The sequence below is a fragment of the Paroedura picta genome, chromosome 1, assembly GCF_049243985.1.
Source record: "Paroedura picta isolate Pp20150507F chromosome 1, Ppicta_v3.0, whole genome shotgun sequence".
NCBI classification, from domain to species: Eukaryota; Metazoa; Chordata; class Lepidosauria; order Squamata; family Gekkonidae; genus Paroedura; species Paroedura picta.
The window spans coordinates 72,320,723-72,565,414 of NC_135369.1; the positions used below are offsets into that span (position 1 = coordinate 72,320,723).

Sequence of the window (244,692 nt, forward strand, 5' to 3'; positions counted from 1 at the left end):
CGCAAAGAACAGGACCCTTTCCAGCTGCTAGTGCTTTAGAGCTTCTTGACCTGTGACATCTATGCAAGCGCCTAGAGCAGGCTTTCTCAGCCCAGGTTTCATGACACCCTGGGGTTTCTTGATGGCCCTGGAAGGGTTTCCCGAATGGGCAGGAGTTAATGATTATGTATGTATATATATATACAATTTGTTACACATTTATTGAGTGATATGACCATATATGGTCACATCGAGCACTCCCCAAAATGGACATTGGGAGTTGGGAAGGGGAGGGGCCCTGGGTGGGTGTGTACACAGCTATGCTTCCCAACCCATATTCTGCATGACTGCACTATTCTGGGGTTTCTCAAAGCCTGGAGAAGGTTTCAGGTAGGGTTATGCGCGGCGGCAGCCAAATCGGCTGTTCCAGGCCGATGCAGCCAGCGCCGCACAGCACGGGGGGAGGAGGCATGGGCTCTGGTGCGTCAGTCAGCACACACACAGAGGTGCAGAGCTGCGTGTGTGCGCCGAGTTGCACACCAGCGCCCGTGCTTCTCCTCCCCCCCGCTGCGCAGTGCTGGCTGCATCGGCCTGGAACGGCTGATTCGGATGCTGCTGTGCACAACCCTAGTTTCAGGGGGTTTTCAGCAGTAAAAAGCTTGAGAAAAGCTCACCTAGAAGAGGTCCAGCCCACTATTATACCATTTCAGGCTCCATTAACAGGAGCTTATAGTACTATATGTGGACATTTGGAATAAGATTGGCTCAGGATTAAAGGGTGACTCGGACGCTGCACATATCCCTTTAGTCTCTCCCTTGGGGTAGGGTAGATATCATGGGCTTTGTCCTAGGGGGGAAAATCCTGTCATGACATGCTGGGAGAGTATTAGCATTCTGCTTAAATGTGAGCTAACCATTTGAGAATACGATCGCCTCTACTAAAGACACTTGATGTCTCTTCATGCCCTTCTTTCCAGTTTGAAATCCATTTGATACAGTATTATGAAATCAACAGTCAATATAATCCATTAGTAAAGTAGCTAATTCTGGATTCTTCCATGGTAGTATAATGAAGCACACAGTACCATTCCTTGGTGGTGCACAACTTCTGAGAGGTAAAAAGATTAGACTAGCATGGGCCGTCCAGGTCAGGGCTTTTTACCCTTCACTTACGTGGGAGATGTGTGAATTTTAGTGTGGTGGAATGTCAGCCCATATTTAGATATGATGGCAACTCCCAAGCAGTCACCTGCTTTCTTTCAGACATAACGACATAATGATACAAGTAGCCCACACTCTTTTACATATGCCTACACATTGCTTTCAGGAAGGTCACATGCATCTATGCATCACCCTGTGGCGACAATGACAGAGGGAAAAGTTTGGTTCTTCAGCCATGCCTAGAAAGTCCAAAGCAGCAGGAGGAAGTTGTCCTTTCACCTGCACCAGCAACTGCCTCTTTGCAGTGTGGGTGGGAAAGCCCCAGTCAGATGCTGCAAATGCAGGCCTAGTATGCTCTCTCCTGGCAGCAGGCCCAGGCTTACAGATTCTGCTGACGCTAGAACCCAGTTAGAAGAGGCCCATAAATCTAGTTTATGCCTCCTTCAACGAGAGACAACTCTTAATACTCTGACACACTACAGTATAGTCTATGCAATCAGGCTATTGTGTGCCATAAACAAAGACCATACTAAAGTGCTGTGGCACAGAGAGCAAGTGAGCTAAGCCACCCATTATTGCAAAGCCTAGTGACTCGGATTAAAACAATAAAACAAAAACTTCTTTCTGACCCTAAAAGGGTATAAACCAAAAATGTGCCTATTGAATCTCAGCAAGGAAATGTTAAACAGAGTTGCTGAATAAATCATACTGAAACCCTAGAAAAAATGTTGTGTTGGTCAGGTTCCAGTTAGATGCCTTGGTCCATTTTAAAGCCACATGGCATTGATGCACAGCCAGTGTTTATCAGCTGGTAGGATGTTAAACTGGCATATTCAAAACCTGGCATTAACAGAATAATTTTCTGGGCCCAGCACCATTTAAAGTCATGCAGCTTCTAGACAAGGAGATTCTCTTTAGCTAACAGCCTATCATACCAAAATTTTTCAACACGGTTAAGGTAGTTTTGAAAGAAACATGGGCAGTGAGATTGAGAATTAAACATTTGCTTCTAGAGACAGATGGATAACTTCTTAGTTGGCTTTGGCCGGAGAACGTAGAGCTTACCTCATAATTTGGAAATATTTCAATATTTTTTTGTTGGTGCATCTTCGTTCACTCAAGAAAGCAGAGACGGATTGAAAATATGTATGGCTCTGGGAACGGACAGAAAGGGTTGTGGGGAAGGGGGAAATCACATTTATTTTACTTATGTTATTTATAGTCTGCCTTGTTCACTGGGACTCAAGGAAGGTTATGCAGAGTGAGTCAATCCAATGAACAGGATGGGGCATTCAAAAAACAATGCAGTAGGGCTATGGCTGTAGATCCAACCAGAACTCTAAAAGCAGGACTGAAGCAAAACTTAAGTATTAAATGACTCAGGATTTGCAAAGCGGGCAAATATTTTCCTCTTTTTCTCCCCTTTTGCACGGGGCACCACCTTGTCTAAGACAGACGCTACAGCAAACAAGCTAATTCTTAAACACAGAACTAACAAGTCGTGCTGATGAAGACTAGCTTGAAGTCTCCTCTCCTTTCACCAGCAGTGTGTGGAGGATAGCTGGCATGGTACTCCTGTTTGAGAAGGGATGGCCAAATGCACCATTTACTATGACTTATCACAGTTACATGAATGCCCCTCAACTCTGCACTGGGGCATCTCTGACCCAGCTCAGATAGGCTTCAGCCTATCTAGTGTTTCCCATATAGCTAGGAATGCCAACCTCCAGGTAGGGCCTGGGGACCCCCTAGAACTACACCTCATCTCCAGACTACAGAGATCAGTTTCCCTGGAGAAAATGGACAGTTTGGAGGGTGACCTCTGTGGCATAGTACCCCAACTGAGGTCCTTGTCCTCCCTCAAATCTCCAGAAGTTTCCCACCCTGGATCTGGCAACCCTACTCCTCCCTGCCCTGCCAGGAGGGACCTGGCATCCCCACGCATAGCCCCAGCACCGCACCGGTTTCCTGCTGGAGGCGGCTTCATGGACCAGAGCCTGCCCCCCCCACCCACCCCACCCCACCCCACCCCACCCCACCCCACTGCCAAAAGGCTGGGCTTCTCCGCAGCCGACTCCTTCGCTCGGAGCCTCCGGGCCGGCAGGGGGCGCTGTGGAGGCCATGAAGTCCCCGCTTGGCCGGGGCGAATGGCCAGTTCCTGGTCCTGCGGCGCCGGGAGGGAGGGAGGGAGGGAGGCGCGGCCGGCCTCCGAAGAGCAGCAGCCGCCGCCGCCGCCTCCGCCACGAGCACCGGCCCGGCCGGCATCATGGGCCGCAGGTGGGTCTCGCCGAGCGTCGGCGGCTGGGCTGGAGGAGGCTGGAGGAGGGCACAGGGAGGCGCCCGCGCACAACAGCTCCGGAGACGGGGCTTCGGATTGGCCCGGGAGAGGCGGCAAGCGGCAAGGGGCTCCCCCGAGGAGTTTCGGTGCCGCTGCGGGAAACGGGAGGAGGGAATCCAAAAGAGGAACCGCCTGGCCACAGGGCTTGAAATAGTATTTGCTGGACTCCGAGAGAGGAGGGGAAATGTACAAGGCAGCCTCAGAGAGAGAGAGAGAGAAATCTTATTCGGAGAACAAGCGTTCATAGGCAGGGAGCCTCTAATACTTCTTAAGGCAAGGTCACCATTCCTGTGTCGTTGGTTTTTCTTTAGCCAGTTTGAAACCAGAGAGGATGACTTGTCCAAGACCACTGGTAGGTTGGCATCAAGGTGTTGTCAGTGCAACCTGTTTTCTGGGGCTTCACACAATAATCTTCAGGATTAATTAATCTGAAACGATTATCCATCTGTCTGTTTCTAATATTTTAATACTACTTTTGCATTTCATCTGACATTATTCCCCTTATGACCACCCTGTGAGGTCAATAGTTTTCCTTCAGATGGAGCTAAATCAGAGAAAAGATCACTGGTCCAAACCCATCCAGATCCTCTGAAGCCCAGTTAAACAAAAAAGTTGCTTTCTTTCTAAAAATCTGCAATCATGTTTCAGAATCCTCTTTTGGGAGAAGATTCCGCAACCTGATGTCTGAAAAGGTCCCACTCCTAGCCTTTATGCATTTCATTTTCATAAGACGGAACAGAGACACATATGAAGATCTTCCGTGGAGGCTTGTGGGGAATGAGATGCTTACTTACCTTAGGTTTTACAGCTAATCAACAGCAGTGAAACTAGAAACCAACAACTAGTGCAACAACTGATGTGATTTCAGTGCCTTTCTCCGTTTAGAAGGGAGTGTGGTGAGTTTGTATTGCTGCTACCCAGATCCTTCTTGTAACATTCAGTCAATGCCTGCAACCTAAATCAGATTGACTGTTCCATAAATGTTCAGGAAGAAACCACTTAGTGTAACAATGGTGTTCTTGGTTTACATGTCACATCTGGTTTCAGTTTTCTGGGTAAAGGCAAGGTAGAAATCTAATGCAAAGTATGTAAAAAAACTGATTTTAGTCCAGTGGCACCTTTAAGACCTGTAACGTTTCATTCAAGATACAAGCTATTGTGCTCAAACACACTTCTTCTGATATCAAAGGAGCTGTTATTTATATTCCTCTTTTCACTACCCATAAGGTGCCCCAAAGCAGCTTACAAACACCTTACTCTTCCCTTCCTCCTCAGAAGATATCTGAAGAAGTGGGCTTGCACATGGAAGCTTGAACCCTGCATAAAACTTCATAGGTTTTAAAGGCACCACTGGGCTCGAACTTTGTTCTATGTCTAATATTGGAAGTGATGCTTATGTGAGGTGGAAAAAAATATGTGACAGCACCCTTACTGAATATCTCATGAAACTTCCTTCAAAAGTTTTTGAAACCTTTCAGGCTAGTACTGAGGGATGGGATATCAGATGCCCTCCCCCCCCCACCAGAAGATCTACCACTATACTGGTGACCAGTAGATGCTGTTACCCCTTGATGGCCGGCTGGCAGTCAGCCATGGTGGGGTGAGGGTTGATTTTTACTGCCATGGTTTATATATTTTTGTATGCTGTTTTAATATGATTTTATTGGGGGTTTTATTGTAATTGGGCAATCCCAATTAAGACTGCCAGTAAATAAAACAATTAGTCAAATGCAGTAATGTGATTCCAGACACATTCTGGTGTTTGCGTGTACACTCATGTGCATGCTAAGGAACTTTGTAAAACTGTTGTAGAAATTGCCTGTAGTGTTCATTACATAGTAAATGTTAAAAATGGTTAGATTTAAAAAATGTACTGTACCCCTTCATGAGCCCTCTACAAAATTGAATGTAAGAATGCTGTTATGTTTCCAGATATTGTTTAACACAGATTAACTGCCTTTATCCATTCTTTTGTTCACATGACCCATGTGGTCAAGGGTATTTTCATTCTTCTCATATGTCCTTATCTGTGAGATTTAATCTGGCCTTGTAAATGAGGGGGGGGGCTGACCTCCCACCCCTTGCTGCAGATATCCTTTCCCTCCAGATATTATAGCAGATATTATAGCAACTGTTGTGCCGCACTGTGTTTCTTTGGCCTGGAAGCCCATCTTGGGTATTGTGCCTGCTCTTGGATCTCAAGTTTCCTCTCTATTGCTGGGGCATGCAGTCGCCACATTGTCCTAGCTGGGGGAGAAGCATAGTTTCTGTGTCAGCAGTTGCTGTGTCCTGAGGACAATGCAGTGCAAATTCCTGGGGCTGGTAGTTAGTCTGGTTAATGGATCAGTATTAAAAACTAGTTTCAAAGCCCATTTCTAAAAATGGGCCTTGAAAGGGGAGAAGGGGGAAGGGGAAAGGAGAGAGGAGGGCCCCCGGCCACGGCAGCTTACCTGGTTGTCCAGGTGAGTCCGGAGCTTGCAGAGGCCTGGCTGTTGGGCAGGCGCGCAGGCCGCTCCGGACAGCGGCGGATGTTCGCGCAGCCTTCTTGCGGGGAGCCCTCTCATTAGCCTAACGACGGCGCGCTGCTCGCTCTGCAGCCGGGGGAGATTTCTGAATGGGCTGCCTGAGTCACCCGCCCGCCTGTTAACACAGCCCAGCCTCTCCGCGGCAGCTGCCAGCCGGGCCCGGCTTGGTCCGGCTGGGCCCAATTAGCTCCCCGGAGGCTCGGCTCATGCCCCTCGCTCGCCCTTGCCGCTTCCTGGCATCGGAGCGCCTTTGCAGAGGGGCAATTTTGTTAATGGAGTCCACCCCCGAGAAGCCCTTGCTCGGGCGGCAGCCTGACACGGCGAGAGGCGCTAGGCGCCTCTCGCCGCATCAGGCCACCGGGCAGGGAGACCCCGGCAGCCGTGCTCCGCGCGGCTGCCAGGGGCTCCCTTTGCGGCCGGCCTGACGCGTCAGAGCTGCTTCGCGCCTCCGACGCGCCAGGCCAGCGGCAAAGGGAGCAACTGCAAGCTGCGCGCAGCGCGGCTCGCAGTTGCTGGGAATCGGAGGGACCAATTTTCTGTCCGGAGGAAGGGTCCAATCCGGACCCTTCCTCATCACGGACACATCCCGCCCTAGAACCCCTTAGCCTTTTATTCAGTCCGTGGTGCCCGCGGCGCCACGGGCGGTTTAAAGATGTTCAGTGGAGAAACAAACAGCTTGATGTTGTAGCTTGGATCAGTTAGTGCACTGGTTTTATAGAACACTTTGCAGATTTTGTTGTGCATAGAGGAAGTCTTCTGTGGTAAGTGCATAAGGAGGGGCACCAGGGCAGACAAGCTTCTTAAATGAAGGCCATTTATATGTGAGTCTTTCCTAACCATTTGCCTATAGTAGATGTAAAAACAAGTGAGAGTTGTGTCAGAAAATCTGTCTGAATGCTTGACATATAGAATTCTTTATAATAAGGTACAATGAATAGATTTTCCCACACGCACCTTTATCCTTATCTTTATATCATCCACAGTTTGATGCTGTTCTCTTTCTGAAATGCATTCAAATAGCACTTGCTGTATCTTAGAATTGTTACAAAAGTCATGTTGGAGTTAAGGAGAAAGGGGGGATTTTTTTTTTTTGCTCTTGAATAAATAAATGGACACAGGGACCCCTAACTATATCCTGTGCATTCATAAAGTAGATCAGGTGTGGGAGTGTCCTCGTCTGCACACTCTTGAAGGATGGCTTGGTGGTAGCTTGCATTTTTTCATCCCTCCAACCTTTTCATCAACACCGAAGTCTATGTGGCCAAACCCCCTACTTATTTTTTGGCTGTGTGCACCAGGGGGGCCTTAGATTAGAGATGCAGCTAAATAATAAATGATAGTAAGCTTTATTTTTGTAGAACAAGTCAAGTTTTATAGCATTTCTCTGTAGCTGGCAACTAAGTTTTATTTATTTCTTTATTTTTACAATTTTTAAATCATTTGTTGTTGATGAGAGCTGATTGAAATCTGTTTAGTTAGTTGCCAGGTAATAAGTGTCAAATAGCAATTGCCCCATTAACTGGTAGTGAGCAGAGCCAGACAGAACATGCAGTGCCATATTGGCTGCGGTGAACACAGAAATGAAAGAGGAACTCATGCTTGCAGCTAGCATTGTCTGCTGGTCCCAGAAGAATATTTTTTAAAGTCTCCCAAACTAACGGGGCGTTTTGAGGCAGGGCACTCAAAGGATCTCCTGCCAAAGGAGAATACTTGTTTTCTCAGAGAGGGGCAAACTGGGAAGAGGAAAAGCAAAGGGAACCCTGGAGGGGCTGCGGAGACCTGCTGCTTCCTTAGCAGTTTGTCAAGGCAGGTAGGATTCCCACGTGAAGCAGCATGGCAGGAATTGGACTATCAGGCATGCCAGCATTGAGAATTAAGGGATAAGGAGGACTGACATAAGGTAAAACTCTCGTGTTATACGAGGGAAGTGCTGAGAGCAGTGCTAGGTGCCAAGTGCAGAGTTTCTTTCCAAGGCCAAAGCTATGCCCTCTGAGACCATAAAGACATCAGAGAGAGAGAGCAATACATAACTATCAGATTTAAAAATAAATGGTGTTTGTACATGTCTCTGTCTCCATCACCTGCACAATCTGTGAGATGTCAACAGTAGTAGGGGACCAGTCTCTGGATTTTTCCCCCCCTGCAGGTAGAAACATGCAGACGAAATATTCCTTTTATCAGACTTGGGAACTCCTTGGTCTAAGAGAGGATTGGGAGGGAGGTGAGAAACTGCCCCTTCAAGCCTCGTTTGAAAAGCTGAATCTGTTGTTCAGTGTAATTCATTGTTCAATGCAGTAGGTCCAAGATCTTACCCTTGCATCCGTCATGAAACAAGTTAGAGTAATTACACCTCTTGTTCTATACTTGCTGTCGCTGGTTCTGTGCATTAAAACAACACACTCACTTAGCATTCTTTTATTACCCTAATGATTAATAGTCTCGTGGGGGTAGCTGTGTTAGTCTGCAATAGAAGGGCAGTATTCCAGCACCTGAAAGACCAACCAGATTTTGGGGTGTGAGCTTTTAAATGTCAAAGCTGCCTTCTTGAGATGCAAGTAGGAATGGCAATTCTGGAATCCCGTATATCCTGTTCAGAAGGTGGGAGAGGAGTTATAAGGATTTGTTTATTCACCATATGACATGTGTGTAGCGTAGCCAGGGGATCCTAAGATTGTCTGGCTGCCAGGCAAGAGACATTTGGGTTTGCCATTTCTTGCTCCTACATCGTGACCTTACAGGTGCTAGCCAGGGCTGACCCTGCTTGGCTTCTGAAAACTGATGTGATTGGGCTTGCCTGGGCTATCCAGGTTAGGTCTGTTGTATGGAAGGGACTCAGGATGGCAAGCTACAATGCAAAATATAATCAGTTAGGGAAATGCTTAGGGGCAGAAAATTAGCATCTGTAATGAGATAACTAATTACTTACTCCTTCAGGGCTCTCCCTGCACCATAGATCCCAGGGGTGAAATATGTCGGTGGAATAAATCAATAAGAATGCAATGTCCATATTCAGCTGGAGGAAAGGTCCATTGTTCTGAAGTTGTGCTTGGATACGTTTGTCAATCTCGTAATCTCTCCTTGTTCTCCCACTGATATTGTGATTTTGAATTGTGAACATGACAGTATTGTTTAAATGTATTAGATCTTTCTAATACCCTAGAGAGAGGTGACATTTTGGGACTCAATATCCAAGCTTGAGGGTCTGCTTTCGATTATAGCTACTGGTGAACTGTGAATGAAGGATATTTTCTTCTCTTTTTTTCTTGTGCTTTCCTGTTGTTTTATTTTAATTAGCAGCCTAGAACTGATTCTTCTGCTTGAGACTCAGTTTTTGTGTTGCATCAAGGGCTTAAATCAAATGACCTGTCAAAGGAGTCTTTGTCTCAGATTCATCTTGTCCTAGCTGAGACCAAGTTCTCTACAGGGCTTTGAGAGTGTGTGAGTGAGTGTGTGTGTGTGCTTGTTTATACAAAAAAGGTATGCTTGTACAGAGTGACTGAGATGTGTATATATGAATTCTGGCCTCCTAGTTACTTTGTGGGTTTGAAATTATGAAAGCTTCTTTTCATGCCAGGACTGATGCTGGCGTTATTTGTCTGGCAGAAATGAGAGAGCCAAGTGTATCATGAGCTGCTCTGTCTGAAGGTAACTGAAAGGCTGAGATACAGCATACAAAGGAGCCTCATTGGCCAAGGAGCTGCTGACCCCAAATGGAGAGAGAAATGTTGTTTGGTTGTTCTGTTCCTAGACTGGGAAGACCAGGATAGCTACTTGAGCCCAGAGTAGTTTAAACACAGTCTTGGTGAAATAAGTCTCCATCATGTGGGCAATGCTATCCTAGGGGAGCTAATCCTGCTGAAATACCCCTGTGCAGTTTGTGCTCTCAGGAGCCACAGTTGCTTTAAAGATAATGTTTGAAATAATATTAATTGCAGTGTCAAGTCTCCAGGAACTCATGGTGATGCCAGGCCTTCAAGACAGGAGATGAGCCACTGCCTTCCTCTATAAAGCAACCCTACTCTTCCCTTCAATACTATGGTTGACCCGGCTTAGCTTCCAGGCTCTGACAAGATTAGGCTGGGCTGGGCTGCCAGGCTGCTAATGATGGTGGAAGGAAGACTTTGTTTTTGCTTGGGGAATAATACAGGCCGATTGTGATGGGTGCCTGTGTAAGCATCTTGGCAAAGAACACAAGGCCTGAAACAACCTTAGCCCAACAAAGAATTGTAGGTGGGATTTCAGGAACTTGTTGCTTTGTCACCAGTGGCAAAATCTCTGCCGCTAATATAGAAATGCTCTTAACTCAATTATCCCAAGTTGGTTAGTTGCTGTTTGTGTAACACTTCTGAGTTTACGGATTGCTTTGCACTTCTTTCCTGTTCTCACAACAACCCATACAAGGGTTGTGCAGGACCAGCAGGCAAGTCTCATGGCAGTACAGTGATTTGAACCTGAGTTTCATGCTTCCCAGTTCTACATCCTGTCCATGTACTGGAATGGTTCATAGCTGGGTAATCTAGAGATACCTCTTCAGCAGCATCAGGCCCCAGGCGTTGTAAAGTAAATCACAAACACCACACCGGCAACAGGCTGAAACAGCCTTAGTGCCAGCCTCTCCTGAAAGCCAAGGTTTTGAGTCTTGCCAGTTCCCGAAAATCTGATGGTATGGGACAAGGGAGGGTGAAACCATCACCCTTAAAGACCTAGCCCCTGCCGGGTTCTCTGTCCTCCACCAGTCTCAGAAAGCGGGGTGGGGAGGAGGAGTGGAAATCCTGACCCGAGAGGCTTTCTCCTTCAGAGCCCTTCCTGCGCCGTCAATACCAGGTATTGAATGTGTTGGTCTCGGATGGGGATCAATTGAGAGCATGGCTCTCTGGCTAGTGTACCGCGTGCCCAATGCACCGCCAGATGCCCTGCCAGCCCTGCTGGAGACGGTGGCGGCCTGGAGGCTACAGTTCCCAGACTAATAGTTCTGGGGGACTTTAACGTTCATGCTGAGCTGCCATCCTCCAGAAATGGGCAGGACCTGGTGTCAACCATGGCAACACTAGGGCTCTTGCAGTTTGTTGTTGGTCCCACCCATCAAGCAGGCCACACCCTGGATCTCATTTTTGGCACAGGTCTGGATGTGGATCTGGTCACAACAACTGCCGTGCCATGGTGAGACCACTATGCCCTAAAGGCTCGGCTAAGGCTACCACCCCCTCCTCAGTTGGGCACCGGGCAAATTTTAGCTCGCCCGCGGAGACGTATGGATCCAATTGGATTCCTGAATGCTCTGTGGGAGCCAAGGCCTCCCAGCACTTCTCTCAGTGGCCTAGTCAGCAATTGGCATGATAGGTTGCTGACGGCCATTGATGAGATAGCTCCCCAATGCCCTCTGCGCCCCCGTCTCAAGGGGGCTCCCTGGTACACTGAGGAGTTTCACAATAAGAAACGGGAACTGAGACGGCTAGAGCAAGTTTGGAGGAAGACTCACAACGAAGCCTTGAGAACATCTTACAGAATGCAGATGAAGGCCTATGAGATGGCGGTGAAGTCAGTAAAGTGTAATTTTTACTCAGCTACCATCACATCTGCGGACTCACGCCTGGCTCAGGTATTTAGGATAGTTTGATCTCTTACTGCCCTAGTAGAAGGGCAACTGACTCTCCCCCAGAAGCAGTGACAAGATGGCTCAAGCAGAGTCACCTGAAGCTCAGCCCTTCAAAGATGGAGGTCCTGTGGCTGGGTAAGAAGGGCCCATGTGAGGAAGCACGCCTGCCCACCCTGGATGGCGTAGAGCTCACTACGGCTCACTCCGCCAGGAACCTGGGTATGATCCTGGATGCTTCCCTCACAATGGAAGCCCAGATCACGAAGGTAGCACAGCTGGCATTCTTCCATCTCCACGAAACCAAGCTACTAGCCCCCTACCTGGCCCCAGAACACCTAGCCACAGTGATCCACGCGACGGTAACCTCCAGACTGGATTTCTGTAACTTGCTCTATGCAGGCCTGCCCTTAGCCTTGACCTGGAAACTACAGCTGGTCCAAAATGCAGTGGCCAGGATCCTCACAGCGACACCGTGGAGATCCCACATCCGGCACATACTACATCAACTGGTTGCCAGTTGAATTCCGGATCAGGTTAAAGGTTCTGGTAATTACCTTCAAGGCCATATGTGGTCAGGGCCCAGTGTACCTGAGGGACCGCCTCCCTGCCTATGCCCCCAACAGAGCTTTACGCTCCACCGCCACCAACCGGCTACTGGTCCCTGGCCCAAAAGAAGTTCGCCTGGCCTCGACCAGGGCCTGAGCATTCTCTGTCCTGGCCCCCACTTGGTAGAATGAGCTCCCAGAGGAGATCAGGGCCCTGACGGGACTGAAACAGTTCCAGAGGGCCTGCAAAAGGGAGCTCTTCCACCAGGCATTTGGCTGAGGCCAGGCCAACCAACCAACATCTGCAGGGCCCCTACCTCCCCCTCCCCCCCAGAAACCCACTGAGACTCCTGGACCTGTTTGAGTTACCACTGTTTATGTTATGATATACTGTTATATTATACTGTCACCCGGTTTATCAATTAATAATATTACTCTTTTTATATGTATAGTTTCAGTTATATGTAAACCGCTCTGAGCCTTCGGGAAGGGTGGTATATAAATATGAATAAATAAATAATGAATATTTCTGATAACAGAGTTAGCACTACAGTGTCTTTTACCTGTTTGACATCCCACCAAGGTATATATATTCTGAGCTGAAAACAAAAGGCTTGAAATTCCCACATGTCGTGATTTTTATGTAACAAGATGCGGGGAATTTTCCTGAAGTTATTTCTGTAACTTTGGTCACATTTACCATGGCATAAATAAGTAATCCGAGATGATGAGGCATTGAAAATGACTTCAGAATGAAATCGCTGTTCAAACTCCTCTTTCAGTCTTACCTAAAAAGAATTTTCTGTGGTTTTATATCTTGCAGAGAATCTTGCAAGATACGGCTGCTCAATGGGGTATCCCTGCCTGAGGCAGTTGGAAAGAAGGCGGTAGGAAGAACAGTTGAATGGCTTTGTTAAATATTAGCAATTTTTAATTAGATTCTCAGTTTTCTGGGAGCGCTCCTGGATTTTGTAGAAACCAACTTCTGAGTAATCATGCATAAAATAGGGCTGTTAGTATTAGTGACGTAAAACTACAGGAATGTTGAGGCCATGGTCAGGGAGGGAGGATGACATTTTGGCAAAAATTGAAATTATAAATTAGTATACATAGCATTGCATTCTTTCAAATATTTATGAAATGTAAAAGTCCAAATATCTTAGATTTAGGTGGGAAGGTATATTGGTCTGAAGCAATAGAACAGAGTTTGAGTTCAGTGGCATCTTAATTTAATTAAACTATGTTGGTCTTAAAGGTGTAACTAGAGTTCTATAGCTACCTTAGCCTTTTACAGACAAATTTTCAAATACACCTAATACTAAAATTGCAAACTGCAGCATCCTGTTCTGCCTTACTCACGTCTCAGTTCTATTGACAGGAAAAATAAAAGTTGAAAATACAGATTTTATAGTAAAAAGGAAAGTTTGTTGCTTGAACAGGAATAATTCCAGTTGGACAGCTGTAGGTTTGTAATAGCAAAATAGAACAGGAATCCAGTGCCACCCAAAAGACTAGCAAAACTTATTCCAGCATCATCTTTTGTTTCATATGGTTACAATGGGGTTAGCAGCGTATTTTTTTATGTTTGTTATTAAATGCATATACAAATATGCAAAATAAAGCATTGTATTTTAGCATGGTCAAACAATAACATAAAACTCAACTTCAGTATTTCCACTAATTAAGATAATGTTTTTTTTTTAAATATACATGATTGGAAGTTGTACTGATGACCAAGACAACTAATCTAAATGAAGATATGTGAAGACCATGGTTTTCTGTTTAGCAGTCAGTTTTATTTTTATATTTTTATCTTTTAATGATTCGATTTATATCTGTCTACTCCCGGGACCCAGCCACAGAAAGTAACTCAAATGTTTTCCGCAGCCATGTTGCACTAGGTTTTCAGTTTTAGCATAAACAAATAGCATTGCTATAACACATAACAATACTAAATCCTGTACTGGCTGTGAAACCATATCTGTGTTAAAAATTTAGAACGAAAATCTTAGAAGCAGAAGATCCCAAGGGTGAGCGGCTAATTTGGAAAATATGTTGATGTTGAGACTGTTCATTAGCGTATTCTTATACTTAATAGACATTTTAAAGAATAAACATATCCTTGCCAATCCTTGCCTTACTGTCATCATGGTGGGGAAATAAACTGCTCCTTTCTCAGTCTGTATCACGATCCTTGAAGAAGAAAGCTGCAAAGGATGAATACAGGAGACTGCGCTAGAAGAACTACAGATTTGGGATGCTAACTTCTAGTTTCTCTGTCAAGCTAGATCAAAGATTCAGGTGGATACCCGTGTTGGTCTGAAGCAACAGAAGCAGGTTGTAGCCCAGTCAGGCACTTTTAAGTCCAAGAAAGTTTTATTCGAGTTATAATATTTCATATGCACACACATTTCTTCAGATACAATGAAATAGAAGTTACAGTCTGTACATACAGGTAGAGAGTGAGCATTAAATTAGCATACAACATAATGAAGATGTATTATGTATTCAAGGACCAAACAGGAATAACAAGTTTAGTTTATTTGGTTACCATTTGTTTGGTTTAATTCTGTGGGAAAACATAGTAAAGGAAATAGATATGTCAAAATTAAAGGTTGATGGGTAGATGTAACCTTAATTGTGGGATGTTGAGAAATTAACTGAGACCCTGCCATTTCTTCTCAAGTATGGAAGTGACCTCACAACATCTTCTTTGAAGTGGGGTGATTGGCTATCTTCCCTGTCCCCATACCAGAGAAATACATTCCAGTCTACCATTCCAAATTACATTACATTCTAAGGTATTGGTACTTACCTTCAGGGTCATCCGCAGTCCTTCAAGTATGCCTCTCTACTTATGTCCCCCAAAGAGCATTCTGCTTTGCAGGTGACTTTCCTCCAGGCCAGGCTGGATTCTGGAGGGGGAAAAAATTGGGGGGGGGCAGATCATTGGGGCATGAAATTGGGGTCACTGTGGGTAAGCAGGTAGCTGTGAGTTCCTGTATTGTGCAGTGGATTGGACTAGATGACCCTGGAGGTCCCTTCCAACTCTATGATTCTAAGTTAGCATATGTATCGAGATAGGAAACCAATATCCCTGTAAAGTCCTTGGGATTCCATTGTTCTGAATGTTGTCATGCCTTGCAACTCTGCAATTCCCCTTTTTGTCTGTTCCTGTAATTCCTTTGCAATAAAACAGCTACTTGGGGTTACCCACTGAATGTCCTAGAATATTGAAGTGTTCCCCTACAGGTTTCTCAGTCATGTGATTCTTGATGCCAGATTAGGGTTTGATCTGTTTGCCCTATGTAGAGCACCGAAGGGCGTTGTTGCCATTTAATGGCATATGCAATATTAGAAGATGTGCAAGTGAATAAGCCTGAGTTGTTGTTGTTGATAGGTCCCGTGATTGAGTTATCTTGAGTTATCTTGACTTCATGACAATGAGTTATTGTCTTGACTTCATCCACCTAGGTGTATGGGCTGGTAATTCCCATTTCATTGTATCTGAGGAAGTGTGCATGCACTTGAAAACTTGCACGTTGAATAAAACATTGTTGATCTTAAAGGTGCCTGACTAGACTCAAGCTAGATCAATCATCCGAGGGAGGCAAGCAGTGGTTTGCAAGGAGAGAAGCCCTTGTTTACTCTTCTTTTGAAGCCTGCATTTTGTAGCAGAAATATATGGGTAGAAGCGCTCTGTGTGTGTCTATGGTACACACAGTCATTATTCTTGAATGCTATAGATCAGTGGTCCCCAACCACCGGGCTGAGAACGCCTCGGCACTGTGCCGCGGCTCCCTCTCCCTGCCCCCCCCCGTGAGAAACTGGCCAGGCCACGAGCAAAGCAGCCGCCAAAGCAGCTGATTAGCTTGCAGCCCAGCAAGCTTCTTTCTGCGGGGGGAGGGAAGCGTGGCCGGCGATGCAAACCCGCATGCGTTACATGTCCGCACATGCATGTTTGCGTCCAGTGGGGGCGCAAACCCGCATGTGCGGCAGTTTCGCGCATGTGCGGACCTGCCGCATGTGCTCATTTGCGGCCCCACCAGGAGCGCAAACGTGCAAGCGCGGCAGGTCAGCTGCCGCGCATGCGCACCGGCGCAAAAGTGCATGCGCGGACCTGCCGCGCATGTGGATTTGAGCAGGGTTGCCGCACATGCGCAGCGCCTGGCTTGCCCTCCCCCACACCGGTCCGCAACCCTAAAAAGGTTGCGGACCACTGCTATAGATGGTACACTATAAGAATCTTCATATGGTACATTAGCAGTGAATGACTTTAATGTAACCATAGATCATAACATAGATCATAGATCATAACAAGATAGACAGCAAATATTGACATACACAAGAACATAGCATTGAGTAAAAACATTTAAAAATACATAGAACATATGCAGCCTCTGCCACCAGGCCCACTGCAACTTCCTCTCTCTGCCTCCTGTTGCTGCCAGTGCTCCTTCTGGGCCTGACAAAATGTACAGGCTCTGCTCTTAGGCCCACTGCGGCTTCCATCCTGTCCGTGCCATCTCTGGGCCTGGTGCAGCCCATAGCTTCTGCTGCCAGGCCCAGTACCGCTTCCTCTCATCCCCCCATTGCTGCAGCTGCTGCCAGTAGGCCCAGTGTGGCTTGCCGCCTCTACTGCTGGTCCCCACTTTGGCTTCCTTTCCCCCCATATCAGTGCTGCCCCTGCTGGGTCTGACACAGCTTGTGGCCAGCAAGCCTGCTTTAGTTCCTGATCACTGATACTGCTGCCTAGGAGGAGGTCGATCGTTTTTCATTTGGGGGGGGGGAGGATTTAACCCTCCCGGTGTATTATTTTAAAGTTCTCAAGTTTTCCACAAACAGAGGCATGCAAGTTGGCCAGAAAATCTGTTTAGCATTGGCATGACCTCAATCCACAGATTTAGATACCTGCAGACAGGCAACATATCTTGCTAGTAGATACTCTTCTCCCCAGGTGGCAGAAGCCAGAGCGCCCTTCTCTTTCTCTTCCCCAGAGGCAGAGAACAGCTTGTAAATGTGTTGAGGACAGTAGTGACTTTTAGGCTCAAATAATCCGGTTGCAGTGCAGAGCAGCTGCTAAACTAGTCTGGCAGCCAGATTATGGATCTTCAAGGATCTGCCTCTGATGGCTGCAGTTCCCTCCCTCATTCCCCACCTCTTCAGTAGCGAGCTGCAGTTCTCTCAGCAAATGTGAGTGAAGTTTGAGGCAGGGAGGATTGCCGATCTGTTGATGGGATGGAGAGGCGATCATGTGGGCTGTCAGTCAATGATTTGCCTCCTTACTAAGGTGAGGCCATGCACTTTGGATTCCACTAGCTCCATAAGGAGATTTTAACCAGTTCCCTTATGGCTGTAGTGAATGTATGACCACCCAGCTGCTTATTGGCTCTTCTTCCTGTGTCCTTTTACCATTTCCTCTAGGCAGTAGTGAATGGTGCTGTTCTTCTGCTTTCTCTGCTCAGATTTGTTCCTTGGGAGTGGTCCTTGCCATGTAGCAGCCCTGTTTGTCTTGTGTTCAAATGTCCGTGGCAATTCACAGTAAAACCCACAATGGCTACAGTTGTTTGCTTTGTGGGAAGGCCACTCTGACTTTGCTGTAAAATGGGACCTGTGTCTGTTAGTTCCGGCTTTAGTGTCCTGTTTTATTTGTTTAATATGAACAGCTTGCTTGACACTACAAAAAAAGGATGATGATGTGAATTTGCTTTTGCATAGAAGTCCGAGGCCTTGATATATCAAAATCTGTGAAAGCCTCTGCTCTTAGGCCCACTGCGGCTTCCATCCTGTCCGTGCCATCTCTGGGCCTGGTGCAGCCCATAGCTTCTGCTGCCAGGCCCAGTACCGGTTCCTCTCATCCCCCCATTGCTGCAGCTGCTGCCAGTAGGCCCAGTGTGGCTTGCCGCCTCTACTGCTGGCTGTGAAACAAGCCATTGTTACTCTGGGGTGCTGGGTTGTAAAGAGGGGAGTGTTTTGCTCCCTGGTGAAACCATGACTTCTGGAGCGTTGTGTTTGAAAATCCTGTGAAAAGAGGTGTTACCATTTATTCCTTAGTGTTCTGATTTTGCAAGTTGTTTAAAGGGAAGTGAGGAAGGAATCACTGTTGGTGGATCTCCTGCACGTTCCCTTTGAGTCCTTGATTGCCTTCTGGTGACCCTCCGAATTCTCTCTTGCTAACCACCTGCTCTATTTTTTTATTTTAATTTTTTGGCAGATTGTGCCTGGCCCTTGTGCTGGCTGCTCTCCCCACAGTGGCTGCCAATGAAGAGGTACCTGTAGCTCACCAGGACTCCTGGGGAGACTTCTGGCTATTCCGTTTCTTGGTCAATGCTGCAGGCTATGCTAGCATTGTGGTACCAGGCTTCTTGCTGATTCAGTATTTCAAGAAGAAGAACTATCTTGAGACAGGTAAGAAGCTGTAATGAAAGGCCTCTGTTTGGATAGGTGCTGCTTTCCTGACTCCACTGATGAGGCTCCTTGTTCTCCCTCAGCTCTGCTTCAGCTGGAAACTCCCAGTTGAATTAATTCATTGCTGAAAACCCTGATGGGATTCACGTGGTGCCCAGCTTCATCATCACCTTAGCTAGCTCTGACTTTGCAGCTGGTCCCACTTAAGTAAATTTGGGGTGCTGAACTGTAACCTTGTAGACAAGCAGCAGAGCCTCTGCATTAGCATTTCTGTAACTTCTTGCATTGCCAACAGTTAAATGAGTCCACCTTTCCTCTGAGCTGCAGCATGCACTGGGCATGCAGTTATTATGGGCTAGACAAGAGGCAGTCAGAAGTACCTCGGATGGTCCAAGCTGGAATTATACCATTTGTGGCTTCTCTTAACAGATGCAACATTTCCTTGCTGCATTGGTGTGCTTCACTACAGTGCCTAACATTCTTTTCCTTCTACCTCTTAGGCCGAGGTGTTTGCTTTCCAGTAATCAAATCGTGTGTTTTTGGCAATGAGGCCAAGTCCGGAAACCAGGAGGATGCCTTGCTGGCAGCTCGGAATGAGACTGTAGAGTCCTCTACAGCCCGGCAGATTTTTAAGCTACTATTCTGTGCAGCAGGTCTACAGGTAAAGGAAAATTTTGTGGTGCCCAGTCTCCACAGTGACTATGAACAACTTCTGTGATAATGAGGAATTATTCCTCTGCTTTAATTGAGGGTGCCTGATCATGGTAGGAATTGTTGTTCACGTAACTCTTGAGTTGTATGAAGTGCTTTGCGATAATGAACTCATTAATCTTCACAATGATCATGTAGTCAAGTCGCTACATTCTTACACATGAGCAACAGAGAGTGAGAAAACACCTTGTTGACCCCCCCCCCTCTCTAAATAGATCATGCAGGTGGAAGTAAATTTTCTACCCTAGTTGTACTCTGTTTGAGGTGCTGGTTCCATTAGTCCGTGCTGCAAGATCGGGTCTGAAGTTTGCTGACTTAGAACCTAAGTGAAGGCTTTAGAATAGCGTGGCTTGATCTTTCACACCTATGCAGTAATTTCTGAATCGAGATCAGAACTTCAGGTTCAGTTAGATGAGAGTAAGAGATGTCTGATGCTTTAGAAAGATAAGTAGTGGCTGGTGCACTAGGAACTTTGTATGTGCCTTATCGCTCTCTTTCTGCAGGAGACTGATAAGAGTTTGCGTGATTTAGAAACAGTCTTTTAAAACAGATATTGCGTAGACATAGTTTAGCAAGTTTAGAATTGCTGCAGTCCTTGGGTTTTTTACCCCTTCTCCAGATTATTGGTAGACCCTAGTCCAGGGGTGTCCAAACTGTGAATCTCCAGATGCCCATGGACAACAGTTACCATGCTGGCAGGAGTTCATGGCAATTGTAGTCCATGGGCATTCTCCCCCCCCCCCCCCGGCCTAGTATATAAATTATTACATGTCTCTGAGATGAAATGTACTGGTTGGATCTGCCTCTTGATTACGTTATGGCAGGCCTTCTCAACCAGGGGTTTCTTGGCAGCCTTGGAAGGGTTTCCCAGGTGGGTGGGAGTTAAATTATTTTAAAGATATTTTTAAAATGTTTAAACATGTATTGGGTGATACAACCTTATCAACCCCCCACACCTCCCAAAATGGCCAGTGATGAGCCTGGATGGGTTGGGAAGGGGAGAGTCCCTGGGTGGGCATGCCCACAGTTATGCTTCCCAACCGTGTTTGTTCTGTATGATCATGCCACTTCTGGGGATTCTTGAAGCCTGAAGGATGTTTCAGGGGTTTCTCAATGGGGAAAAAACTGAGAAAAGCTGCCTTATAGATATGTATAGGAAAAGCTTTCACTCTACTTGCTTGTTTTACAGTTATCAGAAGAGCTAGAACATTCCTGCTGGTCAGGTTTTTAATCTTCTTATTTGTTGTGATTGTTTTGCTTTCCTAAACTCATTTTTTCCCTCTTTCCCTGCAGATCTCCTACTTGACATGGGGTGTCCTTCAGGAACGTGTGATGACCAGGACTTACGGAGCAACTGAGTCAGACTCCGGCGAGAAGTTCAAGGATTCCCAGTTCCTCGTCTTCATGAACCGGATCCTTGCCTGCACTGTCGCTGGCCTGTACTGTGCCCTGACCAAGCAGCCCCGCCACGGCGCCCCCATGTACAAGTATTCCTTTGCCTCCCTCTCCAACATCCTGAGCAGCTGGTGTCAGTATGAGGCCCTCAAGTACATCAGCTTCCCCACCCAGGTGCTGGCCAAAGCCTCCAAGGTGATTCCGGTCATGCTGATGGGGAAGTTGGTGTCACGGAAAAGCTACGAATATTGGGAGTACCTGACAGCAGCACTTATCTCAGTCGGGGTCAGCATGTTCTTGCTCTCCAGCACACACGACAAGCACCTCTCTACCGTCACCACCTTTTCTGGCGTCGTTCTCCTGGCGGGCTACATTGTCTTTGACAGCTTCACCTCTAACTGGCAGGATGCGCTCTTCACCTACAAGATGTCCTCTGTGCAAATGATGTTTGGAGTGAACGTGTTCTCGTGCCTCTTCACTGTGGGCTCACTGCTAGAGCAGGGTGCCTTGCTGGAGTCGGTGCGCTTCATGGCCCGCCACTCTGAGTTTGCTGCTCACGCCGTGCTTCTGTCCGTGTGCTCAGCCTTTGGGCAGCTGTTTATCTTCTATACTATCAACCAGTTTGGGGCAGCTGTTTTCACCATCATCATGACGTTGCGGCAAGCCTTCGCCATCCTCCTGTCCTGCCTCATCTACGGCCACGCGGTCACGGTGGTGGGCGGGCTAGGGGTAGCGGTGGTCTTCATCGCACTTTTCCTCCGCGTCTATGCCCGCAGCCGCATGAAGAAGCGAGCCAAGAAGCCGCCAGCTGAGCCAGCGGTGCAGAAAGTCTAGGGGGTGCAAGGCACCGATCGCTCCCTTCCCTCGAGGGCCATCACCAAACTCTTAAGCACTTGGAGGAAGCAAGGGGACCTTTCCTCCTGTGACCTTACTGTCTTGAGCATTTCAAGCCTTCCTTCTGGGGCACTGCCCCGCTACGCAAAATGAGAAGCTGAGGGTACTTTCGGTTTCTTCTGCAGCCCACCCCCTTTCTTTGGAGAAGGAAGCTTATTTATGAAGAACGTACATTGGAGCTTTCTTGCCCTTTGCTGCAGCGCCCCCTTTTGCTTATCATCCTGGAACTGCATATAACACTTTTAGATTTTATATTTTAAACCACCCCCACCCCCAGAAAAGACATCCCCTGGTTGTGGGAGGGGAAACGGGGATGGTGCTGCAAACTCCAGCCTCTTTTACAAGGAAAGAGCACTCCCTGGAGGCAACTGGGGGCTTCAGAATGGTGCTGTTGTGTAAGAGCCCCTCTCACACCTGAGCTTCCTCCTTGCAGGCTTAGAATGCCCCAGGTGTTCTTTTTGCCCCCCTGTGGAGCCTAAGCTGTGCATCATTCCCTCTTGGGTGCTTGCCTTTTTTTGTGTGTGGGGCTGGGTGTCTGGAATATCCTCCTTTCTCATTGAACTACAATCCCCCAACACTTTTGAGACTGTTCTCGGGACACCATGTACCTTCCCGGGATGCATAGTTGCTACGTACAGTTTAGAAAAGCACAATTAATAGCCTTCTTGACACATCCCATCAGAGCTAGCCCAAGGTACGCATTTGGTTTTTTGCTTTTGCTTTTAAACTGCTTCTGGGAGTGGAAGGCAGGCCCTCCCCACACAAAGACCAAGTGCTTCAGAAGGGACTACTCTGTGGCAAACACTTGGTTCACGCTGGGACAGATGGCAGCTGGAAGCAGCAGGGGCATCTAGGCTGGAATTCTAATTTCTGTACACCTAGTTTCCCCCCGCAAATGTTGCATGTACCGCAGGAACCCTTGCAGGGAGTTGTGGGGCACAGTTTGGAAGGGAAAGCAGCAAAGTGGAGCACGGGCTTGTCCTGGGCTGCCTGGACTCCTTAACATCGCCTAGTGTCCCTGCCCTGTTTCCAATAGGCATGGGGCAGTCCTTTGAGACGGCTTCTCTTTGCGATGCCGAAAGTAGACTGCCTCGTCCTCTTCCTGGAGGCAGGGCTGGAGCCAAAGCCACTGACTCCACCTGAGACACCTGGATTTTACCCGCTTAATGCTGAGCTGAACTATAAAGGGAATTTTTTTTATACTTTTGAAACACAACTTCTCGCTCCTTTTTATTAAATTTCCAGGAGGTTGCAGGCAGGCCACCCATTTTGTATCTTTCAATGGGTCCAAGAGGGAAGCTGCATAAAAAATCAGCCTCCAGGGTCTGTAGTTCATTTCATCTTTCAAGATGATGAGAAAGACTCTTACATGTGTCAACTTAGCACAGTATTTTACATCCTGACTTGTAAAAAAAGCAGAAAAGCAAGGCTGTCGTAGCCAAGTACTAATTAGGAGGATGTTGGTGTTCTCTAGCGCAGACTTAACCCAGTGGTGGGCATAGAGAAGTTTCCCCTGCTCAGAAGGCAGAACTTCCTTGTCCTGTGCAGCTGTCTGTACCTCTCCCACTGATTCCTATGCCTGGCCTTCGTATTCATCTGGTGGGTCTACCTTCTTACCGGTTGCCAAGATTTACAATCCTGGGGGTAAAACAAACTCCCTAAATTTGCAAATATATACCGATTGACTTACATTTTAACATGCAGTGCAGTTTGTTATTTCTACGTGCAATCGAGCTTTATTATTGTCCTTTGTGTCAGAAAGTTGGATTTATGGAGAACAAGTTTCTGCAGCCATAGGATATGGCAACTGGAAATGCTAGTAGAGGTTGTATTCTGACTGACTTGTCTTGGTATTGTGATTCACCCAGAGGTGAGTATGTGGGTTGAGTTTCTTGAAAGAAAAGCACCATTTCTGCACCAAGCCAAAAGGGGGAGTCTGTTATGCTTGCTATGTTCCAGGTTCTGTTCCCAGCATCTCCAGTTAAAAGTGAAAGATCTCCACCTGAGACCTGGAAAGCTACTGTCAGTCTGCGTCAACAACATTAACCTTGATGGACACCAAGGGTGTTCAAAGGACATGGTTTTGTTCAAGATCCTGCCATTCCATCTCCAGGTGCAAATCGGCCTTTGGGGCAGTTTTACAAATAACCGAGCATGTGGTTAAGAATATGGGAAAGACTTGTGAGCACAGAATTAGAAAGAAGCCTTGTGTCTGAAAAGTTCCTTATGGTAGTTTCTAAAAAGGGAAGACAAAAAGGGACTACAGACTACCCAAGGGAAACCCCCCCCCTTCCAGCATGTATGGCCATATGCTCTCCTTTGATTAGAAGAAGAGCTGGTTCTTATATGCCGCTTTACCTAAAGGAAAAGCAGCTTACATTTGCCTTCCCTCTCCCCACAACAGACACCCTGTGGGGTGGGTGAGGCTGAGAGAGCCCTGATATCACTGCTCGGTCAGAACAGTTTTATCAGTGCCGTGGCGAGCCCAAGGTCACCCAGCTGGCTGCATGTGGGGGAGTGCAGAATCAAACCCACCATGCCAGAAGTCCACACTCCTAACCACTACACCAAACTAGCTCTCACACTCATTATAAGGACACACTGCTGCTTAAACAAACCACCAAGGTATCACTTCATTGTAAACCACATTCTCTGTTATTTTAATTCCAGTCAAACAAAAACCAAATACAAACAGCCAACAAGATTACAAGTCCCTGCTCTCTGAATACAAAGGACAGCAGTGAGGGGCTAGATGCAAGGAGCCAACTCACTGCTCTGTGACTGGGAAGGACATTGACTCTGTTCATCTCAGGAAAGGGGGAGGGAGAGATGGACAACTAGGGGCCAGCAAAAAAAGGATAAGCCCACCATGGTGGAAAAACCCAGAGCCAGTGTGCCAGCCCCTTTCTTCCCCTGTTTCTGAACAAGCAGAAAGACAGGCCCGATGACCGATGAGGTCCCTTTGCCACACTGGCTACTGATGATAAAGGAAGTAAGAAGAAACCGCATTGAGGAGTGCCATCAGCATTACAAGAGCCAGGCCCCCTGAGCAAGGAGGCGGTGCAGGGGGAGGACGGGGCAGGACAGGAAGGAGAGCGGCATTCCCTTTAATCCACTTCCTCCATGCGGGACGCATCTTCATCTCCTTCTAGTGGAGGGATCTCTTCAGAGACAGCAGCGCTAGGCTCCTCAGCAGCCACTTCGTCTTCGTCAATACCTAGAGGTTGGGAGGAGGATTGAACCAAGGCATAGTTCGAATTAGAAACTGTGGTTAAAGAAAAGGTAAGCTTCTGGCCTAACAAAATGTTCCTGCAGAGGGCAGCACAAGGACAGATCTTCCATTTTTTGAAATGACAGGCAATACTCTGAAGGGCTTCATGTTGAATCCTACTGGAAGCTTAGCAGGCCCTACCACAGGTTAGTAAGATCCCTTAACTGTAAGGAGTGTTAAAATGGAACAGTAGATGGTCTAAGCGAACTGAGTTACTGTTTGAGACCACTTTGGATGAGACTTCCTAGCTCACTCTTTGAACCTGACAGCTGCTTTTCAGAACTTTGCCTGCTGATGAGATGGGCTAGGACCCCCTCCAGATACTCCTGGGCATCAGAAGACTGGCATCGGACAGGATGGTAGAGCCCTGCCTTCAGAGTGAGCTTCAAAGACAGGCTTCTGCCTCTGCTGATGGAGATGGAAGCAACTGAGGCTCTCCAGTTATCCATGGACTATGATTACCATGAGCTCCTTCCAGCATGGCCACTTGGCAGTGGCTCATTGTAATTGTAGTCCATAGGCCACAGTTTGGCTACCCCTGCTCTAGCATCTTAAATTGCTTTTTTGTAGCTGTGCTCCCCTACTCAGCTGTGAAGTCACAATGCCAAAGATGACTTGTGTTTTCTCCAAGGATGGGGCTCCACCTGTTGGTTAGTCTAGTAAGTGTACATTAAGTAGGACAGCTGGCTCTATACACCTAGCAGTGGACCTGCTCACAGACTGAACAGATCAGGACTAACCACAATGCCTGGAAAGCTCTTAATTAGCAGGATGCTGTCTCTTTAACGAAGAAGAAAGCAAGGTCATGCCCTGAAACTCACCCAACCCCAGCTTGATCATCCTATAAATACGGTTGGAGTGAGTCTGTGGATCCTCCAGGGAGAAGCCAGAGGAGAGCAGAGCCGTCTCAAAGAGAAGCACCACCAGGTCCTTGACAGCCTTGTCATTCTTGTCTGCCTCGGCCTTCTGCCGCAGGGTCTCCACAATGGGATGGTCAGGGTTGATCTCCAAATGCTTCTTGGCCATCATGTAGCCCATGGTGGAGTTGTCGCGCAAAGCCTGGGCCTTCATAATACGTTCCATGTTGGCTGTCCAGCCATAGGTGCTGGTGACAATACAGCAGGGGGAAGAGACCAGCCGGTTTGAAACGGTTACCTAGAGAAACATCATAGAGGGGGTTTGTTTTTAAAAACAAGCATGTGGGGCCCTGACAGTATATGGTAAAGCCAGAACCAATGGGATGAAATTAATTCAAAAGCAATTCTGTCTAAATATCCAGAAGAAGTTCCTGACAGTTAGAGCGGTTTCTCAGTAGAACAGGCTTCCTGGGGAGGTGGTGGGTTCTCCATCTTTGCAAATTTTAAAACAGAGGCTAGATAGCCATCTGACGGAGAGGCTGATTCTGTGAAGGCTCAAGAGGGTGGCAGGTTACAGTGGATGAGCGAGAGGGTTGTGAGTGTCCTGCATAGTGAAGGGGGTTGGACTAGATGACCCAGGAGGTCCCTTCCAACTCTATTATTCTATATAGGTACATGTCTTGAACTTGATGGCCCAGGCTAGCTTGATCTTGTCAAGCCTCAGAAGCTAAGCAGGAGCAGTCCTGGCTGGTACTCAGATGAGAGACCACCAAGCGAAGTCCAGAGTTGCCATGCAGAGGCAGGCAATGGCCAGCCACTTCTCTTGATATAAAATAATAAGCATGGGGGGTCACCATATGTTGGCTGTGACCTGATAGCACTTTCTACCACCAAAGACACTGAAGGCAACATCAGGAAAAATAATCATAAGTGGCTTACCTTCTCAACCTTCTTCTCTAAAATTTCCTTCATGAGTTTGCAAAGGTTCTCAAACTTGGCCTTGCTCTCCTCCATCTTCTTCTTCTCGTCCTCATCCTCTGGCAGTTCCAGTCCTTCCTTGGTGACAGATACCAGGGTCTTCCCATCAAATTCTTTAAGTTGCTGGACACTGTACTCATCAATGGGCTCTGTCATGTAGACCACCTCAAACCCACGTTTCCTCACTCGTTCTACAAAGGCAGAATTGGCCACCTGCTCTTTGCTCTCACCTGTGCCATAAAGAGGTAGCATTTTGTTCATTTAGAAAACCTGTATGCTGAACCTGCTCAAGACTGCTCATAATAAAGCATAATAAAAATCACACCCTACAATAAAATGGATCAGAACAGTCAAAAAGATAATGAAGCAATCTAGTCAAACAATCTAGTCACCTGGGTTTGCTGCTTCCATGATTAGCATGTCAAGCATTAAGTAACATAAAAAATGCCTAGACCTCCCTGATGAATGGATTCACGTTTACAGAACATTCAGACTGCTAGAGTGCGTACTTCTCTATGAGCTAGATCCCTTAAATTTGTTACAAGTGTACAATTAGTCTCTATAGCTAAAAAGCTTTCAATGAACCTGACAACACAAGCCATGATGTTAGAAGAATGATAAAATCATAACTGAAGTCAGGAACAAAAATTCTTTTAACTCCAGTACTGAATACCCAGTGAAGGAGCAGTCTGTGTAAACAAGTCTGTGTAAACAAGGGGAGAAATGCATGTTGGGAGTGGCAAATTCCAGTGTTGGGGGCACCCACTGAGAAGGCTCTGGCTGTTCCTGCCAAGATGACAGCCCTGTTTCCACTGGAGATGGAATTTTGATCAGGACCTAATCTACAGATCACTGTTCCAACTACCATGATTTTAATACTAACATGGAATATGGTATATTCATACCTTTCTCCTGCAACACAGGACTCAAAATGTTCCCCTAAAAGGGTCGAGGCTGAATGTATTCACTAATGGAAAGGTTTGAAAAGTGAGGTGTTTGAAAGTCTCTCAAGAGGAACTGAGCAAGGAAGGAGTATGCCTGCAAATTATTACAGTACTTCCAAGACCACCCAGACTGCTGAAATTTGGCACTCATGTAAACTGGTTACTGATTATTAGGGTTACAAAATGAGACACCTTTGTACCTGACTGACAAAACCTGGAATACTGTTCCTGCTTCTTGAGAGAGGGCAGAATTCCAGCACGGAACAAACATGCAAAACATGGGTGAAACAGCATGTCTGAAACAGATCTGGGCTTGCAGAATGCTTGCTTCATTTACTAGTATGCATATATAATATCAATATCTACATAACTTATGTGGATTAAGCTAGAGAGGAGACCTGAACAGTGAGTCAAATTTGTCATGAGCTTGAAAAATGAGGACTGAGACTCAAAAATTCAGAATGGGAGAGGGTGGCAGAGGTGTAGAAAGATGGAGACAAATACCTGAATACCCTAAAGTTCTGCCTTTTCAATACTCAGTTGAAATTGCTTATTTTCCACTTTGAACTCTTCAAGCACCAAGCTTGCTGTCTCTATCACTGCTAGGAAATGACCCAAGGACCATGCTGGTGAAGCTGGAGGACTATATGCTGAGGGATGTTGACCAGCTTCTAGGGAAGCCACTGTATCAGCTAAACACACAAGCATCAACCATTGTCAAGGTGACTGGAATAAATTTCAGATACCCAGCCTACTAAGACCTGTAAGCTTCCAGCTTCAAACAGTCCTCCAAGAGGCAACAGGATCTGATGGTCCTGTCAAGGAAGACTTAATCACCTGTAATGTAGTAGATGCTCTTCTGGTTGTCCTTCATGCGGGACACATACTCTGAGAGGGAGGTCATCTCATCGCCAGAGTGGGATGTGTGGTAGCGCAACAGCTCTGACAGGCGCTTCCTATTAGTTGAGTCCTCATGAATCCCCAGCTGAGGACAAAAGAGTTTTGAGAGGTATCTGCCAGGGCTCCAGTAGGATTAACAGCAACCATAAAGGGAAAAAACCCAACTCCCCAAAGGCTCACTTCCTTTTTTTGAAAGAAAGCACTGCACCTTGATTTCACAATTTGTGCCCAAGATCCTAGATAGAAGCATCAACCTTCCATACTAAGGGACTGGAATTTGGATTTACACCCCCACAACCCTTCCTCAAAAGGACATTACTTAAACTCCATCCCTGGAAATAAGATGGCCGAGGCTTATTCAACCATTCTTTAAATTTCTGAGTTAAATGCTACAGTGTGTAAGATTTCCACAATCATCAACTATTTTTGGAAGAGAAATAATGACTGACAGGATTTTGAAAAGGGCAAGACTGAGCAGATCTCACCTTGAGGTTTTTGGAGAAGGCCTCGTAGAATTTTTTGTAGTTTTCTTTGTCCTCTGCCAGCTCAGCAAAAAGCTCCAGACATTTCTTGACAATGTTTTTGCGAATCACTTTGAGAATCTTGCTTTGCTGCAGCATCTCACGGGAGATGTTCAGGGGGAGGTCCTCTGAATCCACAACACCCCGGATGAAGTCTACATTAAAATGAACAAAATCATTACATCAGAAAGTCACTCTAAATGCTGGTAAAATACGATGTCATATTCCAACACTCTTTTTTTACAGAGGCTAACCTGGAGATGTGTTTCTGTTCGTTTGGATACTTGGATTATAAAGACAGAGAAAACACCCAGGACTGATTTTTCCATGATGAACGTGAGGGTGAGGGGGTGGGGGTGCACACGGGCACATGTCTGTGAGTGCAGGGGGACAACTAACTGGATTTGGACAAGATGCTTACTCAGATACTCTGGGATGAGTTCATCACAGCTGTCCATAATGAAGACTCGGCGGACATAGAGCTTGATGTTATTCTTTTTCTTCTTGTTTTCAAAGAGGTCAAATGGCGCCCGGCGGGGGATGAAAAGAAGCGCCCGGAATTCCAGCTGTCCTTCCACAGAGAAGTGCTGTGAAGTTTGAAACAAGCAGAAGAAAAAGTGAGCAGCTGGCAGCCTTTTCTTTATCACTAAGTACTAAGCAAGGACTTCTGCAGGGACTGGAAGAACAGTCATGGCTGAGCTTTTAAAAAAGGAAACGTCAGAGTCTATATTGGGATTTTTGTACCTTACGAATAGTCCAACATCTTTCTACTCTTTTAAAAATCTCTGAAAGCCGCAAAACAATCCAAACTCCATAGGTAGTTCTTCGCATTAGTATTTCAATGGCAACAGAGCTCCACCCACCCAGGTTTCAGGTATGTGACAGGGTGAAGTGGTCAGATCAAGAGGGACCAAGATTTATACCAGCACAGAAGTGAGCAAACCAAACTGTTATTATTTCCACTCTCAAAGTACCTTTCTCCTCTACTCTAGCCTCTTTATAGCTTGACACAGTCAGCTTTAGACCTAGTGATTAGCAAACTGGTAGTGCTAAGCAAAGAGAAACACATCAGCTGCCCATACAATTTACTCATGAAGCATGTAATTAGCTTCGGTGCACACACAAGATCTGAAACTCACCTTGACAGCCAAGTGGTCTTCCCAGTCGTTGGTGAGGCTCTTGTAGAACTCGCCATACTCTTCCTGGGTGATGTCATCAGGGTTTCGAGTCCAGATGGGCTTGGTCTTGTTCAGTTCCTCCTGATCAATGTACTTCTCCTTGATTTTCTTGGTCTTCTTCTTGTTCTTGCCACTTTCCTCCTCCTCATCTGAACCCACATCCTCAATCTTGGGCTTCTCCTCATCCTTAGGGGTGCTCTCCTCCTCCTTCTCAGCTTTCTCCTCCTCTGCCTCATCATCGCTGATCTCCTTCTCACGCTCCTTCTCCACCTACAAGAAGGGAAACCTGTTACTGAACGTTTCTCAGCAGGGATGGATCCAAGGACTTGAATCACCTGGGTTGAGTTGGGCTGTACATTCAACTAACCTGAGTAAAAAAAATGCTCAGAAAAAATTTCATCAGATTGTTTTTTGTTATTTTTTGGCTATCCAAAATGGCCAAGCTTAAATAATCCCAGAAATGTCAGGGATTTTTCGGGGCCACAGTTGGTGCATTTAAAAGAGTCTTAAAATGTCCCTTAAAATGCGCCTTTGGACTGAACTTTCCACTTGGATAAAGCATTTAAAGGGACCCTGAGCCTTCCAAATGCCACCAGAACTCCACTGCTGCAGTTTGCAAAAGGCCTTTAAAATGTAAAGGGGCTGGAAAAAATAGGGAATGGGGGCACCTTCTTTAGGGGTTTACTGAATTGGACCCTCAGCCATGGCAAATTTGGTGCCTCTGCCTCAAAAAAACAGCCCCTCCTGATATTGATGGCTCAATATTCCATTCTAGCCTATGGGGATCATTATCTTTAAACCTCCCCCCCCCTCTCCAGAGGAGCGGGAGGAATAAAGGAGTAAGGGCAAGTAGGGAGGAGTTAGGGTGGGCCCTGTCCGTGATAAAAACTTGGAGGGCCCAATCATGAGCCGTGAAGCGGCTCCTGATTGGACCCTCTGAGTGCCACTCGGGGGCCAAGCAGCCAATGGGGACCCGCGCAAAGCACGGCTCCCCATTGGCTGGTTGGCCCAGCCTTGCCTGGCCCGGCCGCAGAGTCGCCGCTCAGAGGAAGAAGCCTTCCCGAGCGGTAAGTCCTCCGGCCGGCTTCCCCTCGCCCACGGAGCCTTCTGCCGGGCCATGGGGCAGGCTCGCCTGCCCTTGGGTCCGGCAGTAGGCTGCAGAAGCCACCTCCCCCATCCGGAGCCTTCTGCCAGCCCCTGGGGCAGCCGAGCCTGTCCCTGGGCCCAACAGAAGGTCCCAAAGGCCACCTACCTTACTCTGTTCCTCCCTTCCTCCCAGCATTCCCTTTATCCTTCCCTTCCTCCCAGCATTCCCTTTGTTTTTTCCCTTTCTCCCTTCCTCCCTCTCTTCCATCTGCCTCTTTCTGGCTACCTGTTTCTCCCCCTCTTCTTCTGTCTCTATCTTCCTCCCTTTCTTTCTGTCTTTCTGTCTCTCTTTCTCCTTTTCCTCCTTCCTTCGCCCCATCCCTCCACCCACCCATCAGGCTAGGGCCCGCTGTATTTTGGCCACAGCGGGCTTAATATCTAGTAGTCAATAATCCCCATAGGCTAGAATGGAGCCAAAAGAAATTGGCATTCCAGAATATTTACTGCAGCCTTTCTCAACTTCTTTACCATTGAGAAACCCCTGAAACATTCTTCAAGCTTTGAGAAATCCCAGAAGGGGCACCATCATGCAGAATATGGTTGGCAAGCATAGCTGTGTACATGCCTATCTGGAACCCCCCCACCCTACACACCCCCTCAAGCCCCATCACTGGCCATTTTGAGAAGTGGGGGAGATTGACATGACCATATATGGTCATATCACCTGATAACTGTTTAACACATTTTAAAAAAATATATACAAAATGAATTCTCACCCATTCAGGAAACCTTTCCAGGGCCATCAAAGAAACCACAGGGATCCACAAAACTGTGGCTGAGAAAGCCAGATTTACACAACTACCAACCAGTATTGGGATCCAGGAAAATGCCACTATTTTTCAGCATCAGTATACCCAAATGCAAAAAATACATTTTTGTATACCTCTAGTTTTGAACCATATTCTGCTCTCTTGCCCAGTCCCATGTGTACCCCCCTTCAGACAATATGGCAATTCTACTCTTGGTTCTAAGTAAGTTTGCAGTGACAAAAACTCCCTTACAATCTAAGATTTGGCTACTGCTCTCTGCCTTATGGAACGCTGGCAAGATTGCCATGCCTTGAGGTGTGGGGCCTCCCACAGGACACACAGATGCTGTGGGTCACACCACAGCACAGCATTTCCTCAAATTTCTGGCAGAAAAGACATGTCTTTTCCATCAGTTAAGAATGCAATGTATACTTTTACACCTAGAACACTTTAGAATGTCCAAGATAATAATTGTTCACCCTTAGGGAAACCCGGGATTTGTTTCAGCATGAGTCACTTCCTGGATGTGCCTTTGGACTGAAAAAAGAAAAATCAAGAGCAGTGACTCATGCTGGAACACCCAGGTAGCCTCTTTGGGGGGGGGGGGGGCAGAGGGGGTCACCTGAATGCACATGATGCAGGAACACAGTATCATCCAAAACCTCAGTGGAAGCTGATTGAACAGCCCAACAGATCCCTAAGAGATGCCTTAATTTTTATTGCTACTTTGGATAGTCCAGTCTCACAGCCAGCCCTGGCTAATATTTGGATGGGAGACTTCCAAGGAGTAACAGTGGCATGATGCAGAGGCAGGCAATGGCAAACCACCTCTGAATATCTCTTGCCTTGAAAACTCTACAGTAGCAGTAGAGAACTCATGGCACATGTGCCAGAGGTGGCACTCAGAGCCCTCTCTGTGGGCACATGTGCCATTGCCCCAGCAGAGTTCACTGAGTCAGCCTGCATGAGGTCGGGCTTCCCGGTGCCAGAGGACAGGGAGAACTCTTCCCATGTGTTCCCTGGCCCAGGAAGTGATTGGCTGGCCGGGCCGCTCAGCTGGGCTGGCGTCTGCAAGCGTCAGTGGGAGCAGGAAGACTGCACAGAATGGACCCTGGGGAGAGGAAGGCCAGGCCAGACCCTGCCGGAGATGGCACACTCCACTGCCCACATGCACACACGCATGCACGCACGTACGGCCTCATCACCTCCCCTCAACGGAGTGAAGGTGAAGAAGGGAGGGAAGAGAAAGGTGCAGGAAAAAAAGGGGGTGGGACAAAACCTAAAAATAAACATCCCAAAAACAAAGGGGCAAAATAAGGAGGATAGAGTCACAGGAGAAAAAGAGGGAGGGAACAAAAGAAGGGCAGTGTTCAGGTTAAACTGCTGTGTTGGCACTTTGTCTGGGGCTGCAGTTTGGGCACTCGGTCTCTGAAAGGTTTGCCCTACAGTCAAGTCAGCTGTGATTTGATGACACAAAAAACAAAAAAACTCAGGGCTCAAATGAGTCTCCCACTTGTTAAACTGATTTCTCATGGCATTCTGTGGGAACATCTACCAGACCTTCCCTATCAGAAAGATGCCCCAGACCCCCTCTAGTTCCTGACCAACAGGAGGCATACCGAGGTTGCTGATACTGTAATTCCATTGATATCAGATGGCAAATCAAACAGCCATTCAATTTTAAATTTACTTATTCTGATTTTGTGTTTCAACGACTGATGTGGAGATGTAATGTACACCACCTTGGGCCAGCTCACTGGGTAGGGCGGCAGATAATATAAATTAAGTAAATAAGAATGACTTTCTTGAAAAAGCAGCCTGGGTATCTTAGTAGCCAACAGTGTAAAAGATTAAGCGTTAGTAACACATCTGTGGATGGCAGAAAAGACAGGTCTCTGCCAGACACTGGAAATCTAACATTTCAGATTCAAAAATTTGGCATTCCATGACATTTTTTAAAAAAACTTAAAAGATGTATGTGCAAATGATGATTTGTCAATACTTGAAGAGAAAATATGAGTGAAAAGCCCTCAATCCTCAGAAATCATATAGTCTGGGCTCTACCAGACTCTGAAACGATTATCGCAAGGTTTCCAAAGAGGGAGCTGTAAGAATGAAAGTTGTGCTGAACTGGAACACCTCCTCTTGCATACATACATAGAGGGTGATGGGGTAGCCAATGAACTGGGAGTGCTTCTTGACCACTTCCTTAATACGGCGTTCCTCCAGGTACTCCGTCTGATCCTCCTTCAGGTACAAGATCACTTTGGTGCCACGGCCAATGGGCTCACCTACAATGCAGAGCAAGAGAAAGTAGTTATGCCAACTGCAGACGCTGCCTAGCGCTGGCTATGGACTCTCAATAAGGCCAGGATTGCTAGCTGAGTGATAGATCCACTGGGCCCAAATTCATCAACACAAGTCAGAGCTTGACTTTCAGCCTTCCACACCAGCTGGCTGTTTACACAGCACCTCTTCATGCCAGGCTGCAGAGAGTGACGACTGCCCAGTAACTGCTTACTATGGCTAACAGAAGCTTTCAACTCAGATGAACCTTTATATTAAGCCAACTGGAGCTAACAATGTCTTGTTATGTCAGCATTCCCAGACAATGCAAAGACAGAGAATTCCAACAAAGTGTCACTGATGGAGCACAGGGACTGAGGGGGGGGTATATGTTGACACCGCAATCCTTGCCACCTCAAACTCTGTGCCATTTGAGCACTTCTTGGAAAAGCTTCCAGGAATGGAGAGGAGGTGGCTGCCTATCACTGGTTATTCCCTCAACAAAAGTTACAGGTTGAAATGGGGATTACTACAGGTATTAAACTTTGGTAGTTCCATCTAGCTATGCCAGTCTTACCTACTACTAATGACCACCATGTATTAAATTTTATTAGTCATGTTTCAACTTTTTAAAACATTAACCCCACTTAAGACTACTACTTTGAACAGACGCATCTGGAATGGCTGGGTGTTGTTGAGCCAGGAAGCCCTCAACAGTACCCCCCTTGGACTGTGGATGACAGCAGATGGTACTGGAGGCATCACATACCATGATCAGCTCTAACGGTGAAAGAGCCCCCTGCGGAGGACTCCCAAGCATATTGTTCATCGTCATTGTGCTTGGTGATGACTACAACCTTCTCAGCCACAAGATAAGCAGAGTAAAAGCCAACTCCAAACTGCCCAATCATGGAGATGTCTGCACCAGCCTGTAGAAGGAAAAGAAGAGGTGAGACGTGTGGGAAGGAGGACAAGCAGCCTCTCCTGTATTACCACTGGAGTGCAAGCATCAAAGATTTCTGAATGGCCAGGAAAAGATGTTCTACTAGCAAAGAAAGGCCTTGGAAGAAGTTAGAAGGAAGGATCTAGCCACAGTAATCCATGCAACAGTCACCTCCAGATTGGCCTTCTGTAAATCGCTCTATGTGGGCCTACCCTTATCCCTGACCCGGAAATTCCAGCTGGTGCAGAGCGCAGCTGTTAGGGTCCTCACTGGTACGCCTGTGCTGAGGCAGCTGCATTGGTTGTCAGTACTGGCCCGGATCAGGTTTAAGATGTTGGTGCTGACCTTTAAGGCCATCTGTGGTTTGGGCCCTGCCTATCTGAGGGACTGCCTGTCTCCTTATGCCCACTGCAGGGCTCTCTGCTCTGAGGGTGCTAACCTACCAGAGGCCCCTGGCCCTAAGCTTATCCGCATCCTGTAGGGCCTGTAAGACAAGAGCTCTTCCACCAGGTCTTTGGCTGAGGTTAGGGCTAGGTACGATGAGGCCCCTCCGCAGGCTATGTGGTGACATCTACTGTACCCTGCCAGGGGGGTGGGTGGCTTCAGGAAATGGGGGTGGGGAAGTTACACTGCCATTCTTGTTTCAGGTTGTTTTTTTGTCATGGGACTAAATGGGGTTTTATATGTTTTATGGGGATTTTATATTGTAACCCTCCACAATCCTCTAGAGTAGCACGCTAAATGAATGAATGAATTAAGGCAACACACAGGAACAGAAATCCAATAATATACATGTCAATTTTGTCGAAAATTGTCACTTTTGTGACAAAACTGCAAAAGCATGTAAATACATACTGGATTCAGAATTCAGCATACTAATCCCTCAACCCAACCCCTAACAAAACAGATTCTCAGTCCTTAAGACTATGAAGAGCTAGATCTAAGTCAGGCAGCGTCTTAGAGATCAACAAGATGTATGAGCGTTTGAGAATCAAATCTGTTTGTCACATAACTAACTCTTGAAAGTTTATTCCATGAAAATGTGTTGTTCTGTAAGGTGGAGCTGGACTCTAATCTAGCTCTTCTACCAGAGGCCAACATGGCTCCTCCCTGAAGACTAGGAAGGGACACTTCCAAATTAATGGACAAGGCCTGGCTCACAGAATTGTGGAATGGGGGCTCAGCATAATTTCCAGGATGGTCCTATGTTTCACAGAATCCAGTGAGGGTTTTTTTAAAAAAGCACAATGCTTATAGAAACCACTCTATCTGCCACTTGGGGTCCCAGTGCACTATACTGAGAAAGAGCCCGCGCATTGGCCAATGTGTCAGCAGTGCCTAGGACACTCAGCTTCAAATCCCTACCTGGCCATTAAACTTACTGGGTGCCCTTTGGCCATTCACTCTTTCCCAGCCTAACCTTCCTCACAGGATTGTCGTGGGGATAAAAAGGGGAAGAGAGAGCAAACCACAGATACCACCCTGAGCTTCCTGGAGGAAAGATGTGATTAAAATCTACTGGCTAGATGGGAAAGACCTACAGGCAACAAGAGCATGAAATTATGGCATGTCTTGGAGATTGGTTTGCTATGCCACTAAACCAACATCGGACATTTTTACATCTCTGCCTTCTGTTTCCATTCCCTGCCTCTTGCAGCCATTCTTTCCTCAGGTCTGTATTTCTATGCCCATTGCCTTCTCTGTATCACTTTGCCTGAAATGCCAACCTCTGACATTTTCTTTTATGCTTTAGTTTTCCTGTCTCCCTAGATACTCATGCCCCTGACCCCGTCACTTCCTGCCAGTGGCATGAACAGCTGCATCTCAGAATTACCAAAGCAGCCCATCTGTTGCTGAGGAGCATTCACAAGGCTGTCATATTTCTGCCTCTGATTACAACAAGGGGTCTCATACTGGGAGGTGTTCTGCTTAATATAACCCCCTGTAGCTCAGAGGAGAATCCCAGGGCTCTGGGTGCTCAATGCCCACCTGCAGGGCCTCCATGAAGGCTTTAGTGCCAGACTTAGCAATGGTGCCCAGGTTGTTGACAAGATCTGCCTTTGTCATTCCAATGCCAGTGTCCACCAGAGTGAGGGTGCGGTCATGGGGGTTGGGGATGATATCGATCTTCAGCTCCTTGCCACTTTCCAGCTTTGATGGGTCTGTCAGACTCTCATAGCGGATCTTGTCCAGTGCCTAGAGGACAGAAAAGACAGGTAAGTGAAGGGTTCTCTTCTCAACTTTCATTTCCAGTCAGGGCAGTGTATTATTACTGTTTCTTCAGAAAGGTTCTTGAGGCAACAAAAGCAGCCCATAAAGACACAATGGCAAAGTTGTTCCAAAAGAAACCGCATCTTAGAGCAGGAGACATTTTTCCACTCTAGAGCTCAGGATCACCCACCGATATTTATTAGAAATAAAACTACAGCCAAACAAAATGATGTTCTTTACACATTGCATGCTTTTCTTGTGCCTCTTGCTTTCCAAAATTTGTGATAAAAACTTCAAATGGCTTTTAAAAGGGATTAAATAAAGCCACAGGAGATACTTCTATCAACAGCTATTAGTCACAAACCGAAGCTTCCAGTTCAGAGGCAGTATACCTTTGAACACCAGATGTTGGGAAAAGGATTGCCTTCATGGTGGGCATCCTGGAGGCATCAGGCCTAATGCAGTCAGAAATGGAGTTCTCGTCTTGTCTGACTGAAGTGCCTAGTGACAGACAAGCCCCCATCAGCACAACAGATTTCCTTGTTGAGTCTCAACATGATGGAGAACTTCCTTAAGCACTGAACGTCTCAGTGGAGGACGGAAAATTGGGTTCAAACCCTGTTATTACTAGCATTAGCTAGTTTTGCCAGGTAATTGCTATTCTGCTAGGAAGCTTACTGTAGGCATATCCCCCCGCCCGTCCCCAGACCTCCCCCCTCCCACTCACATCAGAAGCATTGGAAATTATCTCCCGCATAAAGATTTCCTTGTTGGAGTAGAATGTGTTGATTATCAGGGACATGAGCTGAGCAATCTCTGCCTGGAAGGCAAAGGTCTCCACGTCCTCTTCGCCATGCTGGATTTCTTCAGGCATCTAGAAGACAATTCAAGATGTTAATACCTTCCTAGCTTCTCTGGACTGATACAACAGTATCAACACTTTGCACATAGGCCATTCTAAACAGACATTTCCCAGTTCACTTTGTGGGAAAATCTAGGCATGGTACAGACACCAGACTCTTATGCAAACAGCTCCTGGAGGGGTGTAAGGATGCTCTTACAAGGCAATAGTTGGCATTATGACACTTATAACAATACAACAATTACTAATTTCAAAATAAACCATGTGGATAATCCAAATAAATCTACGCCAAACTTGACACTAGAACAGAGCATATCCTCTGTGTAGGAACAATCAGGAAACAATGATGGGGCTTAAGAGTGCCCACAGCACTCTCACCTGCATGGGGGGGGGGGGCAAAATGAACTGTGGGCTTCCTAATATCTTTAGAACAACCAATAAGGTAAATGGGTGATACCAAACCTGCTATAAAGATCAGTGTCAAGTCCCTCCCATTCATGGCTCAGTCACTAGTGCAATTTGTTACAGACTGTCGCTGGTGTAGACATGAAGCAGAATGAAGGAGTACTGAGATGGCAAAGTGTGACAGGGCTGGCACAAGGCTGGACTGCACTATTTCAATGTACAGGTGAGAGTTTACATTTTTCAAAGCTCCTAACCCTTCATAATATCCTGTACATGGAAAATTAACTCACTATGTGATTAGTTAGGATGCAGACCTTCTCCTTCATGTATGCATTTTTTATTTGCTAAAAGTTTGCATGGAGGGAGGGAATAAAATGCAATGGATGTTTCCTGCAGTCTGAGTAGTACAAGCCATTGCAGTACGTGACTGTGCTGCAGACTGTGCTCTGATAACGCTGGAGGTCTGAACTTCAGCCTGCCCGCTGGACACCTGAACTCACAAGGTGTCACTGGGCAAATCTGAGCTTCTGGGTTTTATCATAAGGATACAGCAAATCAGGGCTGCCGCATGTTAAGTCATCGGAGCAGGACGTTCGTTTTGTGATGCTAATAGTATTTTAAAGCTATCACGAAAAAGAGCAATACTGACTGCAAAGTGAGTCATGCTTTAAAAGGAAATGCCCACAAGAACTGGCGGCGCACTTTTGCACGATGCCAAAGCAAAGCTTTAAATATTTAGAAAATCGTCTGGGTAGTTCCGAACTAAAAGCCAGTGCGTTGCAGCCGCTCCTTTCCAGATTAAAGAAAGTCTCTTTCCCACGAGGATGTCGACACTCTGGCCCTCGGAGGCAGGCTCATTGTTCATGAGCGAGTCGCTTGCACAACACGCGCCCCGGCGCCCGGATCCGTCGCGAGCACAAAGCCAGCGGAAGGGAATCCCGCGCCAGGCCCCGCGACGCACGAGGAGGAGGAGGAAGCAAAGATGTCGGCGAGCAAAATGAAGGCGGCGACCGACCGCCTCTCGGCGCACCCTCGCTCGCGGGCGCTGAGGATCGACGGGGGACTCGGGCACGTGTGCGGCGCACAAGCTCTAGGCCCCACTAGGCCGGAATCCGAAGGGGCCCGAGCCCCGACGCCGCACACCAAGCCTGGGGGCTCCCCCGCGCGCCCCCCCCCCCACGCCCACGCGGGGCACATGGCCGCGGGGAGAAAGGCTGGGGCGCCTCCCCTCCTGCCTGCCCCCCCCCCCAAAAGCCCAGGACGGGCCCGACTCACTTTGATCGAAAGCGGGAGATTGGCCTGGAGCACGGCCCGGTCCTTGCGGCAAGAGATCGCGGCACAGGCAGGAGAGGAGCGGCGACCGCCTCCGCCAGCCCTATATAGTGCCTGCGCGCGGCCCACGCAGCCGCTCGGCTCCCTCCGCTTTAAAAGGGTCGGAGTGCCAATGCACCAGCCGCTGAGGCTGCTGTATCCCCGCTCTTATTTCATTCCTTGCCTTCTTCAAACCCACCGTTTGTCATGCCTTGATTCACAACCAGCAGCCTAGATTCCCCCCTTGGGGGAAAAACGTATTCGCGATCCACTACTAGTAACTAGAGACCAGTCACTGGAGAGAAACAAAATTATTTGGGACATATAGACCTCAACTAGGCCAGGTGTTACATCAAAAGATCACGCTTGGAAAGTGTTGGTTGCATTAAAAGAGCATAATGGCTGCTTTCCACTCCCATTGACAAAGGGTGCTGAAAACCCCACCGTGCACATGGCTCAAGTACAAAGGAAAAACACGGACACTTTCCATGGGTTGGGTGTCCAGCTCAGACCGCAGCCCCACCATGATGGCATTGTTCATTGCTGGCACTTAGAGTTTATTTTTTGAAATGTTTCTGTCATGGCTGCAGTGGGGGCCTGAGTTATGAGTCTGAAGGAGCACAAAGAAATTATGCTTGAGACAGTATACAAAAGGATACAATCTTAATCTTTAATAGCAAGATAAATAACAGGCTTATAATACATTGCTATGTGGTTGCTACTATTGAGCTAAAACATTAGGAGGTCCTGAAGATTATGAAAGACAGGAAACATTTACTATAGATCAACTTTTTGGGCTAGACAAAAGAGGGCTAGCGTCCATCAAAAATCTGTGGCATCAGAACTAGCCCTTAAACATAACAGGCAAAGCCCTGTTTAAAAATTGACAGTATGACTTTGCCTCCTTCGATCTTTTGTCAGCTTTCAGCACAATCAACTACTCAGTATTACTGAACAATTTACAACAGGTTGGTGGAATAAGAGGAAATACACTGAAGTGCTTTATAACTTTTCTTGCTTTGTTTAGGAGGATGGTAGCTGCAAGCCCTGCATCAACAAGGGAGTAAAACCCTTGGGGTTTTATTGCCCCCAATGCTTTTTGAGATCTGTTTCAAACCTTTGGGGAAGATCATCTGTAAGGGGCAACCCTAATTCCAGGACAGAGGCTATTTTGTAACAGCATCTCCTGTTTAAAAAGAATGAGGCAGTAGGTGATATAAAAGACCCAAGACTCTGGACAGCAGCCGCCAGTCTGAGCAGATGATACTGACATTGGTGGACAAATCATCTGATTCAGTATAAGGCAGCTTCAGGTGTATCATGTGAGGGGCTCAAACTGAAGAAGCCAAAAGACTGAGTGAGTCTGTGTGTGTAATGTAGGCAGGATGTCCTACGATTACATGGCACCCAAAATGTCCAGTTATTCAGTGTTCTCCTGGGTGCACCACCAGGAGGCAAACTAGAATTTCACTCAAGCTGGATTGGATTGAAAATTCAGATCAGTGGTTCTCAACCTTCAAATTGCCATAACCTTTTAATACAGTTCCTCATGTTGTGGTGACCGCCAACCATAAAATTATGCAAGTGTTCTTTCACAGAAATTAAACCGAAACTGGCCAATGGCGTGAAGATCCATTGTTCATGATTGCTTTTCTCAGGGTTTCTCAGTTCAGTTCTGCCTCATGTCCCGCTGAACTGTGCCACCACCCAGACCGCCTGGCAGGGGACTGCACTGCACTGGACGTGCTGCTGGAGCGGCTGGCAGCCAAGCATAGGCCCCCGGGGTCCGACTCCCAGTTTGAGAACCACTGATTTAATCTTAGTATTTCAGGGGATTGCACAATCTGACCGCATAACCATTGTACCTAACTGGCTACATACTGTGTATCATTCTATGCTGCATGTGATAAATTATAAAGGAAGACTCAAAAGATTATTGGGTTGGCCAATAGTAAACTAGTGCTAGGCGCTCTGGGAAGCAAGCACAGCTTGAAAAACATAGAGGCCGCTGGAGCTTATATTCAGGCTAACATACCCAGTGGGGCCTCAAACCTGTTTTGGGTGCTTCTGACAACCGCGACTGCAAACTAGGCTGCTCTGTGGGCAGCACAGAAGAGACCGCCCGACCTACTCCGCAGCTGCCTCCCGCTCTGCAGGACCCACAAGGGCTTTCCCGTTTAAGTGCGCGAAAAAGTCCCGGCTGAAGGGCGGGGAGATTCACCTCCCCCCTTCTTTTAATAGCCCTATTATAATTTCACGAAGGTGGGGCTGGCGGAGCAAGGTAAGGAAATCTTTTCGCCCTGCTTCCCAGCATGCACAGCTTCGGGCGAAGGGGGCCCTGGCCCTCTACGCATGTTCAAGGCTACCATTGCCCTTCCCGGCCTAAACCTTGGCGTGCCCTGGGTGTGCTGCGGCTGAGTCCGGAGGAAGCGGTCTCGTCGTAGAAGCCGCTTCTCTCCGGCTGGTTTGCACAAGTGGCGGGAAGGCGCTGCGGCCGCAACCGGCTTGCCTCGGCAAGGGGAGGAAGCGGCGGGGGGACTATTTCCTCCGATATTTTGCAGGGGGCGGAGGGAGACGGACCTCCCTGCTGATGCTGCGCCTCCCTGCGGCCGCCAGGGCCTCCCGCCGCTCTCCGACTTCCTGGCCTTCCTGGCGTCTCCCGCTCGCTTTGCCGCCCTGGTCGAGGGAACCTGAAGCCTCCGGTGCAGCGAGGCGGTGGCGGCGTGGAGCCGTCCTGGAGGCCGCCCTTCTGCTCACCGGGCGAGGTGTAAAAACTGCCTGTCAGGGGCCGGCCATGCAGCGCCCTTAAGAAACCCTCGGAGTTGTGTAGGGCGTGGCGGAGCAGCTGCCTCTTTCAGGCTTCGGCCGAGCTCGCTGGGGTGGGGACCTGCGCCTTCCCGCTCGCGACAAGGCCAAGCAGGCGAGGCGAGGCGCTCGTTTGCTCCGTCTTCGCCGTTCTTCCTCAGTTGAGCTTCCAGAAAGGATTCCTCCCATCTAGGCAGTGTCCTCTCCGGCCGTTCGTCCATCCTCACTTTTTGCAAATCTCCCCAGCCCTAAAGGGGTAATTGCTGCTTATATTGCCAGGGATTTGAGGGTTTGTGTGTGTCATAAGGAGTGATGGGTACTTGGTCCAACGGCGTTCAGAGACACATTTATGGGGAATAGCTCCAGCAATACTTGTTAGTAAAAAATAATCCAGGCTTGTCACTGGACCCCTGTTTTATTTTGCTGCTACAAAGTACCCTCTGTCCTGGAATTAGGGTTGCCTGCCCCCCCCCCCCCCCGGTGTGCGTGTAAGGTTGCCAGATCCCGGTTGGGAAACTCCTGGAGATTTTGAGGTAGAGCTAGGGGAGGACAGGGACCTCAGTGGGGTTCAGTGTGATAGGGGCCACCCTCCAAAGCCTCGGTTTTCTCCAGGGGAACTGATCTCTGTAGCCTGGAGATGTGTAGAACCAAGAGAATCCCCTGGTAGTGTCTGGCATCCCAATGCTAAATGGACCATCCAATGTTTAGAGGCAATATACTACTGAATGTTGGTTTCTGAAGGGCAACACTGAAGGAAAGCTTTGAACACTGCCTGCCTGCTGTCAGTATCTGGGTATGCAGTTTCAACCTTTTGACTGTGGAGGAGCCTCTGAACAATTTTTTTCAGGCTTTGAGGACCCCCAGAAGGGATGTCAGCTGGCCATGCCTCCCTGCCACGCCTCGGAAGTGGCATGACCATCGGCACCCTTTCACTCCCACCCCCCACCTTTACTACTACTGCGGTGGCTTTGGCTCATGTTGGGTGAGAAGAGAGCCCACTCACCCCCATACCATGCCACAACTGACTCACCACCTCTTTGATTTTTACACCCGTGGCCTACCCCCAAGCCCTCCAGCTGGAGGCAGCCAGTTCCCTAGCTTGAGGCCAAATCCAGTTAGGCAGGAGGGGATAGGCCATGGACCCCCTCTGGAGTTCCTGAAGACCCCCAGGGGTTCACAGACTTCTGGTTAGGAATCCCTGGGTTAGCAGAATGATGGACCTATGGCTTTGATCATGCATGGCTTATCTTTTATTAAGCATAGACGTGTGAAACATGCTGTAATCCTTTCTTAGGCACTCTTACTAATATCAGCTCTGTGAAACTCAGTGAGACTTTTTTCAGCTAAGCATTTGTACCTATGGGCTTTTTGATGGATATCTTCTAAATAATCTTCAAAATCACAATCGAAGAACAGTTGGTTCTTATATGCCGCATTTCTCTACAAGGAGTCTCAGTGGCTTACAATCATCTTCCCTTTCCTCTCCCCACAACAGATACTCTGTAAGGCAGGTGAGGTTGAGAGAGCCCTCATATTACAGCTTCGTCAGAACAGTGCTGTGACCAGCCCAAAGTCACCTAGCTGGCTGCATTTGGGGGAGCAGGGAATCAAACTTGGCTCATAGAAGCTGCCGTTCTTAACCACTACACTAAGCTGGCTTGGAGATTACTAGAAGAAACCTGTGGTTCGAGCACAAGTATTATGTTATGATTGTTATTTATTGCATTGTTATAATATTCTATGTAACCACTCTGCAACCTTTAATGTAAACTGACCAGAGCCGTATGGAAGGACAGTATAGAAATCTAAATAAATAAATATTGTCTTTATCAGAGAAGAATTCATCAGATGTAACCTTGAACACATGAAGCTGCCTTAAACTGAGTCAGGTTGTTGATCCCTCAAGGTATTGCCTGTCCTGACTGACAGCACCTGTATATGGGTTTCAGACAGAGGTCTTTCACATCACCTGCTGTGCCAGGGTATAAATCTGAGACCTGCATGCAAAGAAGATGGTATCTCATTGAGCTGCAGCCTCCCTTTTAACCAACACCAAGATGCCATGCTGGAAAAAAGGTTGTCAATTGAATTCCTGCCCACCAACCAAGGACAACAGGGTTTAGTTAAGAACTATTGCCTATCTTATGGCTGTCACAATGTGGCATGAGCTTTTGCAGGCAAGGCACAAGGCTGATGTTGGTTTCCGGCTCCCTGGTTGCCTTTCCTTACTCATGGGACTGTCCAGAGGTGCTTTTGTTTTAAATATCACTATTTGTGCTTGAATCAGAGAACCAGGAGCTACAGACAGGAAAGGAAGCAATCAGTGCCTAGAAAGGATTCAGAGGGGGGCTCATGATATTGACAGACCTGCTGCATGAAATCCAGACCTGGGTGAGGGAATGGTGATGAAACACAGTGCTTTGTAGAGGAGTGCTTGATGAGGCAGCATACACTAAAGAGAAGCAGGCAAGAGCATCCATTCTCTTCTGGACAATAATTCTTATTTTTATTCTGGCCAGTTAACAGGACCCAATTCCTGCAGACACTCTGCTCTTTAAGGAACTAGTGTTTCTGTCTCCAAAATGAGAGATGTTCAAATATGGGTTTGCTTGTGAGAGTGCTGGGAATTCTGCCTTTGTGGAGAAGTATTCAATCAGATTCTGAGCTGGTCTAATTAACTCTGCTTACTTAATAAGATGACCTGCTTTGGGTCTTGGAATATTGAGAGGGCTATTTTCCTTCCAGGCCCTTGTCACACATACATCCCTCCAGAATTCCCAAATACTCAGCCATTCTTATAAGTTCTAGCAGACCCGTACCCTTTGGGTTGGCTGCTTTTTGTTCCTCTGAGTAAGCTAGGGGTGACTAGGTACCTATACAACCTTCCTAATGCTGCAACCCTTTAATACAGTTCCTCATGTTGTGGTGACCCCCAAAGAGAAAATTATGCAATTGTTCTTCCACAGAAATTAAACTGAAACTGACCAATGGTGTGAAGATCCATGGTTCATGACTGTATATAAATTGTTCCCCCCCCAGGGTTCCATAGATTCATAGCTGAAATGAGCTAGTGTTGCTGCAATGATAAAAGGAAAGGACCACCTGGAGCAAGAGAGGAGACAGGAGAGGGTACAGCTTTGATAAGAACAGCATCAGTACATCTGTTTCACTAGCTGGCTTGTTGATATATGCAGGATTCTTTTCCTCAGAACAGGGACAGCCATTATACATGGGGCCCCTAGCCTTTTTAAATGAGAGCTGCTACTCCCTCCTTCCCCTGGCATATTACCCAGTTCTGTTTTGTCCTAGAAAGAGAACATGGTCTAAGACGGTTACTAGAAATTGAGCAGCATGGAGAAACTTTCTATGAAACAGAAGCTTGTGGAGGTGAGGGGGCAAATCGCTCTGCATTATTTTCCTGAGGCTGCATGAGCTACTTTGCAGTAATTAGTAAGCTACTGGTAGCTCATGAGACCCCTGCATTATAGATTGATGTGGTGAGCTGATAATATTTGTGGCCTATAGACCCATCACAGTCACAACCCACCACTAGCACTTTTCATAGCTCCCCTTTCTGTGATTTCTTCATCACTGAGATCCAAGTCTAAACTGCAGCAGTGTCTACTACAGATGTTGAGACCTCAAGTGAAGCCAATCATGAGAATATTTGCAATGAAGTTGAATCTGATGAAGAGAAGACTAAAATCAGAGCTGGAGGCATGGGAAGACAGAGCTCCACTGGCTGGAGGCCAGGGCAAACACAAGGCAAGTAGCTCCAGCTCTGGAAAAGACCAGTAAATCTGATCAAGGAAAATATCATATTGATGGAGTAACAGAGATACATATAGCTGGTATGAAGTGTTTCTATCGATCATGGATAGCCACTGGGGACCGATGTTTGCTCTTTGCAGCATCTGTGGATGAGACATCAAAGTGAGCTTGGGGGGCCACCATGATGTTAGGTAGGTAGGAAATATCACTAGCCACACACCTGGCTTGATAGCAGAGGAAAGGTAAGAGATGCAGAATTCCCCTATCAGCCCATCTTGGTGCTCAAAGCTACTTCCTAAGTTCATCAAGAAATTCTGCCCAGAAATGGTTGCAGTAAGTTGCTTTGCTACAAAAGCCACCTGTCTGGTGCAGATGATTTGGACTCTGCTGCCAAGATTGCCAAAGTTGTCCAGATCTGCCAAATGATTCCATTCTGCATTTGGGTGGTCTGGATATGAATAATTTGAAAGATACAGCGAAGTATGCTGTGTGAGAATATGTTTGTCATCTCTGGACAATGCAGACTGTATGGGTAAAGTGGTTCTTTTGATACTAGCTCTTCCTGTTACTCAGCAGAAATGTTGACCAACAATGCAATCTGCCTGTACCTGTCAAAATGATTTCTGATATTCACTGCTGTTTCTCTTCCAATTCCCAGTGGAAAGCATTGCTCAGGGACTATGAATTGTTTGTCAAAGTGCAACCTTTCAATAGAATAGCAAGTGCTTGCCCACGATGCATGAGATTGCACCAAGTGGGAACTCACATGCTTGAAGCATGGAATGGACTGAAGATGTATCTCCTGCCTCTCACTGAAACAGAATGAGCTTGGAACTGACTATAGAACCTAAAAGTACAACCAGTTTTTCTGTCTTTGAAGTATGTCCTTGAACTACATTACAGATTCAGCATGAAGATGGAGGATGAAGACACTGGGTCACCTTGCACAGTGACCTTTCTAGAATGTCCAGGTTTTTCTCAAAGACAGCTTAAGCCAAAGACTGTTGTGAAACTTTAATTACAAAATGATCTTGGATAGCCTAGAAATTTTATCCCTCTGAGTGCAGTGTGGATTAGCCTTGGAACATCTTTGGATATTACACCACCCTGGATTGAAACAACTGTGATAAAAGGCAGCATGGATCTGTGTCACTGACTGAATAAAGTGATCAAAAAACTCCCCTTGAGGGACTTAATATTTTTAAAAAAGACTTCCATGTTCCTTAATCCCACATCAAGGCTGCAGGTGTTGGCCAAGGTGATTTCTTACCTTGGAGCCATCCTGGAGATCATACTGAGGAAGCTGGCCAACTGATGGATCATTTTTCAACATACCAGTTCCAAAATGCTGAGGGGCGTTTTGCTTTGCTTTTTTTTGCAAGGACCATTTCAGGGAACTGAGCAGAGTTCTGTGCTGCAGAAGATGGTTGAACGGCCATTTTGTGTTTGCCCCACCCTAACTCACAAAACTCAGCTTGTTTTCCTAATTATGAACAAACTAAAAAGACAACTAGGGGAAGGCTTTTCAAACTCTTTAACACCCTGGTTGCAATTAAGTCAAGCATAGAATGGGAGGGTATTGAGGGACAGCAGCTAAAAGACAATGCTGGAATGAAGACCTCCTCCCACCCAGTCAGAAATTATTAAGGAAGAACTCTGCAGAAAATAATTTTGATTATATATGTTTATACATCAATTTTTAAAAAGTATTCAGTGTACTTGGTATACTATAGTTTCGGATCTCAGACATGGGTATCTTCCTGGATACAGAAATGCATTATCTGAATTCAGAGTTCAATGCAAACTTTATTCTTGTATTCCTTTATTCCATTGTATTTTATCTGAATCAGTGAATTATGATTGGCTTTACCCAGGTCTGCAATCCAGAATCTCCTGGGGTTGACTCCATTTTAGTGGGGGCCAAACAAGTGTGACACGTAAGCATGTCATCAAAACAGAAAGTTTCGGAAAAAAATGTAAATAGTGGCGTCTGAAGTAAACCAGATGTGTGTACAAATTCCTTGAGTTAAATTAATTTAAAATGTGAGCAACATGGCTTAATTTAATTGTGAATCTTTAGGGGGGAAATTTTCTCAATCAAGTTGCCGTCGAGTGATGGCAGCCCCAGAGGGTTTTCAAGGCAAGAGGTGGTTTGCCAATGGCTGCCTCCCCATAGTGACCACGGTATTCCTTGGAGGCCTCCCATCCAAATACTGACCTGCTTCTCAGTAGCATGGAGTGGACCAGGGACTAACTAGGGAGGACTCTCTCTGTATAGTCTGCCTATTTATTGCCTCCTGACCTCATAGTTCAACAAGCAGTCTCTGAAAGGAAGTGGGTGGCTCCTCTGGACTACCCAGGGGATAGGGCTCTGTTTCCATCTACAGCCAGACACCGCACTGTTTAAATGCCACCAGTCGCTTTGGGCACTTTGGAAGCTCATTGCAAACGGCCCCAGTGAGGAAAAGTGGAAGCCTTCCTCCAGTGTAAGCAGCTCTTTCTCCTACGAAAAGGCTTCTTAGGCTAGAGGGGGTATCCCTCATATTCCTGATGTTTCATGAATTGCATACCACTTCCTCCTTTTAATTTTTCTCCAGACACAGGTGCATAGTTTCTATTTGTGGCCAGGATTTGTGGGGGGAGGGGGGGCTGGCAGTGGAGATTAAAGATTTATAGAAAAGATGAGGAAGAAATATGTAGGGATAGAATGTGGACCGTGATTGAAGATTTAGGACGGGGCCAATTGGTTCCACCATGAGGCCGGTGGGCGAGGCATCCATTTGTTGGAAATACTATATCCTGTTGCTTCTGTAACAGTTTTCAGACAAAGGGGTTCATCCTATGCCTGGACTTGTGATTCTCCTAGAGGCAGTTTAGATAATACCAGTTAAAACAGTAACACAATTTACTGTACTCTACAGGTTTTTGAGATGGTTTTCAAATAAACTATGTGTATCTATATCTCCACCTAGGTCCTTCGTCCCTTAAGAATGTTCTTTCTATGGTGAGAGCTTTGCAGATGTTCTGGATACTCTATCCTGGGTTTTCTTGACAACCCCGGAAGGGTTTCCTGATTGGGCAGGAGTTATATTTTTAATTAATTGGGTGATATGGCCATATATGGTTATGTTGACCTCCCCCTCCCCCACCCCAATGGCCAATAATGGACCTGGAGGGGGTGGAAAGGACGGAGGCCCCAGTCCTAAAAATCCTTGCAGCTGAGGCTCATTACACGTGATAGGAACTGGAGTCCAGAGAGGTAGGTACTCTCATTTTAACTGCATGGGGGGGAGAGAGGAAGGGGGCAACAGCAGCCAATGCCTAAAGGTAAAGGTATCCCCTGTGCAAACACAGAGTCATGTCTGACCCTTGGGGTGACGCCCTCCAGCGTTTTCATGGCAGACTCAATACGGGGTGGTTTGCCAGTGCCTTCCCCAGTCATTACCGTTTACCGCCCAGCAAGCTGGGTACTCATTTCACCGACTTCGGAAGGATGGAAGGCTGAGTCAACCTTGAGCCTGCTGCTGGGATTGAACTCCCAGCCTCATGGGCAGAGCTTCAGACTGCATGTCGCTGCCTTACCACTGCGCCACAAGAGGTTCCAGCCAATGCTTGCCCCAGCCCTATTCCTGGCCCAGTGGAGTAGGCTGTTCAGCTGTATCTGGTGTTTGGGAGGCAGGGGCATGGCAGGGCACTCTCTCCCCACCCCTCCTGCACTGCGAGGACACAGCGCAGTGATTTGCCATCTTGGGTGCAATCCTGGACCCTTCTAGCTGCTCTTGGGGGAGTTAAAGTGGAAACACTGCAGCTAGTTAAAGGAACGCTGCAGCCACCTCCTGTCCAGCGTGGCTGTGGGAGGCTGGCCAGGAGTGGCAGTTTATAAGCCTAATTAATAATAAATAATTAAATTGTCCTGACAGCCTGACTCTGAGAGGGTATGTAGCGACTTGGTCAGGGCCCCTCCCTCCCGCACAAATATAGAGACTAAAGCTCCCCTCCCTTCTGTATCCCCCTTATCTGTTGGTTTCCCAACATCTTCCTTGCTTCCTATCTCCTTCCTCTGGGCTGTTGAAATTAATTCTGGAGTTTCTTGAAGCCTGAAGAATGTTTCATGGGTCACAGTGGTAAAAAGATTTGAGAAAGGCTGCAGTATCCATTCCCTACACTAATGACTGGGGGTCTTTAAACTTTCAATGACCTGCTTCAGCAACAGCCTACAGAAGTGAAATCTATTTTTAAAATGTCATGGATTTTCTGAGTTTAAGGAGGAATTATGGATAGATTTATTGATAAAGGCCATTATCCCAATTCAAAAATAACTTTTTATCATTCTTATTCTTAGTTTGTGGATTTTGAAAGGATGAGCAGTGTTGTGATCATGTTGGCCATGCGGTGCCAAGAAGGAGAAATGGGTCAAGTCACTGGGCTGTGCCAGCAGCTAATACTGTGTTGTTTGCTTGCTGTAGTGTTAGCATATTACAGTGGGGGCCACACTGTCTCCACAACTGTAAATGCCTTAGAATTTAAACAGCAGTAACTTTACTAGTTCAAAAAATAACTAGCAAGTTGAAATTACAGCTAATTGAAGTATGCCTTGGCTTTCCTCTAGAATTGTGTGGATTTGTTATGCTGATTCTGATGCCTTGAAGTTGCCTAACCAAGCTCATAGGTTCGTGAGGATAAAATGGAGGGGCAAACAATGTGGGTTACTTTGGGCTCTCACTAGGGAGACGGGTGCAGTTGTATCATTGAAGAGTTTGTATCCTACGCATGGGTTGGGGCAGTGTTGCAGTGAAGAGATATGGCCAAGAGATGGCACTGTGGCTCCACCATGGCTCTTAGAAGCCCTCTCTGGCTGGAGTTCTTTGAAAGTGGTTTTGCCAGGAGCCTCGCCTCCTGTGACAGCCACACCCTTGGTTAAGGTGGTTTTGGAAACAGTATTTTAAAAATCTGCAAAGCTATTTTACTGGAAGTCAAAGTGAACATATACACTACAGGCAGCAAGTATTTCCCTCGGCATCTAAAGCAGGAACAAGATCTTTGGTGGCTAATACAGGTTCCTTGCTGTAGCTTCTCCACCCCAAGTGTTAGGTTGGCAAACAAAGGTCAATATTTGAGGGAGGGGACAGCTCAGGCACATCCTTCAGACTGCTCCTTATTTGCTGCAAAGCCCTCATCCCCTGCTTTCAGGTAGAAACATAATGGTGAGCATTCTGTGTTGATCTTTAGTTCCAGCCTTGGGGCTTCTCATTCCACTTTCTTGTAACCCAGAAGACCTCCTGCAGTTTCCTTCAGCACTTCCACACCATCAGCCTTTTATTGTGTCTCATCTTCTCATGGTAGTGCCGTACCCGTGCTTCTGAAATATGCCCTTACAAATTAGCAACACTAAATACTATTAAACCCTTTTACTACCCAGTATTCCCAAATTATTCTATTAACTCTTATTTACCTTAGTCATATTTATGCTTTTTATATTTTACCTGATGTATGTTTTAACATTTTATGCCATTATAGGATTGATTGATTGATGGACTGATTGATACTACCCAGTACTCTTTCTTCTATCTCTTGAGATAAGACTTCAGACATTACTTAGAAAAAAAGTCCTATATTTAATTTCCTTTCTGGTTTAACATACACGTAGGTGCTCTTCCACTTCTTGGAGGGCTACAAGCTTCCTCACTTTTAAAAACAGCAAAGTTTGTGATATTTCTTTTAAAAAATCAGAGTTCAAAAGAAAACAACTAAAATCCTGAGGTTTACATTCTAAAGAAGACATCCAATAAACTAAAAACTGACTGACTGTTTTGAGCAACCATAAAATAAATCCATTTTAGCCCTTAAGACCAGGCCTTGGTCTAGTGGTGGTGGGTGGGAAGGGCTCAGCCTTTCTAGAACTCCATGATTCATCTTGCAGGATGGCCCTCATGACCCCCTTGTATTGCTACCACCTACTGACAAAGCAAGGGAGACATCATATGAAAGCTGGGGGAGGGCAGGGTTAAATGTCAGGGGTGTTAGCAGTCTATACACACAGCAGCTGTACATATATATATTTACAAAGTAATATGGCATAAATTCAAGCCTGATAACTGGCTGGCACTGAGGAATGGCAAAGAGCTTAATTTGTCAAAGAAATTCTTGCCATCACTGGCGTGCTCAGTCTGTAAGCACCTCCTGTCTATAAGCACCCCTTGTGCTGGAGGAGACTGGGGAAGGAGTGGTTAGGCCTCTGCCTTACTGTTTTCCAGCATGGGGACCAGGTATGGCCCTGCTGGCCATGGGGTGGGGATAGGCCAGAAATGCGCCCCCAAAGGACAGCTATGCTATTGAGGCACTGCACTAGCTTCATGGATCTCAGGGTTGTTTCAGAGCTGCCCACTGGCTGTGCAATAATGTAGAGAGAGACTTTTCCTTTTGACTCAGGAGCAGGTCCTGATGAATCCTGGGCACTCAGACTGGTTCCGTGTAAGCAGAAGCTGTCTGCAAGGCTGAGGCAGCACTGGTGCAGCAGGGGGATAAATCCCTTATCTTGTCTTGTCTGGCAGTAGAAAGCACAACAATGTGAAAAACACACAAGGACAGAGCATTGCAAGCAGCCCCCGGCTCAAGCACCGAGTACGAATGATCTTGGCCTTGGCAGGCACAAGCATGGAAACATTCTCATGCACCCAAGAGAGCGCAAAATTGTGTAACGCTGGATTGGTAGAGGTCAAACATTACTGACATGGGTAAAAATCACACGCAAGAGGAGCTGAGTCATCGGTGCAATCAGGGAAGAGCCAGACTCCAAGTTGTGTGCTACACATATCAGCTAAGGCAGTGAGTTCTTGGAAAGCAGGCACTGATCCTCTGCCCCTCCTATCCAAACTGTTCTGGGCACCCTGCTAGATTACAAGTCTGAATAGGAAGGAGGAGACAGCTCCCAAAGCCAGGCCCAGTGAGAGGAAGAACGCCATGATGGCTCCAGCAGTCTCGGCTTCATGGGGTAACACCTTCCTAGTAGGGGAGAAAGAGAGAAAGAGGCAGGTCAACATTTAGCAACAATGGCCGCTCTGTGCAAACTAATTGCCAGGTCTCATGTATGTAATGCAGCGTGTCCAACTTGATCAGGCTACACATGCCACAAATTTTCCAAAGGCAAAAGCAAGCATACCTACATGTGTTCCTACTAATGAAGTCAATATTGGTTTTCTGGCTTTAATTTTATACTAAGCGCAGAGGTTTTGATATATTCCCAGCCCCCACCCCCTTAGTCATGAGGTTATTGTAGCCCGAGGAAGGCTTAGGCTGAGAACAGAAAATATCTTTCAAGAATGGGTGTGTTGGGGGTGGATTTACTCATTTTAGGACGGCTGTACTTCAGGTTCCAGGTAGCTCCTTGTCCTTTCTGAAGAGGTATGCCACAGTGCCCCGCTCCTCTGTGTTAAGTGCCCAATGCTGAATTAATTGCCTTCTAGAAAGAGAATGACTGCCTCGTGTCAGGACAAGGACCGGGTCACATCACCCAGTATCAGCAGTGCATGCATAATGGTAGCCTGGGAAGAATTCCTGTGTCCCATGCTGGGAGCATCTTCCTCTGCTATGCTCTCTGTAAAGACCAGTGACCTGCAGTTGGCTGTCTTCTTCCTCCTCAAATGCATTGTGTATTCATAGCTCCCCAGGTCCCTCCAGTTTGGGGAAGTGGGAGACTTCAGGATGTGATATGAAACTTGGCCCAAAGAGTATGGAAAAGTTTGTGGTTACTACCCTTAGGGGCATACTGAAGAAATCTTGGGGAACTACCCCAGTTAACTTACACAAATAACATGGGGTAGATTAAGACAAACCATGGTCCAAGTGGCTGTTGAGGTTAAGAATGTGGAGTCTCTAGCTGTGGGGAAGTCCTTCTGCCCATGGGTGGCCAAAGGGAAAAGGCAAGAGATAAGTGAAGCTAGTGCTTGCTGACCAACACAATCGGCATTGTAACCGTTACCAGCCTTCACCTCCATGTGAATGACCCACCAATGCTTACGGAGCACGAGAAGCCGGGGTTAAATGGGATGCAAGCTTGCCTTCTCAGGCAATACTCACTTGGGCCCAAAGCACATGCAGAGGCTGGCCAGGTATCCATTGGAGATGGAGAAGAAGATCATGAAGACGATGTACCAAGCATCATGGGCAAAGAGGACAGGCAGGTTCCAGCGGGGATTCACATTACACAGCATGAAGAGAGGGATGAAGATCACACGCAAAACCACCATCACGGGTAGCAGACAGCTGTCCTTTCCAGGCTGCAGTGGGTGGAAAAGAGATCATTGCTATTTATTTGCACACATTTATAATTAGTACTTGCCACATGAGTAGGTGACCAGTGAACACAGGATGTGCCTGGATGAATCCCCTCATTCACTATTTTTTTCCTAAGCCTGTCGTAAGTGTGTGGGCATGACTCCGCTGGGCTTTCAGCTCAAACAGTAGACGTGTACTTTTCAAGCTGGAAGTTGTAGCCCCTTGCTTAAGAGTTGTGTAGAGGGATCTCACTATGCACCTCACAAGGCATCACATCACCTTTTGCTTTTTTTGACACACACAGCCTGGATTTTCTCACCCTGTGGTTCTCCCCAGACTGCAGTATGACTGACTTTTCCCTTCTATGATAACTACGTTTCATCTCCATCTGGTTGTTCTCAATTTGCAAACCTTTGTCTAAACTGATAGTTCAAGGTAGAATTTTGCTGAGCTGTAAAGGTCAGCTTCGTTTTGTGGGAATATCAAGGAAATTTGGGAAAGAGGTAAGGAAACAGATGGGCAGAAGCCGCTTCCACCCACCCACCCTTCTCCCGGCTTCTGCCGGGCCCGGCCACTCCTTTGCAGCAGCAAAGGAGCACCCGGGCCCAGCAGAAGCTGCTCCCGCCCAGCCCCGCCGTTCTCCTGGCTTCTGCCGGGCCGCCGCCTGCCGCTGCCGCCAACACTTCGCCCCCCCGGCGCAACCGGCCAGCAGCTGCCGCCAAAGGAACCTTGGGGACCGCAGCCGCAAGCTCCGCTCTGCCCCACGGAGCACCAGCTGCCCAGCTCCTGCGACGCCACCCCAGGTAGGCACCAGGCCCACAGGACGCCCCCGCCCTTGCCAGGCAGGGCCGCACAGCCCCGCCGCCCTCTTAGCGCGCCCTGCTAGCGCTCGCTGCATTTTGCCTGCAGCGGGCTTATTTACTAGTTATATTCATATTGCCTCAGTTAGCCCTTTGCTGCTCAGTATCAAGTTCACATTGCAGAGGAACAGTCCGTTCCTCACACACATTCTTGGATCCTCTGTGGCCACCCTGCTGAGCAGTCAGCCCAAACTCTCCTGACAACACTTTGGAGCCAGTTCCCGTAGCCACGGGCATGGATGAACGGCTCCTGGCTGCTTCACTGGGGTCATAAAGGGCCTCTGAAAGTAAGGTAAAAGCTTCATATCTTCTCCGAACCTCGAGACTCTTCTTCCTGCCAAGGCAGGAGGAAATGCCACACAGATAGCTTTCATTCGCAAGAAGAAAGACCAGAAGAGCAGTTGTTACCATCTGGGCTGGATTAACTGGGTTGCTGGCATGTTTCAAGAGGAAACGGCAATAGTCGAAAATAACATTCCAAACCGCTGGAAAAGTTACCCAGGCAAACATGACACATCATGGAACATTACGCCCTGCCCTCAGCTGTGGCAAGAGGACCTTTGGAAACCTCAACAGGTTGCAACACTTACACTAACCTCCACTGGACTTAGTAGACACTTTCTTTACCCCACCTAGGGGCACTTCAGTTACTGAAAGACATGAGCAGCAAGGGGGGAAATAACCTGGATAAAAATCTCCAGTCTTAGCTGGCATAAGTTTATCCCACTTAAGTTCAGCTATTTCCCACTCTGCGATCCTTTAACTGGAGAACTCAAGACATAAACATGAAGTTTTTAACAGTTGTAGAACATATACCTTCCCTTGACTGAGAAAGGTTGGGTAACCCTGAATATGCTTTTAATTTTCTTCAGCTGAAATCACACAAGTTTGGGTTCTTTTCAGAGATGTCACCTTGCTGTGTATGGATGTGTTTATTTTGCACGCGGCTGTCGTATGTGGCTTTGTTCGCTCGCTCACTTGAGCTACCTGGTCCTAGTTTTATTTATTTATTTAAACCCTACCATTCTCCTTAATCAGGTCCCAGACAGCATTAGATTGTTCTCTTTTCCTCCACTTTATCTTCACAACAACCCAGTGAGGTTTGGCAGAATGTATGACTGGCCCAGGTTCACACAGCAAGTCCCCTTGGCAGGGTAGGGCTTCAGACCAAAGTTCCTGGGATCCTAGCAACACTCTAACCGCTATACCACATTGCTACCGTATTGCAGCAAATTTACTTGTGCCATCTATTATTGAGGCTGGGCTGGAGACCAGGGCAGTAAGGTCGTGTCCCTCCCTTCCTTTTGGCAATCTACACCCCCTAGGCTGACATCGCCTGGGGTCATCTATTGAGCACAGTCTGGGAGCAGAAGAGAGGAGGCTCCACGGGGCAGAACAGGGTACTGTTTTATTGCCGCCATTGACTGTGCTGACTGTACCAAATTGTATTGCCCCCAGTTGCATTGGGGTTTTTAATGGTTTTATTTTTATTGTAAACTGCCACAAGCTGGCCTGGCTGAGAGTGGTGGTCTAGAAATTCAAGAAATATAAAACACAATAATAATAATCTACTCAATTATGTAGCTTGATCTGCAGCACCCAACTGGATCGTGGGCTTGCCTTTCCTTCCTCTCCATCGATAATGGTTTACAACATTTGCCTACACTCGTAAAGCCATTCTTATGACTATGAGAATTTCTGAACTTCGGCCATATGGAGAAAAGAATCCCCTGAAAAAGCAGTGAGGCATGGCAAAACACAGATCAGATTCTTTACTGGGAAAATTTCCACTGTGACTAGGTAATAAAATCGCCAAGAATTGAATTAAGCATTCTGGAGATGGAACAGTCCCTTGATTATCGGACTAGCTTTGGTCCATTGTGGGAGCACAACCAATGTCATCAATGCGGGAGATAATGTTCATACCTTCCCCCAGTTTGGTTTTAACCACACAGTCGGATACAAACAAAAGCAGCCTTCTTTTTCCCAAGTGAGGAGGCAGCAAGAAAACAGAAATGCCTGAGGAAAGGAGTCTGGCACAAACCACATACACAATCATGCCTGTGGTGTCAAAAATTCCACAAAGTTGTTCTCAAAACATTTTCTCACTTGTTTGTCTCTCCACTTGGGATATGGTCAGGGACTTGACAAGAAGAGCCAAGTTAACATAGCTGACCTTAGGCACAAAGGGAGCAGCAAAAGGGGAGCCAGGCATGGCTTCTTACTGAGATCTACAGGCTCCAATCAGGATAGGGCCTCATATTATTGTATACTGACTCACTGATTCAAGAAAGCAGCCTTAATAATGTAAAGGAGGCCACAGCAGTAAACAAAATGGTCGTGTATAATGATCAGGGCTGAGAGCCAAACTATGCAAGACTTTTAAAAATGCTCAGTCGAGAATAAATGAGTCACTGTACAACAGTATGAGGCCCTGGTCCTGATCTAAGCCAGTAGGCCTCACAGAGAAGTTATACCTGGCTTCTCTTTTCGCTTCTTCCCACACCTAACTTGCTTTCCTCACAGCCACACGGCAGCTGTAGCAAAAGTCCATTGCAAACGTTGTGGGAGTGGCCAGGGTGAGGGGGGTGGGGGGGAGAGGAGGCTCCTGGCTCCTCCATGCTGTTCTCCTGAGCTGAGACACATTCCCAGCAGCTGCTGTGTGGCTGCAAGGTATGTGAGTGAGTGTCTTGTGCAGTTTGGCCTTAATATAGGGAGTGGGTTGAAGAGGCCCACTGAAGAGCCAATAGAAAACATATTCCTTGGAATCCACATGCTCTCTCCATAGCCTTGGAATCCACAAGCTCTCTTTGTCCCCTAAGTCATGGAGCTTTTTCCAGATCCTTCCTCTGTTGACAGGACCCTGCCACTAAGCGCTCTTTGTACTTTCCCAGACAGCTGGCTGTATGTCAGTCTGAGCGTGGGCTAGGTTACAAGAGGCATCTTCATCCAAGCAATGCAGATGAGGCAGAGGAATAGAAGGATGCCAGAACATTTAACCAGAACTGTACTCACAACAAATCAGTTCCACCCAAACCCACATTTCCTTGGGCCAAGCAAAATAGTAAAACATCCTTATGTTTTTGTATTTCATCACTTGATTGTTGCTTATGTTCCTGGTAAACTTCAACCGTCAAATTCCCCACCATTTCCCCTTTCTTCCTATTTCAAGTCTCCTCCTCTGCCTCTGCTGCCTCTCTTGCTCTTGAGGTCATGGTCCCTATGAGCTGTCTGTTCAGGCTTCCTTTTTCACTGACTGGGGGGATTCTAATTCTCTGCCTTTCAATTGAGCCCAGGATCTCCCCCCCCTCCCCCCAACTCATTTCTCAGCACAGAGAACAGGGCTGTGATGATGGCTTGTTGTGCATATTACCAAGAGTAGACTTGGGTGGATTGAGCGTTATTAACACCTCATGGTCCTGCACTTACCCATATGCAAACAGCCGTCAGGCTCCGCCCAGCCCAGTCAAAGACATTAAACACCAGGAAACAAGAGACAGGGATGAAATATTCAGCTGAGAAGAGAATGGAGAAGACCGATCAGTGTCAGGACCTCTGTCTACAGCTATATTCAGCAGAGAAACACAGAAAACTGATTTTATTGTGCTACTTCAGACCAACATGGCTACCCATTTGAATCTGTCCTTCTGGGAGACGCATACATGCTTGTGTAAAATGGAAGGGTAATTCAACAAAACGGGAAAGGAGCTAGGCTACTGAATTATTCTGAGTAGGGACTGCAATTGTAGCCAGACATGATTGAAGCCTGTCAAGCTAGTGGGGGGACGGGACATTCTTTTGAAGACATGCAAGTAACAAAATTGGTGTGTGTATGGTGGGGGGAGAGGAGTAACATGATGGCAGATTCAGGAATGCAAAAGATTATCTTGCAGGGAGGACTGAAAGGTCCAAGATATAGCTGTGTTCTCCCCTTTTAATGAGTTCTCTGTCTTCAGCATTAATTCTCCCCTCGGTCCTGTGCCAGCTTCTTTGCCCCCTTTCCTGGCTCTTCTGATTTGACTCTGGCTACTTCCCACCACCAATCTTCAGAGTGGGAAGTGGCTGATCCATATAACATGCCCTGATTACAATGGTTCCTTGTGGCCCACTGTGAGGATCTTTAGTTACCTAGAAAAGCAAACTTGATTTGAAGCAAAAGATTTCATTTATTAAGTAAAAATGCACCCTCAGCAAGGCATTGTTGAAACAGAGGTCAAAGGTACAGGTCTCCACATATAACTCTGACCCCTCTCTCCCTGTCCCGTGGGAATCCAGAGAAAGCAGGGGAACATCAACTAGTCAAAACACCAAGATAGCGAGATTCCAAAGTTCTGGGGGTATGGGGAATTGTGTAGGGGTGAGAAGGAGAGGGAGGAAGAATGCAGGAAGGAGCATCAGGGCAATAAAGATAACATCTGTAACCACTCTGCAGGAGCGGTATAAATAAAAGGGTAAGGGGGGTAGGGGTGGGCCGTGTCCGTGATGGGCAAGGAGGCCCACTGGCCCCTTGCCATGGACTGACAAGTGTATAAGATGGTTGTATTTTGGAGGACATTGGTGGAAGGTAGACTGTTTTGGAAGGTCTGGCTGTGTTATTAATTCTATGGCTTTTCCCTTCTGTATTGTATTTATCTTGTTGCTGGACTGCTATACCAGGTTTATACCTTTCCAACTTTCTGTTGCTTTTTCAGCCACTTTGAATCTAAGGAGGACAGGCAGGGCAGGATTTCTTTAAATAAATACATAAATATTAGAAGAAGAGCTGATTTTTAATACCCTGCTCTTCACTATACAAAGGAATCCTGAAGCAGCTTATAAACACATTTCCCTTCCTCTCCATACAACAGACCCCCTGTGAGGTAGGTGGGGCAGAGTGGGCGCTAGTAGAACTGCTCTGTGAGAACAGCTCTGACAGGATTGTGACTGGCCCAGGGCCACCCAGCTGGCCATGTGGAGGAGTGGGGAATCAAACCCAGTTCTCCAGATCAGAGGCTGCTGCTCTTAATCACAACACCATCCTGGCTCTTATTGTGCTGAAGCCAAAAGACATCAATCAGGTCTGTTAGTAGATGGGGACCACCATGTAAACTGTCCTGAGTTTCCCAATAGAAGTGTAATTAAAAACAAACACCTCTTCCCACCTCTTAGGTGGTTAGAATGTCATTAGTCTTGACCCTAGCTATTTACAAACGTGAAGTTTTACTTACCCCAGATGGTTTTCCCAGCAATGGTTGACTTTACATCAACAGTTACAGCTGGAAAGACTCCAATAGTGATAGTAAAGACTAAACAGACGCTCACAGCCATGAGCCAGATCTGGGAAGGAGGACACAAGCATACATAATAAGGACAAATAAAGCCAAGGCAACCTCAGATGCTGCTATTTAGGAAACCACAAGGGCATCGGGAAGTCCATTCTAAGACCACACCTGCATCTCAAGTACCTTTCCAAATATGCTGAAGACTGAGGACTTGTGTCTTGGCACGTGGGAATCCCCATTTGTAGGGTTTCTTAGTTCTGCACCATTGGGCTCACCTGTAAGGAAAGGAAAGGAAACAATATAAAAGAACAGCACTTTAGATTGAGAAGAATACTCTTTCTTATGCTTTCCAAAGTATGTTTTTGGACTGATGCAGGGTCACCCACGTGCTTCAAATAGCTATATAGGTGTACCTCCCTCCTGAATTCTCTTCCATTCTGGCATTTACCTTTCCTGATAAGATCAACCTTGGTTTCCAGCTCAGAATGGCTCTCATGGGCATGATACTCTGTCTTGTCCTTCATGGAGTAGTAACGGAAGAAGTCCTGTAGAGAGTCAGGACATGCAACTCACATTAACATGGGTGGAGGGAGGGAATGAGAAAATCACTCAGAAGAGGATGCTCTGCCCTGGAAATCGGTACACCCCAGGAGAGCCCCACTTGCCCATCAGGAGAAAACAGGGTCCTTACCAGACGAGGCAACACCATATAAGAGCCAATGGCAAGCAAGATGACTACACAGGCTGTGATGAAATAGCCAAAGGCACAGTCTGCTATTTTAGAGCCACCTGGATAAGAGATGAAGAGAAGTGGCCATGGAGGAAGCTTCTCTCCACAGGTAATTTAGAACAGAGTGGAGGCAGCGACCCCGACCTCCAAGGGAACTGTGCTTCTAAGAACCCTGAAGTAGGGTTGGGTGCTTTGGCCGCCAAAGCGGCTATTCGCACCCGAAGCAGCCAGCACCGCGTGCATCCTCACCGTACTGCATAGCTGGCTGCTTCAGGCGCCAACGGCTGCTTTGGTGGCCAAAGCACCCAACCCTATCCTGAAGGGTGGTGGGTAGCTGTACAGCAATCACATGATAAAAGAGGATTACTCACTTGCGATAGCACAGATCATGGCCAAAGCAGCAAACGTTCCTGCAAGGCCCTGGCCACTCATAATAGGTGTTGTATAACTAGCAGGCAGGAGCCCCGCCAATCCAAAGAGGCTGCCCTGAAGAATGGCACCAAAAGCTGTCAAGAGAAAAGGCAGACATATGAACACCTACAAGGAAATACAAGGGACTGTCTGTGAGGGCAGTGTATCATCAAAGGCCATGCAACACAAAGCCAGTGCTTCTGCACATTGCTATGCTTCTGCTTGATTTGGTTCCATCTGTGTCCTAGAACCTACAACACATCCTGTTAGGAGAGGAACAGCTGTGAATTCTGATATCTCCATCCCCCCTAAATTTAGCACGGGGTATGGTAATAGAGTACTCAGTACTCACCTTCTTCAGCTGGCGCTAAAGACTGTAATTTCTTGATGGGAAGGAATTTACATGAAACAGCACTGTATGCTGTCTTTCTAATTCTTCTCACCCATCCCAGAGGCACTTTCTAACATTGTCTTCTGCCATAGGGTGAAGCCTTATATTATTTTTTGAAAAAATATTGTCTGGTGTTTCCTGAATGATCCCGTTTTCCTGTTTTATTTGATGTTTCTGTGTTGCTATAGATATATGTATTTTAGTTTGGTTTTAACTTGTGCTATGTGTTCTTTGTTTTCTTTATGAACAATAATCTCCTTTGGCTGGAGGTCTTAAGCCATACAATAAAATCACAGTTCAAATGTCAATAACTATTACAGAATGACTGATAAAAGAATTATTATTATTACTAGTAATCAAGCCCGCTGTATGAGTAATACAGCGGGCGCTAGGCACTTACCCTGTCGTGGGGCTCCCTCGGGCGGCGGGGCCTCCCCCGGGCGGCGGTCATTTGTCGGCGGCTCTTTCAGGCTGGGGGATCCCTCGCGGCCGGCCTGACGCGGCGGAGGCGCTTTGCCAGCGGCAAAGGGAGCAACTGCGAGCTGGGGCTGGGAATCGGAGGGCCTGCCGATTGGTCCCTTCGATTGTCTGTCTGGAGGAAGGGTCTAATCCGGACCCTTCCTCATCACGGACACATCCCGCCCTAGAACCCCTTAGCCTTTTATTTAGTCCGTGGCGCCCGTGGCGCCACGGGTGGTTTAAAGATTATTATTATTATTATTATTATATTTATGTATTTATGTATTTATTTATTCCCCGCCACTCCTGAAGCTGGCTCGTGGTGGGTTATACATCCATAAAACCAAGTTAAAAACCCCTTTAAAAGGACATAAAATTTCCATTACAGTTTCAACAAGATAAGAACATAGCAAAATAAATCTCACTCCCAAACCTACCACTAGAAGGGGGGGAGGTATGAGGGCCAGATGGCCCCAATTTTACATAATGCTGCACGATGGACAATAAGTAGACAAATAAATAAGTAGATAGATGGATGGGGGGAGGGCACTTTGATCTTTCTCACCAACCCTGGCCTGGCAGAAGAGCTCCATTTTGCAGGCCCTGCGGAACACCAAAAGATCCCACAGGGCCCGCAGCTTACCCGGGAGCTCATTCCACTAGGTCGGGGCCAGGACCAAAAAGGCCCTGGTCGGGGCCAGGTATGCTTCTCTGGGGCCAGGGATGATTAAATAAATTATAACCCGCAGCACATAAAGCCCTGCTGGGGGCATAGGGCATTAGGCAGTCCTGCAGATATGTGGGACCCAACCCACATAAGACCTTAAAAGTTAAAACCAGAACCTTGAACCAGATCTGGACAGCAACTGACAACCAGTGCAGCTACCTCAGAACTTGTTGGATATGGGCCCTCCATGGTGTCCCTGTGAGGAACCTAGCAGCTGCATTTTGTACCAGCTGGAGTCTACGGATCAAGGACAAGGGTAGGTCCGCGTAGAGCAAGTTACAGAAATCTATTCTGGAGGTGACCATCACATGGATCACTGCGGCCAGTTGTTCAGGGGACAGATAGGGCGCTAGTAGCTGAGCTTGCCTACTATGCCTCCAGTAAAATTAAAACTTAGCAGGAGAGTTTCTCCAAGATATTATAATAGACAAGAATTTGGCCACAGACTAACGTCAGCCAGCAAAAAGGAATATTGGTACTTGCTCTAATGGGGGAAATCCAAAATTCTCACAATGCTTCTCACAAAATTATAAAATATGCTCAGTGGTCTCAATCATGCCACAGGCACCACAACAGAGACATTAGAATCATAGAATCATAGAGTTGGAAGGGGCCATACAGGTCATCTAGTCCAACCCCCTGCTCAACGCAGGATCAGCACAAAGCATCCTAAAGCATCCAAGAAAAGTGTGTATCCAACCTTTGCTTGAAGACTGCCAGTGAGGGGGAGCTCACCACCTCCTTAGGCAGCCTATTCCACTGCTGAACTACTCTGACTGTGAAAATTTTTTTCCTGATATCTAGCCTATATCGTTGTACTTGTAGTTTAAACCCATTACTGCGTGTCCTTTCCTCTGCAGCCAATGGAAACAGCATCCTGCCCTCCTCCAAGTGACAACCTTTCAAATACTTAAAGAGGGCTATCATGTCCCCTCTCAACCTCCTTTTCTCCAGGCTGAATATTCCCAAGTCCCTCAACCTATCTTCATAGGGCTTGGTCCCTTGGCCCCGGATCATCTTCGTCGCTCTTCTCTGTACCCTTTCAATTTTATCTACGTCCTTCTTGAAGTGAGACCTCCAGAACTGCACACAGTACTCCAGGTGTGGTCTGACCAGTGCCGTATACAATGGGACTATGACATCTTGTGATTTTGATGTGATACCCCTGTTGATACAGCCCAAAATGGCATTCGCCTATTTTACCGCTGCATCACACTGCCTGCTCATGTTTAGTTTACAATCCACAAGTACCCCAAGGTCTCATTCACACACAGTGTTACCTAAAAGCATATCCCCCATCCAGTAGGCATGCTTTTCATTTTTCTGACCCAAATGCAGAACTTTACACTTATCTTTATTAAATTGCATCTTGTTCTCATTTGCCCATTTTTCCATTGTGTTCAGATTTCATTGAACTCTGTCTCTATCTTCCGAAGTATTTGCCAGTCCTCCCAATTTGGTGTCATCTGCAAACTTGATGAGTAGTCCCTCCACCCCCTCATCTAGATCATTAATAAATATGTTAAAAAGTACTGGGCCAAGCACCGAGCCCTGAGGTACCCCACTACTCACCTTCCTCCAATCGGATGAAACACCATTGACAACAACTCTTTGAGTGCGGTTCTCTAACCAATTCCCTATCCACCTGACTATCTGAAAATCCAGATTGCAGTCCTTCAATTCATCCATCAGAACATCATGGGGAACCTTATCAAAAGCTTTACTAAAATCCAAGTAAACGACATTCATATGATGTCTTTTTACATTCCTCTGGCAACTTTGATTGGGCCATAAATCCTCTAAACAAGCAGATAGATAGATAGATAGATAGATAGATAGATAGATAGATAGATAGATAGATAGATAGATAGATAGATAGATAGATAGATAGATAGATAGATAGATAGATAGATAGATAGATAGATAGATAGATAGATAGATAGATAGATAGATAGATAGATAGATAGATAGATAGATAGATAGATAGATACGTACAATTGATGAAGACTATCTTGATCATAGTGATGATGAAGAAAGGCAATGGCTCCATGGAGACCTTTACCAGGATAGCTGTTACCATAAAGACCAAGAAGATGGCAATCAAGCTGCACGTGATCCGTAGTTGCTGAGGGATCCTAATATGGAATGCGACAAAAACAAAGAGGAAAAATCACTGTAAAACCCAAAAACCCAAAGTAGGATATCCAGAGGACATTCCAAGTGAAGGGATTACCAATCTATTACCTTTTAAAATCTCTCCTTGCCCTCCAAGACCTCTGGGTACCTTTCATCATATTGTTGGATGTAATGAAAACTGTTCAGTCCTCTTGAGATGAATGTTTTGGCTAACTAGATTCAGTGGCTTACAATTACATATATAAGCATCTCCTGGCAAATAGATGGGGAAGATGGGGAAGAAATGGAGATAGTGACAGATTTTATTTTCCTGGGCTCCAAGATCACTGCAGATGGGGACTGCAGCAAAGAAATTAAAAGACACTTGCTCCTGGGGAGGAAAGCTATGGCAAATCTAGACAGCATCCTAAAAAGCAGAGACATCACCCTGCCAACAAAAGTGCATTTAGTCAAGGCTATGGTATTCCCAGTTGCAATGTATGGCTGCGAAAGTTGGACCATAAGGAAGGCCGAGCATCAAAGAATTGAGGCTTTTGAACTCTGGTGCTGGAGAAGACTCTTGCGAGTCCCTTGGACTGCAAGGCGAACAAACCGGTCAGTCCTAGAGGAGATCAGCCCTGCCTGCTCTTTAGAAGGCCAGATCCTGAAGATGAAACTCAAATACTTTGGCCACTTCATGAGAAGGAAGGACTCCCTGGAGAAGAGCCTAATGCTGGGAGCGATCGAGGGCAAAAGAAGAAGGGGATGACAGAGAATGAGGTGGCTGGATGGAGTCACTGAAGCAGTAGGTGCAAACTTAAATGGACTCCAGGGAATGGTAGAGGACAGGAAGGCCTGGAGGATCGTTGTCCATGGGGTCGCGATGGGTCGGACACGACTTCGCACATAACAACAACAACAATATAGGCATCATCATATATGAAAACAATGGAGAAAATATTTGCTTTGGACCAAAAAGAAATGAGTTTTACTTCTGGTCCAGACATGAATGAACCTGCTTGACAAGTGATGTCCACTTCAGTTCTTTTTCCGGTAATACTGAAGTAATTACTGACATCTCCGCAAACAAAAAGGTGTTAAATTATTACTGTTAATAATAATGCTTATTTTTATGTTTAGATAACACTTACTAAATGTAAAGTAGCCAAAAACATGGTGGGCTTAGCTGGAAACTGAGTCCCCCTGAGAAGGTTACAAGAAGAGTTGGTTAGGCTTGACCTGGGTCCGACATCCCCAAAGAGAACGGCTGAGCCAGAAAGGGGAACTGACAGGGACAAAGCAGGAAAGAGACAGGAAGTGTGAGACTCATTTTTGAGGAAGCTGCAGAAATCTCACCTCTGATGGATGAAGGAGTTGAGGCAGGTGAAGATGAGTAGAGGCACCATGGCACAGAGTGTCATCACATTGTTGAATATGGACTGTAAGTATGTGAGAGGTGGATTTCCTGCCGTCCCTGTCACATTCATATTAGCAGCACGGTCGACAAAGGATACATTCTGGGATTCTCCCAGGCGGCTGGAAAAGTACTGAATAGTGGACAGAAAAGGCAGCATGAAGGAAACAAGCCTCACTGACAAAAGAGCTGGGCTGCATTATGCTACTAAGCACTTGCAGAGTGGAACTGCATCTTGTGTCTGCTAACCACATGATCAGTGCTGTGCCACTCTTCTCAACCATACTTGTGAAGTGAGGACCATATATCTTTCATTGCTTAAGAGTCCTGTCTTCCCTTTGCAAAAGTCTCTCTTTGCCACACCTCTCAACTTCCTCAGTCTTTCAGCCACCAGAAATCAGGTAGAATTTTTCAGGTGCATGACACATAGGGCAATGGGCATAGTCCAGACTATTGTTGGTTGCTCCTAAGTGCTACTGAAATAGAAGACTGTACATGCTCAGGGAATGGACTAACTTCTGGGATTTCCCCACGCTTATTGGCTACAGTGCAAGCTGCACTACTTACTGTCCATTTATTGAAAGACAAATTGGTCACTTACTGAAAGAGAAGGGGGGGATCAGTGCTGGACTGGAACTCCCTGCTCAAAAGGGCATTCGTTGCCTGATGGATGCAGCCAACATATGGTTAAATTTCTCAAGTCCCCTTTCAAACCTTCTTGCAGCTCATTAGTATTCCTCAATGTGCTACACCCATCTCAGCACATTCCTTTACCTGGGGAGGGCAACACTATTCCCAGCACTTGTGAACTTACCATTGTAGCTGTCATGAAAAAATTCCATGGCAAGAGTGTCCCCAAGCCAAGTATGAAAAAGATCAGCCAAACGGCCATATACCTGCAAGGAAAAAAAGGAAAGAAAGAATATCAGTGGGGTCTACTCTGGATCCTTAGACTGCTAGAGGGTGATGTTTAGTTGTCACAATTATCTTCTATTGCTACTCCTACCCAGTAGAAGATGCCAAGCAAATACAGCTGTCATAAGCTCAGTGTCCTGCCCCATACTTTTCCATTGGAGCTGCAAAAGGGGAGAACTGGCTGCTTTGATTTTCTTCCAGTGCACAGCATTTCCCTACGAATACCATTTTATTATTTCCTGTAGCCTACATTCATGGGGATTTTTCAATCAGGTTATAGAAACCAGGAGGGAGAAAAGAGAGGGAGAGACACGGAGTAATGGCTTGGCAGTCACCCATCTGCCTTGGAGAGGGAAAAAAGGGAAGAGAGATCCAGCAGTACTGGATGCTTGTTCCATAAATGCACCATTATGTAAACACTGAGATTAATATCAGTCATCTACATCCCTTTGCCCCCTTCAAGGATCGCTGCCTTGTTGTGGCAAGGGGGCTTGCGTAGTTCAGTGAAGCTATGAGCTATGCCGTGCAGGGCCACCCAAGACGGACAGGTCATAGCTGAGAGCTCTGACAAAAGGTGATCCACTGGAGAAGGAAATGGCAAACCAATGGCAGTATCTTTGCCATGAAAACTCTATGGACAGTTCCAATAGGCATAACGATATGACGCTGGAAGATGAGCCCCTCAGGTCGGAAGGTGTCCAATATGCTACTGGGGATGAGCAGACGGCTAGTACGAGTAGCGCCAGAATGAATGAAGCGGCTGGGCCAAAGCCGAAAGGACGCTCAGTTGTGGAAGTAACTGGTGGCGAAAAGACAGTCCGATGCTGTAAAGATTTTTATTCCATAGGAACCTGGAACGTCAGATCCATGAATCAAGGCAAGCTGGACGTGGTTAAACAAGAAATGAGAAGACTGAACATCGACATTTTAGGAATCAGTGAACTAAAATGGACAGGAATGGGTGAATTTAATTCAGATGACCATCAGGTATACTACTGTGGACAAGAATCTCGCAGAAGAAATGGAGTAGCATTCATAATCAATAAGAGAGTAGGAAAAGCAGTCTTGGGATACAATCCCCAAAATGACAGAATGATCTCAGTTCGAATCCAAGGCAAACCATTCAACATCACAGTGATCCAGGTCTACGCCCCAACCACTGCTGCTGAAGAGGATGAAGTTGATCAGTTCTATGAAGCCCTACAACACCTTCTAGAAGCAACGCCCAAAAATGATGTGCTTATCATCATGGGGGATTGGAATGCTAAAGTAGGAAGCCAAAAGATAACCGGGATAACAGGCAAGTTTGGCCTTGGAGTACAAAATGAAGCAGGGCACAGGCTGGTAGAATTTTGTCAAGAGAATACAATGGTCATAGCAAACACTCTTTTCCAGCAACCCAAGAGACGACTCTACACATGGACATCACCAGACGGTCAACACAGAAATCAGATTGACTATGTGCTCTGCAGCCAAAGATGGAAAAGTTCTATCCAGTCAATAAAAACAAGACCAGGAGCTGATTGTGGTTCAGATCATGAGCTTCTTGTTGCAAAATTTAGGCTTAAATTGAAGAAAGTAGGGAAAAGCATTAGGCCACTCAGGTATGAACTAAATCATATCCCTGACGAATACACAGTGGAGGTGACAAATAGATTTAAGGAATTAGATCTGATAGACAGAGTGCCTGAAGAACTATGGACGGAGGTTCGCAACATTGTACAAGAGGTAGCAACTAAAACCATCCCAAAGAAAAAGAAATGCAAGAAATCAAAATGGCTGTCTGAGGAAGCTTTACAAATAGCTAAGGGGAGAAGGGAAGTGAAAGGCAAGGGAGAAAGAGAAAGATACACCCAATTGAATGCAGAATTCCAGAGAAAAGCTAGAAGAGATAAGAATGCCTTCTTAAATGAACAGTGCAAACAAATAGAAGAAAACAATAGAATGGGGAGGACCAGAGATCTTTTCAAGAAAATTGGAGATATGAAGAGAACGTTTCATGCAAAGATGGGTATGATAAGGGACCAAAATGGTAGGGACCTCACAGAAGCAGAAGAGATCAAACAAAGGTGGCAAAATTATACAGAAGAACTATACAAGAGCGAGCTTAACATCCCTGATGACCACAATGGGGTAGTTACTGACCTGGAGCCAGACATCCTGGAATGTGAAGTCAAATGGGCCTTAGGAAGTCTGAGCAACAATAAAGCTAGTGGTAGTGACAGCATTCCAGTTGAACTATTCAAAATCTTAAAGGACGATGCAGTAAAAGTGCTACACTCAATATGCCAGCAAATTTGGAAAACTCAACAATGGCCACAGGATTGGAAAAGGTCAGTTTACATTCCAATCCCAAAGAAGGGCAATGCCAAAGAATGTTCAAACTACCGCACCATTGCACTAATTTCTCATGCTAGCAAAGTTATGCTCAAAATCCTACAAGCTAGGCTCCAGCAATATGTGGACCGAGAACTTCCAGAAGTACAGGCAGGATTTCGAAGAGGCAGAGGAACTAGAGATCAAATTGCCAACATACGCTGGATCATGGAGAAAGCTAGGGAGTACCAGAAGAACATCTACTTCTGCTTCATTGACTATGCTAAAGCCTTTGATTGTGTGGAGCACAACAAATTGTGGCAAGTTCTTAAAGAGATGGGAATACCAGAGCATCTTATTTGTCTCTTGAGAAATTTATATGCAGGTCAAGAAGCAACAGTGAGAACTGAACATGGAATCACTGACTGGTTCAAAATTGAGAAAGGAGTTCGGCAAGGCTGTATACTGTCGCCTTGCCTATTTAACTTGTATGCAGAGCACATCATGAGAAATGCGGGATTAGAGGAGTCACAAATTGGGATCAAGATTGCAGGGAGAAATATCAACAACCTCAGATATGCAGATGATACCACTCTAATGGCAGAAAGTGAAGAGGAACTAAAGAGCCTGTTGATGCGGGTGAAGGAGGAGAGTGCCAAAGTTGGCTTGAAACTCAACATCAAGAAAACAAAGATCATGGCATCCGGCCCTCTCAATTCCTGGCAAATAGAAGGGGAAGAAATGGAGATAGTGACAGATTTTATTTTCCTGGGCTCCAAGATCACTGCAGATGGGGACTGCAGCAAAGAAATTAAAAGACGCTTGCTCCTGGGGAGGAAAGCTATGGCAAATCTAGACAGCATCCTAAAAAGCAGAGACATCACCCTGCCAACAAAAGTGCGTTTAGTCAAGGCTATGGTCTTCCCAGTTGCAATGTATGGCTGCGAAAGTTGGACCATAAGGAAGGCCGAGCGTCAAAGAATTGAGGCTTTTGAACTCTGGTGCTGGAGAAGACTCTTGCGAGTCCCTTGGACTGCAAGGCGAACAAACCAGTCAGTCCTAGAGGAGATCAGCCCTGACTGCTCTTTAGAAGGCCAGATCCTGAAGATGAAACTCAAATATTTTGGCCACCTCATGAGAAGGAAGGACTCCCTGGAGAAGAGCCTAATGCTGGGAGAGATCGAGGGCAAAAGAAGAAGGGGACGACAGAGAATGAGGTGGATGGATGGAGTCACTGAAGCAGTAGGTGCAAACTTAAATGGACTCCGGGGAATGGTAGAGGACAGGAAGGCCTGGAGGATCATTGTCCATGGGGTCGCGATGGGTCGGACACGACTTCGCACATAACAACAACAACATCCCTTTGAAAAGTATTGTTCTCACATCTGAAAGGAACAATTCTAATAACCCATCTTCAGGTCTTGGGATGAATCCTGGTCAGAGCAGAGTCCCCAACATTTCCAAGCCTGCAAGTATCTTTGGAATTTTGACATGGAAGGTGGGCACAACCACAAAATGGCTGCAGTGGAGACGGAGCCAACTACAAGATGTGAGGGAGTTAGGTTATGCATAACTCTAATAGGAACTCTTCGATATTTCAGGATAAAGCTCTGTTTAACAGGATTCTTTTAAATGAACTTATTTTAGAAACTATTTTCTTTCACACATATGACTTACCTTGAGTCATGTGGTGGTCTTTGTGCTGTGGTTGAACCCATGGATCTCTGATGGACAACCAGAAGCCTCGTTAGGCAAATGGCCCTACTCACTTTCTAAAGCCATGTGGTGGCTGCCAGGAAAGATATTGGCAGCTACCATGGGCGTCATACTGGGGACCCCTGGATTAGTGTTGATCTGACAGACCCAGGTTCAAACCTCCACTCTGCTACGAAGGTGGCTGGATGACACTGAGCTAGTCACACACACAGCCTAATCTACCTCACAAGGTCGGTTGGTTGTGAGGATAAAATGGAAGAGAAGAGGATAATGTAAGCCATTTTGGGTGCCCATTGGAGAGAAAAGTGTGCTATAAAAATAATAATACAAGTCCAAATCAATAAACAAATAAGGGTATGTGACAGGGTATGCTAAATGTTGTAGGAATGCTTTTTCAAAAGATTAGGAATGCGTGCAGCTGGACCATACCATTTATTGATGCAAAATGCAAAATTAGGGGCATGAATAGTAATGTTTGTAGTAAAGGAAGGGCTTTCTCAACCAAGGTTTCATGAAAGTCTGGAGTTTCTTGACAGCCCTGGAAGGGTTTCATGAATGGATGGAAGTTAATTAATTTTTTATATATTTTTAAATTTTGTTAAACATTTATCAGGTGATATTACTATATATGGTCATGTTGACCCCCCCTCCCAAAATATCCAGTGATGGGTCTGGAAGGGGTGGAAGGGGAGAGGCTCTGGGTGTACAGCTATTCTTCACAACCGTATTCTGCACAATCACACCACTTCTGGGGTTTCTTGAATCCTGAATAATGTTTCAGGGGTTTTTCAAGGGCAAAAGGTTGAGAAAGGCTGGGCTAAATAGTAGTTAAAATGATGACATTGGCCACGGGGGAAGGGGGACACTTGGGCTGCTTTGTAAGCTCTGTAACTTTCTGTGTTTGGGCCCTCACATGACAAGACACAGAGGAATTAAAACAAAAAACCCACTCCTGCAGGCCTCCTGCTGCTAAACATCTTGCTTCCCTCTGGTGGCACAGTGCCTGCCTCAGTTGTGGGCAAACCCAAGACAGTGGTTCTCAACCTTCTTAATGCCACAACCCTTCAATACAGTTCCTCATGTTGAGGTGACCCCTAACCATAAAATTATACAAATGTACTTTCACAGAAATTAGACCAAAACTGACCAATGAAGATCTATTCTTCATGATTGTATATAAATTGTTTTTCCCCCCCAGGGTTTCTCAGTTCAGTTCTGCCTCTTGTCCCATCTAGCTGTTTTCCACTGATCCAGACAGACAAATGCTCTATCTTGATCTACCCCAGCCAAGCTGCTTGCCCTGCCACGACCCCTTTGAAAGGGTCATTCGACCCCCAAAGTGGTCCCGACCTCCAGGTTGAGAACCACTGCCCTAAGAGGAGGAGTTGGAATGGAAGGGCCATGACCTTTACCTCTTGTCCCTGCTGTTTGGGTAATGATGCTTGTCAACATATGGTGAGGGTTAGGAGGTATCCTTGGCAATGGGGTCCCAAAACATTCACAACTCATACTTTTCAAATTATACAGCCAGGGTTTCGTGAAGGCCCTGGAAAGGTTTCCTGAATGGGTGGGAGTTATTTTTTATATATTTGTTTAAAATTTGTTAAACTTTTATCAGGTGATATGACCATATAAGATCACGTTAACCCACTCATCCCTCAGCCAATGATGGGCTTGGAGGGGGTGTAGAGTGGACATGGCCACAGTTATGCTTCCCATCTGTAGTCTGCATCATTGCACCACTTCTGGGGTTTCTTGAAGCCTGAAGAATGTTTCAGGTGTTTCTCAATGATAGAAGAGTTGAGAAAGGCTGTTATAGGGTATAATTTCTTTTGCTTTACAGATAGTTGATGTCCATGTAGGGGAAAAGTAGTATCTTCAGACAGCTGGAGAAAAGTTCTGAACATTGTTTAGCAAACTCCCCCTCACTGGAAGTCTTCAAGCAAAGGTTGGATACACACTTTTCTTGGATGCTTTAGGATGCTTAGGGCTGATCCTGCATTGAGCAGGGGACTGGACTAGATGGCCTGTATGGCCCCTTCCAACTCTATGATTCTGTGATTCTATGATTCAAATATGGTAGTGGGCAAGTACATCTTGCTGGCATCTGTCCATCTTCCTCCCTGCCCTTATGCCCCCAATAATACCTGTCCTGGGGGCTGCTGCCCGGCGTCCCAGCATCTTGCTCAAGCTTGTAGGACTCTTTCATTTTTGGTGGATCTTCACTGCTTCACTTCACTATTAGCACCCTAAAGAGTTTTAAAAAATGCAATTACTGGAGAGCCAGGATTTTTTAAGAAACAACCAACAGAGAATAGTGGGACTGATACGTTCTTCAGATCTAAGTATAGTTGTGGGGATGTGTATGTACTCGGATGTATAAATGAAATGTTCATGAGCACCACTGCACAGAATCAAGATGAATGTAGTTCTTCTCACACAGAATATATAGTTTAAAGAAAAACCTGACTCCGGTGATAATTTTTAGTTTCTTGCCAGAATGATGTCAGATAAACGCTTTAATCAGCATGTCCTTGTTGATTTCTTTGGAAACACACATATGACAAATGAAGAAATTTATCCTTTGTGTGCTGTGAGTTTTACTTGGTGAAAACTGCTGTTTTCTCAGCAGAGAGTCAGTTGTCTCAATGGTTGGATCCAGCCAACTTTTCTACTCCGTCTGGCCTAATTCCCTCCACACTATTATTAATAGTATTATTATTGATGTTGTATTTATTACCCACCCTTTCTCTTTAGACTCACAACAAAAGCATTCAATCTCTGTTAAATGGTTTTTGTTCATGCCCCCCAAAATGGTCTCTCTCTCTCTCTCTCTTTTTTGTGTGTGTGTGGTCCTTTCTGTTTCACCAGCAGGAAATCTGGTTGGACCCCACCCAAAGCTTCTTGCTAACAGACATGAATGTAACTGGGCTGGATCCGGCACAAAATTTCTGGTTCTGCTTTTCATTGAGCAGAAATGCAAGAAAAGGACCACGATAGCTAGTTGCACGAAATTAAAGTTATTGTATCACTTCTTGTGTTTCCACTTGCTTAAAATTCTGTGCAATGAATTTCTGGGCACTCTAGTATATGTGGACAAAATACTGTGCAAGCAGAACTCAGCTAAGACCATATACGCACTGGGAACTTCACTGCCCCAGCTCCCGTGCAGGAGTGCAAATCAGGGGCAGATGAGGTGCACAGGGCCAAATGCTCCCCCGTGTGGGTGCAGGAAGAGGTGGGGAAACCTGCCACAACTAAAACTCCAGCCTGCAGCCTGGCATGAAACCTCCAGTGCATTAACGGTCTAAGTCTGCTTATGTTTCCACTTGCATGCTGCTGGGTCCAAGCCGCTGTCTTGAACTTTCGTAAACTGCACACAGCAGCCTGTAGCTAGGCTGTTGCCAATCTAATAAAAAATCTGTATTCTTCCCCAACCTCTGCCATTATGCCTCTCCTCATACATATTCTCCAGGGTGCATCCATAAATCTGGGATGAATAAATCTACAAAGCAACAAACAAAAGCAGCAATGGAAGCTTTGAAGTAAGCAACACTAAGAGTTGAAAGGGACAAAGGAGGAGTCACCTGCACAAAGATGTGGATTCCATCTCTACTCAAGTGAGATCAAAGGCTAAAACAAAGAAGCCAGGGAACTAAGCTACATACCTCAGATGTTGAGGATTGGGTTTCCCAGGTCTGACAGAGTAAATAAAATCAGGTAAGCATAAGGGGAATGCTTCCATTATCTGTTGAACAGAGTTTTGATGGAGATTCCACCTGTTCCACATGAAAGCTTGAACCTGGCCTCCCTGTCTTCAAAGATCTCGAGAACAGGCAGGAGTATAAATGAAGCAACATTTATGTTTTTTAAAAAATTATGTTATTTATAGCCTGCCTTCTTGGGACTCAAGGCAGATCATACAGAATACATCGATACAATAAACAGGAAGGAACATCCAACAGACAGTGCAATGTTGGTTAGTGTTGTAATCTAGGCATCCCATCCATACCCCAAGAAACAGAAGTAGCTGACAAATCATGTCTTCTCATCATATTGCAAAGCTTGGTAGAAAATTGGATATTTATTTTATTTAAAACATTTATATTCTGTCTCCTTAGAGAACATCTCATGGTGGCTCATCTTTAACCGCCCCTGCGGTTAAATAAAAGGGTAAGGCCACCTGGGGAGGAATTAGGGCGGGCCCTGTCCAGGATAAAAACTCAGAGGGCCCAATCAGGAGCCGCGAAGCGGCTCCTGATTGGGCCCTCCGAGTGTCCATCCAGGGCCAAGCAGCCAATGGGGAGGCACGTGAAGCGCCTTCCTATTGGCCTCTCACCAGGACAGACCAACATTCCATTCACCCAGCCCAGTCTGGCTGCCAGTCTGCTCCTGACCACCACAGGGAGAGGAGGTCAGCAGGGCTGCCAAGGGGGATGAGAACAGAGGCTGCGCCAGCCCTTTTCGCCCCAAGGCTGCCCTAACTGTCATGTCCAACAATAAATTGTGTCAGAACCCTGACAGAGCTGGCAGGAGGCTGCAGAGTTCTCCCCCTCCCCCCTTCAGGCCTGCTGCGAAGGAGCCTCTGACAGGCCCTGACTGAGGGGAGGGAGGCCTTTCCAAGAGCAACGCAGGGGAGCCTGAGGGCCTTCCTTTTGAGGGGGGGGGGACTTTCCCCTTCTGCCAAACAGTTGCCTGACAGGGAGGCCACAAAAAAGCCCCTTTTCACTTAAAATACTGCTCTGCCTGGATGTTAGACATAGCCAAGCCCTGTGTCTTTCTTCTTTGCAGCTCTCTGCAGGTTTGAGGCCTACTGCACGGCGTTATTCTGCAGATGAAACTGTTTTTTTGTCTCCTGTTTCATCTGCACAACAACCCTGTGCAGTAGGCCTCAACATTCAACCCCATGCCCTTACAGACTGGACAACTCCTCCCCTCCCTCTTCCCACTGCCAAGCTCTAGCGCCCGTTGTATTCTTGGAGACAACAGGCTTTGCCCCTAGTAAAAACATAAAACCATTAAAATTAACAACCATTTTAAAAGCAACCAATAAAACCCAGAAGCATAAATGTGCACAAAACTCAGAAGCATAAGCTATTCCTCTACAGCAAATAACACACACACACACACACTCATCTCACAGAGATGGGATATTACTGGTCCTCAATTAGGACGGGAGTTAAATACCAGAAGCATTGTTTTTAGCCTTGCAGAAAGAACTTTAGTTCCAAGAAACAGAAATGATCGGTTACTGAGCCACAAAATTCCCAGCTGCTGAGACAATCCTACCATGGGTCACATACACTCCCTAGGATTCTTACAGATAAGTTATAACATAAGTTCATGTTATAATCATGAAAACTGTTATTTTAATTCAAAAAATATATATTTCTGGAAATGTGGTTGCAAAGACATTTGAAAATTTGATAGCTTTTCAAAGAAAAATAAACTAAAGCTGAATTTTCAATTGCATCCAATTTTGTGGTTTGCCAAACTTTCTCAAAATCCACAGCATTTCACATTTATGAGTAAGCATTCCAGGACAAGGAATAGGGTTCAGCAGAATGGTCAAAGCAAGCTCTTTGTTCTACACCCCAGACTTTCATATAAAGAGCCATACAATGAGAATTGAACCCTCCACAGATAAGAGGCAGCCTGCCGCTGGCAGTTCACTGGGTACTGCAGCTGGGAAATGTGCCACATGGAAATTGCTGTCAGGACACTGCAGCTGGATCAGCAGGTGTGGTTAATACACTATAGTCCTGATTGCAAAAGCATTTTCTCCACGGCAACCCCTATGCTGTGGCAGCTCCCCAGAACTCTTCCTCATCTATGTCACCCAGAGGTGGTCCCTGAAGAATACCACTGGGAAGAAATACACTGCAGACCTCAGCCAGAAGCCAGATCAGCGCAAGGTATTCCAAGTCACCTCCCAGTGGCATGGCAGCAACCACATCATGTCCTGCAGCGACATCACACACTTTGCTGACTGGCGCTTCATCCCTGCAGCCATCTGAACATTCCTCCCCTTAATGGAGCAGTAAAATTAGAGAACATTTACAGTGGTGCAGTCACGCCAACAAGACCCTGTCCCACATGCTCTGTGGCTCCCTGCCTCCCTTGCACTCAACAGCCTGGAAACTCCAGCATGATATGGTTGTGCAGTGCCTAGTCAAAGTCATCCTTAACAGAACAGGGCCAGGGTCTGGGAGTCAGCTGAGACCAGACCTTGTACTGCATAACTAGGAGAAGAAGATCAGCATGTGGACATCACCATCTTGCTTGAGGATAGGAGAGCTGCCATGGAAGAGGCCAGGAGCAGAAGCACAAGAAATATGCTTCCTGGGCAATATGCTCAGGCAGCAGGACTAAAAGGTCTCTCCAAAAATGACACTATATTGTGGACCTGTGGCGTTGGGAAGAATTACTCCCAGCTGATGCACAGCTTTATGGTGTCTAACATCATACAGTGATCCTGGAATATCTAAACAGAATATATCTAGGATCACCACCAGTACAAGGTACCAGTTTGCCCTCCTAACCTAGTGGAGGGGAGCCACAACCAGCCTACTTCTCAAATCCTAGAGGGGAAGGATCAGCAGACACATCTGTAGCAGACCCAGATGATAGGGGCCATCCAATCTGTTTGCCCTCCAACCTCAGAGGAGGGGAGCCACCATCACCAGAGTCACCCTGCTAGGCCCACAGGGAGTGAGCTCCTTCTTTTGGAGGAGAGGGACCCAGCCACCTCATCCCCCTCCTTCCTGGAGCAGGCCAGAGGTGGCCCAAACCCAGAGAGACAGGAAGGGGCCAGTTGTCCCACAGCAGCAGACAAGGCTACCGAGACAGGAGTTAGGGCCACACTCCGGCCTGTTCCCCACCTCTTGACGAACCCCATCAAGCTGCCTGGACTTCACTTGCGCACCAGCTCCACCACCACAATAGCCAGCGAAGTCAGTAACCCTACTGCGACTTCCCAAGGAGGAGCCCTGTGCCCAGAGAAGACACCCCCAATCCATGCCCAGAGGCTGCAAGTGGTGTGGACGACTGGCCAGGCATCTCTGGCCACCATGAACAGCAGGTCAGGGCTTCACTCTCCTCTCTCCTCCATGGACTTTCCCCCCTATACATCTCAACAAAATTCTAAATTGCCAGAAAGAACATGCATGTCAAATATGTTCTAATCTAACGTATGTACTGTTGATATCCTGTACCTACTGCATGCACCTGAGTGCTTGGGATTTATTTAAATTCACTGCCTTTTTTCTTCAAATTGTACCACAAATATTCTCATACACTTCAGTGCCCCTCTCAAGAACCAGTTCCTTTGTTAACCTCTAAAGTAATTTTCTACATACGACATTGCTTCAGCCTAATTTTCCTACTTCACAGGGCAGTATGTGAATAATCTGGCCAAATTTGCAGCTCCAGCCAGCCAGCACTGTGAAGTAATATTTAATGATGACTATTGCCATCACCATGACATCACTTCTATTGGTTAACATGAAGGCTAACATGAACCAGTAATCTATGAAGTTCAGTATTGTCTGACTGACAGCTGCTCTCAAGTAGAGGAGGACTTTCATATCATTTCCTAACCTTCTCTACCAGATCCAATTAGCTAAAGCACATCATGCCCTCCAATCACATGAGAACTGCCCACAAGCAAACCTCTCCTGTATTGATGTAAGAAATTCTTCCAGTCTAAATAGAAAGATGTACCAAGACAAGGAGAAAAGTCCATGAGAACCCCTACTTTTCAATAGACTCTGCAGACTGCTGAAAACTTGAGCCATTAACAGGTCAATGAGGGAAGCACACATACCTTGGTACTCAAAGCTGATCAAATCTCAGGAGCTGGGACCTGCAATATATTTTTTCCTTCCCAAATATGTTCTGCCTCCCTCTCTGAAGTTAGTCCCACACTGGAGTCATCAGTGCATCTGTGCCACAGTCAGAGTGGCGCCGAACGCAACATCTGGTCTATGGCTTGAGATCACTGCTGATGAGGAAATGATGGGTTTTCCAGAGGGGCTGGAATGTTAGCAGCAGCAGAGGCTCCCACTGCCAGCTCTGGGATTTTATGCAACTGGAGAAAGCTTGGCCAGGTCTGAAAATTATCAGCTGGGGTAAGCCAGCATTCATTCCTCATTAATAGAGCTCTTCCCTCCCTGGTCCTCTCAGGAGGACAGGAATTTCATTCCCTAAGGGAAGTGCATTGCCCTGGGCTGGCCAATTCCAATCCTCTTCCAAGAAGACTTCGTGGCACCTCTAAGGGAAACACTTATGTGTTCTTCTTTTCAGCATAGCTAACACAGAGATTATTCTTGAATTATGCACAATGACATAGTTCTATGGCCAGCCAGCTACCCCCAGAAAAACCTGCAAGTAAGGCACAGAGACAAACAACTCCTTGTTATAGCACTGGTACTCAAAAATGTTAATGTATCTGAACACAGCAGTTCCATTTAGTCACTGTCTCTTCATGAAATTGACCAATTCCATTTTTATAGCCTACTCAACTAGTGGTCATCACTATGGCCTATGGGAATGAATTCCACAAGCCAACCACCCTTAAATAAAGAAGTGACTATTTTTGCCTGTTCTGAATGTCCACTGCTTTGTGCAAGAAAGTTCATAAACCATAAACCTCTATCACGTCCCCTCTTTAACTCACACTTCTTTTAAGCCTAAAAAGCCCCAACTGACATTCCTCATAAGGAACGTTCTTCAACCCCTAAATTATTTTGGTTGCCTTCTTCTGAACATTTTTGGCACTATCATCAACATCAACATGGGGCCTGGAGTTGTCAAAGAATTACAACTAATCTCTAGACCACATAAGTCAGTTCCCCTGGAGGAACCTACATCCTTTGAAGGTGGACTCTAGAACAGTCTTTTTCAACCATTTGACCATGGAGTAACCCCTGAAATATTCTTCAGACTTTCACTAAGTGATACCAGATGGCCACTCTTCCCTGCCACTCTCTGGAAATTACATATTCATAGTGTGCGTGGCATCATCACTAATAAAATAAAATGCTTGTTAAATAAGAAGTTTGTTTCATCTTTGTGTGTGCAATACCTTTCCTGAGTAAAATAAAGAAGCAATCATCTCAGCTGTCATAAAGCCCACCATGCAAAGCAGCAATTCTCCTCATGGGAAATGATCAGTGTGATCTGGAAATCACTTGTAACTTTGGGCAATCTCCAGGAAGTACCAGTAGGTTGGTAATAATAGCAAGACCTGAGAATATCTTTTCCCAGAAATGGCTGCCAGGGCAAGGGGAAACATGGGAAGAATGGAATCCACAGTCCTGTACACAGTCCTTGCACAGAATCCAGGTGTGGTAGCTCTCAGCTAGGGATGCCAGCCTCCAGGTGGGACCTGGGGATCCCTTGGAATTACAGCTCATCTCCAGACTACAGAGATCAATTTCCCTGGAGAAAATGGCTGCTAGAATATCTGAATCCCTTTGCTTGCAATAGCCTTCCTCCCCATTTTCTGCTGGCATGGCTCTTAGAAGAAATTATGAAGGGGGAAATGGGAGGAGCCAATGGAGTGAAACAGATTCAGCTCTTCTCTCCTATTCTTTTTCCATTGTGCGATTTCAACAAGGCCACTCTGTCCTTCTAATTCCTCCCTAGGTTCATTTATATTTTAATTACATATATATAACCCTGGGGTTACTAGTAAACTGGTTGAGAATGACGGCTCTAGACATTGTATCCCCACTGAGCTCTCTCCTCTCCTCAGGGATCTCTTCTCCAAATCTCTAGAAATTTCATAAACCAGAGCTGGTAACTCTAATTATATCTTTTGGGATGGGAATGCAATGACAAGAAATATACACAGGGCCTTTCCGCATGAGTTCAGAGTAGCAAGAGTGTGGCAAATTGTAACTGCTACTAAGTTGCAGTTATGCACGATGTCGCACACAATCTGCCACACTCCTGCAAACGATCAGCTAAAAGCGTTTCTTTGTAGTGCTTAAAGGGAAATCCCAAAAGGTGGATTCACCCTCCGAAAAGCGCTACACTCTTGCAAGCAATCTGCAACAGTTCCGAAAAAGACCTGTGCGTTCCCATTGTTGCGGTTTCAGCAAAGTCCCTCCCCCTGGCTCTCTCCTCTGAACTTCCGGCGAAACGATAGCCATTTTTTTTTCTCGGAGCGAGCAGAGAGCAATGAACCAGCGAGGCTTCTCCGGCTGCAGTCCCTACACAGAGCTGCTTTAAAGCTCGCCTCAAGTCACCAAGCACAACACAGGACCCGTTTGCTAGTTCCCTTTATTTTTGGCAGAAAGTCGTGCCTGTGCACGGGGGGGGGGGATTTTTTTTCCACTTGGGGGAGCGTGGCAACAATGAATCACCAGCTCATACACCACCTGCCAACTAGATGGGTCTCTCCGTTGCAAAGAATCAATGCAGTTTTGTTGCAACCTGTTTTTTTTTTTAACCTGTTCTTAAAGGCAAAGGGGCTTTTTCGGAGCATGGTAACAACTGCCCATTGGCTGCTCGTTTGATTGACGGCCAGGGGCGGGACAAAGCACAGCAAATATTGCTTCCTTCCTAGCGATTTTTGCCAAGACCGGAAACCTATGGGAAACGATTGAAACGCGACTGGATTCCACTACAAAGGCAGGTATGCATAACGATGAATTCCACTATTTAAAATTGCGTTTTTTCTTTCCGAAACCAATTTGCCATATTGATCCTGGTACGGAATGGGCCACAGTATTCCAAATATGGTTGGACCACAGATCTATACAGGAGCATTATAGTACTGGCCATTTTACTTCTGGTCCTTTTCCTAACAGCCCCTGGCCCAGACATTGCCTTTTTAAACTGCTGATAAACATCATCTACAACCATGGCTCCTCATACCCATTCCAAATAATGTATGGATAAGTTAAACAGCACCAGTCTGAAACGACCCCTACAGAATCCTGGGGTTTACTTCCTTCTTTTATGGAAGTCATAAATTTACTCCCACTTTCTACTTCCTGCCTGTTAACTGGTTTCTAATTCATAAAATAACTTGTCCTTTTATTCCTCATTTGCTATGTTTACTCAAAGATCTTTACCAAACTTTTTTGGGGAAGTCCATGTATATAGACAGTGTCTACTGCACCACTCTTGCATATATGCTTGTCAATCCTCTCAAGGACTTTTATTTAAATCCAACAATTTGGAACAGGCCATAGCGATGGACTGTGTGACTTGGCACATGCACAGCATTTTGCTGAAACTGGGTTGCTATGTGTGCAAAGCAGCTATCCCTACAGCAAGACCAAGTAATACTTTCCCCTATCCCCACCCTGGCTTCAGATCTCTGGCATGTTCCTGTTGCACACACAGTGGCTGACAACTCCGTTTAAGTGAGATGCAGGGTGAGTGTGAAGTCACAGGGGTCATTTCTTTCATTCTTGTCACCATCAGGTTCAAACTAAGATTAAGTTCTTTGGAAGAATCCAGCACTCTCTAGATGGGATATGAACCCGTGTCAGCAGCAGCAGCAGCAGCCAACAACAGAATGGGGAAGAAGTAGGCATCTAACAAGCAACCACCCAATACATAAGAGTAATTCAGTTGTCACAGGCAAGGGTAAAGCACAGTTCCAAAATTCAGATAGCTGGTCAGTGACAAACATATACAAACCCGAACTTTAAGGTCACCTTGCATACTAAACAAGACATTTAATAAGGCCTTATAATAACAAACCATCCCCTTCAGAAGTAGCCATGAGCCAAACTATGAATCTTCCCATTTTTCCAAATGTTTCCACATAAGAAAGCTGGGAATTTGACTCTCACTCCCAAAAGGCAATGTTTGCGAAGGATGATTTCCAAATCTTCAGTCCATGGATAGAGTGTCATCATTCTGACTAGCCCTTTACTTGTTGCCATGCCTGGAGCCTTTTATTTATTTATTACTTTATTTTTGCCCCGACATTCCTCAGAAGGACTCAAGATGGCCTTTTTAGCACTTCAGAAAATGAAAAAATAATATATTCTACTTTTAATCAGTAATAATCCATAAAATAGTTTCTAAAAAGGAAAAACAGATTGGAAAAGTTCATACTTGAGAGGATCTCTTCCCACCTTTCCGTTCTTCAATCAGCCAGTCCTTTGTTCTGTGACTCCCCTCCGGAGACCAGAAGAGCCTTGCTTCCTCAACAAAGAAAATGTGCACAGGGCCAAGAGTGGCAGCTATGAGGAACCCAGTAAAATTGCTTCTTCTACCCACTTCTTCTCACATTGGTGCCAGCAGATAGAGAAAAGAGAGGTGATTTTATCTGACTCCCCCTTCTTGCTGCAGCGCCCACCCCACCCAGTGGCACAGCTCGTTTCTCAGTTGCTCACACTCTTCAGCAAAGAGTTTCTGGACTACTCAAGGCTGCTTGATTAAGGGAAAGGCAGGGAAAGATCTGTTCCACCAACACCTTCCATTAACTCTTCCATTGGATCCAACCCAATATCTCTTTCCATGATAATATGCCCAATGTCATTTTATTGGGAAGAGAGTATAAATTGTTGGTATCACTCAGAGGGTTATTTGGGAGGGTTTGTTTGTTGCTTTCAAACTATAATGTTTTATTTTTATTTATTTATTTATTTTTGAAGTTATTACCTGCCACTCTCAGCAAGTTGGCTCATGGTGGGTTACAGAATAAAAACTTCATAAAAATAAAATTCCCATTAAAAACCCAAATAAAATTACAAATTACATTAATGCAATCACAAACATGGCAGCAAAAAACAAGGCTGAGAGACGCCTACCCCAATGGGGCAACAGGGTAGCATCTGCTGGCCACCACTGATGGAACAAAAATGTGGTGGCATATCTTCCTGGGGGGGGGGCATCAGATCTTCTCCCTGCACTGGCTTTATTCATAGACCTGGCGGAAGAGCTCCATCCTGCAGGCCCTGCGGATCACCGAAAGCTCCCACAAGGCCTTTAGCTCTTCTGGGAGCTAATTCCACCAGGTAAGGGCCAGGACCAAAAAGCCCCTGGGCCTAATGAAAGCCAGGTGAGCTTCTCTGGGGCCGGGAATGAGAAGCAAGTTGGCACCCGGTCCTGCAGATTTGTGGGTCCCAGACCACGTAAGGCCTTAAAGGTCAAAACTTTACATTATTTATTTATTTTATTTATTATATTTATATACCGCCCTCCCCGAGGGCTCAGGGCAGTTTACAGAAAACAGGAAAAGATACAATTAACATATGGTAACCGGTAACAGTAACAGTAATAACATTATAACAATAATAACTTAACAAGATCATAACAATAACATTATAAAATAGAAATTGCAAGAGCCTCAGCTCAACTCTTACTGGACCCAATGGGTAAAACCGATTAGTGTTGGTCATAGGGGAGGGGGAGCTTGGGGGCCAACTGGAAGCGGTGGTTTGGGTCAACCTCAACCAAATGTCTGTCGGAGGAGCTCCCATTTGCAGGCCCTGTGGAACTGTTTAGGTTCTGCCAGGGCCCTGATCTCCTCTGGGAGCTCAGGCCAGAATGGAGAAAGCTCTGGCCCTGGTTGAGGTCAAGCGGGCTTCTTTGGGGCCAGGGACCACCAGGAGGTTGGATGTAGTAGAGCACAAGGCTCTTTGAGGAGTGTAGGTAGAGAGGCAGTCCCTCAGGTATACTGGGCCCAGACTGGGTATGGCCTTAAAGGTGATAACCAACACCTTAAGCCTGATCCAGAATTTATCCTTTGTAAGCAACCTTGAGTCATGACAAACTAGTATTTTATTTAAACAAATATAAATAGCAGAATGTATTTTTAAAAATATTAGAACGTATGACTTTCCAACACTAATAATGTCCGTGTATCACCTGGGATTTTTCAGAGTTGTTACTCAAGTGGGACTAGTTGTGACCCACACAAAAGTTTATCCCTCTGTTTCTCCAAGAAGCTTAGAGTGGCCCACAGCTAAGGAAGGCTTTTTCAACCAGGGTTTCATGAAACCCTGGGGTTTGTTGACGGCCCTGGAAGAGTTTCCTGAATAGGTGGGAGTTAATTATTTTATATATATTTTTAAAATGTGTTAAACATTTATTGGGTGATATGACCATATATGGTAATATCAACTTCCCCTTCCCCAAATGACCAATGATCAGCCTGGAGGAAGTCGGAAGGGGAGAGGCTGTGGATAGGTGTGTACACAACTACACTTTCCAACCCTATTCTACACAATCACACCACTTCTGGGGTTTCTTGAAACTGAAAACATGTTTCAGGGCTTTTCAACAGTAAACAAGTTGAGAAAGGCTGACTTAAGGGCTAAGTGCTCCCTTCAAATATATCATTCCCTAGTTTGTGACAGCTGAATTAGCCTTGTTTATTATGAGGTTGCTTATATGAACTCCTAACTTCCTCCCATTACTACTGACACTATCTCACTTTCTATCAACTCTGCACAGCTTTTTTTCGAAAGAACATGACGCAAAAGCAAATGGGATGAGAACATAAACGCTGAAGCCTGTTCATATGGGCAAACATTCTAAGAAGTACTGGGTTCTGGAACGGTGCCCACAGAACTCCAAAGCTGCAAGCCAGATGGTTTTAGTTTTTAAGAAGAGTTAGTTCTTATATGCTACTTTTCTCTACCAGGAGTCTCAAAGCAGCTTACAGTTGCCTTCACTTTCCTCTCCCCACAACAGACACCCTGTGAGGTGGTTGAGGCTGAGAGAGCCCTGATATCACTGCCCGGTCAGAACAGCTGTGGCGAGCCCAAGGTCAGCCAGCTGGCTGCATGTCGGGGAGCGCAGAATCAAACCCAGCTTGCCAGATTAGAAACCTGCATTCCTAACCACTACACCAAGCTGGCTGTCTTATTCCTCTATCTGTGAGTTAGGGAGCCATCCCTAAAAGTTGAACTCCTAGTTGTAACTTTGTGGATATCTGGGAAAGAAGCAGAAGAGGCAATTGTTACCTCTGGGGTACAGCAACTCCTCCTTGAAAGCAGGCAGGAATTTAGTAGCCAAAAGCAACATAGTTCATATAGGAAATGCAGTTCCTGCCCTGGCAAGAGAAGCAGGCTGTTCTCAATGACTAACACAGACTTACTCCACCTAATATTACAGTACCTTTTCGGACCCAGCCAAACTTTCTTGAGTTCAATGTCGTCTCCACAGCTGGAAGCCTTTGCTTTGATAGTGCCTACAAATCCCCCAACAGAATTTGTATCTGACACATCCTAGCCATGTTACAGACTCAAGAACAGCAGCGCTCCATCCATAACACCAGCTGCCCAACAAAAATAAATTCCCCTTTGGAAGGTTTTTAAGGAGATGGTTTAATGTAATAATTTAGCTAAAATATGTTAATTCAAAACATTTAAAAAGTTGTTATCCATGTAACAAAATACTTGTGTACTTCTGGTTGTTACCTGCCCTGAGCCAACAAGGAAGGGTGGGCTATAAAAATAAAGTAGTAGTTGTTGTTTCGGGAGGGCAGTATCAAAATTTTATTATTACTATTATTACTAGTTTTCTACCTGCCTTATTTTCATCCTACCCTTCTCCAAGGAGCACATAGTGCTCCCTTCTCCATTTTGCCTTCTCAACAAATTTGAGAGTCATGTTATGCTACACCAGAGTGATCGACCCAATGTCACTAATACATTTCATGGCAGAGTATTGAACCACAACTTCTCTTGCCTTTCTTGAAGACCACACCACATTGGTTGCACAATTTTGGCTGATTTGAAAGTACACTCTTGATAAGGATGGGAATGTTTAGAAATAAAAACTAAGAAGAACTTGATCTGGTGTTCCTTCTGAAATCTCCACAATTTTAGTGCAGGAGTAGTTTATTAAGCTTCAGGTTCACCACGAGATAAACCAACCGCAGACTCAAGTGTTCAAGAGAACAAGGTGTAGCTTTACTGAATACAATGCATTGCCAAAATATATACTCAATATGTCCTGGGGCTTGCTGAACTTGAGCATAGGACTGACTGGTCAGGAGAAATCTAGCAAAGGAGATTTCTACCCTGCATTTCACAGCCCTGATCTTTATACTAGTACTCTCTGTGTCTTGCACGTATGTCACCACTCCATAGGTCAATCAAGGAGGTCTTGTGACTTATTTTCATGGGGTGATCACAGCTCCCATCCTTTTAGCATATGCAGCACTATTTCTCCCTGAGCATACTGCTGACATGACACCCAGAGTCTTATGGCCTATTCTCTCTTTCCGCATTTTCCTGTATCCTCTGGGGAGGGTCCATCCCTGGGTTGAGCCCCCTTAGCCAATTTGCAGGTGCCAGTTTATCTTCTCCCCACCTGCTATAGCTAGCAAATTCTTCCCTCAGTTCTGAAAGGCCAATAGTGTAACTTCTGAGTCTCATCCATTTCTTTAACATTTGCATTTTTCGTAAGCAAAACAACTCTTTGCATTTACAATTAGTAGGTGAAAGATTGTAATTGAAGGTCCAAATAAAACAAAGACCCCTGGACAGATTTCCTATCTACCAATATTTTGTAGACGTGGTATTGTAAACACACCAAGCAGCTGCTCCATGATAGCTGTATTTCCTAACATCAGTCCACAACAGACCACAATGATCAAGCAAGCAATTTTATTTTATTTTTGGCTGTCAGGCCGTCAGCTCCCTCCCCCCTTTTGTAAGAACCTGCTTGCATCAAGAGAGCATGGAAGTGTGTATCTCCTTATGTTTCTGAGATAAAGCAATGTTTCTGAAACATCAAACAAATATCAAAGCCTCCTCAATCTGTTGCTCCTTCCTCTTTCTCTCTCCCCCTCTTTCCTTCCTTCCTTCACTGGTTTTGTGCCAATAGGCTCCTCTCTGTTCCAGAAGACATGAACAGTTGTCTCCTTTGATGTCCTCATGCAGCTGGAGCCTATCTACTGAGGTGCACAGTCCTTGTTCTCTTGACATAAACATGGTAGGAGAAAAAAATAGGAGTTGGAAGAATTTTACACTAGGAGAGTCATTGCTTGCAATCAGACTTACTTTCTGTTTGGTACTAAGGGTTTTTAATGGCCTGACAAAAATCAGATCTGGTCTGTTGTCACTGAAGTAACTTCAGATAGCTTCCACAGGATGGCTTCTTTGCCATATATTTGACGAGACAACTGCGCATCATTCTACCAAAGAACTGTGTTGAAAAATGTTTCTTGTTTCTAATAATTCTCTGCAGAATGCACCGTCTTGAATTTGGTGAATTTCATCAGAGATTTCTGATATCTGCTAACATGGAGGAGAGGTCTACTGATAGACTTGTGAAATGTAATCTTCACATTCAGAAGCAGTGTCAATATACCTAATTCTAAACTGGTTGGCTTCTGTGGAAATAGGAAAATAGCAAAGCCAAGGCAAATTGGGGACTTAAAGATTCCTGGGTAGAGGAATTTTGTTGGGTAGGGTTTTCAATTTGTTGCCCACACCAGGATTTCTCATGGAATTCAGTTTAGAAGAAGAAGAGTGGTTTTTATACCCTGCTTTTCACTATTCAAGAGCCTCTTGTGGCGCAGAGTGGTAAGGCAGCCGTCTGAAAGCTTTGCCCATAAGGCTGGGAGTTCAATCCCAGCAGCCGGCTCAAGGTTGACTCAGCCTTCCATCCTTCCGAGGTCGGTAAAATGAGTACCCAGCTTGCTGGGGGGTAAACGGTCATGACTGGGGAAGGCACTGGCAAACCACCCCGTATTGAGTCTGCCATGAAAACGCTAGAGGGCGTCACCCCAAGGGTCAGACATGACTCGGTGCTTGCACAGGGGATACCTTTACCTTTACCTTTACCTTTCACTATTCAAAGGAGTCGCAAAGCAGCTTACAATCACCTTCCCTTCCTCTCCCCACAATAAAAGCAGAGTCCACTCTTGCACTCAAAAGCTCACGCCTTGAATAAATATTTGTTGGTCTTAAAGGTCCCACTGGACTCTGATTTTGTTGTGCTGCTTCAGACAGACCAACATGGCTACCCACTTGAATCTCCCCACAATAGACATCCTGTGAAGTACATGGGGCTTACAGGGGGCTGACAGACTGCTTTGAGAACAGCCCTAAGAGAACTATGACTAGCCCAAGGTCACCCAGCTGGCTAGATATGGAGAAATGGTGAATCAAATACAAGTATCCAAATTAGAGTTTATATATGCAAATAACAGTTGCCAGGAGGCAAAAACTGGAAAAGGCTTTGGCCCTTGAACCCTAAATTTGGGTCTTTAAGACATATACTTGGCCATTGTAATGGACAAGACAGATGATGAGTCTGATCTCATGTGGCTCTTATGTCCACAATCTTTATGTGGCTGCCATAATGTCCACAATAATTTGCTATACAAACTATGTTCAACATATGGAGAGTTCCATGCCACTGACAAAAGGGTGGTATGGACTCAGTGTGGAACAGGTACCATAGAGAGGATAAGGAAACCAAAAGCTAGTTCTATCACACTGACCAGGATTGATTGACAAAGATAATGCAAAAAGTAACATTTTTTCCATGAAAAAATCGCCCTCACCTCTAAAGATCATGGTCTGTTTTGCCAAATATCATCTACTTTTTGTCAAAATATATACTCTCTTCAGTTGTAACCTGCAGTCAGTTTCTAAATGTGTGGCAGAATACAAATCTCATAACACAGGAGGCTTGCATTCTAGTCTTACATGTGTTGTAATAGGTTGTACTACTGAGGGAAGTACTCCCTATGTATTCTTAGAGGCCATGTGTCTCCTTCATGTGTCTCAAAGCTGAGAGCTGACAATGAAATTAAATTGCAGGGATGAGTTCAGTACAATCCAGTGACTTCTGCAGACAAGCACAAAAAAGCAATATATAGTTCCAGTAATGAAAACACACATATTGGGATGTAACATAGCCTCTGTTTAGCTCTTCCTCCCTTTCCATACGAAGCCCTGGAAAATCACAGAATCAGAGGGTTGGAGAGAGACATGATTCATAGCACATTTCAGCTCTATGATCCTTACTTTCCCCATTTTTCTCCAAGGTCAGTTGGCAACTGAAATGACAGACGTGAGAATGCCACATGAAACAAACAGAAGGATAGCAAATAATATTACTTCAAAGCTACGTGTAACTTGCCATAAACATTCCTGTGACACCCACTCACCTGCAATGCCCTGCCCCAAAGAACTTGGGACTGCTATACAAGAAGCTAAAATCATTTTAATCCCACAGCTCTGGACCTTCTCAGGCTCTGATGTAGGTGAAAGAACAAAACAGTCATTGGGATCAGAACCTTGAATGCCACGACTACAGAGTTACTTATACTTCTTTCAATTCACAAAACCTCTAGTGTACAAGAGAATAAGATACATGGGTTATATTTCATTTAAAATTAGTGTGAAATTTCTCATAGAAGGGACTTGCCTTGTCATTTTGTAAAGCTCAATGGACAGTGCTGGTACTATATCTAAATAATAATTATGTTTGACAACCCAGTTGCCCACCCATCACCTTATGTCATATTTCTTTGAGTGGTAAAGCAGAGATTTAGATGGCTTCTTATTTCCACATGTACTTATAAGCCTCAGTGGCTGGTCCTCACTTTGCCAGCTGAGCAGGGATGCATTCTGCATATGCACTCCTCTAAATGACAGCAATTAAATAACTTTGCAGAAGGCGGTATTCATACTACAGACCCAGACATAATTAATCCTTCTAATACTCAAAAAAGCCCAAGCCAAATTCTCTTGGAACAGATCCAACCAGTGTTCCACCAATATCCCCAAGACTAATGGCCTGTTTGTATTCTTCTCCTGAGCCGGTAATATGTAGAGATATATACACGACCATCAATTAGAGAGAAAATGCTGCACAGAACACGGCAGTGCCTGAAATTAATTGCACCAGTAATGGCAGCTTTTGACCATCCAAGCAAACCCTGGGGGCCTCCATTATTCTGAGCCACAAGTCAGTCTTTGAGGCAGCCTCTCCCCAACCCCTTCTCAGCCTGGTGGAAACTGAGGTATTGGCTAAATCACAGCTTCAGAGCCCAGGTTTTGCAGCTGGAAGCAACTGGCAAGTCCAGGCATACCAGTCCTTTCTTCCTCTTTAGATCTCAAGCTAATGTTGAATGAAAAAATACCCACACAGCAGAAGCTAGCCAGTCAGTTCTATAAATCCTTTAGGCAGCACAGGCCAAGAGCTTTGCTAAATGGCTGTCCATGAAGAAACCAAAAACAGACATGGGAGCTGCATCTGCTGATGGCAGTTTTCATATGGCAGGCAAAATAGATAAGGATTAAACTGGGGCCCCTTTCTTAAAGCAGCAACACATTTTGTGACTCACAACGAGGAAAGCAAGAAGGCAACATGTTTTTTACGCATTGGGACACTTTTCTACTGTCAAGCACCAAGGGTAGGAATTCTTTTAAATATTTTATTTGCATTATTTTGGGGCATGTAAATTCTGGCAGAAAAGCTCCAGAAGAACGGAAGAATCTGGCATTACAGGCTCTGTTCCAGTAAATTTTTTTGGTAAAAGAAAATTCCAAAATCCAAGGAAGAAATTTGTCATAGGGGAATTTTGTAAGTTTCACTGCTGAGTAATCTTCAGTCCTGCTTGTATACTAGTCTGCAAGTCAGTACAGCATCTGTCTCTCATAACACATTAGAAAGTAAACACCTGAAGACTCAACAACCAAGGGTTGGTATTTCCCTTCTATCCCACAGCTGAGAACTGGTGTGGTCCGGTGGAAAGCTAGACTTCTGATCTGAGTTCAGGTTCCATTCCTCCTCCAGATCATTTGTAAGGACTTATCCAAGTCTTATTCTCGACGCCTTGGTTTCCCATCTGTACAATGATAGTGCCTGCACATTATAGCTTATAGGCATTATATACACACATTGTAAAGCACTTAGTTATCCTAAATATACTGTCTTGAACCAGACGGAGGGAGCACCGGATGAACTGGACGGAGGGAGGACATTCCAAATGCTGGTAAAAGCTGCAGTTCTTCCCTAGGAATAATTCTGATAATTCACATTCAAAATAATATGTTTTTGTTTTACTTTTCCTGCCATGTTTCACCTTGGCTTCTGCATTATAAGAAAGTTACATTCCCTTCTTTTCAAAACTGGGATATAATTTACAAATGGAAGTTGTACAGCTGAGCTAAGGGATGCTGAGGACACTTTCCCATGGTCAATCTCAGGCTCAGAGAGCTGTTTGCTTTTTATTCCTTGATGCAGCTAACAAAGCCCCTTTCTCCCATGGGCAAAAAGTGGACTCCAGGCCCAGGGTGCTGACTTGCTCTTAGTTCACAGAACCTCTCTTTTTACCTCCCATAGCAGCAAATGATGCTGCTTTTGCCCAGAGGAAGTTCTCTGGCTGGTCACATGGGAAAGTCGTTCTTGAAAGTTGTTTGCATGATTTCCACACTGTTGCAAACAATAGACACAGGCCACCAAATGACCTGCACTCCCAACCCTGCCTTTCCCATATATACGTCAAGCTCTGGAGCAAATGGCAATTTGAAGCAACAGGACAAGGGGCCCAGCAGCTGGAAATACTGTGGATCCAAATCCCACAGAAACAACCACCAAGACTGAAAATTTGTGCACCAGCTGCATCAGACATTGTCTGTAACATAGAAGTGATGCTGCCTTCAAAGAGTTTATAAACTACATCATGTAAGAATACCCAGAAATGCCCTTGCTGAACCAGAACTAAGGGCCATATAGTCCAGTATTCCCCACAGTGGCCAACTAGATGCCATCAGAAGGACTACAAGCAGAACATGGAGGCCAAAGTTTGCCCTTGTCCGCTCCACAGGGGTTTTCTTAATTGCACTGCCTTCAAAGATGGCTTTTGTCAGGATCTCGGGGTCGATATATTTCTTGTGTCCAAAATCACTTATAACAGTGTTTCTACTACTCGTACTGGGATGTATCCAGAATTTTTAGAAACACAGTAATGCATTAGAGCTCGACCTAATGTGGTTCTGTCTTCAAACAAGCATATGTATCTAAAGTGGGGAAAGTTATAGAATAGAATGCCATCTTTTATTGTAATAATGGGGTATTTATGGGATTTTATGTGATTTTACTTTGATTTTATATTTTATTGTGAACCGCCGTGAGACCTTTTGGCGAACGGCGGTATATAAATCCAATAATAAATAAATAAATAAACAAACAAATAAATAAAGGCTTAGGGTTTTTTGACTCGTGAAAGAAATTGAGAAATGAAAGCAAGCCAAGAACAGGGAGAAGGGAAAATGTGAAAGAGTATGCAAAATACACAGATCTACTGTACCAGCAATGCAGCACGGGGCTGCCACCAGGTGTTTGGGATGGGGTAGTTTGCCCCGCCTCTTCCCAGGTCCAGACAGGGGAACATTTTCCCTGTTGGACCCAGTCTGCCACAGATTTGTGCCTCCAGATGAGGCAGCCTGGGCAGAGAGGTTCTATCATGCTTTGCAGCGGTGTGGGGTGTTTTTTAAAGTTGCAGTCCCAATGTATTGAAAATTTTAAAAATGCCCCAGTCAGCTCCGCAGCCCTGTGCAGGGCCACGGAGCTGAGTGGGACATTTCTGTCCCTTGCGGGACACTGTAGTCAGGAAAAGAGCTGGGCCTGGATGGCCTCACTCTTCCCCTGCCACACAGGCCTGGCCCAACATAGGCCCCGTTGTGGCCCAGGGCAAAATAAGGAACATGGATATATCCGCATTCACTTTCTGCGGAGCTACAGAGTGTCTGAGTCATCATCTGGAAGCAGTGGACCTACCATATAGAGAAGATTGGGGGCAACTGGCTTTACTGGCAAAAATTTTCCACCAGAAGGGTAATAGGAATTTCTCAGCCGCAATGAAAATCTATGCAGCTAAAATAATCCCCCAACTGCTTTTTGGAAGCCCAATTTGGATTGGTGCATTCAGCAACAAAGTTGAAAAATGTCAATCTACCTTTTTTAGGCAATTGTTGGATGTACCAAATTGTGTCACAAACCATACACTCTTAGCGAAGCTTGGTCAACAGACCCTAGAAGCCAGAGCCTGGCTTGGTTCATTCAAATACTGGTTAAAAATCCACTTCCGTTCTTTTCCACTACCTCTACTTTCTAACACTTTAGGAGATCCCTATTTTATTAAGGGCTTTAATGAAGTAATTTTTCATAAACTTAGTTGCTTAGGATTAGATTTAAATACTCTAGTTAACTATGATGAGAGCACAGTCCTGAAGCTGATCACTAAAAGACTAGAAGACCAGGATATTCAGATAATAGGCACATCAACCCACAGGATCTGTTCACTAGGCCATTGGGACATCCCCTGGTCTTATAAATCAATGTGCCTATATCTTCAAGTGTTAGATGACTATTCCCTTAAAAGGGCCTTTCTCCTTGCGCGCCTAAACATCTTCCCTTCAAACCTATCAAGAGGACGCTTCCTTCAAATCCCTCGAAATGAGAGAAGCTGTCTGCACGGGTGCAATGTGCCAGATTCCCTTAGCCACCTATTATTCAACTGCCCCAAATTTCAGATGTTCCATCATTATCTGGGGGGTTTTATGGGAGAACTGAAGTATCTGTGCATCAATGAGAAACATCTAGTGAAGATGTTGCTGAGTGTAAAAGAGCCTTCTCAGATAGTGTACCTTGCAAAAATCCTGTAAACTATCTCGAGAACTAATCTATCTCTGCTGCAGATCGGCTATATGGCATAATGCCTTATAAGCCTATTATTATTATTATTATTATTATTATTATTATTATTATTATTATTATTATTATTAAATTTATTTCCCACCACTTGTGGTGGGTTACATACAGTGTGTCCAATAAAACCCCCAATAAAACCCCATTAAAAACAGGATGACAAAATCATAGAACAAAACTGGAACAAACATGGCAGTAATTCCTCAGTCTCGCAACCCTCCAACCAGCCTCTAGTAAGGGATGGAAAGAGGAGCCAAAGCAAATAGCCTAACTACTGCCTAACACGGGGGGGAGGGGGGTCCAATCTTTCTCACTACCCTGGCCTCAACCATAGATATGGCGGAAGAGCTCTGTTTTGCAGGCCCTGTGGAATGCCAGAAGCTCCCACAGGGCCTGCAGCTTCCCTAGGAGCTTATTCCACCAAGTAAGGGCCAGGACCAAGAAGGCCCTAGCCCTGGTCGAGGCCAGGTTTACTTCCCCGGGGCTGGGAATGACCAGTAAATTTGAACCTGCAGAGCATAAGACTATGCAAGGGGCATAGAGCGACAGGCAGTCCCTCAGATATGTGGGTCCGAGAGTGCAGAGGTCCTTAAAGGTCAAAACCAAAACCTTGAACCGGATCCAGGCAGCAACCGGCAACCAATGCAGCTGCCTCAACACAGACTGGATATGGGCCCTCCATGGTGTTCCTGTGAGGACCCTAGCAGCCGCATTTTGTACCAGCTGCAATTTCTGGATCAAGGACAAGGGCAGGCCCATGTAGAGCGAGTTACAGAAATGTATTCTGGAGGTGACCATCACATGGATCACCGTGGCCAGGTGTTCAGGGGACAGGTAGGGTGCTAGTAGCCGAGCCTGGCTACTAGTAACTGTGGTCACACATACAGAAAACCTAGAAAATCAGGGCTTTGGTAAATATGTACAGAGGATTTTAAAAATGTCCCCTTCAAACAAAATAGTTATCTTGACTATCAGGAGGGTTGTGTGTAGTGTGCCTTCCCTGTGTGTATGGTAAAATATAACAAATGAAAATGCCTGGAGAGTATTCTTTATCTTACAGCTCTTAGAGATACTGGTGTATGGCCACAGCCTAAGCTTAGGAGGCTCGGCTGTTACAGAATTAAGATACTTGACACTTTTAACCTTTTTCTTGACAAGAATTTATGCCATGAGGAAAATGTGCATTCACTGGCAGGGGCTTCTGGGAACGGTGGTCCATGGACATCTGGAGGGCCGCAGTTTGACTACCCCTGCTCTAGAGCATGCTATAGTACATATGGGTCTCAGTGTGGATTTACATCTTGTCAACTGAGCTGGAAAACAAAAAAAAAACAGCATTGTGCATGAAGCCTAGCTCAGACTTTGCCAAATCCAGATTCATGAACCCACACTTCTGCTGGCCATGTTTGCCATAAGTACTGTTACTGCAAGTTTGTGGCTTACAATATATATTTGTTATTTTCTGAACTCCTTAGTTATTTAAATAATTTATTTCAAAGGACTATCCTGTCGCTGAAAAACCAAAAGTTCTGGGGTACCTCAAAGACAAACAGATTTATTGTGACTACAGCCCACTTTGTAAGATGCATTAAGTGTTATCTTAGCTTGACAGGAATATATACACAGGGGTACGAGGAAAAGAAGTTTATAAACCAGGAAGGTTTTTTTTTCCATTTCATGTCTTTTTTTTTGCCACAGTTTTAATTTTTTCTTAATACCCATGCCTGCCAACTGAAGATAACAACACTGTTAATCTGACAACGGAGGCTCCATTTCATTAAAGCTCACGCCACAATAAATTTGAGACTTTAAGATGCCACAGAACTTTTGGTTGTTTAAGTTATGCAGACTGTGAGCAAATCTGGAATACGTATGTGTCTGGAAAAACTTCTATAATTCATGTTAAATATCCAACAACCCTCACCAAGTCCAAAACATAGGGAGGACAGTGAAGTTTTAAAAAAATCATTGCTTACAACTGCAACATTCTGCAACAAAAAAGTTTTTGTGGAATCATAGAATCATAGAATCATAGAGTTGGAAGGGGCCATACAGGCCATCTAGTCCAACCCCCTGCTCAACGCAGGATCAGCCCTAAGCATCCTAAAGCATCCAAGAAAAGTGTGTATCCAACCTTTGCTTGAAGACTGCCAGTGAGGGGGAGCTCACCACCTCCTTAGGCAGCCTATTCCACTGCTGAACTACTCTGACTGTGAAAAGTGTTTTCCTGATATCTAGCCTATATCGTTGTACTTGAAGTTTAAACCCATTACTGCGTGTCCTCTCCTCTGCAGCCAACAGAAACAGCATCCAGCCCTCCTCCAAGTGACAACCTTTCAAATACTTAAAGAGGGCTATCATGTCCCCTCTAAACCTCCTTTTCTCCAGGCTGAACATTCCCAAGTCCCTCAACCTATCCTCATAGGGCTTGGTCCCTTGGCCCCAGATCATCTTCGTCGCTCTCCTCTGTACCCTTTCAATTTTATCTATGTCCTTCTTGAAGTGAGGCCTCCAGAACTGCACACAGTACTCCAGGTGTGGTCTGACCAGTGCCGTATACAATGGGACTATGACATCTTGTGATTTTGATGTGATGCCCCTGTTGATACAGCCAAAAATGGCATTTGCCTTTTTTACCGCTGCATCACACTGCCTGCTCATGTTTAGTTTACAGTCCACAAGTACCCCAAGGTCTCGTTCACACACAGTGTTACCTAGAAGCGTATCCCCCATCCAGTAGGCATGCTTTTCATTTTTCTGACCCTGATGCAGAACTTTACATTTATCTTTATTAAATTGCATCTTGTTCTCATTTGCCCATTTTTCCATTGTGTTCAGATCTTGTTGAACTCTGTCTCTATCTTCCGGAGTATTTGCCAGTCCTCCCAATTTGGTGTCATCTGCAAACTTGATGAGTAGTCCCTCCACCCCCCTCATCTAGATCATTAATAAATATGTTAAAAAGTACCGGGCTGAGCACCGAGCCCTGAGGTACCCCGCTACTCATCTCTCTCCAGTCTGATGAAACACCATTGACAACAACTCTTTGAGTGCGGTTCTCTAACCAATTCCCTATCCACTTAACTATCTGAAAATCCAGATTGCAGTCCTTCAACTTATCCATCAGAACATCATGGGGAACCTTGTCAAAAGCTTTACTAAAATCCAAGTGAACGACATCAACCGAATTTCCCCGATCCAGCAAACCTGTTACTTGGTCAAAAAAGGAAACCAGGTTGGTCTGGCAGGACTGTTGGAGACAAATCCATGCTGACTTCCTTGGATCACCAAACTGTCCTCCAGATGTTTGCAGATCGCTCCCTTTAATATCTGCTCCATTATCTTCCCCACAACAGAGGTCAGACTCACTGGTCTGTAGTTTCCCGGGTCATCCTTCCTCCCTTTTTTGAAGATCAGAATAACGTTTGCTCTCTTCCAGTCCTCCGGGACATCTCCAGTCCTTAAAGAGGTCCCGAAGATGATGGACAAGGGCTGTTCAAGTTCTCTGGAAAGTTCTTTGAACACTCTTGGGTGCATTTCATCCGGACCAGGGGATTTGAACTCATCCAGTGCAGCTAAATGCCTCTCGACAACCTCTCTATCCATGTTAACCTGCCACCCAGACACTATCCTTTGGCTATGGCCATCTCTAGATGTGCCTAAACACTTTGACCTGTGGGAAAAAACAGATGTAAAATAGGCACTAAGCCTTCCTGCTTTCTCTGCATCCTCCGTTAGAGTTTGTCCATCCGCACCCAACAGTGGGCCTATTGCCTCCTTTACTTTACGTTTGCTCCTCACATAACTGAAAAATCTTTTCTTGTTACAATGGGCTTCCCTGGCCAATCTTAGCTCACTCTCAGCTTTGGCCTTTCTGATGATTAATCTACAGTGCCTAGTAACCTGTAGGTACTCTTCTTTAGAGCTCTGTCCTTCCCTCCTTTTCTTTCTTAGTTCCTCTTGAAGTTCTCTGTTCATCCAAATAGGCTTCTTAGAGCTCCTGCAGTGTTTTCGTCTTTCTGGGATAGTCATTGATTGAGCATGCAATAACTCTTGTTTGAGTAGCGCCCACCCTTCACATGCTCCCTTCCTTTCCAGCATTCTCGTCCATGGTATGACACTCATCATGTCTCTGAGTTTATTAAAGTTTGCCCTACGAAAATCCAACATCCGTGTCTGGCTACAAGCTTCCTTGGCTCCCCATCTCAAAAGGGGAGGACATGGTCACTTCCCCCTAGGGTCCCCACCTCCTTCACCTCATCCACCAACTCTTGCCTGTTGGTCAGTATTAAGTCCAGTATGGCTGAACCTGTTGTGGGTTCATCTACCATTTGATAAATGAAATTGTCAGCCAGGCAGGTCAGAAAGTTGCATGACTGAGGACGCTTCGCAGAGTTTGTTTCCTAGCACATCTGGGAAATTGAAGTCACCCATGATGACAAGGTCCTGCCGCGTGGATATTTTCTCAATCTGCTCACAAAGTGCAGCATCCACATCCTCTCGTTGGTCAGGCGGTCGGTAGCAGACACCAACCACCACACTGTTTGTTTTCCCCTCGCTTATTTTCACCCAGATGCTTTCCACTGTAGATATGCTCTCCTTCACTAGAATTTCCTGACAGGTAAGCCCTTTCCTCACATACAGTGCCACTCCTCCACCTCTTCGATCTATTCTGTTTTTTCTGAACAGTTCATATCCATCCACCATTACATTCCAGTCATGAGAATCATTCCACCAAGTTTCTGTGATGCCTACTAGATCATACCTTTCCATCAGCATGAGAAGTTCCAGCTCTTCCTTTTTATTGCCCATGCTTCGGGCGTTAGTATAAAGACATCTGAATCCTTTTACTTTTGGTTCCCTATGAGCTGGCCTTGCCGGTTGGGCTGCCCCCGATTTTGAGGAAACACTGTCCAGTTATAGTTTGTCAAAGGTACCACTGGCAGTGTCCAGAAATCCCATTGCTGGTTCTGACATTTCCTTCTTGCTGTGTTGGAAAAGGACCAAGCTGGAAATAATGAAGAATCAAGAAGACCTATGTGAAGAACAAAAGCTTCTTGAAAGTATGCCATTTCCCAGAATTCTCCAGGGCTCCATCTGAATCCTAGGGCCAGAATGGAGAGAAGACATAGAGAGGCTTGAATGAGGTGGATATGGAATACTGATTGCATGTTTCATTCTGGTTGTACATTATAAAATGCTTCAGTAAATGCTCGTAAATCAGTAAACTGCTTGTAAATCTGGTAACTAGCCAGAACTGGATGTCAGCCAAAACAGGACAAAGAAGGGAAGGATTTAACTTGTCAATGAGAAGGAGAGTTCCACCTTCTAACCAAGAAAAGAATTGTACTTTCCATCATCATGGGAGTTTTCCTGCTCTAGTAGCCCTCACATGCAATGAGGGCTGAATTCCACCTTCCCTCATCATCAAATCCTCCTCCTCAAGCAGTACTTGCCTGAAATTCTTAGATTTGGCCTATTTAACATGGGGAGAACAAGGTTACCAGAGGATGGATAAGTAGTTTCAATAGTTTTATTATGTTTTTTAAAGATATCCTTGCCTGGGACTGTCTGTTCACACAGCAGCCCAAATCTTTGCTTCTGGGTCTGATCAGTTCTGGAGTAGAGGGTAAAACACCACAGATGCAGTCTTGCATGTGACAACTATATGGCCCATGCAGATTATTTCTTCAAAAACCTCTTTACTTTTCTTAGTTTTGCAAGATGTTTTACTTGTTGACAGCTTGAAAGTGCAATGCAAGGTAAAGGCTTCCTCATATTGCAAGGACCTCCAAATGATTTCTATCCTTTGTTCCAAAAAGGCACTTGGATTTTCACTGGTTAAGACGGAGTTTATTATCTTTAGGTTTTGTGGCCTCCGGCCGGCAGCAACTTGAAATCTTATTTTTCTTTGCCAGCCAGAAGATCCACCATAACTTTTTAATTTTGTAACATCTGGCTCAATAAAAAGTCACAGTGAACTGCAGTTTTCCCACTGCTTTGTGTCACTGGGCATGCCCTAACAAAAGGTATTCATTGTTGAAGAACTTGAACAGATGGACAAATACCAACAGACTGGATGGCTGTGCAAGTCATGTCATAAAATAATTCAGCTTGAAAAGCCAAAGCCAGACCACACTGGAGAATGGTCTAAGATACAAACACCTCCCTTAGATCATCAAGCATGGGGAATCTGCAGCAAGAACAGAAGAGACCAATTTCCTACTGACAAATCAGGAAGTGAAACAATAGGAGGAAAGCAGAGTTTCCTACCTCTGCGATGATCTATATGGAAATCCTAAAGACTGGGAAATTTTGATAAATCTCAATATGAAAAAAAATGTGGTTCCCATGCCGTGCTATGAAAAAGGCACTTTAAGATATTAAATTATCATATGGAATATCGGGGCACCCAAAACACATGCAACAAATGAACAATTAAATAGTAACAGCTATAAAATACAAATAATACGTAATGTAGAAATACATATTGAGATGGACAGAGTTACCTTACATGGGCTGTTCTAGTAGCAGATGTTGCTAGCATTCAGTAGCAGGAATATCTGGATATATAACTTGCAATGGGAACTCCCTATGTCCCTCTGTGGCTGATATCTGTGACTTACACATTATTTTGGAAGAAGCCTACCAGTTTGTTTATTTATTCACGTCATTTATACCCTGCCTTTCTCCCCACTGGAGACCCAAAGCAGCTTACACCATTCTTTTCTCTTCCACTGTGTTTTCATAAATAGCCTTGTGAGGTAGGTTAGGCTAAAAATATTTGACAGGCCCAGGGTCATCCAGCAAGCTTCCACGGCACAGTGGAGATTGAAACCTGGGTCCCCCAGATTCTACTCCAACACCTGAGCCCCTATACCACACTGGCTCACATGTATATGACCTATAAAACGGCAATTTACTTCAATATTATCTTACAGTTATAAACAAATGTCAGTTAAGCAATTAACAGTCTTGTTGGCAAGCATGTGACGACACAGAACCGTAGGTGAGTGCCTGATAACTGGAGATACTGAAGTTATTTGTTTTGCCCTTCCTCCAAGGAGCTGATATGGCACTTATCACAAGACTACACAGAAGATATGGTTGCAGTCACCATCACCCAATGAGGTTCTTGGATGAGCAAAAACTTGAATCCAGGTCCCTTCAGTCCAATAATCTATTCACAGAAGGTTTTCCACTGTTGCTACTTTCCAGTAACAAATAAAAAGTATGAGAATGCAGCTTTATGTTAAGTTCTGTGCATCAGAAGTTCTTTAAAACTAGAAAAGACTTACTTAAGCACTGCGAGGTACCTTGTATTTACTTTATGCGACCAGATAAAGCGGTTATTTCCAAGGTGCTGCATACAGATACTCCTAGAATGCCTCAGAAATGTATTCCCCTGAACAGCTATCAAAAGCTGTAATACAACAGGAAAGTAGTTCTGAACTTTAATGTAAAGAAACTTTGGTGCTAAGAGACTTGCTATCTGTCATACATACAAATGTCTCCCCTCCATTTTGTAGAAGCTATTTTCATTGCCCATCTGCTCCATCTCAGCTATATTTAGGTGACATCTGCTCTTCTCAACTTCGGAGTCTAAGCAAAACTTGCAGCTTGTTCCAATTTAGAGGGAATCCAGCCAAAGCCAAAATGCAGCACAAAACATTTTTACGTACTGACTGCCAACCACTTTCTTTGTAAAAATACCCTTCTTCTTTCCATCCTTGGATTATAAAAAATAGTCTTTCAGGTCAAGTTGCCCTGCTATTCATCCACACTGCATTAGACTGGGCGGTGGGGTGGGATATGGCCAGGTCAATCAGCAATCATCCCTGAAGAAGAGATACAAATCACTGGCAAAAGGTATCTTATAACACAGTGAACCATACTAAAGCAACATGAGGCTAACTTACATTACTAGGTTCACGTGGGTGGCTGTGTTGGTCTGAAGCAATAGAACAAAATCTGAGTCCAGTGGCAGTGGTCATTTATGGCACATGGTTAGCTTGAAATGAGTTTTGAAAAACAAGCAAAAAAAGTACTAACTTTCTTCCAATTTGCAAGTGTTTGCCTACTTGGCCGTATGAACATGATTCTTGGTGGTGGAAATGGCCATCAAGCAACAGCCCTTATAACTGTCTCATACCATTTTCAAGGCAAAAGACTAACACAGGTGGTTGGCCATTGCCTGCCTCTACACAGCAGCCCTGGAATTCACAGGTGGTCTCTCCCCAAGTACTAACCAGGGTCGACCCTGTTTAGCTTCCACAATCGGATGCCATTAGGCTAACCTGGACCATCCAGGGCAGGTGATTCTTACCTACCCATAAAAAATGGGTGAAAGGCAGTAAAACATCCTGCAGTAAATTACATTATGTATAACGTTTGTTTTCTCATTACACTGGTATCTAATCCTGCCCCTTTCTTCCAAGAAGTTCAAAACATTCTTGGGCAATCACCCATTCAGGTACCAGTTGGTCTAAACCCCCTAATGGTAAATATAGCCAGGTTTTTCTCTGGGCATTCCAAAAAGTCTCCTTTCTTGGGGCAGGCTACCATTCAGCTCTCTCTGAAGCCTTTGTATTTGCATGCATGTTTACTGGCTGAGATGCGATAAAGAGACTGCTAGCTGAGCCCTGCCTAATTAATGGCTCTCTGGCACATAAGAAGCACCACAGAACAAGTTTTGTGTGTGTTTATACAGTGGAAGGATTTAGTAGGGCTGCATTTTGTCTTGGTGAAAGCTTATTTCAGCCAGAGATGAGACCTACATGGAAGGGTAATTTACACAAACTATATAAGAGATTACCACCCACCCATCCTTTCCATGGTTTTGGGTGAACTGGAAATACCTGATGATCACTCTCAGTATCTGCTTCACCACGTCTATTTATCCAGTCAAACAAAATTTATATAATCTGCTACATATATAACAGAACAGCCTTAAGAAAAATAAAGAAATGGACAGAGCAGCACTGAACAGTACTAGATGCAAGTGGGTAGCTGTATCAGTCTTAAAGGTGCCATGGGACTCAAACCTTGAACTGTACTGGTCACAGATAATGCAAAACTTTATAGTGGTGTAACCCCAAAGTAGGATGTCTCAAAGTGACATGTTTGACCAGAAAGGAGAAAAATAGGAAAAAGAAAAAATAAGGCCACTGTCTAACATTACTACAACTCCAACAGTGTGTTTGAATGACTATTCATTGATGAAGGCTGGGGGACCATATTATATCATGGCTGAGCTATCACCACTGCTTGATAGATAAGGGTAGGTTCTGATGGGTCTGTGCAAAAGAGTTTTGCCAAGAAAAACTTTTGGAAGCCAATGTCTTAATAATTTCTCATGCTCAATAGTAAGCATGGCACTCTCTAGAATATGGAGAGGTTTAGTTCCAGATGGCACACGGTTATTACAGACAACCAAGAGAGGGATACAGAAGATGCCATGAACAGGCATATGATGATGGTGGACCAGACAGTGGAAGAGGAACAAATAAAGAGAGACTGGGGGAAATGAGATAGTCAAGAATTCGGTGGCCCAGGAACAGCTGCTATAGAAGTGAGTCATGAAGGAGAAGCAAGGAAAGCTCTCCTATGATAGAGGGCACAAAAATGCAAGTGAAGAAGAAAAGAAACATACACTCTACAATCTGTCACTGCAGTTGTCTCTTGCTGGGGGCTCACCTTCAGTGACAGAACATGCTGTCAATCAAAAAGGTACCAAGCTATCCAACCCAATTTGAATAGTAAATGAAGTTTAGTTGTAAAGTTTCCTACAATAAGAGGCCTCTTCTTTCACCATACAGCACTATAAGTGTCCTAAAAGTTCCCAGGTGCAGATGTATTCAGGATGAAAGAAGCATGTATGATATTAGCAGAAAAGCCATAGTTCCAAACATTAAGTTAAACTGCTCAGAGTCTTTCCATAGCCATCCAGCTTATCAAGGATTCTGGAGGGATAAGCAACAGAGATAGACTCCTGATTGTACCCTGTTGACATGAATACTGCTCTAGCATGGCTTCCAGTAACAACAACAAAGCCTTTATCAGTGTAACAGAAGGAAAGAATAAACAGAAATAAAATACAGTACAAAAATGGTGTGAACCAGGTTTGCAAAACAAAACAATTACAATCAAGTTTGGCTACAGCAGTTGTAGTGCTCATTCATTCCAAGCTGGCAACTAAAATCTGGACTAAGATCAGTACAATCGCATGCATTTTAGCAGGGTCCTTCTCATTCAGTGCTATCCCAATGCAGTGTTTCCTGTCTAGATGGATAATGTTAGCCTTGCATAAGGATACTCTCCAAGCTGGGCGACAACTCTCAAAGTGAGGGCAGTCTAAGATTAAATGATCCAGTGTATCTGGAGTGGGGCACCCATGCAAGCACAGCCTTTGGGAAACAGGGATCTTATTAAACCTTCTCCACCACAGAGACCAGACTTCAGCCCCGACCTCAGGGTGCCTGCCATACACCGGCGTGCCTCCGACCAATGGTAGTCCACCATTTCATGTCCCACTCTAGCACCCGTTGCATTCTTCAATGCAATGAGCTTTGTGGCAAGTCTACAGATGGAAGCTGCCAACGTAAATACATCAACTCCTAATCTATTTCACATAGGCATAACTATAGAATGACAATGGAAAGTGGAACACTTTCATCATTATTTTTTCAAACAGGGACTTCAACTGAAATCTCCCTTCATATCCATTTTATATCCAATTAGGTAAGGTTAAAATTAGTTGCTAGTTGTTGGCAAATGTCTTTGTTTTAAAATGTCTGATGATGTTGCTATGCATCCTCTTTCAATTTCCAAACAGAACTCCCTTCCTGCCAAAGCAATTATGTGAATCAGGAAATAAGAACTTTTGTTTTGGAAGGCATAGAAAGGGAGAGAGATGGTAAATTCCATCCTTCCTTATTTATGTTTGTCCCAAGGGTATAATCCTATAACTGCATGTGTTAAGTGATGTCAAGTCACTTCTTCCTTATAGCGACCCTATGAATTAGTGATCTTCAAAACGTCCTGTCATCAATGTTTTTTAGGTCTTGCAAAGTGAGGGCTGTGGCTTTCTTTACTGAGAATGAATCTGATGTTAACTCTTCCTCTTTTCCTGCTGCCTTCAGTTCTTCCTAGTTTTATTGTCTTTTCCATGGAATTCTTGTCTTCAGGCTAATTTCCTCTGACTTTGTTGTATGACAAGTTTGCCACCTGATTATTGTCACTGGGTCTCTCACTGTGATTTTGATGAAAGTATATCCTAATGGAAGTTGAGCCTTTGACATACAATTATTATTTGATAGTGGGGTTTGTTTCCCAAGGTCAGCAATTCACCTGCAGGGAGGGGGCCTCAGACACCTGCCTGGTAGATGTTTATGAAAAAGAACAGCTTTTCAGCTCAGACAGAGAGGCAGGCAAACAGACAGACCTCTTGAGAACTGTGAGTTGGATGACAGGCAAACTCACTTAGGATGTGGGATCTCTCACTTGTAGGAGTGCCTCTTTGCTTCCACTTGTGCTATGTTTATATATTTGTAAACAAAGCAAGTATTACAAAAATGTCAAAATCCTCCAGCGCTCTCTCATCAAAACTCAAAGACACTAGCAGCACACAACTGCAGAATCAAAAACGCACCATGTGCTTATGGATCGGGATGGTTTCCTGAATGCTTTGTGGGATCCAATGCCTCCTGGAGGCTCATTAGATGAGTTGGTTGCCGACTGGCATTGCTAGATGATGGCCGCCATCAGTGATATTGGTCCCCAGCACCCCCACATTAAGTTAACCCCCAAGTACACCAAGGAGCTATGCAACAGGAAACAGGAGCTGAGACATCTAGAGCAGGTGTGGAGGAAGTTTCAAGACGAAGATGCGAGAACATCCTATAGGACACTTATGAGATCCTTTGAAATGGCAGTGAAGGCTGAGTTTTTATGCAACTTCCATTGTGTCCACTAGCTCTTGCCCAGTTTGATTGTTTAGGGTAATTCGGCCTCTCACCACCCTGGAAGATGGGCACTCAATTAGTAGTCAATTGAATATTAGCTGTGAGGCATCCATGAGCTATTTTGCAGATAAAATCTTGTCACTCTGCTGTGACCTTCCACCCACCCCGATACAGTAAGGGAACCAGAGGCTCCTTGGCCACCTTTGGAGATGTTTGGTGCTTCTGACAACTCTCACAGACTAAAATGGATAGACTTTGTTAAGGCCATCACTTGCCCTCTTGACCCATCCACCTTGGCTGCTCAAGGTGAGCAAAAAGAGGATAGGAATCCCCCTTCAGGAGATTGTTAACCTCTCCCTGACTTCAGGGGTGTTCCTATGGGAGCTGAAAGATATCTAGACCTGCAGGACCTGGCCAGCTAATGCTCTGTCTTGTACCTTGTGTTTTTGGGGAAGGTGGCTGAAAGGGCTGCTGTGGATCTGTTACAAGCATACCTAGATGAAGCTTCAGTCCTTAATCCTTACCAGTCGGGTTTCCGGCCGGGCCATGGGGTGAAGACGGTCTTAGTCACCCCAATGGATGACCTCCGACTTCAACTGGATTGGGACAGATCAGCACTGCTAGTAGTATTAGATCTTACAGCACCATTCGATTTAGTAGCCTATGAGCTTTTTGGTCACTCAGGAATTAGAGGGACTGCCTTGCAATAGCCGATCTCCTTCCTCCAGGGTCATGGACAGAGGGTTGCAATGGGGGACAAATAGTTTTGCTGCTATCAACTTCTGTGCAGGGTTCCACAGAGTGCAGTCTGGTCACCAGCGTTATTTAATATCTTCATGTGCCCTTTTGCACAGCTGGTTCAGGGCTTTGGACTTGGATGCCATTAATATGGTGATGAAACTCTACATCCTAATGGATGGCCAACCAGATTCACCCCAAGACATATCCCTTTTGCTTGGATGCAGTGACAGTCTGGATCAAGCAGAGTCACCTGAAAGGGCCAGGAGAGGAGGCGCACTTGCGCACCCTAGACGGAGTGCAACTAACGGTGGCACAAACCTCTAGGAATTTAGGTGCAACTTTTGGTGCAATTTTTGATGCCTCCCTATCTAAAGAGACTCGAGTCACTAGACTAGCACAGCTGGCTTTTACCATCTTCTCCAAGCTAATCTACTAGCACCCTACCTGTCGCCAGAGCACCTAGCCACAGTGATCCATGCAACTGTCACTTCCAGGCGGGTTTACTGTAACTCACTCTACATGAGCCTGTCCTTGACCCTGATCCAGAGACTACAACAGCACAGTTTCTCACTACAACACCATGGAGAGCCGACATCCAGCCTGTACCCAGGCAGCTGCATTGGTTCCCAATTAAATTCTAGATCAGGTTCAAAGTTCTGGTATTAACCTTTAAGGCCATTTGTGACTTGAGCCCCATGTACCTGACGGACCACCTGAATGACTATGCCCCCCCCCCCGTAAAGCTCTGCGCTCAGCCAATTCTAACCAGCTGATGGTCCCAGGCCCCAAGGAAATACGCTTGGTCTCAACCAGGGCCAGGGCCTTTTCGGTCCTGGCCCCAGCCTGATGGAATGAGCTTCCGGAAGACCTGTGAACCCTTAAGAAGCTTTCATAGTTCTGAAGGGCCTGAAAAACAGAGGTCTCCTGCCAGGTATTTTGTTGGAGCCAGTGATTTATAGAACAACATCAAACTGGCCTCCTTCCACAAGAGCCCTCCCGCTAGAATAAAAGAAATAATGGATATACAATGTAATATCTGCAAGTAAACTTATATTAGCACTCTCAGAATCCTATGTACTTTATAATTTTAATTGTTTTAATGATTAATGTTTTAATGTAGTTTATATGTTGTAAACTACCCTGGAAGGGCAGTTATATAAATCCAAGTATAAATAAATTTTATTTTAATTTTAAATGTGCACTACTTATTTTGGGGGTATTTTTATCCTAACTCTTTGGAATCAGGAGAAGGAGTTGGTTTTTACACCCCACATTTACTACCTGAAGGAGTCCAGAAGCAGCTTACAATCACCTTCCTTTCCTCTCTGCACAACAGACATCCTATGAGGTAGGTAGGGCTGAGAGAGTTCTGATGTTACTGCCCTGTGAGAGCAGCACTATCAGGGCTGTGACTAACCCAAGGTCATCCAGCTGGCTGCATGTGGAAGAGTGGGGAATCAGCTTGGCTCACCAGATTAGATGTCACAACTCTTAACCACTACAGCATGCTGGCATACCTATATCTCCCTCTTTTTATTCTTACAATGTATGGAGATAGGTGAAGTTCAGGTTCATGCAGTAAATTTTTCATGGTGAAAAGGAATTTGAATCTGGATCTTCCAAAACCTAATCTGACCAATATAGTAGACTGGCATATCTCCTCATATAAGCCCCATCAGTTGAAAGGGTCTTTTCTTTTTTCAGTATTTGCTGTGAGACAAGCAAAAGTTAAGTGTCAGCATTTATCTGCATGTGGCCTACCAAACCCTGCCCATGCAAGTCTTCAGCAGGCAGCAGGACCAAAGCACAGAGGGTGTGGTGAATTTGAACGTGACACGAGGCACATAGAACCTATAGTTGCATCATATATATGCTAGAGTGACCTGACTAGATACACAGAAATTGTTGTCACACCTTGCTTAGCTGCCCAATCTGGAATAATCCTGAAATCCCCAGAAGAAAGCCTAGAAAAATATTTGGACTCAACAGGATCATCCATCAAGATATCCATCAAGATACAGAGGTGAAATTGACCAACCAGGAGTCTGACAGGACTACATTACCAATCTCCAAAGTTTTCTGACAAGATGATGGGGGATGGGGGGGGTCTGCATCTGACTGAATGAAAACTGTTTTTTACTCTAGTCACATGCAGACTTCTTTTAACCAGTCATATTTCTCAGGTCTCAGGAAGGGCATCTCTAAGAGTACTTTTGCACTGCAGACTTAAAACTGTCTTTGTTTGCAACTCAAGAGATCTGTGGAATTGAAGTTTTACGGGAGTAGAGGACAAAATCCTTTCCACTATAACAAATGGATAATGACAAGGTTCATAGATAGTTTCTCCTAAACAACCTTAGGAATTGTAGCTTTATAAAAGTGCTAACTAATTAGAGAATTCCTTTCAAGAATTTATTTACTGAAGTTTTAGTGGGGGGAGAGCAACAAATTAAAACATCTGCATTGTAAACATAGTCCAAAGATTTACCGATAGTAGTAACAATAATGTTATAATGACAAATAAAACACAAGTAAGGAATCAGTTGACATAAGTAAATCCTTCCGTAAGTCTATTATGTGAACAAGAATACCATATGGGGTACTAGTCCAGAAATACTTGGGTGAAGAAGAGGAGTTGGTTCTTATATGCCGCTTTTCTCTACTGGAAGGAGGCTCAAAGTGGCTTACAGTCACCTTCTCTTTCCTATCCCCACAACAGACACTCTGTGAGGGAGTTCCCACTGAGAGAGTTCTGATAATCCTGCTTAGTCAGAACAGGAGTGTGACGAGCCCAAGGTCACCCAGCTGGCTGAATGTGGGGGAGCACAGAATCAAACCCAGCTCACCAGATTAGAAGTCCACACTCCTAACCGGCACACCAAACTGCCTCTTTAGGTTTATAAACGAAATTTGTATCTGAATTTTTAATGATACATTTCCAGCTGTGTAGTCAGAAATGTGCCACCCTTTTGCTGATTAATTCAGCTGCCTTTGAAGTAGAGCCTGCCTGTTCTTTAAACGCTGCATAATCATAGAATCATAGAAACAAGGGGCCACACTGGCCATCTAGTCCAACCCCCTGCTCAACGCAGGTTCAGCCCAAAGCATCCTAAATCAAAGACCAATAGCTGAATATCTAATAATTACAATCCTATTTCCACTGAAACAACTCAAATTTTGTCTTTAAAAAGGGAAACAACATGAAATTGCAGTATGGCTGAGATTCAAACACTTGCACAATTTTCTCTTGAATTTTCAATTGGCATATGTAGTTTAGATACTCATTAAGTTCAATGAACTAACTGGGAAATAACTGCCAGGATATTTTTTCCTCAGTATCAGAGCAGGACAGGACAACACGTTGTGGATTGGGAGAAAATTCACCTTTAAACAAACTTCCATAGTCAGCTCTTGCAACATTCTGACAGTTTACACACAAAAAGATGCACTCTGTTGCCCACCTATTGTCTTCACCTTTGTAAATCAGGTTCCCACCCCCAGACCATGAATTCTGACACTAAACTTATTACAAGTGCTTATGAGAAAATGTTATTTAAGTGGAAATACATTTCCAAAGACAGTTTTCATGAAATTTTCAAAGGAAGATAGACAACTCATCAATTGGATGTAACAAAAATTGGGACAAACCAATTGTCTTGGTTTCTGATGCAAGAGATGGCAGCAACTCTCTCACCTCCAAAGCAATCTGATTCTAGAGCCAGAACAAGATGAGACAGCTCTCAGAGGGCTGGAGGCGATTTGCTTATCATAATCCTTAATTCTCAAAACTCCACTGACCAGAAAAATCCTTGATCTGGTTATCAATGTTGACTCACTTTTGTTTACTTTCAGGATTATGGCCCACCTCTCCTTTCAGAAACTGCATAAGGAAGCACAGCTTGCTGGACCAAGAACTTGCAACCACAACCATCCGCAGAAACCAGCTCCTACTAGAAACTTTTAGTGTGGGTGTGATCTTAAAAGCTGGCTAGGTGCCATGAATGAGAATGTGTGCAGAATGGGATCCCTATAGAGATGAAGATCTTTGATGCCAAGAGGATTTCAGCATTGGGTGCAGCAACCCAGATTTAATTGGAACACTGTGTCAAAATAAAGATCCAAAAGAATATCTAGATCTGACAAGGGTTCAACAGTCAAGTAAAAGAGGCTGTCATTCCTATATTATAGTACACTAGTAGTAGAGCCCGCTGAAACCAAAATTCAGCGGGTGCTAGGGGCCTGGGGAGTTTTTTTCTCCCCCCCCCCCAATCTTGGAAAAAGCTCCCCAGGCCCCGGGGAAGGTGATCCGGGGAGCTTTTTTCTTTCCCCCCCGATCTGGAAAAAAGCTCTCCAGGCCCCGGGGAAAGCGATCCGCAGATCGCGGAGCCGCGGATCGCCTTCCCTGGGGCCTGGGGAGCTTTTTTCCTTCCCCCCCCATCTTCAAAACGGTTCCCAGGCCCCGGGGAAGGCGCTGAGCAGCTCAGGGAGCCGGCCAGCAGCCTCCCCGGGGTCTGGGGAGCCGTTGCCGGTTAGAAGGCGGGGGCCAGAGAGCATACCTTCGCTCTTGGCGGCCAGCAGAGCAATGGCCGCTGGAGGGAAGGTAAGCTCTGGTGGGGGGTAGGGCGGGTTGGGAGGCGCTTCGTGCCTCCCAATTGGTTGTAGTCTGGGAAAACAGCCAATCAGCAGCCGCGCTGTGCGCGGCTGCTGATTGGCAGTTTGGGGCTGGACTGACAAGCAGAGGGCCCAATCGGGAGGCGCTTTGTGCCTCCCAATTGGGCCCTCTGCTTGTCAGTCCAGGGGAAGGGGCCTATCGGCACCCTTCCTCATCCCGGACAGGGCCTGCCCTCGGGGCCCTTTCTGTTTTATTTCTTCCGCTCCGCCAGGAGCGGTTAAAGATATGCAGCCCTAGTGCCTTAATGTAATTTACCACTAACTTGCTGAGCCAGGAAATAGGGAGTAGCTCAGTGCTGAAGAGGGAGGCAAAAAGGAAGACCTCACCTATCAGGTTCCAAGATCTTCCTCCTGTCATCCTGGACAACCACAAGCACCGGTGCCACTTGAGGTATCTGTGACACCGATTACCTTGTACATGTTGCTGCTACTAAGCAATCCACTGCATCTCATTGGCTACTGTTGAAAACAGAATACAGAACTAAATGAGGTATTGGTCTGCCCCAGCATGGGGGCTCCTGTTCCTGAACATGTCTGGGCTAGTTCAGGTGTGGTGATATATGACAGAGAAGCATAAATGTTTAGTAATTATGAAGAAAACAGTCCATGGAGCACAACACTGACTAGGTACAATGATAAGGGTATATTGAAGCACACTTATTGTTGTTAGGTGCGAAGTCGTGTCCGACCCATCGTGACCCCATGGACAATGATCCTCCAGGCTTTCCTGTCCTCTACCATTCCCCGGAGTCCATTTAAGTTGGCACCTACTGCTTCAGTGACTCCATCCAGCCACCTCATTCTCTGTCATCCCCTTCTTCTTTTGCCCTCAATCGCTCCCAGCATTAGGCTCTTCTCCAGGGAGTCCTTCCTTCTCATGAGGTGGCCAAAGTATTTCATCTTCAGGATCTGGCCTTCTAAAGAGCAGTCAGGGCTGATCTCCTCCAGGACTGACCGGTTTGTTCGCCTTGCAGTCCAAGGGACTCGCAAGAGTCTTCTCCTTAAGCACTTACCCAATACCTTTTTTCTGTTACTAGTGAGTGAACACATCTTACTCCATATACCGAGAACTGGGGATAAGAGAATCCATGCCAGAAGATCAGGCACTCATTTTAAAAATGAAGCAGTGACAAGAGACCAGTGACCAGATTTTGTAGTAAACTAGACATGTAATAAACCCCAATTCATCCCATTCAAATAGCTTTTATGTGACCTACAGTCAATATGTCCTTCCTCTGCATTTGACCATGTAGATTAGTTTTCAGGTAAGACTAACAAAAGGGACATTTAGCTGCATGCAAAACACTCTGAGGTGTCCTCAGACTTACTGTATGGGATTGAGCAAGGAAGCAGTCCAGGGAAGATCAGGATCTGGACAAAACAGTAGTCACACTCAGTACTCTAGAGACATCTGCCAACATATAAAACCATCAGCATTCCCTATGCAAATCCAGCTAGAATCAGTGTATCTTGCAGGCTAGTACATGGTATAGCACGTGAGAAGGCTTATTTAAGGTGTTGTTGCAACACATATACACTTGTTTATTTATCCCATCTCTGAATGCAGCACAGGTTCAGGAAGAAGACAAACTGGTTTGGGCCATGACCATCCGCCCAACCTTGGACAAGTACTTCACCTGGGTGTAAACTGCACGGAGCTTTTATTCCAACCTCAGATCGATTCAGTCCCTGCCCTCTGCACAGAATGCGATTTCCGTTTGGATTTGGGATGATTTAAAATTTCCTTCTGCAGCAAGAAGGATTGATCCGGAGTGACCCTACTTTTATTGTGCGATATCTTAGAGTGCTTTTAACGCTCAATATTTAAAGGCTGTTTTGAATCTGGGCTCTCCTCCGTGGTAGAGGACCCGTGATTGGCCACAGGTGGTCATGTGACAAACTTGCCTTAAAGGAGAAGCCCCTAATTTCTCTCAACTTCTGTCGGTCCTGGATTTTTTCTCCCTTCTCTGCCTTTTTCGATCCTCTCCCCCCCCCCTCTCCAAGAAAAGAAAGAAAGAGGCTTGGCTCCCCTCCCCTTTTGAACTACCCTAACCACGTGCAGAACACTTTCCTGTTTCAATGGGGAGGGGGGGGAAGAGGAAGACCTGAGTTCAAAGCGATCTGAATTCAACAGGATTGACAACGGAATAAACAAAGTAAGTGCAGCTTCTGCCCTGGAGGGGCGGGGGGGGGGTACGAAATGTTTCTCAGGCTGCCCTGTTCAAAGCAACTTTCTGGTTTTAGAGCCTAGCTGTACTAAAAAGGATGGATAAACCTGCCTTCTGTATGAACCTGCAGTTCTATTCAGAGCAGGGACAGCTGGATTTGGCTTCAAAACTGAGCAGTTTTGAGGGAAGGTGGTATAGAAAAGCATAGATTTGCCCTGTGTGAATATACAATTTGGGAGTCTGAGGCATGCATAACCCAGCCCCATGAATCTGGACCTTGCCAGGATGTGGCTTCATGTACTGTTTGTTTCCTTACTTAAATGGTCTTTTGCAGGTGACAACTATTTATTTAAACTGTATTTTGGCATTTTTGTAAGCTGATTTGGTATCCTTGGCCCTTACAAAAAGAGATGATCTAGAATCAACATTTGAATTACTTTGATTTTAAATACAAACATTGATGTCAAAACGTGTTTAGAGATAATTTGCACCAAGGAATCTGGAGCAGATACCCTCAAAGTATTATGTTAAAGTTTTCTCCCGCCCCCCCTTTACCCATCAGAAGTCAAGAGTCAATGAAGGTTTCTTGTCATGCTTTTTTCAAGCAGAAACACTATTCATCCTACAGTACACTTCCAAAGTACCTGGAGCTTTACAACTGTTATTGTTGTTATCTCAATCAGATTATTATTTCTTCATATATGTGTATATGATTATAGTAATGCATACAAATATAAAAACAAACTACTAAAACATACACAGATAACTGTGCCAAATATAGTTGGTTAATATTCATACTTTGCAATGAAAATAATTCAAAATATAGATTAACACCAGAGACTTATGATTTCTCCCCCTATTTTTTCTACTTCAGATTTCATCTTTAGTGAGCAGTCAATTTCACAGTTTCATACAGGGCTCAAAAAAACTCAGGCGCCAGGTCACTTTGGTGACTAAAAATGTGAAGTGAAAACAAGCACATCTTTGTGCTGATAGAAATGCTACGAATTATCCCTGAATAATCCACCAAGATTACAGATGCCATTGTATCCTACATTTTAACAGGTGGGAAACTAAGGCTCAAAAACAATGCCCAACTCAATACTATCCAGGGAGTTCAAGGCTGAATGAGTGTCTGAACATGCTAACTTGCTACTCAAGAAAAGCTGGAGTGCTCCCTTTCATGCTCCCTCTCAAAAGGCATGTTTTCCAGCTGGTAACAGAAAGAACCTGTTCAGGTGCAGCAGGGGAGGAGGGGGGTTATATAAATAGTCCACCATTATAAAAAGTGTCTGCACATAGAAAACAATTTGTTAGGGAGAAGGTTTCAGTGTACTGGCTCCTTGACAGGCACAGTTTCTATATGGAAAGATGTTTGTGTGAGAGAATATTTGAATGTGCTCTATACCTGTTAAACCAAGTTCCATGAAAAGCATTACCATTTTATCAAGACTGTATTAAGGGGGCCTTGAACATCACTTATAGCCATGACTGAAAATAATGATTTTTTTTCCATTTTTCATTTCCTGCTAAAACTATCCTGGCTACTTTATGATCCTTTTGTAAGGATCCTTCCTCTTCTTTGGAATGCACTATATCTGATGTACTAGGATGAGTCTAATGGTGCAAATCTGGTGTTACTCTTTCTATTTGGAAGAACTGGAGGTACGCATGAAGCAGACTGTGAAAGATCAGATAAACATTTTTAAAATTCTGCTTAGAGGACAGAACTATTTCTATATTACGTACAGCCTCTAGGAAACAATAGTAATGACAAGTTCCTAGGATTTCCTGGGTTCACTGATTCCCCAGCATTATAGCGTCACAGACTGACTACAGATAATAGAGATGCAGTTTCATCTGGATCTCAGGTTTCTCATGCATAAAATGAGTCCTAGTTCTCTTCCAGCCAGTTATTCAGCTGATCACCTTTCAGATTGTGAAAAGCTATCAGAGAGCTAAACAGTCACCACATGAAAATACTTGTTCTAGGGGACCTGTGACTCATGGATCTCAATCTCTCTGTAACATCTTGTTCTTCCTCTACCCCCAGCCCCCACATTTTCTGTGCTTGCTGTTTCCAAGCCTGCCTGGTGCCTGCTTGGCACACTAGTAACAAAACGATTATGTGGCAAATAATGAGCAGGAGGAGAGAGTGGTACAGCTCTGGCAGCAGGGAACTCAGACCTGGCACTGAGCAACTGGACACCACTACAAAATGCACAACTCAACAGAAAAGAGCAGTGGTTACCCAGGTCTCAGAGCCACTGCAGACATCAGTTCAGTACAGGCAAAACTTGAATCAACGGAATCACTGATTCAGTATATTATTATTATTATTTAAATTTATTATCCATCACTCCCAGAACCAGCTCATGGTGGGGTACAATTTGTCCACAATAAAACCCCCATAAAAGCACACTAGGACATCAAACCATACAGTAACAATCAAAATCCCAAGAACTCCGCGGTGAATTCAACCTCCTGACCGCCCACCCCCCAATAATATCTGAAAGAGGAAGCGGGGAGAGGAAGCACAGATGATACAAATATTGACACCACTTGGCACCAGGGGGCCCACCAGATCTTCTTGCCGCGCTGGCCTCAACCATAAACCTGTCAGAAGAGCTCCGTTTTGCAAGTCCTACGAAACATTTGGCCAATTTAGGCAATTGAGTTTTAGCTGAATTAGCTGCCAGACAGCTGATCCTGCTGCACATAGAAACCTCTCTTGGGATCAGCTGTTTGGCTTCCTGCCAGCCCTTCTCACTCAGCCCAGGCTGTACATGAAGGCCAACATACAGGCTTGGACTTTGCTGAGTTGGTGGGTACCGGCTTGTGATGTTTCACACAGCCCCCCCCCCAAATCCCAGCCTGGAGTCAGCCCCAGCAGAGTCAGTGAGGGCAGTTCCATCCCCTCCCCCCAATGTCAACCTGCAGCCAACCTCAGCAGCCATTTGACAGTCTTTAAATGTCTCCCCAGCAGACCCATTTGCAGATCAGCTGTTTAGCGGGGTCTTTCTCAATCAGCTAAATGAAGTCCAAATAGTTTCAGGATTTTCTGATTTGGGTCATTACAACTTATGGGGATTGTGACAAGGCTTGGATAAACCCCCCAAAATACTCCAATCAGCATTGATTTGAGCATTTTCAAGCTGATCCAAGCTGAAGTGCTCATCCCCAGTTGTAACTCTCCAACACACCTTGATCCACTGATGAGTCCTGCTCAAGGTGGCTTACAAATAAAAACAACATAAATTATTACCAATATAAAAACAAAAACAGCCATTATATAAGCCAGGGGCATTAAAATATCTATAAAATGGATTTCAGATATGGCTCTGTCGCTATGGACTTTGCCCTTTATTGCTGGACTGGATTTAATTTAGTTGCTTTTGACTAATATAGCATTATTTCTGCATACCTAAAAGAAATTAACTTTTAGTAAGATAATTTCAGGATTCAAAATAATTGCTATACCTTCTCAAAGAGGAATAATTAGATAGAGCATCCTTTCTTACTGTTTTACCGAATATGCAGTTTTACTGAATATGCAGCATATATTAAGGCCATATGCGGTCTGGGCCCCGTGTATCTGAGGGACTGCCTGTCGCCCTATACCCCCCACAGGGCCTTACGCTCTGTGGGTGCAAATCTTTTGGTCATTCCCGGCCCCGGGGCCTTCTCGATCCTGGCCCCGACCTGGTGGAATGAGCTCCCGGAGGAACTGCGGGCCCTGCAGGAACTTTCTCAACAGTCAGTACATTGCATTGGTGCAATGTGCCGCTTGGAAAGGTCAAAACTGACAGTAAAATAAAGTTTCCAAAGACCCTTTAGTATGCATAGGAGGGAAAGGACACCTCTGTTATAATTTCCCTTCACTTCCTTCACTCTTTTACATACTTGACTTTTACTACAGGACACTCCCAAAGCTTGGTTGCCCAGAGATTTATAAACAATGGCAGAAGCAGAGGATAAATAACTGTTCAATTCCAATAAAAGATACTCCTTTGCTATATTTAACACCAAGTATGCTAAGGGTACAGATAATAAACATCTTTAAATTGGAGGGAGAAAAAACCCTCAAGGGCTAAAAAAAATCAGTTGTAGCTGGAAGGCAGGCATATTTATAACATGTCTAATATGCATGAAGAACATTTTCCATGGTATAAGATTTTGTGAATTAAAGCTTACTTCATCAGATGTATTTTGTGTGTGTGTGAGAGAGAGAAGGAGGGTCTGTACTATACTCAGTGGAGCAGTTCAATATATTGTAGATATGATCCACCCATCCTCCAACTACATAATTTCTACATTGTTTAATAAGTCATGTTAATACTTAAATTTTGTCTCAACTGTTTCAGATTGCTGCTTCCTCAGATTTTTGCTGTTTTAATCCCATTGCATTTCTGGTGATTGGATATCCTGTTTTGTTAATTATACTGACTTATGCTGTGTAATCTCCCTTGAGTGTCACTGAGAAATGCCATCTTTAAATATAAATAAAATTAAATAACACAGCTAACCCTCTGAGATTTCTCCTCATGTATATACAGATTCTGTTAAAGAAGTGGATATAGAAACCTTTGAAATGAAAGAGCAAAGTGACCTAATGAGTGGCAGCTACAGTCATTCAGCACTTTAAGAAAACTTTGCAGGTTACTCATCTGTGCCACATAATATATTTCTGGTAAGGGCTTGGAGGAGGAGCTTGTCTCATGGCTTAAGTGCCACTTAACACCCGCTCAGAGAGGCTGTCCCGCTCATGAGTGCCTCCTCCTCCATGAGTGCCTCCTTGTCTGTCCAGCAGCCAGCCAATTGCCTTCTGTCCCCCCACCCCCCTTCTCCTTCCACTTCCCTCTGAGGCTTGGAGGCTGTAGATCCAGGTCCTGGGGGGAGGGGGAGGCCATCCACAGAGTTCCTCCAGCCCACCCATCTAGCGCCTGTTGTATTCCTGAATGCAACGGACTTGGCCCATAGTTTCCTGAGAAAATTGAATGACATTTAATAAATAAAATTAAGCAAGCATTGTGACTATGTGTGAATTTGCACTCATCCATTCAACACCACTAAGAATTTCATAAAACACTGCTTCAGATACAGTACTTTTCAGGATCAGATTTGAGCCCAGTAAGATTGGGGGAGAGGGGTGGCAAGTTTTTGAGAGTCAAGGTTCCCTTCATCAGATACCTCTTGTATTCTAACAGGCAAGTTGCAAGTCATCTGGGATTAATATATGCATGTCCCAAATTCTGGAAGTTGACTGGACTATTCTACATGTGCAGAATTTTCTTCAGGTGGGCAGCTCGCGCCCCTGGTCACTTAGTTCCTTCCCAATAGCGCACTCCCCTACAAATCCCATGTAAGTAAATTCACATTTTACATGCCGGTTTCAGGCTGTCTTGCATCATCGTAACTTCTAATGAGGGAATCATAATAGAATAAACGACCCTTTTACGTCAGTTGATGCCATGCTCTTAAGTTTCCAAAATGCAAGGCTTCCACTCCAATCTCCTAAGAGAGGCGCAAAAAACCAGAGAGTGCTGCTCCTCCCGTCTCTCCGAGCCGCGTGCCCGCTGGCTTCCAGCCAACAGTCGCACTCTGGCATCGCTAGGCGCCAAGTTCTAAATCCAAAGCCCAAAGCCGCCAGCAGAGATCGCGGAAGCCCCGCCTCGCCGGCACCGACTGCCCGCTCCCAAGTGACCCGCGGCCCGGGGCTCCGCAGCCACCTTTGCGGCCGCCTTGCGGGAAAGCCTGCTCGGGCGCCAGCTGCTTCGGCCACTGGACCTGCCGGCCAGAGAACGGAGAGCCTCCAAGGGCCGGAGTGCCAAGCTGGCATCAGAGCTCCAGGCACAGGAAAGCGCCAAACGGGAAGTGGCTCACCTCTCCTGTACCGCGCGCGGGAACCGTCCCGCACAGCCACGGGGCCCGCCAACTCGCTCGCAAGCCACCGTGCTCCTCTGCCAGCGGCTGCAAGGACAAGGCGGCGGAGCACATGCCTCACCCCCCCCCCTCCCCGGCCCCGACGGAAGGAGCCCTTCGCCAGCGCCACCCACCTGCTCCGGCTGCTCCCGTGCCGTGGCCCCCCGCGCGCACCGCTTCCCTCCCTGCTCTCTCGGCGGCCTCGTGGCCATGCATTTACAATGCCCGGCGCCCAGCCCGCCGCCCCGCAGCCGCAGCGCCCCTCCCACCGCCTGCCACGCCGACCACTCACGCGGCTCGGCGTCGTCCCGGAGCAGCCGTCTCCGCCTCCCTGCCCTTACTGGGCAACCGGCCTCCTCCGTGCCAAGCCTTTCGGGCGCAGAGCAGCCGCTCGCGCACTCCCCGACGCAGCCGGCCAGGCAGCCCGTGGCAGACTGAGAGAAACTCGGGACTTTCTCTGCCTCGCCTCCAGGCTTCCTTGACCCTCAGTCCTCCGAAGTGCCTTCCGGGGAGAGTGACGGATACCGCAGCCTTCATTTGTGTCTTCTTGACACCCTCTGGGTGCTCCTCCCCTTCCTAGCATCCCTTTCCTTGACACGGTCTCTCCTCGGCCAGCGCCGCCTCGCTTCCCGCTCAGATACCTCCCTGGTGCAGGGCACAGAGGCACGACTTCTGCCACTCTGGATCCCAGACGACAAAGTGGGTCACTGGTATTTGCAGACACAAGCCAGGCATGGGGTTGCATCTTAAAACGGCTCTGGAGCCTCCTGTGGCACACAAAGACCTCTTCCCTGCCTCTTGCTTCATAAGCCAGGGGGCTGCCCTGGGTGCTTGTTAGGTCGGCAAGAGGAGATGCCAGGGTTGTTTATTATTGCAGAAATATTCGGGGCACTGGCAGCATCTTTGAAACTGCTACTGGGAAACAAGCTCTCGTCTATATTCTCCCCTTGTTCTTGCTTGCTGTCAGGGATTATTTTGAGCAACGGCTCTTCAAACTACCTCCTCTCTCAAAAAAACAAACAACCCACCCACCTATGGGCTCAGCCTTTGCAATGTGAGTTTAAGTATCTTAAACTGAAATGTGGACTCTGTCCTAAAACTTGATTCTAAGACCATCGGTCAGCCCTGGCACAGCCTGCACTTCAGCAGATATAGAAGGCACCTTCCTCTCTCACCAACAAAGTAAAAGAATCTGGCCAGGCACACCACAACTGCAGCCCCCTCCCCTCTCCTTTCCTTAGGTTAACCACTTCTTGCTGCCTCTAGTTTTCAAAGAAGCCCTTATGATCATCCCTCCTGCAATTAACATTTGCCTCCTGAACACACAGATACACCTGTATAAACGCTACCAGGGACATGTGGCTTCTGGCAGAGAACGGTGCAACTTGTATTACCAGTATAAGAATGCAGTTAGAATCATAGAATCATAGAGTTGGAAGGGGCCATACAGGCCATCTAGTCCAACCCCCTGCTCAACGCAGGATCAGCCCTAAGCATCCTAAAGCAATATTCTATTAATAGTTCTATTAATATCTGGCAAATCTGTTATCACAAGGTAGGTTATCCTAGAAGAAATAATTATTGGTATATGTAAACCACCAAAGATCAGGAAAACATACTGATCATTGTTACTACTATCACTCCAGTAGTAGTAATTAGGATGGGGCATTTAATAATGGAATGTGAGAGTAACAAATCTTGGCAGTACTGTCCTTTCCAGAGCTGTACATACCCACACCTTCACTTCCAGCTTCCTGGCATACCAGTTTTCTCTCATATATGGGCAAGGTTTCTTTTCATAGAATCATCGAAACATAGAATTGGAAGAGACCTCCAGGGTCATCTAGTTCAACCCCCTGCACAATGCAGGAACTTACAATTACCATCCTACCCACAGTGACCCCAATTTCATGCCCACCTTTCATCCCCCCCCCCACACACACACCAAAAATCTCCAGAATCCAGGGTGCCCTGGAGGAAATTCACCTACCATCCCACAGTGGCATTCAGCAATTACCTGGGTATGCAAGTCTAGGTTTGAGTGCCATGGCAGTTTGTAGCAGCCTAGAATCTCATGTTTATTATGGGACAAAAATGCTGGAAGTTCCGCAAGCAGAGAATGGCCATGAAAGTCACACCACCTTAAACAGGAACCATTCTGCAATTATCTGTTTTGTGTTTGTACACCCGTATTCAAAGGTGGCACGGCCTACTCCCATGTGTATGACAGACAGTCTAACTGGTGCCATCATGACTTCCCATCCATCCCAGTCTTCACTGCCTGACCTCTTAATTCAGGACTAGCTGAATTATTTGTTCTGTGGGGGGGGGGCAATCCATTTCTAAAGACTAATTGTTCCATAAAGTTAGCTATAATGGATATCTGCATGCCACTGCCAATACCTGGGCTGGGAACTACCAGAACATTTCCTCAGTTGGAATGATTTCAACGCCGTCCTCCTGTAGCCCAACCCAAGGAACAGCATTGGGGGGGGGGGGAGACTTGCACTCTGCAGCTCATTCTCTCTGTAGAAACCCTCTGGGATACAGTCCAATATTAGGTAAGCTTGGGGATTTCTAAATTGTAATAAATGTTTTTCAAGTGATTATCCCTTGGAATTGTGGGAAAGAGGGCATTATGTTTTATTGGTTTGTAAAAGGGGTTTGTGTGTGTGTGTGTGTGTGTGTGTGGAGGAGGGGGGGTGAAATCCAACCAAATAATCACACAATTTGATTTGAGTCCAATAGCAACAACAAGACTTTAATTCAGAGGTACAATATGAGATGAGAGCTTGTCAGATAATCTAATAGCATCTCCCCAGTCTTAGGAAAAACATGATGCCAGAATTTGGGACTAATTAATTCAGTCTCTCAGCCATAATAATAGGCAGACCATTCAGGATCCTTAGAGCAATGTCACTTCCAAAGGAAGTCCCAGGGGGCAAAATTGATCCCATTTGCCATCCTAAACTCACATCCTTGAAAGTGAACCCTGTTGAAAGTCCACAGGACTTGCGTTAAAGGTCACAGACTTAGGAAAGGAGCCCAAATTACTTTTTGAGTCTCATCCTCCAAATGGCAGACACTAAAGGTAAAGGTAAAGGTATCCCCTGTGCAAGCATCGAGTCATGCGTGACCCTTGGGGTGACGCCCTCCAGCGTTTTCATGGCATACTCAATACAGGGTGGTTTGCCAGTGCCTTCCCCAGTCATTACCATTTACTCCCCAGCAAGCTGGGTACTCATTTTACCGACCTCGGAAGGATGGAAGGCTGAGTCAACCTTAAGCCGGCTGCTGGGATTGAACTCCCAGCCTCATGGGCAGAGCTTTCAGACAACATTTCTGCGCCACAAGAGGCTCTTAAGAGGCAGACACTAGCAGGGTCTTAAAAACATGGAAATCAAACTGAACTGTCATATATGGATTAAATTAATCTCATGAAAATAATCCTCATTCAATATGTAAGCAGACCCTTTCAAGTAGGATGCCCATCCCCCAAAATGGACTGTAGTAGAAGGAAACATGTGATATTACCTCAAATCCAAACATAATACTAGACATTACCTCTCATGTGTAAGGGAATTTTTCTGGTACATAAAATGGAGAGAATCATATTTGTATCTTGTGACTCCACCTAATCCATAATAAGAATGTGGCTTCAAAGTCTACTTAAATTCATAATACAGGATATAAATGCTACAGATACACGAATAAATAAAAAAAGAGGTTGTGCCAAATGTGTTTCCAGTTTTACATCACTCAATTACGTTAAAAAGAAAACAAACCTCAAAAGCCAAATTTGACTCAATGTTCCCAAGGAATAGGAAATGCCTGAAATAGGATTGCTTACTGCACCATACAAAGACCAGGTCTGTCTGGAAAAAAACAACAACTGAAATGCAAAAAGAAAAGAAGATGAAGCCTGAATTGTAAAATACGTGGACAGGAAATAAGATAACTCCCTATAATGGAGAGTGTATTATATGAAACATACAAGCAATAACATAGCTGACAAGAAATCAAACTTTTCCCCATACTAACAGAGCATGATGCTGTGTACTGGAATATCAGCTTTAGCATTTATATGGCATATTTATTTGTTTGTTTGTTTACTTATTTGGGTATTTATACCTCCCTTCCCTACAGCTCCAGGCGGTGTACATAAAACATATAGAACAGTGGTCCCCAACCCCCGGGCAGCGGCCTGGTGCCAGGCCGCGAAGACCTTGGCGCCGGGCCGCGGGTCCCTCTTCCCGCTCTCCCCCCCCCCCGCAGCGAGAAGCTCGCCAGGACGTGAGCAAATCGGCCCGGCAAGCTTCTTGCTTTGGGAGGGGGGGGGAGAGAAGCTTGCCGGGCTGCAAGCTAATCGGCCGCTTCGACGGCCGATTTCCTTCTGGCCTGGAGGGGCGGGGAGAGGGAGCCGTGGCCGCTGGCATGCCGGTGGCGCAAACACGCACGCGCGGACTTGCCACGTGTGTGTGTTTGCGTCCAGCGGGGGTGCAAATACACATGCGCAGCAAGTCCACGCATGCGCAGCACTGCCACTGTGGAAGTTCAGGCAGGTCCCTGATCTCTTTGGGGAGCTCATTCTACCAGGTGGGGGCCAGGAATGAAAAGGCCCTGGCTCTTGTTGAGGTCTGACATGCCTCTTTGGGGCCAGGGATCTATTGCCAGATGGAGGTGGCAGAGCATAGAGCTCTTCTGGAGGTATAGGCAGAGAGGTAGACTCTGAAGTAGAATCATAGAGTTGGAAGGGGCCATACAGGCCATCTAGTCCAACCCCCTGCTCAACGCAGGATCAGCCCTAACACTGGTTAGGTACACTGGGCCCAGACCACGTATGGCCTTAAAGGTGATTACCAAAACCTTAAATTTAATCCAGAATTCAACTGGGATCCAGCCGAGTTCCTGGAGTACTGGCTGAATATGAGTTCTCCATGATGTTTTAGTGAGGATCGTGGCTGCAGCGTTCTGCACCAGTTGTCATTTCCGGATCAAGGATAAGGGTAGGCCAGTGTAGAGCGAGTTGCAGAAGTCCAGTCTAGAGGTGACCTTTGCATGGATCACTGTGGCTTGGTGCTCTGGGGCCAGGTAGGGCGCTAGTAGTTTGGCTTGGCGGAGGTGATAAAATGCTAGCCGCTCTACCTTTGTGACAATGGGCTTCCATTGTAAGGGAAGCATCCAGAATCACGCTCAGGTTTCTGGCAGAGTTAATCGCTAAAAGCTACACACCGACCAGGGTGGGCAAGTGTGCTTCCTCCCATGGTCCCTTCCTACCCAACCACCATCAGTCGGTTTTAATAGGTTTTAATGTTATGTGTTAATGTTGATGTTGTCTTACTGTTTTTATGAATTGACTGTTGTTTACACTGGAATGTTGGAAACCACCCTGAGCCGGCCATGATGGGAAGGTGGTAAATCACACAAATAAATAAATAAACAGAGCAGTGCTATCAAGATCTTCCTTCTCCTAATGTTGCTTCCTAGCACTGGTGTTCATAGGTTTACTGCCTCTGAAAGTGGGAGTTCCCTTTAGTTACCATGTTTTCGAATCCCCTTTAAAAGCCATTCATGGTCATGGCCATGTCCATAGGAAATGAATGCTGAGTAAAGACGTATTTCCTTTTGTCTATCCTGAATCTATATCCATCAGCTTCATTGGGTGCCTACAAGCAATCCATCAGCTTCATTGGGCGCCTAGCATTATTGTAGAGGAAGAAAAGTTCTCTCTGCCCACTTTCTCTATTCCATGCATAATTTTATAAACATCTATTGTATTCCCTTTAGTGTTTTTACCAAACTGACCTCCCCCCACCCCAAACTCTTCAGCCTTTTCTCATAAGGAAGGAAGGCTGCTCTGTTCTGTACTTTCCAGGGTTTGCAATACAGTATTACAGTATTAAAAAATTGATCAGGTTGCCCTTGCTGGATGGCCAGGAGGACCACATTAATGTTTTGCTTTTTAAGACTTATTACAATAAATTCTATGATGCAGAACACTGACTTCTTGAGTATCTGCTAAGTTCCCTCTGAGATGGCTACTTTTCTGTTTGACTATGAAATTCCTACCTGCTCCCCAACTTCTGCTATTGGATTTACTTTCACAGAAACGATCCTTCAGGTGAACAATCATGGTCTTTTATTTATCAGTTCAGAAGAACTTTGTGTGTTTTCATACTAGTATTTTAATATATAATTTGTTCATTGCCATCTTAAACAGTTACACCCTTCAAGGCTCATTGACCCTAATGGACTAAGAAGGGTGTAACTCTACTTATGTTGCTCCTGATTGTATTAAGAGTGTTTGTTAGAAGTGGTGAGTCAGTTACACTTAGGAAATGTCTGCAGTGGGAGCGTGGAGGGTAAAGAGGGTAAAGTTCCTCGAAGCTATCAACAAGACTGCTCCTCATCCACCTCTCCCGCCCTTGGGACAAAAGACAATCTGCTTGTTTATCATGGAACTCTGTAACCTAAAGAAAGTTAAAAAAACAAACAAACATCTAAAACAACACTGGCAGAAAACTGAAACTGAACCCTGGCAAGACAGAAGTGATGCTGGCAGGAAAATCAAGGATCTAAGGACATTGTGCTTCTCAATTCTGATGGGATTCAGTTCGCCTTTGTTGACTTGGTTAAGAGCCTAGGAGTTAGACTGTATCCAGCAGTATAGTTGGATAAACAAGTCAATGCAGCTACGTCCCTCCCCCCCCCCCCCCCCAAAAAAAAGAAGCTTTCTTCAAAATAAGTCTAGCTTGGAAGATAACCCCCTACCTTGATGCAGCCGATCTGGCTACTTGGATTCATACCACAGTGACATCAAGACTTGATGTAACATCAATTCAAAGACTCCTGATGGTATTAAATGCTGCAGCTTGGATGTTACCGTACCATTTAAGATTCCAATAAAGAATTGGAACCATTATTTTTATATGTAGATTCCTTTATGGGACTTATTTATCCCTATATATAAAGGGTGCCAAAGATGTCATAAATCAAGTGAAGTGCATGAAGATTTGTCAAGCAAAGGCTCCTTTTAACTCAAGCTATTAAGTTATTAACTCACGCTAATATGTTATATTTGCCACCCCTTGGCAAATATATTTGCCTTTCCTGGATATCAAGCAATAGCTTCTTATCAGTATGAACACATTGCAATCAGCTACCCACAGAGAGAGGCCTCAGAGGATAAGTAGGTTGAGGTAAAAGTAGCTTAAGTATGTTGATTTTCTGTTAGAGAAAAGGGCTGAAACCCCCTCTTATGCCAGGGCCTCCCTGAAACTGCAGCCCCAGTGGCTACATTCAGTCAGTTAAAAGGACTGGTATGCTACATATTCTGCTCTTAAACTAACTACCAAGGATCTGTAAGGCAAAGTACCCTAGCTTTACCAAGGGTTAACATTAATAATAATTATTCCGCTTGCAGGTGTTTAAAATAAGTGTTTCTCATAGATACTATCTGTATCTCTTTCAAGGCGATAGATAATTGGCTCAGTGAAGGGGAGCCAGGAGTAAGTTGTCTGGTCTCTTGGAAGTCTCCAGTGAATGAGCACTCTGATTGGATTCTGAAGACTGCCCAATGCCAGAGAGCAAAAAACTATAATTGGGCCTTAGATAAAGGTGACACTACACTAACGTTTGATCCTGGACTCTTCTTCTAGCCTGGACTCTGCAATTTTTAGTGGTGTTCCAGTTAATGCCAGGTACAAAAGTATCAGAAAGAAAAAGTTAGCTTTTGTTGTTTTCTTTGCTAATAAACTCTAGAAACTGTGTTGCCTAGTAGTACTTTTTAATTTTATTTGCTCAATAAACCTGTGTGTATTTTTCTACAGGGTTTTGGTCTTCTTGTGTGTATTCAACTTCAGGGACTTTCAGCACTGCTTACTAATGTGGGAAGCAGTGGCTCAGAGGGATCCCAGCTCAGACAGGACACATCTAAATGTCAAACTGGAGGGTTGTGATCAGGCACCCCAGAGGTCTTGAATTTTCTGTAAATGTGATCACTGAAGTAAATTATTTTCCTGGATAGAAGAATCACTTCTTTTCCCTCAAGCAGCTATTAGTCCCATCCCAGTAAAAAAAATGAAGGCACATAAAAATTAAGACTGGAAAGTAAACACTTTCCCATTGAAACTAATGAAAACATATATGAACATAGTAAAATGCGTAATAAGATTAATAGCACATTGAGCAAAAATGCCTTTTAAAACAAAACCTCAAAACTTTACAATTTTTGTCACTTGTCTAAAAATTTCTATTATTTGTGGGTCACTAGAGCCATAGGTGAACATAAAAGAAGTCTTTCCCCTCCTCTCCCTGGATTCAGTGACAAACTTGGTACCAAGTTTTCCTACCTATGGCAGCCAGCCAGTCAGACCTCCATCTGAGTCTCCCATAGCTGGTACATTTTGGGTGTGAAAGCCTTGTGACTACCAAAATCATAAGAAGGAGAGATGGAGGCACAAGGACATAAAGATCAAGAGTGAAGAAGGAAAAACAGGAACAGATCTATGGGATAAGGAAAATGTATGTAACATGGAAAGGGGACTGAGTTGCACCTATACATTCTGAGAGAAGAAAACACTTGTGGGTAAAGAAAGATCTATGGCATAGAGAAAGGACACAATAACAGATTGGGTGCTGAAAAAATTCAGTGCAGAAAGAAAAAAATGCTGTAGAGTACATAAAAAAAAAGATGTAAACACACACATAGAGAGAACATGCACTATAAAATAAAGCAACAAGAAGAAGGATTCAAAGAAAATATGCCATGGGGTGATGGGGGAAGGGAACATTCAGAATGACTTTCAAAGAAAACGCTAAGTGTCAATTAATATATCACAGTGTTCTCTGTGTCTCCCCCAGTTCTGTTGATCAGACATGCTCTGGGAGTTCTGTATATAGAACTTAATTCCCGGGTATGTGGGGGCCAACTAGCTTAAGTCTTCTCCCTTGCTCCATTTTCTCAACTTGAAACATCCTCAAGGGAAACATCCTTGTTGGGAAAATGTGTAGGCACCAATCTATCACAGACTACCCACTATGCATCTGTCAAGAGATCACATGGACTGCAAATCTGTCCTGAGAAAAATCTTGTCACAGTAAGAACAGGTGATATGGCCTGTCAAGGGGTAGTGACAAGTCAGGGCAAAACAAAACTGACTCCAACCCTGCAGCTGAGAGACCAGCTCTCTAGCCCTGTTGAGTTCCCAAAACAATTACTTTGATAGCTGCAGCCAAAAAAGGAGAAGGGGAATGACAACAGGTAAGTATTATTATTATTTACTAGCCATAAAGCCCATTGCACCCAGGGATGCAATGGGCGCTAGCGGGGGGAAGACCCAGTGGCCGCGACATCGTCCTTCCTGTGTGGCATGGTGTTGGTGCGGGTGAAGCTGCCGGTAGGCGGCTGGGGTGTCAGGAGGCCAGAGTGGTGGGTTTGGCTGGCCGCAGCGGTCCCGGGCTCACGCATGACTGGGCAGGATGGTGTGGGACTGCCGCCCTCCTCCTCTGACCAGCCTGCGGCGCTGGCGGCGTGGGTGAGGTTGGTGGCAGGTGGCTGCGCTGGTGGGCGTTGGGAGTGGCAGCCTGTTCAGGGCACTGCAGGTCTGCCACCTTCCGCACCTGGGGAGCATCTGGCCTCGCAGCCAGCTCCTTGGGATGGGCACCACCCACGGATTGGCTCGATGAGCCAGAAGCGGTGTCTGGACATCGTACGTGTCCCAGACACTGACACGGACCACTCCTCCCTTAGTGCCTTTTCACAAATATAAGAGGCACTAATAATAATAATGGTTACAGATTATATTTATTACCTGCCCTTTCTCTTCAGTCTCAGGGTGGTGTACCACAGAATAATACATACACACACACACAGTATACAATAAATAATTCAAGGCTGTTTGCAGAACTGAACTGACCTCCCTATCAGTGCTCCAATTATACACCTTTTGGGTCTGGTAAGACGTCCCTCCCCCCTCTTTTCTTTCCATTTTAACTTCAGAATAGGCAATTAGAGGTGAAACTGGTTTTAATTTAGACTTTTTAAGACAGTATAAAATACTTACACAGACTTTTTGGTTCTCTGACCTAGAAGTTACCTGACCAGAGTGAAGGAAGCATAGCGACTAGGTAGTTTCAAACCTAGTCAAAAGAATGACCCAAAGGTACAAACTAGAAGGAATGCAATTCCTTTATGCTAGATTGCTCACAGCTGTCTTCATCCTGGTTGAGCTAAGACACATGACCACATACTTCTGCAGCAAGGATGTGCCCAAAGTCAAACAACTCCCCACCCCCCACAGAGTTTTTTGGGCTAATGAGATGAGATGCAACTCTCTTGGTCTCAGTCTTGAGACTCCCATTATCTCCTTCTCATTATCTCTTCCTCTAACTGTTATCCCCCTCCACCCTCCCTCTCGGAATGTGTATGTCACCATAACTCTAGTTCTCAGAGGGTGGCTTTCTGGAACTTACTATGTCCAACAGCCTTAATCAAAGTTTCAAAACAGCCAATTTATAGCTAGGTCAAGGTCAATGTCTTGATTTGGCCAAGGTGGTTGTCTTTAAAATTGAAATTGTACCAAAAACTTGAATGTTACACAGAAGTATTTTATTTATTTGTTTGTTGGATTTTTATCCTGCCACTCCCCGAAGGCTCGTGGTGGGTTACAGAGTATAAATACATGAAACCCCAGTAAAAACACCCCTAAAAAAATTTATAAAATCACATAATCTACAAACCCAAGATGCACTCTGATGATAAAAGCACCCCCACTACCTCTGGGATAGACATAGGGAGATGTCATGAACCACCAAGGATGGTTCCACAGGGGGGTCAGATCTTCCTTGGTGTGCTGGCTTCAACCATGGACCTGGCGGAAGAGCTCCGTCTTGCAGGCCCTGCAGAATGCTGAAAGCTCCCGCAGGGCCCATAAGTCTTCCGGCAGCTCATTCCACCAGGTCGGGGCCAGGACCGAAAAGGCCCTGGTCCTGGTTGAGGCCAAGCACGCCTTCCTGGGCCCAGGTACGACCAGCAGATTTGCACCTTCAAAGCTTAAGGCTCTGCGGCGGGCATAGGGCGAAAGGCGGTCCTTCAGGTACGTGGGACCCAGACCACGTAGGGCCTTAAAGGTAAGCACCAAAATCTTGAACTGGATCCGGGCAGCAACCAGTAACCAATGCAGCTGCCTCAGCACAGGCTGGATATGGGCCCGCCACGATGTTCTGGTGAGGACCCTAGCAGCCGCATTCTGCACCAGTTGTAACTTCCAGATCAGGCCCAAGGGCAGGCCCACGTAGAGCAAGTTCTATGTAATGAGCAACACATGTCATGGACCTTAATTTGTCTGGGCCTCATTCATTCCACTCTTTCAACGGGAAGATGCATGGAGAAGACTTGAAAGAAATGTTTCTTTGTTTCAGGACAGAATGGGATAATGAAAAAGCACAATTGGGTTGCATAAATAGGGACAAAAATATTATAATATAGCAACAACAGAGGGTAGTTGTGTGGGTCTGGATTAGAACAGCTAGATGTAAATCCAGTTTCACCTTAGAGACCAAGAAGAGTTTCAAGGCTTGAATCAAAACTTCCTTCGTCATCTAATAAGGCAATTAATTGACAACATGTAGCCCTTTAAATGGTACTCCAAAATTTGCTTCATGAAGCTAGCTATCTCAACCTGCATAATGGTAGGGGCAGCCCCAGCAGACTGATGACAAACCATTAAAGTAAAGGCTGACTAAAAGACATAGTTAACACATTATTTTACTACTATCTTGTGAAGCTGAAGCAAAAGGAAGGCTTTTTAAAACAGCCGATAAATGGCTAAAAAAACAGTCTCAGTATAACTGAGGTCTTTATGAGCCAAAGTAACCAATGCAGAGGAGGAAAAAGCATCCAAGAAGGCCAGAAACAGGCCATAACATCCCCTTGATGACTAATTGGGCTGTAAAATTAAAAAGAGGCAGTGTTGCCTGTATAAAAACTTTAACAAGTATGTGGTGTCATGTTAGGGCTTGTGTAGATTAGGATTGGTAGGAACCATGTGGAGGAAGTGGGGTGAATAATGATCAATGATTTGGGTTTTTTAAAGAATGCTTTTTGAGGGGGAGTGAAATCTATTTAAAGTTAGTTTTCTATTTAAGGTTCATTATTATCCAAGCGTTATTCATAATGAAACATGGGTTTTTAATTTTAATTATGTAGCATGAGACTGTATATTCATGTAATGTTCAATTTTTAATATTTTTTTGGTAAATGAATTCCCTTATTCCACAGACTTGGTTTTGCAGTTCTCAAAACTGTGTCTGTGTATCTGCAGAGATAACATACCTCCTCTTCACAACAAATATTTTATACAATAAACACACAAAGTTAAGATACCTCCGTCCTACTGGTCCTCTACAAATATATGCACACTGAATCAACCCCCTATCTCTTAAGAGCATAGTTGCAAGAAGTTCAATGAATATAAGTTGTTTGGGGTAGAATATGTCTGGATAAGGAGATGTTGTGAAGGAAGTGTGAGAAGGGAGGGGAAAGCAATACAAATGAAAGTGAAACTTTTTGAGCAGAATACTCTAGAAATCTTTGTGAGTATATCCTCATGGGTGTTTAACCAAATACAAGAATACATATGCTGTATAATATTGTTTTAGTTAAATAAAACAATTTTAATGGTTATTTTTAATTATTGTTTTTCTTCTTCCAGTAAAGTTCAATAGAAAAGTTTTCCAAATATGAATGATTAACGTATTAAACTAGAGATAGTTCACCTTGCAATGATTTCATATTCATCTATTTCAAGAGGTAAATAACCAATAATTAATTTTCAGATATAGCTAAAACTAATCTGAAAAGTCCTTAAACTAAAATGAAACCTTCATCTGGTTCATAAATATTAAGGCCAGCAAGAATTAGCCTCTTTGTAGAAAACCATGATTTAATTCAAATCTACCCTGGGAGGAAGCAAAGCAACACTGTCATTTTATCATGTCCGTGATAGTACTCATCCGAAACACAGTGCCATGTGGTGGCAGCTACAGCTGGGGAAGGGGGAAACTATAACATAATTCAGGTGAAATGCTCCCCTATGACATGGAAGGGCAAAGTAATATTACAGTATATATGTGGTGTTACAGTATATGGCTAACACACAGATCAGAATCCAATGTCATGTAAGTGAAATCTCTGAGCATCACAGACAAAAAAAAGCCTCAACAGTTAACTTGGCTTGGATGCAAAAGATGTTGGTTCACCCACTTTGTGCATGTTGTCCAGGTCACATAACTTTCTCTCCTTCCCTTGGGCAAGCACTTTAACAGTAACTTGGTAAGTGTCCTATGACATTTGTATGACCTTTCAGCTAGGGGTAGACAATGTGAAAGACCTGCATCTGGGCCCCTAGAGAGCTGCTATCAGTCACAGCAGACCTCGATAAGGCAGCTCTGTGTATATTTCAGGGTCAGTTCCCCTGAAAAAAATGGAGGGTAGACTCCAAAGCATTATACTTCACTGAAGTCCCTCCCCACCACACATCTCGCCCACTCCAAGTTCCACTCCCAAGTTCCAGGTATTTCCCAACTGAGAGCTGGCAACCATGTGAAGTGTGGAGAGTTGCTACACAGGACACGGCCCACTCTGCCCCCCCCCCCAACATTTCTAGAATATCTCCCTTCTTGATTTCCTTGCAACACGAGTTAAAGATATACCTGTCTGTACTTTTAACACTTGCTAAAGATACACCTATTCAGCTATTTTGATTCTCTTTGGGACGTGTACTCGTGAAGACTGTTCATTGCTGGTTGTGGCTTTTATGCTGGTGAGAGCTAGGTTAACTGATAGCATTATATTATTTGATTTTACTGTAAACCAGCTCTAGCATGTTGCAGAGAGGTGGGATATGACTACTTTAAATAATTTTCTTTAAAATGCATCTAGCCCAGACATAGCCGATATCTTATAACTTGAGTATCACACACATATAGAGACAACATTTTCCTCTGCAGATGTTGGAGTGCCTGCAAAGGAAAAAGAGTAGAGGGAGAAAGCGTAATTGTACTTGTTGAATGCAAGTCACGCTAATTATTTAATCTATTTGTTATTTATTCAAGTAAAAGTACTCTCTGCGGGTTATTCATAATTTGGAATTCTGTCTGCTTTCTCCACTCTTCATGGTTGTTTTTGCTTCTTGTTACTCAGAAGAAATAAAAGCCTAGTGGATAATAGCCTGCTAATGCATCTACCTCTTTGAGCGGCTGATTTAATGAACACATGCTCTATTAATAGGCTGAAATCCACACTGAAGTGATATGAGGCTGGTAAGACTGACAGAGAAATGTCCTCAGTCTTCCACAATGAAATCAATTAATATAATGTTGTAACATCACACATGTATTTATTTTCTCATTTCTATGCTACCCTTTCCTGAGGGCTCAGGATTGCTTACAACATCAATCCAATGCAATTGAACAATTAAAAACACATTAAAACATCCATTATTAAAACCCAGGCCAGGAAAAAGGCCAGTGATTAGTGCTCTGTGGAGCTTCCCCCATCATGCCTGCCCCACCTTTTTTCTCTCCCCTGCTCTCTTTATGTTTTTTTCCCGATTAACATATAGCCTTTAGACAAAATTTATCTTAAAAATTACTCCAAACTACTAAAACATAGAAAATTAAAATGCTTGATTTGCATCCATCTTTGCCTTCACTCAAAGCTAAGAAAGCCAAATACAAACTATATCCCAGCTATAGTTACCATTACATATGTTTTTGTCTTGCAAGATCATGGGTACTTTTGAAATAAACTATTTATTGCCATATGAGTCCAAAAATAAGATTGAGAAACCAAGAATGCAATCCATGTAATATCTTCATTTAGGAGCAACCCAATAGCACATAAATGTGCCAGCTTTCATGTACACTGGAAGTCTTGTTCGGGCTGGATTTTAACCCCCCCACCCCCCCCAATGTATAAAGAGAGTTTGGGGAAGGGTGAACACCACAAGATATGGTGTTAAGTCCTGGTAAAGCCTGCACTGCATGTTACATCCAGCAAAGATTCACTCTGAGATGGTTTCAAGTTACTCTTGGCAATACATTGGCCACACTGCATAGAAAAAAACCAAAGCCTAAAAGATGTGTTCGATCAGTGAGGCTCAAAATCGCTTTTCAGAAGAGGGGCTAGAAATCACTTCTAAATGACTGTATTGATTCAGGATACAAATGTAAGATGTTGCACATGGTACATTGCCAATGGAAGCCAATTCATGCATTGACTGCCCTCTACTGGAGAAGTTTTCCTAATGGGAATTCTCCAACTCTACCCAACTCTTAGAAGCAGTCAGTTTGGACGGTTGTGCAGGTTGTGCACTCTGTTGTAACATCCCAGATAAGGCAGCTCATGATTCCACAAACACACTTACCTCCCAATGGAGAGGCACCCTCGGGTAATGAGCCCAGACACAAAAAGCACCCCAAAGGGTTGGCACGTGATAGATAAATACCAGCCCCCATCTGAGATACTGGGACTCTTCCATCCCTCACAGCTGTTGCCTACATGGCAAACATAGCTATCCAACAGGGGCCACCAGAGTTTTGCAAGGGGCAAGGAGGCTTTGCAAGCTCTGATTTTCTGGCTGAATAATAAGCAGAAATAAAACCGAATTGTCTGCAGCTCCGGCTCCAGCCCTGCTGGAGGTTGGCTAACAGGAAGTCTGAGACAGACATTCCTCTCTTTAAGTTTTGTCTATGGTGGGTGGGGAGAGAGTTCAGTTTGCCCTCTCTGCTGAAGGGACAAACAGACAGTGTGACAGTGTGCCTCTGCTGGAGACCCTGGAGAGCGGCTGCCCGTCTGAGGAGATGTACTGATGGTCTGATTTGGGATAAGGCAGCTTCATTCATGGCACAAGTCATGCACAATATGCTTTATATAATGGTTTATCATGTATTCTGTGATTTTTAATATTAAGCTGCCTCAAGCAGAACTCTTAAGAGGTGACATAGAAACATTACAAATAAATAAATAAGAAGTTCTTGTCTCAAAATCATCCTTATGCTATGACAGCTGGGCTGTTATGCCATTACTCACTACCCAAGGGCATGCTCAAATAAATATTCACCACACCATGTATACATGAGAATGTGACCATGTCACTATACAAACAGGGCCTCAGACTATCCCAGCGACCTCTAGTACTTCCTGTCCATCCTCAGACATTTTCTCCTTTTCTCAGCACCCTTCCCCCTTCTTCTCCCAATTTCTCCCTCATTGCCAACACAAGCTGTACTTTCTTTCACTAATGAATAGCTTAATGATCCTACTTAACGCCGCCAGAGCACCAGGGAATGGTTACTGAATAACAGACCTTTGCTTTAGACTGATGTCCAGATGTGATGCAGAATGTCCAAAGGGACTTGCTTTACTGTCAGATGTCCTCAGCAGACTAGCTCCCTGACAGCACAAGGGCTGGGGGAGACACGTACACCCTGAAGCCCATATGCCCATGCTAGGGCACTTAGCAGCTATGGCTGAATAAGATCCTGACACAAGCTGTTGTAGAGACTAATCCTGTTCATCAATCATGCAGATGCAGTACAGTTTTACTTATGCCATGGGTGCAGAATGTAAGGCTGGCCAGCTAATGTTAGTTTTCTGGGGGAATTCTGAAGAGTGCTTATTGTCCTTTTTTATACTTTAATGGGAATGGGAATACTTCAGCCCTTTCCATATCCTTTATTTATTTGATTTATTTTAAAATGTATACCCCACCTCTCTTGACAAATGTCATCCCAAGGCGGCTTACAAAATAAAACCATTAAAAAACCATTAAAACATTATTCAAGTATAATTATAAAGATGGCAGAAGCAGGATGGACAAAAGCCGGCAACATTACTACAATGTTTTATGTAAACTACCCAGAGCTGTAAAAATACAAATAAATAAATACGTTGCAAATGCCAGGTTTTGCAGCCTAATGCAGCCATATCAGGTTCAACAGGCTATTACAGTCAGGGGTCAGTTTCGGTTTAATTTCTGTGAAAGAACACTTGCATAATTTTATGGTTGGGGGGGGGGAACTGTATTAAAGGATCATGGCACTAGGAAGGCTGAGAACCACTGCTCTAGGGGAGAACTGACGCCTTCATCTTCACATTCTGATACTGCCCTATCAGGTGATAATGGGTGACGTGATGGGGGGCAAGAAGACACCAAAATGACACCCGAATCCATGGAGGACCTAGGTGGTGAGGATGATTGCTTCCTATGTTTGGAGGATGAAGCTGTCTTTTCCTTATGTTTAGTTTTCTTTGCCTTCTTCAAAGGTAGTTTAGAAGAGCTGTGGATTGGAACTAAGATCGAAGGCAAATTCAGGTGCAATGAAGATGAAACCGAAGACACAGGTCTCTTTATGGCTGCTGAAACTGTCAGAACTGGATTTACAGAACAGGAACTGAAGGGACTAACCTAACTGAGGATGGGGCTTTAGCTGGATCTGATCCCTGAATCAACTTGGATGGTTTGGAGGTTAGGGCCTTCTCCCAGAGAGCTGCCTTTAAACAGAATGTCTTGTCAGAGCATGTGTTGGGGTAGACCCTTAACAGATTTAGCATGACATCACATTATGGGCCTCTCCCAAATGCACTAGGCATAGATCATGCTTGTCATTGTAGATCATTTTAGTTGCACATTGTATGCATTTCCTGAAGAGTGCTTTGGAAGCCATAAGGGACTCTGGCCCAATTTCTTCAGTGAAGAAGATAGGGGAGGGGGTAGGTGAGCAAGAGCTACAGAGAAGAAGTCCTGTGATGATTCCGAATCCCCACAAAATGATCAGATCTCAAGCAAGAGAACGAAACTTTTGGTCAAAAGATACAAAGACTGCAAAGCAAAGTGCTAGTTACAATCCTATTCACATAGCAGCAGGGAGAATGGGGTCCCAATATGAGAGATCAGTTCCCCAGGTGAATATGCTGCTTTGGAGGGTGGGCTCTATGGCATTATACCCTGCTGAGGCTGCTTCTCTCCTCACCATCCCAAGTCTCCACCCTCAAATCTCCAGGAATTTTCCAACCTGGAGCTGCAACCCTTAAGGGGAATTGATCTCTCTAGCTGGGAGATCTGCCGTGATTCCCGTTGAGCTGCTGTGGATAGGGGAGGAAGCAAGTGGGCTGCTGGGAGAGTGATGGGGGGCAGAAAGAGAAGATGATGAGGTAGGAAACAGGAAAAGACAGTGAGAATGATGGGGTTGAAGGGCAGAAAGACAGAGGAAGTGCCATGCATGGACAACAGAGAGAGTGAGAAAAAAGGTGGCAGGAGGGAGAAAGCATATGAGAAAAGTAGAGGGAGAGGGGAGAAAGCAAAAGGTGGGGAAAATGGCATTGATGCTCTTGCATGTTTTGTGCTAGTCCCCACTTGTCCATATACTATTAGCACCTTGTGCCACCCCCCCCCCCCCCCATCTGCAGGTACCTAAATTGACAGGCCAGGGCCAAAGAGATGCTAAAGAGATTTTTAGGCAAATTTGAGGGATCCTCTAGGTTTGCAGAGAAATCCAAAATCTTAACAAAAAATATAATATATACAATTGTGCATGCAAGGCAATGCTCTTAGGGGAATGGGGCAGGTGGATTCTAGCAGCCGTTGTGGACTTGGCAGCCACTTTGGCCCCCCTGTGGCAGCAGAAGATGCTGGCAGCCACTCCAGGCCTGGCAGCTGCAGCTGCTCCAACCCAAACACATGGAGGAAGAGGATACCAGACCCAGCATTAGCAGAGGAGCACACCAGCAGCTGTTCCAACTTGGCTGTGAAGGGTGTAGGGTTCAATGGCCTATAACTGTTTGGCAACTTTCCCCCATGAATCTCCTCCCCCAGCCACATGGAGAGAATTCCAAGGAAGTCAGCATGGATTTGTCTCCAACAGGTCCTGTCAGACCAACCTGGTTTCCTTTTTTGACTAAGTAACAGGTTTGCTGGATTGTGGAAATTCGGTTGATGTCGTTTACTTGGATTTTAGTAAAGCTTTTGATAAGGTTCCCCATGATGTTCTGATGGATAAATTGAAGGACTGCAATCTGGATTTTCAGATAGTTAGGTGGATAGGGAACTGGTTAGAGAACCGCACTCAAAGAGTTGTTGTCAATGGTGTTTCATCAGACTGGAGGGAGGTGAGTAGCGGGGTACCTCCGGGCTCGGGGCTCGGTCCAGTACTTTTTAACATATTTATTAATTATCTAGATGAGGGGGTGGAGGGACTACTCATCAAGTTTGCAGATGACACTAAATTGGGAGGACTGGCAAATACTCCAGAACAGTGGTCCCCAACCTGCGGGCCGCGGCCCGGTGCCAGGCCGCAAAGGCCATGGCACCGGGCCGCGGCTCCCTCTCCCCGCCCCGCCCCCGCAGTAAAAAACTTCCCAGGCCGCAAGCTTGCGGCCCGGGAAGCTTCTTACTGCGGGAGGCGGGGAGAGGGAATCAGGGCCGGGCCGCGCCTGTGCGGGCCACGCCCGCTCGGCCCGATCCGCGGGCGCGGCCCGTGGGCGCGGCCCGATCCGTGGGCGCGGCCCGGGCGCGGCTCGCGGGCGCGGCTCGGGTGCGGCCCGATCCGCGGGCGCGGCGTGGGCGCGGCCTGCGGGCGCGGCCCGATCCGCGGGCGTGGCCCGCACGGGCGCGGTCCGCGGGGGCGCGGCCCGATGCCCTGCCGGTCCCCAGCCTCGGAAAGGTTGGGGACCACTGCTCCAGAAGATAGAGACAGAGTTCAACGAGATCTGAACACAATGGAAAAATGGGCAAATGAGAACAAGATGCAATTTAATAAAGATAAGTGTAAAGTTCTGCATCTGGGTCAGAAAAATAAAAAGCATGCCTACTGGATGGGGGATACGCTTCTAGGTAGCACTGTCTGTGAACGAGACCTTGGGGTACTTGTGGATTGTAAACTAAACATGAGCAGGCAGTGTGATGCAGCGGTAAAAAAGGCGAATGCCATTTTGGGCTGTATCAACAGAGGCATCACATCAAAATCACAAGATGTCATAGTCCCATTGTATACGGCAGTGGTCCCCAACCCCCGGTCCGGGGACTGGTACCGGTCCGTGGATCAGTCGGTACCGGGCTGCGGCTCCTCCTAGTCCTCCTCCCTGGCTGCTGTCTCGGGGGCTGCCCTGCCACTCTTCTGCTGGCTCACCTTTGGTGCTCTCTGGCGGCCACCATGACTGGGGCTCCCCCTTGGCGTGGCACTGCACAGCTGCTAGCAGCACCTCCCAGTGAACGGCGGGAAGTCAGGGGCGCCGGCAAGAAAGCAAGTGGAGCAGGGGCTCAGGCAGCGGCAGCAACGTCCCTTGGCAAAAGACTGCCCCCCCGGGCCTCAGTAAAATTGTCAAGCATTGACCGGTCCCTGGTGATAAAAAGGTTGGGGTCCACTGGTATACGGCACTGGTCAGACCACACCTGGAGTACTGTGTGCAGTTCTGGAGGCCTCACTTCAAGAAGGATGTAGATAAAATTGAAAGGGTACAGAGGAGAGCGACGAGGATGGTCTGGGGCCAAGGGACCAAGCCCTATGAAGATAGGTTGAGGGACTTGGGAATGTTCAGCCTGGAGGTTGAGAGGGGACATGATAGACCTCTTTAAGTATTTTAAAGGTTGTCATTTGGAGGAGGGCAGGATGCTGCTCCCATTGGCTGCAGAGGACACGCAGTAATGGGTTTAAACTACAAGTACAACAATATAGGCTAGAGGAAAAGAATTTTCACAGTCAGAGTAGTTCAGCAGTGGAATAGGCTGCCTAAGGAGGTGGTGAGCTCCCCCTCACTGGCAGTCTTCAAGCAAAGGTTGGATACACACTTTTCTTGGATGCTTTAGGATGCTTTCGGCTGATCCTGCGTAGAGCAGGGGGTTAGACTAGATGGCCTGTATGGCCCCTTCCAACTCTATGATTCTATGATTCTATGATAATTGGCAGGGATGGGGAGAGGGATTCCCCCCATGAATATTGCAGGTCCCCACTTATAAAAAGATATCATAGAATTGTTTTTAATTTTTTCCATGGCCAAGTGGATTGCCTCATTGAGATGAACATAATACTGAAAGACACCTGCAGACTTCACTGGAGAATTAATATATTTATTTACATTTTTTCTAACCTGCTCTGCTCCCCAAAAAATCTACTCAAATATATCCCCAGTATGTCCTTTCTTTTTGGATTGGCTTGTCCTGTAACCCAACTCAGCCCACAGCAACAAAAAGGGGAATGTGCATTTGCACAGTAGAATGATGAAGATATTCACAGGGTTATAAATGCATGGGAAGGGAGGGAAAAAGAATGAATGTCAATACACATTTGCTTGAAATGCAAAGCACATAAAAAATTTTCAGCACAGCTTCCTAGTCAATTAAAATTGACATAACACAATCTGGAATGAAGGCTCATAAATGTCATCATCAGACAGGCCTGCTGGAGATGGGGATTATCTATTAATGCATTAAAAATAAATGCTTTTGATACATGCCACAGTATACAGTCAGCTGGCGTGTATTTGCAGTTCCTGGCTCTGAAGGGTAGAGTCCATAGCATTCACTATACACCATAATACTGCGCCGGCTGTTAGGAACAGCTAGTGATTTCCCCTTATCACAAGAGGCCAGGCATTTGGCTTTTAATCACCGTGAAGCTCTCCAAGGTCACTGTGAGAATTTCAGAAAGCGGTGCTAGATTCCTAAGTGGACTAGCTCCATCTTCTGGTCAGCATATTGCCATCAATATCTGATTCAAGCAGAATTCTGAAAGAACAGGAAAAGGTAGGTAGGGATTTCAGGGACAAAACTAAAGCTGGTTTTATAATTTAGGGAACTAAAACAACTGAGGCTGTCTTTCACGCCAATGGGACTCAGACTCTGTAGGATTAGGAAAGGAAACTGTAGGATGAGGGAAGGAAACTTGATCCCTGGCTAGATCAAGGAATCACACGAGGCATGTCACAAACTGGTCATGGAATTAAGTGCACCCTATGGCTTTCTGTATTGGAACTGAGAGGTGATGGGAAACTTGAACACTGGAGTGAAGTCTACCAAGAGGTGCTAGAAACAAGGGTGACAATTACACATGTACCTGCAGGCACACTCTTCCATTTAGCACAGAAAGTTCATATTCAGATGACACATTTCTTTCTGTAAAAGTTCAGCTTCTTCAGTTTTCAGCACACCCATCATGTGCATATGCTGACACGCACAAGGTCCATCTCCTGCCATGCCACTGCAAGGAAGGTTTTTCAGGAGTACAACAGTACATCAAAAGCATGACAGCAGAGGCTCAAGATGGACTTGCTCTGTATATTTTATTCTCTGCATGATTTATGAAAATTGCTCTCCCGCACATGGAGGAAAACTATAACTAACACTTATTTTTGGAGGAGTATATGTAAGTTCCTTCCTGTCCATGCAGCTGTAAAGATGTGTGAGTGGTGGTAAGACTGAATAGGAAGAGGCTGTGGCTCAGTGGCAGAGCATCTGGTTGGCATGCAGGATTTCCCACAGTTCTGCAGGGCCTGCAAGATGGAGCTCTTCCACCAGGCTATTGGTGGGGGCCAGCGAATCCCAAAAGACATCTACTGCCCACCCCAAACAAAGCTTTATTCAAAGCCCAGGAGACTCGAATGCAAGTATATTACTCATTGGTAGCAGCAGATAATGTTCTTGATATCTGATGCTATTGATATTGTTCAATTTGATTAGTTTTCATTTTTGATGTATTTTAATCCAATTGATTGGTATTAAATTTTATTGTTGTTATTTAATATTGTACACCTCGCTGAGCCAGCTTCTTGGGTAAGGTGGTATATAAATCAAATAAAGGCAAAGGTAAAGGTATCCCCTCTGCAAGCACTGGGTCATGTCTGACCCCTGGGGTGACGCCCTCTAGCGTTTTCATGGCAGACTCAGTACGGGGTGGTTTGCCAGTGCCTTCCCCAGTCATTACCGTTTACCCCCCAGCAAGCTGGGAACTCATTTTACCGACCTCGGAAGTATGGAAGGCTGAGTTAACCTTGAGCCGGCTGCTGGGATTGAACTCCGAGCCTCATGGACAGAGGTTCAGATTGCATGTCTGCTGCCGTACCCCTCTGCGCCACAAGAGGCTCATAAATCAAATAAATGAATATAAATAATAATCCCCAGCATCTCCAGTACCGGGTGTAGGTGATGTGAAAGATCTCAGGCTGAGATCCAGGACAGCCTCTGCCACCCTCTAGTAGAAAATATTGACCTTGAGGGAGGGAGGGTCTGATTCAGTAGAAGGCAGCTTTATGTGTCCAAAATAGTTGCAGGTCTTTTATGGCTGAAATTATAAACCAATTTACCCCCAAGGTAAACCGATTGACTTTAATATATTTCTAGCACAGCAAACACAAAATAAAACTGACAGTTAACTGTACATTCTTAACAGAAGGGGGAAAAATGTCCACAACTAGTAAACATTAGCTGAACAGCAGGAACCACAAATTTTTAACCACTTTTGGGCATTGCTGGACTAGTGTTTCTGCTGGTTTGAAGGAGTATGTGGGCGTTTTCATCTACGCAGCCCCACAACAACAGCATATTGTATATATACACAGACCATGCTTTCCTAGCCCAGTCATGATCTCACAGTCTGAGCTCCCTTTATGTAAAATGGGAATTTTATCTCACAGAATGCTCTTTAGAGACTTACAGGGCTGTTAAAATATTTTGTTAATTTAGGTGAAAGTATCAGAACTTTGGGAGAGATTAGGTAGGGAAAGACACAAATTGCTGCATCCCTTCTCAGCTGCCTGGGATTCCCTCAGGGAAGGGTCACTTGACCCATTCTCAGAGCAGCTGACTGAACACAAATCATGACAAGTCACTTGACTGAGGGTTGCTGACAGAGTTACAGATGCATGTATGGCAGGGTGGTGAAAATTACACAGGAACAGAATGGCAAGAGTAAAATATGCACAGCTTGCATATTTTCCCCTTGAACTATATTTGTAGCTGACTGCATGGTTTATGAACTTGAAGGACTTCTATATAATGACAGTTAATCCATACAGTACCAAGGAATGCCATGACAATCATGTAAGCACCAAAACTACAGGACATTAGTTAGAAGTTCTTGTAATTCAAAGTTCCATTCATGAAATGGTTATACCTGGCACGGGCACATAACAATACCAGTTCCACGGGTCCCCAGGTTTTAAATTGCTGAGAAATAGCAAGATGAGGAGAAGGGAGGGAATATTCTTTATTTTTGTGTGAGTCTGGCTTTCCATGTTCTCTGAAGCACAAAAACAAAACTAGGCTTGTAAGCCCCTCCACCCAATTCAAACCATTGAATCCAATTAAGCATATTAATTATATATCTCCCTCTAGAGATGGGCAAAGGGAATTTTGGTATTGAATTCTAAATCTCCTGTGCATGTCTCTTATGCTATTTCTGCTACCACGGTTCTTGTCTAGGCGTACGCTGTCATCACAAAACACAAAACATTCTGGTGTAGTCTTCTCTACAACATCAGAGGCCTGGTCAGGAATGAGGCCACAGAGTACTGAGATGGCACAACAGACTATACCACTTCCGTCTGGAGGGGAGACTATATTGTTCACAATTCCAGGACGTTCCATGTAAGTTCAGCATGAGAAGGATGAGGCTAGAATGCTTCTCTTGATGAGCTAATTTTAAATGTGAAGGAGCTTTTTCGTGGGGGAGCATTAAAGATGTGGCTTTCTCCACTTGCAGCTGGAAGTGACATAGCCCATTCTTCTGCAGGGCCACAGCAGCAAAGGGAACACCTTACTGATTTCACTTGTCAAAGGTCTCTGTCAAACATGGCTTGTCACCCTGAGGCAGCAGCAGCAGTGGCGGCACCACGGAAGCAGCCTCACTGGGCAAAATAAATAGAGTCATGGACAAGGTCGCACAGCAAATCAGTAACTGATGTTGACTGTGCCTTGCTGGCAGTCGCATTTATTTACAACATACAGACATGAGACGTGAGGGCAGTAGTGTCTTTCTTTATTTAAACCTGGGTTGCCAATCACATGCAAAACAATTACAACTTGAGGCACATCAATATAAGGGGCTATGAGAGGCCCACTGGAACTTACTTTGGCGTAACCCTTCTCGCTAAGGCCTGTTCTCCCAGAGCCAATGCTGATGACCAGCTGACCACACAGTAGAATTGTCAGCCACAGAGCTTTGATCTAGTGTTGTCAACAGCCTGGAGCAAACATGTTCTAACCATTTAATAGAGGTTTGAGTTATTTACCTCCATGCCATGAAAAGATTCAGTTGTCCATTTCCACACATTAAGCCTCTATTCAAGAGACAAGACATTTTTCTCGGCCTTTCGCTTTCGGGGACTCTCGGCCTTTCGGGGACTGCCTTGCCGGTGGCCTGACGCGTCGGGAGGCGCTTCGCGGCTCCCGGCGTGCCAGGCCGGCGGCAGGGAGCCCCCGCCAACGGCTGGCAGGAGCTCCCTTGCCGGTGGCCTGACGCGTCGGGAGCCGCGAAGCGCCTCCCGACACGTCAGGCCGCCGGCAAAGGAGCAACTGCGAGCCGCACTGTGCGCTGCTCACAGTTGCTCCGGCAGGGAATTGGAGGGACCAATCGGCAGGCGCTTGGCGCCTGCCGATTGGTCCCTCCAATAGTCTGTCCAGAGGAAGGGGCTAATCGGCACCCTTCCTCATCACGGACACATCCCGCCTCCCAAGGCCTTACTGCTTTATTTAGTCTGCGGTGCCCGCGGCGCCCGCGGCGCCGCGGGCTGTGTTAAGACTAGGCTTCATATCTGTTTCCAATAGCACAACCACTCACAAGATGATGGAGCCAAGGCTTTTACTGACCAACAGCTCTCAATTCCTTCTCACCCTTCTCCTTTAGTGGACAAAACAAAAGTTCTACTTACTCAGCTGGTAGAAGATATTCAGGGGGAGCAGGGCTGAATCTGCACTGGGCTTTTTATCCCTGGTGATGCTGAATTTTAAAAAGTCATCTACACATTATTTGATTTTCATTCTGATATTTTGCACTTTAAATTTTCCCTCTGCAACGTCTATGATTGATCCGCAGTGACACTACCTTTCCCCCACAATATCCAGGAGCGGATGTAAGTTGCTACACTTGAGAAAGCCATTCCAAAAGCCCCAGTATTAAGTGTAGATGTTCTGTGTTTTGCTGGATTAACTTCTACCCCCTCCCCTGTGCCTCCAACGCTGACGTAGTGAAGCAGTCTGTAGCTGATAGGTCAGGCCTTGTTCCTGGTTACCATTCCCTTGCAAGACTTATTTTTGCCCTCACTTCTAAAGTGACTGTGCTTCAAGCCCACACATCTATGTGCTGAAATTTGCCTTTCGGATTGTCCTTCTCCCCCTCCTCACTAGTTCAGGAAAATAAAAATAAACAAGCAGCCTCGTGCTCCATCCCCCCACCTGCTTTGGCTGTAGAATGGCAGGAAATAAGCCCCTCTCCAGCCTCATGCTCCTTCATTGCTGGCTGGAGCTTCGCGACTCACCACTCCCTTCCTCCCTCTGAGTTTCTGCAATCAAGTGGGAAGGAGAGAGCAGCCACACAAGTGAAGAATGCAGTCTGTCTCAATTCAGGAAAAAGGAAGTAGGAAGACCCAGATTCAAACTGATCTGAATTCAGAAGGATCAACAACGGGGGGGAAAAATAAGTGAAGAACAAGCCTAGGAGAGCAATTGGGGGAGGGGGGGGAGCTACAGTTTATGTCCTGTCATGGTTGTGTTAAAAAGGCAACCTCACTGTAGGGACCTGGTCTATAGCTGCAAATTTACAGGCAACCCTATGACCTTGAGGAGCTGCAGATTTGCAAATACAGCTATGAAACTCTCTTTGCACCTGTTAGATCCAGCACAAGCAGGGAGCACCAAAGTAATCTAGTTCCAATAAAGATAAAAGATATATTGGAAACATGCAGAGACTCAAGATACAGCCAGTCTAGCTGTCAGTGGTGAAGGCAGCTGTTTAGTCAGAAGTTGCAGTTTTAAAGCATGCAGTGGTGGTGCATGGTCAATCATTTCTTTGTAACTCAGTCCCTGCAAGCTTCTGGTCTTTGCATCTGATATCTTACACCCAGCACTGTAATTCCTGTATTGTGCTACTCAAAGCCATCATTTTATGGATTCAGGCACCCCACCCCAAGGTGGGCTCAACATATGATCTGTAACTTTCTTCCAGGAGGAAGGAAGGAAGGAAGGAAGGAAGGAAGGAAGGAAGGAAGGAAGGAAGGAAGGAAGGAAGGAATCAGTGCTCAGGAAGAAAGTGAAAAGGACAGGTAACAACATACTGTGATTTAAAAAGACGTAGTGTGAGGACAGAAGGGAAAGTAACAAGCTGGGACAAGGGAAAAGAGCACAATAGAGGCAGGATTCTGACTCAGGGAACAGATTGCCTGAATAATGAATACACACACACACATATTGAGAGGAAAGAGGGAAATTAAGAGACAAGGATAGGAATCGGTTTGAGTAAAGATATTGACACTTGCAAACATTTCCCCAGCATCAAGGACAACAAAACTGTATCAGATCAATTGGAACCATTTTAAGCATCACCAACTAGCCACACTGGAGATCTAAAGGCAACTTCAAAGCTTCTTTCAGCCATATACGCCAATCCCTTCTGCACCCTTTCCAGACCATTTGCATTGTTATCCCTTAGCTAATGCCAAATCCCTCACCCACCAGGCAAAAGGTTAAACTGTATGCTGTGTTCATTAACCATAAATTACTACCAGTCTGGGGATTTCTGTACTCACACAATTAGAAGAATTTAAAACCATGCATTTCAAAGGATAATAAAATCTGCTCTGATTGAGAGTATTACAAAGAGGGTGAAGGATAACTATACTGATTGGGTTTGTCAGGTTCCTCCAAGCCAGATCCAGGCTGAAAAACTCCTTTTCTCCAGCTCAATGGATCTCTGTAGTCTGAAGATAAGGTGCAATTGTGGGGGGTCCCCAGGTCCCACCTGGAGGCTGCAATCCCTAGCCCCAGCATGAATAGCACTGACTGGCTTGATCTTGTCAGGTCTTGCAAGCTAATTAAGGTCGACCCTGGTCAATATTTGGATTAGAGACAACTCTACAGGGTCACCATAAGTCAGCTGTGACAACCCCCCCCCCCAAAAAAAAAAAGAGAGGAAAAAAGGAATAACTAAGGGATTTATCACTGGTGTCCAAGATCTCCACAGTATTCTGCTTACTATGTATGGGTATGAAAGTTGGACAATGAAAAATGCTGAGACCAAAAAAAGGTGATTCATCTAAAATGCATCGGAGAAGAATTTTATAGATATGTGGACCACCAAAAATACAAATAAAGAAGTTCTTGATCAAATCAGGCCTGAACTCTCTCTAAAACGACTAAACTTGGATCACATTATGAGAAGACAAAAACTGATTGAAAAAGGTTATAAGGCTAGGCAAGAGGAAGACCCAACGGGCGATGGAATGATTCAATCCATGAAGCCAAGGCCGTCGGTTTGCAAGACCGGAGGCAAGGCTGTTCACTACAGGACGTTTTGGAGGTCATTAATTCATCGGGTCGCCACAAGGGGGAAGGGACCTGATCGCCCTTAACCCGCACCATCTCTCCCTCCCTCCCTCCCTCCCTCCGCCGCGAGTCTCTGGGCCATCTGGCGCAAGCCCCGAAGCACATGCCGCCCCTTTTCTTACAGGGGACTTTTGAGGAAAACAACAAGTGCCGCGACCGCCGCTCCTCTCGAGGCGCGCGATGCGCTGCAACACGCGCCCCGCTGACTTGTCCTTGCGCGAAGAAAAGCCCCCACCCCACCCCACCCCGGGGGAGGGTCGTCCTTTGACTCTCCCGAGCGGCGCGGTCTCCGCGTTTTCCCCGCCCGCCTGTTTCCAACCTGCAAGCAGGGAGCTCGAAGCAAGAGGCGGCGGCGACACACGCGGGACCGCCGCCGGGGACGCTCGATGGCGCTTGCGGGGCTTACATGCTGCCGAGGCATGGGGCCGCCGGCTCCGGCTCCGGCTCTGCCTCCGTCTCCCCCGCTACTGCCGCGCCGGCCGGTCTGCTCGCCCCGGCGGCGGCGCTTCTCCGGCCGGCTCCCTGCCGGGGATTGGTCCCTGCGGAGCCTTCGCCGGGTCCTAGTGCTCCCTGCAGCGCTCGCCCGGGTGCCCGCCCGCACCTGCCTGCTCCACAGGCTTCCTGAGTAGAGCCGGGATCGCGCCCAGGGCAGCAGGATGAACCGGACCAACGTCCCCCCGAGCACAGGCGCAGCTCCCTTTCTCGCTCTCCCCTGTATGATGGTGCCTGGTTTGCCCTTCTGGGCATTTGACAGCAACGCAAAGGCTTTCTGCCTTTAGTCCCGCATTTGCAGATTTTGTCGTCAGCATTTGCCTTCTCTTCAGCGAAAGTCTGAAGAGCCTTCCAGCCTGGACCGCCTTAGCTTCTGCAAGGCTTGAGCTCATGGCATGAAATTAATGCAAAAGAAATTCCATCCAAACATCCAGAAGAAGTTCCTGTCAGTTAGAGCGGTTTCTCAGTGGATCAGGCTTCCTTGGGAGGTGGTGGGTTCTCCATCTTTGGAGATTTTTAAGCAGAGGCTAGATAGCCATCTGACAGAGAGGCTGATTCTGTGAAGGCAAAGGGGGGGGGGCAGGTTACAGTAGATGAGCGACTGGGATGTGCGTGTCCTACATAGTGCAGGGGGTTGGACTAGATGACACAGGAGGTCCCTTCCAACTCTAGTATTCTATGATTTTATACATGAATGCCAAAAGAGCCTTCAAACCCCACCTGGATCTAGTAAGATGAATGCATATATTTAATTGTTGTTACAATGCAAGCAGGCAGTTAACATAGTGGGACTGGTGATCTTGTCTTCTTCAAGTCACATACATTCTCCAGTCAGGCAGCTTCACTCTCAATCAAGCAAGTGACAGGGAACAGCCTAGAACTTATGTCAAATTGAATGGTCTAGATCAGCTATTCTCAACCAGGGACCGTATGGCCCCCTGGGGACCCCTGGTACATTTGAAGGGGGGCATAGCCTGAAAAATGTGAAGGTGGCCCAAACAGTTGGGGAGGGGGCTGGTAACTGAACAGGTGACATACCCATTTTGTCACATCAAGGCCATACATGGTCTGAGTCCTGCGTACCTCAAGGACTGTCTGCTAGCCTATACTCCCCAAAGAGAAACACACTCCACTCGTGCCAGCTGACTGGTAGTCCCTGGCCCCAAAGAAGTTCTCCTGGCCTCAACCAGAGCTAGGGCCTTTTCAACCATGGCCCCAACTTTGTGGAAAAAGCTCCCCAAAAAAAGCCAGGCCCAATCAGAACTTAAAAGAGTTCTGTAGGGCCTGCAAAATGGAACTCTGCTTTGGACTGAGGTCAGCTGAAAGCTGTTTATGGAGCCACTTTGGGTTTTTTTTGGTTCCTTCCAGTTTTCCTTCTCAAGATAATTGTACCTTCAGTTTTGTACTTTTGAGAAACTCCCAACCTTCTTGGACTTCCATCTCCTTACATTTTTCTGATCACGGGATTGTACCCAACATAAAGTTAAAAGTTTGTTAAAATTTGCTCTCCTGAAGTCCAGCCTGTATGTGAGACTATGTACAGCTTTTCTCTTCCCCAAGATCATTGTCCAAAATCACATGGTTACTACTACCAAGTGAACCCACAACTTTTACCTTGTCAGCCAGTCCTTCCCTATTGGTAAGAATCAAGTCTAAAATAGCAGACCCCCAGGTTGCCCCTTCCACTGCAAGACTCTTTGCAAAGACGTTTTTTGCCACATTCGTGAGGTGCAAACCATCTCCTGATAGAAGAGCCTCATCACAAGAGTGTGATCCATGGTCCAAAACCCCAAAACTTTCCTGATGACACCAATGACGTAGCCTGTCATTTATCTGCATTATTTTTTCATTCCCTTCCTGAACCTCGGCCATTAACAGGAAGAACTGATGAAAACACAACCTGGGCTCCCAAGTCCTTCACCCTCCCCCCCCCCCCTGGCCACGTAGTCTCGCTTTGTATGTTCCACCTGCACTGGGCAGTATCATTTGTTCCCCCTGGAATGAGCAGGATGACCAGGATCTCTGAGCCAGCCACCTCAAGAAATCATGGAAGGAAAATGCTTTTAAAATCCTCGTGAAATTGCTGTCCTGCTTTCCTGCTCTCCCACTTCCTGTTTGGGTGAAGATGGACAATTTCATTCAGCATATTTTTCTCATGTAGAGTCTTGAGAAATGGGTTACTCCAGGGCAGAATTATGCTTAACTAAGCAGCCCATCCTGACTCAGAGAGGCCTGAAGGAGGACTTCTAAGAAATTCACTTGTAGTGTACAGAAGGAAACAAAAAGAACAGTGCCAGGCCCCAAAGCTACATCTCCTGAGAGCCCCTTTCCTTCATCCCTGGGGGTGTGTGAGGACAGACTAGGGGTGGTAGGATGGGGAGGAAAAGGCAATGTGCATGTGAAAACAGCACCCAGGACCTGGCTTCTTCCACCTTCCACCCGCAGTCCTACATCTGTGTACACCGGAGAATCAGTTTTATTTCTCACCATCAGCTCTTTGGCCCATCCGATCTTACATACACCACCAGCTGCCTTCAGACAAAATAAAGCCATCTCCACCTGCAGATTGCAACAGGCTGAGCAGCCTTCTTTGGGTATTTAATACGCAGAAGAATGAAAATCCCCCGAGTGCTAAAAGGCTGAGCTGCTTTCAGCTCTCCAGGAAACCAGTGCCAATTTCTGCACAAACATCAGCCCCAATTGCCCCTCTGCAGCCTTTGCTCTTGTTAGACAGAGCAAGGAAAGTGTCACTGCCAGCATCAGTACAGAGACTGGGCAGGTCTGACCCAGCGCTTGGTGATCAAAGGCTCTGCCACCATCTTTAGTTTCTCTCCTGCGCTAGTCTACTTCCTTCTTCGAAAATAAAGCTGAGGATTTAGACCGTCTTTTCCCCCCTACCCTTGCTAGCACCCTTGGGAGGGCTTGCTATTTATGCTCCTTTTATATATTAGGAAATTTAAAAGGAATATGACCCCCCTAGATGCTTCCATACCTAGGGGTCAGGCAGGGGACAGAAGGGCAAGATCTCAGCTGTTGTCAGTAATTGATTATTTGCCCATTATTCTCTTTATGTGGATATTTGCATTTTTTTATTGTGGCCAAATTTTTCCCATGCAATTCAATCTTAGGTGAATGCAAACAAATCCTAATTGCTGTCTTTTCCTAAATATCTCGGGAACCTGGGCAATTGCATTATGCCATATTTTAATATGCCATCTCACTTCATCTATAAATCTGAGCTGATTATTTTTCTTCCATGATATTGTACCTGAGGAAGCACATGAAAGCTCATACCTTGAATAAAGCTTTGTTGGTCTTAAAGGTGCCTGACTGGGCTCAAACTTCGTTCTGCGGCTTCAGGCCAACATGGCTCCTGCTTGTTAATGATAAAGCTAATGCCAGTTAGGATTTATTATGACTCTGAATACACTAAAGTAGGTCAGATATATTGTTCCAACAGCCCTGTAAGGAAGGCTAGTATTATTATCCATGTACTGTCGAGGGCACCTACTGTGTTGAGTGCAGAGGTGTAATTCAAAGCAATGGATTTCCAATTCAGAGCTCAGTTGCTTAGCAACTATCGTGTACCAACACACACAGAGTACACCAGCGTAGTATACAGAAGTAGCTATTTTCATCACAAATATAGGAATGTTTGAGCATGCAACAAAATACATGCAAGATTTGCACTGTTTTCTACAGTAAATTACAGTCCTCTCATCTTGGTGGCCCTGATCTGGCAAAGAGGTGTTAAAAATAGTTGATATATGTTCTATATTACTGATTCTATGTATACTACCCCAAGATGTCACAATGAGGGGTGGTATATAAATTAAATACATGAATGAATAAATACACATTTTGTAAATAAATAATACTAGAAATATGGCCTACATGAAACAGCCCACTAGAGTGACAGTAGCAGCCCCAATATGAAGAAATGATAACTAGTAGCCTGTAGCAGGTTTCTTCTTGGGGTTAACCTGCATCTCTTTTTACCTGCTGTCAGAGCCAAACTAGGCACTATGGTACCCTCCTACATTATTACAGAGAAGAATTTGGCCACTTAAAAAGTGCTATGACATGCACCAGGATCAGTTGACATTGCTTTTTCCCCAAGTGCCTTTTGAAGTGCTGAAGTGAGAACAGAATATTATATTATGAGATAAATACTGGTTCTTATAAGCCTCAAACATCCCTGAGACTTCAGGGAGAATGCTGGCAGACTAGAAAGGGTTGCCCTCTCTGCTATCTCTCCCTTGCAATTGCCCCAAAGCTATTTGAAATCCTTTCCTGCATTCCAGTGTTGAAAATAAATGGGGAAGGCACAGAGGGTAGGACTTGAAAACAACATTTGCAGAGAAGAATTACTGGGCACAGGAAGAGTTAAATGCTTGCCATTTCTCTCCAACATCCTTACACTGTTTTAACAATAGAGTTTCAAGAAGAGGCTCTGCTAAGGTTAAGCAAAGTTTGGCATCAAATACCAGCAGATATTATGTTACTGAGCTCTCTGCTTGCAGCCTGCTGTATGTATATTGCCTGTAATGTACTTACCCTTCTCAGGATTTCTGTCCTTTCAAGCAGATTATGGACTGAATCAGGAAGAGTCGCTGTCTTTTATTTTGTAACTCCATTCTAATGCACTTTGAATGAAAACACACAGACAGCCAATGGGTATTTTAATGGGGTATTAATGTTTCTGAAAGAAATGCATCTTGGCAACTAAACAAAACATACTTGCTCCTGCCCTGGGCGTTAAGGTGCAGAAGGAAAGAAGAGCAGGACAAACGTGAGGTTCATTTAACCAGAGTGAATGCTCCATTTGTATTTCTGTACAATAAAGGAGGGGGGTGGGATAACTGTTTTCATTAGAATCCAAAGTTATTGTTTCCCAGATGCTTTCTCAACCTTCCGATTTCTTCGGGTCAGATATGTGCCAACCCTACATTTGCATGGTGCTGATTTCTCCAAGACACAATTACTCAGGGCACATGGGGGGAATTCTGGGCCTGAGCTGTGTTGCCAACTAGAAACAAAGAATTCTGTTTTTTACGGAAGCCCAAACTGCAAAAATCAGGAATTGGCACATGGAATGATAAGCATGTTCATTTGACAAATGTCAGCTGATCACAATTCTCTTACAGGTACAGGAGCAACAGCAGATTAAACAACCTGGCAATTCTTAGAGACCAATGGACCTAAGGAAACTGTTTGTTTGTTGATCCTATCATGCAAACATTTGTGAGAAAAGAATGAAACAGTATGACTCCCCACCCCACCCTTATCACCGGAATAAAAATACAGTGTTAATACATATGTGCCTGGGAACGTTATATCTGAAGCCACCTGTTAGTTTGTGTGTCCCACAAGGACTGGGCTCTGACATCCTTGGAGAAAGTGGGTTCTATTATATCACCCTTCTGTAGAATGACTCAGGTTCTCTCCTATAGGCCTCTGACCCCATTGACTATGTTTCCACCAGCAGTACAGTGTTCCTTCAAGCTCCACTACTCTCAGGGGATAGGTGAAGCATATGCCCGAGGCCTAATGGATGGTTTCACAGACCAGAGCTTCTTCTCCCTGTACATCACTCCCCCTGCACCCTCAGGAAAGAGCAGTCCCTAGAGTGACCACTGGTCACAATCAGGCCTAGTGCTTGTGTAGAGTCACATATTCTGTTTCTGGGCTAAAAGGAATGAGCCAGAATGTCAGTCTTTCTTTCCGAAGAACTTTCTGAAGACGGATTTGGTCTTCTGGCGAGGTGAGGCGCCCTGGCTTCTCTCGCTTGGAGTCTCTCGGACACCACTAGGGGAAGCCATGAAGGAGTGGCAGCGAGGCCTCAGGACAGCAGGTGCCTGTTCTCCAATGTACAACGTGACTGAGTAGCTGCTGCCAACCCCCAAGGCTTCTTTAGAAACTGGCAATGGGCTTATCTTCTGGTAGGTAGCTGAAAGGGAGAGAGAGAGACAGAGAGACAGAGAGAGAGAGAGAGATATTTGGCAGAAGTTAGTGTCAGCAATGAATTAGCAGAACAGTCAACGAGCAGCAGGATTTCTCTCTAATAAGACAGAGGTGTCAGTTTAGAATCATAGAATCATAGAGTCCAACCCCCTGCTCAACGCAGGATCAGCCCTAAGCATCCTAAAGCATCCAGCCCTAGGCTGGTTGATATTTTTGGTAGACTGGATCTTCTGATTCTAGGGGACCCATTCCTGCTCCAAATAAAGACAGAAGAAGGGTGAATCCCTGCTATCATCTGAGCTGAGGTTTATCTGGCCTCTGCTCCAGAACCAAAGCTTATCTTTGGGCTTTGTAAAAGAATAGGAGGGGGGGATCATTCATTTGCCATGTTAAATCCTTAAAAGTTCCATCCACCAACCAGTGAAGAATGAATTTTAGTGAAAGAAGCTGATTTTACTAACTACATCAAAGATGACAATGAAAACACTTCCAAGGCAAACAATGTCACTTCCAAGAAGATTTAATCCCAGGTCCCACTTGATTTGGAAATTATGCACTAAATTCAGGTCTTTTCAGGATACTTGCCCCTATCCAATATCTGAGAAATAGCATGACCCCTATAAACACACACCACAAAGCTGCTTTTTGCAGAGTTGATTCTAATAATTGCTTCTCAAGAGATACGTCTCAAAAGCAATAAGCAGGCAAATATCACTTTGAAACTGCTCTATGCAAACCTAGTTCTTTATATTGGAGCATGGGATCAAATGCACATTTTGACAGGAAGATGCACAAAAGCAACCTTCAAAGGATGTGAATTTGAGGTTAAAAGTGTGCTGCTGACATCTAGTGGTTGCTTGAAGCAATATATTAGTGACTTTGAGGAGAACCTTGGAAAAAGCCCTCCCCCCATCACAAGCAGGGAAAATAGTACAATGACATCATGCTTGTCTCAAAGAATGATAAGGCTGCATTTAGTCACACATGTCAGCGGCACCTGATCAGAGGGACATGAATTTTACCACTGAAAGGGAACAACATTAAGGGGTCAGGAAGCTCAGAGTGATGTGCTGTACAGACCTTCTGCTCCCCTATCTAACAGCTCCTCCTCCTTTGCAGACCTGCGTGGCATACCTGAGGTGAAGGAATATGATCTCCTCTTGCTTGTCACAAGCCCACAGTCATCCTCCTGACACATAAAGGGATCCTGTGCCCTTGGAGACTCAGTAGGTGAACCCAGCTTTGGACTTTGCTCTGCTGTATAAAAGGCTGCAGGTTTCTGACTGTTTCCTAAAAGGAGAGAAAAATTTAAAATGGATTACACAGGGTCACAAAAACAAAAACAAAAAACAGGTTGCTGAATCACAAATGATACGTTTCACAGGTCCTGCTTCTCAGCTATTCTATACCACGGCACAGTGTGGAAGATCCCTACCCCAGATGCTATGTCAACAACATTTTTTATAGTATTTTTTATAGTATTGCTGTCTATTGCTTTAGACAATGAGCTATGAACAGGCATATACATGTGATTGTAGCATTTAGCTTAAAAGACACTAGCACCAATTTTGACCAACCTAGTAAGATATATTTAGGCATCATATACCTGATATCTATAGGCTTGCCAAAGGGGGTGGTGGGAAGCACAGACACACACACAGAATTTTTCAGAACTGTTCACATTTGTGTTTGGAACAAAAATGGCTTCTTGATTGGGGGCACTTGGTCACACTGTTACTTTGTCCCCATTTTCCCTCAATGTCAACTCCCTCAGACCAAGGGAGAGGGGAAGGGGGGGGAGGTTAGCCCTTAAAGAAATGCACTGCAAAAATCCCAGGTTGCCCTACTGAGGGAAAGCAAGTTCTTCACACCATTTGTGGCTGGGAGATGAATCTGCAAAGATTTGCAGAGACTGTATAAAGCAGCCTTTCTCAACTTCCTTACTGTTGAGAAACCCTAGAAATGGCATGATCATACAGAATATGGTTGGGAAGCATAGTTATGTACACACCCACCCGAGACCCGTCCTTTCTGACCCCCTCCAGGCCCATCATTGGCCATTTTGGGAGAGGGGCCAGGTCAATGTGACCACATATAGTCATATCTACTGATAAACATTTAACAATTTTTAAAAATATATAAAAATGAACTCTCACCCATTCAGGAAACCCTTCTAAGGCTGTCAAGAAACCCCAGGGTTTAATGAAACCCTGGTTGAGAAAGCCTGGTATAAAGAAACAGTCTGGAGAGTTGGCCAACAGATATATTGCATCAAAGAGAAATATCACATCAAAGGTGGTTTGGGGAAAAAGGAGAACACACATCAAGAAAAACGGATTAGACAACTTGTATGAGAAAGGTACAAACCCCCACTGTTCTTTAGCACCCAAGTCAAGGCAAAAAGTCTGTTTGAAAGCCCCTTTTAGTACAATCAAGCTCTTTTCCCCTTGGGTAATGGAGACAATTCACACCTTCATTTCAAGGGCAATCTAGATGTCCCAACCCCCCATATGAAGAGATATCTTTCAACATCCAAGTAAACAAGGTAGAACAAAGAATTTTTTTGTAAATAGTCTGGCTTCACTGGGCATGCCGCTTCCCCAGGAGCCTTGAAGGCCAGATAGTGAAGATGTAGAAGGGTGAGGGCCTGGGATGGCTCAAGCTCCTGAGCCCCGATGTCCCCTCTGCAATAACATCTTCATAGCCAAACTCCTTACATGGCACTTCACTCACTTGGATACCAGAAGTGCATCACCATGGCTGGCCACAGCCCGGATGCTGAAGGGGCGGGTAAAGAGAGATCCCTCAAGTGACTCTGAAGGTTGCATCCTCACCTGCTGATGGTGCTGCTGAATCCAGTGCGTCATCCCGAGTATTGGAAGGTGGCTGCAGCTTGACACATGACCTGGACTCCTCTTGGTTCTTTGCTGTAAAGGGCTGATGAAGGCCCAAACAGTGGGAGGATCCAAGGCCAGGAATCACACTGGAAATAATTGAAACAGCAGAAACACAGAGCTGGGTTCAAATCCTCACTTCCACAGGACTTAATCCTGGACAGTCTCTCTCACAAAAGTATGGCGTGCCAATTTGTGCAGAGCACAGGGTTAGTGCTGTAAATGAAGGAATCAGATTTGCTAGAGGCCTTTGTGTAGCTGAACAATTCTAGTAGATTACATGAGAGGGGTGTGGGCATAAGGAAGGAGGGATTTGCTGTCACCAGTAAAGACATAAGAGAGGAAAATTGGAAGGAAAAACACAGTGAACTCAAACGGAAACTTAAAGTCTTTCAGGTTTACTAAGGTAGACCTGTTTCAAGGCAGAGAAACAGAAATATACAATGCAAAATTAAAAACATGATTTTTCTCTCTCTCTCTCTCTGGCAGAGATGTCAGAATCCATTTTTTACATGGCATGTTGGAATCTGAAAAACGTACCTCAAGGGTCTACTTGCATAAAGATCTGCTTGCCAATGAACAAGGGCCCCCAGCAGTACAAGCTGATCTCAGAAGGCTCAACAAATTCCTCCTGCCCCCTTAGGAACTCCAGCCTAACACTGCTGGCAACATTTACCTAACAGCAGAGGTTGTCCTTTGGGCAGCTTGGGAAGCTGACTGGAAATAATCCACTTCAGGTAAACCTTTGAACACAGAAAAGTATGTGATAAAACAGCCCCAGGGTGATGGGTTAAAAAAGAATCATCCATTTGCATAACAGTGTTTGTGTACAGAACACACTTTAATGACTTATTTGGACCATCCTCTCAAACACACAAACTTAGGTCCATTTCACAGAAACACAGGTGTGCATGTTTGTTCAACCAAGTTATGGCGTCTTAGATGAACACCCTTGTATAATGCATATACTTTCAAACATCTATTACTCAGTCACACTTTATATATTTGAGTGTACACTTTAAATGAAATTAGGTGCACACTTGTAACATTGGAAAGAGTGAAGGTTATTATGACCCCTACTCTGCCCATTATGAACAGAGGACAGGTGACAGGGACAGTCATATGGAACCTTGCAGTCAATCTCTTGCTCCAGCCTCCTGTGTGCAAGTTCTCCACCTGGCTTCAGGTTAGTCTCAGCCATAATGAGACAAATAGCAGATGCTAAAAGGTACTAACTGCCTGACCCTCTAGATACCTCTAGTTCTGAACTGATAGCAATTTCTTTCTCCTGCTCGTATTCCAGTGCTCCCCACTTCTTCCTGAGCAGGAAACAGTCATACCTGAATTTTGTTGCAGTTTAGTAACCCATTCTTTCATGAGTGGTTCAGTCAGAGCTCTAAGGAGATACTTGGAACCATCCTTCAACCTGGGGATGTGAAGAGGACAACGACAAACTGATACAAAGTCCAGCGCCAATCGCATCCTTCAACAATCTGGGAAATTAAACGGGAGGGGCTGTATCTCAATAGCAGAGCACTTGCTTGGGATACAGCAAGTCCTAGGGTTCAATCAGTGGCATCCCACGTTCAAGGTATTGGTTTTGACTTTTAAGGCTATATGCGGCCTGGGTCCTCCCTATCTACAGTACCCTATCTCCTTATGCTCCCCGCAGGGCACTTTGCTCTGCAGGTATGAATCTGTTGACGGTCCTGGGGCCCCAGGAAGCATGCCTAGCCTTGACCAGGGCCAGGGTTTTTTCAATCCTGGCCCCTACCTGGTGGAATGAGCTCCCGGATGATCTGAGGGCCCTGTCAGAACTCTCTGGGTTCTGCAGGGCGTGTAAGACGGAGCTCTTCTGCCAGGCTTTTGGTTGAGGCCGGGCCAAATACCAGGCTAATGAGAGCGGGTCCTTTCATTGTGAAATCTGGACTTCCCCCTGGGGCCAACCATCGACCCTGGATTTACAGCTTCTTAGTTACAACTGGGAGTGGACGAGCTGAGGAATGAGGGCCTAATAAGGGGAGTATTGTCACCATCTTGCTGTTTTATTTTTATCTTTTGTTATTAAGGGGTTGGCAGGTTAGCGTGGATGAGCGATAGAGTTGTGAATGTCCTGCATAGTGCAGGGGGCTGGACTAGATGACCCAGGAGGTCCCTTCCAACTCTATGATTCTATGATTCTACTTGTCAGCAAGAGGGTATAGAGTGCCGTATTATGGGGTTTAATGATCTTATTATTATGCTGCAAACCACCATGAGCTGGGTGGTCTGGGAGTGGCAGTATAGAAATCAAATCATTCAATCAATCAATCAATCAATAAATAAAAAGAGGATCAGTAGGAGCTAATGTGAAAAACTTCAGTCTAAGGCCCTGGAAAGCTGCTGCCAGTCTGAGTAGACAATACTGACCCTGACGGACCAACAGTCGGATTCAGCAAAAGGCAGCTTCCTACGTATGTGTCCATGAGTTACGTGGCGAGTGCTTCAAATAGCTCACCCCCCCCCCCCCCCCCCGTTTTTGAAGACACAGTGGGAAAGGAAACTTGGGGTTACTCACAGCAGTGTGAAACAGTGGGTCTTTTTGGTGTACTCTGTTTCCAGGTCGCAGATGGCTCCACAGAGGTTCAGAGGCAAGGCCACCATGGAGCTCTGTTGTGCAAAGGAAAGCAACTGATAACACCTCCAGAACTTGCAAAGAATTCTTTATAAACTACTTTGCCCAGCACAGGGAAGCATATCTAGAGAACAAGAGTTCATCTGTTTTGTGCAGTGTCCACCCTCTGGCTTGTAACAAGGGACCAGTGACCAAGAGATAAGCTATTATCCCCAAGGACTGAACTAAGTACCCGCTTTAATGACAGGGGAAGGCAGGTCTTGAATGCTGGGATCTGAACTTTCTGGCAGCTGGGAGAAAGACACTGCTTAAGACTGTTACTCTACATTTCTGTGATTAGTGAGAGATGATTTTCAGGGCGAGGCTGTCTCAATGGCTGCACCCACACTTGGCTACCTCACTGTTCTTGTTGCTTGGCTTTATTCAGAATGGCCTGTGTAGGTTTATTGGGCTTTTCTTCTGCTGATACGCTGTGGGCCTTAAGGTTTGCCAGTTATTGCTAGAATTGGTTTTAATGTGATTATGGATGGTTTCAACTGATTTTAACATTTACACTTTCCATACACTGGTTCAAGATTTCCTTTGGCGCAGAATGTGATAAATTTTAAAATTTGTACAAAATCAATCATTATTTCGTACATGCATTTTCCTGGCAGTGCCAACAATTAAGGTTGAAGAAGCCATCAGATCAGATGAAGGATATAAAATGCTGGATGCATGAATGAAACATAGAGAAGCAGCAGGAGATGAGGGGAGTAAGTGTCCTGCACTACATCAATTTCCACTTCTTATCCCCACACTTCTGTGAATGCCTCACTGCACACCATTACCTTGAGAGTGTCTTTCTTGTCTTGATAGAAACACAACGTTTGTCTCATCAGCACTGTATGGAATGTGCTCCAAGAACGACAATTTGCCTAGAAGAACAGAATTAAATACAGTACACGAAGCAGGCAAAACTTCGGGAAGGTTCCCTTGTTCATGAACCTTCTCATGCGTAAAACTCTCTTTCTATTGGAAAGATAGTAAGGGGGCACACACCTTTCTCCTAAAAACCAAAAATAGGCAACCAATGCTTGAGAGGTTTTCTAACTCTCCAGAGCAGGAGTACTTCTTGTTTCAAAAAGCAATGCAAGAATTCCTGCCTCATGCAGGAGTGGGGTATGAAGCCACAGGGGCTTAATTAGCATCATAATGTTAAGAACAAAATGTGTTGGATTTTCCTTTATTGGAAAGGCCCCACACATTGCAAAGCACACCTGTATGAGAATTACACATAGTTAGGGGCTGATAACCTGTTACAGGAAAACCAAAGTAAATTGCTTCCTAGAGACATGGATGTTCATCGTAGTATATTAATGCCTGGAAACCTGATCAGTGCAGAGTGAAAGATAATCAGCCTGCCCCCCCCTCCATCAGATAGAACACAAAGCAACTCCAACAATACCTTTCTTCCTCCTGCCTGCAACAGATGCTTCCTCTCCAGAGTTCCTTCCATCATCTGGAGCTCCAGTTTACTGGGTAGAAGCTAGAAAGAGGCAGAAAGCAATAATTATGACTTTTCCCATTGCAGCCTAAGTACTTATTCATGCCTCCCAAGTGCACAGGAAGCAGTTAATTGGTTGAGAAGCATAAATTGCTTGCAGCCAAAATAAAAAGGGAAAATGGAAAAAGACAGTATACCTTGGTAGCCCCAACAGCACCTCACTCACTCACTCACTCACTCACTCACTCACTCACTCACTCACTCACTCACTCACTCACTCACTCACTCACTCACTCACTCACTCACTCACTCACTCACTCACTCACTACATTTCTATTTATATACTGCCACTCCCACACAGTGGATTGTCGCAGTTCACAACAATAAAACCAACATAAAATCCCCCCGAAACAATATACCGCTAAAAACCTCCCCTCGTGGCGATGCTCCCACTTTCCCCCCTGCTCAACAGACCTTTTCAGTAACCCGTGTTGAGGGAGAGAACCGGGGGGGGGGGGACTGATGGATTAACTTTTTCAGTCCCCATGAACTAGCTCCTACTGTAGTTGTATTTTAAGTAAACACACACCCACAGGGTAAAAAAAACCCACAAAAAACACGGAGATGCAATGGGCTATCTATGTCATCACCTTGATTCTGTGTAAACACTGAGTGTCTGTTTAGGGTTCTGTTTAGGGTTGTTTAGGGTTGCCAGGTCTGTTTAGGGTTGCCAGATTCATCTGTGCTGCTGACAGGGGGTGGGGTGGGATGGACACTTTCCAGGAGCTCCTTGAGGTGCCATCATCACCCAGAAGTGATGTCAGGGGTTGCAACATCGGGGACGACACTCTGGCTTTTGGGCAAAACTCTGTGATAGAATTTGCTTCAAACCATAGAGTTTTCCCCAAAAACAGAACATCACCCCCCTGATGACCCAAAGGGATGGGATTCCAAATAATGTTTTCTGCAGATGAATTTCTGCCTGTGGAGCATGACTTTCTTGAAATCCTCCCTCCCCCAGGCCACAAGCCAAAATGTTGTCAAGAGAAGAATTTCAAGGAGCATTCTGGGCTGCAGCAGGAGGGAACAGGCAACAAAGTCATGCTTAATGGGCAAACACCCCTCCCCCCAATCTGCAGAAAACACTCTCTTGGATGTATCCCATAATAGCTGAAGTGGAAGCAAACCATTATATTTATGCCTGAGGTTTTGAGTTTGATTTCTACTGCCTGATGGCCATGAGAATGACCTGCATTACTGAGTTTTGCTAGAAAGACATTTGGTTAAAATTATGATAGTTGTTGGTGGGCTTGTTTCTGTCCCTTGGCTTATCTCTAAGCTATTTTGTCCATGCTCTCTTGGAACATACAGAGGGGGAGGGAGGGTGGAAATTAAACTTTTGGTTTTCAGACAGGAAAATTCTGCCAGAACAGGAATGGACAGGCAAGGGTTCTGACCTTGTTGGGCCCTCTGCTCTCTTCTTGGAGCTTTATCTGGTCCCCTGGGTAGATGCTCGACACTGCTCCCACAGGTGCAGCCTCTGTCCTCTCTGATGGCTCCTGGCGAGAAGGCAAAGATGCCCAGCACTGAGTTGAACTGCTCTTTCTACTAAGCCCATTAGTGGACCCTTTCCCCTCTTCTGAGTTCTGAGATGGCTGGACAGAGGTAGGAAGCTTGAACTTGGCCACCAGCACAGTCTCTGCTGCTGTCAGGATGATTTTCCCAGTAGAACTACCTGGGCTTTGTGCTTTTCTTTCTGGGCCACCGTGGGCACCTGCACCTCTCTTGTGCTTCTCCACATTACTCCATATGGCCTGCAGCTCCTCCTCTTCTTCTTCAAACAACTCATGGGCAGGGTGACAAAGGTCTGCCCTGCCTGGCAGCTTTGGTCCTTCAGCTGTGCTTTCTCCTGGAACCTGGACTGAAGAATCTAGCCCTGAAGATGTTGGGATGCCTTCTTGGTGGCCTACTTCACATTCAAACAGAGACACCTTAATGGGGGATCTGAGTCCCATATGATGCCATGAAGGTGGGATTTTTTCAGAGCTTCCTTCTAATCCACCCAGGCGGGTGTCCTTATTTGGTGTTGCATTTGCTGCAGGGTCCTTAACTTTGGTTGCACTAGGAGCTGCATCAACAGTGCTTCTGTGTGCAGCAGGGGAGGGCTTGAATTTCGCTCTAGAAGATTCTCTGGCTGTGTGCTCAGCTGGCTCCTTGTGCTGCAACCCCTCCCTAGTGCTGCCAGTTGTCCCCAGTGAGGCAGCTAGTCTGTCCCATTCCCAGCCTAACTGCTCATGCAGCACACTGATACGGGACAGCTGGTTCTGCTGGAACTCAGGATATTCATCACTGGAACTGCTGCAGCTCTTGGGACTCTTCCTGCCCTCTTCACAAGGAGCAATGCATCCAGCCTTCTGCCGGCTGTAGCTTGGGTTGCAACTCACCTCTTCAAACCATGTGTTTCTCTCTTTCTTGTGAAACTGACAGTGGACATCCCCTGTCCCAAGTGGCCTTTGACGTATGGTTGGCTGTACTCCTATTCTTCTCTTCTGCAGGCTAGTATCATTTTCTGGTCTCTTTGCTCCCTTGGTGTTCCACTGAGCCACTTCAATGCCCTGGCTTGCTTCTTTTCTGTCTGCTTGTCCCTCCTGTGCTATGCTGATGGTATCACGGATGTTCCTCAATGCAGTGGGATCCTTAGGGAGCTCCAGGTTCAGTATGGAGCCCAGAGAAAGATGTTGGCATGTGGTCATCCTCTCTGGAAGTCCCTGGGGGCTGTTGAAACTTCTGCCATCTCTCACAAATGCATGCTGTCCAGATCCTTTCCCAACTGAGTCACAACCAGCATCAATAGCCTGGGCCAATGGGTTCTTTACAGAGTCCATCTGTTGTCTGAGCTGCAGGCAATGTATCTGCAAGGTCTGTGCCCTTCTGTTGCACTTGGGGGGCCAGGTACTACTGTGCTTCTGCTCTTGAACAGGTTGTGGATCACTTGGGTTGGCTTCCATGATCCCTTGCAAGTCGAGCAACTGGGCCTCTTGTATAGTCCCTTTTCCTTTTCTGCTTAGGCTCTTCAAGGAGCTAGAGCTGATCTTTGGCAGAGTGTGGAAGTTGGTGGTGCCCCTCCCTGTTCTGGGTAGCAGAGAAAACTGAGTTCTGGTAGTTATTTGTTTAGCAAGTTGACCCATGGTTGAGCTTGTACAGGCCATACCTTTATTTTTGTCCTCCTTCACATGCAAGTAGGTGCTGACCTGCAGAGGGAAGGAAGCCATGGAGAATCACTGATACAAATATGCAAGGTCACTGGAGGTCAAGCACATATGTATCCTGGCTGGCACTGCAACAAACTTTGTCCGCATAACTATTTTTTGCAGCCATGAACTGATGCATGCTCCTTCTGCCCAGCTTTTGCCCACATATCACACAAAGCCGCATCCATGTTAACACAACAGTGAGAAACCTGAGACATGTTCCATTGGTCCTAGGATTTCTTCAGTTTATTTTTCAATAGCTCCAATGTGCCAAGATCTAACTTTATTAGAGTTTTTGGGAAAGGGGTGCATAACCTGTTAGCAAAAGTCATGGAATTTCTTGCAACACACTTCACTCTGAAAAAGAGACTACCTACAAACCACAGCATGCAACAGTTTAGCAGAAGTTCAGGAGCCTGACATGAGGGGAAAGGCAACTGCTATACCCCACTCCCATGTGGTATCGTAGTGATTACAGTACTTGTCTAGGATTTAGGAGTGGGGGAAAGCTGAACTCAAATCCTCTGGCTTAACATGGTCAGAGGCGTGAGGACTTCTATCTTTGATATCAAACCCCAGATTCAAGGTATGCTCCACCTTGGACACTTGCAAAGGAAGTAGTCTGATCGCCATGAGAACTCTGGGGCATATTAACCAAGGTTCTGCGGCATGACTCTCCAAGACGCTTCTTACCAGGCACTGAGCAAACTATCTTTCCAGAATCACCTTTGCGATGCAGCCTTCCCAGGAAACAGAATCATATATGCATAGTCAGGACCTTCTGACCATTTACTGACCTACTGGCAGTGAGTATTAGTCAGACTTGCTACACAGATGAATCAGTCATCTTGACCAGCTATCTCTGCCCTTCTATTGCCTGGATGTCTTTTTTAGTAGAGTCCCCCGCAAGAGAAAGTCCAAAGTGGCAGCTATGAGCCTGGCATTTCCTCACCCTAGGAATATGGAGTCTGACATTTCCTCAATCACTACAAGGCTGCAATGAGCTCCAGTCAACAGTACTTGTCTTGCAGGTATCCCTTGAAAGATCTAAGACCTCAATGACCCATCCACCATCTAGAAGGCAGATAAAACAAGATGCATAAAAAGGGACTCCATAATATTGTCACTGGTTCTGCTCCCAAACCTTCTCCCCACTGCAGACAAGAAACAACTGGATCTTTTCTTCAAGAGTAAGCAGAGGATGATTTTGCTTCTCTCTTACCAGATTTCCTGCCATATCCTTTCTTACTTTCTCTAATCTTAGCTCATCCTCTCACCAATCACCTGCCAGTTGGTTTTACAGTCCTCTGGCTTCCCACTACTTCGCTCATATTCCTCTTCTTGTTAGAGATTCCATGTTTCTCCTTATTCAACCTGTCTTTCTCTCCTGCCCGTCACATTTTTGCATCCCTTTGGGAACAGCCCCTAAACCTTTGCCTTCTCCCTGGGAGGATTGTTTCTTTATAATAGTCAGAAAGGAACAATACACATTTTGGGTTAAACTAACTGTATATGGGCACTACTTCAAGATACCTAGAATTATACAGTAGGACAGCAATCCCCAGGGTGGTGCCTCTGGGTCCCATGATTCCAAGTCCTTTCAGAAACTGGGAGGGTTCAGGTGGGCGTCTCCCAGGAAGGCTTCTGATTGGCTTTACAGGTTTTTAAAAATGTTGCTGTGGCAATAGCTGCCACCACCGCGCAAGGATCTTTGCTGTGACTGCAGGTAAGCTTTGGTCGCCATTTTATGGCTGGCTCTGCCTCCTGTGGCTGCCATTCAGTGGCTGTGTTCTGCCCACCATGTTGTGTCAGAATTCCAGTGTTGCCCACATGTGCGAAAAGGTTGGTGATCCTGGCCGGTTAGTATGTTAGAATTTGGCAACACACAACTTGCTTGGTCTGGAAGACATTATTTTATACTTACATTGATAGTGTCTGTTGTCATTATTCAGAAGATTGAAGAAGGCCCTCTGGGCCAAAACGTGTTTGGTCTAGTGTGATTTTGTGTAACCAGTGTTTTACGTGCAACTTACATGAGCTGCTGTGTGTTTTTTTGATTGCAATGTGATACCCACTATCTTGTGGGTTTTATCAATGTTTTCAATCTATATTTACTGTGCACTTTGTAATAAATAGCTGTATCTTATTCTGTTTAGCTGCTCAATCTTCTAGGTTCCTGACTTCCTTCTCAGGTTGGATTCCCTCCCCCCCTCTTGCTGTTCTCTCAGTCTAGAGAATTCCCAAAACATTCTGTGCCAAAACAAAAGGAGTTCGCTAAGCACAACTCCCTCATTATCACCACCCAGGAGACAAGTAGCCACAGTCAGCTGCAATGCAATATCCTGCTTGTTTGCCTTCTCCTACACTGGCGCCCTGGAGGAAAGATGGATCTGTGGCTTCTGAGACTTGCCAGGCTGCCTGCACAGCATTCCGGAGCAGCATCTGAATGGAGGCCCTGAGGGGTTAGTGGAGGGCTGTCTTGCACCATGCATCTATTCTCTCCGGCATGCAGCCTGATCCAGCTGTTTTACCTCTTCCACATGCTGGCGGGGTGGCCTTTTCTTTCTCTTTAAACTACCCAAAGTATTTCCTAACAGTCCCTGGCAACGCTTCCAAAAGGTTTTGCAGGCTGAGGGTTTAGTTTCACAGAGCTGGATTTGAGGAGAGAAAGAGACAAGAAAGAAAGTGATGGAACAGCAAGAACGATCCCCTACAAGTCAGGAGGCAAAGGAGGCATGTGAGATGAGGAGGGACAGCAGGGACAGCAAGGGCACCCTGCAGGAGCTGAAGAAGTTCAAGAAGAAGTTTAAGAAGAGGAGGAGCTGGTTTTTTGTTGCCTGGTTTTTACTACCTGACAGAGTCCCAGGGTGGCTTACAATCGCCTTCCCTTCCTCTCCCCACTACAGACAACCCCTGAGGTAGGATAGGCTAAGAGAGCTCTGGAAAAATTGTGACTGGCCTGAGGTCATCTAGCTGGCTGCATGTGGAGGAGGAGTGAGGAATTGAACCCATTTCTCCAGATTAGAGGCCTCTGCTCTTACCCATCACACCAAGCTGCAGCAGTGTGCTGCTGATCTCCACAATCCAGACTGTGCACAGCTGCTGCTAATTTGGGGGCTTCCACATTCCCCCCTAGTAAGTCTTCACCAGGCAGGCGGATCATCCCCAAGTGATGTCCTTGCTCTGTCCTGCCTGGTCACCTCAGAATCCCTTTGCGCCCATCAGAAAACATCATCATTGCTCTAGGGCCACCCATTCTTCGTACAGGAGATGCCATGCAACTCTACCAGTGCCCTACGTGGAACATGACAATACCTTACCTTGTGCAAGCCCTCCTCTTCCAGGGGTGCCAATACTCCTGCCTGGTTCTCTCCTTTCTTGCCAATGCTCAAGATCAAGTTCACGGTGCCACCCAGGCTGCCAGTACCTTGTTGTGGCACCAGCAGCACTGGCTTCTCTGTGTGTTTTAGGGCCAGACTTTCCCAGGGGGTGTCCTTCTCCAAAGGCACACTATTTCCTAATTCTGCCACGCTCAGTTCACACACTGGGTGAGCATCAGGAACAGACAGTATTGTGGCAGAGTCTTCTGTTCTGTCTTGCCTATGGTGCTGTGATGCTGAACTATCTTGGAGTGAAAGTGGGAAGGGAGGCTCTTCCGAGACCCTGGATCTTGGGAAACCATCTTTATCAGGCATGTCGACTTCAGGAGTGGCTTTCATCTGGGGAGCAAGAAAATATGGTAAAAGAAAAGAACTCCGTTGCAGTAATAATGAGTTTCAGTAGTTCCTTCAATTTAGGATCCCCTTTTTTCCTATAGTCTCACATTTTCCTCTTAATCCTCAAAAACATACACCATCAGTTCATTTTCTCCGTATCACACGAAAAGTCTACAAGAGGATTCCAGTTAGCAACAAATACAGATGTTGTCTTCTCTAATTAAAGAGTGCCATTTTTATGAACTATTCTTCCATTGTTGGTAATATCAAAAGACTTAATTTGTGAGGCTGTAACAGTCCCACTGCCATAATCATATAGGATCCCCTCTTGTTCCCTTCCTCCAGAATAGCGATTTCATTCACCTGACGGTTGAAAATGCCCAGACAATGAATTCTCACTGTAGATGGGAAGAACATCATCTTTAACCGCTCCTGTGGAGCGGATTCAATAAAGCAGTAAGGGCCCCAAGGCCAGGCCCTGTCCGGGATGAGGAAGGGTGCCGATTGGCCCCTTCCCCCGGACTGACAACTGGAGGGCCAAATTGGCAGGTGCTTTGGGCCCTCCGATTGTCAGTCTACCGGCAAGGGCCCAATTGCGAGCCACATGGAGCGCGGCTCGCGATTGGTCCCTTGCCGGCGGACTGACCAATCAGGAGGCACAAAGAGCCTCCCGATCCACCCCCCTGCATGCAGACGACCGCCACCATTTCCTCCCTCGCTGCGCACAGGCCAGGTCGCCACCTGACCGTGCGCCCCACAGGGCCCGATCATGGCACAAATGGGAGTGCCTGGTGCCAGCAGCAGGCTCCAGTACATGCATGAGTACTCGACGAGGACAGGTCACCTGCCGGCCCATGAGGCCAGGGCTGCCTGCTGGAGACAGCTGCAGGAACGGCTGCGGTGGCAACACCACCAGGAGCGGCTGCTTCTGGACCCTGTGGGAGCGGCGAAACCACATCCGCCTCCGGCAGCAGCCGCTGAAGACCGATGCTTTCCCCCCTGGTAGGCACTGGTCCAGGGGGGGGGGCTGGAGGTAGCGGCGGATCGTATCCCGCCCCACGGCCGGCCTCGGGTGTGGGTGCAGTGGTTGGGAAGCCGGAGAGGTGCCCTGCCGCAATCACCAAGGCCGCTAGCGCCCACTGTATTCTGAGTACAGCGGGGTTAGTTTCTAGTCGGTTATATTTCAGCATGTTATACCTGAACTAGACATGAAGTTGGGAAAGATCAGTGTCTTAAAATGTAAATTGTAGTTGCTGGGGAGGGGTGGGGGGAAGAGGGGGAATTCAGATTGGGGCTGTGTGCACCTATTTCCCTCCTGACATTGCACCTCCTTTCCTGATCCAAATGAAGCCCCCCTCCAGATGCTAGATACAGTTTTAAAATAACACTAATGTAATAATGCAAGGAGAAGTTTCACAATTCTCTTAACATCATGTCTAGTCAGTCTCCCAGTCTGATGTTAAAGGAACAAAGGCAGTTTTTTGTTTTAAGCAGTTGAATAAGAAGCCACATGAAACAGGCCCCAGATGATGTGTCAGGAAATCCAGGAAGAGGGGCAACTCATCAACTCAGAACTTGTGCTCTGTTCATTTGTATCCTGCCCTTCTTCCAAGGAGCTCCGAGCAGCACTTTTATTCTTACAATTATCTCACAATATAGATTAGGCTGACAGACAGATGGTCAGACCCACATGATCCAGCAAGCTTCATAACTGTATTTTAATCCTGGGATTTCCAAAACTCCTGCATCCCACTTGATAAAATTGATGTAACTCAAATATTACTTGCAAAATCTGCAAGCTGGGGAAATAGGACAGACACAGGGAAGCATGCCCAGTATAGCTAGCTTCATAGATTTATAAGAAAGCAGTGGCCAGTGGTTTTTTTTGTAGATCAGAGAAAAGGAGACTGAACTGTAAAAATGACTCTGTTTTATCAGTCTTGATGTACAGCAGGGGACACAGCCTCCAAAGGCCACCTCGCTCCCTCCATTAACCCACCCACAGCATTCAGTCCAGATCATCCTGCTCTACACTGATCCTGTGGCTGCACTGGAAGGACTGCTTTACCAATTCCGAGCGCTCACAAAGCTACTTGACAGCTCTATACTAACTTGGTACTTCTCGAGCACACCCTGGCGGCCATGTGGACTCTTCCAGCCTCCACTCTTGGTCCCAGGCTGCTTCTGAGAATTCTGTGCTTGCCAGCGCACCATCACCCATCCCAACATGCTCTGCAGCTCCTGCATTCGCTCCTTTATCTAAGGGCAGACAAAAAGGGAAAATGAACAGGTAGAGATGTCATACAAGAGTGTCTTACAAATATTCTGCCCCTTCCCTGCCTCCAGATATGGAATCGGTAGCCTCAAGAGGAGTAAAGAGGCCTGCCAGGACTCTTTCACTTGGGGAGTGAAGAGGGACTTTCTAGCAGAATTTTCTTATCTTTTGCTGTTCAGGAGCAGGAATACATAGGCCATTTCCACACAGAGGGCCAAATCGCATGATGTCTCCTACCCGCAATCACGGGATAGTAAATTGCACTATTTCTCCCCTCCACATTCTGCTGCCACCTTTCACCTTTTCCCCTCATTAATGGCGAAAAAAGCACAAGAGAGAGCAACATGCACTTTTACTCACTGCTCCTTGGCCTGTCAATCAATGGAGGCAACCAGTCGGAGGTTTGTGGGTCTAGTGCGATTTAAAAAAAAATTGAAACCTATGCGTGGCAATGCATACTCGTTGCTATGCATGCTATGCATTGCCACGGAAGGTAAAGCACACACATACAAGAATCCAAACACAGCCAGCCAGTGGAGGGCACAGCGAGGAAGGCAGATTCTCACCCCTGCAGTATTTCAACCATCATTAAGGTTCTCTCTAGTGGTACCAAGTAACCTCCACCGCCAAGCTGCTGCTGCTGCCTCACTGCCCAAGTGCCTCCTTCCCTCCCTCCTCTTGTGTGTCATACCTTGCTGCTCCTCTTCTCTCGTCCCCCTGTGGTCTGCCCACCTGCCGCTCAGCTCTTCACTTCCCCACTCGCCTTGGACTCCTGCCCTCCCCCTCCCTTCCTGAGCACCTCTTAAGTGGGGTGCTGCCTCCACGCCACCCAAACCACTGCTCAAGGTGGCTTGGGCGGCAAAGCAGTGGTGGTTCGGGCGGCGTAGCAGCGGCTCAGGTGGTGCCCACCCTCCCTGCTTCACTGAAACACTCCTTTCCAAAGTGCACACAGTGGAATATGCACATTCTACGGAGGCCTCTGTCCTCTTGCATCCTCCAAATCCTATCAGCCACACTTTAACAGCACTCTGAAAGTATGTATGAGAGAAATGCTTGTATTATTTGGTTTGTGGTCTGTAAGGTCAGGTCTCAGTGGGCAACTGATTCCACTGGGCCCCAATCTAAAGGCCTTGTTCCAAGTTCTCTGTCTTCCTCTCAAAGTAAAATCCAGTTAATTGTGCACCGGATGTAACAATGATGACTGCATTAGGACTGCCTCTCCTTGGCGTCACTTGGCCAACTGGAATTCCTGAGTCTGAGCAATTGGTTCTCATTAACCAGCAAATGTGTTTTGGGGCCACTGCTCTGATGTGAACTGAAGGCCTGGGGATCTAGGTGGGGCCTGGGGATCCCCTGGAATTATGGCTCATTTCCAGTTCCCCTGGCGAAAATGAATGCTTGAAGGATGGGCTCTGTGATATTGTGTCCCATTGAGGTCCCTGGCCTCCCCATGGTCCACCCCATATCTCTAGGAGTTTTCCAACCTGGATCTGGCAACCTACCCCAGCTTGATTTACATCTTGTAAATGCCAAAAACCTTCTTGATTGAAGTCATTTTTCCAGAAGGCCAAAAGAGATGAGGCCTGACTGACCAAGGTGGGGCAGGTAATTCCAGGACACTGATTTAAAAAAAACCCTACATGTACCTGTTTAATCCAGTTTTAGGGCACAGGTAGGCTCATGTGGCCAATTTGAGTATGGAGCCTGACCACTTGGGAGTCTTGTAATAGAACACCTTTTTGCTCTAGGATCACATCCTGTGGAACAGAGGAATCCCTAAGAATACAGAAATAGCTACCTATGCTGCAAGCCACCATTGCTCAATGACATCTTTTCAAAGTGAGCAATCTGAGTCCCTGCAACTGTGCTCAAAGGCTACATTCCAAAGAAATGTCAGCAGGGACCCAGGTCTTTTCTAGACAAGAGCCTTCCACACTTACTGTCTCACTGAGGTCATGCTCCTCAACCACCAGCTCCCATCCTGCAGCTGCCAACTCTTCAAACTCCTTCAACTTAGTTTCAATATTGCTCTGTAGCTCCTCCCACCGATTCTCTGACAGGCTGTGAGCACTGCTCAGACTCTCTGAGAAGATCTGAGCACGGGTGTCTTCTGTCCAAGAGCTAGGGAGTCAAGGAAAGAGAGACAGGTTTATCATTCTGGAACCCAGATTGTGCAAGTGTTTTGGAGGGGGGGGGCATTAAGTTTGGGAAATTGGCACAAGGGAAAGGTTCCTCTTTCCTGCACCATAGTCCAAGTCCAATCTAGGGTCTCATAACTTGAAGACATAAGATCCATTACAAAACTATGTGGTGTCAGTTGTACACTCTCTATAGTTGTCATGCATGCATGTGCTCATGCATGCATGTACACCCATACACATACACTTATTTATTTATTTGGATTTTTATACCGCTCATTCTTTACAGCTCTTGGAACAATGATACTCAGAACTTTATAGGATGCTTCAACCACCTTGCAACTAAATATTCCAGAGATACAAAGTGGCTGCTAAAGGCCACTGACTTACATAATGGCCAAATAATCTCTGAAGAATTGTCGCAAACGAACCGCGTGCTGCCCATGGACTGCATTTTCCAACACCAGCTTTTGCAGCACCTTCCAAGACTCTAGTGTTTCTTGAATCTCCCTGGAGTTGTCACACATCTGGACTAGATCAGGGTCCTCCAGCTGAGCAGCTGTTCTCTCCAGGTCCTCCAGGTCCACTTCCAGGTCAGACATGTCACTCTGGAAGGCAGGATGGCAGCATTCAGAATGGTAAGAAGTCCCAACAAAAGGGACCCTCTGGCTCCTTTCCTTGCCCCTTTTTGAGAAAAAGCATGAGCTCTGCCTATCTTTTCCCATTAATTCTTTTGCTTTCCAGAAGCCTGGAGCATAACATTGATGCTGAACAGAAAAGCAAGAGCTTAGAGCCAAGAGCTCTGTGTGGTGTATGCATGGGTACCTGGGTGGCAGGACCAATCATAGAATCATAGAGTTGGAAGGGGCCATATAGGCCATCTAGTCCAACCCCCTGCTCAACGCAGGATTAGCCCTAAGCATCCTAAAGCATCCAACAAAAGTGTGTATCCAACCTTTGCTTGAAGACTTCCAGTGAGGGGGAGCTCACCACCTCCCTAGGCAGCCTATTCCACTGCTGAACTACTCTGACTGTGAAAAACATTTTCCTGATATCTAGCCTATATCGTTGTACTTGAAGTTTAAACCCATTACTGCGTGTCCTCTCCTCTGCAGCCAGCAGAAACCGCATCCTGCCCTCCTCCAAGTGACAACCTTTCATATACTTAAAGAGGGCTATCATGTCCCCTCTCAACCTCCTTTTCTCCAGGCTGAACATTCCCAAGTCCCTCAACCTATCTTCATAGGGCTTGGTCCCTTGGCCCCAGATCATCTTCGTCGCTCTCCTCTGTACCCTTTCAATTTTATCGACGTCCTTCTTGAAGTGAGGCCTCCAGAACTGCACACAGTACTCCAGGTGTGGTCTGACCAGTGCCGTATACAATGGGACTATGACATCTTGTGATTTTGATGTGATGCCCCTGTTGATACAGCCCAAAATGGCATTTGCCTTTTTTACCGCTGCATCACACTGCCTGCTCATGTTTAGTTTACAATCCACAAGTACCCCAAGGTCTCGTTCACACACAGTGCTACCTAGAAGCGTATCCCCCATCCAGTAGGCATGCTTTTCATTTTTCTGACCCAGATGCAGAACTTTACACTTATCTTTATTAAATTGCATCTTGTTCTCATTTGCCCATTTTTCCATTGTGTTCAGATCTCGTTGAACTCTGACTCTATCTTCTGGAGTATTTGCCAGTCCTCCCAATTTGGTGTCATCTGCAAACTTGATTAGTAGTCCCAATGCTCAAGGCTCTCTCTGGCACTACAGGCACTACACCCTGGATCTTCACCATGGCCTTGGGGAAATGCAACTAATATGTGATGTGGTGTTAGATCCCTCATTTCAAAGAGAGCCAGCATGGTGTAGAGGTTAAGAGTGGCAGCTTCTAATTTGGTGAGCTGGGTTTGATTCCCCGCTCCTCCACATACAGCCAGCTGGGTGACCTTGGGCTCATCATAGCCATGGTAGTGCTGTTCTGGAGCTTCCTCTGCCCTACCTGCCTCAGAGGGTGTCTGTTGTGGGGAGAGGAATGGAAGGCAATTGTAAGCCACTTTAAGACTCCTTTGGGCAGTGAAAAGTAGAGTATTAAAACCAACTATTATTCTTCTAAGAGCCCCAAACTAATTCCTTTTGGCTGCCATCAGCCTTGTCTCTGTATGGACAGGACTTATGCCTTGTAATGTCTGGCTTGGATCCAGCTGCACTAGGCACGAGGATCATACACTGATCTATCAGCCACAAACTATCAGGAATCCCCACTCTGACATATCCAAAAAATGCCAGAAAGGGATGTTTTTACCAGAGGTGGTCAAACTGTGACTCTCCAGATGTCCATGGACTACAATTTCCATCAGCTCCTGCCAACACCCTATTAACTCTGAGTGCACACACCTGCACCAAAAGAACCCAATCACACCCCAAACCTAACATATTTTGAGATCAGCTCAAATCCAGGTTGGCACATCAAAGAAGAGCAAGTTATCCTGATGCCAGAGATATCAAACTGAAGGTTAAATGCCCAATGTGATCCTCCTTTGGGAGAAGTCAAGTTCAGTCCCCCACACTGAGCCTCTCTCTCTCACCTCTATCTCCTGCTGCCTTCTCAACAAGCCCTGCAGCTCCAGCAGCTCCTGTTCACTTTTCACTGTAGCAAAGCTCTTCTCTGCCTGGATGAGGTCCTGAGCCAGGGCTTCTGCATTGACCCTCAAGGTCTCCATCTGGGAGGTGATCCAGGACAGCTGGGAAGATAGCAGCAAAGCGTAAGGGCCATGCAGTGTGCCTCCCAGGCCACTGGAAAGAACCTGCTCTGGCCTGTTCCATGATTCTCAAGCAGTCATTCAGACACATCAGCCTGTGTTTCGCCACAGGACAGCAGCTGGTGGTTTCAGGGTCCCCTTTCTGTACTCCTGCCCCATGCCGAAAGATTATTATTATTATTATTATTATTATTATTATTATTATTATTATTATTATTATTATTATTATTATTATTATTATTATTATTATTATTATTATTATTATTATTATTATTATTATTATTATTTCGATTTATTTCCTGCCACTCTCAAATGGCTCGCGGCGGGTTACAATGTCTTAAAAAACCCATTAAAACTCCCATTAAAAGACTTTAAAATGTCACAACATGGCAGCACAATAATAAGATCCCCTTCCTACCCCCATTCCTAAAAAAGGGGGGGTGGAGGAGAAGGAGGTCAACGATGTTCAAGAAGCCCGGGGGAGAGCAGTCGATGTACCCCAGCAGCCCCAGCCTCAACCATAGACCTGGCGGAAGAGCTCCGTCTTGCAGGCCCTGCGGAACGTTAAAGGGTCCCACAGGGCCCGCAGCTCACCCGGGAGCTCATTCCACCAGGTGGGGGGCAGGACCGAAAAGGCCCTGGCCATGGTCGAGGCTAGGCGTGCTTCCCTAGGGCCGGGAACGACCAGAAGATTCTCACTCGCAGAGCCCTGCGGGGGGCATAGGGCACTAGGCGGTCCCTCAGGTATGTGGGTCCCAGCCCGCGTAAAGCCTTAAAGGTTAGAACCAGAACCTTGAACCAGATCCGGACAGCAATTGGTAACCAGTGCAGCTGCCTCAGCACAGGCTGGATGTGGGCCCTCCAAGGTGTGCCAGTGAGGACCCTAGCGGCTGCATTTTGTACCAGCTGGAGTTTCCGGATCAGAGACAGGGATAGGCCCGCGTATTTTTTGCATGGTTTGTACACAACAAAACACCCCAAGCAGCTTTTAATTGATCAAATTGCATCAATCTAATTTCTGACATTCTGCAGGTTTCTTAGCATGAAAGCTAAAATGGCTGATATTTATGGACTATCTCATGCTATACAAGGAAGAATTGGTGCAGAGTCTGCATCTAAGCCTGGATGCCACTCCTGATTATGGATAAGGATAGATTTAGCCTCAGTAACATATTAAAGCATCAGGTAGTTTCGCCCCAAGTACTTGCTTTGGCTGGACAAGGAGGTTTTTCATGTGTTCCATTCATTGTCCAGTGGCTAATCCCTTCTCCTTCACTGTCACACTTATCTTACCTCCCCTGCCCCACAAATTAATCCAAATGTATGTGCTTTACCCTATCTAGTCTTCCCTGCTCACAGAGAATCTGGTTTATTTCAGGAAGTAGAGTTCTTCCTAATGTTGAATGACTCAAATTACTATATTTCTTTCAGGGCCTCCTCTACTCCCTCAGTTGAAGGAAGAGCTGGGACAAAATGACCCAAAATCTGAATAGCCAAACAGCAGGATGCTGGTGTTTTAGGAACCTCTCTGGTAGCCCTCTCTTACCCTTGTTTCTTCCCCATCTTTCAAAGCCTGCACGTAGCATTCCAGGTTCTCGGTCTCAGTTGCTGCCTCCACAACCCGCTCCCGTTCTTTCACCACGTCATTCAGCATCTCTACTGCCTCTTGCAGTTCCTCCAGCGGTCTGCACAGGTCCTGACTGCTCAACGGCCGCCCTCCATGGGCTATGAGGAAGGGCAAAGATTCTTGTGAGCCTAGATGGTTGGCCACTGCCTAAACCAAAGCAATACACAAGTAGTGTGGTTAGAGATCTATATATTATTTTCAATTCATGTTTTATATTCTTTTGACTGACTGTACTGGCCTTTAGCTAGACACAATAAATGCTATTGTATATTATATAACCCATGTGCTGTCTGTCTGTCTGTCTGTCTGTCTACCTGCCTGTCTATCTATAACACAATGTTCCTTTATTTATTACTAGAACAATCTTGAGAAAATTACCATTACCTCAATTTTGCAAGTGAGGGGTTTGACTTTGAAAACAACAGATTTTTCCAAGGGCACACAGGAAAACTTAAATGGAATTTCACCTACTATCTTCAAAAATGAAGATTTTTGCCAATGACCATGAAGCAGAGACTTGAGCAAGCAACATTAGTCCTTCATCAGAACAGCTGTCCATAAACCTTCCCCATTCCATGTATGTAAAATCATAAGAAGAAAGGAAGCTACACAGCACTAGTGACCATGATTCTGATAGAACAGAGCTTCCCCCCTTGGATTTTGCCCCATTTTTCTTCTCACCAGCGTGTTGTTCCTTTGACTGAGCATCTCTTCCAGCTGCACATTCTGTAAGAATTCAGTTAAAACCAGGGAGTCGCGCAGTTCTGATGCCCGGCGCTTGAGGGTCTCTTGAACACAGGTCAACCTGGTAGGAAAAACATATGGCCCTAGGTACAATCTGAAGCACAGCACAGGGGAAAGTGTCATTTAAGAGTGTTCAGCTGATTCCATAAAATAGGAAATCTGTCAGGAACGGAGGATAAATAAGGTAAAGGTAAAGGTATCCCCTGTGCAAGCACTGAGTCATGTCTGACTCTTGGGGTGATGCCCTCTAGCGTTTTCATAGCAGACTCAATACGGGGTGGTTTGCCAGAGTCTTCCCCAGTTATTACCATTTACCCCCCAGCAAGCTGGGTACTCATTTTACCGACCTCGGAAGGATGGAAGGCTGAGTCAACCTTGAGCCGGCTGCTTGGATTGAACTCCCAGCCTCATGGGCAAAGCTTTCAGATGGCTGCCTTACCACTCTGCACCACAAGAGGCTCTAAAAGGTAAAGGTATCCCCTGTGCAAGCACCGAGTCATGTCTGACCCTTGGGGTGACGCCCTCTAGCGTTTTCTTGGCAGACTCAATACGGGGTGGTTTGCCAGTGCCTTCCCCAGTCATTACCGTTTACCCCCCAGCAAGCTGAGTACTCATTTTACCGACCTCGGAAGGATGGAAGGCTGAGTCAACCTTGAGCCGGCTGCTGGGATTGAACTCCCAGCCTTATGGGCAAAGCTTTCAGACGGCTGCCTTACCACTCTGCGCCACAAGAGGCTCCCCAAGAGGCTCTATTGGAGGATAAATATTGAGCCTTATTAAAATTGCCCTAATTCTCAATCTCTCGTTTCTGGATGCCCCCGTCCCATTCTTCCCAAACCATGCTTCCTTGTATGGCCTCATTATCCACTCTTGGGACTTCCGGCTTCTCAATCTAATTCCTGTGCTCCACACATAGCACCCACCCACCCACGTGCACACACCGTTCTTATAACTCACTTTTCTTTCACTCTTTCCATTTTTCTCTGAATCATTGCAGCTGCTGTGTGTTCTGGGGAGGGGCTCCTCTCTATCTCCTCCTGCAGGGCTTGAAGCTTAATGCTCCATGCCCTAACTTGGTTCTCCAGACTGTCAGTCTTCTGCAGGTCCTCATGAAGTTTATCAAGGCTCTTCACAGCTGTTGGCTCCGAGATCAGGTCTGCCACGGTTCCAAGCCAACATTCAGCCTCTTCTAATTCCGCAACCAGCCGCAGGGCCTACAAACAGTAAGGGGCAATTCAGGCAAGGCAGTCACACATGGCCTGATCATTGTCCCTGTGACTGATGACACACTGCAGGAGGAAGAGAGAATGCCCCTAAGCACAAGGGGTAAGTTTCTATGTGGAAGAAAAATGGAACTCTCACATAAGAACTGGGCCGATTCAGGTTTTTCTAGACTTTATATTCAATTATATTGAATGCCACAGTACGAACAGGAATATAGCAGGGCCCCCCAACTTTATTGAGCTTGTGGGAACTGTTGGAAATCTGACACAGCATGGTGGCTGCCACCAAGAAATTGCTGCTGCAGGAGGCACAGCCAGCCATAACATGGCTGCCACAGCTCACCTTCAGCCACAAAGGAAAGATCTTTTTGCTGTGGTGGCAGCAACTGCCACACCAACATTCTTCAAAATGTGCAGTCAAAGAAATCTCAGATGGCCAATCAGAAACCTTCCTGGGCAACAGCCCCACCCTCTTTCCAAAAACATTTGGTGAACGTCAGGAAAGGTGCTTGCAGACACCATGCTGATGACCCCTGGAATACAGGTTTCCTCAGAAGACTCCTCATAAGCAATGCAGTATAAAGGTGCAAAGGTGTTAACCTTTTGCTTGTGCATGGAACTACACCTTAGCTGGACTACAGAGCTTCAGTCAAAAATGGAAACTGCATGGCTCCCCTTTGTAAAATCTAGCATAATTTAGCTCATGCTGTAATAAAAAAAAAAATACTGTGTGTTTTTCTTTGCCCTGCTCCCCATCGCTGTTTTTTTTGGGGGGGGGGTAGAGTTGGGAATTGGGATCAAGATTGCAGGGAGAAATATCAACAACCTCAGATATGCAGATGATACCACTCTAATGGCAGAAAGTGAAGAGGAACTAAAGAGCCTGTTGATGCGGGTGAAGGAGGAGAGTGCAAAAGTTGGCTTGAAACTCAACATCAAGAAAACAAAGATCATGGCATCCGGCCCTCTCAATTCCTGGCAAATAGAAGGGGAAGAAATGGAGATAGTGACAGATTTTATTTTCCTGGGCTCCAAGATCACTGCAGATGGGGACTGCAGCAAAGAAATTAAAAGACGCTTGCTCCTGGGGAGGAAAGCTATGGCAAATCTAGACAGCATCCTAAAAAGCAGAGACATCACCCTGCCAACAAAAGTGCGTTTAGTCAAGGCTATGGTCTTCCCAGTTGCAATGTATGGCTGCGAAAGTTGGACCATAAGGAAGGCCGAGCGTCAAAGAATTGAGGCTTTTGAACTCTGGTGCTGGAGAAGACTCTTGCGAGTCCCTTGGACTGCAAGGCGAACAAACCGGTCAGTCCTAGAGGAGATCAGCCCTGACTGCTCTTTAGAAGGCCAGATCCTGAAGATGAAACTCAAATATTTTGGCCACCTCATGAGAAGGAAGGACTCCCTGGAGAAGAGCCTAATGCTGGGAGCGGTCGAGGGCAGAAGAAGAAGGGGACGACAGAGAATGAGGTGGCTGGATGGAGTCACTGAAGCAGTAGGTGCAAACTTAAATGGACTCCAGGGAATGGTAGAGGACAGGAAGGCCTGGAGGATCATTGTCCATGGGGTCGCGATTGGTCGGACACGACTTCGCACATAACAACAACAACAAAAAGAGTTGGGAAACATGTCATGGCATCACAGTCCATGACACGTTATACCATGTGTATGTAGAAGCTGAGGAGGGAAAAGTCCTGATTAGAGCAGCAATTCTTACTCACTGTATCAATCTCCCTCAGGGCCACACCATTCTCTTGGTGCCTTCTTTTCAGGTCTGCCCAGAGATGCTCCAGCTCCTCAAGGGCATCTTCCATTTGTGGATTCCACCTATGGTCAGCATGCAGCAACAGCTGTAGTTCCTAACATGTACAAACAGGCACCAGTGAACCATGTGAACATGAGATGTACTGAGCCCGTCTACACTTACTAGTTCTTTGGCAGAGACTCCTCCCAGTGCCCCTTAAACAAGATCCTTGTACCTGAACATGCCAAGAATTAAACATTGAATCATCTGCATGTAAATCACATGTTCCATGACTGAGCTACGGCTCCCACCAGCCTGTCCTGTTTCCATTTCAGACACATCCTATGAGTCGAGCTCATTCTCACGGATGGGGAGCTGCTCTTATCCAACTGAAAAGGATTTATTTATACTCCACTTTCCTCCCCAATAAGGACCCAAATGAGCTTCCTGTGTAGTTCTCCTCTCCTCCATTTTATCATCACAAGGGCAGCTCTTCCTGGCTGAGAGGGAGAGAGAGATTGACCTAGTGAGTTTCCATGGCAGAGTGGAGATTTGAATCTTAGTCTACGAGATCATGGTGTGTCACTTTAACCACTACACTGCACTGGCTCTTATGTATCACTGACTCTGTCAATGACCAAGATACACAAGAAATTTCTCTTCATCCCATCTCATTTCCTCTACTACTTGTAATAGCTCTCTGTGCACGAATGATGCAAACTGAAAATCTCTTTCATTCTATTATCTTGGCTCAGATACTTGGGTGCTTAAATCTTAAGACTCCCTTTTCACACACGATCAAAACTAATGAACTGAACATTTCAGTTTGGATTTCTGGTTATTCTGAAGTATCAGGATGCTTAATTCAGTCAGCCAAAAGGATTGTAACATTCTTGGACAAAATAGAAGCAGTTTTCTGCACCAGTAGCACAGGGCCACCAGGCCTCTTGCCTCTGGCCAGATCTAGGCAGCATGTCTGCTTAAGAAAGCTACCACTTCCTCTGGCAATCCATTCATAGCAATGGGCCAGTATTTTATGGCTTGTTGCCATGCCACATGTTGAGGGGACATATGGCATGCGCATATGGGGTCTGCTCTTCTCACTGATCCATCTTTGTATATTTAAGCAGAAGGAAATGCTACCACCACCTCTAGTTGGCCATAGTTTAAACTGGAGTAACTCTGCACCGGATTGCACTTTCAGAATTTCACCAGGGTTTGCATAGAGGGACATTACCGCATCAGCAGTCTGGCAGAAGCCCTGAAAGTGGACCTTTTGCTGGGATGGGTCCTTCAGTGTGTTTGGCTGTTTGGAAAGCTTCCTCCTCCTGCAGTAAACAGAGAATTAGGGAACGGTGGTACATTCTGACTCAACAGTCAACAACTATAAGGCCAAGCGTGTGTGTGTGAAGCAATATGGAGTCAAACTTTGCTGAGCTTTCTTTTTATCTGACATCACCTCATTAGTAAACCATTTTTAATGGAGACAGTTCATCTATGAGCCACTGGATGTTTGAGTCAGATTTCAAGTAAGACAAGTTCATTCACACTTGGGTGGTTGTTTCAGTACTATGGATCATTTCTGCTTTCTGGTCCCCCTTCTCACCCTAGCAAAGTTGATTCCTGGGGTTGTGTGGGACTCATATAGTGTAATAGCTACATGGCTTGGGGTGGGCTACAGTGAGAAACCCAGAAACCCATGTCATATGAATAAGTCCCACAACCAGCTGAGAGGAGGAGGAAAAAGCAGGGGACACCACAAATGCCAGTGCCTGCTCCTGACGGATCACTGGATGCAACCCACAGCCTCACAAGCTCTACCATATAGCACCACAGTTGCTTTTTCAATGGGATTCCCAGAACGTACCCACAGAGGTTGGGTTCCAAGTCCTGGCTTAATTCTAAGGAGAAGCCCATTTTGCTGGGAGCTAGGCAGAAATTGTGGCCCACATGAACCTGTTGCTAAGCATCAAAACAGACTCCATGAAGCACCTTGTGCCATCCCAGAGCCACTTTCCCCACCAATGGTTTTTTCCTTCTCCTAGGACAGTATTACAGGTGCCCTTACCTCTTGCTGTCACTGTGAACGGGCTCTCTTCCTGCTGAAGCTGACTTGCCTTCCAGGCTTCTCGCACGCTCTGCCGTACTTCCTAGGACATTCTTCTGCACCTAGGGCAAGACATTTCTTGCTTAGAATGCTGCTAATAAGGTAAGTGAGATCTGTTGGGGTGAGGTAGGACCATCTCCCGACCTTATTGAGTCAACTGCTGGGAATCTGCCTTCAACCACCTCTAGCATTGCACAGATACTGCAAAGAGTTTATCAGAAGCCTGCTCTAGATTATATAACAACACTTTATTCCAGGAGGAAATTTTAAAAAATGGTATGTGAGACTGACACTCTAAACAACTCTTACCACTTGGAATGCAGGATCTTGATTGTGGGATCCTTGAGGGACAAGAGCACAATCAGAATGTGCCACGCTTTTGGAACCATGGCAAGAACATCTTGTACTCTTTGAGTGGCTACCTAAGTAAGGGGATGGTATGCAGTGTTCTCTCCATACTGTCTCAAGCTGCAAACTCATTGTGTTGGGCTGAGACCTGAACAAAAGGCCCGGCTGGCCTGAAGTCTGTTCTGGAAGGCAAGCAAAGCAACTGGGGAAACTAAATGGGCCATTGCCTAGCAACCAGCACTGCTGTTCTCTTCTGCACACAGGTGACTCAACAATATGGCAATGGCAAAGAGGCACTTGCACTCATTTACTCACTGGCCAAACTGCTGTCCTGATTTGAGGCTTTTTATCTCCACCCGACTGTAAGCAGAAGGCTGCAGCTCTAGAGACTTGGACTTGTTCTGTCTGCTCTAGAAGCCTGGCCACTGGTTCCAGCCCAACAAAACCAAGGCCCCTTGCACGTAGGGATAATTCTCTGTGTAGCTCTCATTGCCTCTGCAAATGCACATTCTTTCACAGTGGCAACACAACATTCACACAGCGGTTTTCCCCACTGTTTTTTTCTCAGGGCCCTGAAACTGCCATCCACCCCCCCCCCCACACACACACACACCATACCAGTACAGGGCTTCTTCAAGCTCAAAACAAAATTCTTTGCTCTCTACAGTGCAATCATGATTCACTGCCATGATCAACTAGTTCTTCTGATTCCCCCCTCTATTTGTTAAAAGGAAATCTCGAGCTGTTTTCATTACAGAGATATAATTGCTACACTTTCTCCCTTATATGTCCACAAGGAAAGAGCCTGAGACTTTAAAGAAAATGAAATTTGGGAATTCATAAGAGCCAGGAGACTTTGGTAAGACACGGTGGCTGTATGGGCCGAGCCAAGAGAAATGATACCAATGTGAGTGGAACCTTCAAAAAGCCACAGGACATGTAAAGATGCTTTTGATAGCAATAAAAACTCATCAAATCAGGTTTGGAAAAGTCTGCATCAAACAAGAAAATGGATAACTACATAACACTGGCATATTGATCCTCTGCCACCCCCCAAAAAAACCTGTTGCAGTTTGGATGCTAAACTGGAGCAAAACCTCTCTATAGGAACATCTGCAGGATTATCATCCCAGTGCTCAACTGTAAAGCATATCAGAGATCACTGACTGGGTCGACAGCTTCTCAATATTTTCATTAACAGTGTTGGGGGGGGCAGGGTGCCATAGATGGAGGACACAGCATCAAGAAAGAACACATTTTTCACTCTTTCACCCACATAATTTTCCAATGCAAAGTCATTTATCTTCCCATAATAAGGAAAAACAAACTTTCCCCCCAGATTACCACCTACAGAGTTATTATTAAGGGAAAAGGGAGATCCAGTCATGTAACCGAGCCCCAAAATTATTCAGTCAGCCTGCACCTTGGATTCACAGCATACACTATGCCTTGCAGAGAAGAAATGCAGACATAAATGGGCTGATGATTAATGTGAAGTGTGCAAGGGATGTGATGTACAACAGAGGTCTTTGCTTACTCCCCATCCTGAGACTCTCCCTGGTTTTTCTTCAGCTTCTCTCTCCGCACTGTTTGTACTGATGCCGTTTACTTTCTCCGGACTTGGAGGATCAGTCGACTGTCTTGTCAAAGCCAACAAGGGGGGCTTTTCACTCCTAAGAGATGAGATTAGGAGAGAGTAAGTAAGTGAAAACAAAAACAAAGGAATAAAGCAGTTATGATAAGGAGTGGGGAAGAGATGTTAAGTGAAGGACATGCTTCTCTTTACTTCCCATTTAACTTTTGCCCATCTGGCAGAGAGAAAGCTACTGATTGCACTACAGGGAGAGCGAGAGAGAGCATGGATGAAAAAGCATGAAGCTGCCCTGTACGGAATTGAGATCAGTATTGTCTTTTCAACTGGAGAGGCCAAGGCAGGGGTAGTCAAACCGTGGCCCTCCAGATGTCCATGGACTACAATGCTAGCCGGGGCTCATGGGAACTGTAGTCCATGGACATCTGGAGGGCTGCAGTTGGACTACCCCTGGGCCAAGGAATGAAACTGAGACCTTCTACGTGAAAAGCAGATGCTCTTCCACTGAGCCACAGCCCCTCCCCAGCCCTTTTTAAAAAACTACAGTACTTTCAAAAAACCTACAGAGGAAGGTTTATGTTAATCTTTTGTATAGCGTGTTCTGAAACACTGAAGCTTTAACATTTTTCAAATTTTTCAAAATTTTTTCTACTGCCTTTAAATTAACAACAGGATGACTTGAAGAAATCTAACAACAGGCGAGGCTCTTCTGGACATGGCAAAAGCTGCAGTTGCTTAATTTCTGCATGAAACCCTCATGCTATAGGGACAGTAAAAAAAGACAACAGCAATTATACATTCAACATAACCCCTACTAACTGCAGAGGGAGATCTTATACAAATTTCAGGTAAATAGAGTTTATATTCAGCTCAGAATCTACTTCTGGCACAGAAACAAGCATGAGACATTCAACAATACCTCAGCAGCTGCTGGAGCTGGGTCCAGCTCTCCTTGACATCTTGGTGCTTGAGAGAGACTCGTGCTATCAGGCTGGGATGCAGGCTAGTCAGCTGAGACACAGTGACATCCAGCATCTGGAAATGCAGAAGAGGTACCCAGTGAGGAGGTCAGCTGGTCATTCAGCCTAGATCAAGCCAGAACCATCTGTGACCACCCAACTTAGCATACCGCATCTACAATATGTATTTGACAAGGTTGCCAACAAAAACAGAACATAAGAAGAGCCTTGCTAGATTAGACCAATGGTTCCCCTAGCCCAGTATCCTGTCTCACACAGTGGCCAATCAGTCCCTCTGAATGGCCAGCAACAGGGCATAGAAGCCAAGGCTTTCCCCTGATGTTACCAGAGGATTAGTGGCTCTGAATGTGTTTTTCAAAAGCAAAAATATACAACTTTACATAGAGAAAGATTAAAATGTGTTATTCCAGAGGATGTAGTGATGGCCACAGGAATAAACAGCTTTAAAAGGGAATTAGTTAGATTCACGGAGGGTAAATCTCTCAATTATTAGCCATGGTGACTGAGGAGAACTTCCATGTTCCAAGACACTAATCCTCTGGCAAAGGATCTCAAACGACGACTTCTCCCTGTTATTTTTATGACATTGCTTGGGGGAGGTGCAGCTCTCTACTTACCATGACCTGGCTGGCAATGTCTCTAACATCTAGGTCAAGGTTAGGCTCAGATTCTCTTCGCTTCTCCACTCCACACAGATTCCTCCACTACAACAAAGGAATAGAAGCTGATCACAGGAAGGCATGGGGCCATACGGCTTTAGTGTGGTAGCATTTGCCACCTATGCTTACACCATGGGGTAACCCTAGACAGAGCATCCTAGGATCTCCCCAAACGTATAGCTATCCAAACAATTCTTTATTTATTTGTAAAACACAGATATCCTGCATTTTTATATGTTATGAATTTACAAAAGGTGGTCACATTTTCACAAGTCAAAGCACAAAATTTAAACACAAACCCTGTCACTAAAATCGGATCCAAGGTCTTATCTCTAAAAGACAAACATAATTTATTTCATGTGCCACGAAAAAAAGAAAACAGGAGAGAGAGTCAAATGGATGGGTATCAGAAGGAAGTCCTTAAATTTGGGCACCACCACTGATAAGCCTCTGTTCATAGTTGCTGTCTGCCTTACTTCAGATGGACAGGCCATGGGGATGAAGATCGCAACACATCTAAAGGTTCATGTGGGAGAAGGGAGCCATTCAGATCTCTTGGATCGTGGGTTATTTAGGACTAAAAATCAGCACAAACATCTTGAATTGCACTCAGATATCAACTACAGAACCAGGGGAAGAGCTTTCAGCAGTGCTGTGATGAACTCAGAGCAGCAAAGTCTGATTAACAATCTGAGTGCTGCATTCTGGTCTTCGTCTGTGTTGTTGGGACCTCACTCTATGAAGCCCACACAAGACAACAAATTAGAAAATGGCAAAAATGTTTTAATGCTGAATAGTTTACTGATGTAATTTCATTGTATTCATCTTTTTGATGGATTGCTATGGTTATCAGGCAACTTTACAAGGGACATATTAAAAAACTTAAACTATGGGCTTTTACTTCTTAGAAACAAGGAAAATAACAGCATGGCCAAAGATGACAATATATAAGAGAAAATTAAACAACATTTATAGCACTCTCAGGAACTGGGAGCTATTAGAATACATTCCATTATGCGATAAAACCTCCATAACCTCAATGATAAGAACCCAAAACCTACCAGATTTACTCAATTTCCCTATTTAAAAGTTACAATCTGTAATCTGCAAGCTTTGCCTGAAGCAGGGCTCTCTGTAGTGGTCGTATTCTACTACATCAAGAACACAATTTTAACTAATACAAGTAAAAATACACTATACATTCACATCCTGTATATCAGTGGTCCCCAACCTGCGGGCCGCGGCCCGGTGCCGGGCCGCGAAGGCCATGGCGCCGGGCCGCGGCTCCCTCTCCCCACCCCCCCACAGTAAAAAACTTCCCAGGCCGCAAGCTTGCGGCCCGGGAAGCTTCTTACTGTGGGAGGGCGGGGAGAGGGAATCAGGGCCGGGCCGCGCGCCGCAAGCGCAGCCCAATCAGCGGGCGTGGTCCGTGCGGGCGTGGACCGATGCCCTGCCGGTCCCCAGCCTCAGAAAGGTTGGGGACCACTGCTGTATATGATATACAGACAAATCCCGTATGGAAAACCTAGAGAATCCTAAAAGTGATGTAGGAGAACACAGGAACAACATTGTTCATAACCAAACAGGAACACCTTTGGTCAAGCGTTACTAGCAGAAGTTCCTGTTTAAATTTGGGGCAATAAACACTGTTACTTAAAAAAACTTTTACTACCTGCGTTCTGAGACTGAATTATCACTAGAGTAGTCATAAGATTGGAACTTCACCCTTTTCTATAAAAGACACTGATTCAGAATAGTGATTCACCACAATTCACAGCCATATTCCCATAATACTCTATAGGTGCCATCCACATTAAATAGGGTAATGGCAAGACTGCAGGTTTCAGTTTAGGTTCAACTTCTGTAGAATAGAGATTCCATTTACTCTGCAGCCAGACATATTGCTGTTGGGTAATTATGCATTAACTAGAAGATTTAAACTATCTACTTATTGCAATTCAAATATTGTGGTGCACAAATTCTTATGAAATTTACCAAAACAGCTTCAAGCCGCTGCATTTTGCATTATACGAAACACATTCTCATAATTTTTACAGAATTACCATCTGAATCTTCGGTACCTTTGCATGGATGGCCTCTAGAAGTACATCTGCTTGCTGGAGGAAGGCAGCAGCCTCTAGAGCCAGTTGCAGCATCTCATGATGCTCCTTCAGCGTCCCTTGGAGACGCAGCCACCTGCAAAGAGAAAGGGGGCAAGACAAATTCAACAGAGGTAGCTGGAAAGCAGGCAGGCAGCCTCAGTCAACCCACCCCCAAAAGGAACATAGTCACCATGTCCCAGCATAACCTGATGCAAGCCACATGCCACGTCTTGTCCCCTCCACCAGTGTCGGCCACACTCACATTTTATTGATGTGCTTGCGCCGAGCCACAATGTTCCTGCTCTCACTCTTCCCTTGTTTCTCAAGCTTGTGAGCCAGACTGTTCATCTCCTCATGCAAGATCTGGAATCGCTGCTCCTCCTGGGTCAAATGAGAAGGGCAGGTATAAGGAGTTGAAACTTGCTTTCCACCAAAGGCATGGTGAATAAAGAGACCTCAATGATCAGAAGCAGTAAACCTCTGAAAAGCACTACAATACCTGTGAAGGCCTTGGCTTCCGTGTCCTTTTTGTGGCCTTGGATGACTGCCTGGGAAAACCATGACTGCATGGGGGGTGGGGGTGGGGAGCATTCTGCAGCCATCACAGCTAAAAGGAGGACATCTCTCAGTGTGAATGTTGGGGAATTCCATGCCCAGCATCACACACAGTTCAGCTCTCCATGTGGGCAGCAGCTGTGGGATGGGATGGACTAATCTGGGCTACATGTCTGTGAACCTGGACATCTTGCAGATCTTTCCAATCAAATTGCAACCTCCCCAGGCATGCAGCACTGTCTAGAAACAGCCATCAGCACACAGTTGAGAGACCTAACAAGCCAGTTCTTTGGTCCTCACCTGCTTTAAATCAAGGATCCGTCGCGTGAGCTGGATCTTGTCTGTATTTTCATGCAGCAGAGCTGCTAGCAAAGGTTTCTCTTCCTAAAAGATATAACATAGGTGGTTTAGGTTGAGAGGCTCCAGAAGTCATAGTGGCAAGTTCCACGGCATCTATTTTGAAGCATTTTCTTTATTTACAGGTTTTTCACCCCACCTTTCTCCCCAGGTTTGGCTGAGAGCAGGTGACTGACTCAAGGCAATCTTCCAGGGCAGAGTGGAAATTCAGCGCTGGGTCACACACGTTCTAGTCTGACATTCTAACTACGACACCACACTGGATCTCCAGTCATAAATCTCCCAACACAGAGGTGGATGGATGACCCCCTTAACCCCTGAGAAATGTTGATACTTTACAAAATTATTTTTTGCTTTCCTCAGCATTCCAGGAGTCTCTACCTTGAAATTCTGCTTTAGATGAAAATAGGTGGCAACTGGTGGCTGGTACTTCAAGAACTTGGTTGGCTCCCAGTTGAATTCCGGATTAAGCTTAAGGTTTTGGTAATCACCTTTAAGGCCATACGCGGTCTGGGCCCAGTGTATCTGAGAGACCGCCTCCCTGCCTATACCCCCAGAAGAGCTCTACGCTCCGCCACCTCCAACTGGCTACGGATCCCTGGCCCTAAAGAGGCACGTCTGGCCTCAACAAGGGCCAGAGCCTTCTCGGTCCTGGCCCCCACCTGGTGGAATGAGCTCCCCGAAGAGATCAGGGCCCTGCCGGAACTTCCACAATTCCGCAGGGCCTGCAAAAAGGAGCTCTTCCACCAGGCATTTGGTGGGGTCGACTGAGCCATAACACCTACAGGTGCCCCCCAGACTGAGGGAACGAACCGACTGAGGGATTGTCAAGTTATTGTTGAAGTGCCGTTCTAATTGTTCCAGTTTATATGTTGTTGTTATTGTTATATTGTTATATTGATTTTGATATTGATTTTGATAGTGTTCTATGTGAATGTTGAAAAATGTTTTATGTAAACCGCCCAGAGCCGTAGGGAAGGGCGGTATAAAAATCTAAATCTAAATAAATAAATAAATAAATAAATAAAAACTACTCTCCAATGCTGAACTTGATTATTATTGTTATTATGTATTTAGATTAGATTGTAGACCCCCCCTCTCTGAAAACACTCCCACTTCTTTCAAAGCCTACTATTCTCACTGAGACTCCGGGCAGCTTACAAAGTAGGAAAAGCAATTCAATCAGATAGCAAAGACCCCTAATAAACAGTGCAGTAGAATTAGGCTTAGAGAACTGGAAAAACAACATGTTTAAGACATGACATACTATGATAGACTCCTTTAACCTCATTGCTTAAGAGCAAATATTGTGGTGTTTAGAAGAAAATATATACAAACATTTTACTGTAATTTTTAAAAATTAAGTGACCCAACATGACTAGCAGAATAGCTGCAGATGTTGCAGTGGAAAGAAAGGCTCTTGCCTTCAGCTTCATCTATAGTGAGCACAACAACATTAGAGAAGGAACATGGATCCGAACAGAATCCCAAGTGACCTTGTCAATATAATAAACTGCTGACCTTCAACGGAGGGTTTACTTATGAATAGCATATAGGGGACCCACCTCATGGGCACAAAAGTGAGCTATTCACTCATGCACCCTCTCCCGCATGCAGCCTCCCACCACTGATGTTATCTGTAATGAGAACCGAGGACCACTGGCACAGGCAGTGCTTGCATTGACATGCTGCATGCCAGCCCCCAGTTTGTGAGAACGGGGTGTACTAGTCACAGGAAGGCCACCCAAGACCAAGGCTGTTGCTCTGAAGGAAAGCTTTTGTGCTCAAGCCATATGGGAGTGGGAGGACACTGAGCCAGGAGTTGCTTGCCCACCTGCAGCATTGTAGGGAAAAGAAACACATGAGAGGAGTTGGATTTACAACCATTCCACCTTTGGAACCATTCTTATCCTTTGGAACTGAGAAGATGTTCTCTTCTTCTTCTTCTTCTTCTTCTTGTAACTTATTGTGCTTTCTGGTGGGAAAGGGCCAGCTTGGACAAAAGGTCTGTTCCCAGGGAAAACACTAGCAGAGACTTGTTGCCATGGCAAAAAAGTAACTTTGTCTGCCAGTGAATACTATGTGCTTATCTGTCAATTTATCTTATCTGAATTCAATGCTGTCCACCTCTCTCTTCCTCTTGAACAATGGGCTTATAGGTTTTAAGCTTGCCTTTAGCAGTTTTGTTGCCACTGGATTCAAACGTGCCATTATTTTATTTCATTGTATGTTATTGTTGGATTTTATATTTGCTGTTTGTCATTCCAAGGGATGTAACAGTTGATAAGAGGTATATAAATTGCATCCATCAAATAAACAAATAGCAACTTCAACCACAGAGCATTTTCCTTTCTATTTCAGTCGTGTCCCTATCCTGTACAGTCCTGCTAAAACCTTCTGAACTCTACATGCCCTTCCTTTTTCCAATCACAGGCTACTTCAGCTACTCATAATGAAATTTTGTATTCTGGAATTTCCAGAATTGCAAGATAGAAGAAATTAAAGGGCACCTTATTTGACCACTTGCAAAAAAGGCAAGACCACCAGCCACTCATGCAAAAGTGATGAATCGAACAACACATAAACATACACACAGAAATCCTCAGGGTTTCTGCAAGATTGGCCAGGAAGAAAGCTTTTTTCCAGCTCTGAATATGGTTATCATTCAGACTGCTGAAAATCCATCCATGGAATCAGCTTGAAAGACACTTGCTGAGGAAGTTGAGGTAAAACTCAAGACCACTCTTACAATTTAAGCCCCCCCCCCAGCAACATCCCATTAAAGAGAGAGAAAATAGGCTCAGTATTCAGAAGAAAAACCCTTTCTGGTTCCAGTGGGCCATCCCTGAGAGACCAGAATAAAAATCAAACCTCTTTGTTTAGCCAGGCTCGAGAGAAGCCACAATGAATCCCATTATCTCCAGCCTAATTTATTCCTGACATGTACCTTCCGCCTGATCCAAGCTTCCAGTTGCTCAGCTTTTTGGTTGAACTCTTGTAGGTTTCGCAGCCCGCCTGTGGCTTTGCTCTGATTTGCTGCCATCTGCTTCAGCAGCTGCCACTGCTCTCGCAGAGCTTGCAGCTGTCTCCTCGTTGTCTCTGCACTGGGAGTGGACTGAACCAGGAGTTGCTCCCCCATCTATGACATTGTTGGGAAAGAAACATGTTAGAGAAATTGGATTTACAACCATTCCACCTTATCAAAGCACTGACAGGGAACTGAGGCATGCATAAAATGGGGGAAACGCAGAGATCCACCTATAGGTGGCCACATCTGACCAGCTACAGGAGAATGAACAGTTAGTCCTGTGGGACTACAGTTCAGTACTTGGAGTGACAGAAGAAGAAGAAGAAAGAAGAAAGAAGAAAAAAGAAGAAAAAAGAAGAAAAAAGAAGAAAAAAGGTGGAAGAAGAAGAAAAAGAAGAAGAAGAAGAAGAAGAGAAAAGCTAGTTTTTTTGACCCCACATTTTACTACCCAAAGGAATCTCAAAGTGGCTTACAATCACCTACTCTTCCTCTCCCCACAACAGTCATCCTGAGAGGTAGAAGGGGCTGAGAGAGCCCTGACAGGACTGTTCAGCAAGAACAACCCCAAGAGAACTGTGACTGGCCCAAGGCCACCACGCTGGCTGCACTTGGAGGAGTAGGGAATGAAACTCAGTGCTCCAGATCACTGCTCTTAGCCACTACACCAAGATGGCTCTCAGAAGGCTGGAAAGGGCTTAGGGCTTGTCCAGAGACTTTAATGTACCTGGTTTAGTTTGATCATGGTGTTCTCAAAGTCCTTCATGTCTCTTTGCAACGTTTGAGCCACTCGCTCCCATTCCTGAATACTGCAACCATCCTTCAGGTCCTGGAGTTTCATTTGCACCCACTTTTCAGCCTGTAACACACAGAAAAAGGCCATTACACTGCCCGGATTATCTGCCCTCCGTTCAATGCCATTGGGAAGCAGGACTTTGTTTTCTTACATCTCCTAATGGACAGCCGACCTGACTGCCCCCTGGGTACATTCACCAGTTGTTAGGAAGCAGTGATGATCTGACTCAAGCAGAGTCATCTTAAACTCAACCCTTCCAAGACAGAGGCCCTGAGGCTGGAGAGGAAGGGTTCAGATCAGGAAGCCTAGATGATGTGCAGTTGGATATCACACTTCTAGCCAGGAATCTGGGGGAGACCTTTGATGCCTCCCTTTCTACAGAAGCTCAGGTCATGAAGGCAGCCAAGCTGACATTTTTCCACCTATGCCAAGCAAGGCTACTAGTGCCCTACCTGGCCCCAGAACACCTAGCCCCTGTGATCCATGTGATGGTCATCTCAGAACTTCTGTAACTCGCTCTATGCTGGCCTACCCTTATTCTTTACCTGGAAGTTGCAACTGGTACAAAACGCAGCTGCGAGGGTCCTCACTGGAACATCATGGAGGGCCCATATGCAGCCTGTGCTGCAGCAGCTGCATTAGTTGCCAATGGTGTTCCTGATAAAGTTTAAGGTACTGGTTTTGACCTTCAAGGCCACTTATGGTCTGGGTCCAGCATACCTGAGGGACTGCCTATCTCCTTATCCCTCTAGCAAGGCATTACACTCTGCGAATCAGAACAGGTTAGCGGTCCCCAGCCCAAGAGAGGACTGCCTGGCCTTTAGCAGGGCCGGGGCCTTTTTGGGTGGCCACTGCTGGAGGGCTGAGGCTGGGAAGCCTGCTGTATGGAAGTCCCACTGCAGCTGCACTTTATCTGTGGGCTGCTCTAGGAACTGAAAAACCACATAAAGATAGGATAGAAACCACCCTCGTGGAAACAACCAAGGATGGGATAGAAATCAGTAAGACAGAGTGCTCAGTGTCCTGCATCTGTTAAGCGAGGAGATGAAATACTAGCTCTAGGCTAGTTCACAGGTAATATCAAAGTTGGGAATATTGCAACAAAGTGATGAGACAATGCTGAGAAGATTGTTAGGGTAAGAGAGAGCGACTGGCCCAAGCTCTCCCAGGAAGCTTCCCGAGCAGTATATGGATCCGGGGTCAGACCCTCCTTGTCCTCGACAAACACTCTAAATGCTGGACCACACTGGCTCTCAAGTGATGAAAAGTCTTTTGTCTTGAGAACAACTAGACCTCTTTCATGGGCTTTATTTTATGCCCCCTTCCCCTCAAAGAGGAGGGGAAAGATATTAGATGTTTCTGTGGGCTGACCCTCTCCTATGGCTTTCTGTACTAGAACAGGCTGCCAAGGATGATCTCACACCATAACAACAGCTTCTCTCTAGCCAAAGAACCTTGACTCCTTCCGTTTGCATGTCCCTCTTGCGCTAACAGAGGAAAGGCCTCTGGCAAAGAAACACTGCTCTCTTTTTCTATTTTGGTTCTGGAAATAAGAGTAGGACATGGCCTTTTGCTGCCTTGTTCTACAGACTTCTATGACAATGAAGCCAATTTCTTCTTTTTCCAAAGGGGAAGATTTACCTGCATCACATCACAGCTGAACTGGGCTACAAGAGGACTGTGCTGAGAAAGGTTTGCCAGCTCTGTGTTGCTCTGGATGTAGGGCTTCAACCCCACTACCCCACTTTCCTCTGTGTTCTTGACAATCTGTTTCCAGGGAGCTGAAACAGCACATCCTGCAATCTAGGGAGGATACAGAAAGAATGTTAGCTTGCCCAGACTGAGCCAGAAGCAGAAATGTCCTTACAGATATTTAGTATTAACACTGATCTGGCTAGGATATAAAATTGATTCCACTGGAGCCTTAGTGTCCCATCCCTAAACGTACGGGTTGCTGTGAAGTTATAAGCATTAGCATGGGGAAACACAGATTGCCTTACTACTCTATCTTATCACTATTACACACCAGGAATATTTTTAACCTTTCAATTAAAAGATGCCTTAGTCTCACTGCACATGGTTCCCTATATACTTGATGCTTTCCTAGAAATATCTGAGTGTATAGCTGAGGCCATCCACTAGCCATGGGATCAGTGAACCTTCATTCTGAGGCCATATCTGAAAGGTGAAGTACAAGGTGTTCTCAAACCCATGCTCAAAGATGATGGGGCTGACCACAACAAGCTGCCGTCCTAGACTGTAACAAGGTCACCCCTGAGATGTACTGCTGAAAATTTTGGGCCATCACCTAAAAGAGGGCTAATTACTACCAGGCACTAGTCACCTCATTTCGAGAAGAGGCCTTCTGCTGTATTAAACATGCTATCAAATGTGTGCATAGTGGGGTCATTTCACAAGGGAGTGTCTGCTGGCGGAATGTAGCACCAAAGGGGCCATAGCTGTGCAGGTGACAGCACAGACCTGGAGGCCACCAATTCTGCTGCTGGTGGTGAATGTGGTGAGTTGACTACTGATGGCCTTGCTGGACAGCAGGAGCTCATTTCAGTAAGATGTCATTTATTGCCACCAAACCTCCCCATTTTAAGGAAGTGCAGCACAGCCTGTTTCTATCATCATATGATAGAATGCTCAGTGATAAAGGGATCGGAAATGAAAGGGATGGAATTGGGAAAAGTAGAATCCTTGCCTTACTCAGTGCTCTGAGGCTGGGATGCCCCAAGCTTCCACCTTGCCATGCAAACACTTACCATGCCACAAGAGGCACTACCCCTAAATAACCTCTCTGCATTTGATGAAGCAGTGGAAACCACCACCTCCAGGACCAGGCAGCAGTGGGGTACAGATTCCTAATTATGGGCTAAAGCAGGGGGCCCCATGCTGGAGAAGCTTTGGTAAGTGATTGGGAAGTCTGGAACACATGACAGGCCTCAACATTTCCTCAGATTCTCCAAGGGGGTTAGGTATGGTGTAGAGTTGTGCTGGGGTGGGACCCAGTCTTCTGCCAGCTGTTAGTGCCCCAGAAATCTTGGAGGGAGGCCCATGATAACTTGTGCGGTGGGCACCAGGGCTCCAGGAACACCTTAGCATGCATCCTGACTCATTCTTCTGGCCCTCGGTGATCCAGGATGTGTGGAATGTCTGGTGAGCCTGGACCATGTGCCAAGCAGTCTCTGCTCATCTCCCACTTTGGGTCCCCCTCTGTCACCACTTCCTGTCATTCAAACATCTGTTCAGTGAATAGCCAAGGACTGAACCCCCAGGGGTTCCCAATATTTGTTGGCCCTCAGGGACTACTTCCTACCCTAAGGCCATCATGTTTCACAATGTGCACACCACAGGTGAGGCTCAGGCACTACGATACTTTTCCTCCGAAGCTGGATCCTCAAGGAACTCTTCACAGTTTGGACAGCTCCATTTTCAGCAGTGCTGATGAAGCAGTTATGTTAAGCCTTGGGCACTTGCCAAATCTTCACTACCAAACAACTGAATAGTTTAATTAGACCTTGAAGATGATGTTGCACAAGTACATCTATGAGCAGATGAGTCAATAGGACTCTCTTAGATCCTCTATTGTTTACTTTTGGGGACCGCCCCCAAGTATCCAACTTGGTTTGCCCAATTTGAGCTGAAGTATGACCAAAAGGGAAAGCTAATCAAGGGATTCTTGACAGGGAGAAACACTCCTGACAGAGTATTTGTGACAACTACAAGACCAGTTAGCTAGTGCCCAAGTACATTTATGACTCTTGTCATGAAAACAGTAATTAAGAAATGGTGTCCAAAAAGAGGCCATTCGCCACCTAGAGGAAGCACAGAGTCATAAAAGACCACTATGATCAAGACATACGTTTCTAGTCCCTCACTGTTAGTGACAAAGTTTACTTTTATTAATTTACTTTTGTCATATAACTTTATTGTAGTCTTTTTCACTGAGGAAAATACATTGAGAGCGATTATCAGATGGTGCTTTGGAAAAGACTACAAATGAATTGAAAAAAAGAAATACAGACAAGTATCCTCTTTTTTCATTTGTATACTAGTTACATTTACTGTACTTTATTCAGCCCCTGTTCAGATTTCTTTGCTTCTTATGTATATACTGAACAGGCTGCTTGATTGTTTTTTGAACCATGACAGAACAGTGGAAGAAACTAAAATCAAATTCAGCTTCCGTTTGTGGGGATTTTTAAAAAAAATTAATCTCCTGTTTGGTCATTGGCAGAAATAAAAATTTACCTTTCTGTCCATTATTGAATTAGAATTCTCACCCTGAGATAAGAGTATCTCAATTCTAATAAAAAAAGAAACCTCCTGTTTTAGATATAGTATGATGATATTTCTTGAACAATTCATGGTCCTTATCTTGCTTATTAAGAAAGGCAATCAGCTCTCTTCTATAAAGGTCATCATTTTTATATGAAACCCTAAAAATAACATCTATAGAGAGACAATTAATGGGTGGCATCAGTAAAATAGGATTCTTTTTGCTTGGGCTGCAATTCTCGAACAAGGCTACTCCACAGGGATTCACAGTCTTCTGGCTAATATGGTCTGTAAGGATAACTGGGAATGTATGTTTACTACATGCTGGACCCACCTAGGCTGGACCTACCCAGCAACTGTCCCCACATTTTTTGCACTGTTGGAAACCATGCTGGCCCCACTGACCCCATACAGTCAGGGAGAATTGGCACCTCATCCACAGGAACTGCATATCATTTAAAAAAAAAGTTTTGAGCCATAATGCCCCAGAAATCTCTATGGTGCACCAACAACTTAAGCTATTTTAAAATGCCTGGGAACATCCTATTACATTTGCTGTCTGTGAAGAAAGACATTCTGAAAGACATTCCCTTTAACTGCTGAATTCAAACCCAAGCCTGACCATTTTCTAGAAATGATGCAAGATTTCCTTACATCAGTTGGCTTTGGGTGGTTCTCAGGTTTGGAGAAGGAAGGTTAAAGCTGGATGGTTTAAAAAATTGTATCAAAGAAAAAAGGTTCAAGTTACGTTTTTAAGAAATTGTAACGAGCTTTGCCTTGAACCTCTGGAAAGGGTTGGACTGTAAATCAAATTTAACAATAAAAAAGCCAGCCAGGGGAAACATCAGGACTGAGATGTTTTGGTGAAGAGAACCTCACATTCCCCAAATAATTAATATCTGACAAGCTTCCTGATATATTTCCATACATGTTTGAATTCAGCTTTCTGCAGGTCACAGCCAAACTAGACATGTCAGGAGAAGCCAAATATACTGCTCACCCATCGGCCTCATTCACATATGAGCTGCTGGTAGAGACCCAGGCCCTGATGGAGTCCCCATGATTCCACAGGGCCTGTAAAACAGTGCCCTTTCACCAGGTCTACGGCTGAGGACAGGGCAGTTTAGATCACCACTACACTGGGCCTCCCTCCCTCCCTCCTCTATTCCCCTAGTTTGCCCTTCCTCCCCCACAGCATGGGCTCCCCTGCACACTCACCCACTCCCATCAATGTGGCTGGGAAAAGCGGGAGGGGGGGAACTGCCAGGAAGATGGTGGTGACTGAACAAAACGGTGGTACGGCAGGAGGAAAAACATTTGTAGTATGATAAACTTTAATAACTTTTATTGTATGTAGCGGGGAGGATGCGGTCAATAAACTTAAAACGTAATATAGTAATAATAAAGTGGAAAATGAATGAAGATCTAACATTTGTATCAAAAGGAGTGTGCAGGGGAGGGGAGCTGAAGCTTCTACCACTCTTCTCCTTCAAGAGCCTTCTCTCGAAGCCTGGCTTCAAAACTGAAGTGGGCCAGGCTATTTGAGAAGGGCGAGTGAAGTGAAGCAGTGGTTTGTGTTGGAAAAGGCAATGTCTGGTGTACAAAGAAGAAGAGAAGAAGACCCTCCAGGGGGCAGCAAGAAGACTGTTAGAGAGGATAGTGCGGTCAGCACCTTCTCTCCCGTTAAGTGTCATTCCTTGTCTGTCTCCAGATTGCTACTCTTAGGGGCAATATCCTGCTTCTTCTCAGAAGCCACAGTCCCTCTCTCTCTCTCTCTCTCTCTCTCTCTCTCTCTCTCTCTCTCTCTCTCTCTCTCTATTAGGCATGTAGTCAGCTCCTGTCTCTGTCTCTGTCTCTCCTCTGCGCTATCAAGTATGGTAATGCCTTAATAAACCTTTACCTATTCTAAAATCAGGGTGTGCAACCTTACTCTGCTAACAGCTAACAGGGAGGCAGAGGAGTCAGCCCACCACACTCACATGCCTCTCTTGATGTTCAAAGCAGACTTCACCCCCGCTGTAAGAGACAGGCACAGGCATATAAAGCATGAATGCCCACATTATATCTAGTTTGCCTGATAGCCATGGAGCTCCTCGCTCTACACTGATTCCTCTGAGCAAGAGACTCTTCCAAGACAGTATGCCATCTCCTACATCACGGCCCAGGAATGTGCCCAAAAGGATATAATGAGCTGCCTGCACAAGCCTGAATCAATTTATTCTGCCATCACTCTTTGTCTGTTCAACTGTGGGGCTGTCTGTTGCACAGAGGTCCCTCAATGTTTTCCACTGTTCATTCATAAAAGGATCTGGTTAGTCATGAGATAATCAACCGTCAAGCTCAGCACTTATGCTCATGGCTGGTGGAACCAGGTTACAAATGCAGCTCCGCAGAAGTCCTTTCCCACCACTGCCACACAAAATGCTGGAAATCAAACCCGAGGCATCACACAAGCAAAACACGCACACCAAAGACTAAGAGGCTCCCTGTCTTCATCTCATGCCACTATCCTGCCCCACCACCCTCCCACAGGCACTGGAGAAAACAAACTGATTTTTCCTTCCTAATGAACTTTCTGCCCTCCAGCAAGAGGGTTTATGAACCAAAAGGCTGACTTCTGGACCTTGAAAGGCAGGGTCTGTGTGTTGGTTTGTAAGGGGGACAAACCAGGCAGCCATCTAGAGATTTTAAGTAACTCCCCGAATGAGAGAAATGCTGAATTTCCTCCAAGCTTTGTTTTTGTGCTCAGCAATGACGGCATGTTCTGTCACTGCTCCAAAGCAACTTCAGAAGTGGCCCCTTTCCAAGCTCAGCCCAAGGTCCAGCAAACGACAACGGAGGGCTAAATGTATAAACTATATATATCTCAAATCCCATAGCAGGAAGGGAGGTTAGAACTGACTGCACCTAAATTATACAGCACAGATCAAAAAGTATAACACTACTGTATGTATAGCAAGAATAGCACTTAAGACTTAACACAAGGTGATGCAGGTCAGGAAGACATGAAATAAACTGAACATTGCTCAGACATATTATGGCGCTAACAATAAAGTTTTGGCAGAAAAGGGTTGCAACTCAGAGAACAAAGTTCATGCTAGGGCACATCTACACTACAAATTTAACCTTGTTTCAATACATTTTGATGGTTTATTTTAGCTCACCTAAGGATCCCTGGAAACTACAGGTCTCTAAAAATGTGTGGGAGTTTGGGGCAGGGGGGAAAGGAAGGATCATGCAGAGATTTCTCAGCACTTTCACAGAAATGCAATTCAGTTCCCTAGAGGAAGTCCAAACGACTCCAGAGAAGAGTTTTGACACAGGGAGAGGTAGAACGTGGTCCAATACAGGAAGTGTTGAACAGAAACAGTTCACCCAGACCAGCAAGTTGCATAGAGTTGCCAGTGATGTTTTATGTCTCTCAACAGGCAACAACTAAGTCCAACATGTCTGCAGCATGCTGCAGATGGCAAGAATAGTTAATTTCTTAATAAAAGTCCAGCAGGAGTCCACATGAAGGTATTAAGGACAAGACATGTCAAGTAGGTAGAGGCAACCTAGATAATACATATTTGTGTCACAACCAAGAATAACACTCTCCACCCTAAGTCCTGTTCAATTCTGCATTGAGATAAGCCGCAGAACTCAACTCAAGCATAACCTAACTTTCTCCTATATTTTCCCCCAGAGCTTTCTCTTTGAGAGCCAGCTTGGTGTAGTGGTTAGGAGTGCAGACTTCTAATCTGGCACGCCAGGTTCGAATTTGAGCTCCCCCACATGCAACCAGCTGGGTGACCTTGGGCTCGCCACGGCACTGATAAAACTGTTCTGACCGAGCAGTGATATCAGGGCTCTCTCAGCCTCACCCACCCCACAGGGTGTCTGTTGTGGGGAGAGGAAAGGGAAGGTGACTGTAAGCTGTTTTGAGCCTCCTTCGGGTAAGGAAAAGCAGCATATATGAACCAACTCTTCTTCTTCTTCTTCTTCTTCATTTACCTTCTACCTGGCAGGATGGGGTGGAGTGGGACATGAACAAGAATGAAATTGTGCTAAGGTATAAAAAAGCCTTTCTCAATCTTTATACAATTGAGAAACCCCTGAAATAGTCTTCAGGCTTCAAGAAACCCTAGAAGTGATGTCACCAGGCCACACCTTCCTGCCATGCCCCCAACACTCCCCCAATACCAGTGGTCTACTCTGCTGGGCAGCAAACAGGGCTGGGGCAGGCTTCCACCACTCCATTGCCCCCTGCTACCCCCCAACGCAGTTAAGAAGGGGAGTTGGTCTTATACCCTGCTTTTCACTAAGTTAAGTTAAAATGAGAGTACTTACCTCTTCAGACTCTAGTCACTACCACATGCAATGAGCTTCAGCCAGCAAGAATTATTATGATTGGGGTCCCTCCTCTTTCTACCCCCTCCAGGCCTGTCATCGATCATTTTGGGAGGGGGTGGGCAGATTGACATAACCATATATGGCCACAGCATCTGATAATTTTTTCAATTAAAATATATTTAAAATAATTAATTCCCATCCAATTGGCAAAACCCTTCCATGGCTGTCAAAAACCCCCAGGGTTTTACAAAACCCCTGTTGAGAAAGCCTGGGATAAAGATCAAGAGACTGTTGTTTTTTGGGGGTAGGAAGCAGGAACTATACCCTGGCATCTTCCACTGGTTTGTGCTTTCAAGCATAGTTCCATGCCTCATTCAATTAGAAGGAGCAACTTTTGAAGAAGTAGAGTTGGTTTTTATCCCCTGCCTTTCACTACCTGAAGGAGTTTCAAAATGGTTGAATTAACTGATTGCCTTCCCTTCCTTTCCCCACAACAGATACTGTGTGAGGTGAGTGGGGCTGAGATGATTCTGACAGGACTGCTATATGAGAACAGCTGTAACAGGACTGTGACTAGCCCAAGGTCACCCAGCTGGCTGCATGTAGACCTTGGGCTCGCCACAGCACTGAGAAAATTGCTCTGATCCACCTCACAGGGTGTCTGTTGTGGTGAGGGGAAAGGGAATGCGATTGTAAGCCACTTTGAGACTCCTTCAGGTAGAAAAAGCGGCATATAAGAACCAACATTGAAACTCTGCAACTGCTGCTCTGCTAAAAACCCTGTTAAATGTCTGCAAAAGGAAGTTCTGTTTCAAAGAAATGAAAATTGCAGATGAGCACCATGTCTTTAATGACAAATGGACTACTGAGTTCTTCTTTGTTTTAAACAAGGATAGTTTGCCTGATATGTCTTGAAACTGTCTCAGTATTAAAGGAGTACAATATTAAAAGTCACTTTGAATCCTGTCACAAGAGCTACTCAATATATCAAGGAGAGGTGTGGGTAAACAAGATACTCTTTTAAAAAATCAATGTTTTTGCAGCAAAATAATTTTAGAAAGAATTTCTAATGTCTGCTGTGAGGGCTAGCTATCATGTTGCTAAATGTATTGCTGAGAGTGGTAGATCATTCTCTGATGGTGAATCTGTTAAAAAGGGCATAGTTGAAGCAATAGAGGAAATGTCTCCTGAGAAGGTATCTTGTGTGTCACCAGGCGTGTTGAAGAACTAGGAGAAGAGCTGCAAATGTCACTGGTTATCAAGGCAAAAAGTTTTTATTTTTTTTTATTTTTTGGCATTAGTTGAGAGCAATGACATTACAGACACTGCTCAACTACTAATTTTCATCAGGGGGATAGGTTCCAACTTCAGAATTACAGAAGAGTTGTGTGCACTGCATAGTTTGAAAGGCACCACAAATGCAGAAAACATATTCTTGAAGATGTGTAAATCAGTAAAAAATCTTGGTCTGAGTTGGGTTAAATGGAAAAGCATCACAGCTGATCATGCAAGAAATATGGTGGAATGTAAAACTGGTGTAGTTGCAAAAATCAATGAAGAGATATTGAAATTAAATGGTACAGTTCCCATGAAATTTCACTGCATCAGTCAGCAAGCCTTGTGTAGTAAGATTCTTCAGTGGGAAAGCATGATGCGTATTGTTATATCCAGCATTAATTACACCAGGCATTAATTACACCAGGTTTCAAAATTTCTCTCAGAGATAGATGCAGAATATGGGGATGTATTGTACCATGCAGAAGTCAGGTGGTTTAGCAGAGGCAAAGCCCTCAAATGTTTTTTCAGCCTTCATCATTAAACTTAATGAAAAAGGAAAAGGTCAAGAAGCACTTTCTGACCCTGAATGGATTTTTGATTTAGCTTAATGCATATCACAGAGAATCTGAACACTAAGGTTGCAAGGGAAAGGAAAGCTTGTGTGTGTCATGTATACTGAATTGAATGCTTTTGAAGCAAAAATAAACATTTTTGTGAAGCAAATTAGTGAAGGTAACTTTTCAAACTTCTCATGCTGCGATGGACTAAAATTTGAGAAAGTTGAGAATTTACAATTCAATATTATTTATTTATTTATTATTTTATTTATCCATATTTATATACCACCCTCCCCGAAGGCTCAGAGCAGTTTACATATAACTGAAACTATACATGAAACCATACATATAATAACATTCATATTATTAATTGATAAACCGGGTGACAGTATAACATAACAGTATAACATAACATAAACAGTGGTAACTCAAACAGGTCCAAGAGTCTTAGTAGGTTTCTGGGGGGAGGGGGAGGCAGGGGCCCTGCAGATGTTGGTTGGTTGGCCTGGCCTCAGCCAAATGCCTGGTGGAAGAGCTCCCTTTTGCAGGCCCTCCGGAACTGTTTCAGTCCCGTCAGGGCCCTGATCTCCTCTGGGAGCTCGTTCCACCAGGTGGTAGCCAGGACAGAGAATGCTCTGGCTCTGGTCGAGGCCAGGCAAACGTCTTTTGGGCCAGGGACCATTAGTCGATTTGTGGTGGCAGAGCATAAAGCACTTTTGGTGGCATTGGCAGGGAGGCGGTCCCTCAGGTACACTGGGCCCTGACCGCATATGGCCTTGAAAGTAATTACCAGAACCTTTAACCTGATCTGGAATTCAACTGGCAACCACTGCAATTGATGTAGTATGGGCCAGATGTGGGATCTCCACGGTGTCGCTGGGAGGATCCTGGCCACTGCATTTTGGATCAGCTGTAGCTTCCGAGTCAAGGCTAAGGGCAGGCCTGCATAGAGCGAGTTACAGAAATCCAGCCTGGAGGTGACCGTTGCGTGGATCACTATGGCTAGGTGTTCCGGGGCCAAGTAGGGTGCTAGTAGCTTGGCGGAGGTGGAAGAATGCCAGCTATGCTACCTTCATGATCTGGGCTTCCATTATGAGGGAAGCATCCAGGATCACACTCCTGGTGGAGTGAGCCATAGTAAGCTCTACGCCATCCAGGGTGGACTGGCGCGTTTCCTCACATGGGCCCTTTTTACCTAGCCACAGGACCTCCGTCTTTGAAGGATTGAGCTTCAGGTTACTCTGCTTGAGCCATCTTGTCACTGCTTCCAGGAAGCTGGCTAATGTTTCTGGGGAAGAGTCAGGCCATTCATCAGGAGGAAGAGCTGTGTGTCATCTGCATACTGATGGCAACTGATGTTGAAAGACACATCAAAGCATTGAACTTATTGCAGGTGGAATTTCAGAACAGATTCACTGATTGCCTTAAGCTTAGAAAGGAAATAAGAATGTTTCAAAATCCATTTAAAGTAGCACCATAAGATGCAACTAATAAGTTGCATAAGATTCAACTAGTTCAGTTGAAACTAATTGATTTGCAAGTCAGTGATCATCTCAGAGACATTTACAAAGAAAATAGTCTATTAGATTTCTATTCTGGTCTACATGATATATTTATCAACCTAAAGAAATTTGCTGCAGGCATGTTCAGTCTTTGGCAGCACATACACTGTGAACAAATGTTTTCCAAGATGAAAATTGTGAAACTGAAACGTAGGTCAAGGCTTACATATGAACGTTTACATGACATTTTTAGAGTGTCTGTCACAAACCTTGACTCGGACATCAGTGCCTTGGCTAACTGAAAACAGCCACAAAAATCACACTGTTGAGGTAAGCATGTGTAGCTAAATAAAAGGATTCCACAGTAAAATATTGTTCCAAAATGGATTGCATTAAAGTTAACATTTCTTTATTTACCTTTGAATGTTTACTTTTGATCTAAATAAATAAGTTAATAATTTTGTTACATTTTTGGTTTAAGATGTGGTCCTCTTTAGGCACTGGGAAAGCTAATGTGGCCCCCATGAGCCAAAAGGTTGGGAACCCCTGATCTAGATGAAGCTTTCTCAACCAAGGTTTTAGGGAACCCTGGGGTTTCTTGACAGCCCTGGAAAGTTCTCCTGAATGGGAGTTAATTAATGTTTAATATTGTAACACTTGTTAAGCATTTATCAGGTGATACTACCATATATAGTCATGTTGACCTGTTCCACCCGCCCTCCCAAAATGGCTAATGATATGCCTGGAGGGGGTGGAAAGAGGGGGAGCCTTAGGTGGGCATGTATGCTTCTCAACAGCTATGCTTCTCAACCATATTCTGCATGATCATGCCACCTCTTGGGTTTCTCAAAGCCTGAAGAATGTTTCATGGGTTTCTCAACTGTAAAATTGTAAAACAGTTGAGAAAGGCTGCTCTAGATTGTATGCTCCTAGCAATGCAACCTAAGATCACATTAGCCTTCTTAGCTGCAATGTTACTAGATTATAATCAATTTATTGTTCACCATAACTTCTAAGTCCCTCTCACATATACTACTATCAAGCCAGGTATCCCCCATCTTATATTTACATATCATATTATTATTACCCAAATGTAATACTTTACACTTCTCCCTATTAAAATTAATTTTGTTGGCTATAGACATTTTTTTCAATCTATCCAGATTTCCTTGAAGAGTACTCCTTTCCACTGGAGTATTAGCCACCCCAACCTAGGTCATCCGCTGATTTGATCAATGTACCCTGTATTGCCTCACCCAAATCAATAATGAAAATATTAAACAATACTAGTCCAGCAAAAACCCTGTGGTACACTGCTGGTCACTATCCAAGATGTAGATGGATAACTGATGAACACCATTGGCTTTTATCAACCAGACAATTACCAATCTATTTGACTGTGACCTTATCCCTCCCAGTTTTTACTAACTTTCTCACAAGAATATCGTGGGGGATCTTATCAAAGGCCTTATCACATACAATGCAATCATAACATGCTTTAAATATTTCCAAGTAGAATGTGTGCTGTGTTGACTCATACTGCTCCTTGAATTCATATTTTCCCTAGGCATGCTTTAACAAAGCTAGAAAATACATTCCCAAAGTTAGCAGCCTTTTGTGATAGGTGTACACCCACTTCTGTTGATAGATGATATGCAAATAACAAATAGAGCAACTCTCAATTTTTGAAGGCTTTTTACTTCATTCAGCTCCATGCCTCGGGGAATGCAAGGCACTCTTCAGGCCCATGTATACTTGCTCCCTCTTCTTTTTTGTGCTGACAGCACCACAAGGCCATTTCTACAACTGGAATTGTTCAACCTCCATTTGAAGTCACCCAAATAATTGGCTAGTTTATAGATTTTTTTTTTAGCAAAAATCAGAGAATCCCCATCTTTTAACCATGTCCCCTGCTCTGCGGGGGGAAATCTACTGGTCGTCCCTGGCCCTAGAGAAGCGCGCCTAGCCTCTACCAGGGCCAGAGCCTTTTCTGTCCTGGCCCCCACCTGGTGGAATGAGCTCCCAGGTGAGCTGAGGGCCCTGCGGGATTTACCAGCTTTCCGCAAGGCCTGTAAAACGGAGCTCTTCTGCCAGGTCTATGGTTGATTCTGGGGCCTAATGAATGCTAAGCACATGTTCTACCCCAGAGTCATGGCCCCTTCCCTAACTCATCCAGGTTACCCAGCAAGATTCCTTGTGAGTGTGGGAATCGGAACCTGAGTCTCCCAGATCCTAGTCTGAGACTCTATACATTACTCCATACTGGCTCCCACCTGCTGTGGTTGTGTATTGTTACTCATGCTTGCCATCATTTGAAGAAACTTTCTTTTTTACATAAATTATCTGCAGATTGTGAATTCCCTTAAGTACAATTTCTGTAGGGGAGTTTTCCTCTAGCTACATTTTTAAGGTGGTAAAACTGAGCAACAATTCTCACGTCACTTTTGCAAACCTTAATATTAACTTTAAAAATATGTATATAACTTTAATTTGTTTTCTTCTTATTGGAATGCCTGACCTCTACAGCTTCCCCCTGCAGAGGAGCCCATGTCTAGCCACGTTCTCTTTTTTAAAAAGGCCCTGCAGAAAAATTATTCTTCCTATTACAGACAGACCAAACACTACTGACGCCAAAAAGCTATGTGTGGAAGTATCCCGGGAGCTCTGCCATGGCTTCTATGAGGGTGGCACACTTTCCATGATTGAACAGAGAGTGTCCAACAGTAGAAGGATTAACAGACTTGTTTAAGGCATGATTTCGTCAAGGGCATGACTTCAGCGACTACACATTTCTGCAGAAAACAAGCATCTGTCTGCCACAGTTCATCCCACTATTCTTCCTAAGTTCTTAGGGTGGCATACATGATTCTTCTCCCCTTCTCCATTTTGATCCCACACAACCCTGTGTGGTAGATTAGGCTAACAGAAAGTGACTGGCCTAAGACTGCCCAGTAAATTGCACTGAATGATTGGCTTACTTTCATTAATCTATTTCCTTATTATTATGTACCAGTTATTTTTACACATGGCCTGGAAAAATGTTTTGCTGGATATGCTGTGAGTAGCCTAGCTATCTATCTTTTCTTGGCTAGTTCAGAGCATTCACCTTCTCCCACCCACGCCTTTAAAACTGTGACCCACCATAATGTGGAAATTTAATGACAAAAGACTACACTAGAGAAGCCAGAAAATTTGCATTCCAAGGGCCAAAAGAACTTGTAAAAAATCAGAAGAAACTGAATAAGAAAAAAGCTAACTCTTGTGTAAATAATTTATTTGAAGAAAGACAAAGAAAGAGTGTTCTTATGAAACATTTTCTAGCAACAAGATGTAGGCTGGTATACCAGCCAGAAGTAAATTGTTTAGTATCATTACAGATCATCACCAACTAAAACACTTCTATATATTTCCCCCCTCAAGCCAACACATGTTAATACTACACTTTTGTAACTGCACAATTAAATCAGGAAAACAGTCCGGAAGTGGAATCTGTTTAAAGCAAACAATGGGTTTATACTGGAGGAGCTACTCCTGTGTTTAGCAGAAAGCTAAACCTGAAATTGGTGCCAGTAACATACAAGGACAAGCAGCTGCCTGGGTTCTGTGAATATTTGGACAACAAAGTCAAATTTAGATCACAGAGTAGGATTACCAACTCTGGGTTGGGAAATTCCTGGAGTTATGAGGGTGGGGTCTTTGGAAGGAGGTTTAGCCAAGAAGTGATATCATAGAATCTACCCCAAAGCTGCCATTTTCTCCAGGAGAACTGGAGACCAATTATATTTCTGGGACAATTCCAGATCCCACCTGGTGGTAGGCAGCCCTATCACAGAACAATCTCTAATTCACTTTCCCAAGTGGGCTTCCTAGTACTTGGAAGACTGTTGAGGAGAGTGCAGATTCACAGAAGTGCCAGTGAAGACAGAATGTACAACCCAAGCTCTCTTACATTCGGGAGATTTTGACCCTTCTGGGGAAAAAAGCCTCCCCGCCAGTGGCACTCACATGCCAAACAAACAAATAAAAGATATCCAACTGCATAAACAGGCCTTAAGGCGAGGAGCAATGGGGGCATACCATGTGGAGAGGTGCAACTCTGCCAGTAGAAGAGTGGCAGCCACCCCGTTGGGACCTTCTTGCTTCCTGCTTCTCTTTCTCCTTTCCCACTTCTTTTCTGAGAAAGACCTAGATGGAAGAACGACGTCATTGGTGAAGATATCACCTTGTCAGACTATGACGAGTGGTGGTGGCCACTCAGTTGGGCAGCGATGGACCATTGTGATGGCACTGGCAGAGCAAAGAAGAGACATGACTTTCCAAGTGCAGCATTGGCTGTGTTTGCCCAGCAAGGTGTCATCCATGTCCTTCACTGAAGTCAGCAGCACTCTGTTACACTAGCTGATAAGTCATGCTTTTAGCAGGGGCTCCCTACTATTTGCTGATCTACAGCAAATCCAAAGATGTTTAGGGGAAGCTGAAGGAAAGGTAAAATCAGCTCACAATCTAAGTTCACCGCTTTATTTATTGAACTCTACCATTTCTTATCTGAGGCATTGTTGCAAAACTGTGAGATATTGGTCACAGTTATTCCAAACTTACATATGAAGAACAAAAGCTAAGAAAACTTTTCAAAGTGAGTAGATAACTGAGAAATGATTCCAACCCATCTATAGGTCCATTGCTCTGGCCAATGCAATACACTGTTTCTCTTTTATTTATATTTATATTTATCACATTTCCAAGCTGCCCTTCACCAAGGGCTCAGGGTATCAATCCAATACAACCGACCAATTAAAACACATAAAAACATTAAACTATTAATTAAAACCAATTTATCAAGAGCCAGGAGCTCATCACCTTCCTTCCTGTGGGAGGGAGGGGGAAGAAAGTGAAGGGGTTAAATTTACTATATGGCATTCAGGTGATATTATGTACATAGGGAGGCCAATTATTGTTGGTATTTCTGTGGACCTCAACCATAGGCCTGGTGGAACAGCTCTGTCTTACAGGCCCTGAGGAACTGTATTAAACCCTGCAGGGTCCTGATCTCAGTTGGAAGTGCATCCCACTAGTCAACACCAGGGCAGAGAAAGCCCTGGCTCTTGCAGAGGCCAGTTTCACCTGTCTGGGATCAGGGATCTTGAGCAGATTTTGTGTTCTTGAGCATAGGCTCTTCTGAGGTGAATAGGGGAGGAGGTGGTCCCACAGTTACAAAGGCCCCGTCCGTTTAGGACCTTAAAGATCAATATCAACACCTTGAACTTGATTCAGTTCTCAATCTGGAACCAATGCAGCTTGGAGAACACAGGTCGAATGTACTCTCTCCATCTGGTTCTAGTAAGGAGCCGGGATGCTGCATTTTGGACCAGTTGAAGTTTCCAGATCAGATACAAGGGTAGACCTGCATAGAGCAAATTGCAATAGTCTAATCGGGGGGTGACCATTACATGGATTACAGTGGCCAAGTAAGGTGCTAGCTGTTGTGCCTGGCAAAGATGGTAGAAAGGCTGTCAGGCAGTATTCATGACATGGGCCTTCATCAATGAGTAATCCAGGATCACCACCAGGCTCCTGATGGCCGAAGTTGTTAACCTGTCCAGGGCCAAGAGTTGTAGCACCTCATCTGGGGCATGCTGACCCCACTTGAGCCAATCCATCACCGCTTCTAGACAATTGGTCAGTACACTTGAGGGTGTAGATCAGGGGTAGTCAAACTGCGGCCCTCCAGATGTCCATGGACTACAATTCCCAGGAGCCCCCTGCCAGCGAATGCTGGCAGGGGGCTCCTGGGAATTGTAGTCCATGGACATCTGGAGGGCCGCAGTTTGACTACCCCTGGTGTAGATGGATGGCTGTTCATTAACAGATTCAGCTGGATGTCTTCAGCATGTTAACGGCATCCTAGCCCAAAACCCGGGATCACAGAATCATGGAATAATACAGTTGGAAGGGATCTCATAGGTCATCTAGTCCAACCCACTGCACTATGCAGGACAAAATCAGTAGTGCCAATCCACCTAGATCCTCTGGATAGCATCTGTAAGAGCAACCAAAGCCATCTCCATTCCATGACCAGGCCTGAAGCCAGACTGGGAAGGATGCGAAACTAGGCAGAAGTTGGCTGGGTTGGTTGTATCCAGTGTTGTGGGTTCCCCCCCCCCAAAAAAAGCAGCCTATCTACTGCCTCCTTCAGTTTATACAGGAAAGTCCCTGCGGTCAGGGACTAATTGATAATTCCCGAGAGAGGGCCACACACGCTCTCATTGTTGGCCTTCACCAGCCAAGAGGGGCATGGGTCCAGGGAGCAAGTGGTTGGCCAACCAGCTGTCAAGCTCTACCACTTCAGTCAAGGAAAGTGTACTGAGGAGGTCGAGACAGCCAAGGGGGCTTCAGTTCACTACTTGCATCAAGCTTGGTGGAAAAATCCTGTGGAGTGACAAGATTTTCTCTGCATAAAAGCTCAGCTATTAGCCAATTTGTGAATTTCTGCAAGTCTACTCACTAGGGACATCAAAGACAGAAATGTTTTGAATAATCGTGCTGGGTGACAGCCAGTGGAGGCAATGGAGACCACAAAGTACTCATTCTTTGCAGCCTTCACTGCCATTGCATAAGCGTTTATAAGCATCTTATAAGATGTTCTTGCAGTTTTGTCACAAGTTTTCTGACAAACTCGCCCTAGCTGTATGAGCTCTCATTTCTGTTTGTGCAGCTCCTGGGTATCCCAAGGGGTCAGTGTGGATCAGGAGCAGACAGGACATCGAGAGGCAATTTCATCAATGGCTTCAGAGTGCTAATTGTCTACCAACTCATTGACTGAGTTGCTGGGGAGCATAGAATCCCACAGAGCATTCTGGAAACCTATTGGATCCATTAGTCTCTTTGGATGAGCATGAATCTGTTCTCTACTTATACAGGGTGGAAGCAGGGTGCTGGTTTGAGCTTTCAGGGCAGAATGGTCTGATCGCGATGCTCTTGTAATCTGCACTGGACCCATTTGTATCCTTATCCCCAAAGATTAAATCTTGCTTGATGTGTGGGACCAGTTGCAAACTGGGATAGCCCTAGAGTCACCATGGCTGACGTTAGCTCCAGGTTTTACAAGGAGCAGGAGCTGGATTTCTTTGCATGGACACTGAGGTCCCCCTGAGAACTGCGACCTCCGATTGGCCACCAGCTTAAGGAAACTTGCAGGGCATCAAACGGATGACTAAACCCTTTACAGTGTCCCTTACCAGGCCTACACATTCAATACCTGGAATCTATGTGGTGGGGAGTGCCCCAAAGCAGAAAGCCTCCTAAACCAGCATCACCACTCCCCCCCCCCAAAAAAAAAACCTTTTGTCTGAGATTGGTGGAGGACTGAGAAACCAGGCAGAGCATTTTCTTTCAAGGCGGATGTCTTGTCCTTGTGTGCCCAAGTCTTGCTCTGCCTCTTACCATGCACCATTTGAATTGTGTTGCCTTGGTCATGTGGGCCAGGCCCACTTTTTGCTGAGAAAAAATTCTGCAGAGTAGAAGTCTTATAATTTATGGACCTGGCATTGCACAGCACCAACGTCAGAGAAAGTTTAGCCTTCCTAGCCCCCTCACCTTCATATCATGGAATGGGATGAAGTTTAGAAAGGGTGCAAGCATTTCCATATCTCACACCTTTTTGTTTATAACATCTTCTACCATTGCTATAATATCTTCTTCCCCGCCCCTCAATTGTTGAAATCCCTACTACTTACTAGCAGCTGGAAGATTAAGGTAATACAATTCAAATGGTGCATGGTACGAGAAAGATGATAAAAGGGCTAACACTATCATTTCCCCAAACCTAGCACTGCATATATGGCCAAAACAGTTTCTCCTTGCTGTTTCTCTATAGACTTTGAAACGCAGGATTAACTGATTTGGGGGAGAGAGAAAAACCCTTTGTGAGAATCCCATTTTATTAGGCAAATGGAAATGATGAGTTACAAACTAGGTGTAAACTGCACAGAGCTTTTATTATAATCCCAGGTCGATTCAGTCCCTGCCGTCTACACAGAATGTGATTTCCGTTTTGATTTGGGGCGATTAAAATTTTTCTTCTGCAACAAGGATTGATCCAGAGTGACCCTACCTTTATTGTGCGATATCTTAGAGTGCTTTTAAGGCTCAATATTTCAAGAACTGAATTGAGAAAACAGGCTGTTTTGATTCTGGGCTTTGCTCCGTGGTAGAGAACCCCCAATTGGCCAAAGCTGTTCATGTGATAAGCTTGCCTTAAAGGAGAAGCCCCTAATTTATCTCAACTTCTGTTGGTCTTGGCTTTTTTTTTCTCCCTCTTCTGCCTTCTTCGATCCCCTCTCCCCCCCTCCAAGAAAAGAAAGAGGCTCCCTGTTTGGCTCCTCTCCCCCCCCCCACTTCAAGAAAAGAAAGAAAGAGGCTTGGCTCCCCCCCCCCCACTTCTGAACTAACCTAACCACGTGCAGAACACTTTTCTGTTTCAATGGGGAGGGGGGAGAAGAGGAAGACCCGAGTTCAAATCGATCTGAATTCAATAGGATTGACAATGGAATAAACAAAGTAAGTGCAGGCTCTACCCTGAGTGTCAAACATTCAGACGGAAGGATAAGGAATCTACTACCACACAACACTTTGTTCCCTGAGATATTTACATACCTTCTGTTAGCAGAGCACTCTGGGATACAGCACCTTTTAAAGATACCCATTGGCCTATTAGGTTCACACAAGCAACAGCTCTAGGGATAGCAACTTCATTAGACTGTAATGGGACACAGTGCTAGATAAAGCACTACACATATCTAAGGGAAATTTGTAAATGCCGCTTTTTCCTTGTGTGTGTAGTATATTCTGACATGCTTCTTGGGTACAGACCGTTTACTAGCCTGTTCATTACCACACTGTAATGTATTCTACATGAGGCTGCATTTAAGGGCAGTCCAGAAACTTGACTGGTTCAGGATGTAGCAGTCAGTAAAAGGTCCCTGTTGCAATCAGCCTACAGTGCTGCTACTATAGCAGCTATATTTGTTCCCAGTTTTTTTCTAGGTTCTATTTGGACTACTGCTTTTAACCTCTATGGCTCTAAATGGCTTGGGTCTTAAGCCCCATCTTATGCTGATAATCATTGCAAGGGTTTGGGGGGTGTGGAAGGCTGCTGCAGGAGATCCTGCTTTCAGGGGAAGCCATCTCAGGTGCCACCTGTGTGTTTGGCATTGCCCCTACAAGCTTTCCAGCAATACCCAAAGGCACATTTGTTCTAGAATATCTTGGAGGAAATTTTAAGTTTAAGTGGAGAGTATTTTGATTATTACAATACAACACATTTAACTTTCAGACATAATTTTCAAACAACTTTGGATGTTCATATAATAGATAGGTGTCAAAAACATAATAAAAGCCCCCAGGTTGGTGTAGTGGAAAGGGGGAGAGGAAAGGGAAGGTGATTGTAAGCCGCTTTGAGACTCCTTCGGGTAGAGAAAAAAATGGCATATACGAAGGTTTCCCTCCTCTTTATTGTAATTTTACAGTTTCTTTGAAGAATATCCTCTTTTCCCCAGCCAGTAAAGTTGTATGTATATGAGATTTTGAGGGAAGGAAGATTAAAAACAAAACAAAACAGGGAATTGATTAGTTAGTGCCCCATAGCAAGACTCTGCCCTTTCCAATTACATGAGATTGACATTTCTGTAGTACTATCCTGGTTCACAGACAGCATACTTGTTCCTTACAAGGAGAACTAGGACTTCTCATTGACTGGATAAGACTGAAAAGATTTTAGCTATGAGAGATATGTGCACTGCCAAGAGAAGGACCTTGCAAAATACATACAGGCATGAAGGGTGATGTTTTGGTCCTATCCTGTTTATGGAATGGCTGGTTGTTAGAAACAGTGCTGGGCAGAGTTAAACCAGCCCATGTATTCCAGACCACTTGGCTGTTCCCCAGGCACTATTCAGTAATGGGAGATAAGCATGCAGGTGACATAAGCACTTTATTTACATACGAAGCCCACTCAATCCATCAGCTGCAGGAAAACAAGACTGTCAGCGCATGATGATCTCATCCTTCCTGCAGAGCGGCTCTGCTTGGCTTGCAGAGGCAGAGCTCCCTCCCCCATCGTCTCATCCCATTCAACAAGCAGCAGCAAGGAGCACATGTGAAAACAAGGGACAAGGTAATCTTTGCATTGATTTGAAAAGGGAGGCTGACTTTGATAAGTGGCTGGTTGAAATCTTTGCTAGTTGGCTTGTGCCTAAAATGAACGAAAATTTGCCTTGAGGAAGAACCACAGTCTGGATCCTACATGGCCCAATGCTAGGGAAATATGAAGGATTTACAGACAGATTCTTGGCTAAGATTTCAAGGTCAGTGTGGAGGACACTTTCCCTGGAGCCTATGAGATAGTCCAGTGAGGTAATGCATCTGCCAGAGACGAAAGAGAAATGAACGAAATCTTGACTTCATCTACCACTGAACTGAATTTTGAGGCCTCAGTTTACCCCACTGGAGCATGTTTCATAGATTCACAAAACTAAGTTAACATGGCATCACAGAACTGATCCCAATATGATCTGTCCTTTTCTTTCATGCTTGCAGCACGTATAAGAGTTACAGCCAGAAAACAGCTAGTTCACTGTTGTAACATGCAAATCGTTTTGATGGGAGTCTTGTGTGAATATCAAGCTTCTATGCAGGCCTTCTCCATGCCTAAGCCCAACTACCAGTCCAGCGTACCCCACTCATTCTTTCAATGGTCCTACCTATAAGACTTTATATAAAACAGCCTGCCCACTACAGATGTGGGAGTTGACCTTGGCTAGCACTAACATGTCTCCAGGAAGCTGGAAGCCATAAATTTACTACTGATTATTTATAACATGAGCAGCATTTGTCCCATCAAGCCCTGCTGTTCCCTCCCTACAGGTTGGTGCAACAAATTCAATTTAATTTGGCTGCCAATTACAAAGAACAATCAGATAATGTGGCACTCCAGGACAGTAAATAAAAGTTTGGTGCTGGTTAGAGCAGGCAGTTTTTCAGTCTTTCTTCTGAGGCTAAACAAAGTAACATGCATTTCCAATTCTCCCTTGCTCAAAATTCCTTCCATCAAGAGCTGGATGGTGATAAACCCACCTTGGTCTTACATGATTTAGAGACTCTCCTCCCCCTCCCCTACTCTATGATGCTCCATCACACACAGATCATGAGGTCTTGAAAGCCAGAGGAAAGATGGGTCTAGCCTGGGTGAAATGCAAAGAAGTGGACTGCAGCAAGGCATCATATAACATCAGAAGGGTGGAAGACCTTACCTTGAACTGTGCCTTTCCTGTTCGGCAGTTGTTGTTGTTGAAGTTCCTCTCACAGCTGGCTTGGGCAGGGTCTCCAAGCACCCCTTCCTCACCTAGACAAGGTTCCCCCTGTTGTCCCCAGTTAGACAGGGTGATCTTCTTGATGGAGCGGGACAGTGAGTTGCGGTTGACACGGTCTTCGTTGGTGACCCCATCCTCTGTTGGGCTTGCACTGTTGAATCCACCCTCCATGGGCTGTGCAGAAGCCTGAGCCAAATACAGAGAAACCCTCTCATTGAGATTCTGGTGCAAGACTTGGTTATCCAAAGCAGCGACGGGAACGCCAGGGCAGCTGTTGCCTGGAAAGTCCGAGGAACATTTTGGTAGAGAAAGCTTGGTGCTAATGGTGAACGGCTGGATCTTCCTTGCTGCACTGCCAGACATTTTTCATTGGCCCTGCAGGGTCCACAGGAGACTGTGGGGTCACCAGTCTTTGATAAGCCACTTCAGTGGCTTTGAGAGATAAAAGAGAAGAGAAAGAAGAACGCAGCCTCAGACACTAAAACCTAAGGCAAAGGCACTGTCCCCTCAAGGAAGAGCCTGATTCACCCCCTTCTACCCCTTGCCATACCCCCCACATGGAGAAGTCGCTTCAGCAAGCTTCTTCGCACCCTCTTCTCCAGAGAGGAAGTCCTGGGTCTCTCTCCTAGCAGCTAAGCCTGCCTGGCAATGTCCAAAGGGAGAGGGCTTCCCACATCCTGGGAGAAGTCACACTCCTGCCACCACTCCAGGCCTCGGGCCAGTGCTGGGGGCGGAGATGGGAGGGCACCCTTCCCACCCACAGAGCGCCTCGAGAAACAAAGGCTGTGGGAGCCGGCGCGTGGGTGGGAGCTGGGTCCTGGCTTGCAGGCAAAGCCAAGGAAATCATTCGGAGGGAACGGCGCTGGAAGGGCTGGTCTGGGGGTGGCTCGGGAGGAATGAGATCGGAACGGCAATCTTCTCCCCGGCGGGCTGGCAGCGGCAGAGGGCGCCCCGGTCTCGCCCCCTCCCCTGGCAAGGCAGCGCGCCCCCTTCTGCACGCGCCCAGAGCTAGCCGCCCCGGCCGGCGGGCGTCCTGCGCTCCTCTTCGCCGAAGTCCCAGGGCGAGGGCGGGTCCCACAGGTGCGGGGCCAAGTTGGGTTCGCTTCGCTCCCTTCAGTCGTCGGCCTTCTTGCGCAGGTTGAGGACGCAGAGCAGGCAGGTGAGCACGGCCTCGCGGGACTGCTGAGAAGTCAGGCGGGCCCCCAGGCGCCGGAGCAGCGGCAGGAGGCGCTTGCGAGCCACGAGCAGCAGGCGAGTCAGAAGGGTGCGCAGCAGCAGCAGGACGAGGAGCGGGGCGGGCATGCTGCGCTCGGGGCGCGGGGCTGGGATCTGCGGGGGGAGGCACACATGGTGGGGTCAGAAGGCAGGCAGGCAGGGAGGGAGCGAGCGCAGCCCCCCCCCCCCTACCCCGCTTACTTCCCTTCCCTTCCCTCCTCCCTCCCTTTGCGCAGTCTGAACTCTCTCCCACTCCCGGCTCCAGTCCCTATATTTAGCCCAGCCCTTCGGGCAGAGAGTTCTTTCGCATGAGGTAATGCGGCTTGGGCAAAGGGGAAAAGTCGGCTTCCAAAAAAACTTCCCGCCTTCTCCGCCTCCCCCGGGAGCTTTCATCCGCTCCGGCCTTCTCAGCCACCTGCTGGAAGTCGGGGAGGGGCGAGGGTGGGCACACGTGGACGGAGAAGGACGAGCGTGACCGCACGCAACGCAGCTAAACTGCGCCCTTCGCCGTGACTTTCTCGGACTCCTGTGCCTTTCGCACTTGCATGCCGGAAAGTCAACAGGTGAAGCGTCGTTTTTCTTATTCTGCAGTTGTCGCAGTTTTCTATGGCGACTAGCGACGCTTTGCCGCTTGGATTCTTGCTCATTACGCAATTGTTGTCTAAGGCATTTTACTGTAGCACAACCAAAGAGGAAGGAAGGACCCTTCTTCGCGCAGCCGTTCGTTTTGATGAGTCGAGGATTGGAAATTTGAGGCAACTGGAAGCCGCAAGCGAAAGAGCGGGCTTCTTGTTTGCTCGCACGCTCACGTGCGTGCTATCCTTTAGGGGAGTTTCAGCAACGGGGGCGCGGGGATGTGTACTAGAAGCCACTCGAGGCTTTCTGGAGAAGTAGCGTGGGAGAGCTTCCACCCTGTGCTCATTGCAGAGGACGGAGTTCTGGGCGGGGGAGCCCTCTCCGCTTCCCCCCACCGAGGGTCCCAGGGGCCGGAGTTCCGAATTCCCGCTATACTTAGCGCGCGGGCGCGGAAGTCTTGAGGGAGAAGGCTGCGGGTGGGCGGAGGGTGGAACGTTCTCCCTAAGTGCCCGGGGTTGTCCCAGCAACGGAGCGCGTCGGAGGCGATGATGCAATTGAATTCCACATGGATAGGCTCAAAGCGCGGGGACTCAGAAAGGAAACTTCCCCGGGCGCTATGGCAACGCAGAACACTGACTGCGGGCGGTGGAGGAAGGGTTAGCGGCCGGGAAGCAGGCAGCTGGCTTCCCGGCTTCTTCGCTTTTTAAGGGCGCCTGTTCACAGGAGCAGCTGAATGCGGATGGCTGGGTGCTTTATGGGCGCGCGGGTCATCTCTCACCGCCCCGGCAGTTTTCTCGCGTTACAGAACAGCAGCGACGTTCACTTTCCGGAACTACCAGCGTGTGAAAGGGAAGGAACGGAATAGCCGCACAGACTCCACCCTGCGCATGTTTGTTTGGCTCTATGTTGACATTTCACGAGGGTTGAGGCTCTTTTGTTGGGAAGGGTCTGTGTGTGTGTGTGTGAAAAAGGAGCCTTGAGTCAGGCTAGGAAGTTAACATGACTCACAGACAAGCCAACCTAGGCAGTGCCTGCAGTGTTGGCAGCTAGAGACCACTAAGGTTAAACCTGACCGGCCCTCCGTCTCTTCCTCCTCCTCCTCCTGCACCAGGTTGGCAGTACAGGAAGAGGCAGCTGATGGACTGACACCATCCATGTGTTGCCAAAGGGCTCTATTGTCTTTATTTGAGAAGTACATCTCCTGATGTGCTGTTGCTCCCCATGTACATCACTGGGTTAGATTCTCTTTGCAGCTGTGACTGGTGCAAAGAAACCAGTCACAATATGCTAGCTTCAACAACTCTTTTCTCTTGTAAACAGAATCAGAATATCCAGTCCGTGCTTCCTGGGTAATTTTCAAATTGGCTTTAAATATTCTTTTTTTGGCATTCTGATTATACTTCAGCCTAAAAAAGCTATGCTCACAATGTCTTGTTTGCGATCTACAATGGGCATATACATTTGATGTTATGTATTGTTCATGATATACTTCCCTAACGTACTACACATACACACATGACTGTAAAGAGTACAATTACTGGGAATCTTTGGGGTTGTTGTTGAGTGGGCCACTGGCATGTTTGCTAAGTTGTCGACTTGCTATGTTAGTTACATCAGCACTTGCAGAGAAGCATCAAAACAGCATTTAAAGTACAGCATATATGTTAAATATTTAAATAATCCAATACAAATAATATACAAATCAGATGTTGTTGTTGATGATGTCAGCCATTCATATAAACAATACAAATAATATAAGCATGCAACACAACCAGGAAAGTGGGCCAATACTGGGGGCATACCAAACCAAACAGAAAATCTTCACCCAGTAATGGGGGACAAAATCTCGGTATGGCTTTGCTCAATAAATTAGCTACTAACAATTAATTTGATCTAATTTTTGTAGAACTCCATGCATTTCTAAGCTAACTTAGGATTTTAGCATCCCTAGGTTTGCCTTTTATATCCAGGCACAGAACAGAATGGTATTCAGGCTGGTATGTACCATGATCCCAATCCAAGCTGAGTCTTGGGAGGCATGGAAATCTAGAATAAATCTGTCAGTCTGCCTAGCAGCGTATCCAGGAAATGTGTAATATGTACTTAGGCTCTGTTACAGTACCCATCATGATCTACCTTCTGAATGCATGTTATTTTACTTTAATGAGATCTGACAGTGCAGTTTTGTGTGCTACACTAGGGGAAATCCTCTCTGACCACATTCTAGTTGACAGATTTGCTCATAACATCAAATTACAGAATACCATAATCAGAAAGCTGGAAAATGCAAGCTATCCTTTGTTGCCCAAACAGCACAAGCAATATTAAAATACCTGTGCAGAAGAGCTTTCCCTCTTTTGTGCTGGCATTATTCTGGTTCCATTAAATATAAAACTGGTTGGTTTTTAATGACATGTTCACACAAAAGAGCAATGTTTTCTCCCATGTGGCTTATAACATTTAGTAATTTTGTGGGATAGGGTTTGTGACAGATGTTCTTACCACAGCCCAGAAGCAGTTTTCCCCTTGGATAAGAACTGTTGTCCGACTTGTGCTGCAACCGTGAAATCTAGAGGAAACAAAAATATACTCATAACTACTCCAAATAAGGAAGATAGAGAAACATTTGACATCATATTCAGCTGCAGATCTGTGGCCCAATCTGCTATCAACAACAGGCCACTCTTATGACTGGCAAACATCAGACACAAAATTCTGCTGGGATAATTGTTTCCGGGTGCCCTAAACTAGGGGTTCCCAAAGTGGTGGTAGAAGAGTTTAGGGGGGTGGGTGAGAAATGTTGGGGCAGTAGTGGGGTTGTGAGGAATTTTGGTCCAACCGAGCAGCAGTCTTATTCTTCTTGTTGCAGCTGTGTTTTCCTAGTGAGACATGTTCCAAGGTGGCTTGTCATTGCCTGCCTCTGGGTAGTAGCAACCCTGGACTTCCTTGGTGGTTTTCCACCCCAGTGCTGACCAGAGCTAACCCTGCTTAGCTTGCTGAAGAATACAACAGCTTCAGAAGGTGGGCTGGAAGGGGTCATATCCCTGCTGAGTTCCTTCCTCTCCTCAGTCTCTGCCATTCCCAGGCTTCACCCCTGATCTCCAGGAATTTCTTAGGGTTCTTAGGGTTGGCAACCCTTCCCCAAAAGTCTCCATCTTTGGGAGGCTGGATAAGCCTTCTCTTGCTTGCTCTTGGCCATGGGATTTTCCATTGCTTTCTTCTCTCCCTCGCTCTTTCCCCATCTGGCTTTCTCCCAAGTGAGGGGCCCAAAATGGCTTTTATAAATCACTTTTAGAAAGATATATTTATTCTCAAACTAAAATATGGAAACCAAAAAGGAAGTGTAGGCAATATAGTATTATTTGAATTTCCAGTAGACCTAACACCAGGAACCATATGTATATTTGTGTGTGTATAAGTGGGGTGGCACCAAGGATGTCACCTGGGAGCCAGGGGGGCAGCAAGCCCCAAAACGTTTGGGAGCCACTGCTTTAAACCAATCTGAGTAAAACTGTTTAGCGATCAGCAATTAGTTTGGAGATGCTCCTGCCCACCACAATGGGATGTCAGCTGTTAACAGTGCAATCTTCTACAGCAGTGGTCTCCAACCCCCAGTCCGGGGACCGGTACCGGTTCGTGGATCCTTCTCGTCCTCCTCCCCAGCTGCTGCCCCGGGGGCTGCCCTGCCACTCTGCCACTGGCTCACCTTTGGTGCTCTCCAGTGGCCATCATGGCTGGGGCTCCCCCTCGGCGTGGCACTGCGCAGCTGCTGCTGGCAACACCCCCCAGTGGGTGACAGGAAATCAGGGGTGCCAGCGGGAAAGCAAGTGGAGCAGGGGCTCAGGTGCCGGCGGTGTCCTCTGGGCCTCAGTAAAATTGTCAAGCATTGACCGGTCCCCAGTGATAAAAAGGTTGGGGACCACTGCTCTACAGTATTACTCCTGTCTAAACTCACTGAAAATAATAAAAAGAGTTGGTTTTTATATGCCACTTCTCTTTCTCCAAAGGAGTCTCAAAGCGGCATACATTTGCCTTCCCTTTCCTCTCCTCACAACAGACAACCTGTCAGGTAGGTCAGGCTGAGAGAGCCCTGATATTACTGCTCAGTCAGCACAGCTTTATCAGTGCTGTGGTGAGCCCAAGGAATTTCATTCTTTGTACCAGAAAAAGATAAGTTAATTGATAGTCTGATTTGGCAAAACCGTTGACCAAACATAACATTATCTTAATACATAAATTTTGTAATATTAAATGATATCTCTTGAACAAAAGGTCAGTTTGGATCATATCTGTCAAAGGTATGCATAGATATTTATAACAATGACACTTTGCAGAATACACCTCCAAATTAACTATGATTAAAGCTACATTATAATCTACCTACACAATGCTGTTTACTTGTTGAGTGCTATAAACTTCATTTTCTACACAGCAATCGTTTTAAAACTAAATTAAATTTAAATTTATTTTAAACTAGTAATTAAGCCCGCTGTATGCCGAATACAGCGGGCGCTAGAAACTGACCTTGTCGGGCGGCGGCTCTCTGCCTAAGTAGTGGTCCCCAACCTTTCTGAGGCTGGGGACCGGCACGGGCCGCGCCCGGGCCGCGCCCGCGAGCCGCGCCCGGGCCGCGCCCGCGAGCCGCGCCCGGGCCGCGCCCGCGAGCCGCACCCGCGAGGCGCGCCCGCGAGCCGCGCCCGGGCCGCGCCCGCGAGCCGCGCCCGCGAGCCGCGCCCGCGAGCCGCGCCCGCACATCGGGCCGCTTGCTGGCAGGGCCGCTGGTGGACTGTTTCTTCCTGGAACCGGGAGCGGCTGCGAGGACGGCGGAGACCATTGTAAGTTGGGGGCGAGGGGGTGGTGCGCGGGGGCTGCGGCCTGCGTGGGTTCCCTCGGGCGTCAGGCCAGGAGCAACTGCGAGCCGCGCTGCGCGCGGCTCGCAGTTGCTGGGGCTGGGAATCAGAGGGAGCAATCGGCAGGCGCTTCGCGCCTGCCGATTGTTCCCTCCGATTGTCTGTCATGAGGAAGGGTCCAATCCGGACCCTTCCTCATCCCGGACACATCCCGCCCCAGAACGCCTTACTCTTTTATTTAGTCCGTGGCGCCCGTGGCGCCACGGGCGGTGTTCAGATTGTATTTCTTGGCAGTACCCTTGGGTATTGTTTCCTCCCCATTCTTTGTGTCAACGGTTGTTTCCCTTACTGCCCCCTCCCCATTCTAGTCTTTCTTTGCAGTTTTTCATCTCAGAAAGAAAAAGATCATTGAAATTCTGTTGCACAGCATCATCATCTCTCAGCATCTCTGTAGTGAAAACTCTACATACACTTTACATGAGAAGCTCAAGTAGAAAACCAGTTTAACTGTAAACCTAAGGCACTGGCAAACCTCCCCGTATTGAGTCTGCCATGAAAACGCTAGAGGGCATCACCCCAAGGGTCAGACATGACCCAGTGCTTGCAAAGGGGGTGCCTTTACCTTTACGGGCCAGTAAGGCTGATATATGCTGAATCAGGCAGTTCAGATGCTATAGGATAGCCTCCAGAAGTTATCTCTGCTGTGGAACACATCACTAAAGGCAGCCCTAGAAAGAAGTAACCAAAGTAGCTCTTACTGTGTTTGGGTTCCTTTTTTTTGCTTCCTCTTCAGAGTAACCTTCAGGAAGGTCCACAGAATCTCTCTGAGTAGCAGCAATCACTTCTCTGCACCTCCTTTGACAAAATGACTTGCCTGCAGGACCAATGGTAACACTATGCCCAGACAAAGAGGAACATTTTTTCAAGGACTCCTCCTTGACAGCTGTCCTTTAAGCTCAGCCTTGCTTGGGGAGGGGGTGGGGGAGGGACACATGCTCCCTGCAACTGATAGCTGTCAACCCTGTGACCCCCATCTATTGGGCTGGCAGCTCCTGGAGGGAGTTAATGATGGAAGGGGATGGGGTCGGGATAAGAGAAAGGACCAGAGCATCTGTCTTGCACAATTGCATGGTCTGGGGCAAGCAGCATGCGTTGAAAGAGGCCATTCAAGTCCGGGACAGGCAGCCAGATTAAAAATACAGTCAATCCCTGCAACTATTTGTCCTGCTCTTCTAATGGTGCTCACTTATTTTCCCCTGAGGAACTGGATAACATAGGCAGGGATAACAGCATGTGTCGCAGGAAGAAAAGAATGGGACAGGGCTCCATTGCAGGGCTCCTTTCCCGGTTTCAGGAGCTGGGACGGAAGGGAACTGGTCTAGTTAAGCAAGGAGTTTATCTGGGCTGCTTCCCTCATTACAGTTTTTTGGTCGCCTTTGCTGCTCTGAGCTGGGTGAGGGAGGGGGGAGATGGTGGAGAAGTGGGATGGGAAGGAAATGAATGTCAGGTCACCAGTCCTTCCTCTGCACTAGGCTTAGCTATGGGCCCGTTCATGCTTGAAAGAATAATGCTGCAACCGCACCAGAAGGCAAATACACCATCCTGAGCCCTTGAAATAAGTGGAATAACTAAGATGGACAAGCTGAAATGCAGCACTTAACATTGTCTGGATACTGAGGAATCCATGAGAGAACAAGTAGTGTCAATAGCAAAGAACAGGTTAAGAGTGAAAGGTTAGCCTCCCTGAAGGCAGAGGAGGCAGAGGCCTCCTTCCCTCTGAATGGGCATGACTGAGAGGACTGTCCTGTGGCTTCTGCCCTAGGTGCTGGCAAGGCTACCTGAATGGTTACCAGGGAGGCTGAATGGATGTTTGGCACTCTGAGTCTTCTTCCACTTGCTTGTGCTCCTCAGGTGTTTGGGAGGAGGAAGAATGTGCTTAAAAGCGCTGCTCTGGAGAAGCAGTGTGATGATTGGACACTGGCTTTTATTGTGACTTCTAATCCCACAGTGCCTCACTGTATTTTTTCAAATTTTACACTTTACTCTCTGGAGAGATTTTCCTATGACTGGTTGATTTGGCAGCTCCAATATGCGTCTTGCCTGACCCATGATGAACTCTTAAGTACTCAGGAGGAATCTGTTGCATTCGGTGTTCCTCATGAGTCAGACAAGGTCTTCTGAGATTTTAAAAATAACAAATCTCCTGTCTAAGAGAAGGACCAATAATTTTACAAATTTATTCCTCTTCTCAAAAAATGGAACTTGTAAATGAAGAGTCTTGCCTTGACTGGTGTGCCAGGAGCACTCAGGAGTCTCGCTTACTGTACATGCTAGCAACTCTGGCTTCCTAGGCTGCCTTAATCATTTTCCTCTGTTAAATAATGGAAACTCCGTTTCTTATAAAGCCTGTGATTTTTCCCTACCCCTAAAAGAATCTGGTATGGATGAGCTTTTAGGTGACTGGAAAATACTAGAAGGGGGGTAGCAAGGATAGGAGATCCATAGCAGATGGTTGGGATGCAGGGGACTTTGGGGCCCATTGTGCTCCATGTGATGTTGTTGGGAGCTCAAATGTGCCTGACCTTTACATTGAACTCAAGTAAGAAATGCCTGCTTATTTGGAAAACAAGCCTACTTTTGATCAGGTTGGACATGTAGGAGGCACACCCACCACAAACCAAGTGATCTGATAGTTAGATGTCATGTGAAAAATTGGTGTTTGACCATGACAGTGTGAGAGCTGAGCACACAGAGGAGCAGGACCCATGCAGAAATGGTGATGACCCCTGTGATGTATTTTACCATAGTTAACTGAAGTGGATACCATTGGGATTTCTCATCAAGTGTGGATGACTTAAAATTACAATCATAGTTGGGTTCTTATTATTCATTTTAATGATAGCGGTTGTTGTTGAGTACTGTATACATTTCTGGTTGCTGTAGTCTTCAAAAACTGCAGGAACATGACACTATATTTATAAAATTATGATGCAAGTGGATAGCTTTTACTACCTCTCCCATAATATTAAAACTTGGGGGCCTCCAGTCAAATTGCTTGGCAATTACTTAACTCCATGAGTAATTTAATTATGGAATGCATTCCCAGTGGACAGAGTGCCTACAAGGAATCTCTACCTTCAGAGGCAGTACATCTTGGAATTCCAGTATGATAAATCAAAATCCCTTGGCCTTTTATCCTTTGTTTGTTGTCCCTCCAGGAAAACCAGTTGGCCACTGTGTGAAACAGGATATTGGATTAGATCAGGGGTGGGCAAACTGTAACCCTCCAGATGTCCATGGACTACAATTCCCATGAGCCCCCCCCCAGTGAATCCACCCCTGGATTAGATAGACCACTACTCTGATTCAGCAGGGCTCTCCTGAGTAAGCTGTTGTTATGCTGGTGAGCCAGGGTGATGTCAGTGTTTTGAGGGCTGGGGAAGAGATCTTGCAGATGGTCCTCTGCAGTTGCCTCGCACAAGATATCACTGGAGACTAACTAAGGAAACAGGAAGTTGCAGCAGGAAAAAATTAGGAATGATTTCACTCGGTTCCTTGTGGAGGAGGATCATTTGTGTGAGATCTTCCCTCCCTCTTCTTTCCCGCTTCCGCAGCGATCTTGATGATATGGGACCCATCTTTTTTGCCCTTGGAAGACTGCTGAAATGAGCTCAGCTTGGATGACCTTTCCCAGCCCTTGTAGCTTTCTCACGGGGAGGCAGAGATCAACCCAAGGGACCAGCTTGGCCCCAGCATAGCAACATCATGCTTCTGAATCAGAAATAGTCACTCAACAACTCAACTATTAGCAAGAGTGCAGCAAGGGTCAACAGTGATGTAATGCTCAAGGGGATTGTCCCCTCACTGCCCCAGCCTTGCCTGATTCTTTTAAGCTGCTCAAAAACTCCTCCATTCCTCCCCACACTCCTCTGTGTACTCAATGCTATTCAGTGCATGCCGGTGGTGGTGCTCATGCGAAGTTACAGCTGCACCAACATTGTGGTTCAATCAGCATACTAAGGTACATGAGAGAATGCACAGTGTGTGGTAATGCACTGTTTGGCAGCATCAGTATCTTAGGAACATATCCATAATAATAAGTTACAAAGAGCTTGAAATATTGCTATGAGAGCAGAACAGAGGGGACCCTGCCATGATGGCTTTTGGCCCACCAGACACAATTAGAAAGGGAATGGGGGGGATAAGAACATTGTGCTTAGTAATATTTCAGACTTTTTGTAACTTAAACAAATTATTATGAATATACTAGCTAAAAAGCCCATTGTATTGCAAAATACAGCGGTGCTAGGGCCCCCCCTCCACGGCCTCAGCAGGCATTTTGGGGGGTGGGAGAAGCACTGGCAGGGACTCAGCATGTCCCTCTACCACCCCAAACAGTCTTGCTGAAGCCTCAGTGTTTTCATGGCAGCAGCAGGAAGCACCAGCGGAGACTCTGCGCCTCTCTCCGCCGCAGCAAAAAGTCTCGCTGAGCCTGCCTGGGGTGGGGGAGGGGGCAGGTGAGTCCAAGCCAGCCCTCTCCTTTGCCCTGGGAAGCCTCAGCAAGGCCGAGAAAGGCTGTGCTGGGTCTTCTTGGCGCAAATGGGAGCCCTGGCTGGGACTTGCCTCCTGTTCATCCCTGGCTGGGACTCACCTTCTGGGGGTCAGGGGAAGGGAGGAGATGCTGACTTCCTTTCCCAGCAGCATCCAGGCATGGAATGGCGGGAGTGCGTCAGAGTTCTCATTACCAAGTTTGTTAAGAAGAAGAAGAAATGTTGGTTCTTATATGCCGCTTTTCTCTACCCGAAGGAGGCTCAAAGTGGCTTATAGTCGCCTTCCCTTTCATCTCCCCACAACAGACACCCTGTGGGGTGGGTGAGGCTGAGAGAGCCCTGATATCACTGCTTGGTCAGAACAGTTTTCTCAGTGCTGTGGGGAACCCAAGGTCACCCAGCTGGCTGCTTGTGGGGGAATGCAGAATCAAACCCGGCATGCCAGATTCTAACCACTACACCAAACTAGCTCTCAGCCAATATATTGCAGATAGAGTCAGGTAGAGATCACCTGCTAGTTTGGTATCTCTAGCACATTGTGGGGACACTGTACTGGGCCACAAACCTCAAGAACTGAAATTTTTGTAAGAACCTCAAGAACTGAAGCTTTTGTTTAACTGGGGGTAATGGCATTATTTGTTTCAATCTTTTTAGAGAATATAACTATGGGCTAAAAAATTAAGGGATGCATATCCCATGACAAAAAGCCTCTTGTGGCGCAGGGTGGTAAGGCAGCAGACATGCAGTCTGAAAGCTCTGCCCATGAGGCTGGGAGTTCAATCCCAGCAGCCGGCTCAAGGTTGACTCAGCCTTCCATCCTTCTGAGGTCGGTAAAATGAGTACCCAGCTTGCTGGGGGGTAAACGGTAATGACTGGGGAAGGCACTGGCAAACCACCCCGTATTGAGTCTGCCATAAAAACACTGGAGGGCGTCACCCCAAGGGTCAGACATGACCCAGTGCTTGCACAGGGGATACCTTTACATTTACCTTTTTATCCCATGACAAAGCCAAAAAAGCCCACAAGAACAGTTTAGCTGATAATGTTTTGTTGACCAGCTGTGTGGACAGTTGTCTTCAAAGCATCTGCTGCCTGGAGTGCTATCTTTAGGAACTGGAGGACCAGGCAACCAAAGGAATGAGATCAAATAATCTAGAAGCCAGTAGTATCCAATCACCTGCTATGTGATGGAGCAATCAGACTCCATGCATCTCTCTCTCTCTCTTAATAAGAAAAGGCAACCGACTTTGACAACAAGGAAATCCCTAGGAAGGGTTTTGTAAATTTAAAAACAGCATTGAGCCAGCACAATTGCTTAACACTATTGCTCGCTCTCTGTCTTCTCCCGCTTCCTGGCACTCCACATGGCTGATTAAACTGGCAAACAAGAGGGACTCGCTATACCTGCAACTCTCCCTCCACCTGTCAATCATGGCAGCCAGACAATCTCCTTTCTCCCAGTTTGAAAGGGGAAAAGATCCAAGCAATCTTTTTTTTTTTTTTGAAGTAAAAATTCTCCATTGCTATCATAGATGCATATTTTATGCCACCACATTTTGGAATTATGAGACTTGAAGATCAACAGTCATTTTTTTCCTGATTTTTTTTTTTTTGGGGGGGGGTCCGGAGACATGCTTTGTGTGGCAACTGGTGGGTGGAATTTTTTTTCTCTCTTCCTGGATGAAGCAACACATATTCATTGCTCCAGGCAGTTTGTTCCCCCCCCCAAAAAAGAGCCCCATTCCAGCAAGAAGGGAAAGGGAGGCGGGCCTGAGGGTGGGCACTGGAGATGGAGATGATGCACATTTGGTTATGCACATTCATTTTGCTAGTGGTTGCTGGTTGCTCTCCTCCCACTCGTGCAATATAATTGGTGGAATCCAGTTTTGTGGATTTCGACACTAGTACTTAAAAATGGAGGATGTAGCTGCTGGTTTGCTGCTGGGATGCTGGTACTGAATACGTCATATAAAATGCCAAAAATATGGTGTCTGCAGGAGGTAAGTATCTCACAATATTTTCTGGGTGCGGAACAGCCCACTGTATCCCCCACTTAGGGCAATATCCAAGGCAGTGAGGGAATTGCTGCAGACGGGGCCAGGAGAGGCCCATACATTTTGTGCTGTTATTGCACAACAGTATTGCACCCGTCATCCTTCTTACTACTCTCTTGGGATTCTTTGTGGGCAAATAGCCAGTGAGGAGGCCAGGAAAGGCTCCATCCCAGTACAGTGGCAGTCATCTGCAGAGGACTGGGAATGATGGCAGAAATGAGCCCATTGGATTAGCAGGGAGGTAATTCTGTTGAGCTTTGAGCTATAGGACCAGGGGGATGCTGTAGCTGGAACTGTGGCATCTTTTCCTCTGTGTGTGCTCTTAGCAAAAGGGAACTTGGCTGCAGGGGATTAAATCCAGGCAAGGGTTTAAACCCACATCTGCAGTGCTCCTTCCATGAAAGCTCCTTCCATGGTGTTGCAGGTAGGGGCTTAGAGTGGAGAACTGGGTTTGACTCTCACTCCTCCTCCGCATGCAGCCAGGTGATTGACCTTGGGCCAGTCAATGTTCTCTCCAAGATCTCTGCCAGTTGTGGGGAGAGGAAGGGAAGGCAGTCGTAAGCCCTTTTGTGACTCCAGGTAGTAAAAAGTGGGGTACAAAAACCCAGTTCTTCTTCCAGAAGAAGAGAGAGCTGTGCTCACATCGGTCCCCCCTCCTCAAGGATCCCATTTATAGGTAGGTAAAGGTATCCCCTGTGCAAGCACCGAGTCATGTCTGACCCTTGGAGTGACGCCCTCCAGCGTTTTCATGGCAGACTCAATACGGGGTGGTTTGCCAGTGCCTTCCCCAGTCATGACTGTTTACCCCCCAGCAAGCTGGGTACTCATTTTACCGACTTCGGAAGGATGGAAGGCTGAGTAAACCTTGAGCCGGCTGCTGGGATTGAACTCCCAGCCTTATGGGCAAAGCTTTCAGACGGCTGCCTTACCACTCTGTGCCACAAGAGGCTCTCATTTATAGGTAGTGGCTGCCTAATGTCAGAGGGCAGTGATCACACAAGCTCCTGTCCCAAGACAAAGCCAAAAGACAGTCCAGCAGAGAATGTCCTTTTGACCAACTGAGTGGACAGTTGTCTTCAAAGCATCTGCTGCCTAGATGGCTATTTTTGGGAACTGGGGGAGCAGGCAGCCAAAGTGGGCTCCGATCCTGTGTGCCATGATGGGGGCCAAGGTGGCACACCAATCCATGATTGGCAGATGTCAGCAGGGCTGCTAAGAATTCTTGTGCCTGATCTTTGACACAGGGACATTGCTATCACTGATTTTTCCCTCTGTTGGGTAGGCATAGGATACCAGCTGGCAATACTGGCACCAAACCAGCCTCTGGAATACCCCAGTGTTGGGAAATTAGGATGGGGCTGCCATCAGCTAAGAAAGCCCTCTGATTTTAAGTTCTGCTATACAAAACAGCAAATCTTCTTGGTTGCCGACTTCATTTATGCCTAGTCTTTCTTCCCAAAGGGATTGCAAGCAACTTCCCCTGTGTTCCTCTCCCCCATTCCTCACAACAGTGACCTTGTGAGGTGTGTTTATTTGCATAAATCTGACTGAACTGACATGAGCAAATTATGACAAGGCACTGGGACGGGGGATTGGATGAGAACAAAACCCTGTGCTGGTTCATTCTCCTTTCTTTTCTTGCACACCAAGGGAGGACTGGTTGCTGTGAGAAATGTAGGTGCAGCATGGGGTAGTCTGGGCTTGGTGGCATGGACTGGAATGTGTTAAGGCATGTGCTGATTCCTGCTATCTTACAAACTGTTGGTGAAAACAAGCATCCCTCTCCAAGAGAAACAGCCCATATTGCACAAGACAGTGCTCCATCAGGAACACCACCCCTTTGTTGGTAAGTACAATAAATTAAATAAATAAATGTAGAGCCTCTTGTGGTGCAGGATGATAAGGCAGCAGAAATGCTGTCTGAAAGCTTTGCCCATGAGGCTGGGAGTTCAATCCCAGCAGCCGGCTCAAGGTTGACTCAGCCTTCCATCCTTCCGAGGTCGGTAAAATGAGTACCCAGCTTGCTTGCTGGGGGGTAAACGGTAATGACTGGGGAAGGCACTGGCAAACCACCCCGTATTGAGTCTGCCATGAAAACGCTGGAGGGCGTCATATCAGGGGTCAGACATGACCCGGTGCTTGCTCAGAGGATACCTTTACCTTTTACAATAAATTATACTGAGGTCTGCACAGCTGCTTTATGGCTCCTGAGCTGAGTCCAGAAGAGGAAGACATAGGTTGCTCATTCCACAACGGAGCCAGATTTCTTCTCCTGAGGCCATTGAGCAGCTGCAGGGGGGACCCTCAGTAGTTCTGTGACTGGAGTTGTAGACGTCTGGCAGGCTGATGACAACTGAATCCTACCCTATCCCACATGCAAGAAGAGACAATGTGGTCAATTCATTCCTAGAGAACCATAAGTAGTTTGGATAAGTGTTTCTTGGCTGTTTCTTCATTTTGCCAGTTGTGGAGTGGCAGTTGTTTGAGGCAGATGGGGTAGGTCAGCTGTCCGCCATGCTGTTCTCAGATTCTGTAGGCGAAGCCTGATGTCATCGATGTGGGAAATGGCTATTCATACTCTTGGGGAGGGGGGAGACAGGCTGTTGCTGTGTTCCTTTCCACTTCTTACTCTTTCATCTCATCTCCTCCAGCCCAGCCAGATTACCTCAAGGCCTTCAAGACAATCGGCCATACAAATGTCTCTTTCACACTCAGCATACTACACATTAAATTTGTTTTGTTTACGACATTTATTTGCCCTCGCAAGGCAAAAAAGGCTGTCAGGACAGCTGGATGTTAAAGCAGGCACTAGAGAAACCACCAACTCTGTTTGATTCCATGTGGGCCACCTAAATTGGGAAGCATCTAGTAGAAGACTGCTGCTAGCACTGAGGGCATACGAGAGAAGACAAACCTTTAGATGTGTAGGATCTAGTCCATGAAGGTATTTAAAGGTCATAGCCAGCTTCTCGAACTAAACTTTTGATGTGGCAGCCAGTGTATCTGTTTTAAAATAAGCAACATCTATTCTCTTTGGCTAGCCCCTCACAATAGGGAGGCTGCCACATGGATGGCAGTGTGGAGAATGTTCCATAACTGGAATGCCTCTTCCTCATCACTGCCCTTCTTCCTTTTAAAGAAGGAGGGACTGCAGTGAGGCCTCTAAATCAGGTAATAAATTGTTTACAGCCCTTAGAAGGGGAATACAGGTGGGTGTGTAACAATGTTTAACTACAGAAGGGACTGAATAGTCAGATGTGACATCTTCCCCCTCATGCAGAACTATCTGAGGCTGATTGCCCCCGCCTAAGTCTAGCAATTTTTCTTAGCATAACCCTGCTGACATTGTTTCCACACTAGGAATATAGTTCGGATCTGTATTTTTAAAGGGTTGAGTTTTTCATCCGTTTCTGCACTGAAATTTGCCTTTTCAGATGCAGACATGAATTACTCTCTCACTTGCCCCAAAGCAAAAAATCCCCAGAATATCCAGTTTTCATTTTTTTAAAGTGGGGTCGAGCATGATCTCTTTCAAGGCTGTTCAGTGCAGAAATGTGTGCGTTCAGTTTTTCGTGGTGCCTGCCATTTTGAGTGTTTGGATACACTCCTTTCCTCCCTTCCTCCTCCCACCATGGGAAAGGTGCCCTAGTGCTCCCCTCTTCCATTGGTCCTGCTTCTCTCCCCCCCATACCATCTCTGCATTCCATATTCCCTTGAGCCCACCATTCCCCCAAGGAGTTTTTTTTTAAACTAGGTTATCATGTTATGTTGTGGCATTATAATGAGCAAAACTGTTTTTTTCCCATGGAGGACTGGAGAAGGCAGGTTTGGACTTCCCCTGGCCACCCTTCCCCCATCCGAGCCTGTTCAGCATTGGGGAAGGTTCCCCGACAATTCATGGGGCAGCTGTCAGATCATGTGGGGGAGGAAGGGCTTTCCCTCCCTGATGCAATCTGACAGCCGCCCTGTGCAGCATCGGGGAACCTTCCCTGATAATCTTACCTGATCTAACTACTTCATCTTGGAGCAGTTGGTGAGAACCTCCATCTCAAACAGATCTGCTGAGATTCGGATTGGGGCATCAATGGAACCAACTTGACAGAATTGGGCCCGCTGCATCTCGCCTTGAGCTTGGAAGATCTATCTCCTCTGCTCTTGGGGGTAAAATGCTGACAGGCCTTATAACTGGAAACGTGCCCTTCACCCCAGCAGACTGCTCATCTGTCTGTGTCATCTTGGTACCACAATCGGTGCATTTCATAAAGCCTTCCATTCCATAACTGGCAAAAACCGGGAAGTAGCCAGCCACCACTAGGGAAGGGGTGGGTGGAGATAAGACAAGAGACCAAAAGGCTCAACATGCACTCACAATACTAAAACTAATGCATGAACCTTCAGTGGAGAAAAGGGAACTGAGGGTGGGAGTGCTGGGGTGCTCAAGCACATGAGTGTTTGGGCGGGAAGAGTCCCTTCCAGCTCCAGTGCACAGCGCCACCTGGAGGCTTTTAGTCATAAAACCTCTCCATGGCAGGTCAGCTCATGTGCATTCCCCATGTGGGACTGTATAGAAGATCAATGATCAAAAACTAGTTGCCCAGTTTAGAATTACTTTGCATCAGTTGGTACAATTTTGGCACAGTATTTGGATTTTGGCCAAAAAGTTGGGAGCAGATCAAACACTGTAAAAAAAAAAAAAAAACCTCTCCTGTCTGCCAAAAAATGAAAGCGAAAGGCAGAGAGAAACAGAGTCAACAGCAAGGTATGGCTTCCTGAAGTTTGGTTGGTAAATGAGAAACTACAAATTAATGACCAGTTTTTACCAAAGTATGTTATATTCATCAACCATATTTACAACATTGATGCAAAAGTCAAAGGGGAAGAGAAAACCAAGTTTTTATGTTTGTTTCTTAGAAAGAAACTCCTATTTGGCATAACAATTGGGGCATTTTCCCCCAAAGGCAGTGAATCAGTATGCACTAAAATAGCGCTTTGTCATCTATTCAAAATATTAGTCACAAAAACTGGACACCAGACTTTCCGGCGGTATCTCACAGTCACTCTTGGAAGCCTACCAGGAACAGTTTTAGCCAAACATAAGAAGCTCTTCTCTGCTTCTGAGGGTGTTTGAGAGGAACTAGACTAAGAAGCAGGAGCCAGCTGAAGATGTGAAGAATACAGAGTTCCCCAACCAGAAATGGCTGCCCCTTTTGTCGGTTATCCACTTCTGGAGTGGACACGAGTGAGCACAGATTGAAGGGCATGGGGATGGGCTACATTCAGGCTAAGCTATGCAGGCAAAACACTGGGTGCGCGAGGCCTCCTTTGCCAAAGCGGCCTCTTCCGCTCTCCTGCCCGGACACTCTCCTTTCCTCCCTAAGAAACGCTAGTCCCATTGCGACACCTGATGCAAATTCAATAGAGGCAGCAACATCCAGTTGCTGCTCGACAGCATTTTCAGTGATAAAGGCATGTCAATTTGAGTTCCCCTCTTTACCTGAAAGGCAGTCAAGGCATGGCAATCAAAAGGTGGGCCAGCTTCCTGCAGCAACCAGCCTCTGCTGGAGCCCTCTCTGACTGCACTGCCGGGGGGGGGGGTGTCAGGCTGGCGCTTGCATGGTTGTGACACCGTCCCACCTTCATGAAAGTAAACCTCCCCCCGGCAAAGTGCGTGCATGCCAAAATCCAGTGTCTGGTGAGGGGAATTTCACACTGTTGGTACATGAGAAGTGGTGGGGCATATTTCCCCGCGGCAAGAAACTGCGGTGGCCTGGCCTGGTTGCTGCCGTGCATAATAGGTCTCTGCCTTCTTGGCCAATCATCAGCCTGAGCAGCCCCTGTCATCTTAAAGCAAGGGTGATACTCTGTCCCCTGAATAGAAGCAACAGCTGGAGCATCCTGGTGCCTCTCCCTTCCTTGCCCAACTTCACCCCTTACAAAAGGCCTTTTGTGTCAGCCAGTCTGGAATGGCTGCAAGTAGGACTGCAAAGGGAAGGGGGAGACACATCTGACTCGGAGAGAGCCCAACTGCAATGGGCAACAGCAGCTGGCATAAACAGGTGGGCACAGGCGGTGTAGACAGCCCTCTTCCCCAGGCTCCGTTTGCTCAGAAGCTGCTGACTGGGTTCGGAGAAGCGTCAGGAATTATGGAAGCATTTTTGTTTGTGGGGAGGGGAAGCAAATGGGGGAGAATGAGATGGCAGCTGACTCCTTGGTGGTAAAGGCCAGAAGCTTAATTGGAAGCAGCAGTTGGGGAGGCTGGTGGCCAAAAGACAATCCAATGTATATTGTGTATTTTGCGGTATCACGTGCTGCTGATACATTCTGCAAACTTTTCATTCCAAGTTTATGTATGCCAGTGTGCCTTGATAACTTGCAGGTATTGGATTTCCAAGAACACTGATTCATCTGGCCATTCCATCTGGGCCTGCTTGAGACAACTGCATGCAAAGGAGCAGACTGTAGTACTTAGTATGCCTTTTGGTCATTCAAATGAGATCATAATTTTCTTCTACAGCAATTTTTAAAAAATAGAATCATAGAATCATAGAATCATAGAATCATAGAATCATAGAGTTGGAAGGGGCCATACAGGCCATCTAGTCCAACCCCCTGCTCAACGCAGGATTAGCCCTAAGCATCCTAAAGCATCCAAGAAAAGTGTGTATCCAACCTTTGCTTGAAGACTTCCAGTGAGGGGGCGCTCACCACCTCCTTAGGCAGCCTATTCCACTGCTGAACGACTCTGACTGAGAAAAACTTTTTCCTGATATCTAGCCTATATCGTTGTACTTGAAGTTTAAACCCATTACTGCGTGTCCTTTCCTCTGCAGCCAGCAGAAACAGCATCCTGCCCTCCTCCAAGTGACAACCTTTCAAATACTTAAAGAGGGCTATCATGTCCCCTCTCAACCTCCTTTTCTCCAGGCTGAACATTCCCAAGTCCCTCAACCTATCTTCATAGGGCTTGGTCCCTTGGCCCCAGATCATCTTCGTCGCTCTCCTCTGTACCCTTTCAATTTTATCGATGTCCTTCTTGAAGTGAGGCCTCCAGAACTGCACACAGTACTCCAGGTGTGGTCTGACCAGTGCCGTATACAATGGGACTATGACATCTTGTGATTTTGATGTGATGCCTCTGTTGATACAGCCCAAAATGGCATTTGCCTTTTTTACCGCTGCATCACACTGCCTGCTCATGTTTAGTTTACAATCCACAAGTACCCCAAGGTCTCGTTCACACACAGTGCTACCTAGAAGCGTATCCCCCATCCAGTAGGCATGCTTTTCATTTTTCTGACCCAGATGCAGAACTTTACACTTATCTTTATTAAATTGCATCTTGTTCTCATTTGCCCATTTTTCCATTGTGTTCAGATCTCGTTGAACTCTGTCTCTATCTTCCGGAGTATTTGCCAGTCCTCCCAATTTGGTGTCATCTGCAAACTTGATGAGTAGTCCCTCCACCCCCTAGGGATGAGAGTTAACCAAAGTTAAGCTTTTTTAAAGTCTCATTTCAGATTTAAGCATGAGCTTATTCTCTCCCAATGGAATCAGTGAGATTTGGACATTTGCCAAAACATGTACAATGTGCCTGGCAGTAAAGGCATGCCAATTTGAGTTCCCCACTTTACCTGAAAGACAGTCAAGGCATGGCAATCAAAAGGTGGGCTAGCTTGCCTTAGAACCCTACATCCTAAATTCAATTTCACTGATTCCATTTTCGGTAATATCTACATTTTTAAAAACAGAAGGTTCAGACTAAAGAAGTGTCACTGTGTTCATTTGGGAATGTGTGCATAATTTCTGGAGATGTTCAATGTAGCTTTATCAGAGCCGCAACTCTTACATGGCAGATACACTACCCCTCAGAAAGCAGCAACAGAGCACTAACTTTAAATACATCAATAGGGACACCATTCTTTTCAGCAGGCCAAAAAGTCAAATAGATCCTTGGGCCTGGATTCTGCACCGACGTGTAAACAGCGGCTTATTACATAACACACACTGGCATTAGTTACCCTCGTTGTACCTTCTCCTTTTCCTCCCAGCCCACCTGTTCTCTGGCCTTCTGGCCATCTGGGTTTTGACCCTCACTGCTCTCTGCTGCAAGCAGGTCCTCCTCAGACTTCAGTCCATCTGCCTCTAATCCCTGGGGAATAAAAGTGGTGCCAGTTCCAAACATGGGGGTAACCGTTATGGGAATTAGGGTTATGTTTACACAACTTCTCAAGAAGTTTTCTCTTAGTACCCCAACCTGTTATGGCACTATACCATGAGAGAGGGAGGGAGAGAGAGAGAGAGAGAGAGAGAGAGAGAGAGAGAGAGAGAGAGAGAGAGAGAGAGAGAGAGAGAGAGAGAGAATACTCAGATAGTTCAAACCCACCTCTCCTCTCCTCCTTATTCCCAGCCCCATGTGTGGGTTTTTAATTTCAATTCAGGATGTTTACCACACCCCAGTCCTATTGCTGAAGGATCTCTATCCTGACCTCTGTCAAGCTGTTCCTACTCAAATTAAGCCTTGGCTATCAGCCTTCAGTTGTTTATCAGGGAATTATTTGAATTGGCTAGCAATGTACCAGGTTGGCTCACTTGTGAAAGCAAAGGGCTTTGTGTTCTTGGCAGACTTTCCTGCACATGGGCCCTTTTAAGTATTTCTAAAAGCACTCATGCCAGCAACCTGGCGGGGAGTAATCCTACGTCACGCTTCTCCCAGTCTTCATCCAAGGAGTTCAGAGAAGGTACCAGGGTTCTCTCCACCACTGTTTTTCCAGGCTTCCCCATGAAGTGGTCAGGTCTGCCTTTCTCAACTTTCTTACCATTGAGAAACCCCTGAAATATTCTTCAGGCTGTGAGAAACCCCAGAAGTAGTCTGATCATGCAGCATAGGGATGGGAAGCATAGCTGTGTACATGCCAACCTGGAGCCCCTCCCCTTCCCATCACAGCAGCATTTGACAAGGTAGATCATGAGCTTCTTGCCTGCTATCTTGTCGATGTAGGAATCCAAGGGGCTTCCCTTCAAGTGGATTACTTTTCTCCATGGTCAAGGGCAGAGAGTCTCAATCAGGAAGGGTCTGTCTCACTACTGCAAACTTCCACAGGGTGCAATTCTCTCCCCGTCATTATTTAACATCTTTATGCACCGGCTAGTTCAGAGCTTTGGCCTTGATTGGCACCAATATGTGAATGACACCCAGGTCTATCTCCTGATGGACAGTCGTCCAGATGCCCCTCTGAGCGTACTGGTCCAGTGTTTGGAGGCGGTGACGGAGTGGCTGAAAGCAAACCATCTCAAACTGAACCCTTCAAAGACAGAGGTCCTCTGGCCTGGGAGGAAAGGGCCAGAGCAGAAAGCATGCCTTCCTAGGCTGGATGGGGTGCAGCTGCATGGCCAGGAACATGCATGGCCAGGAACATGTATCACAACTGCATGGCCAGGAACATGGGAGTGATTTTTGATGCCTCCTTAACGATGGAGGCTCAAGTCACAAAAGTAACTCAGCAGGCATTTTCCCATCTACACCAAGCTAGGCTACTACCACCTGACCTGCCCACAGAGCACCCACACAACGGTCACCTCCAGGCCCAATTACTGTAGCTCACTCTATGCAAACCTACCTTGACCCTGCTTCGGAAATCAGCTGGTCCAAAATACGGCTGTCCAGGTTCTCACATAGACACTGTGGAGAGCCCACATAAGACCAGTGTTGCGGCAGCTGCATTGGCTTCCAGTCAAATTCTGGATCCAGTTAAAGATTTTGGCCTTAATCTTCAAGGCCTTAGGTGGTCTGGTTCCTGCGTATCTGAGGGGCTGCCTCTCTGAATATGTTCCCCAGAGAGCTCTTCAATATAGTTACACTGATCAACTAAGGATCCCTGAACGTTTGGCCCCAACCAGAGCCAGGGCCTTTTCAGCCGTGGCTTCTGCCTGGTGGAATGAGCTCTCAGGGGAGATCAGGGCCCTATCTGAGCTTGCTAAGTCCTGCGGGGCCTGTAAGATGGAGCTCTTCCGCCAGGCTGATGATTGAGGCCAGCCAGAAAATCCTTACGTCTAAATTCTGGGCCTCCCTCCCTCCCTCCTCTCCCTCCCTCCCTCCTCTCTCCCTACCCCCCCTTTTCCCTCCTACTTCTCCCTACAATCAACATCTTTGCTGGCTGAAACTACTATCAATCTCAGTCATTATTGTTGGTGCTGACAGTGGTTTTAGCTGTGATTTTAAAGTTTTATTGATTTGATTTTATGTACATTTTTATTTTATGATCTATCTCAATTTTTGTTCACCAGCCCAAGATGGCAACATCTTAGAGGGGTGGTATATAAATCACTAAATAAACAAATCCCCTGCAGGCCCATCATTGGCCATTTTGGGAGGGGTGGGGTTGATGATCATATATGGTCATATCACCCAATAAACATTACAGAAATGTAAAAATATATTTTAAAATACTTAACTCCCACCCATTCAGGAAGCCCTTCCCCAGGGTTTCCTGAGACCCTGCTTGAGAGTGCCTGAGAGCAGCTGCTCTGTAGTCACCCAGTGTACTTTCTGTCTGCCTGGGGATTTGAACTCATGGCTCACGAGCTGAAGTCCAGTGCTCTTACACAGTAGTAGCTCTCCTGTTGGTTCACCAGAGTTATCATCTGAGATCTGTTCTGATTTATGCAAACAGTGTCACGTGCCAAGCTGTTCATGCAAAACCCCTTGCCACAAGAGGTGTAGCGATTTTTGCCAGTCTCAGACAACTGTTTTTTTCCAGCAGGGTCTGGGGGCAACTCCTTGTCACCACTGGCTTCCTTCAGTTGTCACTCGGGGGCTCTGTAGGGGTGGTTAAAATGTCTGTAGGATGTGAGAAACCAGGTATATAATAGGATTCAACCTGCTTACGCCAGTTTTAGCAGCAGCAGCAGCAGCAGCACTCCCACCCCCACGTTCTTCATTGGTATGAATTTCCTGGAAGCCCTTGATCTCCAGCTGTGAGCCACGGCCTGCTTAAAGACCTCTGGAAAGAACTCCCTCAAAGCCTGAGCGAAGGCAAGGGCCTTGTGTGGTCCACTCTCACGGCCAGCAGGCTGGAACAGCGGTGGGAGGCTTGCTGCTCCGTTGCCCACATTAGGCCTGCGGTTTCTGAGAAAATGCTCGCTCCTCCCAGAGGCTGCTCAGCTCAAGAATGGCAATGGCTAGGCGGGAAAGAGCAGCATCTCCTGGGGACAGGGTTGCTTGGTTGGATCCAGCAAATGGAATCGACACACCATGCCAAAGGAGGACAGAGAGTAGCAGCTTTCAGACTCCTTCAGGTACAGAAAAGCAGCATATAAGAACCAACTCTTCTTCTCCTGGCCTGTCGACTTGAAGCACTCACCAACAGAGACCTCTCCCAACTCTGGAAAACCCCATAGGGAATTAATATTAGGAGGGGATTGTTAATGAAAGATTTTTTTTATTGTATTGTTATTTTAATATGTATTGTTTTTAGAAGTCAACTGCCCTGAGCTAACAGGATGGGGCCGTGTACAAATAAAATGTTTATTTCAAGCTCATCCCGGAAAGCTGAATTCCCCGTGACTGGTTATTACTGAAGGAAGATGTGTATGCCTTCATGTGACCATTGCAAATGACTGTCCTTGGTGGGTGATACAATCCATCCCCTCCTCATAGTCATTTTGAAACTATAACCGCCAGAAAGAAATCTCATATACATGGAAAGATGAGTGTTTCTCTTTTAATGCAGATGTTTGAAGAAAGCAAATCACTTGATGGCAAGCAACCCACACCCACCCCCCAAAAAACTCGCAAGAATGAAATTGGCCAGAGCAGAATCCACATGGAATATGAGATTACGGTTTGACGCACACTGCGTGGGACTAAAAAGGTGTGGCTGTGATTTGGAAAACACTTTCATCTCCTAGAGACACTTTCCCTCCTCCCCCACTACGTGAAGGTACCAAGAGGCCTATGCAGAGCCATCCTAGTCCTGCTAAGGGAGAAATTGTTCCCATTGCTCCACGTAAATAATCATTTACAGAGAACTGGAACTTACTGAACTGGAATGAGAGAGCCATGGTGGGTGACTACACCCATTTTCAAATCCCCACTCAGGCATGAAGCTCACTGGGAGGACCATGGGACAGGGACCTTCTCTCAGCCCAACCTCATGTGGTCCCTGTGAAGGAAAAAGGTGGGGAGGACCCTGCATATGACACTGAGCCCCATAATGGGAAGAGGAGGGTACAGACATGCAACAGATCGAGTGGGATAAAGAGTCAGTGGAAGGCCAATATTTCATGTAGAGCAAAATACATTAAGTACAAGAAGCTCAGATCAAATGAGTTTTACTTCCACTTTATTTAACACGCAGGGAGAACAGTGGCGTGCCTTCACCTTTTACTCAGAGCTAAGGGATATTGTACTTGTTTGGACGCTGCTGTGGCTAGTCTTTTTTTGGCCAGTGGAATATTGTGCCAGGGAGCACTACCATGGGAGCAAGATTGTCACAGATCCCCCTTGGCCACTGTTTGTTAGGCTCCCTGCTTCTCCTCAAGCCTGAACTGGCTGAGAGCAGCCGGAGGAGGCGGGAGATGATGCTTAGTCTGGCAGCCGCTTCCCTGCCATTCTGAGCCAGCCCCCTTCTTCATTAGTTCCAATACAGTCTTCTTCCAGACCTAGAGCCAGCAGGACAGCTT

At 45.9% G+C, this 244,692-nt stretch overlaps 4 protein-coding genes and 1 long non-coding RNA gene across 18 annotated transcripts; 2 read left to right on the forward strand and 3 right to left on the reverse strand.

The window, feature by feature from the left end:
• Window positions 1-3,284: 3,284 nt before the first annotated feature.
• On the forward strand, window positions 3,285-23,249 carry SLC35B2 (solute carrier family 35 member B2). Of its 2 annotated transcripts, XM_077342347.1 has the most exons (5): window positions 3,291-3,417; window positions 12,968-13,031; window positions 18,359-18,552; window positions 19,053-19,213; window positions 20,557-23,249. In XM_077342347.1, the coding sequence occupies exons 2-5, from the start codon at window positions 12,994-12,996 to the stop codon at window positions 21,490-21,492; spliced, it is 1,329 nt and encodes a 442-aa protein (XP_077198462.1). In that variant the 5' UTR covers window positions 3,291-3,417; window positions 12,968-12,993; the 3' UTR covers window positions 21,493-23,249. The 2 variants fall into 2 exon arrangements, with proteins under 2 accessions (XP_077198470.1, XP_077198462.1); XM_077342355.1 differs by lacking the exon at window positions 12,968-13,031 and having other exon boundaries at window positions 3,285-3,417.
• A 939-nt stretch (window positions 23,250-24,188) lies between these two features.
• HSP90AB1 (heat shock protein 90 alpha family class B member 1) lies at window positions 24,189-40,253 on the reverse strand. Its single transcript, XM_077342333.1, has 12 exons — window positions 40,079-40,253; window positions 38,264-38,410; window positions 37,315-37,521; window positions 35,152-35,311; window positions 34,254-34,387; window positions 30,163-30,471; window positions 29,445-29,610; window positions 28,988-29,178; window positions 28,440-28,587; window positions 26,620-26,888; window positions 25,645-25,978; window positions 24,189-24,769 (listed from the first exon to the last, which is right to left on the reverse strand). The coding sequence occupies exons 2-12, from the start codon at window positions 38,408-38,410 to the stop codon at window positions 24,660-24,662; spliced, it is 2,175 nt and encodes a 724-aa protein (XP_077198448.1). The 5' UTR covers window positions 40,079-40,253; the 3' UTR covers window positions 24,189-24,659.
• A 5,650-nt stretch (window positions 40,254-45,903) lies between these two features.
• Window positions 45,904-48,943, forward strand: LOC143839896 (uncharacterized). 2 transcript variants are annotated; one of them, XR_013231929.1, is made up of 3 exons: window positions 45,904-46,306; window positions 46,550-46,684; window positions 47,349-48,943. It is a non-coding gene; the product is annotated as an uncharacterized LOC143839896 (long non-coding RNA). The 2 variants fall into 2 exon arrangements; XR_013231930.1 differs by having other exon boundaries at window positions 47,594-48,943.
• Window positions 48,944-52,285: 3,342 nt separating this feature from the next.
• On the reverse strand, window positions 52,286-150,753 carry SLC29A1 (solute carrier family 29 member 1 (Augustine blood group)). 8 transcript variants are annotated; one of them, XM_077342476.1, is made up of 13 exons: window positions 150,398-150,563; window positions 74,427-74,528; window positions 68,147-68,228; window positions 67,275-67,465; window positions 65,799-65,938; window positions 62,187-62,321; window positions 61,777-61,874; window positions 61,534-61,630; window positions 61,269-61,360; window positions 61,032-61,140; window positions 59,254-59,339; window positions 54,767-54,966; window positions 52,286-53,692 (listed from the first exon to the last, which is right to left on the reverse strand). In XM_077342476.1, exons 2-13 carry the CDS (start codon window positions 74,486-74,488, stop codon window positions 53,581-53,583), a joined length of 1,404 nt encoding a protein of 467 aa, XP_077198591.1. In that variant the 5' UTR covers window positions 74,489-74,528; window positions 150,398-150,563; the 3' UTR covers window positions 52,286-53,580. The 8 variants fall into 8 exon arrangements, with proteins under 8 accessions (XP_077198591.1, XP_077198626.1, XP_077198597.1 ...); XM_077342511.1 differs by lacking the exon at window positions 150,398-150,563 and adding an exon at window positions 150,311-150,329; XM_077342482.1 differs by lacking the exon at window positions 150,398-150,563 and adding an exon at window positions 121,692-121,903.
• A 4,408-nt stretch (window positions 150,754-155,161) lies between these two features.
• Window positions 155,162-226,319, reverse strand: LOC143839818 (uncharacterized). 5 transcript variants are annotated; one of them, XM_077342402.1, is made up of 33 exons: window positions 226,166-226,319; window positions 223,060-223,126; window positions 218,707-218,952; window positions 197,086-197,247; window positions 195,376-195,507; window positions 194,571-194,762; window positions 191,567-191,650; window positions 190,974-191,092; window positions 190,673-190,805; window positions 188,568-188,654; window positions 187,890-188,005; window positions 186,917-187,052; window positions 184,993-185,093; window positions 184,162-184,252; window positions 182,902-183,039; window positions 180,912-181,168; window positions 179,892-180,015; window positions 179,130-179,357; window positions 177,410-177,565; window positions 175,212-175,429; window positions 174,624-174,804; window positions 172,521-172,667; window positions 170,013-170,411; window positions 169,224-169,343; window positions 164,899-166,692; window positions 163,403-163,483; window positions 162,786-162,872; window positions 161,899-161,990; window positions 160,682-160,767; window positions 160,018-160,084; window positions 159,282-159,430; window positions 157,582-157,737; window positions 155,162-156,433 (listed from the first exon to the last, which is right to left on the reverse strand). In XM_077342402.1, exons 3-33 carry the CDS (start codon window positions 218,935-218,937, stop codon window positions 156,195-156,197), a joined length of 6,303 nt encoding a protein of 2,100 aa, XP_077198517.1. In that variant the 5' UTR covers window positions 218,938-218,952; window positions 223,060-223,126; window positions 226,166-226,319; the 3' UTR covers window positions 155,162-156,194. The 5 variants fall into 5 exon arrangements, with proteins under 5 accessions (XP_077198517.1, XP_077198485.1, XP_077198479.1 ...); XM_077342370.1 differs by having other exon boundaries at window positions 190,691-190,805; window positions 218,707-220,095; XM_077342364.1 differs by having other exon boundaries at window positions 218,707-220,095.
• Window positions 226,320-244,692: the final 18,373 nt, after the last annotated feature.

Excerpts from the sequence above, each read along its gene's own strand:
- SLC35B2 (XM_077342347.1), top strand. The coding sequence starts at position 12,994 with ATGGGGTATCCCTGCCTGAGGCAGTTGGAAAGAAGGCG. Across the intron at positions 13,032-18,358 it reads AGGCAGTTGGAAAGAAGGCG|ATTGTGCCTGGCCCTTGTGC; the intron begins GTAGGAAGAACA and ends ATTTTTTGGCAG. Across the intron at positions 18,553-19,052 it reads GAAGAACTATCTTGAGACAG|GCCGAGGTGTTTGCTTTCCA; the intron begins GTAAGAAGCTGT and ends TCTACCTCTTAG.
- HSP90AB1 (XM_077342333.1), bottom strand. The coding sequence starts at position 38,410 with ATGCCTGAAGAAATCCAGCATGGCGAAGAGGACGTGGAGACCTTTGCC. Across the intron at positions 29,179-29,444 it reads ACTCATCCCAGAGTATCTGA|ACTTCATCCGGGGTGTTGTG; the intron begins GTAAGCATCTTG and ends ATTTTAATGTAG. Across the intron at positions 28,588-28,987 it reads CCTTCTCCAAAAACCTCAAG|CTGGGGATTCATGAGGACTC; the intron begins GTGAGATCTGCT and ends TTTTGTCCTCAG.
- SLC29A1 (XM_077342458.1), bottom strand. The coding sequence starts at position 150,738 with ATGCCCAGAAGGGCAAACCAGGCACCATCATACAGGGGAGAGCGAGAA. Across the intron at positions 65,939-67,274 it reads AACTCCTTCATCCATCAGAG|GATCCCTCAGCAACTACGGA; the intron begins GTGAGATTTCTG and ends ATTCCATATTAG. Across the intron at positions 61,875-62,186 it reads CATGATCTGTGCTATCGCAA|GTGGCTCTAAAATAGCAGAC; the intron begins GTGAGTAATCCT and ends TCTCTTATCCAG.
- LOC143839818 (XM_077342364.1), bottom strand. The coding sequence starts at position 219,129 with ATGTCTGGCAGTGCAGCAAGGAAGATCCAGCCGTTCACCATTAGCACC. Across the intron at positions 197,248-218,706 it reads CAGGAAAGGCACAGTTCAAG|ATTGCAGGATGTGCTGTTTC; the intron begins GTAAGGTCTTCC and ends TATCCTCCCTAG. Across the intron at positions 170,412-172,520 it reads GTGTGCTCGAGAAGTACCAA|ATGAAAGCCACTCCTGAAGT; the intron begins GTTAGTATAGAG and ends CTTGCTCCCCAG.